Genomic DNA, 288,358 nt, shown 5'->3' with positions numbered 1-288,358 from the left:
ATGTTTTTCAGTTTGCCTTCTGGAAGCAGAAGGTAAATTTTAATTGAACATCCACTGAGGGTCTAAATAAAACTTAAAGTTTTTAGATTTTTAGAGCTAGAAGGGAATGTATGGATGTGTCATGTTGTATTTCCAGGATGGTCACCATAATAACTCTCAACCACCATGTTCTTCTACAGTATGAAGTTACTACTTCCCTCACCCAGAGGTAAGGTCCAATCCTCCTTTGAATTTAAGCAAGCTGGGAACCACTTCACTCAGTAGAATACAGTGGAAGGGACACTATGACTTCCAAGGTTAGGTCACATGATATCGTGCACCTTCTCCCTGGTTGATCAGGATCATCACCTTTTGGAGTTCCCTGTCTCCTATAAGAAATTCAACTTTCCTGAGGCCATTGTTGTAAGTCCAAGCCACATGGAGAGGCAGCCAAACTTGTAAATGAAGATGTCGTCTTGAAAGTGGATCTTCCATTCTCCAGTGTTCTAGCTCCAGCCATTTCGGTCTCCTTGTGGAAGGCCCAGATATTATGGAGTAGAGAAGAGCTATCCCACTGTGTTCTTTCCAGTTCTTGACCCACAGAACCCATAAGCATGGTAGTATGGTTGCTGTTTTATGTTACTGAATTTAGAGTAGTTTGCTATGCAGCAAAGATGATTGGAACAATGGATAGCAATTTGACTATCATGTTTTGGAAATCTCCTTAGGCCAGAGAGTGTAAATAAATCATTTTATTTAAATAAAGAGTTAGAAGTAGAATCAGTCTTAAGTACTGAGTTTCAGCCTGAACCTCCATGCACTGTTTATTACATCATGTATCCTCCTAGCTCTGAATGTTAGCCTCCCATGTTTCCATAGTCAACACCTGACTTTCGGTCTCTTTTCTCAAGTTGCATACATTTTAAGAAGTACTTTGCTCATGTAGCAAGCCACGAGGAAATGAATTACATTATAAGCCTAGAAGATAGTATTTTTTTTTTTTTTTTGCAGACTTTAGGTTGGGAGAGGCATTGGGGAGCTCTTAGAGAAGGAACAGAGATAAAGAGATGGAAATGGAGGGGAAGTGAGACCATATGCTGATGTTGGAGCCTTGCAGAGGAGAAAGTGGGAAGTGGCACAGCAGGATGAAAATTATGAGGCGCTGGTGGAAAAAGAAGGTTGAAATTGCTGCAACTCTGTTGAAGCAAAGAAATGTGTGCTGACAAGAAGAAGGTTGATGAGCAGCTCTAGCAAATCTCTTCCTGTTTACAGATCAAGGAGAAGTGAGGAAAGTGGCAAATGGAATAAGAAGGAGCAGAGGGAGTCAGCGTGAAGGAGAGGGAAACCTGCAGGAGGGAGGAGGAGAGACTCAGGAAGTTTCTGAGAGCAGCAGGGGGAGCTCCACTGAGGGGAGAGATGGAGAACTCAAGCAGAGAAGCAGGGGAACAGTTGGCCCTAAGTGTCCAAAAAAATACTAGGAAGAATTGGAGACAGTGGGAGACAATGAGGGGCATAAAATAAAAGCACAAACAAAATGTTCAAAGAGAACATTTGGGATAGAAGTTAAAGCAGTAAAGAGTGTCTGGAAGAGATGGGACAAGCAGATATTCAAACATGTTTTCAGTGAAAATAGTGAATCAACCGGAGAAGGCAATGGCAAACCATGCCAGTGCTCTTGCCTGGAAAATCCCATGGATGGAGGAGCCTGGTAGGTTGCAGTCCATGGGGTTGCTAAGAGTTGGACACGACTGAGTGACTTCACTTTCATGCATGGGAGAAGGAAATGGCAACCCACTCCAGTGTTCTTGCCTGGAGAATCCCAGGGACAGGGGAGCCTGGTGGGCTGCCACCTATGGGGTTGCACAGAGTCAGACGCGACTGAAGTGACTTAGCAGCAGCAGCAGCAGCAGCAAATCAACTTTTGTTAAAAGAAAATAGTTTGGATGACAGTTTAAGTGGCATGACATGTTTTGTATTACCTGCTTACAAAGAAGGCCGAACTGTACCTAAGATGTTCCCAGAAATGAAGCTTAAGATGTCATTTGACCTTAGTTTTTAAAGATTTATTTATTATTATTGTTATTTGCTGTGCCAGATCTTCATTGCTTTATGTAGGCTTTTCTCTAGTTACGAGGAGTGGGGGTTCATTGTGGTGTGTGGGCTTCTCATTGCGGTGGCTTCTCTTATTGCAGAGCGCAGGCTCTAGGTGCACAGCCTTCAGTAGCTGCAGCTTGTGGGCTCAGTAGCTAGGATGCATAGGCTTAGCTGCTCTACACACGTGGGATTTTCCCAGACCAAGGATAGAGCCAATGTCGCCTTCACTGTTAGGCAAGTTCTTAACCACTGGACCATACAGAGAAGCTTCTAAGATGCCATTTTATTTTAAAAGAAATTAAGCACATATAAACTTAAAATGGATATCCTGGGATTCAGACTTTCTTGGAATACTAAGCGAAAGAAATAGCATGAAGGCATGAAAGCCTGTAATTAAAACATAGTAACTAAAATCCAGTAAGAAAGTGGTCATTGTTTAACAAATATCTATATTTGATACCAAAGAAGATCAGAAATACAAGGAGGTGTTTTATCTAGCTCATACTCTGGAGTTCTTTCAGTTCTTTTTACTCTAATTTTGACTAAAATCTGAAGATAACCTTAAGACTGAAATTTTGATGAAGATGATGATGATGATGATGATGATAATGACATGGATGATGGTTGTAATAGTGATGCTGGTGATGATGGTGGTAAGGATGATGATGCTTCCTGTATGCTAGGCACTGTTCTAAGTGCTTTGCATGTATTAACTAATACAATCTCCCAACATTCATTTGGGGTTACTTAAATGCCTTTGGTTTTGTCCATTTTAAGGATAAAGATATTGAGGCACACTTGTTTTTCTTTCACTTCCCCATATCCATGTCTATTTCTAAGTAATTGGAATGGATTAGAAAGAAAGCCTAAAGCATGATAAACAAGTAATAAAAGCAGTTATTTGCAAGGTGCTTGCCATCCTCAGAATCTTCTCAGCCCCACTCACTGAGGCTCTGCTCAGAAGTCAACCTGAAGTCTCCAGGTCCAACACTGCTAGAGTATTTGCTTATTAATGGAATGATTAATATGCTTAATGGAGTGGTTATTATTTCTGATTATGGGAAAGCACACATTATAAGTCCATCTAAGGATGAGGTTTTATTCTTTAATGACTGTCTGATATAAAGGAAAGAATAGGACCCCTGGCGTTGGACAGGGATTTGAATTTGAATCTTGGCTCCACTCTTATTGTTTGTTTGACCTTTGGACAACTTATTTATTATTGTTTTATTCATAGTAAAATTAAGTGAAATGAGAAATTTAGCATGTTTGAGAATTAGGTGAGTTTCAAAATGTGTTACTTCTGCTTTTTTTAAAATAGAACTGGTGATTGCAGACATTGGATAATAATCAAATCAAATTTTGATATGGCCTTTGTAGGTAAGGCTGAAAACTTCACATTTTCATATCAATGGATTATGTATTTCCATTATGAAATGACTGCTGAAAAGTTGAAAAATAATTGAGATTTAGGCAAATGAGAAAAAAATGCTTGAAAAAGAGAACTGTAACTATCTTTTAATTTCAAAAATCCGTCTGTGATAGACAGAATAATGATTCCCTAAATGTGTCCACATCATGATCCCTTAAATTGGTGAATATGTTACCTTAGATGGGAAAAGGAAATTGGCAGATGGGATTAATATCAAGTCCTTGAGATGGGAAATTATCCTGAACTGCCTGAGTGGGCCCAGTCTAATCACATGGGTCTTAAAAATCAGAGACTCTCCAACTGTGGTCAGAGAAAGAGATGTGGTAGTGGAAGATGATCAGGGAGATGCAACCTTGCTGACTCTGAAGAAAGAGGAGGGAGCTATGAGCCAAGGGATATGGGGAGCCCTTAGAAGATGGAAAAGGAAAGAAAATATCTTCTCTCTGAGAGTCTCCAGAGGAAACAAATCCCTGCTGACACCGTAATTTTAGCACATTAAGATCCATATTGGACTTGATATACAAAATTGTAAGGTAATACATTTGTGTATATATTAGTGGTATAGCTGCCTTTGTTCCCATAATCTCTGTTGGGAATAGTCCTAATTATGGCAATCTCTTAGCCTTTAATGACCAGAGCCTCCTTTTTCATAGAGTCCTTTTTGGTATGTTATGTTAACCTCCCTATGGAGTGTCTTAACACTGACCTTATTTTTCCGTGGCCTGCCCCCTTTGACTCTCAGATGAATCATTCACAATCATGTTTGCACCGTAGGATTGCTCACTAGATCAGAGTTAATTTGAACAAAAGAAGTCTCTTGGCCCAATCTGGGCCAACAGAGTCTCTTTTCCACGAGTTTGGAATGGAGAGGTTTTTCTCAACCTCTGCATGTGGCTTGAACTCAGATAGTGTAAACTTGGGGGCTGGATGGTGGCTGCAGATATGGTGAAGGTAAAAATCAGATCTGTAGGAAGAGGAGTCTGAGGTTGATGGACAGACTCAATGGACATGAGTTTGAACAGCTCTGGGAAGTGGTGAAGGACAGAGAAGCCTGGCGTACTGCAGTCCATGGGGTGGCAAAGAGTTAGACACAAGTGAGTGACTGAACAATAACAAAGGAAGAAGAATCTGAGGCTGATGGACAGAGCAGAGGAGTGTCTGAAAGACCAACAACACGTTAGCCATGTTCTGGCTGGCTCTTAGTCAACAGTTTTACCCCTATTGGGTTCAGGTGTATCTCTGCCCTGAGATAACATTGCACCATTATACAAATGTCCTCTTTAAAAGAACCTTGCTGGGAGGTTTCCTGTAACTTACAGACAAAAGAGCCCAGACTAAAACAACTACTGAGATGAAAATGAATCAAGAGATTGGGAACTTTTCACTAATTTCAATTTGGGTCTTCATTTGTGCTTTATTCTAAGGAAACCTACAGAAAAATTCAAAGCAATATGATCATTCTATAGACCATGGAGCATTTTGTACTACTACAGTTATGGCTGGAGCTCATAGCAGGGCCTGCCTTGTGGGAGTTGAGGCCTCTGGATATATAGAATGTTTCTTTAGGCTCTGTCCAGAGGCATGTGATTCTCATATTCAAGATTAATGTTGGCAGAGGGATATTTTTAAATCAGGATTTTGCAATTTCAGCTGACTTGTCTGCAGCAAACTTAAACATACAACCATAGTGCCTTGAAGATTGAACTAGGGCTTTTCAACATATTCATGTGAAAGTGAAAGTCCAAGTTGCTCAGTCATGTCTGACTCTTTCAACCCCATGGACTATACAGTCTGTGGAACTCTCCAGACCAAAATACTGAACTGGGTAGCCATTCCCTTCTCCAGGAGATCTTCCCAATCCAGGGATTGAACCCAGGTCTCCCGCATCACAGGCGGATTCTTTACCAGCTGAACCACCAGGGCAGCCCTGGTGCTTTCCTGTAACTATTTAATTCTGAGAGTATGTCTGGTAGAGATTATGCTTTCTTGGAGGAGAACTTGCAGCCAGAAAGGTAGTCTGCTAATTATCATAGAATTTAAAAAGCATCCATAAAAATCATGTTACTCAAGTCTTTTATTATGCAGACAGGGAAATATGTGCAGAAGGGCTAAATTGATTATTTTATGGTCTTGATATGAGTCAGGTAGTCCTAAAGATAAAGTATCCATGCATTTATTCATCTTCTCCCTCCTTTTTTTCTTTCTTCCTTCCTCCTTCCCTCCGTCTTTCCAATTATTATTTTTTGAGTAACTATCACATACATAACAGCTTCTAAAACCTGGAGATGCAGTAGTAAAGAAGTAAACCCTCATAGGGTCCCTCCTCTCATGGAGACCTTACCATTGTGGAGCTTATATTTGAGTTGGGAGAACTCAACTCAAATTTATTTACTGGGATAAAATAAACATGTGAATAAATGTATAAAATAATTTTAGATGATAAAACACTATGAAGAAGAAAAAAGTAGTAGTATAATAGAGAATTACAGTCTGGGGTAACACAAGCTGTGACTTAGAGCAAGGAGGTTACATTCAGCTGATTTAGCTATTCTATCCATCTATCACTTATCTGCCTTATCTATCATTTTTGATTATATAACACAACATCATGATTTCTATCTAATACCAGAAGACAGAGATTAAGTCACTTCTCTAATCACAGAGTTCATGATTTGCAATATAGTTTTATTTCCATTGTTTCTACTGCCACTTCAAGAGAGTATTGGATTGGGAACCTGCTCTCAAGAATTCATATTCAAGTTGGAAAGAGAAAGCACAAATAGTATGGGATACTTCAAAGTACTAATTAGTTTCTTCCCTTCTCCAAAATCCTCACAAAATCCCTTCACTGTATCCCGAAGACTTCTCCTATGGCTCCCACATTCTCCCTTGGATACTCCCCCTCCCCACATGCACACAGATATGAGACACAAAACAAACAAATCCTGCAAGAACTAGACCATTTGGGAAGCGGTGGGTCAGTATAAGGGAAAGTTCCAGATGCACATTTTAGTGTTCCTTCCCCTGTTCTGAGAATCTAGACTGTGAAACCTCAACTGTTACTGAAGCAAATACCCTCTGTCACCAGTTCCAGCTGGCTGTGAGGGAACCTACTCACCACTGACTTACCGGTTTCATTTGTTTAGTCACCAAGTGTGTGACTCTTTGCAACCCCAAGGACCACAGTATGCCAGGTCTCCCTGTCCCTGACCATCTCCTAAATTACCAGCAGTCTTCTCCTTTCATCCAGTGTGAAGTCATGGTTTTCTGTATGAAAAGATCTGACCTACTTTATCTGCTACCCCAGGAATATGCAAATTCCACAGATGGTTGTGACACAAAGGGGAAGTTTCAATTCTGACAAAGAAGGTGCTAGATATTCTCTGAAATGGCTTGTGTTGTGTATGGCCATATTGGCTGTCTGTTGCAACAATAATGCCTCATAACAAACCAGCCCACGTATCAGAGGCTTAAAACAGTAAGCATTTATTTAGTCTGAAGGTTGATAAGATAGTCTGGGTTTGGTTGAGTTATTTTGGCCTCAGCTATGCTCATTCCTATGTCTAATGTTGGGCTTTTTTTTTTTTTTTTAATTTTATTTTTAAACTTTACAATATTGTATTAGTTTTGCCAAATATCGAAATGAATCCGCCACAGGTATACCTGTGTTCCCCATCCTGAACCCTCCTCCCTTCTCCCTCCCCATACCCTCCCTCTGGATGAACTCATTTGTCAACGACATCTTCGAGCGCATTGCGGGCGAAGCGTCGCGCTTGGCGTATTACAACAATTACAACGCACTGGTCCCAGTGCACCAGCCCCAAGCATCCAGTATTGTGCATCAAACCTGGACTGGTGACTCGTTTCATACATGATATTATACATGTTTCAATGCCATTCTCCCAAATCATCCCACCCTTTCCCTCTCCCACAGAGTCCATAAGACTGATCTATACATCAGTGTCTCTTTTGCTGTCTCGTACACTGGGTTATTGTTACCATCTTTCTAAATTCCATATATATGCGTTAGTATACTGTATTGGTGTTTTTCTTTCTGGCTTACTTCACTCTGTATAATAGTGTTGGGCTTTTGATTGATCTAAGATAACTTCTGCTGGGATGACCTGGGCCACAGCGATTTGCATGTCTATCATCCATTAGGCCAGCCTATGATGGGTCTTGTGTCACTTGTTGAAGAGTGAGAGCAATCCAGACCAATTATGAAAGGGCTTTTTACTTGAGTGTGTTATTGGCCAAACAAGCCTCATGACCAAGCTGAGTCAAAAGGAAGGGAACTGGATCAAGGAGAGGGAAGAAATTGGGAACATTAATGCACTCATTAACACCGTAGATTCTATACAATTGGATGTTAAGGGTTACCAGTTTTCCAAGTCATCTGGGCATAGTTTGATTGGTAGAATAGAGTGGAGAGGAACTGGTGGCAGAGGGCATGGACAGGAACATGTCTAGGGGAATAGGAGCAATGCCCAAATCTGGGATAACTTGGAAAATGAAAGTGGAGTTTGGGAGATCCTGTCCAGGTTGTCTATGCCATGCATGAAGGAGTGCAAAGGACACGAAGGAGGCAAGGTGAACTCTGTAGTCAGTGATCTGGAGGATGGAGTGACCATAACAGGCAGGGAACCCCCTCATGCCTAGTGGATAAAGACGTGGAGATTACTGTGAGAGAAGAAGGGAGACTGGTGACATCAGTAGATCAGGTATGCAGGAGACAGAGCACAGGAAAGCAACATGGTGGGATGGTTGTCTGGTCAGAGCTACAGGCGGCTGGGAGGAATGATCCTTGTGAGCCTGGACGGGGGTGAGGGGCAGGGCAGTTTTGAAGCTCATGGACAATAATTTTGATTCCCCCTGCAAATGGGAGTTTTCCCAGGGCTATAAGGAGGGTGTGTATGTCTTGCTGGGTTACCCTGCAGTGCTCTCAAGACACCTTATCTAAAGTGTTGTGCCTGAGGAGACCTTCAAGTAGGTGGGGGCATTTTCATGTGTTTAGCCCATGACTCTCTGCTTCCCTGCAGGTGCTGGGCCCTGCCACAGGTCTGATCGATTTCATCAGTTTCACTTTTGTCTCCACTGTCCCCCAGCTCACATTCAGGTGCTCAGATATCTCTTTCTTTTATCCTATCAATTTCAACAAGCAATTGTAAAACCTGACAATCAGCAAGAAGTCAAGCATTCTAAATCTTATTTTTCTGTTTTTCTCATAAAAAGATCTTTTCAAGACAACCAAAGTGGAAAGCATTTTGAATTACTTTCTTTGACTGTTTTTGAATTCCTTGGGATCACCATTGATAACATTCAGAATGATTTCTGGGGCATAGCACTAGGCTTAAAATAGTGTGAAGGCTTCTGGGGCAACCACCTGATATCAGAAGTGATTTGTTACCTGTGTTAGGGAAGAATCAGATGTCATGTTCTACAAGGTTAATGAGTAACAACTGTTTCGTGGCTTGAGCGAGGCCCAGGCTGCCTACCCTAGTTTCTCCCTGCTCTGGAGAAAGCTGCAGTGTTGTAGGTAAAATTAAAGTTATTAAATACACACATTACTTTTTCTGGGTCTTAGATCTGCCCCATCCATCTTTGTCTCCTTTGTCCTTGCGAGGCAACTCCTGGCATTTTTGAAGTCAGCTGAGTCTCTGTAAAAGGCCAAGTTGTTTTTCCGCATTGCCAAGGAGACCAAAAAATAGAACCTGGTTAGCAAAACAAGTTCTTTGTGGGAGTGGGTGTTGCTTGAATGGGGAAAATCTGAAACCATGTAGATTTCCAAGGAGCAGGAAAACCCCCTCTGCTGGGGTTTTGTGAGGGGCAGTCTCCAATCTAACATTAAGCAGCCATTGTGTAATCACCAGTCATGAAGTAGCTGTGGTTTTATGCCTTGTGTTTCACAAAAGTGTAGTCTCTGGGCCTGAAGCAACAAATTCACTTGTAAAAATATCTCTGGGTGTGGTTCCTGGGAATCTACATTTATTTTTTAAGCATGCATCCTGGTAATCTCATACTCCCTGATGGATAAGAATCCGCTATCCTAGGGGGCAAGTGTACATTCACTTGTTATGATTTGTGTACTTCAAAAGAACATATCGCAGTGGCAGCAAATTAAAAATAGGATTCTTGCTTGTGGCTATGTCAAATAATCTACAGCATATTCTCATAGCCACTTATTGTTCCATTGTTGATTGAGATGGTGGGGTGTGGTGAAGATGACTGGGTGTTCACTGACAATTAACACTGTCCTTTCCATGTGACACAGGGTTGCTTACCTGGCCACAGACCCCTTGGCTCACTCGACTCCACAAGTGGCCTGACTAGTTCTCCCAGTGGAAAGGAGCTAAAATGATGTGGGTCATATCATCTCCTTTCGCTTGGGTGCAGGGGTTCTGAATTACCATGTACCTGGTTCCCTGAATTACCATGTACCTGCTTTGGACTTTCACCTCAGTGAAAAGTGAGTATTTTCATCTCAGGTGTTTTGTTTGCTCACTCTTGGTTCTCATGGACTCACAGCTGTGAAAAACTCACAGTTCTTTTGCTTGTCCGAGGTGCAGTTATTGAGCATAATACCATGTAAAGCTGCTGAGAGAATGGGGTGTAGGGTGTAGGGGACAGAGATCTAATATTCATCAATTATGCATTTTCTGCCAAGTTAGTTTTAATGGAAGTTAGCTAATTTCACTCTCTCAATAATTTTTCTGAGGTATCCCAAATACCTAGCCCAGTGCTCATGAGTGTCTAAAGTTTTGTTAACTGTAAAATTCCATAGAGAGTTTAAAAAACTTGTTCAAAGTCAAAAAGTTACTTGGTAATGGAGATGAGGTTTAAATTTTCATCTCTTTACTCCCAAAGCCTATGATTTTTTCTTGGTGTTAAGGTATATGGAAAACGGGTCAAGAGACATAAGTAGTTGCTGTACAAACAGTCTCGTGTCCAGTTATTTGGGGAGCAAAGATACAAACATGTGAGTTGGACAAGGAATCCTTCCTCTCATCCTCCCCCTCTCCTTCCCTCTTGCAACATTTATTATCTATTATATGGCACCTGGTATTCCAGGCTCTGCACTACAGCATCCCCCATCTTGTAGATATCAGTCTAACAGGCAAGACGTAAGCAGATAAACAACTAGACAAATAATCTAATGTACATAAATGATAAACACTAAAAAGATCAATGAAATAGGGCAAGAAGTAAATAGCACTCAAGCTTCTGTATTTGATGAGGTGGTCAGGGAAGGTGACATTTGAATAGATAACATCTGAGCTGAGACCTGAATGAAGAGAGTTTTCAAGGAGGTAGGGTGGGGAAGAGAACAGCATGTGTGAGACCCGAGGTGGGAGCTGGTTTAGTGTTTTGTGAGCTAAGAGAGCCTCTGGATTGGAGTAAGCCAGGGAGGGTGGTAGGTATGAAGCTGGAAAGTTCAGGAGAGGCATGTGGGTGGTCTGTGTAGTCTAGACTTTGTTCTGAGTGAGGTTAGACACCATTAGAGAATTTTTATCAGAGAAGTGATAGGATCTGACTTAACATTTAGAAAGAATTATGGTAGATACTGTGCATAGATTAGATTTTTCAGGAGCAAGGAGCCCAGTTCAGAGTCTATTGCATTCAACTACACATGAGAAAACCCAAGAGGAATGGTATCAAAAGCAAACACTTCATTCTTTCACTTTCTGTTCTTTGGATTTTCAAAAATTTCCATTCTTTGTAAATCTCTTTAAATTTCTTAAATTCTTCCTATGTTCAAGGTACTGTGAAAATTGCCTTTTGTGTCTTTATCCCTTTCTTTAAACCTTTTCCTGCCATCCAGATTTTTTTTTTTTGTCAAACCAAATTACAGATCGTTACGCTTATCTCAACAGAGGTAGAAATAAATCAGTAGCTTTGGGTTTTTTGATAACACACACCTAGCTGCAGATCTGAAATGAAATGAGCTAGCCTGAGACTGATGGCAGGCCAGCCTGCAGTCTGAGACAGCGCCCTTTCTCAATGACAACAAGCTAACGACAGGAAGCGCTTGGGACAAAGGCTTGAGTTTCTAATCAACTTCAAACTGGACCCTTCCATTTGGGTAGCACTCGGTATCTTCCCATTGAAGTGGGTGATTGGATCAAGACTATTACACATCACAAGACACTAAGAGCTATTAATATAGGTGGAATAATTGAACAAGCAGACTTATGTTGGAAGATGTAACTACTTTACACATCATTGTAAATTGTTTTCCAGGCTATACTGGCATCCCTTCAGCCATGAAAACATTCAGATGTTAAAAAAGTAAAAGATGTTTCCTGAACGCTTAACCATAAAAGTAAATGAGATTGCTTTAGACTGCTCTGTTAACACTCGAGCCATGCACACATGGAGATTATTACCTTCCCTGTGTTTGTTTAAACGCTGGTTGATGTTGTTGTGCCAGCTCTGTTGTTTGCTAGTATGATGCTTCTGTGCAAATGAGTGAGCAGCTCAATACCCTTCAACATCATTTTTTGGAAACATTCCTCCACTAAAGAACTAGTCCCTATTAAATATATTACAGTGATTTTATGTCTTCTTTCTAATTTGCAATATTCTTGGGTTTTGAAGCTGGATTATGTTCATGTATAATTGCTCTCATATTGCTATGAGGGGTTGAATTGTGGGAATGATAGAGCATCCAAAGGCTGAATCTGGGAAGAGTTTTAAGCAGATCATCTGCCTTTGCCTAATTTTCTATCAATATGTACTTGTCCAAATCCTTGCTTAAAGGTCAAGGTTAAATTTCACCTCCTCTAAGAAGCTGTGCTTGAGTCATTTAGCACTTGTATGTAATCACTCTCCTTTCTCAGGGAAAAGCGACAAGAATGGATATTTTCTTAGCAACTTCTGTGTTGGATCCTCACCTCTCTCATCTGATTTCCACACAAGGCCTCTGTGAAATAGGTACTATTATCAGGTTTGGCATAAGGAAATGAACTGACATATCCACAGTCACATAACTAGGAGGTAGGACAGTCAAGATGCGAATTCAGGTCTGTCTGACTGTAAAACTCATTCTCCTATGCTGTGTGACTTCTCAGGACTTTCCAAGTGCTTCGAGCAAGGTATACATCCCTTAGCACTGTCTTGGGTACTGTTTCTTGGTGTTTGCAGTTGTTTCGTGTGTGGGTTTTCTACTACCAGCAATGGTTGAGTGTCCTTGAAGGCGGTTCCTAGAAACACAAAGAAGACATAGCTTCTACCTCATTACTGTTTCGCAGGGTTTGCAGATATGAAGAGACACATATTTTGTAACCCGTTATAGGGAGTGTGATGGAAGTCTACAGAAAATACTGAAGAGACACAAAGGATGAAACGATGATCTCTTGCATCTACGTGTGGACACTGGGGTAACAGTCTGTGGAAACAGAAAAGATTTTGTAGAGGAATGACCCTTTAGTTCTTTGGATGAGCAGGTATTTGTCAGGAACCAGGAAGACTTGATTCAGGGGAAGGGGAACTGAGAGAGGCTCAAAGGGGAAAACTTCCCAGCAATAAGAAGCCCATGGGCTGGGGACCACAGGTGTGCTGCAGAGCTCAGTCTCGATGGATCATGCATCAAGAGGGCAGGACAATGGGACATCCAAAGAACAGGCTAGAGGGAAAGGAAAACAGGGGACAGGACATGGGTTTCATTAGTTTGAATTTTACTCAGTGTTTCTTGTGCCGTAGAAAGATTTTAAGCAGGGGTGTGGTATAATCCCACATAGAATGTCTTTGGTATACATACGTGGTAGGGCAATTATTTGAAAGGTATTTGAATAGTAGACAGGAGGGCAGAGTATTGCAGTGATCCTGGCAGGAGATGATGAGGAGCGGGACTAGTGAGGAGTGGTGTGGCTGGAAGCAAAGTCCTGGAGACTCAGGAAGTCTAACTTTCTTCTGTGGACTTCCTGGAATGCTTATTGTGGGCAGGGGTCATCTCATACTCTGTTAGCCTTTATAGTACAGTCCCACACATGTGGATTCCCTATATTTTACACCTGCAGTGCTAAGACGGAGAAGGTGATGGCACCCCACTCCAGTACTCTTGCCTGGAAAATCCCATGGACGGAGGAGCCGGGTAGGCTGCAGTCCATGGGGTCGTGAAGAGTTGGACACGACTGAGCGACTTCACTTTCACTTTTCACTTTCATGCACTGGAGAAGGAAATGGCAATCCATTCCAGTGTTCTTGCCTGGAGAATTCCAGGGACTGGGGAGCCTGGGGGGCTGCTGTCTATGGGTCACACAGAGTCGGACGCGACTGAAGCGACTTAGCTGAAGCAGCAGTGCTAAGAGCTGCATTTGTTATAAAATAATGAATTGGACTGAAGATAACTACAAAGCATGAGAATTCTTTAGCATCTGAACTGCCCCCAGACAGGAAGTAAAACTTTGCCCTTCTTTCTGCAATGTCCGCTTGTGGATGGACTTCCCTGGTGGCTCAGACAGTAAAGCATTTGCCTACAATGCAGGAGACCTGGGTTCAACCCCTGGGTTGCGAAGATCTCCTGGATAAGGAAATGGCAACCCACTCCAGTATTCTTGCCTGGAAAACCCCATGGAGGGAGGAGCCTGGTAGGCTACAGTCCATGGGGTCGCAAAGAGTCGTACACGACTGAACAACTTCACTTTTACTTTCCCATGTGGACAAAATTACCATCCTCATTAGTTGGTATTAGAAGCAGTGAATCATAGATGAAAATAACTTTAGAATTAAAAATAACATTTTAAGAAAAGTCAGGAGGAAAAATCAGGATGATTACTAAAATAATTTTTCTAACAGGAATCTGGCTATTTATATTCTCATATAAATGAAGCTGAATTATATTAGCAAGTGTTAAAGCAATTTAAGTGTTTCAATTTCTTTATTATGTGTCCTTAAAGTCTATAATATTTATGGTGGGTTGTTCCACTGCTATAAATATGTGTTGACATGTGTAAATTTACACTAACAAATTAATAACACAAGTAAGAAAAACAAACCCCAGTTCTTAGGATGCTGGCTTAGCTATAGAAATAACAGTATTAGGAAAACACAGATCCAGTATCTTCTGATTGATTTTTCCTTTTGCTTAGACTAAGATGTGTACAGATGAAATTTTAACAGTATTTTTCTCACCTGTGTTTTTCATTTATTAAGGCTATTCATCACACTTCTCTACCATTTCTATATATAGAAGTCTGTTTTAAAGGTGAGCCAAAAACTAAACAAATGCACAGCATCTCTTATGAGGGCTCTGGCAGAGTTTACCATTCTATGTACTCTGCCACTTTTAACTTCAGGAAGCTGTTTGCCTTCTAGGTTCCAATTTCTACGTATCTTCTCAAGATCTTTAACAGCTTAGTAATTTAATGTTTCCTTGCTTTGGGTCTTCTGTACTACTCCATCTCTTGAATCTCCTTAAGAAAAGAGTGTTCTATCTTATTCATCTTTGATCATCTTCAGTACCTAATAAAATGTCTTGGCCCCTAACAGTTGTCATTTCATCGATGCTAAATGTATATCCTTCTGGCACAGGGAATATTTTTTTTTGGGGGGTGAAATTGGGTGAAAGAAGGAGATACTACTAAACCAAGTCTCTAGATATCATTGAGATAGAAGGAAAATCCTGGCATGACTTAGGATATGTTCAATTTTATGTAGGCTGAGTTCACCGAAATAATCACTTTAAACAAAAGCATTTTGGGGTGATCTTTTTTATCTTTAACAAGAGAACAAGTCCATACTTTTATTTGTTTACTTTTCAGTAAGTTTACCTTGAAGGGTATAGCATCACTTAGATTCTGTGTCCAGTGGACTGAGCAGGAAGACTGCTTCCGAGTGTGGCATGAACCATACCACGGCTTCCATCAATGCAAGTTACATTTCCCCAGACTAACTAGTCTGTTTTTTTTTTTTTTTTTTTTTTTGGTTTTCCAACAGGAATTATTGTGTTATTCTTTGCTTTGTGCACATAATCACACCTCCTGACTACATAGAATTCAGCTTTATCTCGAGCATAAACACCTTTAATTTTTTTTATTAGCTTATTGTATTTTTATTGATACTGCTTGCTACTAGTACTGTGATTCCTCTATAGAAGGAATCAACTGAATTCATAAAATTAATGATTTTTATAGTAAGATTTTAATTTAAAAAATTGTGACAGTCCAAAAGCAATATTTTATATAGACCACATTTTGTTTATTCATTCATCTGTCAATGAAATTCCACCTTCTGACTATTGTTAATAATGCTGCTTTGAACATTGGTACACAAACATCTATTTGAGTCCAGAAATTTGAGTAATGATTTGATTGAGAATTTTGTGTTTCTTTTGTAATCCAGATCTTTCTGTGAGATTTCTGAGAATAAATCATTTTAAATATTGTAGTTTGTTCTCTTCATTAAGAATGAACACTATGTCTGTATAGAACCATTTTTCTTAACGACTGTATTTTTCATTTGTTGGATTTTTTTTTTTATACTGAAGCTAATATTTTTTTAAATTTTATTTTATTTAACTTTACAATATTGTATTGGTTTTGCCATATATCAAAATGAATCTGCCACAGGTATACACGTGTTCCCCATCCTGAACCCTCCTCCCTCCTCCCTCCCCATACCATCCCTCTGGGTCGTCCCAGTGCACCAGCCCCAAGCATCCAGTATCGTGCAATGAACCTGGACTGGCGACTCGTTTCATATATGATATTATACATATTTCAATGCCATTCTCCCAAATCATCCCACCCTCTCCCTCTCCCACAGAGTCCAAAAGACTGTTCTGTACATCAGTGTCTCTTTTGCTGTCTCGTATACAGGGTTATTGTTACCATCTTTCTAAATTCCAAATATATGCGTTAGTATACTGTATTGGTGTTTTTCTTTCTGTCTTACTTCACTCTGTATAATAGGCTCCAGTTTCATCCACCTCATTAGAACTGATTCATACCTCTAGTTCAAAACACCCCCAGTAGAGCCAGAAAAAAACGGCCTTGGACCACAGGCTTCCAGACCTGTTTGTTGATTTAGAAATCCTATTCCCAGCAGGCCTCCACAGGCTCCAACATGGCTGGCTGGGAGTCATTTTGGTATGATATTGAGGATTTTTGATTCAAGCTCTGAACTAGGAACAATTATTTTTTAACAATAACATCCACTTAAAATTTCAGATTTTCAAGATCTAGTCTTTAGGAACTTCTCTCCTGAAAAGTGAAATTCTACAAAATCTTAATCATGTGTGCAGATAGCTAAACCCTGAAAACCTGCCTCCACAGCTCCAGTGATTACATTGTTATCTCTACCTCTAGCAGGCCACAGGTCACTTCCAAGGTCACCTGGATCATTCTGCCTCTTCACACTCATTGGACATGGTTCTCCATCGTCTCATCTTAGAAGAAATACTTTCACATTTTCACCATTGTGTATGATGTTAGCTGTGGATTTGTTATAAATGGCCATTATTATATTGGGACATGTTCCCTTGATGGGTTTGATCATTGGATTGGGAAGAGCCCCTGGGGAAGGAAATGGCAATCCATTCCAGTGTTCTTGCCTGGAGAATCCCATGGACAGAGGAGCCTGGTGGGCTACAGTCCATAGGGTCATAAAGAGTCAGACATGACTGAAGTAACTGAGTACATGTGTTCCCTCTATACCAAATTTGATGACAGCTTTTATCATGAGTGGATGTTGAATGTTATCAAAAGCTTTTTTTCTGCATCTATTGATGTGATTTTATGGGTTTTATTCTTCTAACAATTTCATTCTTGTCAATGTGGTGTGTCACATTGATAGATTTGGAGATACTGAAAAATCCTTGGATCACAGGAGTAAATCCCACTTGACCATGATGTAATATCCTTTTAATGTATTTTTGAACTCTATTTGCTGGTATTTTTTTGAAGATTTTTGTGTCTGTGTTTGTTAGTGATACTGGTCTGTAATTTTCTTTTTTGTGTGTGATATCTTTGGTTTTGGTATCAGGGTGATGCTGGCCTCATAAAATGGGTTTGGAAGTATTCCTTCCTCTGCAATTTTTTTTGAATAGTTACAGAAGAGTAAGTGTTAACTCATCTCTAAATGTTTGATATAATTTACCTGTGTAGCCATCTGGTTCTGTACTTTTGTTTGCTGGGAGTTTCTAAAGTACTGATTCAGTTTAATTACTGATAATTTGTTTGTTCATATTTCTTATTTCTTTCTGGTTCAATTTTGGGAGATTATAGCCCTCTAAGAGGCTGTCCCTTTCTTCTAGTTTGTCTTCTATGGCTAGACTTTTGCCTAGAAGCTCTGGGGGAACATCCCTTTCTAAGCTCATTCTTTTCTTGGCAGAAGCAGGTGATTTTTTGCTGTTTTGGGACTGAGATCCTCATTCTCTTACTGGTTATCAGTCAGGGTCCACTCTTTACTCCTTTCTTTCCTTGTGGCCCCCTCCATCTTTAAGCAGCAGTGGTACATTGAATCCTTCTCCTGCTTTGAATCTGTCATACTTCCCCTATACTTGCTCTTTAGCCACCAGCCAGAATACATCTTCTGTTTTTAAGGATGCATGTGACCACAGTGGGCTAATCAGACAGTCCAGGGTAATCTCCCCCTGTTAAGGTCAGCAGGCCAGGAGACATAATTCCATCTACAATGTCCTTTTTGTCATGTTACACAACATATACGTGTGTGTGATATCTTAGTGCCACAGTTTCTGGGGACTAGGGCAAAGTACTTTTTAAGAGTTCATTTTAGAAATTCTGTTTATCACAACTGTCAAAAAGGAGGCTTTCTATAAAGGGTATCTATGGGCAACAGTCCATTAACAAAGCACTGTCCTTTGCGCATAACATGAGCTCCTTTTAGGTCTACTTTAGAGCATAGTTTCTGAAATGGAGACATTCTATTAGATTAATAACAAAAGAAACCAGATAACCAACAATAAGAGGATGGAAATTTAGGATGGGTTTCATGTACACGTAGATACTTGCCTGTGCACAGAAAGTGTCAGCCCATCTCATGGGTGCTCAGCTACGTTACGGGTGCTGGCAGCACTGTGTGTTATGTAAATGCCTTTGAAAATATCATAGCGTGGCACAGCACTGGAGCAGAACACGAATGCTGATCACTGTCAAATTGTAGGTAGTAAGGTTATATAGTGGAAACTACCACTCTTTGAGATAAAGCTTCCTTTATTTTTATTTTTTCCCAAGCTAGAAAGTGCTTATGGGAACAATTCATGCCATAAAGGACTATCACTGTATACATGCCCCTATCACCAACTTCCAGGTGACATGCAAGAGAAGCTATTTAACTTTCAGTCACTAATTCAATAAAGAATTTCAATAACCCAACAAACTTAATTAAATGGGAAGTACAGATGAACCATTTGAACTTAATACCATCAATCTTAAACTTGTTAAATAAGAAAATCAAACTCATTTTCATACAGAAGAATAAAGGGATTACGATTTAGTATTTGATCTTCAAAAATGTTTAGTTAATGTTACAGTTGATGGAAACTGAGGAAATAAGAGATTGTGAACACATATATCCAAAGTGCTCTAAGACAGATACAGGTAATAAGTATCTATGTTACATATTTTATACAAGGTGCCGATTTTAGTCATTTTCTGTTTTATACATTCCCCCTCCCCATTGTCTATATTTAGGGCTTATTGGTTTTTTATTTGTTTTAGAGTATGTACTCTTGTTGAAGAAAGACATGCAATGATTTGGCATGGGAAAGAGATGTTATAATAGTAAATAGATTTATGACTAGTAAATAGTAACTAGATTTATTACAATTTAAAAATAAATGTGAAGAGGTGTAATATGGATGGTTGTATATTGACCTGAGAAGCAATTTCCATACATAGTTTTTTATGACATTGTGAGATATTATGACCATTGGTGAGATACAGTTTTCCGCAGACATTTCTGGGTCTTTAACATGAGAATGATGGAATCCTCCCCAAGTTTTCCCCCTAAGACCGCTTATAAGAGCAAAGTTAGTTGGTGCTTATTTAATGTGCTGAGGTTCTTTGTAGGGCAATGTTAAAGTGTTGCTTAGATTTAATTCTGAATCAACTGTATTCCTGAGTTTGGGAAATCAAATTTTAACATGAACTTGCAAATAGCCCCAAAGCTTTGCCCCTAATTCATATTCCAGCAACCTTCACTGTAGCAGGAAACAGAGTCAAGCTGTTGCCATGAAGATTGTTTCAAGAGCTCAGAAATCCTCCAGGGACCTCTTTATCACTGCTTTTCAAAGAGGCCTTTATTCTCTTTCCCTGTTTTCTGCAAAGGGAATTGTGTCTAATACTTGAAGACACGGTGAGATCAACAAGGACCTGAGGACTCCTCTAGGACTATGATCTTCAGATAGTGAAATCTACTATTCTGATCCCTATCCTTTCTTCCCTCTCTACCACATTGTAACAAGTACTATTGTTTTGTGAACTTTACTGTTTCATTTTTAAAGGACTGTGCTCCCAGGCCAATTTGTGTTTGTCTTGTTTTAAGTCTTCTGGGTAAAAGGCCATCAACCTCTCATTAAAGTAGCATTTTTGGACTATATTATCTACTTAAAGATCTTAATTGATATATGGTTTTCTTTATTAATGGGCACAACAGTGTCTTAATCTAAGTCAAAAAAGTTGACTTTTCTTTCAAATATGTTATGCTAATTTTTTTTCCTCTGAAAGGTTAAGAAAGAGTAAAAAAAAAAAAGGTAGAAAAAAACATGTACTGATATTACTAATTATAGATATGAATGTACAGCAAAGTCAGTACCTAGATTAAATGTATTTTCAGTAGAGTTAGGAATAAAAATCACCTCATGTGTTTCATCTTATATGAGATAGCTGGGAAGTGATACTTTCCTTTTGGAGGAAAAATAAAAACTCTGTAACTTCATGACATTCTTTGCAAGCATAGCTATCCAGTTTCATGGGGGACATGGAGAAAGACAAAATAAGGTAGATTTTTAAGAAAGCTAAAGGAGGTGGACTTTCTCAGTCATATTTGTATTCAGTCCAATAGATCTTATGGAGAAGGGAATGGCAACTCACTCCAGTATTCTTGCCTAGAGAATCCTGTGGACAGAGGGGCCTGGTGGGCTGCTGTCCGTAGGGTCGCACAGAGTCAGACATGACTGAAGCGACTTAGCAGCAGCATTCTATTTCTCAAACCAATCTTGGGATCTAAAACCAAACTTTTTAGAATGAGAATATTAAATTGAAAATTTCTGTATTAGGATGGAATTCAGACCTTCCATGTAGAACTGTGGGAGAAGTACAGTCAGCAGTGACCTGGCATAACAAGGACCTGGCTTGATGGAGGGAGAGTGGGAATGTCTGACCCAGCAAGGACAGAAGTGCAGTTAGAAGAGCCCCGGAAAACAATTTCCCTTTCAAGCTGCACTGGTAGTAGGTATGTGCTTGCTTATGCTAGATTTTAGCTTTGTGTAGCAATCAGGATCAGGACACAACACCCCGCTTTCCTTCCCCATTCAGTTGCTGCTCTTGGGGTTTTGCAGGCTGCCTGCTCACGTGAGTCTCCATTTTGTCCGTGCCTGGCAATAGCTGCTCGGAACCTCGCCTCTGGCAGCTGATGATTTCAAGTATCCAGACCTGTCACGATGCTCTCCAGGAGAGGCGTCAGGCTGTCATCATCTATTAGGCAGCCCCCAGCTGACACACAAGGGCTTTCACTGAGTGCCCTTCTCTCTCAGGCTTTTGAATTGCATCTTTTGATAGGAGTTGAGATAAGAAACAAGTTCAGAATCCAAATCAAGGCCTTCAGTTGCTTTTCTAGCCACTTGGCCTAATTTCTTTAGTCACTTTTTTGCAGTTTGGGCCAAGTTTGCATAGTTTTGACAATTTCAGGACCTTAGATGCAACCATTGATTTCTTCAGAAGGACTGTTCCGTGGGTCATGAAAACTAAGCAGCTAGGCACTTTCTTCTCATCCTCATCATTGCCAAGGAAATGCAAAGACCATGAGTTTAAGTGAATTAGGTGAAGCTAATCTTTCTTACTCTGGATCCAGCTCAAGCCCCCTTTCGTTCTTCAGCAGAACAATGTCAGGCAATGGCAACCCACTCCAGTACTCTTGCCTGGAAAATCCCATGGATGGAGGAGCCTGGTGGGCTGCAGTCCATGGGGTCGCTAAGAGTGGGACATGACTGAGCGACTTCACTTTCACTTTTCAGTTTCATGCATTGGAGAAGGAAATCGCAACCCACTCCAGTGTTCTTGCCTGGAGAATCCCAGGGATGGGGGAGCCTGGGGGGCTGCCGTCTATAGGATCGCACAGAGTTGGACATGACTAAAGCGACTTAGCAGCAGTAGCAGCAGCTGCCTCCGAGGTGTTTCTGTTGCCATGAATGATGTGAGACAGCCATACTCTGACCAGGATCTAAGACAAATCTTGACCTTAGCCTGTGGGAGTTAGGGAGTTTTACCCAGATTTCTGCTTTCTGTTACTTTTCTATTGACCTGTGCACCTTTTATAATAACTAGGATTAACAATTTTGATAAAATGATTCTTCTCTACTGTTTTTTTCTCGGTGCCCCTATCTTTGTTTCTTACATATGCATACTTCCAGAATCAGAGTCCAACATGCTTGTGCAGTGAGTATTTATAGCTATCATTTATCCATTATGCCTTCTTTGGTAACCACATCCCAAATTGCTCTAGAAGCCATGCCTTCCCCAGTCACAGAGGTGGCATAGATGACCCAGTTTTTTTTTCTGACTTCAAACAACACATATTTATTACTTCACAGTTTCTGTGGCATAACCTTGTCTTAAGTCATTCATATTTGCTAGCCCTTTACATGGGTTTAAGGCTAGGCATGTGACTCATGCAGGTTCCATCAGAGTGAGAATAAAAGCTCTTTTGTAGATTCTATCAAGAAACATAGGCTTTAGTTCTTGCAAGCTAAGTTGTAAGGAATTGTGTGGTATGGAGCTGCAGCAACCATGTATGGGCCTTTGAAGGTGACTGTGTTCAAAAATGTAGCTACTATACACAGAGAAGAGGAGGGCTGAGTAGAGGTGACAGAGGCAGAGCATCTTGTGAATTTGAATTCACAACAAGGATTCATTTGACTCCTTCCAAGAATCCATGTCTTTATTACTCTTATTTTATTGAAGTATAGTTGGTTTACAACACTGTATTAGTTTCTTGTATGCAGCAAAGTGATTCTGTTATGTGTAGATATCTGAACCATCTATGTCTTAACCCTAATCTGAGTCAATTTCTTCTCTGCTTTGTTTTAACAAGTTTGTCTTGGATTTTCAGTATCTTGAATTAAAAAAGAAAAGTAACTGAGCATTTCACTCTAGTGCTTGGACTTGGCTACTTGGTAACACATCCTTCTTGATATTACCTGTTGCCTGGGTATTTGGTTGACTTCACCCACCTTCATGTTTTCTGTGCTGGGTTCATACCCTGTTGGAACATCCTTATGTTTCATGTTCAATCCTGATGCTTTTTTATAGTCTGGATGAAGTTCTAAGATATATAATAACTGTGCTTTTCCCCTTGAGTATTTTAGGAAAGCTTAATGATTCAACAAATAAGTGATCTCTTCAATAACTTTAAAAGTGGGGAGGCTTCAAGGAATTTCACATATCTGACCCCTGGGTGCACAAATATATTAAGGTCAGTTGCCCATTAGTTTTTCTTTTTCTATCGTGGATATTGTTATATCATTTTATTTTCTCTGATTGTGATCTTTGTGACATTCTGCTTGGCTGGCAAGTAACAAGATAACTGCTCATAAAGGGAAGAGATGATGAAAGAGTTTTCTGTAATAGATTTTACTATAATGGGATCAGAATGGCAGGGAAAGTGAAGAGGTAGTTAGAGGTAATAGAGCCCAGTATTCCTACTACCATGCATCTTGTGGTTTTCTGAGAAATTAAAGATGACCTGAGAAGTGGGGTTCAGATAACACATTTTGAGATCAGTAATATGCCTAGGATCTTCTCCTATAGACTATGGACTGTGTGAGAATGGTGGTTGGTTCTGGGTGTTGTGTTGAAGCCCAATCTGTGTTTCAAGCTCAGGGCCAACCTTCAGCCATTTAGCAATAGTAATTAACTTTCACTTGTGGTATTCAGTACCTCTTTTACCCCTGGTGGCTCAGATGGTAAGCAATCTGCCTGCAATACAGGAGACCTGGCATTTGATCCCTGGGTTGGGAAGATCCCCTGGAGAAGGGAACGGCCACCTACTCCAGTATTATTGCCTGGAGAATCCCATGGACGGAGAAGACTTGTGGGCTACAGTCCATAGGGTTGCAAAGAGTGACTGAGTGACTAACCCTTTCATAGTATACCTTCTTAATTGGAGCTTTCCCCAAAGTCTTCTTCTTTTTTTTTTTTTTATGACTCACTCTGTGCTGAGGGGAAGCAGACACTTCATGAGTGAAAACCAGACCAAATGCTCCACAGCTAATTGGGAAACAACTGATGTTTTCTCCTTTCTTGGCCCTTTCTTTCCCAGATTGATTCCAACTCTTCTTCTCTTCCTTTCTCCTGCTGCTGCTGCTAAGACACTTCAGTAGTGTCCGACTCTGTGCGACCCTGTGGACTGCAGCCTACCAGGCTTCTCCGTCCATGGGATTCTCCAGGCAAGAACACTGGAGTGGGTTGCCATTTCCTTCTCCACCTTTCTATGAGGGTCTCCCTATTCTTTGATTCTGATCCATTTATGTAAAACATTTTGACCTCAGTGCTGAGGAAATAGCTAGGAAAGAAACTTGAAATATGAGGGACAAAGAGAGTTCTGGGATAAGAGGGATGACAAGGGCTTGATACTCTCAAATTGGATAGTCTTCATAGAAGAGCTGAAATATGAACAGTTTTGAAAAAAGAAGTGTCATCATGATTTAAGTAGAGAAAATATAAGGGATTACTAGGAAAATCAGTTAGCTGGAGAAGGTAGTCCACCTTTGATTTTTAGAATTAGATTCAGCTGCTAATCAGAAAGATTAGACTTAATAATATTAAACATTATTAATTAAATAATATTAGACTTAATAATATTAAACAAACATTAGTATGTTAATGTGACACAGTAACACTAGTACAATGCTTTATGGTCATCAGGAACCCAAGCTCCTATCATTCTTCTCATCTGGGGTCATAGCTTTCATTCTCAGAAGTATTACCTCTTGGTCCAAAATGGCTTCTGAAACTCTGGTCATCAAATCTGTTTTGCAGTCTAGAAGTAGGAAAAGAGGCAAAAGGGGGAACTTTTCTTCCAGTGAAGTTGGTTTTAAGCAGTTTCCCCAGAATTTCCATGTAGGACTTCTGCTTGTCTCATTGGGCAGAGCTTAATCACATGGCCATACTTTGCTCTAAGAGTTTCTATGCATTGTGGTCTTTTAACTGTTTGCATTGCCATCCCAGGTAACTAAGGAAAGAGGAGAGAATGGCTCTAGGATAGCAACTTGCATTCTGCTACAAAAATCCTTGAAACCTGTGGTTGCTTGTTAGGAGATGCACTAAGTTATTAGAAACTTTATAGAGTGTTAAGGATTATGGTTGTTTTTATTTTCAATTTAGGAATTGGTAAGAAAGAGTCTTAATAAGAATATTGGCCTTGAGTGTAATGAACTGGGTATAAGGAGATGGAAACTGTCATTTCTTAGAAGGGGTTATGAGTAAAGTAGGGAAGAATGTAAAGATATTTTAAAGTATTGGGAGTTTAGATATGACAAAAGTGGTCAAACAGATTTTACAAAGGGATGGGTTGCCCACAATAAAAGATATGAATTTATTTATAATAACTCTGAAAAATTTGTGGTAGGTTTCAAATGTATACTTATGGTACTGGAGGTATTTTCAGGGTGGGAAGAAAGCCTGAAATAAAGTCAACAATGAGTAATATTTAGAAGTAAAACCAGTGCACTTTAGTGTTGAGGTTAACCATCTGGTTGACAGGCAAGTCATATAAAGTAAACAAGTAAAGGGGAACACTTGTAACACAACAAGGGATTTTGCAAATTGTAGGGGATAATCTAAAGGGGCAGCTACCGCCTGACTGCAGCCAGTTATTGCCGTCAAAGAAATCAGGCTTAGGTCTTCTACTTTTTCAAGAGAAGATAGAAATCCAGATTTTTATATACCCTTTCAGATTATAAATAATGGTGCAGGCCAAACAAATATATCTGAGGGCTGGATTTGCCAATGGATCAGTTTTACAACTTTTGATCTAGTTCAACATCTTTTTTTTACTGAGTGAGACTGGGAGAGATCTAATAACTTGCCCTCATCAATAATAGACCCCTGCCTCTTGACTTCCCATTGTCTTCCTCTTGATAGAGCTAAGGAAGTCACATGGAACTGTTTGGTGGAAAGGAATAATCAGAGGAATTAGGCATTTCACGTAGGCTTACAATTAACTCTAAAAGTGCCTAGCATGGTGCTTTACAATCTGGGGCATCTATCAATGTTAGCTCAATTTCTATGTGAATTGTTCAAGTCATGAAAGTTAATGAATAAAATAGAGGAAAGGGAAAAAGAAGCAGAAAAGTAATTATCACACCTTGGGGAGCCCCCGTAATTAACCATGGAAACAAGATAATGAATTAGCAAAGATGGCATCCAAGGAGCAGTCAGGAGCAGCCAAGATTTCTTTGTGAATCTCTTGCCTTCACCTTTGCTCTAATTACAGCTTTAGGCTGTAAATGTTTTAATTTGAGGGTAATTTCCGGCCCTTTAATAAATTTCTTTCCAATTATACTGCCACCTTAAACTTATAGGCTCATAAGAAAGTGTGGTCTTGAGAGAATATTTCTTCTCCCCTTAGTTAAATTAGATAGATTGATTAATTTTGGCTTAAATTTCTAAAAATGTGCAGTTGTATCTTGAGATTATCCCACCATTAGTGGTTAAGTATCTCTGAAATAAGTAATTATTGTCACTAAAAGACAAATTTATCAGAAGAAATGTCCTTTGAAAAATTCCGTTTTTAGTATAAATATGTCCTTATATGTCACCATAATTTGCTGGATTATCTCAATGCTATAGATCACAGGGAAATAATTTTTGAAGTGACCAATTCTATTTTAGGCTTTAATATGCATAGTAAAATACATTTTAAGACACTTTTTAAAGTTCTTAGGAAAAAATCCCTGGAAACTAGAATTTTTGATTTACTGCTCATGTTAGAATCTTAACTATTGAATACAATGGAAAGACCTTGGGGATCTGGTAGCTTCCATAGGCAATTTATTTCAGAACTAACTGCTTTTGCAGTGGATTTTGCTTATAGTAGCAATGGCCTATATTTATAATTTGTTCTCCTGGCAATTATCTGACCAGAACTGAATTACCTACAAGGTCGGTGGTGCTGGACTAAGTTTATAGACTGGCAACTTTTTCATATTTGATTGGATTTGTCATTACAATGTCCCAGCTTAACAGTGCTGGAATGTAGTCACTAAAAAGAGAAAAATGTCTGTTAATCTTCTGATGTTTAATCGTGACTTTAGGCTTTTTTTATTTTCTTTTTAGTTCCAAGACATATATAAAATGTCTACAGATCTCAACAAGAAAATGTGATTCTTCTCTGCTATCAGCTAAAGCTGCTGTGACCATAAAACTAAAAAATTACATTTTTGTCTCCTTGCCTATAAAGAATGTCCACCAGAGCAGGTCCAATATCTTATCTCTCTATCCAGACAGTGCTTGTTGCTAAATATACAGAGCCTGATTTTACAGTCTTCACTCAGCTCTGGCTTTTACAATTTTCAGTGGGCTGTTGGGGGGAAATTCTTATGAAAGGTTTATAAATGATGTGCAAATGGGCTATATTTTTGCAACTTGCACTGTCACCCTGGATCTTATGAGAATCTTTTGAGTAGAGTCAGCCCAGTACAGGGGCTCTTGGATGGCTCAGCTGTGTGCTCCAAGTCTGTAGGATGGAGGAAAGAAAGCATGACACCATCACTTGGATGGGAGTTTCTGACATTGCAGGGGCAAAGATCCTGAAGGTCAAAGGTACCCTTAATCACAGAGCTTTGAAAGCTATTTTCTGTCCACTCCAAAGCTCTCAAAGTGGACAGTAAAGAGGCCTTTCCCATCTCTGCTGCATCCTAGGAAATGTGATACAGCAAGAAAGACTCCAGGTTCTCAGTTTGGGGGGTGGGGAATGTCATATAGCCCTTTGAGAAGCAGACAGAAGTTATGAATATTTTTGTTAGAAAAATATCCATAAAGATACATACATAGAATTTTGAAAAATTATGGTTTTATTTTTAAAAATGCATTGTTCCAAGGTCCTTGGCCCCAGGTTATGAATTCCTGGAAGTCTGAGGATGATTGTGGGGAAACTTACCTTGGACATCTATGTAATTTGTGTTATCCAGCTAGACTCACCTAATCCTACATTCAGGGTGGTGTTAACAGTAATAACCCGTGCTGTGTATCTTTTGTGTCTGTCTGCTCATTCAGGAGCTCTGTCTTCTGCAAATTTCTTTTCCCTCCCCAAAGTGGTTATATCTGGAAGTCCTTGAGATGTTTCAGCTGTGATCATGATCAAGGCCAGACAGTGGTCATGTGGCGTCTCTGGTCCCGACGCCTTTGCTCATGCCCCCTGTTGGATAGCTCTTACTCCCCGCATCACTGTCTCCCCTATCCGGCACTGAGGCCCCACCTGCAGATCACTGCCACTTCTGCCAGGGCCATGGTGTTCTGCTTCTGCTAAGGCACTGGGGCTTTTCAGGGGCTAAGCGTGCTCTGTCTTCTCCAGATTTCTAATGATTCCAGTTCCTGTGTCAGGGAGAATGCTTTTCTCTCTTTGTGTAATTATTGTTCCAATCAGATGGTTTCTATCGAGTTCTGCTTTAATGGTCTTTAGCAGGACAGATCTTTCGCTTTTATTTCTACTTCCTCCCTACTTAGGGTGAAGGAGAAAACCAAGTGACCTAGTGTGTACACAGGATCCTCAGTTGTCTGCCTTGATTGGGGTTTGTCTCTGGCTTAGTGGTGTTTGCCTGACTCACTCTCCCTTTGAGAGCTTCTCGTGTAAACTCCCGTTCCAGGGGTCTGTTCCCCACTTTATCAGGAGTGCTTAGAATTGCTTTCTAGCAAGGAATGAACCCAGTGTAGATTTAAACTAAAAATTTTAAGAACCTTACTATTTAAGAGTAATGTAGATAATGGTGTGACGTTTGGAGATTAGGTATATTTTTAGGAGATATTTTGGAGAGCTCTTCCAGATCTCTGTGTGCCCCTCCAGAGACAACATCTTTGTAATTCCACTCTTCTACATCAAAGCTAGTGCAGTATTGTGAAAAATTGCATTGACAAAATTCCAGGCTCTTCCTGGAAACACACACCTTCTTTATTGTAAATAACTCCATACACTATCTGTAATAAGTTAGAATGATATTTCTGTCATGTTTCTGTTTTTTAGACAACTCATTTACCTTAAACTCCATAGGAATCAATAAAATATGATTCTGGAATAATACTGAATTTTAAAGTTTAGCATGCGGCATACAGAAAAAAATGCCTTACCATTTTCCTCGCTGTCATTTGAAGGTAAAGGTGTCGATTCATCAAACTTTGGAAACACATTTTGAAAATGCCGGTATCTCCATCAGTTACAGATGTGTCATAATTAACGCCGACACCTCCTGCTGTCCCAGTGTATTCTTCATGCCCATCATGAATCCTCTCTTTGACAAGCTGTCCTGTGCTGTGTGATCACCCACCTCGGTGTGGAGTTCTCTCCAGTGTTCTCTGTGCCCTCACCTTCGACCTCCTATCAAAGTCCCTTGGCTATTCTCTACCAAACAGGAAATTTTCCCAAACAGTCTTTGGCCATTTGTCTCATGAGCTTTCTTTTCCTCGCTCCATGTCAATTGCATTTCCTCTCATAAACTCTATGACTGAAGACATATTTTAAAATACTGAAACATTTTGAGGGAATCCTATTATAGCATAGACATATATGGGGTTAACTGGGATGTGAAAGTAAGATGGAACTTTTGTCTTTTCTGCAATGGATATAATTTCCTCGTGAGGCTTCTCTCTTAGGTTTCTCAGTGGGGTGTGGTGGGGGACTGGTAGGAAAGAATTCTGAAGTTGCAAAATAATTCCTCTGACTCCTTAATCATCTCTCTTGCCTGGCATTCTCTCAGGTAAATGCTTGGTTTGCAGCTTTTCTCTTGCTCTGTACCTTCTGAAATGGCATCTTGCCTTATGTAAGGAGGGCCTTAATGCCTTCTTGTGCTGTCAGGGTGGAGAGGCTCATTTTCTGCCAAGCATCCGCTGCATTTCCTCTGTTCTGATCGGCCTGGTGAGCACTGAGGTGCATCTGACCCCTGGACTCTTGGAAATGTGTGCTATCACCACTGAAGTCTGTGACTCTGGCCCTTTTCTTGGCAGTTCTTTTAGTGCCTCTGCATCTCTGCCTGCTCCCTAGCAGACATGCAGGCCTCCACAAGTCCCTGAAGCCATGCAAAGGCAGTGGAAAACCCAGAGCAGAACCTCAGGCTCATCTGCCACGCCCTCTCCATTAGCCAGTGTACTCCTGCGCACTCTGGATGTGGCGCTGGGTCACATGTCAGGCTACTCCTAGAAGTGGGCAGGTTTTCCTGGGCCATCCCTGAGGAGGCCAACTGCTGCCTGGAAGTCCTTGTGTTCTCCCCATCTCACCGCCACTACTGTCCTTCAGGGTTTTTACCTGGACCTGGAAGTAGGACATCTGTGCCTACCTGCCTCATCGTCCTTAACTCTCTCTCCTCTGCTTTTCAGAAAAATAGAGGTTTTTTCCTTTATGTCCTCGTCCAGTCTGAAGGCATTTTCTTTGGGGTCATGATGGCAGAGAAATCATGTTTCAAAGTGATGATGAATGGAATGAGAGAAATAGAAAACACATCATTTAAAAATTTTCAGAATAGCATTTCTGAAAAGAAAATTATATACCTGTAAACTAGTGTTTCTGCAAACCACACATCATTCTGAAGAAAAATGGAATCATATGAATGATGATAAATAACATTCTTCTGCTTCTCATCTTTCCCTCTTATTTGGGGACTCTAGCCCCACTCAAAAATTTCTGCATTTATTTCTATGCTTCTTTCTCACATGTTTCTCTGTGTAGTGCGAATAGTATGACCAGTCCTCCTCCATGGCCTCTGCTCTCTGGGAAGCTCTGCTTATCCCTTCCATGGGTGTCGAGCATTGATGATGGAGCTGATGCTGATTAGCCAAGGATGTCGTTTCCAGTCATCTGTAAACAGAGTGTCTTCCGCTGCTCTAATGCTTAGTGCAGGGTCACTGGGGAACCTGACTGCTGTGGTTGTGCTGCTGCTGCTGCCAGTGGGGAAGACCATGCCTCTTGGTTGCTTCCTGCCCTGCGCTGGCGGCACTCAGAGTGAAGAACCCTCCCCACGCAGGGCCATGATGAAGTGGTCTCTGTCCTCCTGGTGTACTAGTACTTAAAGTTTTGGGGATTTATGAGAATAAAAAGCTCATTTAGTATTCATTTGCCAGTCAGTTCTATGCACAGCAAATCTAACCCTGTTGCTCCTCCCTTTTGGTGACTGGGATGGTGCTATTGGGTCAAGCCTGATATAATTTCCTCTTTCAGAATATTTTTGTTTGTTTGGTCTTTGGAAACTTCTTCAATTTCTCATGCAAATACATAATCTGTAGGCTCTTCTGTTTTCCAAATACTGTATCACAGTGGTTGTAAAATTTATGCTCAATCTGAGGCTTCTACCTCTACATATAATTTAAATAAATTAAAGATTTACACATCTCTATTTAAATCAATAAATATAAAAAACATTCCCTTATAAATGTTTTGGTCTTTTATTTTCTGGTTTGCCACATGGTTTCAACAATTTAAAGAAACCCTTAAAATACTTGAATCATGTCCCCATTACTCCCGTTTCATGATAATGGAAATAACTGATAAAACAATCTCTGTGTGTGAGATTTTCTTTTAGGTAAAGACTTTTCTTTCAGATTTTTCTTCTCCTTGGGCTCTTTCTAAAGGCAGTATCTTATACAGCATGTCCTTTGTTATGTTGGTTTGTATGACTTTCAAAAAATCTTTTGCTTTCAAATTGGGGAAAAGCAAATTAAATGTAGTGAGATGGAACAAAATGACCCTCCCCCAACTAATATCATAAATAATCTATTGGAAGATTGCACATCTATCCTGGTTGACTCAGACAGAGCCATTCTCAGCTAATGTATGGGCTCCTGGTGGTAAAAGCAGGAACAAGTAGGAGTCAATGTTTCTTTAGCAAATAATGTCAGTTATTTCTCAAGGTTCTCAAGAGGTAGCTTTAAAAGCATCTAATGTGAGAAACATGTTTCCTTCATGTGAGAATAGTGGACTGAGCCTCCCTAGGATAATTAATTAATTGATTAACTAATAATGAATTAATTCCTGCTGTGATGAGATGTGCTTGCCTTTAGTCAGGGAGGAACTTAGCACCAGGCTTCTGTGGAAATAAATGAAGACCAACCAAATGGGAACAAGCAAAGCCTATTTATTCAGAGCTTATGGAAGTCAGCTACCATCTCTTCCGTTTTGGCAGAAAGTCAAAGGTAGGCAGAGGAGTGGGAAAACTTTACAGTGATGAAAAAGAAAGCTTCAAATATACCCAATATCCCCTGAATTGAGATTGTTGGCCTGGGGAAACTTGGGTGGGCTGACTAGAAGCAGGGCAGCCTATGTGATTGGTTTGGGTTACATGTTTGGCTTTTTGTGGTTGGTCCCAAGGTAGAAGGGGGACAAAAATTAAGGGATACATCAGTTGTTAATCAGATTGTGGCTATTTGGGCTAATTGTTGCAGGAGTTGCTGTTTGGTTTCTTGGATTGGTGGCTGGAGCTGGTGATCTGACCTCTTGCAAGTCTGGCTTCCAGGGCTGGTTGCTGTAGACCATGTGTCGGTGGTTGCTGCAGATGGTGGGTCATAATTCTCTTTTTGTATCTGAGCTGCTCACGATATGTTTTTATATTCAACCTCTCATTTCACTTCTGGAGAGCCAACCAAAATCAAGCTCTATACTGTTACACAATTACAGCTCCGAGCTCATCCATCCTTTTGAAGCCTGCGGGAGCTATTGGCAAGATAAAAACTTCATGAACTTGAGTTGAAACAGAAACTATTGGAATTTTCAGAAACCAATTGGAATAGAGGGTTAGCCTTGCTTAAATGGTTGAGGGAGGGGCTCTTTGGAGGAGGGAGGTGGAATGCTGGCTAAGAGACAGTGGCTTCCAGATAGGCTGAGAGGATATGCCATGGGAGAGTTGGGATGATGAGAGAATTAGTCAGAAGGGAGTATCTATGTGTGGCAACTGCCCAAGGCCTAAATTCTCACTTCTTGGAATTTCCTTGGGTTTCTCTGAGGAAATGGGCTAGAAATAGAGCCCCAGTTCCAAGGCTTCTTTTTCTGGTTTGCTTTGAGACGCTTGTCTGATTCCTCAGTGAAAGAAGCACGTATACCTCTCATCAGTGTAGCTTCAGTAGGGTAGGATGCGTGGCAGTGCTGGAGATGGGCACAGTCCACATCAGCTGGCTGCGCCTTGGGTAAGAAAGGCTTAGTGCTCCCTTGAGTGCTCCCCTCAGCCTGCCAGTCAGTGAAGACTATTAGCTGGAAAGGTTCATAGGCAATCAGGCACCTTCCTTGAGTAGGGGCAGCAAAGCCACTTTCCCTGGTCTTTTTTATTTTATTTTATTTTATTGAAGTATTGTAGATTAATAATGTTGTGTTAATGTCTTCTGTACAGCAAAGTGACCCAGTTATACATAATATATATTCTTTTTCATATTCTTTTCCATTATGGTTTGTCACAGAATATTGAATAGACTTCCCTGTGCTACACAGTATAGTTTTGTTGTTTACCCATTCTACGTATAGTAGTTCATCCCTGCTAATCCCAAATGCCCAATCTTCCATTCCCTTACCCAGCCTCCCCCTTGGCAACAAGTCTGCTCTTTATATCTGTGAGTTTGTTTTTGTCTTGTAGATATATTCATTTGTGTAATATTTTAGATTCTATTCCATATATAAGTGATATCATATGATATTTGTCTTTCTTTGATTTCCTTCTCTAGGTCAATTCATGTTGCTACAAATGGCATTATTTCTTTCTTTTTTATGGATGATTAATATTCAATCACATATATATGCTATATCTTTTGTATCTATTCATCTGTGGATGGACATTTAGGTTGTTTCCATGTTATGGCTGCTGTAAATAGTGCTGCTATGAACATAGGGGTACATGTATCTTTTTGAATTATACTTTTGTCTGGGTGTATGCCCAGGAGTAGGATTCCTGGATCATATGGCAACTCTATTTTTAGTTTTGTAAGGAACCTCCATAGTCTTCTCCATAGTGGCTGCACCAATTTATAACTCACCAATAGTACTTTGCCAACAAAGGTCCATCTAGTCAAAGCTATGGTTTTTCCAATGGTCATGTTTGGATGTGAAAGTTGGACTATAAAGAAAGCTGAGTGCCAAAGAATTGATGCTTTTGAACTGTGGTGTTGGAGAAGACTCTTGAGTGTCCCTTGGACAGCAAGGAGATCCAACCAGTCCATCCTAAAGGAAATCAGTCCTGAGTATTCACTGGAAAGACTGATGCTGAAGCTGAAACTCCAATACTTTGGCCACCTGATTTGAAGAACTGACATATTAGAAAAGACCCTGATGCTGGGAAAGACTGAAGGCAGGAGGAGAAGGGGATGACAGAGGATAATATGGTTGGATGGCATCACTGACTCAATGGACATGAGTTTGAGCAGGCTCTGGGAATTGATGATGGACAGGGAAGCCTGGCATGTTGCAGACTGTGCGGTCTCAAAGAGTCAGACACGACTGAGTGACTGAACTGAACTGAACAGTGTAAGAGTGTTGTATTTTCTCCACACCCTCTCCACATTTGTTATTTGTAGACTTTTTAAAGCCATTCTGACTGGTGTGAAGTGATACCTCATTGTAGTTATGATTTGCATTTCTCTGACAGTGATGTTGAGCATCTTTTCATGAGTCTTTTGGCTATCTGTATTTCTTCTTTGGATAAATGTCTATTTAGGTCTTCTGACCATTTTTCAAGTGGGTTGTTTGGGTTTTTGTTATTGTTGTTGTTGAGTTGTATGAGCTGCTTGTATATTTTGGAGATTAAGCTCTTGTTGGTTGCATCATTTGCAAATATTTTCTCCTATTCCATATGTTTTTTCATTTTGTTTATGATTTCCTTTGCTGTGCAAAAGCTTGTAAGTTTGACTAGGCCTCATTTGTTTATTTTTGTTTTATTTCTATTGCCTTGCATTTTCCCTGATCTTATTCTCAGGCTCCTTGGCAAAGAAGGGGTAAGCCCAGAACCACTTGGGCAATTTTAAATACCATGGCCCCCTCACAACAAACATAAAAACAAAACAGAACAAAATTGAAGCTAGACTAAAGGTAAAACCTCCCTAAATTATAACTCAGCCCTTATTTGAGTACAGATTACCCAAATACATAATGTCTCTACTCTGGCTTTGATATAGGAGTTGAAACAAAACTGAGCCAGATTTGTTTACTTTTGATGGGTAGGTTTTCTTTGCTGGATATTATTTTTGCTGATTAAAAAGAGAAACTTTTTTTTAAAGAAAGTGGCCATAATATCCAAGGCACCAAACTTATAAATAGATTTTTTAGAATGATGTTTTTCATGGTGAAAAACATTCAGATTTGATTTACTTAATCAAAAGAAGATTTCTGAGGATTAGTTAAACTTAAATCATTTAGGGTAGGGTACACTGAATTATAAAAAGAAACCAGTTCTTCAGATATTTGAAGATTTGTGTTTATACTTTTAATTCTACCAAAATACAGTTATAAATTTATATAGTCCTTCCATGATGTGAGTATGGATTTTATTAAGTCATACTGCTTTCTGACTCAAGTAGTTTTGATTCTAGATTAAATCAAGTTTAATTTAGATGATGCTACTGAAAGTTAGGGCTTCCCTGGTGGCTCAGAGATTAAAGCGTCTGCCTGCAATGCGGAAGACCAGGGTTCGATCCCTGGGTCTGGAAGATCCCCTGGAAAAGGAAATGGCAACCCACTCCACTGTTCTTGCCTGGAGAATCCCATGGACGGAGGAGCTTGGGGGGCTACAGTCCACAGGGTTGCAAAGAGTTGGACATGACTGAGTGACTTCACTTTCACTTTCTTTCACTGAAAGTTAGGGCAGTCCTGTTTGAGTAGTACCTTCACAAAGCGAACTGTTTTACCCATCTATCTGTATGGATGGCATATTTGGGATTGACAAGCTTACCAGAACACCACACAAATAACTGGAGACTCAGATATACTAATCTGTGGTCAGAGCAGAACTTAGAACTCTGAAGAATTTCAAAGGGGAGGAGAGGACAAAACCTCAGACTAAGTGACCTGGCTTGGGTGACTGGTCCCACAGAAAAAGGCAAATATCCTCTTATTGAACTATCCTCTGTGTATGATGTCAAAACAATATGAGCAGTACAGTTGAGCTATAGTGCTGAGCCACAAAAGGATCAGTATAGAACTCTTTAAATTCTACCTACTTTTAAGATAGCACCAGATTCAGAGTCTGGGACAAGACCAAACACGGGGGAACACAGTGATCCCAGTTTCAAAGACTAAGGGGGTGTCAGAGCATGAGGCCAAGTAGATGCTGGAGAAGATGGGAGAACCTGGGACAAGCACTATGGAGATTGACTGGGAAATCTGGCTCAGAGAAACTAACTGCCAAAAATAATGGTAAGTGCTAGTCAAAGTTTCTTTAAGGAGGGTTGGGGTAATGTTTTGAGCACACTGTTCTAACGTCTTTAGAAATTCATTGTTGTTATTTGAGTCACGTCCCCTTAGTTATTTGAGGGGATGCCTGTGTCCACGCTTCTCTTATTAATACATGTACTTACCATGCTTTGGCACATGACTTTTCTGATATTTTCTAGACCTGTTCTATATGCTGCTTATTGGTTATATAGATGAGAGCTTGTGCCTTACTAAATTACCAAATAATGCAGGTACTTGCTTGTATATAGCCAGTCAGTGAGCATCTCAAAATGACTCTGAATTCATGTGATTGCTGGGTAGGAAGGACAAACGACAGACACACTGTTCTCTCTTCTGTCCAGTGCCCCCAGGATAACTTTCTGATGATTTCAAAATTATAATATCCTCACCCCAACATTTCATCTCCCTCACTTTCCACCCTCACTTCCAAACACTTATGACATAGGTCTAAGAGGCTGGTTAATCTTTATCTTCAATTTTTCCCCCGTCTCTCTCATATTCCATTAATACCCAGTCACTTATGTGTCTGTTCAATTTGCCCTTTGCCATATTCCATCTGATGCAAAGAGCCAACTCATTGGAAAAGACCCTGATGCTGGGAAAGTTTGAGGGCAGGAAGAGAAGGGAGATATAGAGAATGAGATTGTTGGATGGCATCACCGATTCAATGGACATGAGTTTGAGCAAACTCTGGGAGTGAAGGACAGGGAAGCCTTGCATGTTGCAGTCCATGGGATTGCAAAGAGTTGGACATGACTCAGCCACTGAACAGTAATATTCCAACTGACTGTAGTCTGATAACTGTCATGTTGAACTTAGATTTTTTTCAGTTATCTCCTAGTAGGTCCTGCTGCTGGCAATATCTCTCCTCCTGAAAGTCTCTCTCCTCCTGAAACCAATTATATTAGGATGATTTCCTCCTTAAGATACACAGTTCTTACTGGTTCAGGCACTTCTGCATTATGTGCTAGATGTTTCACCAATGAATCCCACCTCCTGGCTTGTGTTGTTTCCCTTTTCCCTTCATCCTGACCCCTGTACTTGGGTAAAGCCTTTTCCTGACCCCACTTCATGTGGCCTGAGATGGTCTCTCCTCTGCTCTGCCATTCTAATTCTGCCTTTAGGCCAAGCCCAACTCAACACTCATATTCACTGGGAAGTTTTTCCAGTTGAACTCTAGTCCACATTTCCTCTTTCTATCAGTTTCCTGTTTCATCATACATAACCTGAATTGCCACGGAGCTTCACCAATTTGAAAAAAATACTTTCATAGACAGTCTATGTTACTATGTAGTATAGTCTCTAAAGTTAGTACCTATTCAGCCAATTTTCTTCGCTGTGGTTAAGTTTTGTTTAAAAAACATGAATTTTATTTTAACTGGAGGGACTTCTCTTCCTATATTTTGGGTTGAGGCTAGTGGTTAGTGCAGCATGTACAGATTAGGCTTTTATTTAATGTTTAAAGGAATATGTATTTCTTCAATTGGAGACAGATTCAATTGGTGACAGAAATGAGAATAGAAGTTTTATGTAAGGATAGGAATAAATTGAGCCTAATGATTATACTTGTATCAAATTATTGAACCTGAGAAACGATATAAACTGTATTGAATCAACAGCAACACTATCAAGTATCTTCTATGTCATAGACTAGAAAATGATTCAGTTGGATTATTTTTCTGTTTTCAGAACATCTAACAAGTAATGATTTTCTATTTATGAGAAATACTTCTGAACATTTTGATTTATTCAATCATATATTTGTAAAAAATATGTTTATTGGCTCAGCTAAGAAAATACTGAAGAATTTTTCATTCAAGAAAGGGTTTCTTTTAATAATACATTAACTCAGGAACATAGGAAACCGTTTTACCATCTTTTAAAAATAGCCTTGTGGAAATCAAAAAGCTGTTTGTGTGAGGAGCTCTATATTTTAATATTTCTTAAAAAAAATTATGTTAGACTCTTCCGTGTTGCAAGGAATAAAACATTATTAGCAATCTTGTTTAGTGGGTGTTTCTGGGAGATGCAGAAGTAAATGAGGCAAGGAACTGTTTCCACTACTGCAGACAGGCCCTGAGGAGACCTGGGAGCTGTGCAGGACACCACAGCTACAGGCATCCTCTCCAGTGTCAGGGGGCCTTAGCAACTCTCTCTGCCAATGATCTCTCTGCTCTCCTCTTTACGTTATGGATTCAAATTATGAATTCTGCTGTCTTGTTATCTCTGTTGCCTCTGGAATCTTTGTATTCCTCCAGTGTTATCTGTCCATATATCCACTGACTCCTTCAAGTTATGTCTATATTTCCTTAAAAAAAAAAAAAAAAAAAAAACCCCTAACAGACCCTGTATTTTTTCACCCACTTCATGAGACAAAGCTATTTACAGCCTGCTAGAGTTTGGACAGCAAACCTTGGTCCAATTCGCTATGGTCAGAGTTTGAGGAGTCATGTTATTCAAAGCAGGCTATTACCAGGACTCATCTGATTGATAATTTTATCCTAGACTAGAGTTGGCTCTACAGGACCAAGACCTTTGTTTCATCAGAGTCTCAGAATAGCTAGATGTGGGGATGCTGTGGCTTCATGCTGAGAAACTCACAAGACTAATCTAAAAGCTGGAATATTGACATATTTATTGAAAATGAGAAATCTGGTTATCATGCAGATCAAATTATTGCAACTGCCTGGCCAATTTGTTTCTTCTCCCTATAGGCAGAGCTAAACCATAGGCAAGTTAGCTAGACAACTGGCCAGGTTTGCAAGGTATGAATTTGTCTAAATAGTTTTGGATTTCCACATGTGACTCTTACCAAAACCAGCCAAATAGAAATTGGTTCTACTTCTGATTCAATAGGTTACTACTTAGTAGAGATTTCTTGAATGTGAAAGTTCTCGATTATACCTTTTGGTGAAAATAAAGATCAGTCCTTGTCAGTAATAATCTATTTCTATGAGTTCTTTTCCAAAATAAACAACCACATAACATTTTTGACTGAGAGATAGAGCCCCAAACTCTGAAATCTCATGGTTCCTCAAAGTACAAGACAGAAAGCATTTGCTTCTGAATTTTCTGTCTTTCTCTCTTATTCTGTGAGCACAAGCATCCTTTGTCCTTCTTCCATCCTAGGTGTTGTAGCTTTACCTGTGTTAATGAATGGAAGTGAAATGTAAGTCACTCAGTTTTGTCCAACTCTTTGCGACCCCATAGACTATACAATCCATGAAATTCTCCAGGCCAGAATACTGGAATGGGTAGCCATTCTCTTCTCCAGTGGCTCTTCCCAACCCAGGAATCAAACCCAGGTCTGCTGCATAGCAGGCAGATTCTTTACTAGTAGAGCCACTAGTTGAGCCACATATGTTTATACCTAATCCAAATTCAATGAGGCCTATATGAACCTGTTCTGGGACAGTAGGTGGTACACTCAAAATCAGTCTGTTCCTGAAATGCTTCAGACATTGATTTGTTAGAACCATTAATTTAATGTTAGCGGTCTAATTCCAGACATTCATGTAAGATTTTGATTCTCTCACTGTATCTTAAATCAATCATATATTTAAAGCCTAGGAGCCTTTGGACCATTTTAAGAGGATTTTACATATTTCTGATCTGATAACTTACCTGTTGCTTCAATATTCATGTGGTACTACAGGAAATTGTTCAAATATGTGGCCCTCTGTTGATTTCAAAGCCTAATTCTTTGACAGCCAAACTATTTCCTAGTTCTTCACAAGCCCCCTTATCTGTTTTTTTTTTTTTCTGCTAAAGTCATCAGCAGCTTGAGGCCTGGGTGGAGTCTTAATGCCAAGACTTGGTATCCTGGCATACAGCTGCTACTTAGTTGAGGTTCACTGAATGTGAGAATTCTCTGTTGCCAATATATCCTGGTGATTTCTGTAACTGCCTATAGATGCAGATTGAGACTAGATTTAAGGAGTTAGTGAATTTAGCAGAGGAGTTAGCTTAAATCCTTTAAAGTGTAAAATGAACACTACCACAGCAAGAAACATACCTTCCTTTTCTGTTAGGAATATGATTTCAATATTGATTCAATTTCATATTTAAAGTAAATTGACAGAATATCAGCCTACATTACAAGGAAATGTCATAGCATATTGCTTAAATATTTGGAGTTGAACACTTCATTAAGAAGTATGAAATGATCCCCAGGCCAGCTAATGCCAGGGGATATTTATTGTGATTGAGGCAGAAAAAGGATAAAACTTCTTTGGACATGTTTGCTCTTTGTGTGTGGCAATGATTTATCCTAATCTGTGACTGTCCTTCATTTCTAGAGGATGATTATGGCCTTTGCTTCTTGTAAGAGAGCTGTGTTTTGACATTTTTCAATGACTTTAAATGCATATATATTAAAATATGTATTATATGTTTATATAATGTGTGTGTATGTATATGTATTTTTTCTTCTGTGTAGCCATCAAAGTGTAAGCAATTACTCTCTCTTTTTAAGAACCATTAGCTACTATTAGCTGCAGTACGAAGTGTGCTCTTATATATTATCTGGTGTACTAACTAAATGGAATGGGTTAGTGAAAACCTATTCACAGTGTTGGAACTAATGAGCCTGTGCGTTAGTAGTGATAAAGAAGGCACATTCGAAGACAAATGTCTTGTTTTAATAGCACTATTGTACCGTTTGAATAAAGAGAGTGGCATTTCTTTCAAATTGTCTGTAAGTAAAGTCTGTCATTATATGAATATTAAGGTATCCTCTATGTCTCCAGACTAACTAATGTTTAGTAAATATTTTTCCTTTGTTGATTATATCCATTTAGGGACTGTAAAATCATTGCTGCTAATGTAATTCTAAATGGGTATTGATACCAGTTATGGTTATTATACTGTTGAAAAATCAGGCAATATGGGAGCCTTATAATTACATTAGAAGAGATAGTGTATATGTACTTTTTAAAGACTAGCAGTACAAATTAACAACTGGAATCTGTATTCAAGACCTCAGGACAAAATAGACATTAAATAAAATCATTTAGTAATGTGAGCTTTATAAGTAATGTTTGCTTTGTTAATAGCTATGTCTCCAGCACTTAAAAGAATGCCTGTTACATGGTACATTATCAATAAATATTTGTTGAATGTTGAAGTCATATATAGCATCCTATGATCCTTCTTCACATGAACAGATAAAGTTTATTTATATCTCAGTCCATTTGGTCTTCCAAGACAGAAATACCAAAGACTGAGTGGCTTTAATAACAAAAGTTCATTTCACACAGTTCTGTAGGCTGGAAGTCCAAGATCAAGATGCCAGTAGATTTGGTGTCCAATGAGACATTGCTTCCTGGCTCATAGATGGCTATGCTTTTGCTGTAATCTTACATGGCAGAAAGGGTAAGCAGAGGGAGCTCACTGACGGACGAAGAGTCTCTTTTGTAAGGCACTAAATTAAAAGACGCTTATTCCTTGGAAGGAAAGTTATGACCAATCTAGATAGCATATTAAAAAGCAGAGATATTACTTTGCCAACAAAGGTCCGTCTAGTCAAGGCTATCGTTTTTCCAGTGGTCATGTATGGATGTGAGAGTTGGACTGTGAAGAAAGCTGAGTGCCGAAGAATTGATGCTTTTGAACTGTGGTGTTGGAGAAGACTCTTGAGAGTCCTTTGGACTGCAAGGAGATCCAACCAGTCCATTCTGAAGGAGATCAGCCCTGGGATTTCTTTGGAAGGAATGATGCTAAAGCTGAAACTCCAGTACTTTGGCCACCTCATGCGAAGAGCTGACTCATTGGAAAAGACTCTGATGCTGGGAGGGATTGGGGGCAGGAGGAGAAGGGGACGACAGAGGATGAGATGGCTGGATGGCATCACCAACTCGATGGGCATGAGTTTGAGTAAACTCTGGGAGTTAGTGATGGACAGGGAGGCCTGGTGTGCTGCAATTCATGGGGTTGCAAAGAGTCGGACATGACTGAGTGACTGAACTGAACTGAATCCCATTCATGGCTTCCCTGGTGGCTCAGTGGTAAAGAATCTGCCTGCCAATGCAAGTTTGATCCCTGGGTCAGGAAGATCCCCTGGAGAAGGAAATGGCAACCCACTCCAGTATTCTTGTTTGGGCAATCCCATGGACAAGAGGAGCCTGGCGCCCTACAGTCCATGGGGTCACCAAAGAGTTAGACATGACTTAGGGACAAAACAACAATCCCATTCACCAGGGCTTTGCCCTAATCACCTCCTGAAGACCCTACTTCCAAATAACATCACACTGTGGAAGAGGTTTCAACTTATGTATATTGGGAGGACACAATATTCATTCTATGGCAATTTCCAAACTACTTACTGTCTTAGCTTATTAGGATTAAACTTGAAATATACATTAAAAATGCTGAGTACCTCTCCTCAAATATTAAATAGTAATACGTTCCCTGTTAAAAAGCTGAGAAACTAGGTTCTAAGAAGTGAGGAAATTTGGCTGAAACACAGCTGTCCCCTGGTTTCATACTTTTAGATTTGACCTCTGTGTGAAACATGCCCCACTCACTGCTGAAGGAGATAACAATGTCAGGACTCCATCTGTGTAAAAAATAGAATCAGAATATAACATCTATCTGTAGGTAACTGATAAGTTTAATAAAACTAAGCTAGGTTTGTATTGGAGAAATGTTTCACAGTGAAGAAACTGAGGTAATTTACTTGCAGTAAGCAGTACAGTGTTAGAACACCATGAAAAGACATTATATGCCAATATTTAACTAGCTCTCATGGAATCATTTAATGATTATTATGACAATCTGATGTTAAAAACACTAGGTCTGAGAAGATGAATTAAATTATCTGATATTTTTGAGGCTCTAGATACTTTAAAATTCCATTGCAGTGACAAATGACTCCAATTCTCTATAGGTTTCAACCATGTTGATATGCCATGTGGATTGCCTGTATCTCTGACATAGAGGGAAAAGAAAGAGCCTCAGGCTAAAGGCACAATCCGTTCCTGGGCTCTACCATACTATTGGCACAAGGCAAGGAGCAATAGGGCCAACAGAAATGCCTGGTGGTTCTTAAATCTTCTGCTCCAATGTGGCAAGTTTTACTTCTGCTGGCCAAAGCAGAGGTCAGGCTCAACTCCAGTGAAGCAAGGAGGTATATTTATTGCCATAAAAGGTGCTTAAAGTCACATGACAATGCATGCTGATGTTGATGTAGGATTCCTCTTGTGGAAAGGAGGAATAAGTAATTAGAAACAGGCCACATTGTACTACTCCTTCTGTATTAGCTTCCCAGAGTCGCCATAACAAAGAAGCCCAATCTGGGGGCTTAACACTCCCAGTTCTGGAGGCTGGAGATGAGAAATTGAGGACTTAACAGGGCCATGATCCTCTGGGACTCAGGGTAGAATCCTTCCTTGCCTCTCCTGGCTTCTGGTGGTAGCGTTTAGCCTTGGCATCCCTTGGATTGCAGCTTCACCACTCTCCTTTCTAACTGTTGTCATGTGGTATTCTCCCTGTGTGTCTTTCTATTTCTGACTGTTGTCACTTGGTATTCTCCCTGTGTGTCTTTCTGTTCATGTGGCATCTTCCCCTTTTTTATATGGACACCGGTTACAGTGGTTTAGGGGTCCATTGTACTTAACTTGATTCTCCCTGCAAAGAATCTGTTTCCAAATAAGGTCACATTCACAGATACCAGGTTTAGGACTTTAACATATCTTTTGGAGGCACACAATTCAACCAATACACGGCCCTAAGCTTATTTCCCAGCTTGGGTTTTGTTTTTTTTTTTTAAGTTTTGGCTACACTGGGTCTTCATTGTGGTGCATGGCCTCAGCGGTTGCTGTGTGGGGGCTCTTTAGTTGCGGCACGTGAGTTTCTCTAGTTGCAGCACATGGGCTTAATCACCCTGTGGCATGTGGGATCTTAGTTCCCAACCAGTGATCGAACATGCGTCCCCTGCATTCAAAGGTATATTCTCAATGACTGGACCACCAGGGAAGTCCCCCACTTCTTACAATGAGGTCCTCTCTCTTCCTCTACCTGTCACCCTCATTCCAAACCATTTACTTTGTTCTAAGTCTCTTATTTGTGCTCTATGATTGACGGATATCTTGTTTGTATCTCTTTGCCAGTGTCTCCTATTTCATAATCAAATTGGACAGTGTTGGTCCAAGTATAACCACTTAGTTAAATTTATTCCTGTTCTTACATAATCTAATAGAACTAGATGCAAGATAAATCAATGGATTTTAATGTAACAGGATTTGAAAAGGGCACTAATATGATTTCAGATTCTTCACTGTAACCAGTCTTTGAGAAACCACCACTTGTCCACTTTGGGTTATATCAAAAAAATAATATTCACAATATTCTGGCAAGTCTAGGAAAATGCTTACCAGCCTTTACACAGGATTTACAATAGATTGCAATGGGCCTGGTCCATTGCTCATCTCCTCTCTCCTTTATCTTCTTCTATCTTCTGTGTTGGCTTCATCCTTACCAACTGTTACACAAGATTAGTTCTCTTATGTGAAAACACTAGACACTTTGAAATTCCTGCCTTTCTTCCAACAGTATTTGCCATCAACGACCACTATTTTCTCTTGTTTTTCCTGACATCACACTATCCTGATTTTCTTCCTACTTCTTGGAAAACTTCTTTTACCTCCTTTTTAAACTCCTCCTTGTCTACTGCTGCTGCCAAGTCACTTCAGTTGTGTCTGACTCTGTGTGACCCCATAAACGGCAGCCCACCAGGCTCCTCTGTCCCTCCTCATCTAACTTCCCCTTAAATACTGGTGTTCCTCAGGACTCAATATTGGAGTTTTGCTCCTCTGTTTCTGCCCTCTCCTTGGGCAATCAATTATATTTACCCTTTGTTTTCAATTGCTGTCTACATGCTAATGACTCAAATCTCTACTTTTTATCTGATCCTTACCCCTGAGTTTGAGTACTCTTTATGTTAATGATTTTTGCAACTTTTTTCCTAGGCTGTCTCCAAAGCACCTGAAGCTCAGCCTACTCTGAACTCAGGTAAACATCTTATGTTTTAAACACTGCCTTCAGTGAATGTCATAGAAATTAGAAGCATTGACTCTGAAACAGTATGGGCAAACCAAATCCTGGTTCCAACACTTACTGGCTCTGTGATTTATAGCAAACTATTTATCTTCTATGTTCCCATTTCTTAATTTGTATAATATGAATATCAGTTGTACATACCTCAAAATTTGTTAATAAGGCTACATGTAGAAGGCTGAGAATGGTGTTAGACAAGTAGAAAATATCAATGAATGTCAACTATTACTTTTTACCCTGATGTACCAACATGAAACCTGGGTGTCCTTATATGACAATCTTTATCCCATATCTGGATAGAACTCACTCCAGTAGTTAATTTTCCTTATCTATTCCTGGCTCCCTCTTGGCAGTCTCCACGATACAGCCAAATCTGCTACCAACAACTTGATTGTGTTACTGTCATTCATAAGACTCAATAATGGCTCCCTCATTAATGTTAGTAGTGGGGTTGAGCTCTCCCAGCATTGGGACAATGAGATGAGAGGCACCGGATGCTGAGCTGTCTGCTGCAGTTCTCCTCCAAGGAGAGACTGAGAAAGCATCAGATTCTACCCACAACCCAGCATGAGGCTCTTAAGATCTGAGGAGGAGGATCTGCCCTATATTCTTTTTCTTCTGATGATTCTTTCAAGGAAATTCAAAAATTCTGAGCCTGGAATAAGGGGAGTCTAGACAAAACAGGGACTTTCCTGGTGGCTCAGTGGTAAAGAATCTACCTGTCAATGCAGGAGACCCAGGTTGATCCCTAGGTCAGGAAGATCCCCTGGAGGAGTAAGTGACAACCCATTCCAGTTTTCTTGCCTGGTGAATCCCATGGACAGAGGAGCCTGGTGGGTTACAGTCCATGGGGTTGCAAAGAGTTGGACACTACTGAGTGACTGAGCCTGCACACATGCAGATAGGAACAGAACACTCAGATAATTAGTCAGGTGGGGGAAGATGTGACCTGGGTAAGCAAGAAAATTAAAAGGCTAATTATATTATCTCTTTGCAACATTCTTACTAAATGGTAGGACTTACTAGTGTTACCAGAGCAAAATTTTAATTGAAAGACTAATTTCTAATTTTTACCATTTGCTGTTTAAATGTTAGTACTATAAAACCAAAACAAAAAGAAAAGAAGATTTTTCAGTTGAGAATTTTACCTACAGCCTTGTGTCCACTCAAGAGAAATATTTCAGAATGAAATAGGCGACAGTGTTTGGCCCCTGGTGTGCTTTCCGAACAATTAAATCGGGCTGCCTCTGCCAGCCATTTCAAAGACATTTCCTGTTTGAAGTAGCCTGCCCACTCAGTGTGAGAGGATGTAGCTGATTATCCTCCCATAAACAAGGAAAAGGCCTTCAGGTGGTCTGACTTGGAAGAAAAACCTAGCTGTGGGAGAGAGAGGAAGCTTCGGGGTAAAGAGAAAAAGGCATGAAGGAAGCCAGAAAAAGGAAATTTAGTGCATAAAATGAACTGGAATAGATCCAAACAAAGTGCAGTGGGAAAGTGCTGTTGGCGTCCTCGTTCTGGGAACGCTGGGCCCCTTCTGTGGGTGAAGGAGTGAAGCTGCTCGTCTCATGAAAACAAAGCTAGTCAAGAAAATGTCAGACTTAGAGTACACTAGCAAAGCATTTTATTTTGAATGTTTTGATTATTTTTTGTAGTGACTAAAGCAGGATGTAAAGTGGAGGAAATCCTGAGATATCAAAGAAAAAATGTGCTGGATGTCGCTAGACAGGCCAGAGAGACTTTATTTAAGACCATTGCAATAGGATGGAGAAGGAAATGGCAACTCACTCCAGTATTCTTGCCTGGAGAGTCCCATGGACAGAGGAGCCTGGCAGGCCATGGTCCATGGGGTCACAGAGAGTCAGACACGACTGAAGTGACTAAGCACGCATGTACATAATAGGGTAGACAGATTGAACTCAGGTCTCCTGGAAAGAAAGGCAGGAATATTTTAAGTGCTGAGATGAACCGGTGGTAATTCCTGGGAGACATCAGGGCAGAGGCGGGTCAATGTGCTAAGGCCACATGTGTTTGCTGATTGGTGCTTATTGAAGTTAAGTTCCTGTACTTCCACAAAGACTGGGAGATAGGCATACTGTCTCCTTGATGATTATGTTTCAAAGGGATAGCTTTCAGGCCCTTGAGAAAGACATTCTTGGGTTGTAATAAGGGCAAGAAGCTTTTAGAAAGATTTATTCAAAGGGACAGAGAAATAATTTATGATAGAAAGTTTTCTAAAGTAAATGTTCTAAGTAAAGAGAGTTCAGGGACCTAAAGTCAGGAGGAAGCCTGTCTAACGTTTAGTAAAAATGAGTTAGTTGATCAATTATGTCCGACTCTTTGCAATCCCATGGACTATAGCCTGCCAGGCTCCTCAGTCCATGGAATTTTCCAGGAAAGAATACTGGAGTGGGTAGCCATTCCCTTCTCCATGGGATCTTCCCAACTTAGGGATCAAACCTGGGTCTCCCGAATTGCAGGCAGATTCTTTATCCTCTGAGCCACCACAGAAGCCCTTTTAACCTATCCTTTTAGTAAACCTGAGGAGTATGTTCCCACGTCCGAGGTCAGGGCAGCAGCCGAGAGGAGTGTCAGACTTTATATTTTTGGGCTCCAAAATCACTGCAGATGGTGATAGCAGCCATGAAATTAAAAGACGCTTACTTCTTGGAAGGAAAGTTATGACCAACCTAGATAGCATATTGAAAAGCAGAGATATTACTTTGCCAACAAAGGTCCGTCTAGTCAAGGCTATGGTTTTTCCAGTGGTCATGTATGGATGTGAGAGTTGGACTGTGAAGAAAGCTGAGCGCTGAAGAATTGATTCTTTTGAACTGTGGTGTTGGAGAAGACTCTTGTGAGTCCCTTGGACTGCAAGGAGATCCAACCAGTCCATCCTAAAGGAGATCAGTCCTGGGTGTTCATTGGAAGGATTGATGCTGAAGCTGAAACTCCAATACTTTGGCCACCTCATGTGAAGAGTTGACTCATTGGAAAAGACCCTGATGCTGGGAGGGATTGGGGGCAAGAGCAGAAGGGAATGACAGAGGATGAGATGGCTGGATGTCATCACTGACTCGATGGACATGAGTTTGAGTGAACTCCGAGAGTTGGTGATGGACAGGGAGGCCTGGCGTGCTGTGATTCATGGGGTTGCAAAGAGTTGGACACGACTGAGCAACGAGACTGAACTGAACTGAACTGAGGGGTATATTAAGTCCATCTTGTTCAATATGGTTTAGGTTGTCTGATGGAGTGTTTAAAAGACCAGTGAGACCAAGTAAAGATCTAAATGGTTGCTTCCCCAAACATTGAGTATTCTCTGATCATGATCATGAAACCTAACATGATGCTCAAAGCATAGCAGGCACTCAAAACATTTTTGCTGATTGAATAAATGAACACAAAATGAATAAATGGTTCGATCACTCCATTCACCACCTCTATCCCCTGTTAGGAGTTGCTTTGTAAGTTTCTACTCTTGATAGATGGAAAAGACAAATTAATTATCTATATGAAATCCAAAGCTTCATTACTATGTTTGCCATTTTATTTGCTAATATTCAGTTGTTAAATACACTGGCAAATGCTTTGAACTTCCTTAATGCAAGGTGCTATACAGTCATATGGGGCTTCCCTGGTGGCTCAGAGGTTAAAGTGTCTGCCTGCAATGCAGGAGACCTCAGTTTGATCCCTGGGTCAGGAAGATCCCCTGGAGAAGGAAATGGCAACCCACTTCAGTATTCTTGCCCGGAGAATCCCATGGATGGAGGAGCCTGGTGGGCTACAGTCCATGGGGTCGCAAAGAGTTGGACATGACTGAGTGACTTCACTTCACTATATGGTCATACATTTTAATTATAAAACCATCTCTTTAACAAAATAGACTGTTAATTTTCTTAGAATTTCTCTGAAACTCTCTATAAAACTCCACTGGAATTTTTCCTTCTATATTCTATAAATGTTATAGAAATAATACAGTTAAAGAAATAAAAAAAATGAAAACCAAAATAAATAAATAAATAAATGGTTTCTTCCCTAAAAATCAACTCAATAACTTAAATAATACAAAGGAGGCATTGGTTCATGTAAATGAAACTTCTAGGTAAAGTTTGTTTTGATTCTGGGCAGAAAAATTTTTGTAACCAAACAAGACCCTGTGAAGCTTTCCTAGGACAGACTCCCCCATGTCCTCTGCTTCCCTCTTGCTTGTAGGAAAACGCTAGCCTCCTAAACCGTCTTCAAGTTCCAAAGAATAAATGTAATCAGAGAAGTGAGAAAATGCAGAAGCAGAGCAAAACAGCTAAGCAAGTCAAAATAATGATAGTTAGCCATTAAACAAAATCAAGGATCTTGAGTTACCCCTGGAGGTCTAAAGGTAATATTCTTAGCTATGTCCTTTGAGCTGTGTTGCAGATATTGAAACCCTTGCCAAGTAGAAGAAGTTAATTGTATATTGCCCACAACCACATAGACCCCAGACCAGTATTACCAGAAAGTTGATGATGTTGACTCCCAATAACCTTACCACCAATCAATCAGAAGAATGTCCATGAGCTGATCACACACCCTGCAACACCCTGTCTTCAAAAACCTTTCCCTGCAAGCCAGCAGAGAGTTGGGGCCTTTTAAAAACAAGCTACCTAGACTCCTTGCTTGTGCCCTGCAGTAATGCTGTTTTTCCTTCCTCACAACCTGGTGTCAGTAGATTGGCTTTACTGTGAGAGGGTGAACGGACCCAAGTTTGGTTTGGTGAGAGTTCCTTTTTCTCAATATCTCTGCTTTGATTCCTTGATACGGGCACCAGTGTGAGCAGTTCTCCCTTAGAGTTTTAAGATGTTGGCCAGCAGTTTCTAGGTTAAAACATTCTTCTCCACATCTGACAGGAAGGGAGTTTTGGCAGCAGCTCAGGAAAAGAAGGAGCTTTTCTTTTCCTGAAGCCTAGCAAGTATCTCCTGAAGCCCTTTGGGGCTCTTGTTGAGTCACATGTTTATCCCTGAAGCAGTCACATGGCCAGGGAGATAGACTTAGCTGATTTCCTTGACTTAGGGGTAGATTCCATCAGTTTGCTTGAGCTGTTGTAACAAAGTGCCACAAAGTGTGTGACTTAATATAAATTTATTCTCTTACAGTTTTGTAGGCAAGAAGTTCAAAATCAAGGTGTTGGTAGGACAACGATTTCTTGAAGGCTCTAGGGGAGAATTTGTAGCATGCCTTTCTCTTGACATCTGGTTTCTGCCAACAGTCCTTGGCATACCTTGGTTTGCAGCTGCACAACTCTTATCTCTGTCTCTGTTGCTACATGGAATTCTTCTTCATGTGTTTATGTCCAAATTTCCCTCTTTTATTAAAGATACCTGTTATATTAGATTTGTTGTTGTTTAGTTGCTAAGTTGTTTAGTTGCTAATCTGACTCTGTGACTCCATGGACTGTAGCCCACCTGGCTCCTTCTGTCCATGGGATTTTCAAGGCAAGAATACTGGAGTGGGTTGCCATTTCCTTCTCCAAGGGATCTTCCTGACCTTTGAGCTTACCTGAATGATCTCATCTTACTTGATTCTATCCACAAAGGCTCTGTTTCCTAATAAAAAAGTTACACTCTCAGGTACCAGAGGTTAGGACTCTGTGTGTGTGTCCATAATTTAATCCATAACAGGATGAATTCATTTATCAAGACTTCTTTGGTTATTAGAAGGGGTAAATGGATGCTGCAGAGGCAACAGAAAAACACTGATACATTACTGTTAGAAATAGTCATAATTATAGCCATTCTGCTCTCTGATTTCCATTTCTTAGTTCAGGAGCCCTCTTTATATAAAATTCCCACTTCAATAATTCTCCTTACAGGACCTCCCATCCACTCACCCCACTGCCTCACTTTCCTATTTGGCTTGGATTGCAAGGTTTTCATTACAATCTCTCTCTTGCACATGCTCTCCATTTATAAGATCATTTCCATAAGCATATAATATACCATCATAGCTCCATTATTTGAAAAGTTTTCACCTGTCTTCATATTCCTCTGAAAGTTTTTGGTGACTTTCCTGCTTCTGTTGAGAACAAAACTTCATGAAGGAGCTAGACTCAGCTGGTCTCCACTGTCTGCTCCAACTGGCCTCATCACCAAGACTCAATTTAAGCAGCTCTTGTAAAGTCCTTACCCACCTCTACCTTGTCAAACCCATCGGCCATTCTCAGTCTTTATCTTACCCTCTTGGCAGTTTTGATACAGTTGTTTACTTCCTTCTTTTGGAAACACCCCCTTCCACTTCAGGGAACCACACATTCTGAGAACTACGATTCACAGTTAGACCACATGCTTGGAAGCACTGGCCACCTCACTGGCCTCTCCTCTCACTGCTTCTCTCTTCCTGACATCTAAATGTTGAAATGCCCCAGGGTGTGATCCTCAGCCTTCCATTCTCTCCAACTATACTCCAAAGGTGATGTCAGTCACTCCATGGCTTTGTATGGCATTCAATGCTCATGACTCCTTTATTTATATCTCTGGTCCTTACCTCTACCCTGAACTCATATTTTTGGCTACCTATTTTTATTCTGTTTAGATCTCTGCTAAGTATCAATAAAGGACAGAAATGGTATGGACCTAACAGAAGCAGAAGATATTAAGAAGAGATGGCAAGAATACACAGAACTGTACAAAAAAGATCTTCATGACCAAGATAATCATGATGGTGTGATCACTGACCTAGAGCCAGACATCCTGGAATGTGAAGTCAAGTGGGCCTTAGAAAGCATCACTATGAACAAAGCTAGTGGAGGTGATGGAATTCCAGTTGAGCTATTTCAAATCCTGAAAGATGATGCTGTGAAAGTGCTGCACTCAATATGCCAGCAAATTTGGAAAACTCAGCAGTGGCCCCAGGACTGGAAAAGGTCAGTTTTCATTCCAATCCCAAAGATAGGCAATGCCAAAGAATGCTCAAACTACCGCATAATTGCACTAATCTCACATAGTAAAGAAATGCTCAAAATTATCCAAGCCAGCCTTCAGCAATATGTGAATCATGAACTTCCACATGTTCAAGCTGGTTTTAGAAAAGGCAGAGGAACCAGAGATCAAATTGCCAACATCTGCTGGATCATGGAAAAAGCAAGAGAGTTCTAGAAAAACATCTATTTCTGCTTTATTGACTATGCCAAAGCCTTTGACTGTGCAGTCCACAATAAACTGTGGAGAATTCTGCAAGAGATGGGAATACCAGACCACCTGACCTGCTCCTGAGAAACCTATATGCAGGTCAGGAAGCATCAGTTAGAACTGGACATGGAACAACAGACTGGTTCCAAATAGGAAAAGGAGTACGTCAAGGCTGTATATTGTCACCCTGCTTATTTAACTTCTGTGCAGAGTACATCATGAGAAATGCTGGGCTGGAAGAAACACAAGCTGGAATCAAGGCTGCCGGGAGAAATATCAATAACCTCAGATATACAGATGACACCACCCTTATGGCAGAAAGTGAAGAGGAACTAAAAAGCCTCTTGATGAAAGTGAAAGAGGAGAGCGAAAAAGTTGGCTTAAAGCTCTACATTCAGAAAACGAAGATCATGGCATCCGGTCCCAATACTTCATGGGAAATAGATGGGGAAACAGTGGAAACAGTGTCAGACTTTATTTTTTGGGGCTCCAAAATCACTGCAGATGGTGACTGCAGCCATGGAATTAAAAGACGCTTACTCCTTGGAAGGAAAGTTATGACCAACCTAGATAGCATATTCAAAAGCAGAGACGTTACTTTGCCAGCAAAGGTCCGTCTAGTCAAGGCTATGGTTTTTCCTGTGGTCATGTATGGATGTGAGAGTTGGATTGTGAAGAAAGCTGAGCGCCGAAGAATTGATGCTTTTGAACTATGGTGTTGGAGAAGACTCTTGAGAGTCCCTTGGACTGCAAGGAGATCCAACCAGTTCATTCTGAAGGAGATCAGCCCTGGGATTTCTTTGGAAGGAATGATGCTAAAGCGGAAACTCGAATACTTTAGCCACCTCATGTGAAGAGTTGACTTATTGGAAAAGTCTCTGGTGCTTGGAGGGATTGGGGGCAGGAGGAGAAGGGGACGACAGAAGATGAGATGGCTGGATGGCATCACCGACTCGATGGACATGAGTTTGGGTGAGCTCCGGGAGTTGGTGATGGACAGGGAGGCCTGGAGTGCTGCGATTCATGGGGTCGCAAAGAGTCGGACATGACTGAGCGACTGAACTGAACTGAAGTATCACAAATTATTATGACACAAATTATTATGTCTCAAACTCAACTCTTGATTTCTACTACCAATCCTTTTCCTTCCTCAGTCAGTCTCATCTCGTTATATGGCCACATAACACACTCTTTTGTTTGGAGTCATCCTTGCTTATTCCCATTCTGTTACACTTCACATTCAATCTACTGACAAAAATTTCCAGGTCTACTAGCAAAAGATAACCTGGAACAAAAAAGGTATCCTGAATCCTATCACTCTGACCGTATCCACTCTTAGCTGACCCCATTCCAGCCTACTACAATCTCTCTTCTGAGTAATTTCAATACTTACCAATCAGATTTCCTGTTTCCACTCTTTACTCCCTACAATCTATTTCTCTAGTAGCCAAAATGGTTTTTAGGTCATTAATTGGATCATATTTCCCCCTCATTATCAGTATTCCAATGAATAAAATATTGTCCAAAGTTCTTATCATGATTTAGCACCTGTTCTCCTTTCCAATCTCGTCTGTGTCTCTTACCACTATCCCTGGCTCACTCCATGAGCCTAACCTTTGTTTTTCTTTCATAGCACCTAACACTTCTTGAATGTATTTATTTTTCTATATTTCTTTTTCACTTCTATATCCGCAGTACCTAGAATAGAGAATGATGACTGTACGTAAGAGGTGCTCAATAAACATGGCTTGAATAATAATAATATTACCAACAATTCATACTCAAACTTATATGAGCCATGGACTTAGTGCTCCACATGAATTATTTAGTAATTATTTCAGCTCTATAATGTAGGTTTAATCATTATTCCATTTAAGGGATTAGCAAATTGAAACTGACACAATGTCACAGTTACTAAGTGGTAGAGACTGAAAACCCTGAAACCCTGAAACCCTGAAAACCCTGGCTCTCAGGTTGTAGAACCTTGCTCTTGAACACTCTTCCTTTCCCAGTGCCATACCATCTTATCCTAAATGTTAAACCCTACCACAAACCCAGAGAAGTTCTCTACTCCCTCTTATAAGTGAAAGTGGAGCTGAAGCGTGCAAGTGTGCCTGCAAACTCTTGGCACATTCCTCAGCTTCACGTCCCAAATCCAGTCTCCAGGTCCTTCTTGCTGCATTGCTTCCTAAAGACATTTTGCCTTTGCTTTCTGTCTTTTACATTTGCCTCCAGGTGCCTCTGGCACAGCCTATTAACTCTTTTAAGAGTTCTTGTCTCCTAGAATTGTCAGGTCAATTTTCACTCTTATCATATTGCCACAAAGATGTGAATGCATACTTTCATGTATGAGTGAATGCATTTAGATTAAAGGAACTGAGTTCCCATAAATAATTCGACATTGAAAGTGGAGAGTGAAAAAGTTGGCTTAAAGTTCAACATTCAGAAAACAAAGATCATGGCATCCGGTCCCATCACTTCATGGGAAATAGATGGGGAAACAGTGGAAACAGTGTCAGACTTTATTTTTTGGGGCTCCAAAATCACTGCAGATGGTGACTGCAGCCATGAAATTAAAAGACGCTTACTCCTTGGAAGGAAAGTTATGTCCAAACTAGATAGCATATTCAAAAGCAGAGACATCACTTTGCCAACAGAGGTCCGTCTAGCAAGGCTATGGTTTTTCCTGTGGTCATGTATGGATGTGAGAGTTGGCCTGTGAAGAAGGCTGAGTGCCGAAGAATTGGTGCTTTTGAACTGTGGTGTTGGAGAAGACTCTTGAGAGTCCCTTGGACTGCAAGGAGATCCAACCAGTTCATTCTGAAGGAGATCAGCCCTGGGATTTCTTTGGAAGGAATGATGCTAAAGCTGAAACTCCAGTACTTTGACCACCTCATGCGAAGAGTTGACTTATTGGAAAAGACTCTGATGTTGGGAGGGATTGGGGGCAGGAGGAGAAGGGGACGACAGAGGATGAGATGGCTGGATGGCATCACTGACTTGATGGACGTGAGTCTGAGTGAACTCCGGGAGCTGGTGATGGACAGGGAGGCCTGGCGTGCTGCGATTCATGGCATCGCAAAGAGTTGGACACGACTGAGCGACTGAACTGAACTGAACTGAGAAATGGAAGAATCAGGCAAATTATTTTAAGTGTTATTTATCATTACTTTACCACTGAATACCTGTCTCTTTAGAGCAGAGCCTGTATGATGCTGGCCTATGCTTCTCTCGGGTGTTTCACTTTATTCTACTTATCATTCTGCAGAATAGTCACTAGATTTTGCAGACAGAAAATAACCCTCTAGGCATTTTAAAAAATAACACGTTCACTTTTAATTTGAAGGCAGCTCACTTCCCTTGTTTATGCTGAAAGTCTCTTCTTTTAGAGAACTTTCTCTCTATTCCCTTTGGATAATTAAATAACTGGTCTTGTTCACTGCTTTTTTGGACCTTTTTTGGAGGCTTGCCCTGATTAGCAGCTGATATTGATGCAGATTTTAAGATAAATCCACTTGTTAAGGTAGATCTGCTTTCCAGTTTCCTTAGATAATGTATGTGAAGGATAATATATGTGGACTCCACTGGACAGATCAATTGTGAAATTAACTAAGAAACTAAAATGAGGGCTTCTCTTATTTGTCTTTGAAGAAAAAGCATTGACAATATTGTCTATAAAGGAAACCAGTGGCTGTCTCTTCTAAAGAAATGAGTTCCTTAATCTCTGAATACCAAGGCTAATTTTTTTTAGGATTGTCCATTCATTTCCCACTTAGCTTCTAAAAGTATGATGTTCTTGCGTTCTTGCAACACACAGAATCACAGTTTCATGCATGCCATCTCTGGCACACACATTTATGGACTCAGGAACACAGCTGTCCTGAAACTCTCTCTGGGCCAAAGTTGAGAATGATTTACTTGGAGTCAGTTTGCCAACCACAGGGACTACAAATCTGCTGATTCACTCAGTTCTTGAAGAAAAATCAATTGTGTCAAATCATCTTGCACTATGATAGGAAACATTGTGAGCAGAAGTCAGTTCAATATTAATTTAGTACTTTGTATTTGACACCACTTGACACTGAACTAAAGCTGACTCTCTGGCCACATAAAACAGCATGATGGGCTGCACTTCTATCATTTCACTGCTGCTGCTGCTGCTGCTGCTGCTGCTAAGTCACTTCAGTCGTGTCCAACTCTGTGCGACCCCACAGACGGCAGCCCACCAGGCTCCCCTGTCCCTGGGATTCTCCAGGCAAGAACACTGGAGTGGGTTGCCATTTCATTCTCCAATGCATGAAAGTGAAAGTGAAAGGGAAGTCGCTCAGTTGTGTCCGACCCTCAGCGACCCCATGGACTGCAGCCTTCCAAGATCCTCCGTCCATGGGATTTTCCAGGCAAGAGTACTGGAGTGGGCTGCCATCGCCTTCTCTGATTTCACTGCTACCTACTACTGTTTATACCACCACTAGTACCTCCACTATAACAACCACTGCTGCTGCTTCTATGGCTATTGCATAAATTTTATAAGGCACCCAGTATGTGATAAGTACATTTTGGATCATTTCTACTTAATACAACAGCTCTTATCATGTAAGAACTATTAATATGTCTATTATAAATTTACAAGTCAAAGCACAAAGCAGTTAAGTAACTTGCTCAAAGTCACATAGCTAGTAGTGAAGAATGGGACAACGAGTTCTAATTCCAGACCTTTGCACTATCTGTACGCAGCATCTCATTAACAATATCAGATGGTAGACGCATCAAAAGGATATTTACTTTGTATATTTTAATGTATTAATAGTATAAGCCATATGAGTGATTTGTCAACATGAGTTGCATATAGATCGTATTTTTTTGTTCTTTTTTATCTTCAAGATGACTTTACTTTTTTTAATAAATTTTTTTTTTTATTTTACATTGGAGCATAGTTGATTAACAATGTTGTGTTAATTTCAGGTGTACAGTCAAGTGATTCAGTTATGCATACAAATGTATCCTAGTTTTCAGATTCTCTTTCTGGTTCAGTTCAGTTCAGTTCATTCCAGTCACTCAGTCATCTCTGACTCTTTGTGACCCCATGGGCTATAGCACACCAGGCTTCCCTGTCCATCACCAACTCCTGGAGCTTACTCAAACTCATGTCCGTCGAATTGGCATTGCTATACAACCATCTCATCCTCTGTCGTCCCCTTCTCCTCTATAGAATATTGAGCAGAATTCCCTGTGTTATACCGTAGGTCCTTGTTGGGTATCTGTCTTATACATAGTAGTGTGTACAGCGCAAACTGCCTGTCATGTTGTTTTATTTTTTCAATTAAATGTGTAAAATCATCCACTCTTGTCAGTGGGACTGTCTCATACCACTCACTCTCTCTAATTGTCCAAGAACCTAAGAAGTCTTCCCAGTCCCATTGCAGTGACTTATCTTTCAACTCTCCTGCTTGTGTTCCCCCTCAGTGCCACACGCTGTTGCTTTTCATGGCTAGTTCTGCATCAGATACAGAGCTCAGCTCATATGTTAGGTTGGCCAAAAGTTCATTCGAATTTTTTCATTAAGATGTTGTAGGAGAATCTAAACAAACCTTCTGGCCAATCGTAATTGTATCTTCCCAGTTCATCCATTCAGCAACTGTTTTTAGTGACCACTTACTATGTGCTGGGCCCTGGGCTGTGCTACCAGCTGGACTACAAAAATGTCAAGAGAGACAAACTCCTTTCTTTACGGAGATTACCCTAGTGAGAAAGTAAAGAAGTAAGCCAACACCTCTGTAAAATATCTACTGATCGTTATTAGTGCCGCAGAAAAGAAGCAGGAAGTGGGGTGTCGATCTATTAAAGGGCATTGGGAAGAATGTCTGTAAGGAGGGCCCATTTGAACTGAGACCTGCAGTTACAAAAATGTTCTGAAATTAGATTATGGTGATGGTTGTACAACTCTGAATATGCTAAAGAAACATGAATTGTATGATTTGGCCTGATGAATATTATGGTGTGTAAATTGTATATCAGTATAACTGTTATTAAAAAACCAGATATGGAAATCCAGCAGAGATATGACCAAAAGTAGACTGTCCTGTACTTTCATTTACCTTTTGAGGAATCTATTGTATGAATTGGGTAAATTCTCAGTGTTTCCCCAGTGTTTTGAGATTTGGCCTTCTTGAGTGGGTTATCTGTTTTCTCCCTGTGGTACAGCTTTCATATTTCTACTGCTGTTTTCTCCCTGTTGTTCCCTATCCCTGTGAGCTTATGCCCTTAAAAAATTCCCTGTACTATGGTTTTGATGAGGTTCAGGGCAAAGCAAAATTAGTGGTGTGTATTCAATCTGTAACCTTATCTAAAAACTCCCACTGTATTTTCAATGTGATTACTACTTGTATGTATGAATGCTTTTGTTCTGTTGCCAACTACTTAATTTTCTTATCACTTCTAGTAGTTTTTCAATTTTCTTGGATATTCCAAGTATGTGATTATATCAAGTGTGTATCATAATTATGCCTAAATTTTGCCAATATTTGTGTATTATATCTTATAGCTTGTAGTTTTAGAAAATATGAAATAGTAGTGATGATATTGGATGTTTTTTATTTCTTCTCCCTAAAGGTTTATGGGAATTCCTTTAAGATTTCAGCAGAAAGCATGGTGGCTTGGTTTGAAATACATCTGTACAAAAACAAAACAAGCAGCAACAATAACGATAGCAAACTGAGATCTGGATAATGGAAGAAGCCAGCCACACAAAGAGGCAAGGGAAGAACATTTCATTTCGCAGTAAGTCAAGAAAAACAAAGGAGACCAGTGTGGTAAAACTTGGTGACCCTGGGAAAGAGTGGATGGGCTGGAGTTGTAGGCGTGTCCCACCATGTAGTGATCTCTAGAGCACAGGGGCAAGGTAAACATACAGAGGACAGTCCCTTGCCGTTTCTGCTTAACAGCGTGGCTTTTGTGATGTATTGAAATCTTCACTGGTCACCTCTGCTGCTAGCCATCAGGTCTGCCACCTCCATTGCCCATTGCTCCCCACTCCGGTGGACTGGATTAGACCGTTCTGGAGGGTAGTGGTGGGGCTTGAGAAACGGAATGCTGCTGTTGTCACTGAGGCTGGCCTGTGGCTCTCATTTTATTGCTGGCTTGTGCAGTCTGCCCTGTGGTCTTCTGCTACAGGGTCACTGTGTCCTTCACTGAGTGGCTTCTCTTCCTTCCCACCCTCCCTACTGCCAGTCTGCTGGTGAGCTCACAGCCAGGATCTTCATCTATCCTCTTCATCCTCCTTGGAGTGTGTGGGGATATGCCTCTCTCTGCTTAACTATGTCATCCTGCAATTTCTACTTTGTTGTTGCCATTCTGTTTTGTTGTGAGCCTTTCTTAAGGCACAATATTTTTAATAAACTTTTCTTTGGAAAGTAAGATAGGGGCCCTCTGCTTGGGCAAGAATTTTCTGATCGTTTTTGACATTACCATTCTGAATTTTTCAACCTAGGATGTGGGAGTAGATATGGGACGCCAAACAAGCACTTTGATCTTTACCTGTTTTCTCTTTCTCTTCTCTCCCCAATCCTAGAAAGACATTTTACTCACCTGTGAAGGTATTGCCCATTTTTTCTGCTCCCTGCTCCCTGCACTGTGACTTTCAGTGAAACTTTGTGCTCAGACTTCCTTGCTTTTGATGCATGGAGTGAAACTTTGGGGATGTACTTTCCTTTCTCAACAAAGGCTGGCTATTTTATCAACAATAGTCTAAGTGGAAATACAAAGCTGAGTAATGATTTCTAAGTTCTAGGCTGGGTTCAGCTGTTTCTATGGAGGACTCATGTCCTTGAGTCAGTGGGTATCAGGAGTTGTGCAAACTGTTCAGTTCAGTCATTCAGTCATGTTCCTCTTTGCAACCCATGGACTGCAGCATGCTAGGCCTCCCTGTCCATCACCAACTCTCAGAGTTTGCTCAAGCTCATGTCCATCGAGTCAGTGATGCTATCCAACCATCTTATCCTCTGTCATCCCCTTCTCCTCCTGCCTTCAATCTTTCCCAGCATCAAGGTCTTTTCTGATGAGTCAGTTCTTCTCATCAGGTGGCCAAAGTATTGGAGTTGCAGCTTCCGCATCAGTCTTTCCAATGAATATTCAGGGCTGATTTCCTTTAGGATGGACTGATTGGATCTCCTTTCAGTCCAAGGGACTCTCAAGAGTCTTCTCTAGCACCACAGTTCAAAAGCATCAATTCTTCAGCGCTCAGCTTTCTTTATAGTCCAACTCTCACATCCATATATGACTACTGGAAAAATCACAGCTTTGACTAGATGAACCTTTGTCAGCAAAGTAATGTCTCTGCTTTTTAATATGCTTTCTTGCCTGGAGAATCCCAGGGACGGGGAGCCTGGTGGGCTGCCGTCTATGGGGTCAAACAGAGTTGGACACGACTGAAGCGACTTAGCAGCAGCAGCAGTCACTGTCTGCAGTGATTTTGGAGCCCAAGAAAATAAAGTCTGTCACTGTTTCCATTGTTTCCACATCTGTTTGCCTTGAAGTGTTGGGACCAGAGTTTTAAGTCAGCTTTTTCACTCTCCTCTTTCACTTTCATCAAGAGGCTCTTTAGTTCCCCTTCACTTTCTGCCATAAGGGTTCTGTCTTCTGCATATCTGAGGTTATTGATATTTCTCCCAGCAATCTTGATTCCAGCTTGTGCTCCATCCAGCCCAGTATTTCACATGATGTATTCTGCATGTAAGTTAAATAGTGACAATATACATTCTTAACATACTCCTTTCCCAATTGGCAAACTGACTTACATGTAAAAACACATTTATCATAAGAAGACATTACCTGTTTAATGTCTTAACAGGATTATTCTTTCCTAATACATGGTGTGGAGAAGGTTTTGAGGCTGAGTCAGGTTAACTGGTCAGCATGATGAGTGATTGGTATAACAGGAGCACAGTGGGTTCTTGGTGCTGGTCTAACATAACCACAGTCCAGTAAAACCACAGGTATTAACATGTATTAGGTATCTGCCCTTTCCAAGCTAGCTCTTGTGACACAGGAGAAAATTGAGACCAGCCTTACTCCATGTCACACTTCAAGAATAGATATTAAGTACTTTTATTCAATCATGGTAATTCTATTTTAGTTGTGACGTCTTTTCAATAATCTAACTTAAGCTGTCTGTGCATTTCCCCAGATGACTTTCACTAATAAAGGGTATTAGTGTGACCTAGCTTCAGTTCAGTTCAGTTCAGTTGCTCAGTCGTGTCCGACTCTTTGCAATCCCATGGACTGCAGCACGCCAGGCCTCCCTGTCCATCACCAACTCCCAGAGTTTACTCAAACTCAGGTTCATTGAGTCGGTGATTCCATCCAAACTCCTCATCCTCTGTTGTCCCTTTCTCCTCCTGCCCTCAATCCTTCCCAGCATCAGGGTCTTTTCCAATGAGTTAGTTCTTCACATCAGGTGGCCAAAGTATTGGAGTTTCAGCTTTAGCATCAGTCCTTCCAATGAATTTTCAGGACTGTTTTCCTTTAGGATAGACTGGTTGCATCTCCTTGCAAGTCTAAGGGATTCTCAAGAGTCTTCTCCAACACCACAGTTCAAAAGCATCAATTCTTCGGTGCTCAGCTTTCTTTATTGTCCAACTCTCACATCCATACATGACTACTTGAAAAACTCTACCTTAGTGGTACTGAAATATTGTTCTTTCATTTCATGCCTAGGAAAGAGTGTCCCCCACCTCTCTCCTTTTGGGTGTGCCAGAGAAGCCTGCAATCCCACTGCTTCTAACAGCCTTCTTGTGACTGAGGTAAGATAGTCTTTGGGGAGAAGCAGATCATAGATATGGCAGAAAAGGGAGAGAAAATGGGTCTTGGTAAACCAGACAGTTCTGAAGTCTCCTTTACTTCTCAACTTACTGTCATGTGAGAGAATATAGGTCCCAGTTGCTTCAGCCAATTTGAGACAGGATTTTTCTTTTAATTTTGTTTTTCCACCCACATCGTTTATCTGGCATAAATGTGTTTGAGAAAGTAGTAGGTTGGTGCCAGATAATTAACATCCCAACTAGAGATGCTAAAGCAATGAATTAAAAAGCCAAAAGTAATAGAGGATAATCTGGGCAGGAGGAGAAAGTGGGAGTGGATGGAAAAAGCCCCTTGTATCTCTAGCACTTTAACAACAGTTGATCTCTAAGTTGTGCTTCAAGTTGTGATGGGGAAAGGGTAGACATGTTACTGTTTGGGTTAGGGGAAATAAGGAATGAAAGTAACTAACATTTACTGAGAATTTACGTTGTTGGCGCTGATTTTCACTTTGGATACACTACCACATTTTTTGCTTCTCAGCAAAGAGATGGATGCCTAGAGATAGGAACTGTGACTCTGAGCTGCTAAGTAATGTTCCCATAATTACACAGCTAGTGTGATCTGATCCCAGTTCAAGCTCATCTACCATCCACAGTGCTTTGTAAAACCTTCACCATCTACAGCATGATTTAATAATTTAGGAAGGCAGGGAAGTACAGAATGCATTTTTAAAAGGGTCCCATCAAATACTAATGTAGGAGGAAGTGTATCTCCCAGCTCTAAGGAACATTTGCTAATTCCAAATAGATTCAGAATAACTCGTTTCTTAAGATTTTACAGCATTTGCACTAATTGTTTCAGTGTTTTAAGAGCAGAACATCTTGAACCTTTGAATATTTACTTATCACAAGACTGACAAACAAATCAGTCATCTGATAGATATCAGCTTGAAAGTCCATAAACCCTCATGCTCGGAGATCAGGAAAGTCCACTTCTCTTATGCTGCCCAATACTACAAAGCTGGGGAAGATAGATGGAGCCCCAGTGCTTGATGGACTCCTCCAAATTTTGCTGGAATTTTTGAAAAGATAATGAAGCAGGAGAATTTAAAGGAGATTAATTGTATAATATCCTTTCCCAATGCTGTCCGTTCCTTCTGATCTTTGCTCTTAAAAATGAGTGAGAAAAGATTGACTCTATAAGGTTCTGGGAAAGAAGGGTTAGGATGGTTTGGTTTGCATTTTCTATTTTTTTTTTCTTCCCAGAATCATTTTTTTTTTCCTCCTAAGAAGCTTTTTCTTTTATTAAGATGACATCTAATGAACTTAATTCTTTTTCCTCTCTTAGTTTAGCCCAAGAGGCCAGACCCACATTTTGGGGGAGAATCATACATTATGATTTGGAGGAATTCTGACATCTTATCCCTAAGGAACATGTTGAGTTCCCTAAAATGTGATTACACAAAGCTTATCTTTTAAATTTATATCTTAAATATGCAAGCTTCTTCCCTCAAGTAGCTTATCTTGAAGATCTGGATAGTTCTGGCACAAGACTTTATGTGAATCTTTTTTTCTTAATCATTTGTCCTGCCTCAATTATTCAGGAAGAAATCTTTTAGGTTAATATCATTATCAGGGACATTTGAAATATGAAATTCTGTTTTTAAATTATTTTTTTTTCTGGTTTTGTGTTTCAGAAGGTAATTATTAGGCAAGTCATATGAAGTTTCCATTTGTGTGGGTCAAATATGGTCAAATACTTGGGCTTTCATATGGTTCACCCTAATTCTAATCTCTCAGCATCCCAAGTGTTCACAAATTTTGTATGAAGTTCTCTTATAAATAGTTCTTTTTTTTCTCATAAATTTTCTGACTGGAGAAAGAACTTGAAAATGAATTTCTTTTTTTAAATTTCTGGGGACAATCATTCACATTGAATGTTTCCTTGCAAATGAATCAGCTGTTGTGATTTTTATCCTTCTATTTTGAAGCACATTTTAACATGTTTTTTTTTTTCTTCCCAAGAATTCATGGTGCAATTTCATGATGAACTCTCATTATAAAAGTAAAATATCTATTTTTGATGTTATTTGTAGGGAACATTAGTAGAATAAACTTTAAGTGCATTACAAAATAGCCCTAATTAATACAGAGGAAGTATCTTCTTGCCTGTTTGTGCAGTACCTCTTATTTTATTTAAAAGCATGTTCATAAATTCACTAAAAGTAAATCACGTGGCTTATTAAGAGGGAAAAGTATATTATTTAAAATAAAATAACTAGAAACTAGATTTTAATTTTGATGTAAGTATGTTTACTTTATATGTCACTTACTGAGAATAGGTGCTTAAAAATCTTTAGCCCTCGGGGGGGGGGGGAGATTTCATTGCCTACTAATTTTTATTTGGCACCCCATTCCAGTACACTTGCCTGGAAAATCCCATGGACAGAGGAGCCTGGTAGGCTGCATTCCATGGGGTTGCTAAGAGTCAGGCACGACTGAGCGACTTCACTTTCACTTTTCACTTTCATACATTGGAGAAGGAAATGGCAACCCACTCTAGTGTTCTTGCCTGGAGAATCCCAGGGACAGCGGAGCCTGGTGGGCTGCCGTCTACGGGATCGCACAGAGTCGGACACGACTGAAGCGACTTAGCAGCAGCAGCAAATGTAAAACATTTGAAATCTATGCGTTTTACTTTCAGTTTTGATTCTTTTTACATACTCAGGGTTTAAAATGTTACATTTCCAAAGATAAAAATAGTGTTCACAATCAATCTGATATTGTTTTGATGGGAATGGGTAGAGTGTTTCCTAGGTGATAAAAGTGAGGCAATAACAAGACATACCTGCTCCCAGAGGTTATGGAACCTTCCTAAACCTCCCCCCTCCACCCCTGCAGGGCTGCACTCTCCTCCATGTATTGATCTGTTAGAAGTCTGCGTTTCCACCCTCACTTCCCTCAGGTCTTAAGGACCCAATGGTTGTGATGTGTCTTTGTGAAGTTTTTCATCTTCCTCTCTGCTGTATTTTTTCCTTTCTCTTACTCACTTCATGTGAAGCTGCAAGTTTTGCTGAACTGGATGTGCTCACTGACTGATGCTGCATAGAGAATTTGGCCAACTTTTTCTGGTCTTTTCTTTTTTATTTGGTTTCTTATCTGAGGGTTTCCTATTTTCTTCTACTTAGGAAAGGGGCAACTGGCCCTTCTACCCTGAGCTCTCACAGAATCCATTTCTCAGGGACCAATCAGCATCTTGGTTCTAAAGAAGACTATTCTTTCTTTCTCTTCTCCTAGACCTACTAGGATCTTGGTGTGTTTGTAGTTTGGTAAAGGAAGGCTCTAGACTGACTTCTCTTCCTGCTTTTTCCCCCCAAATCTATTTATTTTTCTTCCTCAAGTTTGAATTTCCCAAGGTCTTGGCTTTTGAAATTTAGAAGCAAAGAATAATCTAGCTGACTGAAAAGGGGGGTGGGGGTAAGCAAAGGCCAAGACATAACAGAAAATGAAGATTGAGACAAGTATTAGTTATTTAGAAAACACCTCTCCACATATCATTAATTATTTCCCTTCATTAACCAGTTGCATGATATGAACACTGTAGTATATTTTTGAAAATATTTGAATTTATATATATTGAATTCATTTTGCCATTTCTAGGGAAGGTTTAGAGAAACCTTTATTGGCTTCACACTTCCTGCAGAATGAACTCCAAACCTCTCAGAATAGCATTCATATTTATCTGAAATTGAATCCCAGTTATAACACTTGTTTCAGCTTTTCCTACATCCTACCTACCTGATAGTACACCAAGTCATTTCTTGGAAATGTCACTCATATTGCTACCTTTATATCTTTGCTCCTGCTAATCTCCTTATCTAAAATCATTTTGCTGCCTTTTGAAAACCTATTCATATTTATTATGTAAAGACCAGATTAAATGCTATCTTATCCAAGAAGATTTCTTGGCTTTCTTCAGACAAAAACTACTGTTTTTTTGTGGGACCACCTTTAACCACTGGCTTTTTTCCCCTTCTTTTTAAGTGTCCAAACATTAAAAAAAAAAAACAAAAACCTATCTTGGTTAAAATTGTTTGTGCTAAACATCTCAATAGAAGGGAACAACTGTGTCTTATTCTGAAACTGAACAAGGATTTCTGACTTTTTTCTGTTTATTTTATATCGCTTCCCTTTTTAGCTGCTCTAACAAAGGCCAACTAGCAATACTCTTTCTGTTTTGTAACTCAGCCACCCTTAATTCAATTTCCATCTAATGGTCTCAGATCAGGGTGACCAAAAAAATCCTGGAACAGGAGCAAATAAGAATATCTTGGGAAACCAGTGATATAATATATACAATCACCCTATGTGAATTGATTGTTCTTTGTAAAGGAATGAAAAGTAGGGAGAGGTTGAAAGGAAGAAGATGCCAGCTTCTCAGAGTTGTACTTGTCACTTTCCATCCTGAAAGGCGGAATGCACTTACAAGGGCATGCTTAACTGTGATGGCCACTGAGAATGTGTAACTGGGTATCACGTGTGTGCTTAGTTGCTCAGTTGTGTTTGGCTGTTTGTGACCCTTTGGACTATAACCCGCCAGGCTCCTCTGTCCATGTGATTTTTCAGGCAAGAATACTGGAATAGGTTGCTATTTCCTTCTCCAAGGGATCTTCCTGATCTGGGATTGAACCCATGTTTCCTGAATCTCCTGCATCGCAGGCAATTTCTTTACTCACTGAGCCATAGGGAAGCCCTAACTCTGTATCATATTCCCAGTTAAAATCAAGGGTTATTAGTAGGGGAAGGAGGGAAGGCTGGGTATTGAGGGACAGCTAGTAGTCTCTGCTACACATACTGAATTTGAACACACCCTTTTAAGTTAGATAATAAATAATTGAAATTTCTACAAATTTGTATGGAGGAGTGATTTCCTTTGGGAGACTGGGAAAATATATTGTTTTTCACACTTCCATTTAATAAGTAGACCATCTCTTTTTCAAGACAAGGTATATAATAAAATTTCTGAGAAAAATGTGTTGAGAAAGCAGCTTAGGAAATGAAATATATATCTCTTGTATTTTCAGAATAGGTTTTGTTATGGAGTTAACTGAAAGATGATATTCAGAAGGTTATACTGGTAAATATAGTTGAGAAGAGATTGATGAATAAAACTTAAAATTGAATGAGGGGTTTTACATCAAGGTTTTAGGACTTGTTCTTTGAGCTCTATGCTGGTAGGTTTGAGGTTTCATACTGGCATTACATTCAGTAGGACTGTGTCTTCAAATCCCTTCACTAATTGGCCACACCACCCAGTAGGTGAAGCCAGGTTAGAGGAATTTAGCCATAGGTACCCATTGTGTGCCTGTAGCAGGAAGGGGTAGGCCAGCATGTCTCCAAGGGGTTTCCCTGAAGATTTCAGAGTAGGTGAAAGCCTTCCTTGTAGATACATCTTTTTAATCAATGGTGACCTCAATATGTCATGTCACATTTTTTTAAAGGAATCCGAAATACAACAGCTACTCCTTAAATTTGAATGTATACTTTCTCCTCTCTCTGCAATCCCCAATTTTGCTATCAGTCATGGTTGCTAATATCCCTGCTGTCTTGAGCCTAGCTGCCAGCTCTGTCAGTTACTGAAATATTGTTTATGCAGGAGCAGTTTATTTTTTAGAGAGATGAAAAGCAGATTGCAAAAGCAGACTATTGCCAACTTGTTAGAATTTGTTCTAATTCAGAACACTTCAATATAATTTTTGAATTATTATTTATTATTTTATGCTAATTGGTAAAATACTTCTCCAATAACTCATAAAAAATTCTATGCTTGAAATAATTGCCACTGGTTTTTTTTTGTGTGTTGTAAGACGGTTAATTACATATTCTTGAAACTACTGGACATATGATGGATGGAGTATGACTGCTTCAGTGTGATGTGTTTTTGTTATGTAATGTATATACTGTGTGTAATTATGTGTAGAGGCATATTTTAATGTATTTTCATCTTAATTGTAATAGTTTGTAATTTTTTTCTAAAGTACTTTTAATGTATTTTTGCTTTATAAAACTTTTATGAGAATGCAGGTAAGGCAGAATGATTTTTATTTTATACAGTGATCTCCCTTATGTCTTAGAAAAGACAAACAATAACAAACATTTCTATTTAGAACATGCTGAGATTTGTGGGAAGAAACATCCTTCAGACTGAACTTGGGCCATTCATTTATTTTTCTTCCTTTTTTTCATGACATAAATATGATATTTTGTTGCTTATCTTTCTCCCTTTCATCTCTCCTCCCTTTAAATTTTTTCTCTTTATACTTTCTGATTTTTTACCCCCGTCTTCTCTCTATTTTAACTTCATGTAGAACTTGTGGAAATTCTAAATTACTTCAATTTTTGGCACTGATTGTCCCTGAAAATTTTTGCTTTCTAACTACTATTCTATGCTTAGGACATCTGAAGTGTTTGAGTTTTATCTCATGTGGCATAACTGAAAATAATTGGTGATGTTCTAGCCCTTTGTCTTTCTGTATTGCTCTTTTCTCTCTACTTTATAGTTTATAAACAGAATAACAGCAAAGATAATTATAAACTTCCTTAAGAGAGAAGGAAAAAAACAGCCAGGACCTTCTATTTCATAAGAGCAGTTATTATTTCTCCATCCAGGCACAGTGATCATTGTTCAATTTGACCTCTATTAACTTGTTGAATAATTCTATTAAATAATTATATATATATACTTATTTCTTGACTGAAAATGCAACACTATTTGAGAATAAATTTCCATTTTTCATTGAGATTATTTCAAATGGGAAAATGTTTGTATGTATGTGTGTTAGTTTCTCAGTCATGTCTGACTCTTTGCAACCCCATGGAATGAACCAGGCTCCTCTATTCATGGAATTCTGTAGGCAAGAGTACTGGAGTGGGTAGCCATTCCCTTCTCCAGGGGATCTTCCCTACTCAGGGATCAAACCTGGGTCTCCTGCATTGCAGGAGATTTTTCAGCATCTGAGCCACCAGGGAAGCCCACTTAGTGTATAATGTTACCATATCATGCATTTACTTGCCTCCTGACTCACCATTAATCTGACTGTGTGTGACACACACACACACACACGCATGCACATAAAGGTTATTTGTCAGCCAAAAATGTCTTTGAATACAGTGAAACTGGTTTGTTCACCACCAGATACATTGGGATCTCTCTGTTCTTCCTAGTCTCTGATAACCATCTGGCAGGTAGGGGCTAGCTTTCCCCTTACTATTACTCTCTGATATTGAGGCGGGTTGCCAACATTTTCTGAATTCCCCCTTTCAGTCAAAAAAGTGCAAAAGGAAAATATAGAGAGTATTTCCATATGGATATAAATTATTTCATGCTGTATAGAAGGCAGTGGAAGCTACAGAAAACATTTAGTCTTTTTGTAATAAGCAAAAGTCGCTCAGTTTTGTCCGACTCTTTGAGACCCCATGGACTGTGAATTCTCCAGGCCAGAATACTGGAGTAGGTAGCCTTCCCCTTCTCCAGGGTATCTTCCCAACCCAGGGATCGAACTCAGGTCTCTCTCATTGCAGGTGGATTTTTTTTTTTACCAGCTGAGGCACCAGGGAAGCCCCTTTTTGTAATAAAGCAATTAAAGAATGAATTATTAATAAACTAGAGATTCATAAAATATTATATTGGCTAAGATACTCATGTCTTATCAGAAATCTATTCATTTTTGAGTGCAATATGTGAAGGTTATATTGTTTACACATTAATGTTAATTCATCCCTTTATTTAATTTTATTCATTTATCACACAGTTATTACTTGCTTACTATGTGCCAAGAACTGTGCTGGGTACTGTCAGTGACTGAAATATGATCCTTGATCTCAGAGAGCTCATAGATATAGAAGGGAAAACCTTTTTCATCTCCCACCAGAGGACTGTAATATAATTCAAATAGATTTGGTATTATTATAATTCAAATAGATCTTATTTTGAGAAATGTCTTATACTTTTTTCCCTACAGAAGATCTATTTTTGATGTATTTCTTGAAGAGGTAAAATGGAAACCTCAAATTCCCACTTTGAAAATAAAATTAAGAATAGCTAGCTACCAATAGACGATATAGTGGTTTCACTTTCATTGCCTGATGGCTAAGCTGTGTTCTATGGATCAGTGAAAATAACACCCTGAAATAGAGGGACTTCTACAGAAAAGAAGGATATTTAAACTCCTTTCTTACTTGATTATTTGTTACTAGCTTCATATTTCACATAGTACCAGAGAATATTACTGTGGTGACTTCAGTAAATCTGAGGCAGCAATACAAATAATTAATAATTTATTCATAGACATCATGATAAAATACTGGGAAAACACAATCTGAGTATGGCAGTAATAGAAAAGAAAATGGCATGGTATGAAAACAGTGACAAATGAATGAAGCATGATATATGCCTTTGTTTTTCCAATTTTGATTATTAAATGGGTGAATATCTTTAAAGTTGTTAATTGCACTTAGTTTTAAGGAAACATATTTTCGAAATTTTATGTTCTTGGCTAAAAATGTTTAGGTTTTTGTTCACCAGATTCCAGAGAAGGGATGCTTTGTGGCTAATCCTGCTTATTATACAAAGTTTCCAAACAGTGGATGAATTAGGATTTAGGAAGTAACTTTAAAAATTCTGCCCCTCACCCCCATCCTCTGAGTGATGTTTGCATTTTTCCATTTGATCTATAAAGAGAAAAAAAAGGTGTATGAATTTATTCTGACCACTGCATGAGTGATCCTAATCAATTTTTGGGAATCTTAGATCCAGCTTAATTCTCTGGCCATTTGGCAAGATTTTCAGGTCTGTTTTGATTCTTTATTTCTTATAAGGTATTAACCCCTTTATTAACTTCAGGAAGGATCAAGGGAAGAGTATGGTGGGAACAAGAGAGGATCTGGGGTGAGAAGAGGTTTGAACTGGGGTTATGGACATGATCTGGGGGCTTCAAGGGTTTTCTCAGTGCCAGTTTAATAAACACTCAAGAAGGACATTGTGCTGCTTTGGCATAAAGAGCAAGCGATGTCTTCCTGTGAATGCTTTGCTTTGTAAAAGGCCCTGATGGTCAATTAAAGGTATCTGGGTTACTGAAGAGACTGTTTGATTTGAAGCCAGCCTAGGCGTGGGGGTCGCTGGCAGTTGCCATCTTTTCTATATAGGCTGGGAAGAAACTTGGTTCCCAGGGTTCTGGAGTCTGAGTTGGTTTAAGGGAGTAAAACATTTCCTGAATGGATTCAAATGGTCCCTGTCAAAGAAATTGGGCCCTGTGGATCTGTTAATAGAAAATGGCATAGTTGCATAGTGATTTCAGTAGATGGATATATAAAGGGAAAAGCGAAGAATCTCAAGCACTTCTAAGAACAAGATGGTTATCCAGTCCCTTTGTTTCTGCAGTTGTGCCAGCTGAACATCAGGCTTCTTATTATTTCTGATGCTAAGAAGCCTCGAGAGAGGCTGTGTGGAACAATTTGTCCTGTGAATAGTTTCTCTTCTTTAAAAGAGAAAATTCCATCAAAAACTGTATAGAAGGATATATACCAAACTATTATTACTCATTACCTTGAGAGTGGGTGGCAGTGGGAATAGAAAGCATAGTGGTGGTGATGGTGACAGGGAGAGTTTAAGCTTCTCTATGCATTTTGTATCATTTGAGTACCAAATACCCAAACAATAATTACAAATAAAGTAAATATTATAACAGATTTCTCTTTTAAGAACATTAGTTGTTGAGGTTGTATAATCCCAATAATAAACATAACACTTTAACCCCCCAAAAAGTATGGACATAAAATCACAATTAAAAAAAGCAAACTAATGCTAACAGTCATCTCGCTCAATGAGCGGAACAGAGCCATCTCCACTGTTCTTACCTTCCATTGAGTTCTCAATGCTTTATAATCTTTTCTTTTCAGTTTTTACTGTATTTTTGAGCAAAGAGAAAAGGAAAGATATACTTATTTCCATTTCAAGAGGGGGAAATTTTCAAGATGGAAAGTTGCCTACTGAGAATACTGGAATAAATTATAGCACATTCATATACTGCTTTAAAAGAGATGGATGTATTTTGTCTTGAGAAGTCTGGAGTGTGTTGTTAAGTGAAAAAAATAACAAAATAAAGCCAAAAGAATTGAAAAGATCACACAAAGTGCACACAAGCACACATGGAAACACTATTGTGATGAAAGGGATTATATCTGTGAGACTGTATTATAAATTATTTTTACTCTGTGATTTAATTTTTTATTGTAAAATTTAACCATAAAAGTATAATACACACTTGTATACATATATACAGGTTTCCCTGGTGGCTCAGTGGTAAGGAATCCACCTGACAATGCAGGAGATGCAAGTTTGATCCCTGGGTCGGGAAGATCCCCTGGAGAAGGGAATGTCACCCAACTCCAGTATTCTTGCCTAGAGAATTCCATGGACAGAGGAGCCTGGTGGGCTACAGTCCGTGGGGTTGCAAAGAAGTCAGGTAGGACTCAGCAACTGAACAACAACAACATATATATATATATATATATATACACGTATATATACCATTAGATAAAATTAAAAATGCATGAATTTACAAAAAGATTGTTTACCCATCCGAGCTACAGATATGTCCCTCTTCAAAGGCATCCAGTCTCATCCTATCTCCTATTTTCCAGGTAACCACTGTCTATCTTTGCCTGACTCATTTCCTTCTTTTAAGAGATGATTTACTTTCTGTGTATTTTTATCTAAATGATATATTGCTTGGTCTGGAAAAGCTGAGTAGCCCACACAAATTTATTGCCTTTAGATGAAGGCTCCAGGAGAAGAAATCAACAGTTCCTGATTCACTGACTTCAGGCAGCTTTATGGTTTCCAAGAGTCCTTTCTCAGAAAAGTCAGTATATAGCTTCTGATTGAGTCCTGGGGAAAATAGGACTCACACACATAAAAGGGTATCTGCTGCTAAGTCGCTTCAGTCGTGTCCGACTCTGTGTGACCCCATAGACGGCAGCCCACCAGGCTCCCCCGTCCCTGGGATTCTCCAGGCAAGAACACTGGAGTGGGTTGCCATTTCCTTCTCCAGTGCATGAAAGTGAAAAGTGAAAGTGAAGGTGCTCAGTCATGCTCAACTCTTAGCAACCCCATGGACTGCAGCCTATCAGGCTCCTCCATCCATGGGATTTTCCAGGCAAGAGTACTGGAGTGGGGTGCCATTGCTTTCTCCAAAAAGGGTATCTAGCAGGACTAATATTGAATAGCCAATAGGTAGTCAGAGGGAATAGACTGCTGTTTTCTTCTTTTAAGGTTACTGTAGCCTATTTCACAAGTTTCAGGTTTATCCAAAGACAGAACATTTCTCTCAGAAAAATGAGTGAACTTGCCTGCTTTGAGGTGCAACACATTTGGAGGAAAGCAGGAGCTTCTCCAGTGCATAATCAAGACAAATAGGGGATAGAGGTCATCAGTGCCAGCCTTATGGGTGTTATGTCATCAGGCAAATTGAACTAGAACCCTTGGATATCTATCTGTCTCTGGAGTGGTGCTCCTCTAGCCTGGACAGGTTGGCATGTGACTCTGTGCATGACTGACACCCTGGGATCTCTCTTCCCTGTCTTGAGTATTCCTTTTGCTCTCTCTGCCTGTCTACTGGGTTAGGTCTCCTGTTTCCTGATACAAATGTCTGTCTGTTTTTTTGTTAATGCTTTCTTGTTTTGTTAGCACACATCCCCTAGTGGATTTTTTAGAAAGGGTGGGAGGAATATATATTTTTAAGACAAGTATGAATGCCTTTATGTTTTTATCTTATCTCCGTAATGATTGATAATTTGGCTGGGTATAGAATTCTATTTTGGAAATCAATATCCTTCTGAATTTTGATTTTATTTCTTCATTGTCTTATTTTCAGGGTTGCTATGGAGAGTCTAGACCAAAGTCATTTGATTCCTTACACTGTCTATATGGTGCAGTCTTCCCCATTCTACTTCACTCTGCAGAAACATGTGTAATTTTCTCTTTGCCATCAATGTTCTTAAAAGCCAAGTTACAGCTTGATACAAGTGTTTTTTGATCCAATGTTCTGAACACTCAGTGGCCCATTTCAATCTGGCAATTCAGGTTGAGTCATTTTTTTGGTAATTTCTTTCCCTTTCCAAGTTTTTTTTTGTTCTCTCTTTTTGGAAAACCTATTATTTGGCTGTATCAGAGCAACAATTATTCCTGATTCTCTTATCTTTTCATAGCTATTTTCTATCTTTGGATCTTTTGCTCTACTTTCTGGAAGTCTCCTCTTCTTAACCGATTAATGCTTCTACTGGGTTTTTCTTTTCTGCTCTCATGTCTTTTATCTTTCATGAACTCTTTTTTATTCCCTAGAAACACTTTTTTTTTTTTTTTAAAGCATCCAGTTTGCATTATAGTATCTTCTTTCATCTCTTTGAGAATACTAATGAAAATGGTTATTTAAGATTTCCCTTTCCTGTCATAGTCTCTCTTTCCTCAAAGTTGAGTTTATGTACTCTAACTTCTAGGTTAGAGGATTTTCTGATCAACTGGAACTATCTCTAATAATGAAAATACTCCCCTATATGTGAGGCTTGTTGATATTATTGTTTATGTTGGGTGGCTTGGGTGGGTTCTTTGTGGGGGAGATTTTGAATGATGTTGTCTTTCAGTATTTATTCTTGTGCTGGACTGATTCTCTAGAAGAGAATTTTGCATTCTCTTACCCAAAATACAAACATATCTTTACTGGAATTCTAGAAGTAAAGTTGCAGTTTTTGCTTTCAGAATTGGTGATGAATATACATTCAGTTAAATTGCAGATGCTTTCAACTGTACATAGCATCTTCTAGCCAGAGTGCCTCAAATGTTAAATTTAAAAATTTCTGCTAAGATCAGGGAATGGAAGTTGCCCAGCAATGTAGATTAGAGGATCTAATTATTGGTTTGGAGTTTTCCCACAGTTTTAAGAATTACAGACCCATTTCCCTAATTTTTCCCCAGTTCTAGAGGTATCAAATGCTTCTAGATCCTGAGCTTGCAAGAATTCTGTGGCATAAATAAGGTTATTTCAAAATTTTCTCTATTATTAGGGAATTTAGCTTTCTTCCATCTACTGAATCAGTTATTACATGGCCATCTCCCTTGTAGCATCCAGTATTTTATTGTTTTCTTCTCTTCTTCACTCTCTCCTTATGTATGGGTTTATGTCTCTAAGAACTTTTTACTCTGGTTCAGCGGGGATGTAAGAAAAAACTAATTTCAATGAAGAAAGTTGGCTGTCTTAAACTATTAATAGAATGGCCTTAAAAGTTCTGTAATATATGTGTTTAAGAATTAACATACTAAAGACATGTTCACTTTGACTCCTACAATGACAAAATAAGTGTTATGATAATAAGTAAGGAAAAATGAGGTATTTTTGTCTGTCTTGAGAGTTGTACCAGCTTCTCAACAATGTTTTCTGAAAACAGTGAAATTGATAACTGTATGACTGATGATTTCCATCAGTTTCTGTCTTGAGGCTGTTTGAATATTCCACAATTTATTTTTTTTACTGATTAGGGCCATTTATTGATTTACTGTTTTACTGATTAGGGCCATTTGGGTGGTTTCCAGCTTAAAGTTATTATGAAAGTGTTGCTGTAACATTCTAGTACATGTGTTTGGTGAAGAAATGTATTCATTTCTGTTGGATGTATACTTAGTAGAATTGCTTGGTAATGAAGATATCCATGTTTTCAGGTTTAGCAGGTATTGCCAAAGACTTTTCTGAAATGCTTATACTGCTTGATGGATCAGAGGATTTGTGCAGAGGATGTTTAGATGGTTAGGAAATATTTCAGACCAACATTGTAAGTGAGGGAATTCCTTTCTTGACGACTCTTTCTCTATATAAATTAATTACTTTAAGTGATGCATGCATGCTAAGTCACTTCAATTGTGTCCAACTCTCTGCAACCCTTTGGACTGTAGCCCACCAGGCTCCTCTGTCCATGGGATTTTTCAAGCAAGAATAATGGAGTGGGTTGCCATCACCTCCTCCAGGAGATCTTCCTGACCCAGGGATTGAACCCATGTCTCCTGCATCTCCTGAACTGAGAGACAGGTTCTTTACCACTAGGTACTTAACTATAAATATTACCTAATGGAAGTCACCAACCTGATTGGTTCTTGTTAATTCCTACACTGATTTACTTGATTATTAATATTTATGTGTCCAAATTATTTTCCCATTCTATTCTTTTTAGAAAATATTACAAGAAGAGAAAGCATCAGGTTACTATTCTCCCTTGCTATAGATTTCTTTCAGATTCTAGTCTGTCAACTCTTTCACAGTCTTCTGAATATTGCAGGTTTATGATGTTTTAAAGAACAACATCCTCAGGATGGGGAACACATGTATACCTGTGGTGGATTCATTTTGATATTTGGCAAAACTAATACAATTATGTAAAGTTTAAAAATAAAATAAAATTTAAAAAATGAAAAAAAAAAAAAAAATAAAGAACAACATCCCTCTCCCCACCACTACCATTAGCTATTCTGTAAATTCTTGTGAGAGAGAGGAAAACAAATCTTCCATAGAGCCATGAAATTTTTCTCTCTTTTTCAAAGAGAAGCATGATTAAGAAGAAATTTGAAGTATACCTAATTCACTTTGGGAGCCTGAGGAAATTTGGGTAAGTATAAGAAAGTTTAGAAAATTAAACTTATAATACATGCCGATTGAATTTAAAGAAGGTGACTCATCTGGAATGTAAAAAATCAATAAAAGACATGCCTAAGTTGAGAGCCAGTGTGGTTCTCAACCACAGGAGAAGGGAACAGGAGAGGGTACATGGGGTAAGGCAGCTCAGAGAAACAAGCTTTAAATGCTTATTAGAAAAACTCTTCCTTTTTCCCCCATCAGTGGGTATTCCTTTGAAATGTCCCAGAAATGTCCAGCTATCAAATGCAAATTATTGTAATTGATTAAATTTAATTAATAACAATGCTGTGTGGGGGGCAGGCAGGTAAAGTAACAAGGAGACTGGCTCTCTTGTAAGCACTATTTTCCCTTTGCTGCAATTTGTGTCAAGGCCTTGGCACGGCAAGCTGTTAACTCACAGGCCTTGGTTTGTTTGCTTAAACTTTTTTTTAAACTGTTTCTTATGCAAATTTTCAAATATTCCCAGAAGTGGAGAGGAGGATGTAATGAATGTGATATACACATCACACAGCCTCAGCAATCATTGGAATTAGCCAGTCTTGTTTTATCTATATAGCCACTCACTTCATCCCACTTCCATGCAGATTATGATGAAGCAAAGCTTAGGCTCCATAACTATTTCATTGTGAAATATTTTAACATACCTTTAAAAGATAAGTTCTTCTCTTTAAAAATATAATTGCACTATCATTATCATGCCTAAAACAAAATCCTTGATTTGTGTCTAATCTTTTTCTGTTGTATTGATCAGGGAAAATTTGAACTCAAGACTTGGATGAAATAATCATGTCCTTTGCCTTAAAGTTCTCATTATGGTTTGTTGTGGATAAGCATGACATATTTTATGTTCAAACCTACTCAAGTTGATGATATAAATTTCTTTAATAACTACTGACACTTGCTTTATCTTCTTGTATTTCTCTTTCCTATATCAACATTTCTTCATCAAATGGCATTGCCTGATGGAGCAGGCAATTGCCTGATGGAGCCTGATAGTTTCTTTCCTTTACTGCCTAGGTGTTTTAATTGTAATATGGTGTCCTTTGGCTACAAACAATAAGCAATGAATTCAAATACAGCATTTTGCACAGTGCTTAAAAATTTCTCCTGCATAATGTCAGTAGACATTTTGCAAATATACATACAGTGGTGTTCTTGAGCTTGATTCCAGAGTTCTCTAGATTAGATCATCTGAGCCCAGAGAGATTCCTGTGACACCATCAGAAACATTCTGATATCACTAATCGTGGCACGGTCATTTAGTGCTTTGAAAAAATGAGAGGATGCTGCAGGTTAACTTCTGTCTCTGTTAAAAGTCAATGAGAGATGGATAAAGAATAATCAATGAAACCAGTATTGTTGGACTCCTGTTATCCAGGCATGTTCATGTTCTATTGTTGCTCAGTCACTCAGTCATGTCTGACTTTTTGTGACCCCATGGACTGCAGCATACCAGGCTTCCCTGTTCTTTACCATCTCACAGAGCTTGCTCAAACTCATATCCATTGAATTAGTGATGCCAACCATCTCATCCTCTGTTGTCCTCTTCTCCTCCAGGCTTCAATCTTTCCTAGCATCAGGGTTTTTTCTAATGAGTCAGCTTTTCACCTCAGGTAGCCAAAGTATTGGAGTTTGAGCTTCAGCATCAGTCCTTTAAATGAATATTCAGGATTGTTTTCTTATAAGATTGGCTGGTTTGTTCTCCTTTCAGTTTCAAGGGACTCTCAACAGTCTTCTCCAACACTCCAATTCAAAAGCGTCAATTCTTCAGCACTGAGCCTTCTTTATGGTCTGACTCTCACATCCATACATGACAACTGGAAAGACCATAGCTTTGACTAGATGGACCTTTGTTGGCAAAGAGATATCTCTGCTTTTTAATATGCTGTCTAGGTTTGTCATGTTCTAAAGGAAATGAATCATCTCCAGTGTTATCCTCACTTGATTCAAAACCTGTGGATGCTTTTAACCATGTCATAAATGGATGGGTAAAATTTGCAATGAGTACCAAATCGCATAATTTGGGTATTTTTAGGGAAAAGAAGAAGTTCAGAATTATATTAGAGTCTCTGCATTCTCATCTAAACAAACAATGGATTATCGTCTCACTTCTATAGGATTGAACTCAAGATATTATATTGCATCATGCAGCTGTTCTCTGCCAGATTTGAAGGTTGTAAGGCATTTCCCAATTACACTGGCATTACAGTGACATGGATGGCTTTGAGTGGGGGCTGGACTATGCCTCTAAATTTTTAACTCTCCATTGCTAGTGGGCAGTGATTGCTCTTCTCTACCTCATTTCTTTTGTATGTTGCCAATTCCATCAGAAGAGACGAAGTTAAGCTACGATAATAAAACCCAAACATCTCAGAGGCTTATTTTTTACTCACATAAAATCTGCTGAAGGTCAAGGCATCTCTCTGAGAGCTACTGCCTTCCGTGTGTTGGAGGAGTTACAGTCAACCTTATTTCTTTGAATATTGCTAAAACTCTATACTTTATGTTCACTATTTTCATGAGGAGACAACAAAATGACACCATTCCCTCTTTCTGTTTCTCCACTTTCTTTTATCTAACAGCACCTCCACGTCAAAGTGTGCTTCCACAAACACTCAGGCAGTGAAAGAGAAAGCATGGAGAACGGTGCGGCAGCTCCTCCATGCCTTCACATAGAAGCAGTGGGTGTCCTTTTGTTACTGAATCAAGGCTTGCTGCTTGCAAAACCAATACTCACCAGCGGTAGACAGGAAGGTTGCCTTTAATCAGAATGCTGGCAATCTGGGCAAAAGGTGGACTCAGCATCCCTAGATTCCTCTTGGCCTTGAGGATTTTAAGGGGAAGAAGGGAAGGAATCTCAGTTAATCCTTGAGATGGGGGCGGGGCGGGCTGGTGGTCAGACACCATCCTCCACTGCACGCAGGCTGGTGACTTCTTGTGATCTTCCTCTAGATGTTATCTCGTCCACACTGTTTTGTCACACAGTTTGTTCTGGAGATGAGGGACGTACAAGCTAAGGAGGAGATCTGGTCATCTGTTCATTACTTATTCTTCATTTCTACTTCTTAGATATATAGAAAGGACTGACGAGTTAGCCAAGGTGTCATATGATTAAAAGATTTGAAAGGTGTGCTTGAGCCAGAGAAAAATAGAGCATAGGGGTGCCTGGTTTAAGGTTAGTGACAAGACAAAGAGGTGCCTCCTGCAAAGAGCTCTTTCCAGCAAAAGGCAAAAGATTTTTCCTGCCAAAAGCTGCTTACACTTTTCCACTCACATTTTATTGGCCAAAGCAAGTCACCCAGCCAGATCAGATCGGATCAGTTGCTCAGTCGTGTCCGACTCTTTGCGACCAGGCCCAAGTTTAAAGGGGCAAGGATAGGCATTCCTTCTGTATAATGAATGGAGAAGGCAATGGCACCCCACTCCAGTACTTTTGCCTGGAAAACTCCATGGATGGAGGAGCCTGGTAGGCTGCAGTCCATGGGGTCGCTAGAGTCGGACATGACTGAGTGACTTCACTTTCACTTTTCACTTTCTTGCATCGGAGAAGGAAATGGCAACCCACTCCAGTGTTCTTGCATGGAGAATCCCAGGGACGGGAAAGCCTGGTGGGCTGCCGTCTATGGGGTCGCATAAAGTCAGACACGACTCAAGCGACTTAGCAGCAGCGCAGCAGCTGTGTAATGAAAATAAGAGAGAATCAGAAGTCCTGGTGGGTCTCACAGGTGTCCGTTACACCAACTATATTCTGATTTATTTCTTTAAAAGTTGCTAAAACTCTACTTAATGTTCATCATGTTGGTGAGGAGACAAAGTAAGGACACTGCTTTTTTTTTTTTTTTTAATTTCTCTTAATGAGGATGATTTTTTCCCTAAATATTGTGTATTACCACAAATATTTTGATGACTTTGGATCAGTCTTTCTCAAGCCTTAATGTGCATCCAAATCACCCAGCATCCAAGTGCAGATTTTCATTTAGGAGGTCCGAGATGGGGCCCCAGATTCTGATTTTTAAAGAGCTTTCAGGTATTGCTTTGCTAGTGTGCAAGATGAGTGCAATTGTGCAGTAGTTTGAGCATCCTTTGGCATTGCCTTTCTTTGAGATTGGAATGAAAATTGACCTTTTCCAGTCCTGTGGCCACTGCTGAGTTTTCCAAATTTGCTGGCATATTAAGTGCAGCAATTTCACAGCATCATCCTGTAGGATTTGAAAGAGCTCCACTAGAACTTCATCACCTCCACTAGCTTTGTTCATAGTGATGCTTCCTAAGGCCCACTTGACTTCACATTCCAAGATGTCTGGCTGTAGGTGAGTGATCACACCATTGTGATTATCTAGGTCATGAAGATCTTTTTTGTATAGATCTTCTGTGTATTCTTGCCACCTCTTCCTAACATCTTCTGCTTCTGTTAGGTCCATATCATTTCTGTCCTTTATTGTGCCCATCTTTGCATGAAATGTTCCCTTGGTATCTCTGATTTTCTTGAAGAGATCTCTAGTCTTTCCCATTCTATTGTTTTCCTCTATTTCTTTGCATTGATCACTGAGGAAGGCTTTCTTATCTCTCCTTGGTATTCTTTGGAACTCTGCATTCAAATGGGTATATCTTTCCTTTTCTCCTTTGCCTTTTGCATCTTTTCTTTTCTCAGTTATTTGTAAGGCCTCCTCAGACAACCATTTTGCCTTTTTGCATTTCTTTTTCTTGAGGATTGTCTTGATCCCTGCCTCCTGTACAATGTCACAAACTTCCATCCATAGTTCTTCAGACAGTCTGTCCATCAGATCTAATCCCTTGAATCTATTTGTCACTAAACGCCTGTCTCAGGGAAGCCTGGAGTGCTGCAGTCCATTGGATCGCAGTCAGACATGACTGAGCGACTGAGCTGAACTGAACAGGTAACGCTACTGCTGGCCTGTGGAACATCCTTGGAATATCAGGGCTTTGGTCTGTCACTGTTTAGAGAGGGAGAACCATTATGATTTTCATTGAATTCAAAAAGAAACTTGGGCCATTAGTTTTTGTCCCTCCCCTACATCTGAATTAAGGGCAGTATCTCATGGTGATGGTTGTCAAACATGTAGGAAGACTGTCAGTGCAATTCAAAAACCTACTTCTGAAAGATAATTGGTTTTGTGTTCATTCATATTAAAACAGGACTGCAAGGAAGAAAGGAGACCTAATTGAACACTCAAAGCACCCCACTAAAAGCCAGCATCTAATTATGACAGGGCCCACACAACAGGGACACTGAAGGGCAGAGGAGATACTGAAAACATCTTTATATGCTTTTCCTCTGAAGAGCCCTTCCTGAGATCAAATGCAATTTGAGCTAAGAAGGCAGCAATTCACAATCTCTACCCCCAGCAAGCATCTCAGAGACAGGCGCTCAGAGCATTTGTAATTATGCTTCGATTTTCCCTAATTATTAATAGAACACTTCCCCCCCCCCCCCCAATTCTTTACTAATTAAGATTTCTTGCATGCTTTAAAGCATTTCACTTAGCACTCAGGATTCCAGATGAGTTGCCATTTGGCTCCAAGATGCAGACTTGCTTTGAAGGACTGCTTTAGAATTGTGTGGACGTGCTCTTGGGTAGGAATGAGGCCTGACTGGATAAGAGCACTCATGGGCACTGCACATTTTGCTCAGAGTCTTTTTTTTCCCTTTGCTCATTTGTAATGCCAGCCCTTGTTGGTGGAATGGGTATATTGCTATAAATTATCAGCATGTCTCATACTTCTTATTCTGGAGGTGTAATTCAAAGAACTGTCGCAAGGAATAGCAAAGCTATATATTCTTCTTTATAGCAATCGTCGTAAAAAAATTCCCAATTACTTTAAATTACCACAGAATGACTTCAAAATCAACCCCGGCCCTGCTGCCCTTGATTTTCTTGCAATTAGTTCAAAGGGCAAGAGACAGAGCAGTAAGTTTTGAGGTATATTATATAGCAGTTACATTTTTCATGATCAAGGAACTTTTAGTTTACAGCTTCTTTCCTTTGAACTGATTCATTGAAGGGGACAATAATTCTAAGTCTGTCCCCTTATTCTGCTGACACTCAATTTCTGGGGCTTGAACATATTTCACTTCCCTTTTATCATCAGAATATTTAAAACTCTAATTTCAAATCTTTGCAAATGCTTGGTTTTTAATGTGATAAACTGTAACTCATTGGTATTAGCCCAAGGTATTCTGCAATGCCCAAATCCTGCCCTGGCCAAGCCACTCCTCTTCAGGATATCCTGATGATGAAGATAGATAAGGGGCAAGTATAAAGGCAAGTCCTCCTTCATGTACTTGTGTCCAGAGTCATAGTCCACGGAGTCCGCACGCTCAGTCTCCCAATACAGGAATATTTGTTAAACCAGCCTGTAACATATAAGAGCATTTTTTCTTGTCTCTAAAATTAAACCTTAATTTTACCGTCAACGTATGGGCATAGGAGGAACAACCAAATAATTCAGATCATTCACTCATGTGGATGATACATCAATGACTGCCCTGATGAGAAAGGCTCTGGTACACTTAGTCCCCACCTGGAAGTGAGTGGGTGGCCTGCAGGGGGTTAAGCCCCTTGAAAGGCTGAATTACTTTCTGTGCAATCCATCTTACCATTATAGAGATGTCAAGTTCTAGTACAAGTACAGAAAGTCTTAACATGAAGCCATCTGTTCTCTACTGATGCATTTGTCCATGCATCAGTCCATTCATCCAGCCTATCAAGGGAAATAGGTGAGCAGTGATGGTGTCTGTTTATTCTCGTTTGACTAGAATATCTCTTCTGGTGTCTGTCTCACTGTTTCCCCCCAAAGCAGTCATGTACAGCCCTTGCTTTAGAAATTACAGATAGTTTTTTCAAATATTGATATGTATTTTAATGAGAGGCAGGATGATTGGTGTGGTGTAAAGAGTACCGAGATTAAATAAATTTATCCAAAGGCACAGTATCCCCCAACTCCAGATCACTCAATCCCCCTATATTTGGAGTGTTGGATATATGCATGGATCCAGTCTTTAATAGTTATTCTCATTCATTTTTACTCTTCCCCAACATTGGAGAAGGAAATGGCAACCCACTCCAGTGTTCTTGCCTGGAGAATTCCAGGGACGGGGGAGCCTGGTGGGCTGCCTTCTCTGGGGTCGCACAGAGTCGGACATGACTGAAGTGGCTTAGCAGCAGCAGCAGTAGCAGCATATGAAAAGCATATGGAAGTGGACAATAAATTTAAACTGTTTTCCTCCCTTAATAGAACAATTTTAGACAACTTCAAACAATGTTTCTGTTTAGATCTTACAAAATGTATGATGCAAGTTTTTCCCCAGGATAGGTTGTTTTGGGCTATTTTCTATTGCCTTCTTGATCATTCTGTCCACCCTATATTTTGATATCCCAAATATGCTAAAAACTCCTGCTGAGAGCATTTCTAACACTGTCATTACTCAGAGTTGACTTTCGTCAGGATACCTTCACATTTGATTATCTCTTATCTCTGTTATGTAGGCAGCCTCTTCATGTTAGCTAAATGCTTCTCTTTGGTCTATATCCAATCCCTTGACCCCTCCCTAATTCCCATGTAGCCACCATGCTATTTTTCTTTTCCACCAGACTATATATAATGTCTCCTTTTCCTCACTTAACACTTAAACAGTTATCCAATTTAATGTGACTCTGGTCCCATCACTTCTCTGAAATAGCTCTTTCAGAAGTCACTGAGAGTATTTTCATTGCTAAGGATGTTTTTCGGTTTTTATCATATGTAACTTTTGAATTGTATTCGATATTGTTGGTCCTTGCCTTCTTGAAACGATCTCTTAGCTTGCTTTCCATGATACTATTTGTACCTGCTCTTGTGTTTGTCTGAGTTTTCTTCCAACTCCTTCTCCGTGATGTTTCTCTATGGTTGTAGAGCTTCTTTAAGCTTGGTCCTGCATCTGCTCACCATCTTACTCTCTGGTCTGTCCCTTAGCAATAGCATTTATACTTATAGCTTCAATCTCTTCCTCCAAGTAAATGACTCACACATTTATTTATATCTGTAGGTAAGACCTCTTCTCTCGGCTTCAGATTACCTCTCTCCTTGCATTTCTTGGCATTTCTTGTGGATAAGTTACAGCCATCTCAGAAACAGTGAGATTAAAAATAAACCGATACACTCTTACCCAGAACCTGGTCTTCTCCGGGATTCTAGTTCTGCATAAACATCATCACTTATCTAAGATATGCCATCTAGACTCTTAGGAGTCATCCTTGACACCTCATTTTTCTCCTTTTATAAACTCATTCAACATGTACTCCACAAATAGGTATGAAGTGCTTTTATGTGCCAGGCAACGATTTTAGTGCAAGATGTGCATGCTAAGTTGCTTCAGTTGTATCCGACTCTTTGTGACTCTATGAACTGTGGCCTGCCAAGCTCCTTTGTCCATGGGGTTCTCTAGGCAATAATGCTGGAGTGGGTTGCTATGCTCTCCTCTTAGTGCAAGATACACATTATAAAATAAGTCCATATCCAATTCATCATCTATTCCTTTCAGTTTTACTTCTTATAAATAACCTCTCCCCTCCATTTCACCCCTTCTACTCCAAGTTGTCACCACCTCTCACTCCACTGCAATTTCCTTCTTTCTGGTCTAGCTGCACAGTTGCTGGAACAGACTTTCCAAAGGCTGACAGTGTCATCCTAGCCCATCCCAACTTCCTGCTCTTGCTTAAGTCCCCCAGTGCTCTTGGAATTAAAAAAAGAAGTCACGAGTGTGACTTCCTAGGCCAGGACTGCTTCCACTTGCTTCTTCTGCTCCAGCTACTTTCCATCCCTTCTGCCACAGCTTCTTTGAATATTATTCCTTTCGTTTTTTTGCACAATCTCCTTTCATAGCTCAGCACAACCCTCACTTGTACAGAAACATGTCCCCTGCCTGGACTAAATCTAATGCTGTTACTATACACTCTTGTGGAGCAGGGCTGTGTCTTTATTTATTTATTTTCACAGAGTATGTCATGCTTAGTATAGTGCTTGGGGCATATTTGGGATTCATTATTATTTATAAATGAACAAATGCTAGCTTCATGTTTATGAAAATAAACTACCCAGGCTTTTCGCTCACTTACTCCTCATAATGAAATTCTTTGGATTGTTGGGGCCTTCGCTGACATTTTTCTTAGGCTCTGCCTAGACTATTTGTCCTGAAGTGACCTTTTAGCCAGTTACATGTAGACATTATCATATTTGATCATTTAAGATGCAACAGAGAACCTCAAACTATTTACACTAAACTAATCATTGGGGGATATATAAATTAACATTAAGTTCTTGCATTTATCAAAATTTTCCTTAAACTCATAGTTGAGCTATACACAGTTGCATAAATTATTTTAAAAAGTGATATTTGTAGGAGAAAACCTAGTAATTATGCTGGGTATGAAAAGATGACTGACAGAAAAGAAGATGAACTATTTATGCTGCTTAAAGTAATTTAGAAAAATGCCCACTTTGGTTATGGTCTTGTGACTCTGCCAAAATCAGATGCTAAAACTTGGTATGTTTGAATTTATATTTTGTCTCCTTTTCCTTATCCTGACACTGCTTCCTGCAATGTCTGGAGAAATAAAGAGGAGAAAGAAGTGGGTCAAGCAAGAGTATGGAACCCGGATAAACCACCAAATTAAAAGTGAATTCAAAGATGAATAAAAGTTGAAAAAAAGACTCAACTTGCTGCTATTATTCATAGAGGGCATGCATTGGTCACATGATCTTGAGAAGGCTTCTTTACTTCTTAATAAAATGAAATCAGTAATATATAGCCTATTCACAATAGCCAAGACATGGAAGCAACCCAAATGTCCATCCACAGATGAATGGATAAAGAAGATGTGACACATGTACTCAATGGAGTTACTCAGCTATAAAAAAGAATGAAATACTTTTTTATAAAAGTATTGAATGAAATGAAATTTCTCAGCTATAAAAAAGAATGAACTCATGCTATTTGCAGCAACATGGATGGACCTAGAGATTCTCATACTCTAAGTAAAGTAACTCAGACAGAGACAGACAGATATCATGACATAAAATACTTGTATTTGGGATCTAAAAAATTATTACAAATGAACTTATTTACAAAATAGACTCACAGACATAGAAAACAAACTTATGGTTACCAAAGGGCAAATGGAGGGGAGGGATAAATTAGAAGCTTGTGATGAACATATACCCACTATTATATTAATATAAAGTAGATATATATAATTGAATCACTTTCTGCACACCTGAAACATTGTAAATCAACTATTTGTCATTGTTGTTCAGTCCCTGATTGTGTCTGACTCTTCATGACCCCATGAACTGCAGTGTGCCAGGCTTCCCTGTCCTTCACCACCTCCCTGAGTTTGCTCAAACTCATGTCCATTGAGTCAGTGATGGCATCCAGACATTGCGTCTTCTGTTGCTCCCTTCTCCTCCTGCCCTCAATCTTTCCCAGCATCAGGGTCTTTTCCAATTAGTTGGCTCTTTGCATGAGGTGGCCAAAGTATTGGCACTTCAGCTTCAGCATCAGTCTTTCCAATGAATATTTAGGGATGATTTCCTTTATGATTGATACCTAAATTAAAAAAAAAAAATATGGCAGGAAGAATTAAACAAGGTAATATATGTGAATGCTCTGTGGAATGTTATACCACACAGTTAGCTCATATGAAGATTTTTTTTTTTTTAATTGTAAATAGCTTGGCCTCCTGATTTCTTTGGAAGGAATGATGCTAAAGCGGAAACTCCAGTACTTTGGCCACCTCATGCGAAGAGTTGACTCATTGGAAAAAGACTGATGCTGGGAGGGATTGTGGGTAGGAGGAGAAGGGGATGACAGAGGATGAGATGGCTGGATGGCATCACCGACTCGATGGACGTGAGTTTGAATGAACTCTGCGAGTTGGTGATGGACAGGGAGGCCTGGTGTGCTGCGATGCATGGGGTCGCAGAGTCGGACACGACTGAGTGACTGAACTGAACTGGTATCCTGACTTCTTGAGATTCCTTTAAAAGTCTAAGACTTTTTTAAAATGGCAAACACTTTTTAGTGAGTTCTGTGTGCAGCTACAATTCTAAATACCTTATGAATATTAATTCATTTAATCCTTGTGTCAACTTTATTATGAAATAAAGAATATTATCATCACCCTTATTTATAGATTAAGAAACGGAAGTAAAAGGAAGTTAAATGTCTTTCCAGAGGTTAAAATTCTCATAACTATGAAGTAGTGGTTTATACTGGGGAAGGAATGGCTTTGTTCTAGAAAATTCTACATCTTAACTAAAACTCCACCTCTCTAACTTACCCTTCACCCATAAGGCATGAAGTCCATATCTGAGATTTAGCTGCTACAAAGAAAGACTCTTTTCTCCACTTTCTGAGTGCCCCCAGCCTCACTTTGTGTCTCAGGTTGGTGCTGTGATACAGGCTCTTACTTCAAGATAGGATTTACTGTTCTACTTTATTTTCTTTTCAGGGTACCATGCCAGAGTGCTTTTGAAATTTTGTTATTCTCTGCATCAATGATTTGTCCTCTGAAACAGAGAAATAACATTTGTCATCCTGACATTTGGAGATCTGGACTATGCCATTTGTTCGTTTTTAGCTTTGTTTTAGGTAGTAAATCAGGCAAGATATGGGGCTACCTTACTTAGAGATGAGATGTTATCCATAATAAGAGTCTCTTGGTATCAGAATGTTGTACATAAGAATTTTTTTTTCCCCAGAACTTTCCACCTCATACAGAAATGTTTTTCTTTTCATAGATTTTTGTTTTCTCTCTTTTCCTTTCTTACAAATGGCAAGGGGTTCTATTTAGTTGTTGAGGTCTTATCTTTTCTGACATAATAGCAAGAGTATCTATATTTATTAATCTCCATTATTTCCCTAAGGTGATTTTGGGGATACAAGTCTCAGAACCAATGATTTGATCTGACTTTTAGGAGGACAGGATTAAATTACTTCTGAATAAGCTTGGCTGTATAGACCAGGGAGTTGTTTCATATATGTGTGTGTGTCCATTTCAAATTTAGCAAATCTTAAGAATTTCAAAATCTTAAGAATTTCCCAAGCCAAATTTGAGCATGTTTTGAATCTCAAAGCAAGATGCTGTAGATGTGATTAATAGAATGGTAAAGTAGTTTCAGCACTGATTTTGAACTATTGTAATAATTAAATGTTTAGCTATGTAGACAAGTGTTTAAACATGGAAAATATTCAACTTTGTCAAAATTTCCAATTCTCTTTTGTGCTTTAGATACTCTTGAAGTATGCCATATTTGACCCAATTAGGTTGAATGTAATAGAAAGTAATTCTTTCATGTTTTATACATAAAATCAATGAGAAGCAATGAGAGGTCAATAATATCTTCCTGTTTTGCTAATAGTAGTAGTGAAAGTCCTTTGGTCATGTCCAACTCTTTGCGACCCCATGGACTGTATAGTTCATGAAATTTTCCAGGCCAGAGTACTGGAGTGGGTAGCCTTTCCCTTCTCTAGGGGACCTTCCCAACCCAGGGATTGAACCCAGGTCTCCTGCATTACAAGCGGATTCTTTACCAGCTGAGCCACAAGGAGTTTTGGACTTTCTGAGGATGTAAATTGGCATTGTTGAAACAATATTAGACACCTAGTTACATATGAATTTCAGGTAAATAGTGAATATTTTGGGGATTGAGCTTCAGTCTCCTGCTGCAGGCAGATTCTTTACCATCTGAGCCACCAAGGAAGGCCTTTAAAACACAAGTATGTACCAAATACTACATGTTTATACTTAAAAAAAGTTTATTATATAGCAGGGTGCCCTATATTTTTATTTACTGAATTTGGCAACCCTATTCTAGTTCTCGGAGAAGGCAATGACAACCCACTCCAGTACTTTTGCCTGGAAAATCCCATGGACGGAGGAGCCTGGTAGGCTGCAGTCCATGGGGTCGCTAGGAGTCAGACACGACTGAGCGACTTCACTTTCACTTTTCACTTTCATGCATTGGAGAAGGAAATGGCAACCCACTCCAGTGTTCTTGCCTGGAGAATTCCAGGGACGGGGAACCTGGTGGGCTGCCATCTATGGGGTCACACAGAGTCGGACACAACTGAAGTGACTTAGCAGCAGCAGCAGCATTCTAGTTCTGGTTAGTACTGCTCCTATTGGACACTGATTTTTTTCAGGCATTTTATTTAAAACTAAGAACTTTATCATTTCTAAATGTCAAATTGACCCCAAAATGGGATATAAAGGCATTGTGAACAAAATCAGATAAATAAATACAGAAAGGAGGGCCATGCAAAGATTGTAATTAATTCATTTTTGTTCATTTAAGGCCCATAAGGAAGAACAAAAAAATCACCCCTCTCCTCCATGCTAAATCTGTCCTGGAGACAGGGTTGTAGGCCAGGGGTTGGACAGAGGCCCCTAAGCCTTATCCTAGCAGCATGGCTACCCAACCTGGTCAGTTCTGCAGCTCGAAACTGGATCAGACTTCTTTATTGATAGATGTGTTATACAGAATGTGAAAGCAGCCCAGACACCTTATTGCTGCTGGGAAATGCTATATTCAGTGCACTTCCTTCCGCTTGCTCACCTGCTTTGTTCCTGTCCTGCCTTTTGTCTGTCCTTGTCCTGTACAGGCTGATTCTTTGATAGCCATCAAACACTGGGAGGGATAATCCACTTAAACTCATCCCCAATAATTAGTACAATGTTTTAGACCTACTAGATATTAAAAAAAATTGTTACACCAAACAAAATGCTATAATCCTATCACAGTGAAGGCTGAAAAAAAAGTGTTCAGATCCTATTGGGGATATTACATTAATATATATAAAACTGAGAAATGATGTTGACTTGGTTTATAATGGTATTCTCTGTAATAATATTGACTTTTATAATGGGAATGGGTCTTTGCTATGAACCCTGAATTGCCAAGCCAATCTATTCTAATTTATGTAAATAATAGTATTATTAAAATCATGATAAATATTCCCTTTCCCTCTTAAATACAGGTTAATGAGAGTGGAAGTGCCTTCATCAGGGACAAGAAATAAATAAAGTGAAGTCTATTTAATTTAACTTTTTGTTTGTTTGAATCAGATACTTTTGTAAATTTTCCAAGCTTTAACTTTTATTTCTCCAGTTTTAGCTTAATCTATTAAAATAAATAAACTAAAAGTAGTGTTGATATAAAAAAAGAATAATTTCATTTGGTAGATCTTATTTTACTCACTTTTTTGGTGATTCATAAAGTATTTATCTTTCTGTGGCTAAAACAAAGTGTTGTTTTTCTGAGCTTTGATCCAGAAATGCAAATAAAGCACATAAAATGAGCACCAACACACACATATCTTCTTTTCTGTTACATATTATTACAAAATATTTAAAATTCTTTTCTATTATCAGTTATTACATGATACTAAATTTAGTTCCTGTGCTATAGGTCCCTGTTGTTTATTTATTTTAAATATAGTAGTGTATATATGTTAATCCCAGATTCCTAATTTATCCCAGGACCTCCTTTCCCCTCTCGTAACTATAAATTTGTTTTCTACGTCCATGAGTTTATTTCTGTTTCATAAACAAATTTATTTGTATCATTTTTTTAGATCACATATATAAATGATAATGATATTTGTCTTTCTCAGTCCAACCAAATTTTGGCATTCTTAATTCCGTCTTGGGACTTGGTTACCAGGCAGGCTTTTTTACTTCCCATCAAGAATATCATCTACAACTCTTCACTGAAAAAGAAAACATTGTTGATGGAAGAAGAATCTTCTTAGGAAACTGAATCTCCTTTTTAGTTCCAGAAATGGCTAACCACTTACTGAGAAAACTTGAACTAAAGAAAATATATTGAGAACACTGACAGTTCAGTGAGGATTGTTATTCTAACAGAAAAATATTTGACCTCTAGGCAAGGGCTTTGACCCCGTGCCCTTTCCCCCAAACAGGCTGTCTGACTGTCAGGCACTCAGATAACTTTTCCATCCTGTGACAGCTTGTGCTCTGGAAGTGACAGTCTGTCTGCAGTGGGACAACATGTGGCTGCTTGGTGGAGTGTAGCAGGGGGGATGTCTTTGTTTTTCTAAGGCTCTCTACTATGTGACTAGTTCAGTTAATAGTGACAGTCATGTATATCCAGTCACTTCTCAGGGAACGGACTATTCACGAAACATGTTTCTGTTCAGATCAGCTGTGTTAATGGCAAGTGGAGTATTCTTCAATTTTAGTTATTCTCAAATTCCTTCTTCTCACAAGGTTACCTTGTGCAGGGCACTTGGGTGAGTAGCATTTCCATCTCCTTTCCTCACATGTTGAAGCCCTAAGAGGTCTTCTTAATCAAGCACGGGTGAGAAAAGTAAAGGGGAGTAGCTGAAAGAAAGATCCATTTTCATGGCCTGTAGGCTGTTGATTTCATTTTCGGACAGAAGTATACCACCATTCTCACGTCTTTGGATCCTTGACTTCTTCAGGAAATCATTTTGCCTGGAATCATTATCCTTCTCAATATAATTTAGTTGCGTGATTGTTTTGTGCAAACCACACTGTCAGTTCTATCCTGAATTTTTCAATTTTTACTGGCGCCATCCTCAGGAAGCTCACACTGCAGCTAGCCGGTCAGGCTGCCCTGCGATCGTGCGGTTCAGTTCAGTTCAGTGCAGTGCAGATTGTGCGGTACAGCACAGTAAAGGACAGAACGTTTGAGACCGGAAACTTCCTTCCTGGGGTGGTGCGGCCACATATTTCCTATTTATTCCTGAAGAAGATTAACTCTGAAATTCCTCAGCATTAACAAACAAGCTGCTGCTGCTACTGCTAAGTCACTTTAGTCGTGTCCGACTCTGTGCGACCCCATAGACGGCAGCCCACCAGGCTCCCCCGTCCCTGGGATTCTCCAGGCAAGAACACTAGAGTGGGTTGCCATTTCCTTCTCCAATGCATGAAAGTGAAAAGTGAAAGTCAAGTCTCTCAGTTGTGTCTGACTCTTAGCGACCCCATGGACTGCAGCCTTCCAGACTCCTCCATCCATGGGATTTTCCAGGCAAGAGTACTGGAGTGGGGTGCCATTGCCTTCTCCATAACAAACAAGAGGAGCTACCAAATGGTCTCTAACAGGTCCTCCAAATCGACAGTTGACTGATGTCAGGTGACCTTTTTATCAGAGGGCTTCTTATGATCATGAGAGTATTAGGCCTTCCCTTTAGGCCCTGGTGTTGGGTTATTTCTTTGTATCTGATTTTGATTTTGCCTCATTCTATAGGGATTGTTTCTGGTCTGTACAACATTCTTCAAAGGACACATTCATAAAGGCCGTTTTCCAGTTGAGTCTAGAGACACTAACTTCCAGGCATGATACTTGTGACGCTCTATCAAGTTCCAATGTGTCATATTACTCAGAATGGTCCACTCATAAATAGGCTGGGTTCAAAACACAGACCCTTGTTTTTGTTTTTGTTTTTTTAAATAAGCTAAGCCTCTCCGAGGTTTCAGGCTGTTTTCAAGTGTTTGTCCATTGACTCTATTTTTTTCTCCTAGAGAATGGACTTACTTTCCTAGTCTCTGCTTTGGATAGGAAAACAACAATAACAAATTGATGAGAATGCTTTGTTTGTAAAGGGAAGGTGGGGGGCAGAGAGAAGGCAAAGGATGTGTGTGGGTGTGTTTGTGTGCACATGGGGAACTCCAGGGAGGAATAGCATTTGTGAGATGTTTTCCTGGAGGAGCAGTTTCGAATTTGTTTTGGTGTAAATTGAGCCAGAAGTTTGAAAATAAGAAGCGACTTCATAAACGTTTGCTCTGTGTCACCACCTTGTTAAATCCATGCAGCATTTGAACCAATTTTGTTTTTCTAATTCCATTGTACACTTGGGGAAGCAGAAGGTGTTTTGCAGAATCTGGCGTTATGCAGAATCTGGCGTTTGGTTATTTGGAGAAGGCTGCTTTACCCACTAGGTCACAGTAAATGACTACAGATGCTAAGGGTATGTTGACGGTGTCAGGAGTGAAATCTTTGCCACACAGATTGTGAAAAATTGAAGGAGGGTGGGAAATAACTTATTTTGCTAACAATCTATTTCCCATCTGTAGTTTGTATCTGCTGAAGCTGGAAGTCCTTGCCTCCCCTCCTCAAAGTCTGTCTCTTTTCTTTGACAGACGTGCTATCCTTGAAGCTTTCAGTTCACGTGTATGTTAATAACAGCAACCTTTAGAGCACATCGGGGATTAATTTAATTTTTTGGTATATATTTTTACTACAGTTTCAAGATGCTGGAATGTAGATATAGTTCGTGTTAAAAAAAAAAAAAAAAAGGTTTAGACAGGTTGATTCATTTAACTACCCAACGGGATATGATTATTTTTTCTAAAATTAAATTCCAAAGAAGAAAATCTAACAACTTCATCCACATACATAAGCACACACTATATAAATAAATGTATATATACATATATATATATATACACACACACACACACACACACACATGCACACACAATGCGGTAGTGACGTCTTGACCAGGGAAGAAATGTTTTCTTAAATGGAAATTGATTGGGGTTTAATTAATATATAAAAGCATGTCTTACTTTGGTCTGTTTTTCCTTTGGATCAACTATGATGCATTAAATATATTTAATGCATCATAGTTGTATTATGATATTTCTTTTTTGTTTGTTTTGATGAGCTACTGATATATTTAATATATGAAAATAAATACATGACTTTTACACTTTTTAAACGTCCATCCACGTATCACCCAGATTCTTGTGTACCCCACTGGTCTGCACATGGTGCCTGGGAAAATTCCTGAGGCCTTCAGACTCAGCTGGAAACTTATCCTGGGCAGGAGCTTGGCTTTAAAGGAGGGAGGAGGAACCCTCCAGGTTGGCAATCATACCATTTATTCACACTTGGAGGTAAGACAGTGTTGATGGAGGAGGTGGGAGGACCTTCCTGGGGGACTCCCTCTGGGTTGGCACTGATACACCATGTAGCTATGACAGGACTGGCAATAGGGATGTGGAGGGTTGATCCTCCAATCCTTATCAGTGTGAAAAGTGGGGAGCAACTGGAGATGGTCAGAGGGGGGCACTGCCCACCCTTGCTCTCTGTCTTCAGCAGTGCTCCATAAATGCCTGGTGATCTTCCCCAAGGCTCGCCTACCAGCTCCATCCTCTGAAATTCTGCCCCTGGTTGTGACCCCATGGGGTCACAGAAAATGTACAGAAAGGACCAAGAAACTCATTTCCAAGGGCGCTTTGCTTGCTGGGTGGCTCCACCCTGTGGGGGTGGGGGGCATAGCTGGCACTGGAACACTGACTGAAGGAGTGCTGGGAGTCGCCAGGGGTCTCTGGCGGGTGATCCCTGAAGGGGCAGGCCTGGGATCTTGAGGCCCATTTGTGCAGGGGATACTGGCGGGTGGTGACCTGTGCCAGGGACATTAAGATGGGTGAGGGAGTGGGAATGCTCCTGCCTCAGAGGGCGAGGGGTGTCTAACCCATTCACAGACAGCCTCCAGGAGCTGGCTACCACCCTGCACTCTGTCTTGGAGGGACCAGCTGGGTGAACGGCTCACACTGGAGGCTCCTTGGGGTAGGGTGAATGGCTGCCCCTAGGGATAACTGGGGTTGTCCAGAAGAGGGCATGGAGCTTTGCAGTGTCTCCCCTCACCATCCACTTGGCCTCCCAGCTGGTGCTCTCTGGTCATGAGCCGAAGAGAGACTCATCGCAGTAAGAAGGGGTCTGCCTGATCAGTCTGTATTTGTTCTTCCTTGGTGTGAGGGTTGGGGTGCTGCCACTGGAGGAGGTGTATTCACAGCTCCCCTTGGCCCTGATGCCTGTGACACCCTGTCCCCACTCCTCTGGTTCTGTTGGCCTTCTTGCTCCAGGATGTGTCTAAGTCTGGTGGTATGGGCCGGGTGCCTGCAGGGCTGCCAAACAAAGTCTCTTCCACATGTGACGGCCTAACCTTGATCTGGTAGCTGCCCGCGCAGCGGTGCTGAATGTGGAGGGCCTGCATCTGGCTGATGGCCAGCTCCACTGGGGTCTTCATGCCACCTGTGGTCCTGAGTGACACAGGGGTGCTCTGCCTGCCAGGTCCTGCCTAAAGGGCTCCCTCCTGCAAAGAGATCTACAAGCATTGTCTCATTTCATCCTCTCAACAGTCCTGTGAGGTAGCTTCCATTATGTCCATTCTACAGATGATAAAATTGAGGCTTCAAAGGGTGAAGTCACAAGTGTCAGTCACACCTGAGCATCTTGGCTCACTGACGTTAGTGCAACCCTCGGTGTCCCCTGCTCCCAGGCCTGGACTCCTTTGCAGGGGTGCTTGGGCACCGGTGGCGCACGCTGTACATCCACATCCCCAGCTCTGAACTCGAGGAGCCTGTGACTCCCGGAAGTTCAGGCCACCCTCGGCCCCAGCTCCTCGAGGACTGACTCAGCACTGGCATCTGGGCCCTAGTGACCTAAACAGATATTTCTATAACTTTGTTCTTACTGAGCCTTTATTTTTCAATGATTGGACCCTCCAGATTCTAATGGAAATTAAGAAGTTATTAATATGTTGAGAGTGTGCAGGTGTATTTTATTTTAGCTGTTGGTTTGTAGCTGCTACAGTTAGGAAACCTCTTTGTCTTTCTTTTTTTCTTCCTTTTTTTTTAGGCCTCATGGGAACTCCATTTCAATGCTGAATATGTAGGTAGAGTTATAAATTATATGTGTTGTAGATATGCTAATAACAAGTCAGTCTTTTCTTATGGCCTTTCCGAGAAATCATTCTGGAGAAGAGGCAGCAGAAAGTCTGTCTTGCTGTTTTCGAGCTCACAGAGAGTGACTGATACTCAGGAAAAAATGAAAATGTTTAATTTTTATATTTCCACCTCAGTTTGAATGCAGATGAAAGTTGCATTTTTATTTATGGCTTGAAGGATAGCAAGGCCTGATAAGAAATCATAAAGAAAGATGGAAACCTCAATAGCAAATTTCATGCTGAAAATCTCATCATTTGTCACATATCAGTGACTAAAAAAAAAAAAAAATAGAGAGGAACCTTGATTTGTGCCACACTCCAAACTTTAGACATAGCTGAAATTGCCCTGTGCCTTAGGCCATTCAAAGAGCATATGCAAAGGCCTGTGTTCTCTGGTTGAGCCATTGTCCTGTGTACACCGTGGAAATCTAGAAGTCATTCTGTGGGAGAGTTAACTTTCCAAATAGCTTCCCTCTTTTTTCCTGACACATCGCAGTCTTAAAAGTGTCAGTGTTGTCACAATCTTTATAAGACATAGACAAGCAGAGACTTTGATCAGACTGTTGCAGTAGGGAGATTGGTCTCATCTTAGAAATCTGCAAGCATGTCAAAAATCATATAGAAAAAGGTATGAAAAAGGTACCTGTTGCAAAGATTTTTCCCTCATACCCTGTGCCTCTGGCCGTATGAAGATCCATGCTTTTTACAGAAAGACAAGAGGTCAAAAAGATAGCTAAGGATATTGAATTAGTGCATTTGGTAGTGTGGAGGTGTAGAGGGCAAGAGGCCTCAAGATTTCTCATGGTCACCTAATTTCATTAATACCCTGTAAAATTAACTCAATTTTGAGGAGCTAGACTCCATGAAGTAGGGACTTTTATACTATGCATTTCATTTTAATTGAGAGACAGTGTCTAAAATAGACATTGGAATCAGATGACCCAGGGTTTTTATCTCAGTCCTATCTTTTATTAGCTGGGAGATATTGAACAAATGGTCCAGTCTCTTTGAACCCTGCCTTCTTTGATTTATAAATCAGGAATGGTTATCAAAAGATCCTAATGAGATGGTGCAAGTCAATATAAACATGGAACTTGTGTAAAAATGTTAGATATAATTAATAATGAGTAGTTTCCAATCTTTTTTAGAAGCATCACTTACTTGCAAGTTAATTAAAAACCAATTAGCTATAATATGTTAGTGGAAAAAAAAGTGAACAGGGAGTGGCAAAGCAGACTTCTAAAAGATTGGGACAATTATGTAAATAGCCTGAATTTATTGATTTAATGCTAATTATTTTTAGCTTGAGTGAGTTTGTCAGACGTATAATGGTTATATTAATATATCTTTGCTAGTTGGATTGGCTTAATTTTCCATGTAATTTTCAAGGCAGCATTGAACAGACAATAGCTATCATATGGGTTATTAGAGAACATTGCAGTTACTTTACACTAAAGAGTTGTCATTTTGGGCAATGATTTCAGAGAGAAGTGTAGCAATAAAAGCACTGTTAGATTTATATTTATCCATTCCATTGGAAGAGCTTCAAAAAAAAAAAAAGAAAATACACATCAACAACTCTAATGAAGTCAGTTTTATTTCAGTGATTTACACATAAAACTTTCATTCTTAAAATAGAATGATATAGGCTTATCCCACTGAAGAAGACTCTTGAAACTCCCTTGGTTAGAAATGGAAGATCCAGTCATTATCTATAAGGCTAGTGACCCAAATATTTTTGATCAGTATTCACAGGAACTAGTGATCAAAATTCATTACTTGAATATGTGAGTTTTTAATACAACCTCTGGAAATCCCTGGGTTTCAGGGAAGCATTTGTGACCCAGGAGAAATAAGAAGTTCAAGTGAACTATTTCTGTGACTATTTATAAGGGGAATTTTTAAAGAAGCCCACAGAAGGCTACAATTCAGCATGAGACACCAAGGAAGAGCACCCAGGAAATTGCTCTGATGACCTCCGAGATGCCGTGTTTACCTTTCTGCGGCTCCCACTTACATGCAATGGCGTGTGGCTGCATGCTGTCGGATGAGGCGAAAGGAACATTCCTTAAGCTCACAATCACAGAGTGCTAGAAATCTGAGGGCTTTTAACATCATTTGGTTTAAACTTCTCTTTTGGTGGAGGAGGTGAATGAGGTTGAAGTACTTTGAATTCCACAAATACTTATTGCCCTAAGGAAACAGATGAGGGTAATTAACAATTATTATGTACTTTGTATTTTTTTCAGTATATCCTATACCACAAAGCTATATTTAGGTATTATATCTATTTCACATATGAGAACACTGATGTTCAATAAGGGTAAGAAATTTATATAAAGTTCACCAGCTAATAATTTTGGGATTTGAACCCAGAATGACCTTACCTTTGCACTATGTGAGCCTGTCTCCTCAGGACCAGAATTCATTGTGATGAAGAAATCCACTTTGACTTTAAAGTATTGATTTCTTTTTCTTTTTATACTATGACTTGCTGTGAAAGCATTGAATCTGAGTAGATAAAGTGGAAGATATAGTCCAAAAAGGGAGACAGGAATAAAAAAATTCTATGATGCTGAAGTACTATCAGTGCTAGGATGAAGTAACTGGTAAGTGGATGAATGTAATAAAGCAGAGCAAGGAAAGTAAACTCACTGCTTTGGGAGCTATGTAAAGACCTGAGAGCCTAGAAAATTAAGCTATACCTTTACTGGAAGATTCAGAAAACTGGAGTATGCAAAATTCTAAAGATGTGAGAAGCACATAGAGCTGTAACTCAAGAGTTACTGATGGATAGTATCTTTCAGCTGTTCAGTTCAGTCTCTCAGTCGTGTCCGACTCTTTGCGACCCCATGAATCGCAGCATGCAAGGCCCCCCTGTCCATCACCACCTCCTGGAGATCACCCAGACTCATGTCCATTGAGTCAGTGATGCCATCCAGCCATCTCATCCTCTGTCATCCCCTTCTCCTCTTGCCCTCAATCTTTCCCAGCATCAGAGTCTTTTCAAATGAGTCAACTCTCCGCATCAGGTGGCCAAAGTATTGGAGTTTCAGCTTCAACATCAGTCCTTCCAATGAATACCCAGGCCTGATCTCCTTTAGGATGGACTGGTTGGATCTCCTTGCAGTCCAAGGGACTCTCAAGAGTCTTCTCCAACACCATAGTTCAAAAACATCAATTGTTTGGTGCTTCATCATTCTTTCAGCTGAGGACTCCAAAAAAGAGTTAATTGACACACCTACCCAGGTTGTGAACTGTTTCATGGAGATATAAATCTTAGATTCATTGGAACCACTAGTTGTTTAACTCCAGCTGAGTTTGAAGGAACAAAATAAAACATTTGTTTCCAAAACTGTGTTCCAAAGGAAACTTCACTAAGAAGGGAAGAAAGACTTTGTGCTAAAATAAGCTTAGGCAATACCACAAATTAATTTTTTGCTCTTGGACAGTTTCAGAAAAGAAACCTGATAGACTTTGTTTAGCCCAGAATTTTCCAAAGAGATTTGACTATGGAACACTTTTTTGGTAATGTGTATTACTGTATGGAACAAAGTGTATCAACATGCAGTTCTTGAATACCTAGTGATATTTTTTGGCCTGTCAACTTATTTGAAAAGAGAAAAAATTAAAGACCCAAAATCCTGAAATAAAATACTAGGACACAGAATCCAGCACATTAAAAGAATCATACACCATGATCAAGTGGAGTTTATTACAGGGATGCAAGTATTCTTCAATATACCCAAATCAATCAATGTGATATACCATATAAACAAATTGAAAGATACAGATCATATGATAATTTCGATGCAGAGAAAGGTTTTGACAAAATTTAATACCCATTTATGATAAAACCTGTCCAGAAAATGGGCACAGAAGGAACATACCTCAGCATAATAAAGGCCATATATTGTGAGCGACAGTAAACATTGTTCTCAATGGTGAAAAGCTGAAAGCATATCCTCTCAGATCAGGAATAACAAAGGTGTCACTCTTGCCATTACTATTCAGTATAGTTTTGGAAGTCCTAGCCACAGCAATCAGAGAAGAAAAAGAAATGGAATCCAGATAAGAAAAAAAGAAGTAAAACTCTCACTGTTTGCAGATGACATGATACTATACACAGAAAGCCCTAAAGATGCCACTGGAAAATGACTAGAGCTAATCAATGAATTTAGTAAGGTTGCAGGATATAGAATTAATATACAGAAATCCCTGGCATTCCTATACACTAACAAGAACAATCATAAAGAGAAATTAGGGAAGTAATTCCATTCAGCATTGTAACAGAAAAAATAAAATACCCAGGTATAAACCTACCTAAGGAGACAAAAGACCTAAATACAGCAAACCATAAGACAGTGGTGAGAGAAAGATGACACAACAAATGTAGAGATATATCATGTTCTTGGATTGGAAGAATCAAGATTGTGAAAATGACGAATGACAGTACTATCCCAAGCAACCTAGAAATTCAAAGCAATCTGTATAAAATTACCAATGGCATTTTCCACAGAACTGAAACAAACAAACAAACAAACAAAAAAATCACAATTGGTATGAAAACACGAAAGGCCCCAAATAGCCAAAGCAATCTTGAGAAAGAAAAATGGAGCTGGAAGACTTCAGACTATATCACAAAGCTACAATTATCAAGACAGCATGGTTATGGCACAAAAACAGAAGTATATAAAAATGGAACAATATAGAATACCAAGAGATAAACACATGAACATATGGGGACCTTATCTTTGACAAATTAGACAAGAATTTTATGTTCTTGGTGAATGGAGAAAAGATAGCCTCTTCAATAAATGGTGCTGGGAAAACTGGACGCTATGTGTAAAAGAATGAAATTAAAACACTTCCTAACACTAAACACAAAAATAAACTCAGAATGGATGAAAGACCTAAATGTAAGGCCAGAAACTATAAAACTCTTGGATGAAAATGTAGGAAAACAATTTTTGACATAAATCACAGCAATATCCTTTTTTACCCACCTCCTAGAGTAATGGAAATAAAAATAAACAAGTGGGGCCTAATTAAAATTAAAAACTTTTGCACAGAAGGCTATAAGCAAGATGAAAAGACAACCCTTAGGATGGGAGAAATTATTCCAAATGGAACAACTGACAAAGGATTAGTCTCCAAAATATATAAGCAACTTATGTAGCTAAATATCAGAAAAACAACTCAATCAAAAGTGGAAGGAAGACCTAAACAGACATTTCTTCAAAGAAGATATTTAGATGGCCAACAAACACATGACTCATTATTAGAGAAATTCAAATCAAAACTACAATGAGGTATCACCTCACATGAATCAGAATGGCCATAATAAAAAAAATCTATAAATAAGTAATGCTGGAGAGATTGTGGAGAAAAGGGAACCCTCTTGCACTGTTGGTAGAAATGTAAATTGATGCAGCCACTATGGAGAACAGTGTGGAGATTCCTTAAAAACTAGGAATAAAACTACCATATGACCCAGAAATCCCACTACTAAGCATATACCTTGAGGAAACCATAACTGAAAAGACACAAGTACCCCAATGTTCATAGCAGCACTATTTACAATAACTGGGACATGAAAGCAACCTGGATGTCTGTCAACAGATGAGTGGATAAGGAAGATGTGTGTATATATAATTTTACTTAGCAATAAAAAGGAACACTTTTGAGTCAGTTCTAGTGAGGTGGATGAATTTAGGGCCCGTTATACAGAATGGGGACTTCCCTGGTTGCTCAGTTGGTAAAGAATCTGCCTGCAATGCCAGAAATGCCAGTTTGATCCCTGGGTCAGAAAGATCCCCTGGAAAAGAGATAGGTTACCCACTTGAGTATTCATGGGCTTCCCTGGTGGCTCAGGTGGTTAAGAACCCAGGTATTCCACCTATAGTGTGAGAGAAGTGGGTTCAATCCCTGGGTTGGAAAGATCCTCTGGAGGAAGGCATGGCAACCCACAGTATTCTTGCCTGGAGAATCCCCATGAACAGAGGAGTCTGGCTGGCTATAGTCCATGGGGTCACAAAGAGTCAGACAGCACTGAGTGGCTAAACACAGCACAGCATACAGAGTGAAGTAAGAAAGAGAAAAACAGATTTCATGTATTAACATATATATATGTATATATATATGGAATCTAGAAAAATGATACTGATGACCCTATTTTCAGGGCAGGAATAGAGATGCAGACATAGAGAACAGACTTTGGACATAGTGGGTAAGGAAAGAGTGGGATGAATTGAGAGTAGCATTGGAACATATACGTTACCACATGTAAAAGAGATAGCTAATGGAAAGTTTCTGTATAATACAGGGAGCTCCACCCAGTGCTCTGACAACTTAGAGGGATAGGATGGAGTGGGGATAGTGGTGGAGAAATTTAAGAGGAAGAGGATATATATATATATATATATATATATATATATATATTTATACTTATGGCTGATTCACATTGTTGTATGGCAGAATCCAGGCACAATAATGTAAAATAATTATCCTCCAATTAGAAATAAATTCAAAAAAGGCATAATTTTGTTTATATATATTCCACTGTTTTTGAATAGAAGGTTAATTATTAGATTTTCAGAAATTTCAGTATTTTTTTTTAACAGCCTCATAATGTGCTACGTGCACATAAATTGATCAGTTCATCTTGGGGTTAAGTATTTGTACATCATTTACTTATTGCTTAAAGTTGAGTTCAGGTTTTATTTTTACAGTTGTGCATTTGAGCTCCAATTCATGAAAAATTGATTAAAATGTTTTACAAAAGCATAAAAGCCATAATAAAATTATAAGTAAATATATCCTCTCAAAATCATGTGGATATAGAAATACATCTATATGTTCTCAAAAAATTAATCAAATGCAGTAAGTTCACATATACAGCCAAAAGAAGAAATTGCAGGTAACAGATATAGGTTTGGCTGAAATGTTCTTTCATGTTTTTTTCCATAAGATGAGATGGAAAAACCTGAACAAACTTTTTGGTCAACCAAATACAATGAACATTTAGATGGATATGTGGGAATGTGATTTTATAGGATCTGCAACATACTTATTTCTATAATTCTATCAAATATTGACAAGATGCCAAATTATCGTGATCCTGTCTTCAAAGTATTGGTAAATCAGTCAAACCAGATTCTTCTAGGACAAGAATAAAACTAAAATTATGTTTATTCAGAGAACTGCTGAGGTCTCCAAGGTGTCAGAGCACAATGATCACAATTTTGGAAGCAAGAAAAGGAAGCAAAAGGAAATTGATGAAACTGGAAACCTGAAACTCCAAGTTTGGGGGAGCTTAACAAAAGTTTACATAAGAAATTATTAACTCGTTATTCAGTTGAAGAAGATAGTAAATTTACTGTGCAATACTTTAATTGAAGTGTAGTTGCTTTACAATATTGTGCTAGTTCCAGATGTGTAATGTACTGATTCAGTATTTTGCAGATTGTTTTCCTATTACAGATTATTACAGGATACTGGGCATAATACCCTGTGTTACACAGTAAAGCCTTGTTGCTTCTCAGTTTTATATATAATACTTTGTTAATTCCATACCCCTAATTTGTCCCTCCTCCTTCTTTCTCCCTTTTGGTAACCACAGGTTTGTTTTCTATGAGTCTGTTTCTGTTGTGTGTTTACACTCATTTGTATTATTTTTTTAGATTCTACATTTATATGTGGAATATGAGATCATATAATAGTATTTGTCTTACTCTGTCTGACATTTTACCAAGCTTAATATTCTCTAGGTCCATTCACATTGCTGGAAATGACAGTATTTCATTCTTTTTTTAAGGCTGAGTAATAATCCACTGTAACACATAGTGTATGTATGTGTGTGTCTGTGTGTGTGTGTATCATTTCTTTTTAATCCAGTCATATGTTGACAAGCACCTGGTTACTTTCATGTCTTGGTTATTGTAAATAGTGTTGCTATGAATATTAGGTTGGGTATATATTTTTGAATTAGTTTCTTTTCTGCATATATACCCAGGAGTGGAATTGCTGGATCATATGGTAGGCTATTTTAAAAATTTTAATGAACCTCTACTGTGAGATTTTTTGTTGTTGTTGTTACTGTATTGTTCTCCCTACCTAAAAAAAAAAGGCTTGAGTCCTAATATTGGGGGTAAGATTATAAACCAGTATAAGCTGGATTTAGAAAATGCAGAGAAACCAGAGATCAAATTGCCAACATCTGTTAGATCATAGAAAAGGCAAGAAAGTTCCAGAAAAACATCTACTTCTATTTTATTGACTAAGCCAAAGCCTTTGACTATGTGGATCACAAACTGTGGAAAATTCTTAAAGAGATAGAAATATCATATCACCTTACCTGCCTCCTGAGAAATCTGTATGTAGGTCAAAGAAGCAACAGTTAGAACTGGACATGGAACAATGGACTGGTTCCAAATTGGGAAAGGAGTATGTCAAGGCTGTATATTGTCACCTGCCTATTTAATTTATATGCAGAGTATATCATGTGAAATGCCAGGCTGGTTGAAGCACAAACTGGAATCAAGATTGCTGGGAGAAATATCAATAACCTCAGATAAGCAGATGACACCACCCTTATGGCAGAAAGAGAAGAACTAAAGAGCCTCTTGATGACAGTGAAAGAGGAGAGTGAAAAAGCTGACTTAAAACTCAACATGCAAAAAATGAAGATCATGGCATTCAGTCCCATCTTTTAATGACAAATAGATGGGGTAACACTGGAAACAGGGACAGACTATTTTCTTGGGCTCCAAGATCACTGCAGATGGTGACTGCAGCCATGAAATAAAAAGATGTTTGCTCCTTGGAAGAAAAGCTATGACCAACCTAGAAAGCTTATTAAAAAGCAGAGACATTACTTGACCAACAAAGGTCCATCTAGTCAAAGCTATGGTTTTTCCAGTAGTCATGTATGGATGTGACAGTTGGACTATAAAGAAAGCTGAGTGCTGAAGAATTGATGCTTTTGAACTGTGGTGTTGGAGAAGACCCTTGAGAGTCCCTTGGACTACAAGGAGTTCCAAACAGTCAATCCTAAAAGAAATCAACTCTGAATATTCATTCATTGAATATTCACAGTCCTTCAATGAATGTTCAGCTGAAGCTGAAGCTCCAATACTTTGGCCACCTGATGCGAAGAACTGACTCATTGGAAAAGACCCTGATGTTGGAAAAGACTGAAGGCAGGAGGACAAGGGGATTACAGAGGATGAGATGGTTGGATGGCGTCACCTATTCGATGGATGTGAGTTTGAGCAAGCTCTGTGAATTGATGATGGACAGGGAAGCCTGGTGTGCTGCAGTCTGTGGGATCACAGAGTCAGACATGACTGTGCAACTGAAATGAAATGCGTGGATAATTCATGTTGAGAATGAAATTTGAAAATTTATAATTTTAAAATCAAATAACACTATTGGATGTTGCTTAACACAAGGGTATGTGATTTAGAAAGGTTCTTATTATCATGTACTTACTAAATACAAAGCAATTTCAACACTTACCCACCAGTGATGGGCTGAACAAGAATACACATCTGGTAAATACACAGTGAGTTTTTGAGTGGAAAGTACTCAGTGACTCTGTTTTGGTCATCATTAAATATAATGCCACAGAAAGATTTTTTTAAATTGTATTAATAAATGATTAAATATTTAAGCTATGCTGCAGAGTACTAAAAGTGTTCTGAGATTGGTATGGCAGAGTTTGTCATTTGTATAGGAAGGAATTGCATTCATGGCTAGGTAGAAGATTGCCGATTGGACACCTTTTCTTTCTCTTCATTCAATAATATTAAATAGTGAAAACTATGTATATGGTGACATTATTATCAGTGTTCATATTTCTTTTCAGTGTGTTGGAGAAGAAATGGACAGCCTCTATAGGATTGGTTTTTCACTGGAGTATTCTGGGTGTCAATGGGAAACAGGTTTTTGAAATGAAGATGATATAAATGATGATATATAAATGAAATGAAGATGATATAAATTATTTCTTGTTGATATTGATCACACCGATAATTTCAATTGCTTCTTCAAATGATGGATCTTAGTGATATGTTTGAATCTTGAAATTTAAACTTATTGCTTAAAAATGGAAATAGCATGATTTTATTTTTTAAATTAATGTATACCAAGATTTAAAATAAGACTAAATTATGGAATAAATGGCAGTTATTTTTTGGTATGTGGTGGTTTAGTTATGTTTCCTGTGTTTGTTTTTGCCAATTCTGACAACCCTACCCCAAAGAGGAAAGGTGTTTGGATGCCAAGCAGCCCCCAAATGACAAATGTCCATTAAAATGTTAAATGTGAAGATTCTAGTAAGATCAATACACAAAACTAGAATAGAATACAGCATGCCTAGTGCTGTAACAGAACTGTTTGTAAAGATTTGTAAGGGAATATCTGAGATTTTTTTTTCTGACTAAAAGAGGATTTTTTTTTTTCCTGACTAAAAGTTGGCTGGACATTTGGCCAAAGTTGTAGATTGGGATGAATTTTGAGCTGGGTCTTAAAATGAGTACAAGTTTGCCAAGTAAGAAAACAGAGGGATAAGGATTCACCAGCAGAGAGAATGACAGGGATCAAGGCACACAGTCATAAAGTGACAGTCATGAGTGTGTTAGGGTTTGCATGAAAAGTTTACATGTGTAAGTAGTGACTGGAAACAGGTCTGCACATAGAGCTAGGGGTAAAGTTGGGAAGGGTTTTATGTACTAGAAGAAACAGGGATCCTTTAGATACATTTAAATCAGCTGAGTTTTGAAAGCTTAACTATAGAACTACTATTCATGAATTTGATTATGGTTTTATATGTTTTTAAATCATCTTAAGACTCAAATAGAAAAAAAAAATACCTTAATTTGCTCAGTTATTATTCAAAGTGTGCTTGTTGGGTGGGAAGAGACTCGTGGTGTCTTGGTGGGGGTTTGAAAGCCTGGCATGGAAGCCAGGATGAGTGGTAAACCTGGTTGTGAATTACAATGTTGGATGTTGAAAACATGGTAGAAACTAGCAGTGCCTTTGGTGCAGTGCACTGAGATGGCAGTTCGGCTGCGTGAAAATGTATGTGAGACAAGAAAACCTCTGGGGTGACAAGCCAGTGAAGGCATTAGATGTGTTGCTACTTAATGAGGCTACGGGTGGATGTGTAATGACTCTCAAGACTTTCCTTTCAACAGCACCTTTACCCACTTTCCTTAAGCAACAGAGAAAAGCTGAACCCTTGAAATTAAATTATAGGTTTTATTCAAGAAGAAAGTATGTTGTAGAAGAAGGCATAGTAACTTTTACTACTTTGAGATTTTTTTATTCTGAGTACAGACTTCTCTGGACTTTTTGTTTTTTAATTTAAATTTATTTATTTTAATTAGAGGCTAATTACAATATTGTATTGGTTTTGCCATACATCAACATGAAGACTTCTCTGGACTTTGGTAAATATCTGTCTGGAGTTTTTCAGGGGAAATCATGAGGAGATTTTTGAATAGCTCCGCATGACGGGATAGATTCACTTGTCACCTAGTTGGTTTGTAGTTTGAAGACTTTAATCAAATAGAAGTGTAATGTCAAATTTGTTTTTTCATGGTTTAAAATAATTTTCATTATAATAGTTTTTGCTTCATTCACTTGTCATTTCGTTGGTTTTTAGATGTATCTCAAGCACTTTGAGTCATATCAAGCCTGAAGAGTTTGATGCATCAAATTAAGCACTTTCCTAACCTCTTTAAAAATTGTTTTACATGTTTTAAGTCTTTGGTGTATATATTTAATTTTTACCTCTGAGTATGTACACTATTGGAAAAAGAGAAGCCAGAGACAAAACAATGAATAGCATAATGTTTTAAAATGCTTTTTAAGAGAATTGCTCAGCAACTGTACTTGATTACTTATATATTTCATTATTTTGACATCTGCATCTGCCTCTCACATTAATGTGAGTAATGGAGAGTTTGTGTACAAAGCTTCTGAATAGGTCCTGTCATTACTCCTGTAATAGATTTTTGCCATTATGCTGTAGAAGATATATACACATATATTTACAAACATGCAATTCAAATATGCATTTTTGGAGTTCATATTTTATAAAGAACCAATAATTAGTATTTGAGCACAAGTAATGATCATAAGGGTTGCAAACAGTTTGATATGACTGAAGTGACTGAGCACACACACACAGTGGAAGAAAATATAAGCTAGAACTAATTTTGCTAAAGAGTATGAATATGCATTGAGATAAGGGAGAATTCAGTTCAGTTCAGTTCAGTCGCTCAGTCATGTCTGACTCTTTGCAACCCCATGAATATAAGCACGCCAGGCCTCCCTGTCCATCACCAACTCCTGGAGTTTACCCAAACTCATGTCCATCAAGTCGGCGATGCCATCCAGCCATCTCATTCTCTGTCGTCCACTTCTCCTCCTGCCCCCAATCCCTCCCAGCATCAGGGTCTTTTCCAATGAGTCAACTCTTCGCATGAGGGAGAATTAAATAGAAGTAAATGAAAAACTGAATACAGAAAGAGGAAGTACTGAGAGTATTTGGTCAATTTGATTGAGCTAAGTTTCTGGGAACATAGATTTTCTTCTAAAGGAATAACTCTACAAATATAAATAACTAGGGGAATTAGAGTCAGAGAAGGCAGTGGCACCCCACTCCAGTACTCTTGCCTGGAAAATCCCATGGAAAATGAAAATCCCATGAAAATCCCTGGTAGGCTGCAGTCCACGGGGTCGCTAAGGGTCGGACACGACTGAGCGACTTCACTTTCACTTTTCACTTTCATGCATTGGAGAAGGAAATGGCAACCCACTCCAGTGTTCTTGCCTGGAGAATCCCAGGGACAGGGGAGCCTGGTGGGCTGCCATCTATGGGGTCGCACAGAGTCGGACACAACTGAAGTGACTTAGCAGCAGCAGCAGCAGCAGGGGAATAGAGTACCACCATGAAGGTAACGGAGGAATGTCAGGAAATCGGTTTTGTCTTGGTAGGAAGAATAATAGCCGTTATATGGCCATAAAATGACTATTTTCTTTGAAAACATGAGTTCTAGCACTTCTCTATCAGTGGACTTCCCACCCCTAATCTCAGATCAATGCCACTCCTCCCCTCTCTAACCCCTGCCCTAAGCCTTCTGTACTCACACACATAAATAATAGTTCAACATAAATTTTATTATTCTGGAGATTTCAGGGTGTTTATATGTGTGTTTTTTCAATCTCTAATTCTTTCAGGGTTGATCTTGACCAAAGGATCCAACAGTTTTACTATTGATTGACATTTTATTAGAACTGAAACTCTATTTTTTAGATTCATTATGTATTCTTTAGTTTTCTCAATTATAATTTGCATAGCTGTTTTCATGAGACTCATTCAAATATACTGGAATTATAACCAGTATATTTTGTGTTTTGCTTTACATAAGACACTTTAGATTACAGGTACAAACGGTCTTATTTTTTCCTTCTTTTTTTGGAGGCTTGTGTGCTGTCCTAAGTTGCTTTAGTTGTGTCCACTCTTTGGGACCCCAGGGACTGTAGCCCACCAGGTTCCTCTGTCCATGGGATTCTCCAGGCAAGAATACTGGAATAGGTTGCCATTTCCTTCTCCAGGGGATCTTCCTGACCTAGGGATTAAACCAGCATCTCTTATGTCTCCTGCATTGACAGGCAGATTCTTTACCACTGTGTTACCTGGGAAGCCCCAGCCAGAGCATAACTGTCTTTTACTAACTGTTACACTTATACTGGGGAAATTGTTCAGCTACACGTAAAAGAATGAAACTAGAACATCTTCTAATGCCATACGTGCATGTTCAGTTGCTCAGCTGTGTCCAGCTCTCTGTAACCCTATGGGCTGTAGCCCACCAGGCTTCTCTGTCCATGGGATTTCCCAGGCAAGAATACTAGAGTGGGTTTCCATGCCCTCCTCCAGGGGATCCTCTCAACCCAGGGATTAAACCCGAATCTCTTACGTCTCCTGCATTGGCAGGAGGGTTCTTTACCACTAGTGCCGCCTGGGAAGCCCAAAGTGAAAGTGTCTCAGTTGTGACTCTGAGACCCCATGGACTATATATTCCATGGAATTCTTCAGGCCAGAATACTGGAGTGGGTAGCTGTTCCCTTCTCCAGGTGATCTTCCCAACCTAGGGATGGAACCCAGGTCTCCCACATTGCAGGTGGATTCTTTACCAGCTGAGCTACTTGGGAAGCCCCATTATAGGAGGGATAAGTGTTAAATTTTAATATAAACTTTTTTAGGGTTAAAGTTAAAATTTATTTCCTTGTAAATTTCTAAAATCACTAATCTTTATTTCAAATGTTGGAGAAATAAGCCAATTTGGAGCTAGGAATTCCTATCGACTCTCACTCCATTTGGAGAAATACTTATGGTCACTCAAAACCATTGGTGTAGTTTAGATGCATAGCACTTCTCAAGTCATTTTTGTCCACCAGTTCTGTAACACATTCAGTAAATACTAGCATAGGCTTTTTCAATGTCACGACAATATTTAGGTGTTTGCACCCATTATATTATCAGTTTTCCATTTTTCATTATCTGGTACTTAACCCTATGGATCCTAAAATATGATTTTGTCTGCCCTTCAAGACTCTTTTCTCTACATTGAACTCATTTTATTGCCTTATCTCACAACTGATAATTTAAACCAGATATTCTTTTATATATTAAGAGAAAATATTAAGCAAAATATTAAGTATATTAAGCAAATAGCACTACCATGGACTAAGTTATTATGAAGGAGTTTGGATTGCACATTCTTAAAATTCTCTAGGACAGAAAATATTTACTGAGAATATGCCATGTCTCAGACTTTGCCAAGGTAATAGCAGTTTTAATGATAAGTAAGTCCAAATATTCCTGCTTTCTGAAGACATATAGTTAGGAAATAGAGTTAATACCATATGAGATTCAAATTTCAACTTTGTTAACTTAGTACTACACAGGCATGAGAATTTTATCATCTGTGATGTTCTCACTTTCTCTTTCCCTGTGGGCATATCAGTGTAATCAGCAGGAAGTGGTGTACATGGATTCAGAAGAAAGACTTTTCCAGGGGGTGTCTAGTGGGTGTGTATTACAACAGGAATTGTCCTATAATTTGCTCATTTCCCCCATTTTTTTTTTTGAACATGAATGTGAGAATAATCACTGTAAACATCACATCAGATCAGATCAGTCACTCAGTCGTGTCCGACTCTTTGCGACCCCATGAATTGCAGCACGCCAGGCCTCCCTGTCCATCACCAACTCCCAGAGTTCACTCAGATGGGACCGGATGCCATGATCTTCGTTTTCTGAATGTTGAGCTTTAAGCCAACTTTTTCACTCTCCACTTTCACTTTCATCAAGAGGCTCTTTAGTTCCTCTTCACTTTCTGCCATAAGGGTGGTGTCATCTGCATATCTGAGGTTATTGATATTTCTCCCGGCAATCTTGATTCCAGCTTGTGTTTCATCCAGTCCAGTGTTTCTCATGATGTACTCTGCATAGAAGTTAAATAAGCAGGGTGACAATATACAGCCTTGACGAACTCCTTACATCTTGATAAATTCTCTCAAAAGGAGAAACTCTTTCTTTAAGTGTCAAAGCAGGTGACAACTGAGTCTTACTGGCTTTATTTTGCTTCCTTAGATAAATTTATATCTGAATTTGTTTTGATTTTTTTTGTTACAAGTTTGTTTTAAACAGCAAGATGAACTCTCATTAGGACAGTCTCATTCCTATTTCCTAGATTTTTTTGTTTGTTTGTTTGTTTTTTCCCAACTACTATTTTATTTTTAAACTTTACATAATTGTATTAGTTTTGCCAAATATCAAAATGAATCCACCACAGGTATACATGTGTTCCCCATCCTGAACCCTCCTCCCTCCTCCCTCCCCATACCATCCCTCTGGGTCGTCCCAGCACGCTAGCCCCAAGCATCCAGTATCATGCATCGAACCTGGACTGGCAACTCGTTTCGTACATGATATTTTACATGTTTCAATGCCATTCTCCCAAATCTTCCCACCCTCTCCCTCTCCCACAGAGTAAGACTGTTCTATACATCAGTGTCTCCTTTGCTGTCTCGTACACAGGGTTATTGTTACCATCTTTCTAAATTCCATATATATGCATTAGTATACTGTATTGGTGTTTTTCTTTCTGGCTTACTTCAGTCTGTATAATAGGCTCCAGTTTCATCCACCTCATTAGAACTGATTCAAATGTATTCTTTTTAATGGCTGAGTAATACTCCATTGTGTATATGTACCACTGCTTTCTTATCCATTCACCTGCTGAATGACATCTAGGTTGCTTCCATGTCCTGGCTATTATAAACAGTGCTGTGATGAACATTGAGGTACACATGTCTCTTTCCCTTCTGGTTTCCTCAGTGTGTATGCCCAGCAGTGGGATTGCTGGATCATAAGGCAGTTCTATTTCCAGTTTTTTAAGGAATCTCCACACTGTTCTCCATAGTGGCTGTACTAGTTTGCATTCCCACCAACAGTGTAAGAGGGTTCCCTTTTCTCCACACCCTCTCCAGCATTTATTGCTTGTAGACTTTTGGATCGCAGCCATTCTGACAGGTGTGAAATGGTATCTCATAGTGGTTTTGATTTGCATTTCTCTGATAATGAGTGATGTTGAGCATCTTTTCATGTGTTTGTTAGCCATCTGTATGTCTTCTTTGGAGAAATGTCTATTTAGTTCTTTGGCCCATTTTTTGATTGGGTCATTTATTTTTTTGGAGTTGAGCTGTAGGAGTTGCTTGTATATTTTTGAGATTAGTTGTTTGTCAGTTGCTTCATTTGCTATTATTTTCTCCCATTCTGAAGACTGTCTTTTCACCTTGCTAATAGTTTCCTTTGATGTGCAGAAGCTTTTAAGTTTAATTAGGTCCCATTTGTTTATTTTTGCTTTTATTTCCAATATTCTGGGAGGTGGGTCATAGAGGATCCTGCTGTGATGTATGTCAGAGAGTGTTTTGCCTATGTTCTCCTCTAGGAGTTTTATAGTTTCTGGTCTTATGTTTAGATCTTTAATCCATTTTGAGTTTATTTTTGTGTATGGTGTTAGAAAGTGTTCTAGTTTCATTCTTTTACAAGTGGTTGACCAGATTTCCCAGCACCACTTGTTAAAGAGATTGTCTTTAATCCATTGTGTATTCTTGCCTCCTTTGTCAAAGATAAGGTGTCCATAGGTGCGTGGATTTATCTCTGGGCTTTCTATTTTGTTCCATTGATCTATATTTCTGTCTTTGTGCCAGTACCATACTGTCTTGATAACTGTGGCTTTGTAGTAGAGCCTGAAGTCAGGTAGGTTGATTCCTCCAGTCCCATTCTTCTTTCTCAAGATAGCTTTGGCTATTCGAGGTTTTTTGTATTTCCATACAAATTGTGAAATTATTTGTTCTAGCTCTGTGAAGAATACTGTTGGTAGCTTGATAGGGATTGCATTGAATCTATAGATTGCTTTGGGTAGTATACTCATTTTCACTATATTGATTCTTCCAATCCATGAACATGGTATATTTCTCCATCTATTAGTGTCCTCTTTGATTTCTTTCACCAGTGTTTTATAGTTTTCTATATATAGGTCTTTAGTTTCTTTAGGTAGATATATTCCTAGGTATTTTATTCTTTCCATTGCAATGGTGAATGGAATTGTTTCCTTAATTTCTTTCTGTTTTCTCATTATTAGTGTATAGGAATGCAAGGGATTTCTGTGTGTTGATTTTATATCCTGCAACTTTACTATAATCATTGATTAGTTCTAGTAATTTTCTGGTGGAGTCTTTAGGGTTTTCTATGTAGAGGATCATGTCATCTGCAAATAGTGAGAGTTTTACTTCTTCTTTTCCAATTTGGATTCCTTTTATTTCTTTTTCTGCTCCGATTGCTGTGGCCAAAACTTCCAAAACTATGTTGAATAGTAATGGTGAAAGTGGGCACCTTGTCTTATTCCTGACTTTAGAGGAAATGCTTTCAATTTTTCACCATTGAGGATAATGTTTGCTGTGGTTTTGTCATATATAGCTTTTATTATGTTGAGGTATGTTCCTTCTATTCCTGCTTTCTGGAGAGTTTTTATCATAAATGGATGTTGAATTTTGTCAAAGGCTTTCTCTGCATCTATTGAGATAATCATATGGTTTTTATTTTTCAATTTGTTAATGTGGTGTATTACATTGATTGATTTGTGGATATTGAAGAATCCTTGCATCTCTGGGATAAAGTCCACTTGGTCATGGTGTATGATCTTTTTAATGTGTTGTTGAATTCTGAGTGCTAGAATTTTGTTAAGGATTTTTGCATCTGTATTCATCAGTGATATTGGCCTGTAGTTTTCTCTTTTTGTGGCATCTTTGTCAGGTTTTGGTATTAGGGTGATGGTGGCCTCATAGAATGAGTTTGGAAGTTTACCTTCCTCTGCAATTTTCTGGAAGAGTTTGAGTAGGATAGGTGTTAGCTCTTCTCTAAATTTTTGGTAGAATTCAGCTGTGAAGCTGTCTGGACCTGGGCTTTTGTTTGCTGGAAGATTTTTGATTACAATTTCAATTTCCGTACTTGTGATGGGTCTGTTAAGATTTTCTATTTCTTCCTGGTCCAGTTTTAGAAAGTTGTACTTTTCTAAGAATTTGTCCATTTCTTCCACGTTGGCCATTTTATTGGCATATAATTGTTGATAGTAGTCTCTTATGATCCTTTGTATTTCTGTGTTGTCTGTTGTGATCTCTCCATTTTCATTTCTAATTTTATTGATTTGATTTTTCTCCCTTTGTTTCTTGATGAGTCTGGCTAATGGTTTGTCAATTTTATTTATCCTTTCAAAGAACCAGTTTTTGGCTTTGTTGATTTTTGCTATGGTCTCTTTTGTTTCTTTTGCATTTATTTCTGCCCTAATTTTTAAGATTTCTTTCCTTCTAGTAACCCTGGGGTTCTTCATTTCTTCCTTTTCTAGTTGCTTTAGGTGTAGAGTTAGGTTATTTATTTGACTTTTTTCTTGTTTCTTGAGGTATGCCTGTATTGCTATGAACTTTCCCCTTAGGACTGCTTTTACAGTGTCCCACAGGCTTTGGGTTGTTGTGTTTTCATTTTCATTCGTTTCTATGCAAATTTTGATTTCTTTTTTGATTTCTTCTGTGATTTGTTGGTTATTCAGCAGCGTGTTGTTCAGCCTCCATATGTTGGAATTTTTAATAGTTTTTCTCCTGTAATTGAGATCTAATCTTACTGCATTGTGGTCAGAAAGGATGCTTGGAATGATTTCTATTTTTTTGAATTTACCAAGGCTAGATTTATGGCCCAGGATGTGATCTATCCTGGAGAAGGTTCCATGTGCGCTTGAGAAAAAGGTGAAATTCATTGTTTTGGGATGAAATATCCTATAGATATCAATTAGGTCTAACTGGTCTATTGTATCGTTTAAAATTTGTGTTTCCTTGTTAATTTTCTGTTTAGTTGATCTATCCATAGGTGTGAGTGGGGTATTAAAGTCTCCCACTATTATTGTTATTATTAATTTCTCCTTTCATACTTGTTTGTTTTGTTTTGAGGTAAGTAACCTTACTGTACATACCAGATGATAAAATTTATTTCAATTATTTCAAAAGTGCTAGTAATTTTGCTCATCTTTGCATGAAATGTTCCCCTGATACCTCTAATTTTCTTGAAGAGATCTCTAGTCTTTCCCATTCTATTGTTTTCCTCTATTTCTTTGCATTGATCACTGAGGAAGGCTTTTTTATTTCAACTCGCTATTTGGAACTCTGCATTCAAATGGGTTTATCTTTCCTTTTGTCCTTTGCCTTTCACTTCTCTTTCTTTTCTCAGCTATTTGTAAGGCCTTCTCAGACAACTGTTTTGCCTTTTTGCCTTTCTTTTTCTTGGGGATGGTCTTGATCACTAACTCCTGTACAAAGTCACAAAACTCCATCCATAGTTCTTCAGGCACTCTATCAGATCTAATTTCTTGAATCTATTTCTTACTTCCACTGTATAATCATAAATGGATTTGATTTAGCTCATACCTGAATGGTCTAGTGGTTTTCCCTGCTGCTGCTAAGTCATTTCAGTCGTGTCCAACTCTGTGAGACCCCAGAGACGGCAGCCAACCAGGCTCCCCCGTCCCTGGGATTCTCCAGGCAAGAACACTGGAGTGGGTTGCCATTGCCTTCTCCAGTGCATGAAAGTGGAAAGTGAAAGTGAAGTCACTCAGTCACGTCTGACTCCTAGCGACCCCATGGACTGCAGCCTACCAGATTCTCCTGTCCATGGGATTTTCCAGGCAAGAGTACTGGAGTGGGGTGCTGTTGCCTTCTGCAGTATTTCCCCTACTTTCTTCAATTTAAGTCTGAATTTGGCATTAAGGAGTTCATGATCTGAGCCACAGTCAGCTCCTGGTCTTGTTTCTGCTGACTGTGTAGAGGTTCTCTGTCTTTGGCTGAAAAGACTATAATTAATCTTATTTGACAGTCTGGTGATGTCCATGTGTGGAATCTTCTCTTGTGTTGTTGGAAGAGCGTGTTTGCTATGACCAGTGTGTTCTCTTGGCAAAACTCTGTTAGCCTTTGACCTACTTTGTTTTGTACTCCAAGGCCAAATTTGTCTGTTACTCCAGGTAGCTCTTGACTTCCCACTTTTGTATTCCAGTCCCCTATAATGATGAGGACATGTTTTTTGGGTATGAGTTCTAGAAGGTCTTGTAGGTCTTCATAGAACTGTTCAACTTCAACTTCTTCAATATTACTGATTGGGGCATAGACTTGGATTACTGTGATGTTGAATGGTTTGCCTTGGAAATGAACAGAGATCATTCTGTCATTTTTAAGATTGTATCCAGGTACTGCATTTTGGACTCTTTTGTTGACTATGATAGCTACTCCATTCTTCTAAGGGATTCCTGCCCACCGTAGTAGATATAATGGTCATCTGAGTTAAATTCAAAGGACAGAAATGGTGTGGACCTAACAGAAGCAAAAGATATTAAGAAGAGATGGCAAGAATACACAGAAGAACTATACAAAGAAGATCTTCATGACCCATGTAACCATGATGGTGTGATCACTCACCTAGAGCCAGACATCCGGAAATGTGAAGTCAAGTGGGCCTTAGGAAGCATCACAAGAAAAAAGCTAGAAGAGGTGATGGAATTCTAGTTGAGCTATTGCAAATCCTAAAAGATGATGCTGTGAAAGTACTGCACTCAATAGGCCAGCAAATCTGGAAAACTCAGCAGTGGCCACAGGACTGGAAAAGATCAGTTTTTGCTCCAATCCCAAAGAAAGGCAATGCCAAACAATGTTCAAACTACTACACAATTGCAGTCACCTCACATGCTAGCAAAGTAATGCTCAAAATTCTCCAAGCCAGTCTTCAACAGTACATGAACTGTGAACTTCCACATGTTCAAGCTGGATTTAGCAAAGGCAGAGAAACCAGTGATCAAATTGCCAACATCCACTGGATCATCAAAAAAGTAAGAAAATTCCAGAAAAACATCAACTTTTGCTTTATTGACTACACCAAGGCCTTTGACTGTGTGGATAACAGTAAACTGTGGAAAATTCTTAGAGATAGGTATACCAGACCACCTGATCTGGCTCCTGAGAAATATATATGGAGGTCAAGAAGCAATAGGTAGAACTAGACATTGAACAACAGACTGGTTCCAAATTGAGAAAGGAGTACATCAAGGCTGTATATTGTTACCCTCCTTATTTTACTTCTATGCAGAGTACATCATGAGAAATGCCAGGCTGGATGAAGCACAAGCTGTAATCAAGATTCCTGAGAGAAATATCAATAACCTCAGATACGCAGATGACACCACCCTTATGGCAGAAAGCAAGGAAGAACTAAAGAGCCTCTTGATGAAAGTGAAAGAGGAGAGTGAAAAAGTTGGCTTAAAACTCAACATTCAGAAAACTAAGATCGTGGCATCTGGTTCCATCACTTCATGGCGGATAGATGGGGAGACAATGGAAACAGTGGACAGACTTTAATTTTGGGGGCTCCAAAATCACTGCAAATGGTGACTGCAGTCATGATATTAAAAGACGCTTGCTTCTTGGAAAAAAAGCTGTGACTGACCTAGACAGCATACTAAAAAGCAGAGTCATTACTTTGCCAAAAAAGGTCTGTCTAGTCAAAGCTATGGTTTTTCCAATAGTCATGTAGGGATGTGAGAGTTGGACTATAAAGAAAGCTGAGCGCCGAAGAAATGATGCTTTTGAACTGTGGTGTTGGTTGGAGAAGACTCTAGAGAGGCCCTTGGACTGCAAGGAGATCCAATCAGTCACTCCTAAAGGAAATCAATCCTGAATAATCTTTGGAAGGACTGATGCTGAAGCTGGAATTCCAATACTTTGGCCACCTGATGCGAAGAACTGACTTATTTGAAAAGATCTTGATGCTGGGAAAGATTGAAGGAGGGAGGAGAAGGGGACGACAGAAGATGAGATAGTTGGATGGCATCACCGATGTGATAGACATGAGTTTGAGTGGGCTCCCAGAGTGGTGATGGACAGGGAAGCCTGGCATGCTTCAGTCCATGGGGTCAAAAGAGTCAGACATGACTGTACGACTGAACTGAACTGAGTAATTTGGCATTTAATTCACAATTAATCTCTTTCAAATAGAATTGTAATTTTACTTTATTTTATATTACTTTGGTATTTATAATTTATTTTTGTCTTTGATTTTAAGACAGTCTGAGAGAGTTCTCTGTGTAGTGAAATTCAGGTATGACAGTCTTCTGGTAAATTATTTGCAAATGTGACATTTTAATATATGAATTGTAATTTTTTCCTTTTTATACATTCATTCCAGAAACTATACATATAATATATTGTTTTTTTTTTATTGATGTATATTTGACTTACAATGTTGTGTTAGTTTCAGGTGTACAGCAAAGTGATTCAGTTATATTCTTTTTTAGGTTATTTTCCATTGTAGATAATTACAAGATATTGGGTAGAGTTTCCTGTGCTATACAATAGGCTCTTGTTGATTATCTATTTCATATACAGTAGTGTGTATATTTTGAGAAGGCAATGGCACCCCACTCCAGTACTCTTGCCTGGAAAATCCCATGGACGGAGGAGCCTGGTAGGCTGCTTATCCATGGGGTCACTAAGAGTTGGACACAACTGAGCGACTTCACTTTCACTTTTCACTTTCATGCATTGGAGAAGGAAATGGCAACCCACTCCAGTGTTCTTGCCTGGAGAATCCCAGGGATGGGGGAGCCTTGTGAGCTGCTGTCTATGGGGTTGCACAGAGTTGGACACAACTGAAGCGACTTAGCAGCAGCAGCAGCAGCAGCAGTATGTATATTTTAATCCTAAACTTCTCTTTCCCCTTTGCTAACCATAAGCTAGTTTTCTATGTCTATGTGGATATTTGGTATGGCCAGGCTCTTGTTTATAGGCTCCTCTGTCCATGGAATTTTCCAAGCAAGAGTACTGGAGTGGGTTGCCATTTCCTTTTCCAGGGGATCTTCCCGGCACAGGGATCGAACCCAGGTCTCCCACATTGCAGGCAAACCCTTTACCATCTGAGCCACCAGGGAAGCCCAGTTTATAGGACAGATATTATTTAATTTGTTGTCTGATTATCCTGGCTAGTATTAGAACATGGAAATAAATATTAACTTAAGAAAATTCACATTAACTAAGGCTTGGAGAACTGTAGTGAAAATCAGTCTTAGGAACATTCTGTCATTATTTCATTTTTTGTGCTCAGTCTTTATTTCATTGTTTTTTACCTTGACAGTGTTATAATAGTGTTTGTTAAGTTGCTGTAATTTTAGAAAAATAGGTGGACCAGAACACAAGGACAGAATATTGGACTGTGACCATAACATGTTATTTCTGTCATATTATCTGTTTTTATTTTGGTTAAAAATATGTTTGAACACCTTTGGTACAGAACAAATGATGTTTTATTTCACTCTGCTGAAATCAAGGGCTGAATTGTTCAGGAAGACAGAGTTGATGGTATTGTCAGAGGCTTCTCAATGACTGAGTGGAAACCTGATTTATTAACTGAAATTAAATCCTAAGGAACACACAAATGTGGATATAGTGGAACCAGAATCTATCAAGATTTAATGGCTAAGCTCATGAGGTTCTGAAGTAACCTGTGAATAAAATTTTTAATTTTTTTTAAATTCACTTACTATGTACATTTAACTTTAGTAGTGGGTCAAAAGAAAAATTGGTTTTTCTCTGCATGAGTGAAATGGGTAAAAGCAAGTTATGGAATTTGGTATAATTGAAAATTTTATGAAAGAAATGAAATTGAGATTGGTGTCTCTCATTGGCATTTTCCAGAGAGTTTGTACAGAAGAGAAATAAAACAGAACAAAAGATACCAGTAGCTCTTTCTTTAGACAAGTCAGAATGGTGAAGAAGCAGAACAGTGTGGACAATGCTAGGAAGCTGCACAGATCTTCTGCATCTTTTTTTTGCATGCTAATGCAACCTAGACTTTCAGAAACTCATTTTTTTTTTTTCCTATCTAGAGAAGGTAGGAGATGTTTCATTAGTAAACTGTGATCTTCTAGAAAATGTTTGGCTCTGTTGGGTCTTCATTGTGGTGGGCAAGCTTGTCACTGTGGTGGCTTCTCTTGCGGTAGAGCACGGGCCCTGGGGCACTCGGGCTTCAGTAGCTGCAGCACATGGGCTTATTAGGTGTGACTCACGGAGTCTAGAGCACAGGCTCTGTAGTTGTGACACACAGGCCTATTTGCTCTGCGGCATATGGGATCTTCTCTGACCAGGGATTGAACCAGTATTCCCTGCATTGGCAGGCAGATTCCCAACCCCTGGATCACCAGGGAATTCCCAACTGTGTTCTTTAAATCTGGTTTAAATATACTCTCTTGGACAAACTCCATAATCAGAACAGAAATTGATGTCGTGAAATGCAGAGGTGGCCTGGGAGAAAACCTATAACAAATTGCAGCGCTGTTTTTCAATCCAGATACTCTAAGTAAGGAGTGAATTCTAAAGTGGGCAAGATCAAGAAGGGGGACCCGAAGAATGAACATCCTCCCCATTTGCCTTTATCTGCTTTATGTGGAAATGCTCGTGTTAACACTGAAATGACTATCTTGAGAAACATGCTGTGCATGTGTGTGTCTGGGTGTGGTGTTAGATTAGTGAAAATAAAACTGAGTGAGGGAGAAAGAGCTTAAGTGTTTATTTTTTGGTAAATACCTGCCTATTTTCAGGAAGAATATGGAGTATGTCCCATTTAAATGCTGGAGAGATTGAGGTTGTGTGACTAGGGTTTATACAGAGAGATTTATATGTGAAAGCTTTTCACTGTTAAAAGAATCTATAAGATTCTTCAATCAAAATAGCCCCTTAGTCACTTTGATTCCCACTTTTCTTACCTTCAGCCAATTAATTTCCTAAATTAAGTCACTACAAAGAGCTGATGCATTCTAAATGCATGGCTCTGTCTGTAGGCCCATCTTTTGTCAAAGTCAGATATGTCTTCTGTAAACCTGGGAGGAAGCCCCTCCCCTCCCCTTGTACACACCTGCTTGTTTCTCTTGACATCTTCAAGTTCAGAGACTTCAAGAACAATTGTCAGATAGCGAAACTAGCTAAACCACCCAAACTCCATTTACTGTGGGAAACCCAAGGACAGAATACCCGTGAGAAACATCTGATAGCAAAGATGAATACCACTTGCTGTTGTTCAGTCACTCAGCCATGTCCAGCTCTTTGTGACGCCATGTACTGCAGCAGACCAGGCCTCCCTGACCTTCACCATCTCCCAGAGGCTGCTCAGATTCATGCCCATTGAGTTGGTGATGCCATCCAACTATGGCACCATCCTCTGCCTTCAATCTTCTCTTCCTGCCTTCAGTCTTTCCCAGCATCAGGGTCTTTTCTAATGAGTCGGCTATTCACATCAGGTGGCAAAAGTTTTGGAGCTTCAGCTTCAGCATCAGTCCTTCCAATGAATATTCAGGATTGATTTCCTTTAGGATTGACTGGTTTGACCTCCTTGCAGTCCAAGGGAATCTCAAGAGTCTTCTCTAACACCACAGTTTAAAAGCATCAAATCTTCATACTCAGCTTTCTTTATAGTTCAACTCTTACATCCATACATGACTACTGAAAAAACCATAGCTTTTACTAGATGGATCTTTGCCAGCAAAGTAATGCTTTGCTTTTTAATATGCTGTCTAGGTTGGTCATAGCTTTTCTTCCAAGGAGCAAGTGTCTTTTAGTTTCATGGCGGCAGTCACCATCTGCAGTGACTTTGGACACCACTTATAGGTGTTTACAGTTCAGATGACACTGAGATTAGAAGAGGATAAGGAAAGCTATAGAGAAAAACCTCAGAGATTAGTGAGTATATTGGAAAGCAAGAGATGTCCAAGAATATGTTGATTTGGAGATGGAGAAAACTGTAATGGATTAAGCATGGAGGTAGGATCTGTGAGATGGTGGAGCCAATGCATGTGAAAGTGTATCATGTTGGAAAGGTGGAAGAAACTTGGTTTAGCAGTAGCAGGTTGGGGATTATGCAGGATATAGCCAAACTGCGAGAACCGGGCGAGTTCCTCCTCTCATCAGAAGTTTCCCAACACTCCCTACTGAATCAGAAGTATGGTGAAAATGGTTTGTGATGCTTTAGGATGTGACTGCTGAGCCACTGTTGCTTCCTTGTAAAAGTGCAGGTATAGGCCGAGAGTTATATAGATAGGAAACTCCCTTATAGCTTGGTTCTCTTACTCTTATATGTGATAGGACTTTTGGACCTAATTAAAATCCAATGAGCAGAAATGGTAGGTCCCATTCCTATAGAGCATTTAAACTTTGATCAGAAGGCTTTTTCATGTATTTTTAAAGACTTTATTGCAGTTTTGTGTTTTTAATACTGGATTTAAGACAAATTTAAGACAAATTCTTCCACATAAGCTGGCTGACATGAATCAATTTTTGTTATATTTACACGAATCCTCATTGAATATCCTCTAACCACATATAATGCCATTTTTTATCTAATTATTATCTGTCTCCTATTGTACTAAGTAAATAAGATGATGTGATCAAGTATTTCTTTTTGTATAAATGATAAGCTGCTGCTGCTGCTGCTTCTGCTGCTAAGTTGCTTCAGTCGTGGCCGACTCTGTGCGACCCCATAGATGGCAGCCCACCAGGCTCCTCCGTCCATGGGATTCTCCAGGCAGGAGTACTGGATTGGGGTGCCATTAGAGCTCTGAAGGTGGAACATGCACTTTTCTAATTTGTGAGGAAAGGGCGGCATATTCTGTGGAGTGACAGAAGGGGGCTTTCGGTCTCCTACCAGGTGGTTTCCTTTACTTGTTGACCATTGCCAGCTCCCTGGGATACTCCTCAAGCTCTCAAATTCAAGTCCACACTCACTCTTAGACTTGAGTATACTTAGGGTGGAGGAGGTTATTTGAGAGCCATTTGCGTCCAGCAAATCAGCCAGCTTGATATTGATGGGCTTTCCTTACTCCCAAATATACCACTGCAATCATGTATGATTTCCCCCTCAAAGATATCACATCTTTTCCAGCAGAAAAACTTACACATCCTTTGATGTGTATGATGCTATTCAGTCACTCAGTCGTGTCTGACTCTTTGCGACCCCATGGACTGCAGCACTCCAGGCTTCCCTGTCCTTCACCATCTCCCAGAGCTTGCTAAAACTCATGTCCATTGACTCAGGATGCCACTCAACCATCTTGTCCTGTCATCCCCTTCTCCTGCCTTTAATCTTTCCCAGCAGCAGGGTCTTTTCCAGTGAGTCAGCTCTTCACATCAGGTGGCCAAATTATTGGAGCTTCAACTTCAGCATCAGTATTTGGAATGAATATTCAGGATTGATTTCCTTTAGGATTGACTGGTTTGATCTCCTTGCAGTCCAAGGGACTCCCAAGAGTCTTCTCCAGCACCACAGTTCGAAAGCAACAATTCTTAGGCACTCAGCTTCTTTATGGCCCAACTCTCACATCCATCCATGACTACTGGAAAAACCATAGCTTTGACTGTATGAACCTTTGTCAGCAAAGCAATGTCTCTGCTTTTTAATATGCTGTCTAGGTTTGCCATAGCTTTTCTTGCAAGGAGCAAGTGTCTTTTAATTTCATGGCTGCAGTCACCATCCACAGTGATTTTGGAGCCCAAGAAAACAGTATTATGTGTCACCCGAACAATGAGTCAATCACACTTTAGCTGAATATTTTGCTGTGTAACATGTGGATATTCAGTATCCACTTGATGATTGACCAAACAGTGCATGTGGATGACACAGAAAGTTCAAAGCAGCTTTTACATCATCCCTGTTCCATTTTTAACACTTCATCTGTGTTCATTTTAGCACAAAAAATCTAATAAATCTTACTGACTAGCCTTGGCAGACCTTGAAAATCAAATTGGAGAGCAAGCCTGGGAGATATCAGTTTCAGGGTATGGGAGCTATGTAAAAATGATCAAAAGTGTTGCCTTTCCTTATTTCTAATATCCTAGTTCCCTCTTGAAATTTCTCTAATGCTTATTTCAGGATATGTGACCTCTTAACCGATAATCATTGGTTTTTCTGTATTAATCAATCTGTTTTGACAGTTGATATTGATAGTTCAATCAACTAGTAATGGATTTTTGATTGATAATCTGTGGGTTCAGTAAGAATAGTAGAGATGGCTGTACAGTTAGTAAAACATCATTTTGAGAACATGTTCACTTGATCATTCATGTGAATTGTGGGCTTCTCCTTAAACTCTAACTCTGATCCTAGCACACCTTGTCTCATGGGTACTTAAAAGTGAAAAATCACTTGATTCCTGAAGTAGATTTAATTTATACTGTATAGCACAAGTCTTTTTTCCCCCTCAGATGTTTAGAGATACAGCAGGAGAGATGGCATATTCGTAATAGCCTGCAAGTGCAGATCCTGGCTAAATATTATCAACAGAAAAAGAGTATTTCTTCTGGGCCATGTTTTACCATTTGTCTTGAATTGCTAAACATACAAGACAGCATGTGAAGTATATTTATGCAGCTGTAATTGGGATGGTGATTATTTTTTCCCCAAGTCCTGCTGGGCAATCAGTCTTTCTAGAAGAATTACAGTCATCTCCTGTTTTGGATCAGTATCCTGCATAATCTGATTTCAAGATAACAAAGAAGATATACTGACTCAGTTTAGCCACAATGGAATACAATCTTCTGGGTTTAATGAAGATACTTTCAGAAGTTAAAAATAATCTGAAAATAAAGATAGAAACCATGATATATTTTAAAGCTAAGGAGATGTCTTCATAAAAGCTTGCCAATGATAGTTCAATTTTTGTCAGATTTAACCACATGCTATCATGATGTTAAATTAAAAAACAAGCGCAGTTAGGTTACACAGATAATTGAGAGAAAATAATAGGGTTTAGATGTACTTTTGCTTATGAGTTGTATTATCTGGGTAATTAAAAAATTTTCCCAAACAGACATCATGATGCATAAAAGTCTGGCTTGATTCGAAAAGTCGTATTTATTAGATTTAAGGCAGTTTGAAGACAAAGGGAATCTCTGAATTCCTGGCGGGCAATTTTTACCACAGCCTTCACATAAGTAGTAGCTCAACAAACTACAAAAATAAACATATACACACATCGAATCCTGCCTTACCTCCCCTATCAAAAGAAATAAGAGCTGTTTGAATTGATTTATGTCATTATTGAACATCTTGTGGTATTGAGGAGTTTCTTCCCATGGAAACTGAGGTTATCTGTTTCTTTTAATTTTGGCAAAATTAATTTTATTAGGCTGTGGAATTTAACAAATTTAGGGTTGCCTTTGTTGTTGTTCAGTCGCCCAGTCGTGCCTCACTCTGAGACCTAATGGATTGCAGCACTCCAGGCCCAGTGTTTGCTCTAACTCATGCCCATTGAGTTGGTGATGCCATCCAATCATCTCATCCTCTGTCATCCCCTTCTCGTCCTGCCTTCAATCTTTCCCAAAGTCAGGGTCTTTGCCAATGTGTTAGCTCTTCCCATCAGGTGGCCAAAGTATTGGAGCTTCAGCTTCTTCATCAGCCCTTCCAATGAATATTCAGAGTTGATTTCCTTTAGGATTGACTGATTTGATCTCCTTGCTGTACAAGGGACTTGAGTCTTCTCCAGCACCACAGTTCTAAGGCATCAATTCTTCAGCACTCAGCCTTATTTATTGTCCAGCTCTCACATCCATAAATGACTACTGGAAAAACCATAGCTTTTACTATATGGTACCTTTGTAGGCAAAGTAATATCTTTGCTCTTTAATATGCTGTCTAGGTTTGTCATTGGTTTTCTTAATTTCATGGCTACAGTCACTGTTTACAGTGATTTTGGAGCCCAAGAATATAAAATCTGTCACTATTTCCATTGTTTCCCCATCTATTTGCCATGAAGTGATGGGACCATGCGCCATGATCTTAGTTTTTTGAATGTTGTTTTAAGCCAGCTTTTTCACTCTCCTCTTTCACTGTCATCAAGAGGCTCTTTAGTTCCTCTTCACTTTCTGCCATAAGGGTGGTATCATCTGCATATCTAAGGTTATTCATATTTCTCCCTGCAATCTTAATTCCAGCTTGTGCTTCATCCAGCTCAGCATTTCACATAATGTACTCTGCATAGGGGTTAACTCAGCAGGATGACAATATACAGCCTTGACATACTCCTTTCCCAATTTGGAACCAGTTGTTGTTCCATGTCCAGTTCTACTGATGCTTCTTGACCTGCATACAGATTTTTCAGGAGGCAAGTCAGGTGGTCTGGTATTCCCGTCTCTTTAGGAATTTCCAGAGTACATCATGAGAAACGCTGGGCTGGAAGAAGCACAAGCTGGAATCAAGATTGCGGGGAGAAATATCAATAACCTCAGATATGCAGATGTCACCACCCTTATGGCAGAAAGTGAAGAGGAACTAAAAAGCCTCTTGATGAAGGTGAAAGAGAAGAGTGAAAAAGTTGGCTTAAAGCTCAACATTCAGACAATGAAGATCATGGCATCTGGTCCCATCACTTCATGGGAAATAGATAGGGAAACAGTGGAAACAGTGTCAGACTTTATTTTTTTGGGCTCCAAAATCACTGCAGATGGTGCCTGCAGCCATGAAATTAAAAGACGCTTACTCCTTGGAAGGAAAGTTATGACCAACCTAGATAGCATATTCAAAAGCAGAGACATTACTTTGCCAACCAAGGTCCGTCTAGTCAAGGCTATGGTTTTTCCAGTGGTCATGTATGGATGTGAGAGTTGGACTGCAAAGAAAGCTGAACACTGAAGAATTGATGCTTTTGAACTATGGTGTTGAAGAAGACTCTTGAGAGTCCCTTGGACTGCAAGGAGATCCAACCAGTCCATTCTGAAGGAGATCAGCCGTAGGATTTCTTTGTAAGGAATGATGCTAAAGCTGAAACTCCAGTACTTTGGCCACCTCATGCGAAGACCTGACTCATTGGAAAATACTCTGATGCTGGGACGGATTGGGGGTGGGAGGAGAAGGGGACGACAGAGGATGAGAGGCTGGATGGCATCACTGACTCGATGGACGTGAGTTTGAGTGAACTCCGGGAGTTGGTGATGGACAGGAAGGCCTGGCGTGCTGCAATTCATGGGGTCACAAAGAGTCGGACATGACTGAGCAACTGAACTGAACAGAACTGAACACAGTCAAGGGCTTTAGTGTAGTCAGTGAAGCAGAAGTAGATGTTTTTTTGAATTCTCTAGTTTTTTCTATGATCCAACGGATGTTGACATTTTGGTCTCTGGTTCCTCTACCTTTTCTAAATCCAGCTTGTATATCTGGAAATTCTTGGTTCACATACTGTTGAAGCCTATCTTGGAGAATTTTGAGCATTACTTTGCTAGCATGTGAAACGAGTGCAGTTGTGTGGCGTTTAAACATTCTTTGGCAATGCCCTTCTTTGGGATTGGAATCAAAACTGACCTTTTCCAGTCCTGTGGCCACTGCTGAGTTTTCCAAATTTGCTGGCATATTGGATGAAGCAGTTTAACAGCATCATCTTTTAGAATTTAAAATAACTCAGCTGGAATTCCATCACCTCCACTAACTCTGTAGTGATGCTTTCTAAGGCCCACTTGCCTTCACAGTCAAGGATGTCTGGCTCTAGGTGAGTAACTACACCATCGTGATGATCGGGTCATTAAGATCTTTTTTTGTATAGTTCTTCTGTGCATTCTTTTCACCTCTTCTTAATATCTATTCTATTAGGCTATACCATTTCTGTCTTTTACTGTGCCTATCTTTGCATAAAATGTTCCCTTAGTATCTCTAATTATCTTGAAGAGATCTCTAGTTTTTCCTATTGTATAGTTTTCCTCTATTTCTTTGCATTGTTAACTTAAAAAGGGTTTCTTATCACTCCTTATTTAAGGGTTGACTTAGAAGCAAGTATCCCCTGTTATACTTCAATTCCTATCAAAGAGTAGTATATATTAATATAATAGTCATAGTGTATTATGATAACTGTTATCTAGAACAGGTCAATCATTTGATTTATTTTCTATTTCTTTATCTGGAAAATGGGAATAATAATACTTAGCTTATAGGGTTGTTGAGAGGATTATGAAAGTTAATTTTAATAAAGTGCTTAGCAGAATATGTTTGGTTAGTCTTATATCTGTGGTCTCAGTTGTCTACTTAGGGAAGCCCTTTCTATCATTTTTAGGCCCTTGGGTGACTATTGTATTGAACTCACAGTGAAGAGTGTGTTAAAAGAGGTCTCAGAGCTGCTTAGATACATTATTTTGTTTAATCCCAGATCCTATTACAGAGAACATGGGCAATATGAATACTGGGTCATGACTTAATTTGGTTGGGATAAAATACCAGAGAAAAGAGGTTAAAGATTTAATTTTTCTTTGAACTGGTCACCCAGGAGGGCACAATTAAATGTTATCAATCAATTATCTATTAATATTATATGCCAATCATTGCCTAAGGTATTTTGTTTTCATGAATTATCTCAGGAGAGCTTTGCCTTATGACTATTTTGCAAGGCAAGAATCTGAACCTCAAAATGTGAAGTAACATCTATAAAGTTAAAAAATAAGTAGTGAAGCCTACATTCAAACCTAGATCTTACTTCATTTGTAGCTTAGTCCCTTGACCGTATGAGACCAGACTAAATTTACAAATCCTGTACGCTGTCTTACAAATGCAAGTTATGTAGCACAAAGGGATGATGTGAAAGGATCTGAAGAGATATTTAGAGCTAACTGCAAATCTTAGACAAGAAAGTTCTATCAATCTCTGACTCTCTTTCTGTCTGTATCAGAGAATTCATTGTTGTGTTTGCTGGTAATAAATCATCTATCTTACAAGTCTCAAAATCTGAAATCCTAATTAAATCATTTAAATAATCCATTCAAATTGAAAAATCCTTAAGTTCTGTTTTGAAACAGATTTTATTCAAAGATGGGACAGTGTGTTCCTATATCACAAGTGTTTTGAATTCTTTAGTGAAAATGGCATTCCTTTAAATTAAATATAGAAGAAGAATGACCTTTAATGTAAATGAGTAAGAAATCTAAAGAGCCATATAGATCATATAAACTTAATTTTTTTCCCTACTTTTGTTCCTCATTTAAAAGTTAAAGGTCAACTCTACTATTCAATGAGCTTACAAATTTTATAGATCAAATTTTCCTCTGTCTTTAGACTGTGTCTCTCAATAGGGATTTCAGACCATATGCAAGGGTGTCAACATATTGAAGGAATCATCATGTAGTCTGAAGAAGATCCAGCCCAGATTCAGAGCTTTGTTTTAGTAGTGAGCATGAATTCTTTTCCTTCACTGTAATTTCATTCTGAAATGCTATCAAACACTGCATTTGACAAATACATGCAACCTCTCCTTGCTTAGTGGATTCCAAAGGAAGTGTGTTAAATACATTGTCTTGAGCTGGTATTGTCATTTTGGTAATCTAGTCCACCATCTGACTTTCTTATTCCACTTTATTTCTTGTGAAGAAATCTCTAAATTTTATGAGACTTGAGTGGTTGGGGGTATATATAGGTGAGAGTAGTACCTGAGCAATTGCTCAAAAGTTGAGTGATGTGGTGGTAGGACGCCTGTTAAAAGGAAAAGTTTGAAACCTTGAAAGAAATAAAAGATTAAAAATTATATTTAAATGAGGTTTTCCAGTTTTGTCTTTGATATCAAACTGATGAGGTAAATTGCTTTCAGAAGTTAAAATAGAGATCTAAAGTTTATAATAATATCAATGCAAAAATAGCCCAGAGAGGGAGAGTTCATTTGAATATGCAAATGATTTGTGGGAGTGCAACGGTTCTATTAATATTAACTATGCCATTATTCAGTGCTTTCCAATTTGAAAATTGCCAGTCTATATCTTAAACTGGCAGAGATGTTGAAATGTAAATAGAAGTTGACAGCCTTGCTTCTATGCACACAGGTTGTCCATGATTTTTAGCTTAAAACCATCCTAACTAACCTAACATTGAGAAAAGTCTAGGTTTGGTGAAAAACTTTGGAAATGGCAAATCCGTTACTCCCGAGTGTTGCTATTATGGTAGCTTGAGTTTGGCTTTCATCCAGATTTTGAGGTGCTAGATTTTGCGTACTCTCAGGTTCTGGTTCCATCACAGGTCTGTTTAAACTCCTTGGCAAGGCATAGAGGAAGAAAAAGACTGCTGTCTAGCCTCCGGAGGCGCTCTTGACAGCAAGGAGATAAGCGAAGGACAACTGCCTCTTTCTAACTGGCTGGGACATAGAGTATGGCTTGTATTGAAAACCATTGCTTAGATCAGAAGTTTTTCATAATTTTGGGAGGGGTGATCTTGGAGATAAAGTATTTTATGCCTAAAAAATGATCCCATCAGGAATAAGATAGTCTTTTAACTCTGCACATTGGTTTTTTTTTCTCAAAGCAATTGACATTTAACGAGAAAGGAAACAAGATTTTGAAGGTTATATTTATTTGTTTAATAGTGTAACTGTCCTAGTATTTGGAAGATAATGTTTTTATGTGTGGTTTAAAATGTTTGGTATCACTTTGAGTCCTAAACAGATCCATTTCATTAAATTCTCAAGACTTTGATTTTCACCCCATTAAGTTCCATTATCCAAATTACCAGGCACTATCTGAAATGCTTAAATGTTAGATCTCTAATAATTGCACAAGTCTCTTCCTCCTTTTTAAATGTAAAATGCTATTTTAAATGAATCATAGTGTGTGTTCAGCTGCCAATTTGAATCCCCACATCTGGGAATCATCCCAAGATTACACACTTCCTGTCTGGATGAGGTCGTATTCTCGGTCTGAGCCTCACCAGCATTGATTTGATGCAACAATAAAAAGAGGCATGCCAAGTGAGTCCATGTGATAAAATATGGGAAAGGGGGTATGGATGTCTTGGGTCCTCAACATATGATGATAATTAAACCTACAAACTCTACTTTTCCTCTTCTTTTTATAACTATGCTTACCCTAAAGGAAACAAAAGAGAAAGATTTGAAATATGGGCAGAGGGGTGTGGTGCCATATGGCAGCACAAACAAAATTACCTAAACACTTCAGAAACAAGCAGGGTGTGTTTCTTGGTTTCTCCCTGCTTTCAGTTAACCATATGTGAGCTCAACATGTGAGAAGCTCCCTTCAAGTTGATTCAAACAGACTCTGTCTTTTGGCTTCCAGCGTGTTTCCTGGAAACAAAAACCTGGGATCCTTGGAGAGGAGTTACAATGAGGTCCCTGCAGGGTCTGAATCCAATATCGCAAAGGTTGTAGATCTACTTTTTTAAGTGAAAGAATTTTCTGAATAAGAAAGGAAACATATAACAAAAGAAACGTTGTCATCAGCATGCAGCAAGCCTGCTTTGGGCGCTAAACTGTTCTTAGAGCTGTTTATAGAAAATTAAAGAGAACTATTCCTACCCTGTGGTGTTGGAGAAAATTCTTAAGAGTCCCTTGGACAGCAAGGAGATAAAAGCAGTCAATCCTAAAGGAAATCAAGCCTGAATATTCACTGTATGGACTGATGCTTTCTAATGATGGCCATTCTGACCAGTGTGAGATGGTATCTCATTTTAATTTTGATTTGCAATCCTTTAATAACTAGTGGTGATGAGTATCTTTTCATGTACCTCTGGGCTATCTGTAGGTCTTCTTTTGAGAAATATCTACTTAGATCACCTGCCCATTTTTTGATTGCATTGTTTGCTTTTTTGTTTTTGAGTTATATGAACTGTTTGTATATTTTGGAAATTAAGTCCTTATCAGTGACATCATTTACAAATATTTTCTCCCATTTTTTGGCTGTCTTTTCGTTTTGCTTATGGTTTCCTTTGCTCTGCAAAAGCTTTTAAGTTTAGTTAGGTCCCATGTTATAGGTTGAATTGTTAAATGTACTCATACATACAGTATGGGGGGGGGGCTTCCCATATTCTGGAGCAGAGTGGTAAAGAATCCACCTGCCGATGCAGGAGATGCAGGTTCAATCCCTGGGTTGAGAAGATCCCCTGAGGAAGAAAATGACAACCCATTCCAGTATTCTTGCCTGGAAAATTACATGGACAGATGAGTCTGGTAAGCTACAGTCCAAGGGGTGGCAAAGAGTTGAACACTACTGATGACTGAGCATGCATACATAGCACACACACTTGGGTCTATATCCATTCACATGTTCATATATTTCCTTATTAATAGCTTGAAGACTGTTTAAAAATTAAGAACAAAGAGAGCTTTGAAATATCTGATGATCCAGAATATCAATCACTAAATGTCCATCTTCTTTTCTATATTTCTTCCATCATCTCTGACAAGCTTATGAATATCCTGGCTTCTGTAGCATAACCTAACATGCAACTTGCTGAAAACACAGAATTAAGTCATAGCTATTATCAGAGAAGTAAGTGTGACTCTGGCTCAATGAAGTGTAGCCTCTCATTCCAGAAGCTGGCCTTTCTTTCCTTGCCTGTTTATTTTTAAACTCCTGTTTTTGAAAATTAAAATTTGCACCTGCTAAAGCAGTTCAACAGCTAACTAATTTATGGTTAATTATAGTCCATTGATCTTTTTTTTTAATGATTAAAATTTATTTAGCAATATGGAAATGCATTTATTATACAGTGTTATTTAATACAAATTATCTCTTTACTGTGATTACATCAGTGCTATGGAATAGACATAAGTAAATAAAAACAATTTGGGTATTAGAAAAATATGATTATGAATATTTCTTCTTTTTTGTTTCCTTTTATTTTTATTTTATTCTTATTTTTAAATTTTTATTTTATTTTTTAACTTTACAATATTGTATTGGTTTTGCCATATATCAAAATGAATCCGCCACAGGTTTCACATGTATATGTGTTCCCCATCCTGAACCCTCCTCCCACCTCCCTCCCCATACCCTCCCTCTGGGTCATCCCAGTGCACCAGCCCCAAGCATCCAGTATCGTGCATCGAACCTGGACTGGCAACTCGTTTCATATATGATATTATACATGTTTCAATGCCATTCTCCCAAATCATCCCACCCTCTCCCTCTCCCACAGAGTCCAAAAGACTGTTCTATACATCAGTGTCTCTTTTGCTGTCTCGTATACAGGGTTATTGTTACCATCTTTCTAAATTCCATATATACGCGTTAGTATACTGTATTGGTGTTTTTCTTTCTGGCTTACTTCACTCTGTATAATCGGCTCCAGTTTCATCCACCTCATTAGAACTGACTCAAATGCATTCTTTTTAATGGCTGAGTAATACTCCATTGTGCATATGTACCACAGCTTTCTTATCCATTCATCTGATGATGGACATCTAAGTTACTTCCATGTCCTGGCTATTTTAAACAGTGCTGCGATGAACACTGGGGTACATGTATCTCTTTCAAAATTGATCTTTAAAGTTTACAAAGATACACGTTTCTAAGTGGCTAGCCCATATATACATGTCGACACATATCAGTGTAGATCACACAAGTGACCCAGAGCTTTGAAGGAAAGCTCTATATTGGCCATCGAAAAAGTTATTGGAGCAGACTTGACCTTTGGTAGAGACGCGTTGGAATGGAATAGCATCTCTCGTGCACTCAAATGATGTGAGTCGTGCTTTAAGAGGGCATCACAGCATCTTCTATTTTAAACAAATGGAGCAACAGATTCTAAATGCAAAACAAAGTTACTTTCTATGACTCCAGTGTTCTATATTGATGAAAGTTCTGTAGTTTGCTTCCCTTAAGATTGTTCACTAATACAACTTTCCATGTGACTTAAATTATGCAATTTTCATATCAATTTTTAGTTTGGAAAAAGCAATATAAAACATAAAAGCTCACTACATTCTCCAATTCTAAAGGGTCTGTAGCAATAAAGTAATATGCTAAATGCTATTTCTGAATCATTGACTTAAGGGACAACACATTGAGGAATGATGATGATGATGTGTTCTAGATGACACATTGTAAGGATTATCTAAATTAATAAAGTAGTACAGCGTGGGTGACATGCAGCTTAACTACAAGTTAAGATCTGTATCACTTAATCTTAAAATGTCTTACTTGAATTGCTAAGATAATCAAAGGAAATATCTGCATTTCTCAGGCATTAGCCATATATTGAGAGCTTTGATTGTAAGTCAAGTTAACTATTGTAGGCTCCTCCTTTTTAAAGTTATGCTTAATTTTGCTATCCTTAGGTTTTTATCTTGGTTAGAATTTAAGGAAAATATATTTTATTGTATTTTAGTTACTCTATAAATGCATAAAAGTTAAAAATATCAGTCGAAAAAAAGATAAGAATAAAGGTGTTAGAAATTATATATGATGAAAGACGGGAAATGTCATCAAGACCTCTTTATTTGTTATCTGCCGTTGTTCCTCTGTGATTTATTGCTTTAATTCTGGATTTTAAGCCTATAGGTCTTTGTGACTGCTTTCTTGAAAGCAGTTTATTATGTACTTAATTGGCCTGACCCTAAGATTTATACTTGTATATTTATACAGGTGGTGGACCACAACCTAGAAATCTCTATACATTAAGACTCTTAGACTTACTGTGAGTTTACCTTGAATTATTAAGATAAGTGAGTTTTCTGCCTTCCCCACCCTGCCCCCCCCACCCCCTGCCAAATAATCAACTTTTCTCAATGGAAGGGGAATGAGTACATTACCAGGGCTTGCATGCTAGTTTTCTCTGCCAACATACTTAAACAAGATGGTTATCAAGTCCCTTTGACCAGGATTGCTGAGTGGGGAATATAAAGGGGGAAAACTATGCTGTTTAATAGGTACTTGATGAAGCAGTGTCTTGGATGAAATTGCTACCTTTATTTCTAACCTTTTTGCTATTGTGTGTGGGGGATGTGTTACAAAATTATTCAACATATATTAAGCTCTTGATATTTCTCCTATGTATCTGGTCCTCCTCCTAGGGTCCTTGCTTACATAAATATAAATTCTTTTGATTCAACTGTCCAAGCCAGAAACATGGGAATTATCCTGGACTCTCCTAGCCTCAATATACATTTGAATCCACCTATTTATCTACATCTTCACCATACCGCTAATCCAAGCCACATCACACTCATTAAGATGATTTCATTAATTTTGTAACTGGTCCCTCCATCTTGCTCTTAATTCCTTCCAATTCATTTGGTATGAAGCAGCCAGGAAAGGAGGATAGTGTTTTTTTTGTTTGTTTGTTTTTAATATAAAGCCCCATTGATTTTCTCCTGTATTTGAAATAAACATAAAGTATAATATCCTTAAGATAGTTTTTTAAGGTTCTGTACAATCTGGTCCCTATCTAGTGTTCTGTGTTTATTTTGAGCCATTCTCTCCTTTGATTCATTGCTCTTTCAAATACACTGGCCTTAATTTAGTTTTCCAAAGGGGCAAACCTCTCTCCCATCTGAGAACTTTCAAATTTGATGCTCCCCCTGGTTGAAACACTTCTGCCACTACTTTTTACCTGCTTGTTCTTCAAGTCTCAGATTAAATGCTGTATCTTCATTGAGGAGATCCCTGAAGGGCCAATTTAAACTAGATATACCCTGTTATTCTCTTCCATAGTGTGCCATGAAGGGTGAATTCAGCAAGCCAAGGTGCTAAAATCCTGCATATTCCAAAGAAAGGTCTGTTGTAGGACTATCTCATAAAAGATAAATACTAGACCTTTGGGGATACTCTGTCTAATAGGGAATTTTTGTATGTTTGAGGCCTTAGACTTACACAGTGCCATTTTGATTAGATAGTTTATCTTAACAATATGATTGATGATAAATTATTGCTTTTGCCATGGGGGCTAAAATCTGAGTAGTTGAGGGTAGTCATGCAGGAATTACACATCTATGTGTAATCTCAATTAAAACCCTGAATGTCAAAGCTCAGTGAGTTTTCCTGGTTGGCAGTGCTTCAAATGTGTTGGCTCACACTATAGCTGCAAGAGTTAAGTGCATCCCCATGCAACTATACTAAAGAGGGAACTCCTGGAAGCTTGCATCTGGGTTCTCCTAAATTTTGCCCCATCTGCCTTTTCCCTTTGCTGATTTTCTTGTGTTCTTTCTCTGTAATAAACTTTAACTGTGAGTTCTTCTAGAGAATCATCAATATTGGGACTATTAGGAACTTACTATCTTTTTTTTTCTTTAAAGCAGTTTTGCTAACAAAGGTCCGTCTAGTCAAGGCTATGGTTTTTCCAGTAGTCATGTGTGGATGTGAGAGCTGGACTATACAGAAAGCTGAATGCTGAAGAATTGGTGCTTTTGAACTGTGGTGTTGGAGAAGACTTTTGAGAGCCCCTTGGACTGCAAGGAGATCCAACCAGTCTGTCCTAAAGGAGATCAGTCCTGAGTGTTCATTGGAAGAACTGATGTTGAAGCTCAAACTCCCAATACTTTGGCCACTTGATGAGAAGAGCTGACTCATTAGAAAAGACCCTGATGTTGGGAAAGATTGAAGGCAGGAGAGGAAGGGGATGACAGAGGATGAGATGTTTTGATGGCATCACTGACTCAATGGACATGAATTTGGGTAAACTCCAGGAGTTTGTGATGGACAGGGGGGCCTGGTGTGCTATATAGTCCACGGGTTGCAAAAAGTCAGACATGACTGAGCAACTGAACTGAACTGACGTTTTTTTTCCTTTAAAGCAGTTATTTCCATTTATCATTATGTACACTTGTCTATTTAATCTTTTGCTTGATTTCTACATATTCTACTGGAAATTAAGAAGTACATTATTTTCTTCCATTTCATTTACCTAGTCCCTGACATAGAATGGTAGGTACTCAATAAATATCTGTGGAATTAGATATAAATTTACAGTATTGACTGAAAATAAAATTTAATCCACTCCAAAGAAGTTTAAATAAGATATGATAATATTGTCTTTCAAATTGGCTTTAACCTTAAAATATTATGATTTAGATTTACTACCTCAATAATTAGCATATAATTGGAAATAAAAAGCCACCTAAAAGGTCACAACTAGAAAACAGAAATTTACAAAAGAAACAAACCTCATTGGTAAAGGCAAATACACTGTAAAGGTATTTGTAAATGCCTTTAAAACTATTTGTAAAACTAGTAGGAAGGTTAAAGACAAGGTTAAATGACAAAGTTTAAAGTAATAAATAATCTATATTCACATAATTAGTTAAGGGATACACAAATCAAAAAGATGCAAAATATGATGTCAGAAGAGTAAATATGGAGTTCAGTTCACTCAGTCATGTCTGATTTATTGTGTCCCCGTGGCCTATAGCATGTCAGGCTTCCCTTACCATCACCAACTTATTGGAATTGCTCAAACTCATGTCCATCAACTTGGTGATGCCATCCAAACATCTCATCCTCTGTTGTCCCCTTCTCCTCCTGCCTTCAATGTTTCCTAGAATCAGGGTCTTTTACAATGATTCAGTTATTTGCATCAGGCAGCCAAAGTATAAGATCTTCAACATCAAGCCTTCCAAGGAATATTCAGGACTGATTTCCTTTAGGATTGACTGGTTTGAACTCCTTGCAGTCCAAAGGACTCTCAACAGTCTTCTCCAACACCACAGTTCAAAAGCATCAATTCTTCAGCGCTCAGCTTTCTGTATGGTCCAACTCTCACATCCATACATGACCACTGGAAAAACAATAGCTTTGACTAGATGGACCTTTGTTGGCAAAGTAATGTCTGCTTTTTAATATGCTGTCTAGGTTGTTAATAGCTTTTCTTTCAAGGAGCAAGCATCTTTTAATTTCATGGCTGGAGTCACTATTTGTAGTAATTTTGGAGCCCAAGAAAATCAAGTTTGTCACTGTTTCTATTGTTTCCCCATCTATTTTCCATGAAGTGATGGGGTCAGATGCCATGATCTTCATTTTTTGAGTGTTGAGTTTTAAGCCAGCTTTTCACTCTCCACTTTCACTTTCATCAAGAGGCTCTTTCATTCCTCTTTGCTTTCTGCAATAAGGATGGTGTCATCTGCATATCTGAGGTTATCGATATTTCTCCTGGCAATCTTGATTCCAGCTTGTGCTTCACCCAACATGGCATTTCACATGATGTACTCTGCATATATGTTAAATAAGCAGAGTGACAATATACAGCCTTGGCGTATGTACTCCTTTCACAATTTGGAACTGTAAATTTGTGGCAGGGGCCAGGAAAAATGCACGGTTATTAAAAGGTATTTGAAATTAAGAGATCAGCAACTTGATTATGTATGTATGTGAGTATCTAATTACCTCATGGTAACCACAAACCAAACATTTATAATAGGTACACACAAAAAAAGAAAGGAATCCAAGTGTAACGTTAAAGACAGTCATGAAATCACAAGGGATGAGGACAATAGAAACATAAAGGAACAAAAAAGAGCTACAAAAACATTCCCCAAACAATTAACAAAATGACAAGAAGTACATGCCTTTCAATTTCTTTAGCTGTAAATGCAGGAAATGCTTTAATCAAAAGACATGGAGTGGCTGAATGGATCCAAAAATAAGACGCATAAATATGCTGCCTACAAGAGTCTCACTTCTAATCCAAAGACACTCACAGACTAAAAGTGAGGTTATAGAGAAGATATTCCATGTAAATTGAAACAAAAAAAGCTGGAGTAGTAATACATACATTAGACAGACTAAATAGGCTTTAGAACAAAGGTTACGATAAGAAATAAAGAAGGATATTATATAATAATCAAGGGATCAATCAAAGAAGATACAACCAATGTAAATATGTATGTCCCCAACATAGGAGCACCTACATATGTAAAGCAAATATTAACAAACATGAAGGGAGAAATTTACAGTAATACAATAGGGAACTTAACACCCTACTTATATCAGTGGACAGATCATTCAAACAGGAAATCAGTAAGGAAACAGTGGCCTTAAATGACACATTATGCCAGAGACACCTATTTGATATTTATAGAGTATTCCAAAAAACTCATACAACACATCAAAAGAAAAAAAGCTCGATTTAAATATGGGCGGAAGAACTGATAGACATTTTCCAAAGACATATAAATGGTCAGTAGGCACATAAAAAGTTGCTCAGTATCACTAACGATCAGAAAAGTGTAAATCAAAACCACAAGAAGATGTCAACTCATGCATATCTGAATGATCATTATTAAAAAAAAATAAAAAACCAGAAATGACAAGTTTCAGCAAGGATGTGGAGATAAGGGAATCCTTGTGCACTGTTGATGGGAATGTGAATTGGCCAGTCTTCATGGACTACAGTATGTAACTGAAAATTTGTACCTCATTTATTTTGTAACTGAAAATTTGTACCATCCTTTCTCCATTATGTGTTCTTGGCACCCGTTTCAAAGATTAGTTGGCTGTAGATGTATGGGTTTATTTCTGGGGTTTGTATTATGTTCCATTGTATAAAGATATGTGTGTGTGTGTGTGTGTGTGTGTGTGTGTGTGTCTGCTTTTGTGCTTGTACTGTGCTCTTTTGGTTTGTGAAATCAGGTGGTTGATGCCTCCATCTTTGCTCTTCTTTCTCAAGTTTGCTTTGGCTGTTTAGGGTCTTTTATCGTTGTATATGGATTTTAGAATTTTTTTTTTCTATAAAAATTTGGGATTTTGATACAGACTACCTTGAAGAAACTAAGTTCTGGAGATCTCCTATACAATAGTGTGGCTATAGTTAGCAATAATATATTGTATGCCTGATGTTTGTTTACAGGATAGATATTCTTATCACCATGACAATAAAAAGAGAATGATAAATATGTGAGGCCATAGATACGTTAATTAGCTTGATTGTGTTGATTACTTCACAATGCATACATATAATAAATCATCAAGTTGTACACCTTCAATATACAACATTTTTAATTGTCAATTATACCTCAGCAAAGCTGGAGTCGGGGAAAGAAAATAAAATGAGAGTAAGTGAGCTGAATTCTAAAGCTATGAAGAGGATAATTAGTTGAAAAACTTTGTAACTTACGCCTGATCCACATTTTAAATTGCAGAGTTAATAAACCAGGACTAGAAATCTCCAAAGAATAAAGTGGAATAGACACAGTTTGACTTATAAATGGGAAGAACAGGAGTAGTGAAAAACTATTTTAGAGGTTAAAAATAACATATACTGCAGTAACTGATAAGAAGTATCTACTATTTTTCTACATGTCCTTAAATTTATCTCTTTGTTCTGAGAAACTCGAAGCTATTTTTCCATTTTCCTGCCACGCTATAGGCTGCTGGTGGAAACTGACATGCAAGGAAGTAGAGGGTCAAGAAATTAGTTGACTCGGCCCCATCACTTCATGGCAAATAGAAGGGGAAAAGGTGGAAACATTGACAGATTTCTTCTTCTTGGTCTCTAAAATCACTGTGGATAGTGACTGCAGCCATGAAATCAGAAAATGATTGCTTCTTGGCAAGAGAGCTTATCACAAACCTAGACAGTGTGTTGAAAAGCAGAGATATCACTTTGCCAACAAAGGTCACATACAGTTGTGAGAGCAGGACAGTAAAAAAGGCAGAGTGCCAAAGAATTGATGCCTTTGATCTGTGGTGCTGGAGAAGACTCCTTAAAGTCTCTTGGACAGCAGGGAGATTAAAGCAGTCAATCTTATAGGAAAACAAAGCTGAATACTCATTGGAAGGACTGATGCTGAAGCTGAAGCTCCAATATTTTGGTCACCCCATGAATCGCAGCACACCAGACCTCCCTGTCCATCGCCAACTCCCGGAGTTCACTCAGACTCACGTCCATCGAGTCAGTGATGCCATCCAGCCATCTCATCCTCTGTCGTCCCCTTTTCCTCCTCCCCCCAACCCCTCCCAGCATCAGAGTCTTTTCCAATGAGTCAACTTTTTGCATGAGGTGGCCAAAGTACTGGAGTTTTAGCTTTAGCATCAGTCCTTCCAAAGAAATCCCAGGGCTGATCTCCTTCAGAATGGACTGGTTGGATCTCCTTGCAGTCCAAGGGACTCTCAAGAGTATTCTCCAACGCCATGGTTCAAAATATCAATTCTTTGGCGCTCAGCTTTCTTCATAGTCCAACTCTTAAATCCATACATGACTACTGGAAAAACCATAGCCTTGACTAGATGGACCTTTGTTGGCAAAGTAATGTTTCTGCTTTTCAATATGGTATCTAGGTTGGTCATAACTTTTCTTCCAAGGAGTAAGCGTCTTTTAATTTCATGGCTGCAGTCACCATCTGCAGTGATTTTGGAGCCCAAAAAGATAAAGTCTGACACTGTTTCCACTCTTTCCCCATCTATTTCCCATGAAGAGATGGGACCAGATGCCATGATCTTCATTTTCTGAATGTTGAGCTTTAAGCCAACTGTTTCATTCTCCTCTTTCACTTTCATCAAGAGGCTTTTTGGTTCCTCTTCACTTTCTGCCATAAGGGTGGTGTCACCTGCATATCTGAGGTTATTGGTATTTCTCCTGGCAATCTTGATTCCAGCTTGTGCTTCTTCCAGTCCAGCGTTTCTCATGATGTACTCTGCATAGAAGTTAAATAAGCAGGGTGACAATATACAGCCTTGACGTACTCCTTTTCCTATTTGGAACCAGTCTGTTGTTCCATGTCCAGTTCTACCTGTTGCTTCCTGACCTGCATATAGGTTTCTCAAGAGGCAAGTCAGGTGGTCTGGTATTCCCATCTCTTTCAGAATTCTCCACAGTTTATTGTGGACTGCACAGTTAAAGGCTTTGGCATAGTCAATAAAGTAGAAATAGATGTTTTTCTGGAACTCTCTTGCTTTATCCATGATCCAGCAGATGTTGGCAATTTGATCTCTGGTTCCATTGCCTTTTCTAAATCCAGCTTGAACATCGGGAAGTTCACGGTTCATGTATTGCTGAAGCCTGGGTGGGGAATTTTGCGCATTACTAATGTGTGAGATGAGTGCAATTGTGCGGTAATTTGAGCATTCTTTAGCATTGCCTTTCTTTGGGATTGGAATGAAAACTGACCTTTTCCAGTCCTGGGGCCACTGCTGAGTTTTCCAAATTTGCTGGCATATTGAGTGCAGCACTTTCACAGCATCATCTTTCAGGATTTGAAATAGCTCAACTGGAATTCCGTCACCTGCACTAGCTTTGTTCGTAGTGATGCTTTCTAAGGCCCACCTGACTTCACATTCCAGGATGTCTGGCTCTAGGTGAATGATCATACCATCATGATTATCTTGGTCATGAAGATCTTTTTTGTTCAGTTCTCTGTTATTGCTGCCATCTCTTCTTAATACCTACTGCTTCTGTTAGGTAAATCTGAAATAGAAATATCAACCAGGAGCTAGTTTCCCCAGCTACTAAGCCCTGATGAAACATTCACTAATTTTCTCCTATTTGTGATCTCAGAAGTGCCTTGGTTTTTCATTTTTCTGAGGCAAAATACTTGTGCTGAGTCTATATGCATGCATGCTAAGTCACTTTGGTCGTGTCCAACTCTTTGCAATCCTATGGACTGTAGCCTGCCAGGCTCCTCTGTTCATGGGATTCTCCAGGCAAGAACACTGGAGTGGGTTAACATGTTCTCCTCCATGGGATCTTCCCAACCCAGGGATCAAACCCACATCTCCCGTGCTCCTGCATTACAGGCAGATTCTTTACTACTGAGTCACTGGGGAAGCCCTGTGTTCTGTCTATGAGATACCAAATACAATCAAAGCTGGAGCCTCAAGGTTGAGGAGTATTAATCCCTTGCTGCCAGAAAGATATACCTAGTGAAGTGAGGTATGGCTTGGCAATGTGTTGTGGGCTATTTGGAGATGTAGTCAAGCAGATGTGTTCATAGGACTTTATAATGTCCCTTTTGGCAATAGTGCTTTTATTCTTGTCCATTAATACATGGTCTATTCTTGAAGTACACACTTCTTAGTGTACTTTTAACTGAAACATTGAATCTAGTTACTGTTACTCCACAGTAGAATGAATTCAGTCAAATTTGATTACTGACCTACTCTTTTAGAGTTTACTCTTTGTCATTCAATAAACATTCGCAGAGTATATGTTATATATAGAACACTGTGCTATGGTCTAATGGAGCTTAGCACATTTTAGCACATTTTGATACGAGCAAAATTAAGAGCTTTGCAAGGGAGAAACTTATAAGATTTGAGGAAAAATATCATTTCAGACAGATAATGATCCATGAAGTTTTAAAGACTATTAAGAGATTGTGGTTCCATAAAACAACTGTCCTTGTTAACAGTTCCCAAATATAGTATAGTATTTAACTTCATAAGATTTCAAAAGATTCTCTTATTAACCAACCTTAATTTTTCTCCTAAAATCCATTTCTGCCTTCTCACCCATCATTGCATCTATAGTATAACTGATTTCGTATGATAATCCTTCATTTAGCTAATAGCTTTAATGAGAAATCCTTTATATATTTAACACAGTTACTAAGTCACTTTTCAGCCTTTTTCCTCTGCAGGCTAAATAATCTAATTTTGTCAACCTTTATATCATAATTAAAGATTACTTTAGAAGAGTTTAATTACGTTAGTGAAATATCCTCCAATCAAACCAGGTGTCTGGCGAGAACTGTAGTTAGTAGACTTGTAAAGCTAAAGAGGTTTCCAATTATGTGCTATTCTGTGCTATAAACTTCCATCTGGCAGAGACCTGGAGGAGACAAGCAAAACAGTTGCAACTATTGGCTCTTAGTGGGGCTTGACACCTGAATGAACCACCAAAAACATCTGAATCGTGCCCCACTGATTAAAAAGTTTCCAAGTGCAGGATATTCAGTGGTTTTTGCACTAATATGCTAGAAAATCAGCTTTCCAATCAAGTTGGAATCTGGTATCTGCTCAGTGAAAGTGAAACTACCTTAAAATTCTGAGGCTAAGTGATTTCAAGATAATATCACATGTCTTCTGCCCTCTGCTGAGGACAGTAGGGGGTCGTGGTCCATTGCTGTATGACCTTGCCACTTTGCCATGAATCAAGGAACATCTTTGCCATCAGTGCATGGTCCCCCCTTATTCTCAGGGTGTACATTTCAAGTTCCCCACTTGGTGCCTGAAACCGTGCATGTTGTTGATGTTGCATTCAGTTGCCAAGTCATGTCCGACTCTGCGACTAAATGGACTGCAGCATTCTAGGCCTCCCTGTCTCTCACCATCTCACAGAGTTTGCCCAAGTTCATGTCCATTGAATCAGTGATGCCATCTAACCATCTCATCCTTTGTCACCCTCTTCTCCTTTTGCCTTCAATCTTTCCCATGCTTGCATGCTAAATTGCTTCAGTCCTGTCTGTCTTTGTAACCCTATGGACTGTAGCCTGCTAGGCTCTTCTGTCCATGGGATTTGCTAGACAAGAACACTGGAGTGGGTTGCCATTCCATCCTCCAGGGATTTTCCCAACCCAGGGATCGAATTTGTGGCTTCTGCATTCAGTGGGTTTCTTTACTGCTGAGCCACAGAGGAAGCCCCATCTTTCCCATAGTCACCTATATCAGTTTAGTTAAGTTCAGTTCAGCTACATAGTCGTGTCAGACGGTTTGTGACTCCATGGACTACAGCATGCCAGGCTTCCCTGTCCATAACCAATTCCTGGAGCTTACTCAAACTCATGTCCATTGAGTCAGTGATGCCATCCAACCGTCTCATCCTCTGTCATCCCCTTCTCCTTTAGCCTTCAATCTTTCCCAGCATCAGGGTCTTTTCAAATGAATCCATTCTTCCAATCAGGTTGCCAAAGTATTGGAGTTTCAGCTTCAGCATCAGTCCTTCCAATGAATAATTAGGACTGATTTCCTTTAGGATAGACTGGTCAGATCTCCTTGCAGTCCAAGGGCCTCTCAAGAGTCTTCTCCATCGCCAAAGTTCAAAAGCATCAATTCTTCGGCACTCGACTTTCTTTATAGTCCAACTCTCACATCCATACATGACTACTGGAAAAACTTTGTTTTTCCAGTCAAAATAGCTTTGACTAGACAGACCTTTGTTGGCAAAATAATGTGTCTGCTTTTTAATATGCTGTCTAGGTTGGTCATAACTTTTCTTCCAAGGAGGAAGCATCTTTTAGTTTCATGGTGGTGGTCACCATCTGCAGTAATTTTGGAGTTCCCCAAAATAAAGTCTGTCATTGTTTCCCTGTTTTCCCATCTATTTGCCGTGAAGTGATGGGACCAGATGCCATGATCTGAGTTTTCTGAATGTTGAGTTTTAAGCCAATTTTTTCACTCTCTGCTTTCACTTTCATGAAGAGGTTCTTTAGTTCTTCGCTTTCTGTCCTAAGGGTGGTGTCAACTGCATATCTGAGGTTTCTGATATTTCTCCCAGCAATCTTGATTCCAGCTTGTGCTTCATCCAGTCTAGCCTTTCTCATGATGTACTCTGCATATAAGTTAAAAAAGCAGGTTGACAATATACTCCTTGCCCTATTTGGAACCAGTCTGATGTTCCATGTCCAGTTTTAACTGTTGCTTCTTGACCTGCATCCAGATTTCACAGGAGGCAAGTCAGGTGGTCTGGTATTCCCATCTCTTTAAGAATTTCCCACAGTTTGTTGTGATCCACACAGTCAAAGGCTTTGGCATATTCAATAAAGTAGAAGTACATGTTTTTTTCTGGAACTCTCTTGCTTTTTTGATGATCCAATGGATGTTGCTAGTTTGATCTCTGGTTCCTCTGCCTTTTCTAAATCCAGCTTCAACATCTGGAATTTCAGGGTTCACATACTGTTGAAGCCTGGCTTGGAGAATTTTAAGCATTACTTTGCTAGCATGTGAGATGAGTGCAATTGTGCGGTAGTTTGAACATTCTTTGGAATTGCCTTTCTTTGGGATTGGAATGAAAACTGACCTTTTCCAGTCCTGTGGCCATTGCTGAGTTTTCCAAATTTGCTGGCATATTGAGTGCAGCACTTTCACAGCATCATCTTTAAGGATTTGAAATAGCTCAACTGGAATTCCATCACCTCCCCAAGCTTTGTTCATAGTAATGCTTCCTAAGGGCCACTTGACTTCACATTCCAGGATATCTGGTTCTGGGTGAGTGATCACACCACCATGGTTATCTGGGTCATTAAGATCTTTTTTGTATAGATCTTCTGTGTATTCTTGCCACCTCTTATTAATATCTTCTGCTTGTGTTAGGTCCGTCCATACCATTTCTCTCCTTTATTGTGCCCATCTTTGCATGAAATTTTCCCTTGGTATTTCTAATTTTCTTGAAGAGATCTCTAGTCTTTCCCATTCTATTGTTTTCTTTGCATTGATCACCCAGGAAGGCTTTCTTATCTCTCCTTGCTATTCTTTCGAACTCTCAGTTTAAATGGATATGTCTCTCCTTTTCTCCTTTGCCTTTTACTTCTCTTCTTTTCTCAGCTATTTGTAAAGCCTCCTCAGACAACCATTTTTCCGGTTTGCATTTCTTTTTCTTGGGGATGGTCTTGATCACAGCCTCCTGTACAATATCACAAACCTCCATGCCTAGTTCTTCAGGCGCTCTTTCTATCAGATCTAATCCCTTGAATCTATTTGTCACTTCCACTGTATAATCATAAGGGATTTGATTTAGGTCATACTTCAATGGCCTAGTGGTTTTCTCCACTTTCTTCAATTTCAGTATGAATTTGGCAATAAGGGGTTCATGATCTGAGCTACAGTCAGGTCCTAGTCTTGTTTTTGCTTACTGTGTGGAGCTTCTCCATCTTTGGCTGCAAAGAATATAATCAATCTGATTTCAGTGTCAACCATCTGGTGATGTCCATGTGTAGAGTCTTCTCTTGTGTTGTTGGAAGAGGGTGTTTGCTAGGACCAGTGCATTCTCTTGGCAAAACTCTATTAACTTTTGCCCTGCTTCATTCTATACTCCAAGGTCGAATTTGCCTGTTATTCCAGGTATTTCTTGAATTCCTACTTTTGCATTCCAGTCCCCTATAATGAAAAGGACATCTTCTTTGGATTAGCTTTAGAAGGTCTTGTAGGTCTTCATAGAACCATTCAGCTTCAGCTTCTTCAGCATTACTGGTCGGTGCATAGTCTTGGATTACTGTGATATTGAATGGCTTGCCTGGAAACAAACAGAGATCATTTGTCGTTTTTGAGATTGCATCCAAGTACTGCATTTCAGACTCTTTTGTTGACTATGAAGCCTTCTCCATGTCTTCTAAGGGATTCTTGCCCACCCACAGTAGTAGATATAATGGTCATCTGAGTTAAATTCACCTATTCTAGTCCATTTCAGTTCTCAGATTCCTAAAATGTCACTGTTTACTCTTGCCATCTCCTGTTTGATCACTTCCAATTTGCCTTGATTTATGGACCTAACATTCCAGGTTGCTATGCAATATTGCTCTTTATAGCATCAGACTTTATTTTCATCACGAGTCGCATCCACAACTGGGTATTGTTTTTGCTTTGGCTCTGTCTCTTCATTCTTTCTGGAGTTACTTCTCCACTGATATCCAGTAGCATATTGGGTACCTACCAACCCGGAGAGTTCATCTTTCAGTGTCCTCTCTTTTGGGTTCTCCAGGCAAGAATACTGAAGTGGTTTGGCATTCCCTTATCCAATGGGCCACATTTTGTCAGAACTCTCCACCATGACCCATCTGTGTTGGGTAGCCCTACACCAAGATGAATGCGTCATGGTGAAAAGTCCCCTATATATACCATATTTTTTCCTAAAACCTTGAATATTACCCTGTATTAGGCTTCCCTGGTGGCTCAGTGATAAAGAATCTCCCAGCCAATGCAAGGGGCACAGGTTTGATACCTGAGTCAGGAAGATCCCCTGGAGAAGGGAATGGCTACCCGCTATAGTATTCTTGTCTGGGAAATGCCATGGACAGAGGAGACTTGTGGGTTACAGTCCATGGGGTCACAAAATAATCAGACAACACTTAGTGACTAAACAACAACAACAAATTACTCTGTGTATACCATGTTTTTTCCTGTACATGTTTTCAAGTGATAAAGTTTAATTTATAAATTAGATACAGTAAGATATTAGCAACAATTAATAATACAATAGAACAATTGTTATAATATACTATAATAAAAGTTATGTGAACGTGGTCTCTCTTTCTCTCTCTTACAAAATCTTATTCTACAAATTTAATGTCTTTTCTAACTTAACTAAGTACTTATCATGCACTGTTGCAATAACTTACAGTTTGAGGTGTGATAGGAAAACTGGCACAAACTTCTTTTTCATAATTTCATGGATAGAATATTCATTCTTACTGTAGATCTCAGCAACCTCAAAAAATGATTTTTTCTCTTTGCTTATTAAATCAAGAACTCTCCATGGGGTTGCACAGAGTCGGACACAACTAAAGCGACTTAGCAACAGCATCAGCAGCAAGAAGAGTAATAAAAGTTACTCTGCAGACAAAATGAATATCCATGATATGTTAGGGAAAAGAGAAACCTGAGCCAGACATTGGCCAACAACCAGGCTGTTGTCAAGTTTATAACTGTCAAGTTGTATATATTCATTCGTATCTGTGATGTGATGTCTCTGGGTCTCATATACCTTCATTTGCTGTATTTTAATTTTTGCTTTTAAGAATATCATGGCTTAAATTTACAAAAATATTACAGCTAATAAAGTATGATTGCTCTTGAAAAAATATATTAAATGTGTGTATACTATAAAAATTAATAAAATTAATTATGGGCATCAAAAAAAAAAAAAAAAAAGAACTTTCACCTTTCACTTAAAGGAAGTACTTACAGCTTCTCTTTGGTATATTCAAATTGCCAACATCACTACTCTTGCACTTAAAAGAGAGCCATTATTAAATAAAGAGTTACTTGAATATATGCACTATGATATGTCAATAGTCCATTTGATAACTGAGAGGGCTAATCAGTTACTAAGGAGCAAGAATACCCCAAACAAAGGGATAATTCATGTCGTGGTGAGAGAGAGCCAGTCGGCTTGAGATGTCATCACTCTACTCAAAACAGTGTGAAACTTTAAAGTTATGAATTGTTTATTTCTGGAATTTTCCATGTAATATTTCAGACTGAAGTTGACCATAGGTAACTGAGACCATGGATGGTGAAATCATGGATAAAGGGGGACTAGTGTTTCTTTGGCCATAATTGTTGCACACTTTTTAAAAACTAATCATTGGTTTAGTTGTTAAATTAAACCATGTCTGACTCACTCTTGTGACACCATGCACTGTAGCCTGCCAGGCTTCTCTGGCCATGGAATTTCCCAGGCAAGAATACTGGAGTGGTTGCCATTTACTCATTTCCTTCAGGGGATCTTCCCAACCCAGAGATCAAAATCCTGCATTGCAGGCAGATTCTTTACCAACTGAGCCAAAAGGGAAGTCCCACTCATTTCTTTCCTTTAAAATAGCAGATAGATTTTAACATATTCTCTACATATTTTAGACAAAATATATGTTCCAAGTAGCTTTATGCCCATCAGTCTGTTCAACCATCTTTATTACTTCCTCTTCCAACTGCTATCTGAATCTTACAATAGGAAATTATCCTGGTGGATCCCCACTTCCCTGAAGTGAACATGAGTGAAGTCGCTCATTCGTGCCCGACTCTTTGCGACCCCATGGATAGTAGCCTGCACCAAGCTCCTCTGTCCATGGGATTTTCAAGGCAAGAGTACTGGAGTGGGTTGCCATTTCATTCTCCAGGGAATCTTGCCAACCCAGGGATTGAACCTAGGTCTCTCACGTTGTAGACAGACGCTTTACCATCTGAGCCACCAGGGAAGTGAACATGAAACTGACCTGAAATTTGAAATAGAAGCTATGCGACTTCTCAGCTTCAGCTCTTCCTGGGGCTATTGTCCTAACGATGGGATGTCCTGTGGGCCAAGACTAAGATGGACCAAGAGCGATGTCCAAGATGCAGCATTGAAGGGGGTGCTGACTCACAGTTCTGCAAGTGCTAACTCTCAGTGCCTCCTAGCCTCCGTACCCCACTGGGACAAAGTGCAGACTTTGTCCCAGTGGGGTATGCTAGTGCCTCCTAGCCTCCATACCCCACTGGGACAAAGTCTGCACAAAGTCTGCACTTTGTCCCAGTATGCTGGTGGTGTACAGATATATTAACATGTGGTGAGGGGAGGAAATGATACTTTTGCTGCAGTTCTATGGCAATTTGACCCATGTATGAATGCAATACAAATTCTGTGGATTCAGGAGAGGGATCTTATGTATCAGCAAACTGTACATCAAGATCACTATTCTGGTCCCTCTGATTTTTCCTTCTCTTTTGTCTTGTTCTGATCCTATGTATTGAATTGTGTTCTCCCAAAATTCATATGTTGATATACTAACCTTCAATATAGCAGAATGTGACTGTGGACATAGTGCCTTTAAAGGAGTAATTAAGAGGAAATGAGGTCACATAGGTGGGCCCTAATTCAGTAGGACTAGTGTCCTTATTAGAAGAGGGAAAGACCACAGAAATATGTATGCCGAGAGGAAAGGCCACGTGAGGGCACAGGAAGAAGGTGACCATCTGCAAGCCAAGGAGATACGTCTCAAGAGAAACCAGACTTATCAACACCTTCATCTCAGATTTCCAGTCTCCAAACCATGAGAAAATAAATTTCTGTCATTCAGGCCACTTGTTGTTCAGTAGCTCAGTTGCATTGGACTCTTTGCAACCCCATGGACTGTAGCATGCCAGGCTTCCCTCTCAGGCCAGTAATCTGGTATTTTTTATGGCAGCCCTAAGCCAAAGAATACAGCTGATCACTTAGACAATGCTGTGCTGTAAAGGTCTTAGTACAAGAAAATTTCCCCTTCCTAGCCCTGCCTACGACCATTCTGGGATATTCACACATGAACACTTAGTTTATCTTTTTATTTTTTTATTCTTAAGTTCAGAGAACCTATTCTTGAATTAAGAAATCCCTTTATGAGGTATAATTAGAATTTGAGGCGAAGCCAAGAAAAACCTCTGGAGGTTTCTATTTGCTCTAGGAATAAGACTATAAATTTTAATGGATCGGTTCAATATTCTTTAAGTTTGAGGCCTTGCCCAGTGTCTGCTGTTATTACCTACATGAGAAAAGCAAATGAAACAACTGACAAACAACTAATCTCAAAAATATACAAGCAACTCCTACAGCTCAACTCCAGAAAAATAAACGACCCAATCAAAAAATGGGCCAAAGAACTAAATAGACATTTCTCCAAAGAAGACATACAGATGGCTAACAAACACATGAAAAGATGCTCAACATCACTCATTATCAGAGAAATGCAAATCAAAACCACTATGAGGTACCATTTCACACCAGTCAGAATGGCTGCCATCCAAAAGTCTACAAATAATAAATGCTGGAGAGGGTGTGGAGAAAAGGGAACCCTCTTACACTGTTGGTGGGAATGCAAACTAGTACAGCCACTATGGAGAACAGTGTGGAGATTCCTTAAAAAACTGGAAATAGAACTGCCTTATGATCCAGCAATCCCACTGCTGGGCATACACACTGAGGAAACCAGAAGGGAAAGAGACACGTGTACCCCAATGTTCATCGCAGCACTGTTTACAATAGCCAGGACATGGAAGCAACCTAGATGTCCATCAGCAGATGAATGGATAAGAAAGCTGTGGTACATATACACAATGGAGTATTACTCAGCCATTAAAAAGAATACATTTGAATCAGTTCTAATGAGGTGGATGAAACTGGAGCCTATTATACAGAGTGAAGTAAGCCAGAAGGAAAAACATAAATACAGTATACTAATGCATACATATGGAATTTAGAAAGATGGTAACAATAACCCGGTGTACGAGACAGCAAAAGAGACACTGATGTATAGAACGGTCTTTTGGACTCTGTGGGAGAGGGAGAGGGTGGGAAGATTTGGGAGAATGGCATTGAAACATGTAAAATATCATGTAAGAAACGAGTTGCCAGTCCAGGTTCGATGCACGATACTGGATGCTTGGGGCTAGTGCACTGGGACGACCCAGAGGGATAGTATGGGGAGGGAGGAGGGAGGAGGGTCTAGGATGGGGAACACATGTATACCTGTGGCGGATTCATTTTGATATTTGGCAAAACTAATACAATTATGTAAAGTTTAAAAATAAAATAAAATTAGGGAAAAAAAAAAAAAGAAATTGACTCGATGTCATTCTTGAATGATGAACCATGCCTTTCTTAAAAACAGGAAGCTGGCTTCTTTCCATAATGTACATTTAATGATTGGAACCGCTTATTTGTCTTCTCAATTCTCTGAGTTAATTTAGGGTTAAACCACACCTATTCTCTTTCCTCTTAAACACACACACACACATATAAACACATATATATGTATATATATACAATATATGTAATATAAATCTATTGATTATATATATTTATAATATGTATGCATGAATACATGCTAAGTCATTTCAGTTCTGTCTGATTCTGTGTGACCCAATGGACAGTAGCACACCATGCTCCTCTGTCCATGGGATTCTCCAGGCAAGAATACTGGAGTGAGTTACTGTGTCCTCCTCCACGGGATCTTCCCAAACCAGGGATTGAACCATGTGTCTTATGTCTCCTGGATTGGCAGGTGGGTTCTTTACCGCTAGTGCCACCTGGACAGCCCATATAATATGTATACACAATATATGTTATACATATACATATATATATATATATATATATATACACATATAGAGATATAAACTTCAATACCAATAAATCACAATATTAAAGAATGGACCAAAATAACATTTTTTTATGGGACAGGGAAAAATCTTAATAGTCTATCAGAAGTTTGGTGGAATTGAGAGCCAGTAATAATATGGCTAGATCATCTCTAATTCTGTCATGGAAGAATTCTATAACAACAGGTGAAAATATGATCTAGCCTAGCACACTCCTTTTATATATATGGACACTTCAGTGCAGCCATGGAATCAACCCTACAACTGTAGTCAAAGAGGTTTTTCATATTATTACTGGTGGAAGCCATTGACTATGTGGATCACAACAAACTGTGGAAAATTCTTAAAGAGATGGGAATACCAGATCACTTGACTTGCCTCCTGAGAAATCTGGATGCACGTCAAGAAGCAATAGTTAGAACTGGACATGGAATGACAGACTGCTTCCAAATCGGGAAAGGAGTACGTCAAGGCTGTATATTGTCACCGTGCTTATTTAACTTATATGCAGAGTACATCATGAGAAATGCTGGGCTGGATGAAGTGCAAGCTGGAATCAAGATTGCTGGGAGAAATATCAAGGAGCTCGGATATGCAGATGATACCACCCTTATGGCAGAAAGTGAAGAGGAACTAAAGAGCCTCTTGATAAAAGTCAAAGAGGAGAGTGAAAAAGTTAGCTTAAAACTCAACATTCAAAAAACTAAGATCATGACATCTGGTCCCATTATTTCATGGCAAATAGATGGGAAAGCGACGGAAAACAGTGACAGATTTTATTTTCTTGGGCTCCACAATCACTGCAGATGGTGACTACAGTCATGAAATTAAAAGACACTTGCTCCTTGGAAGAAAAGCTATGACTAACCTAGGCAGCATATTAAAAACCAGAGACATTACCTTGCCAACAAAGGTCCATCTAGTCAAAGCTATGGTTTTTCCAGTAGTCATGTATGGATGTGAGAGTTGGACTATAAAGAAAACTGAGCGCTGAAGAATTGATGCTTTTGAACTGTGGCATTGGAGAAGACTCTTGAGAGTCTCTTGGACTGCAAAGAGATCCAACCATTCCATCCTAAATGAAATCAGTCCTGAATATTCATTGGAAGGACTGATGTTGAAGCTGAAACTCCAATTCTTTGGCCACTTTATGTGAAGAACAACTCATTGGAAGAGACCCTGACGCTGGGATAGATTGAAGGCAGGAGGAGAAGGGAATGGAAGAGGATGATGTGGTGGGATGGCATCACCGACTCTATGGAATGAGTTTGAGTAAGCTCTGGGAGTTGGTGATGGACTGGGAAGCCTGGCCTGCTACTGTCCATGTGGTTGCAAAGAGTCGGACATGAGTGTGTGACTGAACTGACCGATGCAAGCATTCTCTGGCGCTGGATTCATGATGTCCACCTCTGTGCAAAGTCTGTGGCAGTGGTTTAAAAACTGTTCCCTCAGAGTCCAGCAGATCCTTGAGGCTTCTTCAGGACTATCTAAGGAGTCCTAATAAGACAGGGACTGTTATTATTATTTTGACTGGGCCTAAAATTTCATTTGAACAAAAGGTTGCTTCCACGAATACATGTGAAACGTTTGATATCATATTGATTATATAACAAGGACTACTTAACTGTTAGCTACTACTATTAGTAAAGAGTTTGTAAGACATATTCTGTAGGAATCTTGAGTTAATGTCCTAATTATTCTACCATGTTGTTCTGAAGAAAGGCTATTTTTCAATTTCATGAAACTCAAAAGCATTTTAAAGCATCTTTAAAATTTTTATGATATTCAGAAATAGCTATACCTTACTGTATAAGGCTTTAATGTGCAAATATCCAAAGAAAGCCTTTGCTATTTTGCAGCCTCACTTTTGCTATTTTTGCTTTTAGATTAAAACAAAATTTACAGTTTCATTTTTTATCTAGGTTACCCACAGCTGGGACTGACTTGGGGGATTTTACCTTTGGATCTGAGAGTACAAATACCTCCATCAATATTCTATTTCCCAAAAGTACGCTAATTCTCATGAATAATCACTACCATCATGGCAAATTTTCAGAGATTATAACTGGATCATTCTCCTGCAATTGTTGTAAAGCAAGTCTTGCATTAGAAGCTACTTCACTTGATGATCCTGTCACATTCTGGCCCCTGACCTACCTTTCCAGTCTTGCACTCCAAGGATGAGGAACATTTCACTTCCTTCCTTTGCTTACAGCATTCTCTGTGCTCAGAATGCTTATTCTCTCCGTTTGATTGTCTAAATCTTTTCCACTTTTCAAAGGAGGTTTCACATTCTGCCTCTTCCAGGACGCTCTCTCATTCCTTCAGTATTATAATCACCTTGCACCAGCCCAGGCATTTTCTTCCTTTGAGACCTCTTCCTTGTTTATTTTTGCCTCTTTGGAAGAACTCACCAAGTTCTTCTTTGTGAATGCATACATTTTATAGTTTCCTACCAGATTTTCTACTTCATGAGGGTATGTATCAGTATCCATAGATAATCAGCATTTCCTGAAGTAATATTGCACATGTAATTAAAGAAGGAACGAGCCTGTACCTTTGCTTTAAGATATTGACTCTTGGTCCCCTTTTCCCTCTCAAGTGTGAAGCCCTTCTGTAGCCAGTGGTTGTAATAGCGCCTCACTTATTTTCTTTCAATCACATTTGAGCTCAAGTGATATATAAGGCAAGACATTTTCTCTTAATTTTGTAGATAACACCTTCTCTTGGCTCTGTAACATTCCATATTCTCAGTGATATCTTGAGTTCTTAGGTATCCTAGAATGTTCTGGAGACACATTTTGCTATTAGGGCAAATTTAGACTGGGAAGCTGTTATTTAATACTGCCAAAATTTCTCAAAGAAGGCTGTATAAAAGTTGAAATTCACTTTCCTTAGGCATAAGGGAGAACCCTTATAGAATAACCTAAGCACAAAGCCACCTAAGTGGCTTTAAGACACTGACTATCTGGTGTATGAGGGCTCACAGATGATAAGTGAACACCTGCATCTCAAAAGCCACATGAGGGTCATGAAGAACTGGCTCCTCTCTGTCCTACAAATCAGGTGCCCACACATTCCCCTTTATCTGAAAGAGAACCTGGTTATGCTCGTCGTTCCTGTGTAAAGATTAATACTGATCCCTTGCTCCTTCAAAAAGTGTCTCTGTTTAGATAATAAAGTAATGGTCCCTCTACTCATAAAGTCCCTCTATTTATTATGAACTGTCAGTTCAATAGTGGAGGCCTGTGAATCAAGAGGGAATCAGGAACTAAACTGGAATGAGGGGAAGACATACTCCTTAGAGCTGGAACCTCTTTTTTTCTGAGTTCAGTGCATTTAATAAGATCCTGCAATTTAGAGTGATTTCTTATCTTCTTAAGATGTCCCTCATGACCCCACAGGGCGATGGCAATGTGTGTTTGTGGAGGTTGGCTACGGTGTGGATGTAGAAGTGGATGCTCCTACTGGTAATATAGAGAGTCATTGATTTTCTTTCATAGTGGAATTGGCACAATTTAACAACTGTGTTATCCAGAGAAACCAAAGGCTTTGTCAGCCAGTCTTGGTGACAGTGGGATGTGACTGAACTGATTCTTGTGGTGGAAGGGGCATCTTTAGGAAATTTTTACCTCCTGTGAGATCCCTGAATCAGGTGAATCTCTCATTGGCCTTGCTCAGATTACATTATTAACCACAGAATTTAAATACCTGTTTGTTTTTCTAAGCTCTATACTATAATATTTTAAGCTTGCTTATCCTTCCAATATCCTTGTGAGCTCATACCTAATCTTTGAGATTTAGAGATTATGCTCTTTCTCTTGGCTATTCAGTGACAGGTCTATGCAGACTGCATTGGAGACAAAACTCCAGGTGAGTTTGAAAAGAGACAGAGATTTATAATAAAAGAATAGGTGGCAAAAGACTTACTTTGAAGTTTGCCTGTAAAAGGTCCTAAGTCAAGAGACTTTGCTCAGATTTCTCAGTTTATTCTTAACTCCCATCTCTATTCCCAATTACACAGTGGATTCTCAACCATGTTATCTGAACACAAACCGATCTAATCAGTTGGCTCAGGAGCATGATAACCTGGATATGAATTGGGGGCTAAGGGAAACATTATGTAAAAATTAAAGTCATCAATAATATTTCCTGAGTTTTCTGAATAGATTCTGTGATGCAGTGGTTAAAAGCATAAGCCCTGTAGCTAGGGTGGAGAGGGTCACATTCTTATCCCCCCACTTACTGGCTGTGATTCAGGCCAAGTTCCTGTTGTCTCTAAATCTCGGGTCCCCCATCTGTAAAATAAGGATGACGATGCTAATGGTAATGATGAAGAATTTACTTTGTAGGGTTGTTAGGAAGTATTTGTAAGACAATGCATGTTGAGAATTTAGCACTGTGTCTGGCATGTATGAATGACCAGGTCTTTGTGTTAATCCTCTGTTTCTGATGCTATGACATCCAGGGCCTTATTGATCCTGGAGAGGCTGCTCCTCCCAGGGCTAGCCAATAACTTGAGATAGTAAGTGACTCACTTGCAAGGGTGCCTTTCATATGTGCAAACTCATCAGTCCAGAACTCACACCTCCATCACCCCCTCCCTTGGGCATATATTCAGAGCCACTCTTTCCCTGCCTTAATCATCCCGTGACAAAGTATCAGACAGCTAGGGACAATCCTTATGCCCCAGAGTCCACTGAAATTTTTCAGGGTACCAATTCTAAGCTGCTTTTCCTGCCTCACCCATTCCTTCCCTTAGAAGCCACAGGAAGGGCTCTTGCCTGCATTTTCCACTTGCTCCTTCTGCCTCCTGCCTGACTGGTGCTTCTGTGATGGCCTCTGTGTAGTAGGAGCATGTCCCTTTCTTTTGGGAACGGTGAATAACTATCTTATCAGTAGCAATTTGAATTAGAAGACAGGAGATTTGAATTCTGGTTTTAAAACTATCACATTTTACTTGAGCAAATTTCTCAGTCGAGGTCACAGATTCCTTGCTTTTAAAACAAGTAAATAAAATAATACAATCAGGTTGATAAAAACCATGATTATTAGAAGGATAAAATGAGAATGTATAGGCAAGGATATTGAAAATAAAAGTCAGGAAATATGTTACATAGGGACATCAGTGACCCAATTTGGTGAATAAAGAGCCATCTTATTTCTAATAATAAAGAAATGTTGTATATCTCAATCATTTTATGCAGGAAAAATAATGAGGCTAAGCTAATATAGACACCACATCTAGGGAAATACATGCTAAACAATAAATGAACAATGCATGTGATGAATTATGCATGATTTTAAATTAGTTAATGAAATAGATTCATATTAAATGATAATGAAGGATTTCTGGGCCTACTTTGGAGTTTGATGTTAAAGTAAATCACTGTGCTAGAATTCCTCCTGACAGACATGGCAGTGTAAATCTCTCCATGTGGCCTCTTCAATGCATCCTCCTTAATGAGGAAGGAGGAAGGTTGGAAGTATTACAATGCTGAAATATGGAAGTGAAGCTGTAGGTGGATAAGGGACTAAAATATGGACTAAAATATGCTTATGAATGAATGTTTTCAGCAAAGTCACCTACAGTTCAGTCTCCACTGTGGGGAGCTGGGGCTCTGTTTTTCTCCCTGACCCCTACTATCCAATTTTGCCACTTCTTTTTTGAGGTTTCTTTTGTCATGTGGTGATTTGCCTTCCACGAGTCCTGTTTTCCATGCTTTTTAGCCAGTTAGCTCAGCTGGTGGTAATGAGGCCATCGATCAGTTCTGGAGGCAGCAAGGGAGTGGGGGGGTGGGTGACATTCATCGTTTGTTGATGTGTTTCCATGGCTGGAGCCAGCTGTCAGGCTTTCTTGCAAGAACAGTGGATATGTTGCTTGTCGGAACCTACTAAATATCAGGTGCTTCACATGCCTTCTTTAATTGAATACTCACAACTTCCCTTTTAGCTGGTGTTTACCCTTTACTAGTCAGCAAACATGGGCCACTGGAGGACAAATTTATGCGAAGGTCCCATTCTAGTAAGCAACCAACCTAGAAAGTAAGATCAGAGCTCTCACTCCAAAGCTTGTGCTCTTATCCAGTGATTACTTCTCAAATGTTTACCTGGTCACAGAGAGATATGGGTAAGAGTAGAACTAAATGCATGCGGAGTATTTGTCACCACTTGGAAAAACTCCAAGTATTTTGTCTATGGCTTTATTTTTACATATGAAAGATGGCACATGCACATTTGGCTCCCAGTGTTTGTACCTGATTCTCATTCTTGACCTTTACAGAGGTAGAAATAAGCAAATGACCAGGCAAACTACTAATCCTAGTAATTTATAAGCAACCTCTGTGAAATGAATGAATGCTTCAAATGCACTAGACTTTTTCTTACTCCTGTTGGACTATTATCCTCTTCAGGGATGTATACTTCTCTCATCCACAAACTTGGAGACGTATCATAGACTGGGGAACTGCTTAATTGTATTTTTGGATCTTTTGGCACCTGCTTTAAGATCAAGTTACATTCTTTTCTTTTGATTGAAATATAGTTGATTTATATTATTGCCTTAGTTTCAGGTGAATAGCAAAATAAATCAGTTATATCTATCTTTTCTTTTTCAGATTTTTTTTTCCATTGTAAACTATTCCTAGAAATTGGATATAGTTCCCTGTATTATACAGTAGGTCCTTGTTTATTTTTTATACAGTAGTATGTATATGTTAATCTTGAACTCCTAATTTATCCCTCCCTATTTTTCCCCTTTGGTAACCATAAGTTTGTTTACTATGTCTCTGAGTCTATTTCTGTTTTGTAGACAAGTTTACATGTACCATCTTAGATACTCCATATAATACAGAGTAATCCGAAAGTACTTTTCTTTTTGTGACTGGCTCATTTCACTTAGCAATTCCCCAAAGTTCATCCATGTCAGAATTTCCTTCCTTTTTAAGCCTGAAAAATATTCCACTGAATGTATGTACCACAATTTTTTATCCATTCATCAGTCAACGAACATTTGGGTTGCTTCCATCTTTGAGCAATTATTGTGAAGAGTGCTGCTATGAATACGGGTGTGCAAATAAATATCTGCTCAATACCCTGCTTTCAATTCTTTTGGATCTATACCTAAAAGTACAAATGATGGATAATATGGCCATTCCACTGACTCAATGGACATGGGTTTTGGTGAACTCCGGCAGTTGGTGATGGACAGGGAGGCCTGATGTGCTGCAGTTCGTGGGGTCGCAAAGAGTTGGACACGACTGAGCTACTGAAGTGAAATGAACTGAACTTAACTGATGGCTATTCTATTTTTTATTTTTTGAGGAACCTAGAGATTTTCCCCTAATAGCTGAACCAATTTATAATCCCATCAGTAGTGCACAAGGATACCAATTTGCCTACCTCCTCACCAATACTGGCGATTCAAAAAAAAACCTTTTTATTTTGTATTGGGGTGTAGCCAATTAACAAACAGTGTTGTGATAGTCTCAGGTGAACAGTAAAGGGACTCAGCAATATATATACATATATCCATTTTCCTCCAAACTCCCCTCCCATCCAAGCTGGCACATAACATTGAACAGAATTCCACCCACAAAACATTGAACAGAGTTCCATGTGCTATACGGTAGGTCCTTGTTGGTTATCAATTATAAAATAGTAGTCTCTACACATTGTTCCCAAACTCTCTAACTGTCCCTTCCCTCTTCCTTTTCCCCAGCAACTCTAATCTCATTCTCAAAGGCTGTGAGTCTGTTTCTGTTTTGTATTTTTAGATTCCACGTATAAAGGGGTGTATGAAATAATGCCAAATGGCACCCCACTCCAGTACTCTTGCCTGGAAAATCCCATGGACGGAGGACCCTGGTGGGCTGCAGTCCATGGGGTCGCTAAGAGTCAGACACGACTGAGCGGCTTCACTTTCACTTTTCACTTTCATGCATTGGAGAAGGAAATGGCAACCCACTCCAGTGTTCTTGCCTGGAGAGTCCCAGGGACAGGGAAGCCTCGTGGGCTGCCGTCTATGGGGTCGCACAGAGTCGGACACGACCGAAGCAACTTAGCAGCAGCAGCATGAATGGACATAGAGAGTTTCATGCTGAGTGAAGTAAGTCAAATAGAGAAGGAGAAATACCTATTTTTAAAGGAACCTCTATGCTGTTCTCCATGTACCTACTTATATTGCTACCAGCAGTGTAGGAAGGTTCCCTTTTCTCCACATCCTCTCCAGCATTGATTATTTTTAGACTTTTAATAATGGCTATTCTGACTGATAGTTAAATTTCTTCATGTAATCTCCTGACTTATGCAACCGTTCACAGGTGGGAATTCCTATGCATTAGTTTTCTTAACCACATACTTGGCGGTTAACATTTAAGGAAGGATATTGCTAGCTAACATTTCTGTCTGTACACCGTGTCCTGTGAATCATTTGTGAAAAAGGGCCACATCGTGTTCCTTTTGTCCCCAGCACTGTATATAATGCTTGGTACATGGGAGGTGCTGAGTAAATTCTGCTTATTTCTACCTTGGCTCCACTGGAGAGCTCTGAGGAGTTCTGTAAGTTCATCAGTTGGAGTATATCTAAGTACTAACTTGATTTGGATAACAAATTACAGGTTATGATAAATTTAAGATAACTCCATAGCAATATTGCATGAGTAATGGAAACTGTAGAAGCTGCCTGCATCTACTTGTGGCTCAGTGAACTACAAAATACTTTATTCTAGTTGAGGAAACTGATCAGCATTGAAGGGAAGCATAAAGAAGAATCCTGGCTTTGAAGATTTCAGAATCACACGTGCTGAGCCCCTCTGTCTTCTCTGTCCCAGGATGCATTCGTTTCCATATTATGTTCTGTATATTAAGCCTCTTAGGGATTAAGCAAAGTGCATTTGTTTGCATGTATGTGGGAGTATGATAGTCTCAAAATCCACATGTAATGGATATCTCGTCCTCTTAGTTCTATAGTGTTTGTATGTACATTAAAACATAGCTTAGCTAAGAGTAATTATTTGCTTTTTCCACTTTCCCCCTGTAAGTATGAAGAAATCAGGCCCAGGCTTCTTGAAGATTATGCTAGCAGCCAAATCAAAGTCAAATGGCTATCATTAAAAATCACAATAATCCAAATTATAGTAATCAAATAATTGGGCGTTAGGTCAGTGAATTCAGGGAAAGATCAGCTTCAAATTGTTACCCTGTGATGGTTACATTTCCTCTCAAATTCAATATATAGAAGTAGATTAATTTTCACCAGGTCTTCTGAATGAAAGCTGGTGGGATTAGAAGCTAGTTTTTCCTCTCTGGTATGTTACTTAATGTTGTTTGAGTATTTTTCCTCCCTCTCAATTCTTCATAAAGATTTGATTCCCCATTGTAACTGATTCCCCATTGTACTTTGGGAATGCATATAATTAAACTAATTTTTAAAAATTAATGGAACAGAAGCACTGACTATAGTTTTTTTTATTCCTTTTCATATCCTTCAGTTATAAATCTATTTCCCATGCATTGTCACCAGAATCACACATTGTGAAACGTTATGACTTCATTTTAGGATGATTTCTTTAAGATATTCTATTAGAAACTTGTGAAAACATACCTCTGAACATAATGTTTTCACACAGCATGTATACTATTAATTTTTTGAAAATGCACTTTCTAAAACCTATTACATTTGTCAAACTTTGATGGAAATATTTACTCTTGGAAATGGTGTTAAGGCCATAAAGACAAGCAGCCCCAGAGGCTGTGTCATTACCGTCACCTTATCTGTATGTACATTCTCTCTTGCCAAACACCAGCTTTCATCAAGTTCACAAGTACATGACAATGCAATGGCAAAATCAGGCTTTTGAAAGTTCATTTTGGGAATTGGCATTTTGTTTGAGCCCTTCCCTACCATATTAGTCATTTTGGGCTGCCTTACATTGACTGACTGTCTTCAACAACAGGAATCTATTCCTCATTGTTTTGGAGGCTGGGAAGGCTAAGACCAAGGCTCCAAGGTAATTTGGTTTCCTGGTGAAGACTATCTTTCTGTTTTGAAGAGGTTCATGTTTTTGCTGTGACTTTATATAGAGGAGAGAGAGGGAGAAAGACAGCCAGAGAGACATAATGTGAGAGCAAACACTCTTTTGTTTATTCTTATAAGGGTATTAATCTCATCTTGAGGGCCTCATCTAAGCTTAATTATCTCCCAAAGCCCCATCTCCAAATACCATCACATTAGGGGTCAAGACTTCAACATATGACTTTGTTGTATGTGTGGGTAGCGCAATTTAGTCTACAGTGCATACTCTAACTGTTAAAGCTATAATAGAGGACTCTCTTTATGTGTGTGTCTTCATTTAATCCTCAAAACGCACTGTCAGTGGCTTTATTAATATAATCACCCTACAGATTATAAAACTATAGCACAGAGGTTATTTGCCCAGGAACACACAAATAGTGTCATAGCTGAGATTCAAACCCAGAAATTCTTACACATGTTTATATTAATAACACCATATATACTCCCACTGTAAATGGGAAATATTGTCCATATTATTCTGATGTGACGTATCAGACTTCATACTGGAATAGCTAAAGGCCTGTACATGAAGCAATTAAGTAGTCTACTTGCAGTATTCCATATTCTTCTGATGAAAATTTGTCTGAATATTAGTAAAGTTATTACCGTTGAGAAATGACTTTAAGGAGAGAATAAACATATATAAGAATACAAAGTTTATGTGGTTCGTATGCATAGTTGATATGTTTAGAGACATTCATAGCTTTCAAGGAATGGACATTTGGGAAAATACACATAATTGTACTGGTGACTTAGGCCTACTCTTCTGCAGGAAGGATAAGAACTGCCATATTAACAGGATTCTCTTGCCTCTTGTTGGGACACAACATAGCCTTCCATGGGGAAAATATTCAATTGACAAGCAACTGGAAGTTTCATTTCATGAATTTCGCTGAAACAGTCACAATATCAACCCTGCCTTGTTCAAACAAAAGAGCTCTCTCCAGCTCTCAACCCAAACAAACAGATGGTGAGCTAGTACTTTCTATACACATTGCTACTCATGTATGTTTTCCAGCATCTTGGCTTCCGGGGGATGCCATTGCTAGTGTAAATATGTCATTGATAATTTGTCAGTTTGCCCTACTAATGACAGAAACTGTGACTATCAAAATGATTAAAAAATTGTCTAAGCAATAGCTGTCAACTCAGAAATTTTTAAGAGTATCATTGCAGTGGAACAAATATGAGGACAGCAAGTTGATCTGGATCTTAATAGGTACCCCTTTAACTACATAGAGGTCATATAATTCCCACTGATGGCTTATAAGAGAAGCCCTATGAGTTCAATGATTTTCTTATGTGGGTATATATGGGGGAAAAAAAGGCTTCCATCAACATTATAAAGTATTCTAGAAGTTCATATTTTCATTGCTATTATTTTCTGTTTTCTTCTTATTATGTGTATGCATGTCCCAAATCTAATATACAGAGAGAAACTATTCTTTAAAAAAAGAATTATTTTTATTTTGTTGAACCAAGATGGAATGTCACCTTTTAAAAGTAAGTAGACTCCATGCCATGTTTTATTTGTTTGCTTCATGTATAAAATGAATTCAGCTGTGTGCCTTGAACAAACCAAGAGATACATACAATCATCTCAAGAAATACACTGAGTTGAAAGATTTACAAACAGAAAACAACCCAAGGAAAAATAAATAGTTGATTATGCTGTTTCAGAAGCTGGATCAAGAAACAGGGAGTAAAATTAAAAGATATATATTTACAGTAGACAACAACAAAAAAAAAAAAAAAAAAAAAGAGAGAAAAATCTCCATCTTGAAAGTCACTCCCATATTATAAAGAAATTGATAATAGTCTCTTGCAGTAATCTGGAGTTGTTTGAAAATACTTAAGTATATTCCTGAAAAATCACTAAAATTTGTTGTGCATATAATTCTATTTCAGCTCCTTCCCAACTGCCTAGTTTCTCCTTTTATTTATTAGTTTGATGATGCTGTTAACAAAAACCACAACTATATCCCAAATAATGTCCTGGCCTAGAAACAAGATATATAAACTGCAAATAAATGTATTTAGAAAGATATTAGTATCTTGCATCAAAAGTACATGTTAAAATATTGTTGCAGTGGCCCTTTGAAAAGGAAGTTGGTTTTGTTACTTTATTTACCTATTAGCTTTTATTGTAGACTGTATTATATTTTGACAGTTCTGCAGTAAAACTGTACTCTGATGCCACTTAGGACCGCAGAATGGTGCTAAATTCTTAGATAATGGAATAAAATTGCTTGAAAAACATATGTTTACGTCAACTGTGGTTTGTCCAGTTTGGTTTAGAAGTGACTTTGCTTCACAGGGAAACAATGCAATTCCATAAAAGCATAATGATTTTTTTTTTAAATGGGAAAAGTTGTTGAAAATGTCACTTTTACCTTCTAGAGAGTAAATGTGGCAGGCTATGAGAGAAATCTTAGCCTGGAGGGCAGTCATCTCCTACAGAAAATGTAGCGAGCTGAGTGCAGTGTGAGTTGGCTGCCCAGAAGTGCCTTCATTTTACTTTTATTTATTTATTTTTATCAAACAACAATGATCATGTAAATGTGATTTAAAATATGGTGTTAGTTTCAGGTATCTAGCAAAATGATTTGGATATCTGTCTATCTATCTATCTATGGCTTTCCTGGTGGCTCAGATGGGAAAAAATCTGCCTGCAATGCAGGGACCTATGTTCAATCCCTGGTCAGGAAGATCCCCTGAAGAAGGGAATGGCATATATATATATATATATATATATATATATATACATATATATACACACACACACACACACACACTTTTTCTGATTCTTTTCCCTTATAGGTTATTATACAATATTTAGTAGAATTCCCTGTACTATACAATAGGACTTTGTTTACCATATATAATAGTGTAAATATATATAAATATGTATATATTAATCCCAAACTCCAAATTTATCCCTCCCTCTCCCGCCTTTCTCCTTTGGTAACCATAACTTTGTTTGCTGTATTTGTGGGTCTATTTCCGTTTTGTATTTAAGTTCATTCATATCATTGTTTCAGATTCCACATATAAGTAATGTTATAGGATATTTGTGTTTCTCTGACTTCCTTTACTTATTCACCTATGATAATCTCTAGGTCCATGCATTTTGCTGCAAATAGCATTATTTCATTACTTTTTATGACTGAGTAATATTCCATTGTATGTATACACCACCTCTTCTTTATCTGTCCCTTTATCAATGGGCATTTAAGTTGTTTCCCTGTCTCGGCTGTTGTAAATGGTGCTGCAGTGAACACGGGCTGCATGTATCCTGCTTTTCTTGGGCCTCCTACTGGGCCTTGGGGAAAAGCTCCAGTCCATCAAAGGACCATGTTTCTTCATCTCAGATCCCAGATCTCCCATTAGCACTACAAACGGGGAGCATTTCCAAAGGGGCAGGAATTTTTGTGTAGCTTCTTCCTGGTCGTTAGTATCATAGCAGGCTGCTGAGGGGATTGAAAGTAGGGCCTTGGGTACTTGTATCACCACCTTCTGATCTCCTCTACGCTCCTACTTTTTTCTCATTAGGTTCTCATTAGGTTTATATTTGGACTCTTAGTCTTGGTCTTTGGGTCCTTCAAACCATGCAGAAATGACGTCATTCCCCTTGGTCCTTTGGTTTTCTCTCACTCTTCAAACCTGACCTACAAAGTGTGACTACGGAGCCCTAATCTTAATCCCATTATGAAGTGAAAGGTCATTTTTAGCATATAAAATCCTTATCCCTTACTCTAAAAAATTTTTCTTAGTGTTAAGCTCTTACTCTAAAATTTAACAACTGTGCAATTTTCATGAATTTGTGAAAGCCGTATACGTTATCACCTACTGACAAGCACTAAAGACTGTATGAGAATATGTTGAAATGTGTTTAGAAATAAATTTGGCAATGTGACATGAGTGAGTGAGTTTGCTAATAGTTATTATTGATTTATAGACAATAAAACTCTTTTGATAGACCTATTTCCCTTCTCAATAGGGATGGGAATGTTAAAGGGATCAGGAGATGAAATCCTAAAGTTTACTTGGGCATGTTTCTATGTTTGAAACCATATCCAAATGATCTATGCTTTGAGAATTACCACATGAATTAAAGTAAATTGGCCTGTTTAAAACAGGAAAAAAGAGCCATCATCAATTTTAATTTTGTATATGGTTTGAAAATATGATTAATAGTTTATCTTCCAGACATACTTGACTTACTCTGCTCAGTGTCTTAGCCCCTGGAGTACTGATAAAGGAAGGAGTGATAAGAGTATTTTCAACTTGGAAAATATTTATAGTTTGCTTGTATTATATTTATATTGGCCAAAACTTGTCTTTGGATACACAGTACTCCTGATTGTGGCCTTATTAATTTCTACTCTGGGTAGATGATCTTGAGATACATTTGGCAATGGAATGTGACATAGTTAGGTTAAGGCAAGGTTAAAATATCCAATTATAGTACATTCCATAATTATTAGTTATTGAGAAAGCAAAGGCACTGATATAGAACCATAGAGAAATTATTCCACATCTTGCTTTCTATTAAGTATAGATCTTAGTAGCAAGTAGAGATCTTCCATGAAGGGTTCGTGACAGAACAACACGTTGGTAAAAATGGGAGAGACATAACTTGTGCTTCCTTAGCACAGTTTGTTGAAGAGTTTGCTGTGCCCTCAGTTACTCAAGAAGAAAATAAATGGATGGGCAAAGCAAAAGAGAAATCTGGAAGAAGGCATAAGAAATACAAAATTGCCATGTTGTACTGCTTCAGCCAGGCTTCCAAACTGACTCATATCAGGTACACAGATGAAGCACATCATGGAGTTTTGCAAAAAGAAGCTTTGTGAGTGTATAATGTTATGCACCGGGAAAACATGACCACCTTACCCTGTGAAATAGAAAACAGACTCTTCCTTACTTTACCAAAATTCCATTGCCTCTAGTTGGTGAGTCCGATCTGTGGGGTCTCTCTCCTTTCTAACACTGACTTGGAGGATGGGTATAACTTTTGCCTCTGGATTCCTCTGTAGACCAATGAAGTAAGTAGAAAGTCAATGGGATTTAAAAGTTTCTGGAATTTTCAGAGTTCACAGGCTCCTGTGAGTCTATGGAAGTAGACTCCAGAGTTGTTAGAGCAAATACACACATGCTTAGTCTCCTTTTGGGTTCTCCTGAAGTCCTGGCTGTGAAACAGTCCACTGCGTGGATGCCCTGAGTCTATACCCACCCCTGGTCTCCTCTGCTACCCTGAGTATAAGCTGAGCAAATAAGATGTGTCCTCTGAGAAGAGTGAAGGCAGCCCCTCATAAGGGGAAGCTGCAACACCAGGAGATGCTGGACAAGCTGCCAGCAGGGACAGCAGGGGGTGATGGAGGAGGTAGATAGTAGCAGGTGGCAGGGAAGGAGGGATGAAATCATACTTGATAGTGGAAATGCAGTCAGAGGCATATCTTTGGAATTACAATTGCTTTAGAGAAGAAAGTGTGTACAGCTGTAAGATAGTAAGGAAAGATATCCAGGTTGAAGCATGTCAAGGCAAAATAGGATCAGAAAAGAATTTCTTGTCAAAATGAATTGCTTAAAGAGTGTCAGGTGGTCTGACAAGGAAATGTGACGGGCATAATACCACTAATACAGAGCACTGAGCACTAATAAGACAACTGACATGAGCTTGACCAATTTGTGAAAAAAATACTGGTAAAAAACAAAAGATGTAACACTGAATAAAATGCTCTGATAAAGGATTTTATTCAACTTTTTCCCCAAGGAAAACACAGAAAATTATATTGAAATTAGATCACTCATAGCATATATAATTACTATTAACATTTTGATATATTTATTTCCTCTGTTTTTCTATGCATACCTTTGCTCTTTACTTGATATTCTACTATGCAAATGACTTTAAAATCCATCCTTTTCACTTGTTATTATCCTATGTTTTTTCACAACACTTAAATTATTAGTACATCATTTGGAATGTTGCATTATATTGCATTCTTTGACTATATAAAATTTACTTAGCTATTATCTTGTTTGTTGATGTTTATATTATTTTTAATTTATTATATGCTTTTATCATTAATGCTATGAAAGATACATTGTTCATGTAACAACTACGTCTTAAAAAATTTTTTTTGGTTCTAATTGCTAGATATAGAATATTAAGACAGAAATTTATTGTAAAGTCTCTTAATTTATCTGACATTTTTCATACCAGGGGTCTTCCTACATTGTTTACAAGAGGACCTATCTCTTTCCTTGCTTAATGATGTTGAATATTTAAATTTCAAAGTCTTTGTTACTTAAGAGAAGAAATACAGTTATCTTCTTTGAAGTGTTTTCTTTGAATACCAGTAAGGGAGAACTTTTAAAGTATATTTTATTCATATATCCAGCATGTATTTATGAGAAAACACTGTGTCTCAGTAATTAAGCAGGAGCTAGGGACACAGAGGGGTTGAAAAAAAAAGTCCTTCATCTCATCTAGAGAGTGTAGATGACATAGAAAAATGAAGCAAGGTAATGAGAGAAAATATATTGGAGATGCCTATTTTTGAAAGATAGGTCAAGAAAAACCACTCTGAAAAGATGATATTTCAACAAAATATAAATGCAGGGAATGGATATAAATGCAGTGAATCCGGGGGCAAAGCATGCCATGCAGAAGGACTAACTGGTCAGTGGCTTTGAGGTAGGCATATGTCTGCTGAAAGCAAAAATGTTAGCCGTTCAGTTGTGTCTGACCCTTTGTGACACCCCATGGACTGTAGCCTGCCAGGCTCCTCTGTCCATGGGATTCTCCAGGCAAGAATACTGGAGTGGGTTGCCATTTCCTTCTCAAAGGGATTTTCCTGACCTAGGGATTGAACCCTGGTCTCCTACATTTCAGGAAGTTTGTTTACAGTCTGAGCCACCATTTGAGCAATTGTGAGGAAGACGGCAGAGCGGGTAGAGAGTGAGAGGCATGGGTGACTGTAGGAAATTACTTTAAAGGAGTAGCTGGACATAAATTGTAGACCATGATAAGGAATCAGAATTTTATTGGAAAGTCTATTCTTTCCTACTGATCTGCAGCACTTCCTCCGTTGTGTATGGAGTCCGTGTATGTGAGTCTGTTTCAGTTCTACTTCTCTGTGTCTCTATTCTTGTGCTAATGCCATTGTCTCAAATGGTTTGGCTTTAAAATAAATCTAGGTATTTGGTATCATAGAGATTTCCATCTTGTTCTTTTTCACATTGCACTTTTATATACATTTTAAAACTTAACTTGTTAAGATCAGTAATATGACAATCACAATAAAAATCGGCTGAGATTTGGTTTGGAGTAAATCCAAGCGATAACTTGATTTGAAAGGGATGCAAATCTTTAAAATAGTGAGTCTTTCAATCCATAAATATGGTACCTCTCATAATTTATTAAGACCATCTTTAATGTTTCTCAGTAAACTTTTATAAGTTTTCTTGCAGAGGTTTTGTATGTGTTTTGTTGTATTTATTGCTAAATATATATTTTGTACTGTTATAAATGTTATCTCTTTACATTTCTTTTATATTAACTATATATAAATAAAATCAATTTTTTTAAACTTACTTTGAATCTAGCAATTTCCATAAACTCTTCTATTATATAAAAAATTTGTGTGTATATTTTGAAAATCCTATATATACAATCACATCATCCAAAAATAATGAGGCTGTTCTTCCTTTTATCTAGTCACATACTTTTTATTCCTTTTTATTCCATTGCCAAATGGGATAGAACCTCAAGTATGAGATCCTCATCTTATACATGAGAAATATTTTTACTATTTCATTATTAAGTATGATATATAGTTAAAAAACAGTTAGTTATATTTAGATGAAAGAATTGATTCTATGCTTAGTTTGATGAGATTTTTTATTCTTTTTAATAGCACATTCATCATAATTTTGAATTTTATCATTTTTATCACATCTATTGAAATAACATAATTTTCCATTTAATCAAATAACTATTCATTGATTTTCTAATATTTAAACACCTTGTCTTCCTGACACATCATCAGCTTGGTTATGACATATAATATTAAATTTTTTCTATATTGTTGAATTTTATTTATTTTTTGTTTTCAAGGTTCGTTACATGTCTGTTCATAAGTGAAGATGATAAGTACTTTCTCATTTTTTTCTTTATTGGATTTTGATTTCAAGGTTACGATAGTCTTGTAAAATGAGCTCAGATTATTCCTTCATTTTTTGTTTTCTTTTTTTTTTAATTTAATTTTATTTTTAAACTTTACAATATTGTATTAGTTTTGCCCAATATCGAAATGAATCCGCCACAGGTATTCCCATGGAGGCAGGACATTTTTTTATCTATTAACTTTGGAAAATGTTCAGGAAAGCCACGTGAGACTAAAGGTTTGTTTGTAGAAGGGCCTTATTTTTTTAAATTACTGATTCCATTTCCTTAATGGTTATAGGATAATTCAGAATCTTTCTTCCCTTCTTTCTCCTCTCTCATTTTGGTAAGCTATCTTTTTAAACAAAATTTTCCATTTTACTTAAAATTCAAAATTTATTATTATCAGCTAAAAATATCCCACATCATTTTAGTATCTGTAGTATCAAGGATGAAAATCTCTTTTTTATTCCAAATATTGGTTTATTTGTGTCTTTTGTCATAATCACTCCCTTCAATGTTTGCTTATAATTATTTTTAACTAACTAAACTTTCTTTGCTGTTCCCTCTTATTTTTAATTTGTTTTCTGTTTGTTTATTATCTTTTGTTATAGTCTTTAAGGATTTACCTTCTTGAGATAAATATTTAGCTCATTAATTTTCAAACTTTATTTCATCCCCAAATTCAATTCAAATTATTTTCTTTTTACTGTTTTAGTTTTTACTTATGACTTACTTATGAATAGTTTTCTTAATTTCCAAGAGATTTTTGGCTATCTGTGTGATTTTAGTCCTTTGGAATTTGCTGAATATTGGTTTATAACAATATTTTCAATTATCAATTTAAAAAACTGTTTCACATCTGCTTTTGTCATATATTAATTACATTGCAACTAATGTTTATTTTGCAAGTTTATGTATGTGTGTGTGTGTATATATATATATATATATATACATCTATCTATATATATATGTAGTAGGTAATTATGTTTGTTATCTTTGTTCCTTTTATATCCTTTTCCCTTCTCTTCCCTATGAGTTACTGAGAATTATGTGTTAAATTCCCCACTATGATTATGGATTTTTCTGTTTATCTTTGTAGGTCTGTCAATTTAATTTCATATATCTTGAGGTTCTGTTGTTAAGAATAAGCAACATTTATAACATATCTTCCTGGTCAATTGAACATTTTATGATTATTTACACAGGCACACCTATTTTTTCATCCAGTTTATTAATTTTGTTATTTAACTGGAAGTTTTAGGCAGTTTATATTGACTATAATTACTGATGTATTTGGAGTTTAGCATTTTATTTTGTGTTCTTCAATTATGCATACATATATATCTTTTTCTCTTTCGTTGTTTTCCTGCTTATAGATTGATTATTCATTCACTTTTTTCTTACTAGTCTAGATGTTACATACTCAGTTTTTATCATTTTAGCAGTTATCCTAAATTTACAGCACAGGTTCTTAACATGAAAATCTAAGGTGAATCTATATCTTTATTCTCCTGAAAAATACAAGGAGCATTTTATCCAGTGTCCTGGCCTTTGGGGGTCCCAGCCTAAGGCAGACTGGTTATCCAGACCTCGGGCACCACCTTGGGCAGATTCTGGGTCATTATTTCTGCCCCTGGAACTTGATGAGTTTTCTTAAGTTCAGCACAAATTGGAAGATTTATGCAAATACCTTCAGGGCAAAAGCTGTTTTGGTTCTCAGAATTTTGCCTATCCCTCTGAGTTTGCACTTCCTCCCAAAATTTGGCCTGATAGTTCTTTGCTATCTGAGCAGCTGTCCAACGCTCTTTAAGTATATTTTTTAATACATTCTAAAATTTACCTTAGGAGAAAAGTTGGTACAGATAATGAATGCCATTAGAATGGAAAAGGAAGACTAAATTTTCAAATATATTATTTAGGTAATAACCTTTTCTATGTTTGTGGCAGCTTTTTGAATTTTCATTTACCCTTTTCTTTGAGGATTCTGCCTTTCACAAGTGCTTAGATAGGTTATTCCACCCTGTGATTAGATATTTTTTCACATTTTCTTCTAATTTGTTAGCTTTTAATACTAAATTTTTAAAGTACAGATTTTATTTATTTTTGGCTATGAAGGGTCATTGTTGCTACGTGGGGTTTTCTCTAGTTGTGTGAGCAGGGGCTTATTGTGCAACCCTAGATGTGGTGGGTTGGCTTCTCACTGCAGTGATTTCTCTTGTTGCAGAGCATGAGCGCTGGGACACGAGAGCCTCACTAACTGCAGCATGCGGCTCAGTAGTTGCGGTTCCTGGACTCTAAAGCGCAGGCTCAATAGCAGTAGCACATTAATTGCTCTGCAGCATGTGGGGTCTTCCCATATCAGGGATTGAACACATGTCTCCTTAATTGGCAGATTCTTTACCACTGAGCCACCAGGGAAGTCCAATGCTAAATTTTTAATCCACCTGTATTTTTTGGTATAAAGTTCATTCTGAAGAATTAAATGGATTCTTTCATATAGCCCTAAAAGTGAAAGTGAAAGTCTTTCAGTTGTGTCCGACTCTTTGCAACCCCATGAACTATAGAGTCCATAAAATAATCCAGGCCAGAATTCTGGACTGGGTAGCTTTTCCCTTCTCTAGGGGATCTTCCCAACCCAGGGATCGAACCCAGGTCTCCCACATTGCAGGCAGATTCTTTACTAGCTGACCCACAAGAGAAGCCCATATCCCTAAAAGGTTACTATAAAAGAATATTTGTTGAAATTATCTTCCAGCATTCTATCAACTTGTAATGCTTCACTAATTTTATGTATTTTCCTAATTTTCTTCCATTGATGTAATGGTCTATACTTGTATTAGTTCAGTTCAGTTCAGTTCAGTCACTCAGTTGTGTCCAGCTCTTTGCGACCCCATGGAGTGCAGCATGCCAAGTTTCCCTGTCCATCACTAACTCCTGGAGCTTGCTCAAACTCATGTCCATCGAGTCGGTGATGTAATCCAACCATCTCGTCCTCTGACATCCCCTTCTCCTCCTGCCTTCGATTTTTCCCAACATCAGGATCTTTTCCAATGCGTCAGTTCTTTGCATCAGGTGGCCAAAGTACTGGAGCTTCAGCTTCAGTATCAGTCCTTCCAATGAATATTCAGTACTGATTTCCTTTAGGATATTAATGAAGTGAAAGTCACTCAGTTGTGTCCAACTTTTTGCAACCCCATAAACTATACAGTCCTTGGAATTCTCCAGGCCAGAATACCTGAGCGAGTAGCCTTTCCCTTCTTCAGGGGATCTTCCCAACCCTGGGGAGGATGAACCCAGGTTCAAACCCTGGATCAAATCCAGGTCTCCTGCATTGCAGGTGGATTCACCAGCTAAGCCACAAGGGATATTAGTATTACACTCTTAATGACTGCACTCATAGCATATTTTAATGCCTTTAAGGCCAATCTCCATTATTTATCATTCTTATAAAAACCAGTATGTGTATTTTAAAATTTGCAATTTCAAGATATTAATTTAATTAGAAACGATAGGAACCTATTTATTTCATAATTATGATACAGTATAGTGCTTGTTGGCTCATGTATGCTTTCAGAAAGTGAAACATTAATTACTTTTCAATATCTGTAATTTAGGGTATATTATCAGCTTACCACTATAGATATTGTTAGCCTGAGGCAGACTGGAGGCACATATTGTAGTGCACACATTTGTGAAATGTATTCACTTTATTCATTTGTTCTGAGCTCCTAAGACAAAAGCATAAAGAAATAAAATCCAGAACATTTTCACTGTTTGGATATATAAAAATGGGAAAATATGAGTTATGTACTTACCAATACTGGTACAGAAGACTTTTGTCATCTAGTTTTCAGTTCAACAGTAGAATACAGTTCCTGGAAAATCTGATATACCATTCAGAGAACCTATTTATTTTGTAATGGTCAATAAAATAGTGTTGAGTGTAAATGGAGAATAAATGAGTGTTCTTCCTTCTTAGAGGAAGAACGTCTAATATAGAAATTTTAAAAGTCCATTGACTGCTTTTGACAGGAGGTTAATTAAGAGATCTTTTGGTGTTTATGTGATTAAAGAAGATACATTCTTTTCATTGAGGCTAATACTTCTAACAGAATAATAAATTATTTTTTCCAGATATATTAGAGCATAGTGTAGAAACTCTTCTTCACAAAAATCTTTAATTCAGGAGAAACATATTTCAGGTTCCTTTAGTTGATAAAAAAACATCTTAGGAAAAATTATGATGGATGTGTAGGTAAGCTTGCATCATCATCAGAAAAAAAAAAAAAAAAAGTCCTCCATTAGGTTATTTGTCTGCCTTTAGTCTCATCTGCAATCAGTGTAGGTGCTGTATTAGGAAATCCTTTTCTTGATGTTAAATTTATGTTCAAAAATTGTAAGTGAATCATTTAAAGAAGGGCTTTTGCACTGGCCCTACAGTGAATACACTCTGGTTCCTGTAGAGAAATGAGACAGGTATCTGAGAAAGAATTTGTCTTCAAGGATCAGCATACTTATTATTTGTGACAATCAGATCTTCTAAGAAAATATGTTCTAAAATACAACATTTAGGCAAAGATTGTTTCTGAAAGAATAGGATATCTAAACTGTTGCCTTGTAGATCAGAAGGCATAGTTATTTTTATTGTGATGCTTAATGCTATTCAAGCCACTTAAAAAAAAACCAACTACCTGTTACTGTTTATTTTTCTATAAAGTGTGAAAGCAAAATAATAGTTTTGAGATGTCAGTCAAAAATTTTATGAAAATTTGTAAAAAAAGTTCTTGAGAAATCAGTTACTTACTTTTGATATCTCAGATAAAAATGCATTTTGAGGAAATATATAGTGTATCATGCAAGTGTATGTTTGAAGTACTCAAGGCTGAGGCAAATACAGGACAGAAGAAATTCTGTCATCAAGTGAAAAGTTAAGAGAATATATAACCACAATTCTAAATTATTCACTTTTTAATCATGCAGCATCTTTCTGACATCAGATTTGTTCTTTGTAACAATATTATCTTTGTTTTTCTGAAGTACCTTTTCCAGAAAACTTGTTAATTCAAATTTTAAGAGATCTCAATTACATAATTCACCTTAAGAAGGACAAAATCTATCCAAGAAGCATCCTCAGGTTCTCAGGACTTCAGGGAAGTAGTTTATAATGTAGAGAAGCATTTTATCCTCTACCCCTTCTGAAGATCCCTTTGAAATTTCCCCTTGGGTTGATTTTGTGGACACCTGGCTACCTCTCTATAGAGGGTGTCCAACTCTGAGAAAGATACAATGTAAGTGTGACTCAACTCCTGTAGATCATGAATGTCAATTTTGAAGCTGTGAAACCATGATGATGTTGAAGAAAATAGTATGAAGAACCATAAAATAATAAAGAAAAGTGGGGTTTGAGCCAAAGAACCTGTGTCTTTGCATTTATCAAATAGGGCCTTTTGGGAATTTACTGAAAAGAAAATTCCTGGCTTGGAGAGACATGGTCTGAGTTGTCATGATACAGAGTTATAAAAAGGGTACATACATTCACAGTACAGATTTTCAAATGGGAGATGAACTGCATGTGATAATACTTCACCAAAAAGTGTATTTAAAAATCTAATACCTTAATGTTAAAAGAGATAGAGTTTGTACATGAAAACCATTCATTAGAAATTTACAGTGTTCCATGCTATTTATCAGTATCTGGATAAACAGTAAAACAAAACAAAACAAAACAACTGCTCACATGCATTGAAAGGCCTGAACTTCCATGCACTACCACCTTCCCAGGTGGTGCTGGTGGTGAAGAATCAGCCTTCCAATGCAGGAGACCAAGGTTCAGTCCCTGGGTGGGGAAGATCCCCCGGAGAAGGGAATGGCTACCCACTCCAGTATTCTTGGCCTGGAGAATCCCATGGACAGAGGAGCCTGGTGAGCTACAGTCCGTGGGATCGAAAAGAGTCGGACACAACTATAGGGACTAACACTACTACGACTCCATGCACTGCCCTGACACCTTTGAGCCTCATATACCCTCCAATGCCACATCAGGTCTGCCCCTCCCTGATGAGAAAGGCTCCCATCCAGCTAGTTCCCCTGTCACCTCGACCAGTTGCAACCCATTTGGACTTCAACCTAATAGAGTTCCCTTCCCTTCCTTGCCAGAGGAGCAAGACCCGTCCCCCTGTGGGAACCAGGGTCACTTCAGCCTCCTGCCACTACAAAGCCTATTTCCCACAGGCCTTGTTGATTCACTGTGCTCTAGAGTGGCGCCCTGTGTGACCCTGCACGGCAGGTGGTATCCTCCCTGCAGGCTGTGAGTGTGTGACAAAGTGCCGATGTCATCTGCTCAGTGTGAGGTGTTGTGTATTTGGCCATCTCAAATCTGTTAGGGCCTGCAGTGCCTTCTTCTCTAAAAGAGTAAGTGGAGGTGGGGGTTGATGAGAATAGAATATAAACATAAAACTCCTGTGCTTCTCTGATCCTATCCTCCCAATTCAAACCAAGGTCAAATTAGGAGGTAGTCTCAAGAAGGTTTTGTTTAGTTGCCAATTTTCACAATGATTTGTGTTACTTCTCCCAGTACATTGCAATGGACTATTCTTTCTCTACCTGTGAAATATAGTTCGTCAAGTTCTAATATGATAGTACAATAAAAAGGGAACAATAGAGATATCAGAGTAGAAGAAACCATAATGCTTTTTAAAATTATTCTTTGAATCCAGGCCACACTGGACAGGCTAGAAATCAGTTTCTAAGAAGAAACATTATTCTTTAAAAACAGAACTTTTACAAGCCCTTGTTAGTATGCATGGAACAGAATTTGTGACATTATATGAAGAAAATAAATCATTCTAATATGTTTACCAAAGCTTATAGTTACCAGTGACAATGAGAATGGGAATTAAGTCCATAGACTAGAGGCTGCAAACTCAAATAGTGATAGGCACCAGGCAGGTAATTAGAATGGGTGAAGCAGAGTGGACATGATATCTTGGAAACTAATTAAAATGTTTTAAAATGCTGAGTAAGCCAAACAAAATACATCTGTGGACCTTATGTCCAGGGTGACCCTGAAACAACTTTTGAAATTCTCCTGATTCTTCAAGGTCTTCACTGTATGCCTGTTCTTCCAAGAACCCTATTAAAGCAGAGATAATGTGAAAGTCACTCAGTCGTGTCTGACTCTTTGTGACCCCATAGACTATACAGTCCATGGAATTCTCCAGACCAGAATACTGGTTTGGGTAGCCATCTCCTTCTCCAGGGGATCTTCCCAATCCAGGGATCTAACCCAGACCTTCCACATTTCAGGCAGATTCTTTACCAGCTGAGCCACAAGGGAAGCCCACGAATATTGGAGTAGGTAGCCTATCCCTTCTCCAGCAGATCATTCTGACCCATGAATTGAACTGGGGTCTCCTGCACTGCAGGTGGATTCTTTACCAACTGAGCTATCAGGGAAGCCCTGATTAGAGTAGAGGAGGCCCAAGCTATTTTATATTAGAGCAGAGTAGGCCCAAGCTAATCCTGACCCTCTTACAGCTTTTATTGAACTATAGCTCCTTTGCTGTGTCACCATTTCCTCAGTGGGGGTTTTTACCTCTCATGAGACTGAAGGTCTCCGGGAAGAGAGACCATATGTTGTGTTACTTTCATTCTCCTTAAAGTGGCAGGTTTTATAAGTACTCAGTATACTATGATGATATTAATGATAAAATAATAGCTGATGATATTAATGATAAAAATAACACAACTGAGTGACTGAACTGAACTGAACATTTATAAAGTTCTTTCCATGCGTCTGACATTTCTATTAGCTTTTACATGTTAATTAATCTCAGAGAAATCTTGTAAGGGAGATTCTACCATCATCTCATTTTGTTGTTGCTCAGTCACTCAGTCGAGTCCGACTCTTTGTGACCCCGTGGACTGCAGCACGCCAGGCTTCTCTGTCCTTCACCATTTCCTGGAGCTTACTCAAATTCATGTCCATTGAGTCAGTGAGGCCATCCAAACATCTAGTCCTCTGTCATCCCCTTCTCTTCCTGCCTTCAATCTTCTCCCAGCATCAGGGACTTTTCTAATGAATTGACTCTTTGCATCATGTGGCCACAGTATTGGAGCTTCAGCTTTAGCATCAGTCCTTGCAATGACTATTCAGGATTGATTTCCTTTAGGATTGATTGGTTTGATTTCCTTGCAGTCCAAGGGACTCTCTAGAGTCTTCTCCAGCACTTCAGTTCAAAAGCATCAATTCTTCGGCACTTAGCCTTCTTTATGGTTGAACTCTCACATCCATACTAGACTACTGGAAAAAACCAGGGCTTTGACTAGACAGACCTTTGTCAGCAAAGTAATGTCTGTGCTTTATAATATGCTGTCTATATTTGTCATAGCTTTTTTTCCAAGGAGCAAGCGTCTTTTAATTTCATGGCTGCAGTCACCATCTGCAGTGATTTTAGAGCCCAAGGAAAAAAAAATCTGTCACTGTTTTCATTGTTTCCCCATCTATTTGCCATGAAGTGATGGGACCGGATGCCATGATCTTCGTTTTTTGAATGTTGTGTTTTAAGCCAACTGTTTTACTCTCCTCTTTCACTTTTATCAAGGGGCTCTTTAGTTCCTCTTTGCTTTCTGCCATAAGGGTGGTGTCACATGCATACCTGAGATTATTGATATTTCTCTCAGAAATCTTGATTCCCGCTTGTGCTTCATCCAGCCCTGCATTTCACACGATGTACTCTGATTAAGTTAAAAAAAAAGCAGGGTAACAATATACAGCCTTGACATATACCTTTCCCAATTTGGAACCCGTCTGTTGTCCCATGTCTGGTTCTAACTGTTGCTTCTTTATCTGCATAAAGGTTTTGTTGGAAGCACGTACAGTGGTCTGGTATTTATGAATTTTCTACACTTTAGTAATCAGAAAACCAAGGCATAGAGAACATAAGTGACTTGTCAAAGTCATAGCTGGTGAGGGATGAAGCCAGTAAATTTAACCATTCTGATTTCATAGTATGTTTGCTTGGCCTCTATCTTACAGTTATTAATTAATTCAACAAGATTACTTCTAGCCAAGAGTTTAACCACTTTTTATGGTACCAAAAATATTTACTACAAAGTTTATGTCTTAAGATGGCGGGCTAAAGCACAATTCTGTTTTATTCCCGTTCCCTTTTTGTTTTTTTGTTCATTGCTTGCAAGAAATGGACTAGTTAACTAACGCTCTTACCTACAAGGGGTCAAAATAACTAGATGATTTGGTCTCTCTTTTCAAAATTAAATATAACGTCAGTTAAATTGACCAGTCTTGGTCAATTTTGTGTGTGTAATTGGCAATTTAACAGCCAAGCAAGAACTACTCAATAGTTTTGTGAGAAGAATTTAGGGGAAAAGAGGAAAATCTGCAGTGGTAAGAAAATTGTTCTCTCTACAATTTGCTGCTCTGAATAAATTGCTGATGGAATGAACAGAGTGACTGTGGGTATATCAACATTTGACCCCTGCCTCTTATTATTGTCTTCTCTATATCGAAAAGAACCTATTCATGTATTGAACCATTTCTTTGTGTATTCATGACTACAAAACTGTCTGATAATCATTTATGAAAGGATCTATGAGGTTGTGTTACAAATTTTTACTATTCTTTGCTTATGTTACAATAGAGCTCATATTGAAATACACAAACAATCACTGGAATGTTCCCTCTCTGAATTTAAAATGAAAATTTGCCTTTCACACCTAGTCACATATTTTCTGGTGTGTTCTGACACCACTTGAAAATTTGCTTGGTTCTGTGGCTACTGAGAACAATCAACAGTTTAACTTTGTTTTCTATATTTTCTAAATTAATTCCTATAAATTAATTGTTGTTGGAGTATAGTTGATTTACAAAGTTGTGTTATTTTCAGATGTACAGCAAAGTGAGTGAATCACTTTTGCATATACGTATATCCACTCTTTTTTAAGATTCTTTTCCCATATCAGTCACTCAGTCATGTCTGACTCTTTGTGACCCCATCGACTGCAACATGCCAGGCTTCTCTGTCCATCACCAACTCTTGGAATTTATTCAGACTTATGTCCATTGAGTCGTGATGTCATCCAACCATATCATCCTTTGTCGTCCCCTTCTCCTCCTGCCTTCAATCTTTCCCAGCATCAGGACCTTTTCCAATGAGTCAGTTCTTCGCTTCAAGTGGCCAAAGTATTAGAGTTTCAGCTTCAGTATCAGTCTCTCCAATAAATATTCAGGATTGATTTCCTTTAGGATGGACTGGTTGGATCTCCTTGCAGTCCAAGGGACTCAAGAGTCTTCTCCAACACCACAGTTCAAAAGCATCAATTCTTTGGCACTCAGCTTTCTTTATAGTGCAACTCTCACATCCATACATGACTACTGGAAAAAACATAGCTTTGACTACACGGACCTTTGTTGGCAAAGTAATGTCTCTGGTTTTTAATATTCTGTCTAGGTTGGTCATAACTTTTCTTCCAAGGAGGAAGCATCTTTTAATTTCATGGCTATAGTCACCATCTGCAGTAATTTTGGAGTCCCGAAAAATAAAGTCTGTCACTGTTTCCACTGTTTCCCCATCTATTTGCCATGAAGTTATGGGACCAGATGCCATGATCTTTGTTTTATGAATTTTGAGTTTTAAGCCAACTTTTTCACTCTCCTCTTTCACTTTCATTGAGGCTCTTTAGTTTTTCTTCACTTTCTGCCATAAGGGTGGTGTCATCTGCATATCTGAGCTCCTTAACATTTCTCCCAGCAACCTTGATTCTAGCTTGTGCTTCATCCAGTCTAGCATTTCTCATGATGTGCTCTGCATAGAAGTTAAATAAGCAGGGTGACAATATACAGCCAGGACGTACTCCTTTCCTGATTTGTAACCAGTCTGTTGTTCCATGTCCAGTTCTCACTGTTGCTTCTTGACCTGCATACAGATTTCTCCAGGAGGAAGGTCAGGTGGTCTGGTATTCCCATATCTTTCAGAATTTTCCAAAGTTTGCTGTGATCCACACAGTCAAAGGCTTTGGCATAGTAAGGCATAAGTAGATGTTTTTCTGGAACTCTCTTGCTTTTTCTCTGATCCAATGGATGTTGGCAATTTGATCTATGGTTCCTCTGCCTTTTCTAAATCCAGCTTGAACATCTGGAAGTTCATGGTTCATGTACTGTTGAAGCCTGGCTTGGAGAACTTTGAGCATTACTTTACTAGCATGTGAAATTGAGTGTAATCGTGTGGTAGTGAGCATTCTTTGGCATTGCCTTTCTTTGGGATTGGAATGAAAACTGACCTTTTCCAGTCCTGTTGTTACTGCTGAGTTTTCCAAATGTCTGGCAAAATAGTCATTACAAAGTATTAAGTGGAGCTGTCTGTACTGTACACAGCAGGTTCGTATTACTTCTCTATTTTATATATAGTAGTGTGTGTATGAAAATTCCAATATCTCAGTTTATACCTCCCCACTCCCCCTTTGGTAACCATAATTTTTTTTCTATGTCTGTGACTCTCTTTCTGTTTTGTAAATAGGTTAATATGTATCATTCTTTTAGATTCCACATATCATATGATATCATATGATATTTGTCTTTCTTTGTCTGACTTGCTTCACTTGGTATGACAACTTCTAGGTCCATTCATGTTGGTGCAAATGGTATTATTTCATTATTTTTTGAATAATTATGACTCAGTAATAATACTGCATATGTGTACCACATCTTATTTATCCATTCCTCCATCAGTGGACATTTAAGTTGCTTCCATGCTCTTAACAGTTTAATTTTCAGTGCTAGGATATATGCACTGCTGCTGCTAAGTCGCTTCAGTCATGTCCGACTCTGTGTGACCCCATAGACGGCAGCCCACCAGGCTCCCTCGTCCCTGGGATTCTCCAGGCAAGAACACTGGAGTGGGTTGCCATTTCCTTCTCCAATGCATGAAAGTGAAAAGTGAAAGTGAAGTCACTCAGTCGTGTCCAACTCTTAGCGACCCCATGGACTGCAGCCCACCAGGTTCCTCTGCCCATGGGAACTTCCAGGCAAGAGTACTGGAGTGGGGTGCCAATTGCCTTCTCTGAGGATATATGCACTAGGAAACTCCAGAAAAGGAAAAACCCTACAATCCCTGATCCTATCTATTCTAATTCTTCTCGTGGCCAGCTCTCTTTCAATATGTTTTTATAATGTCTATAGAGCTGCAGCCACATATGACACATGGCCTTGGACAGCCCTTTGACATGGTTGTGGATATGTTGTGGCTACTTTGATATGTATCCTTAGAACTTCTTACAGATGGTCAGACTGAAACGCACCCCTCCCACCATATACCTGCCCCTAACATTTCATCATCACCACCATGTGCTTCAACCCTTCTGCTGGCAATCAAAGTTTGTCTATCATAAGTGTCAGTCCCTTAGAACTGTGTCTTTTTAAAATGGTGATGTGTGATAATGGATTAATTTGATAGGCAAATCTCTGATAATGGTACTCTTATCAAGTGAATGTCAATTTTAGGCTAGTTGAAATGCACAGCACCTTTAGAAGGTCTTTAAAGAGTGACAGGAAAATTAGAAATTTCTAACAGACCAATCAAGGGGAGATATTTTTGTGAGTGAGTCCTTTTATACTCTACAACTTATGCCAGCTGTGTAGAGACTGGTTGCCTACAACTCCTGGGGTGCACACTGAGTCATGTAGCAGTGACCTGGTCACTGTGCCACACGTAGTGTGTGTGCACACACACCTCCACACACTTGCCAATCCTCTCACCTCTGCAAGGAGTATGGAGTATTAACATTAATACACTTGTGTAGAAGATTCTATCCAATTTAATTTGACATTAAAATTTTAAATGTCATTTAAATTTGGCTTAATGAGATGATACTAAAAATTTTTTGACAACTGAAATATTTCACTGTTGTGGAATGTATAGATGTATTATTGATATGCCCATCAATGAATGTTATATTATGCAGTTATTTAAATAGTCACAAAACAGTGTTAGAGCTTGTGTTTAAAGAACCTTGAAGTTTCTTGAAAAGAATTAATAATATATATTTGTGCAAATGTGTGCACACAACACACACACACATATATATTTAAAGCCCTGTATATTCAACTGTAAGACAGGAAGTCTATAAAATGATAACTGAGAAATGTTACTGTGTCTCTGAGGATGCTTTTAATGTTCAGTTTTATATTTCTTTGAATTTTGGACAACTACCTTGTATTATTTTAAGAGTATTTGATAAATATGATGGTAATGAAAGAAATAAATCTGCATGTGCCACAACAACATGAGCCTTTGGTTTGCTGAGTGATAAAGAGGCAAACAGGCCTCCACTTGTACTTTTCCCTAACTATGAGGTAAACTATAGAGCTTCTCTGGTGGTTCAGTAGTAAAGAAACCACCTGCTAGTACAGGAGATACAAGTTCTCTCCCTGGGTCAGGAGGATCCCCTGGAGAAGGAAATGGCAACCCACTCCAGTATTCTTGCCTGGGAAATCCATGGACAGAGGAGCCTGGTGGGCTACAGTTGATGGGCTTGCAAAGAGTTGAATTTAGCGACTAAACAATGACAGCATAGCAACATGGCCTTAGCAAACAAGACTCACGGCTTCTCTATACTGATTGGGGGAAGAGAAAGGATGACTGGTGCCTCCTAAAGCAGGAAAAACCGGGATTGGTGATGAACTTCATTCAGGGCATGCAAAGCTACTCTCAGAAATGAAGGTGCAGGAGGATAGCTTGAGTACTGCCCAAATCTGGAAGATAGCATGCTGTGTAGAGCCAAGGCACTGCATATATTAAATCCAGTATCAGGAACTTCCTACAGCTTTATTTCCTACAGGAAGATAAAGAACGCCAAGAAATTAGAGCTGGACGGCCTCTAGGCTGAAAGGGCAATGACACACTGATGAGAATCACTCCAAAGTCACTGAGTTAAGATCGTTTGTAATGAGATAGCTGCAGACTTGACCCTCTCTGGAAATCCCAACAACTTCTAAGTCCAAGGAGCTTTTCTTTTGTCCTTCAGCATCTCTGCCAACCTGTCGTATGAAGGCAAGTAAATAACAAAGTGCTTTTTAGCTTAAATTAAAAGTATGAGAATTCTGTTTATGTCCATAGTGAAACAACAGACTGGATTTGCCCATCCATCTTAAATGACCAAATCAAGAGAGAATAAGTCAAACCACGGATTGCAGAGATAGCATAGGATACTGATCCCTAAGCACAAGATCTTAATCCCTAAAAGAGAGGAGACAAACAAGACAAGTACCAGTGATTGTCATGGGTTACTGCCTGGAGAGAGTTTTCATGCCACAGCACAGGACAAGGAAAACAGGTGGAGTACAGTAGTCTCCCTGAGTTGGAGTGGCAGACTTCAAAATTTCTTTAAGTCAAAAAGACTACAATTTGCATGGCAGAATTTTAGAGAGGGGATTGCTGCACCAAAATAAATAAATAAAAGAGAGAGAGAGATGCAAAGAGAGCAAGCTCCAGAGATCTACTCAGGGCCTCTCAAGTCTTCAGCTGATACCGATCAAGTCCATGAATCTAAAGAAACCATTTGAAGCCCAGGAGAGAACTGCTAGTAAGGACAGATAAAACAATCCACATAACTTGCAGAGGGCCAGGAAGAATTCATGTTTTTCCAGACGCGAATGAAGAAAGCTTGTAAAGCATGGGACATCAGACAGAGGATTCAGAAGAATGCTTGGTAGTGGGGCCAAGCTGGACCTAGACTAAGAAGCTGCTCTGGTCCCAACAAACAAAGCTTGAAATATGCCCTTGATAGGATTAAACTGTTTAACAATAGTTTAACTTCACTTAAAAACAAAGCTCAAGAATATTTAAAGGAATATACATATATCCAACACTCAAAGTAAAATTTGAAAAGTCTGGCACCTCATCTAAAAGTACTAGTCATGCAAAACAGCAAGAAAATGCAATCTGTAATGAGGAGAAAATTAATCAATAGAAAGAAACAAAAACGACACAGATGGTAGAATTATAGACAAGAAAATTGAGTTATGAAGTACTATAGATTCCATATACTCAAGAAGGTAGAGGCCAGAATGGGCATATTAGGGAGATATATGAAAGATATGAAAAAGGTCCCTCTCAGACTTTTAGAGATAAAAGAATACAATGTCTGAGGTGAAAAATAAAACATGCAATATTAATAGAAGGTTAATTGCAGATTAAATATTGCAGAAGAAAATATAAGTAAATCAGAGGATGTAATAATACATATTGCTGCTGCTACTGTTGCTAAGTCGCTTCAGTCGTGTCCGACTCTGTGCGACCCCATAGACGGCAGCCCACCAGGCTCCCCCGTCCCTGGGATTCTCCAGGCAAGAACACTGGAGTGGGTTGCCATTTCCTTCTCCAATGCATGAAAGTGAAAAGTGAAAGGGAAGTCGCTAAGTCGTGTCCGACTCTTTGCAACCCCATGGACTCCAGCCTACCAGGCTCCTCCGTCAATGGGATTTGCCAGGCAAGAGTACTGGAGTGGGGTGCCACTGCCTTCTCCAATAATACATACTAACCAAACTTAAACATAGAGAAAAACAGAAAAAATAAGAACTACAAGCTCTCAGATTACTTCAAGTTTTCTAGTGTATGTGTAATCAACAGAAAGCTGGAATGGCTTGGGCTTAGCCAAGATATGTTAAAGTGGTTACCAAGTGCATGAACCAAAAGTGATTAAACAGCATTTCATAGAAAAAAGAAGTGATAAATACTTCATAAATTAGAGACTTTACTCTTCAAAAGATATTGCTATGGAAATGAAAATACAAGTCATTGACTGGGAGAAATATTTTCAAAATATATAGTTGACAAAGGACTTCTATTTAGACTATACAAAAAGCTAAATATTATATAATTTAATATTAATTAGACAAACAGCCCAATTTAATAGAGGCCAAAAGATTTGAACAGACACTTTACAAAAGAAGATACATGGATATCATATTGACATTTTACAAAATTCTCTGTTAGTAGTCCTTTATGGAAATGTAAATTAAAACTACAAATAGCTACTCACACAAAGCCTCTAGAGTCACTAACACTAAAACACCAATTATTTCAAGAGTAGGCAACGACTTAGAAGAACTGGAACCCTCATACACCATGGTGGGAAAGTAAAATGGTAAACCGTTTTGGAAAGCAGTTGGCCAAATTGTTTGGAAAACAGTTTCTTCCAAAGGAAAATATACACCTGCCAAATGAGCCAGATAGTTTGCTCCTAAGCATTATCTGAAAGAAATTAAGGCTTTTGTCAACACAAAGACTTACATAAATGTTCAGGGCAGCTTTATTTGTAGTAGCTAAAAATTGAAAATAACTCAGATATCTACTAAGAGATGAATAGATAAATGCTTTGTGATATATACGTATAAAGGAATACTGATCAACGAGAAAAAAGAGTAAACTTTTAACATAGCATCCCACTCTTTTCAACCCCATGGACTGTAGCCTACCAGGTTCTTCTGTTCAAGGGATTCTCCAGGCAAGAATGCTGGAGTGGATAGTCATTCCCTTCTCCAGGGGATTTTCCTGACCCAGGGATCTAACCCAGGTCTCCTGCATTGCAGGTAGATCCTTTACTAAGTCACCTGGGAAACCCTTTAACATACATAACAACCTAAATGAGTCTCAAAATAATTATGTTGCATGGAAGAAGTCAGATGCCTGCCTCCCTACAAAAATGGGCAATCAAAATTTATATGATTCCACTGATATAAAATATTAGAGAATGAAGATTAATCTATATGACATAAAAGAAATCAGTGGTTTCCTGGGAGGAGGGGAAGTTATGCAAGGGGAGAAGAGATGCATAACAAAAGGAAACAAAAAGGACTGTGGCGATAAGAGTTATGTTTCTTGTCTTAACTGTGGTGACGCTCTCACCAATGTGTACATATGTCAAAACTAATCCAGTTATAGTCTTTAAATATGTGCAGTTTTGTATATGTCAGTTATACCTCAATAAAGCTGTAACATTTTTGAAGATTCCAGATGAGATGTTTGTCAAATGGGGAGGGCCTCTGAGAACATGGCTACCTGAAACAAAAGTGTAACTCTCTGGACTCTGGTTAGCCTTCACAGTGGGTTGAGGCTCCCAGGTTGATAACAAAGAGATGCCTAGTGAGAGAGTTTCTTTATGAATCCTCAGGGTTTTGCTTTTTGGAACAATCTATTGTACTGTTTAGTTTAATAAGCTCTACATCCCATTGTATTGCAATATAGATCAGTGGAAAGAGGAAGGCAGATTATATGTAGGTTAAATAGCAAGTAAGCGCATTATAGCTAGTAGGCACTCAGATCAGATCAGTCGCTCAGTCGTGTCCGATTCTTTGCAACCCCATGAATCGCAGCACGCCAGGCCTCCCTGTCCAACACCAACTCCTGGAGTTCACCAAGACTCACGTCCATCGAGTCAGTGATGCCATCCAGCCATCTCATCCTCTGTCGTCCCCTTCTCCTCCTGCCTCCAATCCCTCCCAGCATCAGAGTCTTTTCCAATGAGTCAGCTCTTTGCATTGACAATTATGACTTTAGAACATAAAACATATATAATGCAAATGTGTGTGAAGTGATCTGGGTCTAAAAGTTTATAAAGAATGGTTTTCTAGAGCCATACATAATAAAGTCACCCCATCATTCAATATCCCAATATGCCCATATAGAGTTACATATATGCTGGTTAGCTTTAGAGTAGAGTAAGTACAGATATTCTGCCTAAAGTAGATTAATTTTATCTAAAAGATTCAGTAAAAATTGATTTTGAAATGTCCATGTTATAATATCTGCATTATGCTGTTCTAAGAAATATGATAATGTCCCTGTACATACCTTGAAAAAGATGCTGAGGGGAACAGTCTTTGTAGTTTATTTGAATTTATTAGTAGAAATAAAACTTAAGGAGCTCAGTTCAGTTCAGTTCAGTTCAGTTGCTCAGTCATGTCTGACTCTTTGTGACCCCATGAATTGCAGCACACCAGGCCTCCCTGTCCATCACCAACTCCCAGAGTTCACTCAAACTCATGTTCATCGAGTCGGTGATGCCATGCAGCCATTTCATCCTCTGTCGTCCCCTTCTCCTCCTGCCCCCAATCCCTCCCAGCATCAGAGTCTTTTCCAATGAGTCAACTCTTCGCATGAGGTGGCCAAAGTATTGGAGTTTCAGCTTTAGCATCAGTCCTTCCAATGAACACCCAGGACTGATCTCCTTTAGAATGGACTGGTTGGATCTCCTTGCAGTCCAAGGGACTCTCAAGAGTCTTCTCCAACACCACTGTTCAAAAGCATCAATTCTTCGGCACTCAGCTTTCTTCACAGTCCAACTCTCACATCCATACATGACAACAGGAAAAACCATAGCCTTGACTAGACAGACCTTTGTTGGCAAAGTAATATCCCTGCTTTTGAATATGCTATCTAGGTTGGTCATAACTTTCCTTCCAAGGAGTAAGCGTCTTTTAATTTCATGGCTGCAGTCATCATCTGCAGTGATTTGGGAGCCCCCAAAAATAAAGTCAGCCAGTGTTTCCACTGTTTCCCCATCTATTTGCCATGAAGTGATGGGACCAGATGCCATGCTCTTAGTTTTCTGAATGTTGAGCTTTAAGCCAACTGTTTCACTCTCCTCTTTCACTTTCATCAAGAGGCTTTTGAGTTCCTCTTCACTTTCTGCCATAAGGGTGGTGTCATCTGCATATCTGAGGTTATTGATATTTCTCCTGGCAATCTTGATTCCAGCTTGTGCTTCTTCCAGCCCAGCGTTTCTCATGATGTACTCTGCATAGAAGTTAAATAAGCAGGATGACAATATACAGCCTTGACGTACTCATTTTCCTATTTGGAACCAGTCTGTAGTTCCAAGTACAGTTCTAACTGTTGCTTCCTGACCTGCATACAGGTTTCTCAAGAGGCAGGTCAGGTAGTCTGGTATCCCCATCTCTTTCAGAATTTTCCACAGAAAGGCAATGCCAAAGAATGCTCAAACTACCGCACAATTGCACTCATCTCACACGCTAGTAAAGTAATGCTCAAAATTCTCCAAGCCAGGCTTCAGCAATACGTGAACCGTGAACTTTCAGATATTCAAGCTGGTTTTAGAAAAGGCAGAGGAACCAGAGACCAAATTGCCAACATCCGCTGGATCATGGAAAAAGGAAGAGAGTTCCAGAAAAACATCTATTTCTGCTTCATTGGCTATGCCAAAGCCTTTGACTGTGTGGATCACAATAAACTGTGGAAAACTTAAGGAGAGACAACCAAAATTCAGCAATTCAGACTTAAATATTACTGTTTGTTGTATCATTATCTATGTTACATTTTTTAGAATCTTTAGAAACCTTTATTAATTCCTCCCAAAGAGGATTGGATAAAGGACCTCCAAGAAAATGGTGGAAAAAAATAAAACTGACAATTACGTATGACAACAAAAATTACTCTTTTTTGTGTTGCTATTAAAACATGAGCAAAGAAATGAATAAGTGTAGAACAGTCTCCAAGCCTGTAGGGAATATTTATAACTGCCCTAAGCATACTGTGTAATTATGAAATATGCTATGGGTTGATTTTTTCTAAGGCATTATAATAGTTGCAGTATTTCATGCCTCAGGAACAACAACAACAAAAATTTACTGTCTACAAACCTTAAATATTGTGGACATATTTCACCTTTGTATTAATATCATATATGTTATGCTATGGGCTGTAGATTTATGGCAACTGAAAGCAGACATTGCTTATAAAATACCACTCATTTATAAAGTTGATTCTACTAATTTTGATATATGATGAAATATTTGTTTTTAATAGAGAAAAACAGATTCGGGTTGAATGAGGAAGACTCTCATTATGTAATTCCTATTTCGAAATTCTCTGTTAAATTGTATGGCATAGATCAATAAATATAAAAATTAATTAGTGATCATATTTTCTGTGAAAATCTATGCAGTGATTCTACATAGCTGAGGTCCACACAGTGGATGCACAAAAGATACAACCATGGATCATCATTATAAAAATGTTGACCAATTGAAGTTATCTTTATCTAACCCATAAAAAGTTAATCCTAGGATTTAGGACAAAAATTTCTGAACTTTGTCATAGAAAATCCTTAAAATGAATTAGTAATTATGAAAATATATTAGAAAGAATAACGGTGAATTCATGGAAACACTGAAACTATAGCCCAGTTACATTTTAAGATACAAAATGTAATGAACTCCATGGGATAAAACTCTTTTCCTGCCCAGTATGATATTGAGTCCAATATTGTCTAAATATGCAGGTAAACACAGGCTTATTTTGATGCCACAAATTATATTTGGTGTCCTAATAATTTATCATTTCCTTGTATATCTTCAGGAATAATAAATGAACAAAGTATTGTTCGACAGCTAATTGGACAATATTTTCACACAGAATATTGAAGAAGATTTTAATGAGGGAGAAAAATGTCAACATTTCAATGGGTGATAGGTTTTTGTTCAGAGCAGCTGGAAGTTATGAATTGCCAATTAGGAAAACTTTAGTAATATAGGAATCTACATTGCTTTTCCAGGATTTATCTGAGTTTGGCAGCCATAAATTTGGAAATTCAATAATGACTTGGGGTTATTTCCTTATGTTGACTAATATATTTTTGTAAGATTTCCCATTTCATGTGTTACAGATTGAAGTAACATAAAACTTATCATTTAAAAGGTGAATCTTTATCATTTTAATTAGTAAAACACTATTTTGGTTTACTGACTTGTAGAATATCTGTACAATATAAAATGAAGAGGAAAATTAAAATTAACACTTAACCAGTTACTTTGATCAATGTAGACAGCTTAAGTAGTCATTCCAGATCTCAAAAACAGATTGTTTTCCCCCAAAGACTTGAATGATCTGTATGACAGATAGACTGTATAATTGTAAAATAACTTGTTAAATTTCTGTTGTTTGAACTTAATTTCACCAGCTGTCTATTTAACAACTAATTTTTCAGGATCTACATGGGGTAAAAAGTGTTCACAGAAGAACTTACAAGCTAGTAAAACATGTAAATAATTTCTCTATGTCAATAAATAATTTTCATTAAAATTTTTCCTAAATGGAGAATAAGGCTACCTGGATCTTCCATGTACATTTCTGCTTCTGTGATAGCTCTTTTTGGAAACAGTTCTCGACATTAAGTTAGAACCATGCATCTTCCATCCTTTTAGATTTTGAAGATATCTTATTTGATTTCTATTTAAAATATGGCTACAGTTTACCAAGCTTCCCTGGTAGCTCAGTTGGTAAAAGAATCTTCCTGCAATGCAGGAGACCTGGGTGTGATTCCTGGGTTGAGAAGATCCCCTGAAAAATGGAATGGCAACCCACTGCAGTATTCTTGCCTGGAGAATTTCATTGACAGACTTGCAAAGAGTTGGACACGACTGAGCGACTAACACTTTCATACTTTTACCAGAAGGTAAAAATAGAAACTGTGGTGTTGGGGAAGACTCTTGAGAGTCCCTTGGACTGCAAGGAGACCAAACCAGTGCATCCTAAAGGAAATCAGTCCTGAATATTCCTTGGAAGGACTGATGCTGAAGCTGAAACTCCAATACTTTGGCCACCTGATGTAAAGAACTGACTCATTTGAAAAGACCCTGATGCTGGGAAAGATTGAAGGCGGGAGGAGAAGGGGATGACAGAGGATGAGACGGTTGGATGGCATCACCAATTTAATGGACATGAGTTTGAGTAAACTCCGGGAATCGGTGGTTGGACAGGGAGGCCTGGTGTGCTGCAGCCCATGGGGTCGCAAAGAGTTGGACACAACTGAGCAACTGAACTGAACTGAAAAATATAAAGAATGAAACACTATGAGATAGAAAAGTACATGCCATAATATTTAAAAGACAATTTATTCTGATCAGCTAAATTGCCCTAATTAAAATGCATAAACTCTGACATTAAAATTTTGTTCTCCACATGGAAATTACTTTTGTCCTTGGACCTTGATCCACTTGTTACAAAAGAATATTATAAAAAAGATTATAATTACTTACCATGCTTTGTCAGTGTCCATTTTTCCTACCAAGGGAATGGTCAGAGTCGTTTGAGAACAAAAAGCTCTCTTATTGACTAATGATGCCTGAATTTTTCCTTTTTGTCATTTCCCCCCTTCTGATGTGGCACCTCATATTTTTTATGCTTCTCTGCTATCCTGCTGTGAGAAAGAATAGTAATTATATCTAATTAGAAAAGATTAAAATGCTATGACTCACAGAAATAATGAAAGTTGATTATGTTTTATACAAGGCATAAATCCCAAACCTGCATTTTACACTTGAAATTAGCTTCCAGGCTGATCAGCAGTGTAATAACAGTGTGAAGAATGTTCATCATGGTGCTTGTTTTGCTAAATGCACTCCCCATCCCAGGTCTCAGCCTTGTCATCAGAGACCCATCTTCCCTTAAGTTGAAGAAAGAGAGTTCAGGTTGATCTTTTTAAAACCTTAGTTGACTTTGTAATGTTTTGATCTTATTTATTTTAGGTATGCTTATTCTTAGTAACATGTGAGTACTAAGTAACATCCATGATTATAAAAGAACTAAACAATTCTTTTGTTTTCCCTTTGAACAGGCTCCAGGACCAAACCATTTTTCCTTTTATTCAGATTTTCTAGGTTAAAAAAGATAAAATGCAATCTAGAGCTGATTGTTTCCTGTTAAACAATGAGGATCTTTTCCCATCATGGACTCAGCATGAATGTTCATTTCAGTTCTAGTCCAGTTCACAAAAAATCTTTCCTGCACATGGGCATTGTCATCTAACATATGCAGTTTTATAGTAGAGCAGAGGGAGACATTACACACAAATAGATTTGTGCTGTAAACACATATGGGCATAAAGGATTGTTTAGAAGGAAAGAGAAAAAGAAGCCAACATCAAAACTTCAAAAGGACTGAAATGCAATTCTAGAATGCAAGAAATTCTCATTTGTCTGTCTACCTGTCTGACATGAAGATCATAACTTTCTGAAATATAATGCATTAAAATGTTTTCTAAGTCCCATGATAAGATAATTCTGATAACACATTGGCATCATGTGAACATGGCCCCGTTAATCTGAGTTAGATATCCCCTTGGGGAGATAAGCTGCTTTTACTCCACAGGTGAGTGCACGTGAGCTGCAGCCATATTATGTGTAACTAGAGCCTGTGATCTTGGTAACTCTGAGAACAGACAAGATTAGACACTATGAGGTGTATTTATGTGATGGGACCTTTTTCCTGTGATCTCAGTGTGCAATGAAGGAAAAAAAGTTATTGAAAATTCTATTAACAACTTTGTAGTTAAAAAAAAAGAGAGAGAGAGAGAGATTGGGAGCATGACAAAGAAATGTACAAAGTTACTTCTAGGGAGAAAACATTGGTAAATATTACTTCATTCTAAATGAAGAGAAGGAAAATATAGTACCTTCCAGAAATTGAGTGGGAATGTTTTTAAAAGTAGCAGTTCTTTTATTGTAACACTTGTAAGTTCACCTCTTCAATTGCTTCTTTTTCATGGAGGAGTTTCAGTGGAAATAAATGCATATCATAAACCAAGAGTGGCATTTCCAAATGGATCCTGTGAAGGTTATAATATAGGAATAATACAGTATTAGTTCTGTGTTGGAAACAAAATGAGTAAATGTTTGTTCTCAAATGCTATCTCATAAAAATAGAGAGTCAGAATTTTGTTTCTATAGCTTATATTTATGTACTTGGATTTCTCTCCCCATCCTTCCTTTCATGTAAATTTCACAGTCAATCATTATAATCATCCTTTTGTAAACATTCCTGAGTCCCTTCGATCTTACTTTATCAGACTCATTTGGCAAAAGGACAATCCACTCTTTGCAGAGAAAGTGATCTTTTCATGTAAATTTTATGTTTTATGTTAACATGTAATATGTTAAAACATATTTAACAAAATTTTTATGTTTTACATAAAAACAACTAGAGAAAAACAAACAAGGATCACTGTCTCTCACTCTGTACCTGCACCTGCTTAGATGAATGTGATTTTAGTAAACTCAGAAATTACAACTCTGCTGCCCTTCTCAGTGACCACAAACTTCAAAGGCTCATGCCTGGATACAGCACTTTTCTCACACTCCCTCACTGTTTAATACCATCTTTTCTGTCCTCACACCTCCCAGTTCTACCCACTTCTAGATGATCTCCTTGCTTCCCATTTTTCTAAGAAAATTGAAGTAGTCATAAAAGATATGTCACAGCTTCCCAGCACCCTGCTATGCCATCTTACTTTTCAATGTAAGAACAATGTGAGTTGCTTTGTAAGGCATGTTCCTTAAATTTGTGCACAAAACTTATCCCATCTCATCTGCTTAAGAACATTGCACCAACAATTCACCCCCTGTCCTACATCATAAATTTCCCCTCTCTATGGGATCATTTCTATGCATATACTAATTTGTAATTTTTGCCAACATTAAAAAAAACCCTCTTTACTCACTCAATTTTCTCCATCAGTTAACGTTCAATTTCTTTGCTCCCCTTTATAGCAAAATTCCTTAAGCAGGCTGTCTATACACATGGTCTACAATTCTGCTCCTCCCCTTCTCCCTTCAGTTCATTCTACTCAGTTTCTCATTTCTGTCATTTCCTAAAAATTGCTTTTGTAATATCGCAGAGACCATACACGGAAAAGCCCTGCAGTTAATTCTCAGTCCTCTCTTATCTGACTTACTAGAAGCATTTGACACAATGGATCATTACGCCTTGATAAACCTTCTTTACCTTTTGTTCGTCTCCTTTGCTGGTTGCAGTCTGTTTTTCCTTTGCAATTTAAGAATATCTGATACTAATATTAAAAAACAACTAGAGAAAAAAACCAAATAAGGATCACTTTCTCTGCAAATAATGACCAGGAGTAAAAGCCTCTAGACATTTCCAATAGAGCAAATGTGTTTGGTTGCCCACTTTTACACTGTCCAACCCCTATAGTCTATTTGCAACATAGTAACCAGAGGGATGGTTTTTCCTGTGGTCATGTATGGATGTGAGAGTTGGACTGTGAAGAAGGCTGAGCACCGAAGAATTGATGCTTTTGAACTATGGTGTTGGAGAAGACTCTTGAGAGTCCCTTGGACTGCAAGGAGATCCAACCAGTCCATTCTGAAGGAGATCAGCCCTGGGATTTCTTTGGAAGGAATGATGCTAAAGCTGAAACTCCAGTACTTTGGCCACCTCATGCGAAGAGTTGACTCATTGGAAAAGACTGTGATGCTGGGAGGGATTGGGGGCAGGAGGAGAAGGGGACGACAGAAGATGAGACGGCTGGATGGCAGCACTGACTCGATGGACGTGAGTCTCGGTGAACTCCGGGAGTTGGTGATGGACAGGGAGGCCTGGTGTGCTGCGATTCATGGCGTCGTAAAGAGTTGGACATGACTGAGTGACTGATCTGATCTGATCTGAACCAGAGGGATTTTTAGGAATATAGGACAAGTTCTGCCACTTATGTTCACAAACCTAAAGTGTAATTTGGTATTCCTGAAGGTAAAGCTGTATTCAGAAAAGAGGAACCAGAGATCAAATTGTTAACATCTGTTGGATCAGAGAAAAAGCAAAAGAGTTCCGGAAAAACATCTACTTCTGCTTTATTGACTATGTAAAAGCCTCTGACTATGTGGTTCACAACAAATTGTAGAAAATTCTTCAAGAGATGAGAATACCAGACCACTTTACCTGCCTCATGAGAAATCTGTATGCAGGTCAAGAAGCAACAGTTAGAACTGGACATGGAACAACAGACTGGTTCCAAATCGGGAAAGGAGTGTCAAGGCTGTATATTGTCACCCTGCTTTTTTTTTTAACTTATATGCAGAATACATCATGTGAAATGGTGGGCTGGATGAAGTATAAGCTGGAACCAAGATTGCTGGGAGAAATATCAATGACCTCAGATATGCAGATGACACCACCCTTATGGCAGAAAGTGAAGAGGAACTGAAGAGCCTCTTGATGACAGTGAAAGAGGAGACTAAAAAAGTTGGCTTAAAACTCAACATTCAAAAAATTAAGTAAGATCATGGCATCCGGTCCCATTACTTCATGGCAAATAGATGGAGAAGCAATGGAAACAGTGACAGATTTTATTTTCTTGGGCTCCACAATCACTGCAGATGGTAACTGCAGCCATGAAATTAAAAGACACTTGTTCCTTGGGAAGAAAGCTATGACCAATCTAGACAACGTATTAAAAAAAAATTAAAAAGCAGAGATGTTACTTTGCCAACAAAGGTCTGTCTAGTCAAAGCTATTGTTTTGCCAGTAGTCATGTATGGATGTGAGAGTTGGACCATAAAGAAAACTGAGTGCTGAAGAATTGATGCTTTTGAACTGTAATGTTCGAGAAGACTTTTGAGAGTCCCTTGGACTTCAAGGAAATCAGTCCTGAATATTCATTAGAAGGACTGATGCTGAATTTGAAGCTTCAATACTTTGGCCACAAGATTCGGAGAATTGACTCAATGGAAAAGGCCCTGATTCTGGAAAGATTGAAGGCAGGAGGAAAAGGCGACAACAGAGGATGAGATGGTTGGATGGCATCACTGATTCTATGGACGTAAGTTTGAGCAAGCTCTATGGGTTGGTGATGTACAGGGAAGCCTGGCATGCCGCAGTCCATGGGGTCGCGAAGAGTTGGACACGACTGAGCAACTGAACTTCACTGAAGGTAAAGCCGGCCTTTCAATTAGTTGTAAGGTTCTAGGTTGGTTGGCCTATGAATCATGATCTTTCTGATCTGATCCGCATTTCTCTTCTCCTTTCTCACTCTACTGTTCATTACTTTCTTCAGTTCTACTGTTCATCACTTTCTTATTTCACTAAACCATAGCCTTTGCACTAGTTGTACGTCTGTCTGGAATGTTCCTTTTTCCAGAGACTTAAGTGGCTAGATCCCTCATCGTTATCAAATCACGGACTCAGAAGCTACTTTCTCAATGACATCTGTCCTGTGCACCCTATTTTATTGCATTTTATTTTTCAGAAACATTTATTATGTATTTGTGTCCGTGCTGGGTCTTTGTTGCTGAGTGAGGGCTTTCTGTAGTCATGGTGTGCAGGCTCCTCACTGCAGTGGCTTCTCTTGTTGCGGAGCACTTGCTCTAGGGCACGCTGACTTCTGTCGTGGTTCTCAGGCTCCAGAGTGCAGACTTGGTAGTTGTGGCACACAAGCTTAGTTGCTCTGTGGCATGTGGAATCTTCTCGACCAGGGATTGAACCTGTGTCCTCTGCATTGCAAGGCTGATTCTTAGCTACTGGATCATCAGGGAAAACCCACCCTATTTTAAATTGTAAGTTGGTTCTTGACTGACACTCTCAATCTCCTTCTCCTCCTGTGCTTTTTCCATTACTCTGATCAAAATATATCATTTACTTATTTTGTTTCTTATTTATTGTCTGCTTTACCCGTTCCTCAGGGAAAGAGAGGTTTGTCAGTTTTATTACCTAAACCAGAGGGTCTCATATTTTAGTGTGAAACAGAATCACCTGGGGACTTTATTGGATCGCACATCGCTGGACCCTGCTACCAGAGTTTCTGATTCAAAAGTATGTTGTAGGATCCAAGAATTTGCATTATATCAAGTTCAAAATAGATATTAACATGGCTGGTTCAGGGGCCACACTTTGAGAACTATTGACTTAAAAAACTCCTGGCATATACTAATAAATAGCCTGATAAATAGCTGTTAAATGAGTTAATAAAGTTGTGTCTCATTTTAATGTGTATTTGTGAGTTCTGTTAGTACTGCAGTCTTCCAGTGTGCTAATTTTCTGTTTTTCTTCTTTTCTAAAATTTTTTGTTTTCACTATCACTTTGTTACTAGGATGTTTATTATTTTTTTTAGTTGAGAATATTAATTTTGTCTACCACATATTTGGAAGACACATTTTCTGTTTGGCTTCTATTATTTAATATTGTTTATGCTGTATGATGGAGAAGGCAATGGCACCCCACTCCAGTACTCTTGCCTGGAAAATCCCATGGATGGAGGAGCCTGGAAAGCTGCAGTCCATGGGGTCGCTAGGAGTTGGACGTGACTGAGTGACTTCACTTTGACTTTTCACTTTCATGCATTGGAGAAGGAAATGGCAACCCACTCCAGTGTTCTTGCCTGGAGAATCCCAGGGACGGCGGAGCCTGGTGGGCTGCCGTCTATGGGGTCACACAGAGTCAGACATGACTAAAATGACTTAGCAGCAGCAGCAGCATGCTGTATGATGACAAATTTGAAATTATGTCATCAAAATTATTAATGACCTTGTGTAAATTTTAACTTTGTAAGTTGATTTAGAAAATCTTTCTGCTTTCTAAGATTGGATATATATTTATTGACATTTTCTTTTACTATTATTGGTGGCTCAGATGGTAAAGTGTCTGCCTACAATTCAGGAGACCCAGGTTCAGTCCCTGGGTCAGGAAGATCTCCTAGGGAAGGAAATGGCAACTCACTCCAGTATTCTTGCCTGGAAAATCGCATGGACAGAGGAGCCTGGTAGACTACAGTCCATGGGATTGCAAACAGTCAGACATGACTGAGCAACTTTACTTTCACTTTACTATTATTATAATAGTATAATAATTATATATATACTATAATATATATTAATTATATATTACAAGGTATAATATATAATTATATATATTTATATATGTTATAATATGAATATATATATAATTTATATAATACATAAATATATTCATATAATTTGTATAATATATAAATATACATATATAATTATATATTATGATAATATATACAATATAATATATAATAACATATACTATATATAATATAGTATATAATAATTATACTAGTATAATACTATTATTATAATACTATATAATATTATTATAATAAGATAATTATAATAATATTATTACTGTTATTTCCTTCTACTTTCTTTATGTTTTCTCACTTTCAGTTTAACTCTTTAATCTATGTGATATTTCACATATGGTGATTTAAAAAATCTATTAACTGAGCTTGCTATATATAAGCTAGTAGGCAAAGAGTCGGACACAACTGAGCAACTGATCTGATCTGATCTTAATATCTGGTAGGGCAATTTCTTCCTTATTTAGTTTTCTAAGGAGTTTACTAATTCATTACATTTTATTTAAGGGAAACTTCATCAAATTAAATACTGTTAAAAGTTTTACTGAAATTACATTAAAGCTGTAGATTATTTGGGGAATTTATATTTCTACAATATGGAGATTAGTTTTGCTATTCAGAATCACAAAATAGTCCTGAATTGTCAGGCTTTATCTGTTTTTCAGTATATTTTTCTAGCTTTATTCATATTTAATAGGCTTTATAATTCACTGTTTAACTTAATCCTTGTGTAGTTTTGTTAATATGATCCAGTTTTCAGTATATCTCCTAATTGATTATTATATACACACATCCAAGTGGTTGATTTTTATGTACGTAATTTTAGTAACAGACTGCCTATTGAATTGTCCTATTGATTTTTTTTCCTGTTGTACCTTCTGTGTCCAAAAATAGTATCATAATATTTATAAATAATGATATTTTATCATTCTTTTTGATTTTAAATGTTTTATTCATATTTTGCTTTCTTGTTCTGTTGCATTAGCTAGCAATTTCAACAATTGTTAACATAATGCTTGTGCTTGTGGCTATCTCTTTTGAAGTTAATTATTTGCTGAAGAATACTTTTCACTTTTATGTTATCTGGTTATATGTCTATTGTTAATTTATAGAGATATTTTAAAATCAGAAATAAACTGAAATTTTGTCAATTATACTATAAATTAATAAGTCTGTATGCTTGGGAGATATGAGAGAGTGCTATGTCTCTCTCTACCTCCAAAATTCATATGTTGAAATCTTAGCCCCCAAAGTTTACGGTATTAATAGGTGAGAACTTTGAGAGGTACTTATGTCATGAGGATGGAGCCCCCATGATTGGGATTAGCTATCATGTAAAAGAGATACCAAAGACCTCTCCATGTAAAAATTACAATGAGAAGTGTACAACTCAGAAGAAGGTCCTCACCTGACCTTCTTGGTACCTTGACCTTGGACTTGCAGCCCCTAGAACTGATTGAATTAAGCTTTTTTTGTTTGTAAGCCATCTAGTCTATAGTGTTTTTTGATGGCAGCCTGAACAGACTAAAACAGGAATATATGTACTAAAGAATCTAGCATCAGTGATAGTCTAGAGAATTATTTTCTGTATTGTTTAAAGGTGGAAATAAAAACTCATGATGGATTTAGAAGTTGGTAATTGTGATTAATTTCCTTAATTAAAAAGAAAATGTGCCTGGGACTTCCCTGGCCATCCTGTGGTTAGGACTTCATCTTTCAGTGCAGGGATGCAGGTTTGATCCCTGGTCTGGGAGCTAAGATCCCATTTGCCTCACGGCCAAAAAACCAAAATGAGAAATAGAAGCAATATTGTAACAAATTCAATAAACACTTGAAACATAAATGAATAAAAATTTTTAAAAAATGTGCCAAGCACACACACACACACACAGACACACACTATACAACTACAGTTTAAACTTTACAACAGTTGAAAAGGAGGGCAGAGATAATGCCATCACACTCCAGCACACCCACATCATGGGATAGTTCATTTTAGAAAGATGATCATATTTTACAATGAGACCAAAAGTGCCCTGAGACACTTATGGTTGTAAAAGCTTAGTTTGGGGCTCCCCTGGTGGCTCAGACAGTGAAGAATCTGCCTGCAATGCAGGAGACCTAGGTTTGATCCCTGGGTCAAGAAGATCCTCTGGAAGAGGGAATGGCTACCCACTCCAGTATTCTTGCCTGGAGAATTCATGGACAGAGGAACCTGGAGGGCAATAGTCCATGGGGTAGCAAAGAGTCAGACATAACTGAATGATGAACACTTTCACATTTTCTTTTTCTTTCAAGCTTAGTTTGGGAGCAACTCAGTTCAGTTCAGTTCAGTCGCTCAGTTGTGTCCGACTCTTTGCGAGCACATGAATTGCAGCACACCAGGCCTCCCTGTCCATCATCAACTCCCGGAGTTCACTCAGACTCGTGTCCATCGAGTCGGTGATCCCATCCTGCCATCTCATCCTCTGTCGTCCCCTTCTCCTCCTGCCCCCAATCCCTCCCAGCATCAGAGTCTTTTCCAACGAGTCAACACTTGGCATGAGGTGGCCCAAGTACTGGAGTTTCAGCTTTAGCATCATTCCTTTCAAAGAACACTCAGGACTGATCTCCTTTAGAATGTACTGGCTGGATCTCCTTGCAGTCCAAGGGACTCTCAAGAGTCTTCTCCAACACCACAGTTCAAAAGCATCAATTCTCTGGTGCTCAGCTTTCTTCACAGTCCAACTCTCACATCCATACATGAGTACTGGAAAAACCATAGCCTTGACTAGACAGACCTTTATTGGCAAAGTAATATCCCTGCTTTTGAATATGCTATCTAGTTTGGTCATAACTTTCTTTCCAAGGAGTAAGCATCTTTTAATTTCATGGCTGTGATCACCATCTTCAATGATTTTGGAGTCCCCCCCAAAAAAAGTCTGACACTGTTTCCACTGTTTCCCCATCTATTTCCCATGAAGTGATGGGACCAGACGCCATGATCTTTGTTTTCTGAATGTTGAGCTTTAAGCCAACTTTTCACTCTCCTCTTTCACTTTCATCAAGAGGCTTTTGAGTTCCTCTTCACTTTCTGCCATAAGGGTGGTGTCATCTGCATATCTGAGGTTATTGATATTTCTCCCCGCAATCTTGATTCCAGCTTGTGCTTCTTCCAGCCCAGTGCTTCTCATGATGTACTCTGCATATAAGTTAAATAAGCGGGGTGACAATATATAGCCTTGATGTACTCCTTTTCCTATTTTGAACCAGTCTGTTGTTCCATGTCTAATTCTAACTGTTGCTTCCTGACCTGCATATAGGTTTCTCAAGAGGCAGGTCAGGTGGTCTGGTATTCCTGTCCCTTTCAGAATTTTCCACAGTTTATTGTGATCCACACAGTCAAAGGCTTTGGCATAGTCAATAAAGCAGAAATAGATGTTTTTTCTGGAACTCTCTTGCTTTTTCCATGATCCAGTGGATGTTGGCAATTTGATCTCTGGTTCCTCTGCCTTTTCTAAAATCAGCCTGAACATCTGGAAGTTCATGGTTCATGTATTGCTGAAGCCTGGCTTGGAGAATTTTGAGCATTACTTTACTAGCGTGTGAGATGAGTGCAATTGTGCTGTAGTTTGAGCATTCTTTGGCATTGCCTTTCTTTGAGATTGGAATGAAAACTGACCTTTTCCAGCCCTGTGGCCACTGCTGAGTTTTCCAAATTTGCTGGCATATTGGGTGCAACACTTTCACAGCATCATCTTTTAGGATTTGAAATAGTTCAACTGGAATTCCATCACCTCCACTAGCTTTTTTCTTAGTGATGCTTTCTAAGGCCCACTTAACTTCACATTCCAGGATGTCTGGCTCTAGGTGAATGATCACACCATCGTGATTATCTTGGTCGTGAAGATCTTTTTTATACAGTTCTTCTGTGTATTCTTGCCACCTCTTCTTAATATCTTCTGCTTCTGTTAGGTCCATACCATTTCTGTCCTTTATTGAGCCCATGTTTGCATGAAATGTTCCCTTGGTATCTCTAATTTTCTTGAAGAGATCTCTAGTCTTTCCCATTCTGTTGTTTTCCTCTATTTCTTTGCATTGATCACTGAGGAAGGCTTTCTTATCTCTCCTTGCTATTCTTTGGAGCTCTGCATTCAGATGCTTATATCTTTCCTTTTCTCCTTTGCTTTTCCCTTCTCTTCTTTTCACAGCTATTTGTAAGGCCTCCCCAGACAGCCATTTTGCTTTTTTGCATTTCTTTTCGATGGGGATGGTCTTGATCCCTGTCTCCTGTACAATGTCACGAACCTCATTCCATAGTTCATCAGGCACTCTATCTATCAGATCTAGTCCCTTACATCTATTTCTCACTTCCACTGTATAATCATAAGGGATTTGATATTGGTCATACCTGAATGGTCTAGTGGTTTTTCCTACTTTCTTCAATTTCAGTCTGAATTTGGCAATAAGGAGTTCATGAGCGACTAGCTGGCTTTAAAACTATAGATGCGTGTAAGTTTAGTAGCTTAGGCATCAAGTTGACCCAGGGAAAGTCAGTATTCTGGACAGCTCTGTGGGCCCTCAGGGTCTCAGGCTGGGAGGATGATTTCTTTGCCTGATGGTATTTATTCCTTCCTGTAATCAATAGTGGAGAAGGCAATGGCACCCCACTCCAGTACTCGTGCCTGGAAAATCCCAGGGACGGGGAAGCCTGGTGGGCTGCCGTCTACGGGGCCACACAGAGTCGGACACGACTGAAGTGACTTAGCAGCAGCAGCAGCAGTAATCAATAGACAAACAAGGTTGGGCTTGTGGTGTTTGTTTGAAACTCTAGCCTCACTCAAACACCACTATCCTTCAAAGATCAGTGGAGTACGTTATTGAGCATTGGAATGTAACATTGTGTGGATGGTGGCATTTCATCTTTTCCTCAAATTTTTTATTTCTTAAACCAGAATACAAATGTAAATCAGTCTGTGGCTGGTTTTTGGACATTTTGAAAGCACTACGAAAGTAATTACAGATTTTGTGTGTGTGTGTGTGTGTGTGTGTGTGTGTGTGTGTATGTGCATATGTTAAGGAAAACTATCATGAACAGAAAGATCCTTGATGGGAAATTTCTCATCTCCTTTTTTGTGTTCTCAATCTCCAGGACTATGCCAGGCCCCCAGAGATCCCTTGAACCAGGCCTCCATGATATAATGAAACAGAATCAGTGAATGAATAACTCATGAGAGAGATTGTTAATGCAGCTACCAGTATAACAGCTGTTTCAAATCAATATTGTTTTTTTCACTGTATCTTGAAAATTTTTCTAATTTATATTCTTGAGGATATATTTAAACCTACCAGAAGTATATTCATAAATATGTTTCTGAGAGTCCCTTGCTTCTAGTTAGTTTTTCTGTCTATATTCTCTGGCAAATAGTAAACAAAACAATTATTTACCTGTATTCAGCTACTGATGCCTAACTAGTTCTACTAATGTGATTTGTTCAAACTTTTACTGTAAAGATGAGTGAATGAGTATAATACAACAAAATTTTCCATATTCACATGACATTTTAAAGTTCCTTTGATATTGAATTTTCTCCATATTTGGTAAAGACTGCTTTACTTCATGTTAAGAAATATGTAATAGTTTATTCTCAATTGCAAACAATTATCTTATTACTTAATTTTTTTTGCCTTCAGATATAAATGAATCTCTTAAGCTGGAAAATAAGTAATTTAAAGATCCTATATGAATATTTAAGTAACTTTTTCTGCCTTCATCTTTTTTCGTGCCATTTAGTCTCTTTCACAAACATCTAATTTGCCTTGATTTGAACTAAGCAGGCAGCATGATTTTTGGTACAAACTTTGGTTTTAATTTTTCCATCATCTTCTTTAGAACTTTAGAGTATTGCTTCACTGCATTGCAGGTTTTAAACATGACTCTTACTATAGCCAAATTTTCATATCATGCTGTCCACTTCTAGAATTCTGTGAATAAAATAATGCTAATTGTGTTCTGGCTACTAAGTAGTAAGTAATAGTAAGTAGGCAAAAGAGAACCCTAAATTTTACATAATATCACTTTTAGCTCTCATCATATTTACCACAGAATGCTGATAAGTTGATATATTTACCCTAAATGTAGGTATTAATTAATACTTACAAGTTGGTACTCTCATTTAGCTAAAATGTTGATAAGTTGATGACAGTTCAGAAATAGGTCATTGCTGCCGGGAGAGAAAGCTTTTTTTTTTTTCCAAAGAAATTCTCTAAGAAACACTTTTACCTCAAACCCATTATTGAATGGGCACAGCTGCAAAACCTCAGCACTCACGAGGGGCTTTGCTCATTACTCCATTTCTCAGATGTCACTCACAGAGCTCCCCGCACAGAGAAGGCACTGTAATGACTCTCGCCTTCCTGAAATGAGTACTTTGTGCAAACAGTGGAGCAGGTGTACTTAGGCCACTGACATGACAAAGTACAAGGAGGGTGCCCTGTTCAAGGATGGGCTGATTTGCACACAGGGAATTGATGCCACTTAGGAGTGCACATTGGTTGAGCTAATCCAATTGTTGTTTCTCCTTGAAAAGATTCAGAAAAATTGGTGGAAAGGATGAGGGCTTTGTAAGAGCTCTTGGATAGTGTCCTCACACTTAAGTAATGGGCAGAGCAAGTGGAAGCCATAGCAACATCTGCTCCTGCAAACCACGCTCTAGTTTTGTTTTGCTTTGTTAATTGGTCCTGTAGAGAAAATGTGGTTTGTTCACAATGAATGCTAATTTCTTCGTAAACTATTGCAGTAGCCTCCTCTGTTTGCACTCTCATGTCTGTGGTCCTTTCCCCACATACATAGAAGACCTGCTATTCTTTTTCAGTTTTTAAATCTGCCTGATCATAGTCACTGTAAACCATAGAATTTTAAATTGCTATCTTAGCCCTAAGGCCCTGCAGAGTCTGCCTCCTTCTGATTTCTCTGACTTCATCTTATACAACTCTGAGCCCTGCTCATCTAGATACCTTGGCCCCCTATATTTTTCTCCAAGAATTCAAACTTGTTTCTGCCTCAGTCTTGTTTTTCCTATTCCTGAAGTAAGCTACCTCCCCACTGAATACCCCTCAAAAGTTCTTTGCTTTGGTGATTCTTCATAATTCAAATCTCACCTCAAACTTCTCTTTCTTAGATATGCCTTTAAATTAGCATATCTTGTTCTATTCTACTGATTTTAAATTTGCATATCTTGTTCACCATTATAATACTTTTATTTTCTCCATTTCCCTTACAGGTAACAGAAATTACATTTTTATTTATTGTTTCCTCTTTGTTTTTAGGTTTCTCTAACAAGAATGTATACTCTGTGTGAGCAGAGTACATGTCTATGGTTGAGGATGGTACCCCAGCATTGAGGACACTGCCTGACATACAGAGGCCCTCAATAGATGTTTGCTAAATATATAACTGAGTAACTCAATTGTGGATAAATAAATATAGTGACTTTCAGCAACCACATTCTGTGAGTAGTACAGAATTTTCCCCATGCCAGTCAACAACTCTGGAATGTCCAAGATATCATTTGTTTAAAACAGCCCAAAGTCATTTCTTGGTTTTTATTAAGAAAAATTTATAGAAAACCAAAATGAATGATTCATTTATTTATTATTCAAAATAAACTCATAATTCAATGCCAAAAGGAATATAGAGACCCTACCTTTTGTCTCCATAGATAATTGTTAAGTTCTTAGAAATGTCTTGAAGAATAGTAGCACTGCAGACCAAAGGTCAGTGACTCCAAGAACTTGGAGTCAGCTGTGTCTCGTTTCAGTGTGGGCAGTAGTTCCAGACAGATAACGCAGGAAGAGGAGAGACAAAAAAGTGCAGTTTGGAGATTTCAGGAATCTGAAAAATGCTGTGGAGTGATGGTGAGTTTGGAAAGGTGGAGAGAAAGTAATTTGAAGAGACTGTTAGAACCAATCACAAACTTGTCATCTAATTTCATATGAAATACCAAGGCTACAGAACTGTGTTGGCCAAAGCAGTGTTGTGCAGAGCAGAGGTGGAAGTGAGGAGGAGGAGATGTACAGAGCGTGGGTGAAACTTGGTAGAGCATTAGAGTAGTTCTCTGAACAGCTGAGGGGGTCGGTGCTGGACTGGGAGAAGTACACCATATAAGTTTGTTGAAAGAGGTCGTGCAGAGGACATGGAAGCCGTTGACCAGAGAGCTGGATCCCTTCCTCTGTCCTTGGACTGTCTGTTCTGCTATCCCCATGCTCGCAGCCATTTCAAGGATGCAGACTTGAAAGAACAACATGTTGTTGAGGCCATCTGAATGGTATATGAGAACGAACCCAGGTAAGGCCCCATATAAACTGCAAAGATTCTGGCAAGTAGGTTTTAAAGCATGGGTTAAACCATTTCACCTGCCTTCACTAATCAAGGTTGTCTTAAGACTTGCATGCCTTCCAGGCAGCATGTCACTTGAACAATAATGTGTTTGCCTGAGTTATTTTCCAAGAACTTGGAGTCAGCTGTGGCTAGTTTCAGCTGAGCAGGCTTAGACTAAATAGGACCACAAACCCTTCAACTGGGCATGCGTGAAAGTCTTCCATGCCCTTTTGATTTTGGACGGCTGCAAACCCCCTCAGAACGTGCGGATGCCTGGAGCCTAGTTAAACCTGCGCGGAAAGACAGTGACTGCACTTTTCTCAAGTCACCTTTCCCCTTTCCTGAGGGCCTCATACCGCACTGCTTCTCTCCTCTTTAGCCTATAAACACCTTGCCTTCAGGGAGGTTGGGTCAAGATTTGTTCTCCCAATCTTCCCTTGCCTGTTTTGCGAATGAACCCTGTCTTTGCTGCAAACCTCTGCATCTCAGTGTTTTGGCTTGCGAGATGTCAAGCAAGAGGACCCTGGTTTAGTCGCTGGTTCAGAGATCTCCTTAGCTTTTGGCTGCACAAAGAAGTAAGTTCCCTTGCTTATGAAAATGACCACCATTGACCAACCTGGAGTGGGCTATGATCTCTACTTGCCCTCCAAGGCAGGATTCAGGAGTTTCAGGGGTATTTCTACTGGTGGTGCGACTTTGGTCAAATAGTTTAACCCATGTGAGCTCTGGTTTCTTGGGCAAGGCTGCCTAAAACTTGTTCCAGGTATCACTGTTTGTACGTTTTATAGAGGTTGTGATAGAGAAATACCTAGGATACGAGCCATATGTTATATTGCTATTTTAAATCACTCGCGATAGCTGTGTAAAGAAAATATTGACATTGCTTGCTAGAGTTGTGTTGTGAATGAGCTGTGGAGGAAACTGGCTGGGATGTTAGACTAGGCACTTGAAGAAAAACTGAGATGAAGGTATACAGTGAACTGCACAAGCAGAAGAATGGTTGGGGTTATCCACAGTAGCAGGGGAAATTTTGGCCCTCTGTGCATAACTAAGGTAATTAAAAATCCTATTCCTGCCTTGTAGTTCAGGTATTGCTTGAGTCCTGGTGGACATCTGTGGAAGGTGTTCTGTTCTTAAAGAGGGCTGGAAAGCGTGTAGTGGCTGCTATACTCTGGCAGCATCACAAAGCCCTTTAATTTTGCTTCCTTACATGAAATATGGGATGAACAACTGCTATTTTTTATGGGGCATTTAGAAGCCCCAGATGCTCTTCTCAGAATGTATGAATTCATTTGCCCTCACAAGAATTTTATGAGATAGTTATTATTAACTACTCCATTTTGCAGGTGAGAAAACTGATCTGTGAAGAGATTAAATAGCTCAGGTGAGGTTACATATTGCACATTTGCTAGAGCTGGAATTCATTCCCAAGCATTATGGTTTGGGTAGGCTGCCTGACCATTCTGTGTTAAGACCACCCTATTTTAGTACATTTAGAAGATTTTAAGAGGTACCAGAAACATCTGGGGACTTGATTACCATACAGATAAATGGGCCTCAACCTAAAGGAAATATTTTTTCCCCAATATCTGCAGGTGTCCTTGGTTTTCAGGGGATTTTAATGAATATCCAATTTAAGGACCATTGCTTTTGTCTGTGAGTCAAATTGCCTTGAAATGAAACATATTCCTTTCCATAAAATAGTAATGATAATGAAGTTTAGTCAGGACTGGATTGAGAAACTAATGGGAGAGCTCGTATGAAAACACTTGGAAAATCACTGACTTTCAGATTGCCCAGAAACACCTAAGTGGGTAATTATGATGAAATCCCTGATCCTCACCTGTAGCTACCTGATAAATGGTATCGTTTGATAAAGAAAGCAGTGCAATTGTGTGACACACAGTGGCTTAGTGAAAATGTCACGTGTACAGTTTATACTTTGTAGTACATTGAATATCACCTAAATTTTGGGGGGTACACTTTCTCCTTAGAAAAGTGCAGGTGGAAATTCTTTTGCAGCCCTCCAAAAAGATCAGAGGAGAGGGCACCTCTGTGGCATTTGAAGGTGTGCATCACACATTCGTTGCTTTCCTTTAGAAGTGAGCAGAAATCCCCCATGACTTTAAAGTCCAGAGCATTTGTTTTCAGTGATAAAATATGCATTAGTTTTTATTCTCCTGCTGTTATAATATTCAGTCATTATAATCTTACAAAAAGAAATTTTCTTGTATTGACTTTAATGGTTATCTCTCAAACTGCCAGATGGTTCCATCAACAACTTAAGAAATTTATGAAATTAATCCCTTCTAAACTTCACATTTAATTCTGTTTCAGTGGCTTCAAACCACAGCTTTCATTTGAATTCTGAGAAAATTGGAGAATGATTTTCCTCATAAACTCCAAAATGCTGTTTTGCTCGCTTCCTTTGAGCAATGCCTGATATAACTACAAAGGGATAAACAAGTCTGGCACACAATTTTGCATTAGGCTCCAAGAGGTTTCATTTTTCTTCATAATCCTAATGAAACAAACTTGAGACTAGCAGTGAGTTGGGTTGGGGAGAGTGGGACTTTTCTATTAGGTATTGTATTTGTTTCTTTGTATTTCAGTTGGATTCATCAACTAAGAATTAAGAAGAGGTTAGGAAAATTCACATTTCCCCAGAGCCAGCCATCCCACCGTGGCTTCATCACAGAAGTCATTTCGGTTTCACCTCAATTAGGTCAAGGAATTGAAGTCTGAACTACAGTGGCCCAAGAGAAATGCTCAAGTCTAAGGCAGAACCAGGACCCTTGCCAATCTGACTCCTACAGGTCCTCAGCAGGGAAGGATTTTTCATCATGAATTATTACATGAGTTTTCCTAAAGGGGCTCATTCCTTTTTTTAAAATATATTTTAAATAAATGGCTCATAGTCATCATCAGCTTCTGTGTTTACTTAGGAGAAATATTGCTGCTTATTCTGGACTTGGAGAATATAGACTGAGTTCCATTTTTAACTGTATGACTTATTACCTATGAAACCTTGTCAGGCAGCCTCCCTTCTTTCAACTGTTATACACCATATAATTCAGTGTTTTCTTAAGAATTAAAATTTGTCACAGGCAGAACAAATGTTAATTTTTAACTTGATATCTGGAATCCGAGAATCCTTACTGAAGAGTGGCGAGTTAACTGAGAAATGACTTATGCACGAATTCTGAATGGTACTTCAGTTGATATGTAAACCAAATCAATCACCAGGGCTGAATGGGTAATTGTAGAGCACTGAGTAATTGATCAGTTACTGAAAAGAACTGTCGGTATGAGGCACAATTATAAAACCAGTGCTTAGTGGATTGACCATTCATTTACATTGTCTTCCCACCACATTCCTTGCAGTGGCTTTTCTAAACCTTCTCATTCAAGCCCATTCCCTCCTGCCTTTTCCTGAACAGTCACTGCAGTGTTCAATCAATGGGCCTAATGACTGCCATACAAAGCATAGCATCCTGCTTTCATGGATCATTTTTAAGGCCTCTTATCTTCTGTCTCTTCATCAGCTCATCATTTTCTCCTTTTTCAAATATTTTCTTCGTGAAGAAGTCTTTGAACTCTAGATTTACTGTTCCTCCAATCAAATGAATCCCTTCCCTAAATTATTATAAATCACTACTAATATTCTTTTACAAGACTTGACTTAACCTGTTCTCATGATATAGAAATTGACAATTTTGTTGACTAAGTATACTGTTTTACACTTTATATATCTTTGATAGGATCTGGGTCTAAGTTATCTTTTTGTAGTGCACTATCCGAAGAAAGCTGAGCGCTGAGGAATTGATGTTTTTGAACTGTGGTGTTGGAGAAGACTCTTGAGAGTCCGTTGGGCTTCAAGGAGATCAGTCCTGGGTGTTCTTTGGAAGGAATGATGCTAAAGCTGAAACTCCAGTACTTCGGCCACCTCATGCAAAGAGTTGACTCATTGGAAAAGACTGATTCTGGGAGGGATTGGGGGCAGGAGGAGAAGGGGACGACAGAGGATGAGATGGTTGGATGGCATCACCGACTCAATGGACGTGAATTTGAATGAACTCTGTGAGTTGGTGATGGACAGGGAGGCCTGGTGTGCTGCAATTCATGGGGTCACAAAGAGTTGGACACGACTGAGCGACTGAACTGATCCACATTAAATGCTATGTTTGTTTATTCTCAACAAGGGACTTGACTTTACATAGTCTATTGTAGGTGTTCATTAAAGTTGATGGTTAAATCAAGGGCACTTTGAATCAGTTTTAAAAATCAAAGCTGTAAGTACAGTAATGAGAAAAGCAGAGTTTTTGCTATACAATATTTGTTTCTTTGCAATTTACTCTCATAATGTGCAATGCATTAATGTGACCAGGAAGCTGCAACAGGAAATACATGTAGTAGGTCTAGTGAACTTTTTTTTACCAAAATGATTCAAAGATACCACGAAATATGAAAGTGCTGATATGGATTGGCTAAGTATTTACCATTTCCAATCTAGGTCCTGTCCTTAACAATGTTCTGGTTCCCCAACTAATCTTAACACTCTATTGTCAGCATTTTTCATGGAAGGAATGCAGAAATTTGGAGAAAGAAGTGAAATTCAACATTACACTTGATTCACTGTCCTCCGCAACATGGGCCTGGATATTTTCTCATTCTATGCTGATTTCCACCTTATTGCTTCTTTTTTTCTGGCCTCGGCTAACTCCCAAGAAAGAAGTAGGATGTATTTTATTATTTATGATATACACATAGTCTATATATCAGTTCGGTTCAGTCTAATTTAGCAATGATGAGACAGAATTCAGTAGATAGAATGGAACTGATTCAGAAGACATCTCTTTTTATTTGAAGGAAGGTGGGCCAGTTATCTGAAAGGAAAAACAATATTTTCCTAATGTAGAATAGTGCCTTAAATGAGTGACCTAAGATTGCCCTATGTCTCTGCCTCTGTTCCCTTCCCTCTTCCTCAACAATATATTGGCCCTACCTGTGAGGAACTTGTGAAAACTATCTCACTACTGTTAAGAGAGTCAACCAAATGACTCCAGTTTGTGAAGAACATCCTTAAGTATGAGTGGCATAACCTTCGCTAAACTACCCATCCCTTCTTTTCCTTTGGTTCTCCATAAAACCCCTAATGGCTGGGAGGATTTGGGGAATGGCTTGTTCAGTCAAAGAACCAGTTATTCAGTTAACCCGGGTAATTGTCATCTTATCAGTATCTAGTAATAATAATAATTGTATTTATTAAGTAGTAGTTCTTTTTCAGTAATTTATAAAGTAGAGGCTTGTGGCCCATTTCTTTTCATGTCTATCTTCTGTTCCTTCAAACTTGGTTTCTCCATTCTTTATCTTAAACTTAGAAGTAATTTAGCCAGTACAATGAATCTAATTTTGACGTGCAAACCAGTCTGAATTCTGAAACATGAGCTGAGTGATTTAGATTGAAAAGAAAGGAGAATTTTATTTTATTTTTTTAGTGAAAAAACTTCTGCAATTATCATACCCACCAATTGAATGGCTCCCTATTCAGCAGGTTATAAACAAACATTACTTTAACTAGAAGATTACCATGATTTCCAGTTACAAATTGGACTCATAAATTTGCATATTTGTCTTGAGAATATCTTTTTTTCAGTTTGAATTATGAACAGTTAGCCATTCCTTAAGAGTTTGGTTCTTTGAACAACTGTGTGATACAATTTCCCCTTCCTTGTCAAAGAAATAAAAAAAAAAAGAGGCAAAATAGAATTGATTTAATGGTGAGTGACTTGACTCTTTCATACTAGTAACAAATGAAAGGTTCTGAAAATGTACCTCCTCTATCTTTTGCTTATTTCCAAAAAGATACCTGACATCTACATATGCTATTGTGTGTTGGCAAAGGTGATTTATGTATAAGCCAGAAGAAAAGCTGTCAGAAATTGCTGTCATAGTGTTCTTGTTCTAAATAGTTGAAGTTGACAGTGTCTCATAAGATCCATAACTGGACATACGACTGTTAAGCAAAAGAAAGAATTTACTGGACTCTGATCATCCTGCAGTGAAAAAAAAAATTTTAAATCTCTCTTTTGTTTTCATGTGTTTATTCAGCTTGTAGTGAAAGAATGGGAAGAGAGATTGCTTGTTAGTACACTGTGCATGAAAAGTCAATTTTTCTTTTGCAGGCAAATGGGAAGTAAATCAGTTTGTGTCACTTCACTTAGAGTGAGAAAACTATTAAAACAACACTGTCAGTACCACAGCATACATTCCAGTTCCGTCAATTCTTGATGTCACTTTGGATAATATGTTATTGTAGGGTAGTCCAAAATAAAGTGATGTCTGTACCTCATTGCTTTGCTTTGAATTGTGGAAGATTTAAAAATAGTGGCATGTTGAGTTAGGATACCACATTGCTAAGTATGGTGTATGATAATAAAACCTTGCTCTACTTTAAACTATTAGTTTAAAGCTTATTAACAACAACAATTATTTGCTTTCAGTATTAAGATTATAATACAAATGTATTTTTGCATTTGTGGTTGTAATTTTACTAGCTATCAATATTTTCCTATAAAGGAGATAATAACCTAGTAATATTTAAAAAAAAAAAAAACTGCTTTCAGGTAGATTCTCATATTAGGCTTTCTACTTACCCGATGTGTCTTTGATGGGGGCATTGCTTGAGTTCTAAATACTTCACATGTGTTTAGTGTTGCCAAGAGGCCCTGAACTCCACCACTACCCATTTTATGCCTTTTAAGAAATAATTGTCTTTTTCAATCACATTCAAATAAACATTTTTGGTACTCAGTACAACCTGATTCTGATTATGTAGCATGCAGCATTCAAGGGATCAAATCACCAGCAATTCACTTCCCCAAGTTACTTTCTTAAATCAGCTTTTAAATAGATTTATGTTGCCTGTGGATATAAAGCAGTAGAGTAAAACTAAACCTTCCTGATTTCCAAATCAGCATTTAAAGAGCTATAATTCATATGTAATGAAGAAAAACAGCTAAATAAGCATCCACAAGCATTTAACTAGAGACTTCATGCTCATAAAGTTTTTATCTCCTGCTAAAAGCCCCTTTACCATATCTTTTTATTATACTTTGATACAAAATGCTAAAAGGAAGTTGGATATTGTTAGACTGCTATTAAATTATAAGAGAACAAATATTAGGAATAAATTTCAACTCAGTTAACCAGGACAAGATTGGCAATTTTCCTAACTTGTACTTCAACATTTAAGTTCTCAAAGAGAGAAAATGTTTTATAGCCAACAGAACTTGAAACAATATTGAGGCCAGATGTCTCTGACCTTTTGTGTAAGAATAAAGCACTTTCTATTTCAAGGTTGGACATCCTGTTTATAAATAGGTACATTTGTGGTGAAAACTGACTTTGTTTTACCTGTGAAATTGGGTTTGGCTATTTCCCCTGAAATAAAGATGGGCTATTGAGAGCTGCTGCCTGAAGGCAAAATATAAAATTGATAGCATAGTATATGTGTATTTGGGGGTTTCTTGTTTCTCAAGTATACCTGCTTCAAATCTTTGTCATTGAAAACCATCCTATCTCAAAGTCAAAACCAAGATCAGGACTAGCTGAAATGAAAGAATACAGTGTTTGAAAACTAGCTGATTCCCTACGACATTGTTTCCTTGGTTTCAGGCCTCAATTTTCTTCTCATTTTGTCTTATTTTCTAAAGCAGACTAGTATTGAAGAGGAATGATGAGACATGTTTAGTGAGTATAAATGATCAAGAATGTTACTTTAAATAGACACAGATTTCAGCATTTATATTTGGCCACTGTTTACAACCACACTAAAGAATGAATGTGCCATCCATTCTTCAAGGTGTGACCAGTTATTCTGGACAAGTGAAATTGGCATTCTTGGGCCCAAACAAATTCAGTTGCCTAATCGGCTTCAAGCTCAAAAAGAGTCCTACTAATATTATAGGCATTTATTGAACTTTAATGATATCTTACTCCTTGGAAGAAAAATTAAGACCAACCTAGATAGCATATTGAAAAGCAGAGACATTACTTTGCCAACAAAGGTCTGTCTAGTCGAGGCTATGGTTTTTCCAGTGGTCATGTATGGATGTGAGAGTTGGACTGTGAAGAAAGCTGAGTGCTGAAGATTTGATGCTTTTGAACTGTGGTGTTGGAGAAGACTCTTGAGAGTCCCTTGGACTGCAAGGAGATCCGACCAGTCCATTCTGAAGGAGATCAGCCCTGGGATTTCTTTGGAAGGAATGATGCTAAAGCTGAAACTCTAGTACTTTGGCCACCTCATGCGAAGAGTTGACTCATTGGAAAAGACTGTGATGCTGGGAGGGATTGGGGGCAGGAGGAGAAGGGGACAACAGAGGATGAGATGGCTGGATGGCATCACTGACTTGATGGACGTGAGTCTGAGTGAACGCCGGGAGTTGGTGATGGACCAGGAGGCCTGGCGTGCTGCAATTCATGGGGTCGCAAAGAGTCGGACACGACTGAATGACTGAACTGAACTGAACTGAATGATATCTCCAACTCTCTTTAACATAGTCATCACATGTGGAAGTTTGTAAATTTAGTTGTTTTGAAGAACAAGACAATTTTTTTTTTTTTAATTTCAATCTTATAAAATGTATTTGCCTTTCCAGAAAGGACAGTAGGACCATAGCAGACTTCTCTTTTCCTTTCTTTCTGTGGCATAGTTTTGATCAGTGCCCCAAGACTAGATGATCCTGAAGAAATCTCTATAGACTTGGAAATAAAATTTAAACTGACCTCTGACTCAAAGTCTCGTGCAAAGCAAAGATGACTTTAAACTTCTTCTGCATTGAATGGAGTACTGTATTGATCTCCGCAATGAAATATAAATGGAACCCAATGGACTGCTATTTTAATGCAGCAGAGAAAATTCAATGAATTGTCCAATTCTCTCAGGCCCTTTAGAAAACTACCCAGTGCATGGTTTTAATGGAGAAATGGCGCAAGGAAATTGAGTACAGGGTCTCCCAGTACTCATCCATTAAGTCCTTGACATCTGAATCACTACGGTAAATTATATAGGCCCTTAATAAAAGACTGGAGTGGCATCTGATATTTAAACCATAGGTTATAGATGCAGAACAACTCATTCTGCCTCGAAAGGACATCTGCATCCAGTATACCTGCCTCAAATCTTTGTCACTGAAAAACATCCTATCTCAAACTCAAAACCAAGATCAGGACAAGATGAGATGAAAGAATACAGTGTTTGAAAACTAGCTGATTCCTTAATATATTGTTTCCTTGGTTTCAGGCCTCAGTTTTGCCCAGTGACCTATTGATCCGCTTGTGAAGATACTCAAATCCCTTAAGTGTCAGAATATTCCATACAGATTATTCTCATACTCTGTCACTGTTGAAAACATACATAGCAAACTTGAAAGGACAGCTAGCTTTGGGGAGTCACCTTTGGAGTGTCAGGTTAGTATATGTGGGCTTGTGTTAGTCGCTCAGTCATGTCTGACTCTGCAACCCCATGGACTGCAGCCTGCCAGGCTCCTCTGTCCATGGGGTTCTCCAGACAAGAATACTGGAGTGGGTAGTCATTCCTTCTCCAGGGGATCTTCCTGACCCAGATATAGAACCCCAGTGTCCTGCCTTGCAGACAGATTCCTTACCATCTAAGCCATCAGGGAAGCCCCATATGTGGACTTACTTTCTATCTACATTACAGTACTCATCAGCTTAGACCATTCAGAGGAATGGAATGAGTACAATTCTGGCCATCTAACACAAGAGTGCATTAATTTGGTTTAGCATCCCTATGATATAGCATTTTAAAAACAGCTAAGATACTATATAATTGATTAAATAATGTATGTGTGTCTGGGGATTTGATGCTGCTCCTGTAATATGCTACAAATGCCTTGAAACTAATTATGAAAACTGCATATGTTTATTATAGAAATTTGGAATCTGTGGGAAAAGTACTAATTGAAAACTATTACAGACTATCAAAAATATATATGATATAATTTATATATTTTAAATTCTTATTTTCCTTCCATTTTTACATTTTAGATGTTAATGAGTATTTCTGCACTACCATTTTTGTTTTTTATCACATTCTATTTTGATATAACTTATTTAACCAATTATATACATTTAGATTGTTTCTAATTTTATAGCATAATAAATAACATTGTAATGTGAATAACTATAGAAATTTTTGTGCAATCTCAATTGCTTCTTTAGGATGATTTTAGGAAGAGTAGAAGTTTTCTAATAGCTCATTTAAATGATTCTTATATATATTGCCAAGTTGCCTTCCATTAGAGGTCATACCAATTTTCATTCTCACAAATGTATCATGAGAATTTGTGTCCCTGTGCTGTAGCCAACATTCAGAATTCTTATCTTTTTAAAAAAAATACTGACCAGTTAATAGGCAGTCAGTGCTATTTCACTGTAAAATTTTCACATTGATTATTTAATATGTTGAATGATTTTCACATGCTTATCAGCAGTGCACACACCTTATTTGGTGTGCTGTCTGCTTCTGTCATCTGCTCAGTAAAAGTGAACTGTTAGTCACTCTGTCATATCTGACTCTTTGCGACTGCATGGGCTATAGTCTGCCAGGCTCTTCTGTCCATGGAATTCTCCAGGCAAGAATACTGGATTGGGTAGCCATTCCCTCCTCCAGGGGATCTTCCTGACCCACAGATTGAACCCAGGTCTCCTGTACTGCAGGCAGATTCTTACCATCTGAACCATCAGGAAAGCCCATCATCTGCTAATGTCTTTCTTAAAGATATTTGCTTCATTTATATTGATATGAAGATCTCTTTATATATAGTAATATCAACACATATTTATTGTGTGGATCACAATAAAATGTGGAAAACTCTGAAAGAGATGGGAATACCAGACCACCTGACCTGCCTCTTGAGAAATCTATTATGCAGGTCAGGAAACAACAGGTAGAACTGGACATGGAACAAGACTGGTTCCAAATAGGAAAAGGAATATGTCAAGGCTGTATATTGTCACCCTGCTATTTAACTTCTATGCAGAGTACATCATGAGAAATGCTGGGTTGGAAGAAGCACAAGCTGGAGTCAAGATTGCCAGGAGATATATCGGTAACCTCAGATATGCAGATGACACCACCCTTATGGCAGAAAGTGAAGAGGAGCTAAAAAGCTTCTTGATGAAAGTGAAAGAGGAGAGTGATAAAGTTGGCTTAAAGCTCAACATTCAGAAAACTAAGAGCATGGCATCTGGTCCCATCACTTCATGGGAAATAGATGGGGAAACAGTGTCAGACTTTATTTTTTGGGGCTCCAAAATCACTACAGATGGTGATTGCAGCCATTAAATTAAAAGATACTTACTCCTTGGAAGGAAAGTTATGACCAACCTAGATAGCATATTCAAAAGCAGGGATATTACTTTGCCAACAAAGGTCTGTCTAGTCAAGGCTATGGTTTTTCCAGTGGTCATGTATGGATGTGAGAGTTGGACTGTGAAGAAGGCTGAGCTCCGAAGAATTGATGCTTTTGAACTGTGGTGTTGGAGAAGACTCTTGAGAGTCCCTTGGACTACAAGGAGATCCAACCAGTCCATTCTAAAGGAGATCAGTCCTGGGTGTTCATTGGAAGGACTGATGCTGAAGCTGAAACTCCAATACTTTGGCCATCTCATGTGAAGAGTTGACTCATTGGAAAAGACTCTGATGCTGGGAGGGATTAGGGGCAGGAGGAGAAGGGAACGACAGAGGATGAGATGGTTGGATGGCATCACTGACTTGATGGACATAAGTTTGGGTGAACTCCGGGAGTAGGTGATGGACAGGGAGGCCTGGCGTGCTGTGATTCATGGGGTCACAAAGAGTCGGACATGACCGAGTGACTGAACTGAACTGAATATCAACACATTCTTTTGTCATGTATGTTAAATTATCAGTTTGTAGTTTGGAAAGTGTCATTTCTCAGAAGGTTTTGTTTTCTGTATTTTACCTAGGATAATCTTGAAATGGGTGGGCACCATAACTCAAGCATTTGGGAAAAGAAGCCAATAAAGTGCTGGATATGGGAGTGAAGAGAGGTGGTTGGAGACCAGAGTTGACATTTGTATAGTTGAACTCATGTAACGGAGGCAAAGAACTTACTGGATATTCTTCTGTAACCACTTGAAACCTATAGAACTTTTCCCACAAACAGTATGGTCATAGGACATATTAATAGGTGATTGATAGTTCTGGTAAGGTGAGTAAACTATGTGATTAAGGTTAGAGAGGTTCATTAACCTTTAAGGTCATTAAGCTTTCACATGATACCTTTCAGTTGAAATTTACTAGTAACCTCTAACGGAGAAGGCAATGCCAACCCACTCCAGTACTCTTGTCTGGAAAATCCCATGGACAGAGGAGCCTGGTAGGCTGCAGTCCATGGGGTCAGGAACAGTCAGACATGACTGAGTGACTTCACTTTCATTTTTCATTTTCATGCATTGGAGAAGGAAATGGCAACCCACTCCAGTGTTCTTGCCTGGAGAATCCCAGGGACAGCGGAGCCTGGTGGGCTGCCGTCTATGGGGTTGCACAGAGTCGGACATGACTGAAGCGACTTAGCAGCAGCAGCAGCAGCAACCTCTAAAAATGGGTGATCTTTTAAATGTCTTCTTAAAGAGAGATTTACTCAAGCCCACCCAGTGGAGCTTGAGTAAGTGTGTGGCCTGTACATATTAACTTTTTGGATCCCATATCCTGGGATAATAGCATTAAAAATTAGCAGATTACTGAACATGGTGCCTTTGGCTACTAATATTGTCTGTCTCTCTGGTATGTGTTTAGGAATTATTCTCCAGAGCTATTCTGACTTTAGCTTAAAAAATTCAGTCCCCTCCTGGGAACACTGTTTATTTACTTTCACTGTGTCATCCATTATTACAAGGACTTTAGAACCATTAGGGAGATGGATATTGCATGTTCTTCTATGGCAAAGAAATTAATTCTAATAGAGGGGATGTCACTTTTTATTCTGTTCATTGAAGGCTGGAATGTTCAACCAACTTCACTGACAGCTTTCACAAGCCCATCATTTAAGATAATGGATAAAATGCAACATTTTATTGAAGGAGGATTCATTTTTTAGTGCAGCATGAATGTACTACATCGTTCATGTTTGCAATACAAATGAGTGGTCAAGGGGGTGGGGGATATATTATGATGTTTTATGTTCACTCTTTAGTAAATTTTGAACTTTTTTCTCCTCCTCCTTACTAGTACAAATATGGATGAGGACATTGTTTTTTTAATTGGGGTATAGTTGCTTTATAATACTGTGTTGCTTTCTCCTGTACAACAATGTGAACCAGCTATATATATACATACATTCCCTCTTTCTTGGACCTCTCTCCCACTCACCCCTCATCCACCCATCTATTTTGATCACAGCATGAAGTCCAGGAAAAGCCTTGGATAGCTAAAGGATGTACCATACAGGGGTATTGTGAGGATTAAATATTGCAAAGATTGGGAAAGTGCTTTTAAAAAATTGTGAAGCACTTCATAAATACTAGGTATAGCAATGGTTATTTGCAGGCCAAGTACACCATGTTGGCTTTTGCTCCAACTTTTGAAGAGGTCACTTGCCGTGACAGAGAGTGAATGATGACACTGAGCGTGAAGATGAAGGACAAAAACCTAGGAGAATAGAAATATATCTGCTAAAATCATTATGCTTAGAGGAGGAAGAATCTCTTTTTTTTTTTTTTTTGCAGGGTGTGGGGGCTAGTAGAGTTGTTTTGACACCTATATAGACTCTCTTTTTGGTTAGACACCTATATAGACTCTTCATCACCACATGGAGCCAAGAAGTGAATACGTGTTTAAATTTGCATCATTTGTCGTGTTCTCTTTCATGCTATTGAGTCAGCATGATGCAAAGGAAATGGCCTGCACATCAAGAGAATTGAGTGTGAGTTGTCACAGCCATGTGAAGCACCATATTGGCAGCACTGGAAAAGCTGCTTATTTATTTTTTCATCTAAGAAGAGATATTTAAGGAAATTTGTTTTTACAAAGTTGACAAATATATACAGTGATTAGATGGTCTTAGCACTATGTGCAATATACTTATTCATTTATTTCAGTGTATATTACAATAAATATAATTAGTCTATAAAGCATATAACCTTGTGAATATCACTGCTAAGTGAAAATAAGTAAGAAATTAAACTGTCCAGTAAATAAGAGTACTAAGGGGATACAGATATGGCGTAAATTACAAAGAGAGGACATTTGAGAAATGCTGGGCTAGGTGATCTGTAATTTCATCTGAAATCCTAATACTTAAAGTACGTAGCTTCTTAAGGGAGACACCAAGGTCAGTGGCAACCATTACAAGGGTACCTCTCTGTTTCTATGGGTTTCTGGACCAGATTAGGCCACAGGTGCTCTTCTGTATAGCATCAGTCACTCCAGAAATTGCAGAATGCTTTTTGAGACAGGATAAGAAAGAGGAAAGTTGAATCTAGTGCTAGGTCAGAGCAGCGGCACGCTTCAAGGGTACAGAGAATTCAGGGGCTGCTGACCCTCCCTGATCAACTGGCCACATCTTTTCCATTGCATTATCTCTGCACACAAGGCTGCCTGTTGTCATTTCACTCATCCACTGGGTTCTCAGAAGTCCAGCCATTCCATTCTGGAAGAAAGGATATGTAAAGGCTGCTTAATGACATCTTCCTTTGCTGCTTTCTTGTGCTATTCTAATAGCCAAATATTTTAGGAAGTCTCTATTTGCAGAAGAGAATTCTTAAACCTTTTTGGGCACCACTCATAGGAGGATTTCGACCAACCATGAGACTTTTGCAGGCTCTCTTGAGTGTCTGATCATACTGCTTTATTATTTGGTGATGAGAAAGCAGTGAGACCATTGTCTCCTGCTGAATCTGTGAAAGAAATGACAAAGACACACACTGGGTTGCAGTCTATTCGTCAATAGTAATCAAGTATTTTATAGAACTCTTACCAAAAGTAACAAAGTTACTTGTATCCAATACTTTTTGAAACCTGGAATTGAATAACTCCTTGTTTTGCTCTTTTTATTGGATCCATCAAGCCCATTAGCAGCCATTAAGGCTTCGGGTTCTAGTTCAAAATTGCCCTTTTAATATTCCTCAAATGAGACACAAGCAGAACAAAAAGTGAGAAAAGATGTATATTTTTCTCAGAATTAGAGCAGAAGATCTGCCTGTGACCACTGGTTAGGCTAGTGGTAAGAGGGTGAACACAGTACCCAGCAGTTTAGATACTCTGCTTGTCAGCAATCAGATAACCTGCCAAGAATAGAGTGGGATTAGTCATTTCTTTCAGAGAAGGCAATGGCACCCCACTCCAGTGCTCTTGCCTGGCAAATCCAATGGATGGAGGAGCCTGGTAGGCTGCAGTCCATGGAGTCACTAAGAGTCGGACATGACTGAGCGACTTCACTTTCACTTTTCACTTTCATGCATTGGAGAAGGAAATGGCAACCCACTCCAGTGTTCTTGCCTGGAGAATCCCAGGGACAGAGGAGCCTAGGTGGGCTGCTGTCTATGGGGTCGCACAGAGTCAGATATGACTGAAGCGACTTAGCAGCAGCAGTAGCAGTCATTTCTTTTGGTTTTGAGAAAAGATGGCAAATGTTTTTGTTGTCAAGGAAAGCTCTTTCACAGACTGACACATTAAGTTATTGCCTTTATCCATTTGAAAACCCAATAGTGCAGGAAAGATCGTATAGTGTGGTGGTTAAAGAGAATGCAGTCAAGTTGCTGTGCTTAGTTGCTCAGTCGTGTCCAACTCTTTGTGACCCCAAGGACTGTAGCCCACCAGGCTTCTCTGTCCATGGGGATTCTCCATGCAAGAATAGTAGAGTGGTAGCCATGCCCTCCTCCAGGAGATCTTCCCAACCTGGGGATTGAACCGAGGTCTCTGGCATTGCAGGCAGATTCTTTACCTTCTGAGCAACCAGGGAAACCCAGGAATACTGGAGTGGGTAGCCTATCCCTTCTCCAGAGGATCTTCCTGACCCAGAAATCAAACCAGCATCTCTTACATTGCAGGTGGATTCTTTACCAGCTGAGCTACCAGGGAAGCCCCTAGTCAAATTGACCTTCCTTCCAATCTTGGCTCTGCTAGTCAATAGTCATGTAGCCTGGGTTATGTGTATCTCCTTGATGCCCTTGTAAGATGGATATGATAAAAGTATATAACTCAGACGTTTGCTATGAGAATCAAATGAGGAATTAGATGCCCTTTATGTACCATTTTGCATCTTATTAATTTCATTTCTTACTCCAGCTTCTGGGCAGTTTGTGTACTGATAATTTTCACTTCTTACTTAGGGGGTTCTCTGATGCCTCAGACATGGAGAACCAGTGGAACTTAATAGGTATCATCTGTACAAGCTTGGAGGGATAGACATCACTATGCTGTTGACAAATGGTTCTATGATCCATTTCAGGTTAACATTTTACATATGTTTTCAGACAAGGGTCAGTATTCTTTTCTCTTTTATAGGATAAGGTCTTCGACTTTCCTATTCTCTTTAAAAATTGTTTAGCTGTTTCAGGACTTTTGCATGCTTATAATCATTTTAGAATCAATTTGCTAAGTTTTATAAAATCTCAAATTTTGATCAGATTGGTTATGCTTTTAAGAAAAATTTTGTGTAGTCAACATTATTTATTTTTTTGTACTGTATTTTTAGGTTATATTCCCTCCTAGAAATCTCCTTTTTTGAAAATTATATTTACCAATGTTTTCTTTTAGTAATTTATTTTTTTACAGATATATTTTACATATATGGATATCTAGATATTTTAATAAATTATGACCTAGCTGTCTCAATACCATTCATGTAAAAATCCCCTTTTCTTTTTGATTTGAAATTCATCTATTGAGTTATCATATATTTTTACATTTTTCTATTTTTTTCTTTTAAATTGAGGTAACATTAGTTTATAACACTAAATAATTTTCATGTGTACAGCACTATATTTCTCCTCTTGTGTGTATTATCATGTGTACACCGCCAACAGTTTTATTTCCCCTTTTTAATTGACCCCTTTTTCCCATTTCAGCTTGTTCTCAATCTTCTTCCTTTCTGGTAACCACTACTCTGGTCTCTGTATCTATGTGTTTGTTTTTGTTTGGTTCAATTTGTTCTTTTATTTTGCTATTTATTTTTAAAATATTTCACATATGAGTGAAATCATGTGGTATTTGTCTTTTTCCATCTGACTTACTTCACTTAGCAACACACTCTTTAGATTCACCTCTGTTGTTGCAAATGACAAGAAGATTTTATTTTTCCTGTGTGAGTAGTATTCCACTGTGCATATATACAACATCCTTATCTACTCATCCATCAATGAGCACTCAGGTTGTTTCTGTATCTTGGCTATAGTAAATAATGCTGCCATGTATTATTGTAGATAATGTAGCATTATCATATCTTTTTGAATCACTGTTCTCATATTCTTTGAATAAATATCTAGAAGTGGAATAACTAGAAATGGCAAGCCACTCCAGTGTTCCTGCCTGGAGAATCCCAGGGGCGGGGGAGCCTTGTGGGCTGCCATCTATGGGGTCGCATAGAGTCGGACACGACTGAAGTGACTTAGCAGCATGGTAGTTCTAGTTTATCTTTTTCACGTCCGTTCATAATTGCTTTATATATTTAGGTACTCCTATGTTAGGTCCGTATGTGTTAGTAACCATATCATCATGCTGAATTGTTCCCTTTATCATTATATACTATTCATCTTTTTCTCTTGTTATATTTTTTGGCTTAGAGTATATTTTTTCTGGTAGGAGTACAGCTACTCTGGCATTCTTTTGGCTGCCTTTTGCTTCAAGTATCATCTTCCATCCCTGTACTTTGAATCTATGTTTGTCTTTAGAAATCAGGTGAATCTTCTGGAGGCAAAATATATTTGGGTCTTATTTTTTTTAATCCAATCAGCCACTGTGTGTCTTTTGCTGAATTAATTTCATTTGCACTTAGGGTGATTATTGATAAATGAGGTGTTAGCACTGCCATTTTTTGTTTTGTGGTTGCTTTATATCTTTATTGTTTCTTTTTCCCCCTGTGTTTCTGTCTGCTTAGTTTGGATTTCTGTGATTTAAAAAAAAAATCCTTCTTTTTCTCATATTTCATGCCCCTGCTCTAGATTTTTCTTTCATAGTTACTGTGAGATGTGTATAAATGTCTGTTAGATAAAATAGTCCTTTTTTCTGCTGATAGTATCTTATCTTCTTTTACCCATACAGGTTCATCCTTTTCCTTTTCCCTTTCTGCTTTTGTTTCCAATTACTGCTTTTTATGTTGTGATTTTGTTACCAAGTATCCATTGTTATTTCCCCTGCTTTTTGTTCCCTTTAAACTTTATGCTATAATTGAGTGTTTCACAACCTATTCTGATATAGAGTTGCAATTTTCTAATTCTAGTCATCACCTTCTCAAAGTTCTGTGTGTTTTAGCTTTTCATTTCAGCATTTATTGTAAGGCAGGTCTATTGGTGATAAAGTCCCTTCATGTTTGTTTGTCTGGGAAAGCCTTTATTTCATCCTTCATATCTGAATGATAACTTTTCTTGATGGAGTATTCTTGGATGAATGTTTTTAATCTTTCAAAATTTTGAATGTCATTTCCACCATCTCCTGGTCTGTTGAGTTTTTGCTGAGAAGTCTTCTGATAGCCTAATAAGAACCCTTTGTGGGTTACTGTCTTTTTTTCATCTCCTGGCTACCTTTAAAATTCTTTGTCACTGACTTTTGACAGCTTTAATATAATGTATCTTGGAGAAGGTCTTTTCCATTGAAGTAATTAGACATTCTCTTAGCTTCGTGATCTTGTGTATCCAATTATTTCCCCAGTTTGGGAAATTCACAGCTATTGTTTCGTTAAATAAACTCTGCTCCCTTCTCCTTCTTTTCTCCTTCAGGCATATCCATTATCCTTATGAGTCAGATAGTTCCTAATGGAGTTAGATAGTTATCATAAAATTTCTTTTTTTGGCTATTAGTTTTTTTCTTTTCTTCTGCCCATATTATTTCTAGAATTCTATCTTCAAGCTTGATAATTCTCTCTTCCATAAGTTCTGCTCTATTTCCAAAACTTCCTAATGAGTCTTCATCTCATTTGCTGAATTCTTCCACTCCTGAATTATGTTCATTTGGTTCTTTTTTAGAGTTTCGATTTCTTTGGTGAAATATTCCTTCTGTTCATTAGTTTTATTCCTAAGCTCAGTGAACTGCATTTGAGTTTTCTTGAAGCTTGCCAAATTTCTTCATGATAACTATTTGACTTCTTTCTCAGATTGCGATATCCCATGACTTAAGCTAGGGTTTCTGCAAAACTATCATTTTCTTTTGGTGACACTTTTCATGGTGATTGATTGTTCTTTAGCTGGTTCATTTGAAGTAGTGAACACCTTTTAAACAATTTAACGTTAGTATTTAGAATTTTTTTTAAATTTTCAGTAGGTGGCACTATAGCACAAATTTTTGATTTCTCTTACCTGAGTTGCTTCTGGTTACATTTGCGTGTTCACAGTTTCCACCCTCTGCTGCCGGTACTAGAGGTGTAATCTAGTGCGCTTGCTGCTGTTCGTTTCTTTGGGATAGCTGGTGACTTGATGTTGCTGGTGTTAACTGCTGTTGCTGGGACAGTGGACATACATCTGGGCTGCCTAGGTGGGGAGTGAGAGGTTGAGAGGGGAACTAGGATCACTCCTTGGCTCCTCTGAAGCTGGAGGGATGGGGTTACAGGTCCCACCAGAAGTGAAGTTGAATTTGTAATTTAAAAAAATACTCGCAGCAAGCAAAAGCCCAGGACTAGTTTGCCTGGGGGATTCTACCAAACATATAAAGAAGAGTTAATGCCTATCCTTTCAAACTGTTTCAAAAAATTGAAGAGGATTGGATCCTCCCAAATTGATTCCATGAGGCACCTTTACCTGATAATGAAAACCAGACAAACACACTTAAAAAAAAAAAAAAAAGAATTACAGACCAATGTATTTGAATATTGATGTAAAAATCCTCAACAAAAATGTTAGCAAACTGAACCAATAATGTATAAAATGGGTCACACACTTTGATCCATTTGGTTTTATTCTGGGATCACAAGGATGGTTCAACATGCATGAATCAATTAATGTGTTACTGCCAGGGGGCTAGGATTACAGGCACCCTGTCTGTTGCTTTCCCAGTTCTACCTCTTAATGTGTGTTCCAGTCCACCCACTTTTAGATATACAGATGTGTGGAATACACAGCACCCTGATATACTGAGCAGAGGAATCTTTACGTTATGAATGTTTTACTGGTTGCACATTTGAAGGGGAGAGACAAAGGGAATATCTTGGGTCACCATGATGCTGATGTTACTTCCTGCTGCTGCTGCTGCTGCTAATAGGTCACTTCAGACGTGTCCAACTCTGCGACCCCATGGACTGCAGCCTACCAGGCTCCTCCGTCAATGGGATTTTCCAGGCAAGAGTACTGGAGTGGGGTGCCGTTGCCTTCTCCGATGTTACTTCCTACTTTATTTAATTTCTTAGGTATATCATGGCCCCTAAGTGTTTTAATGTTTGGAAATAATATGTAACTTTTGATGATCTACTGCCTTGATTTGTTTCATTGCTGTTTTACCTGACAGGTGTTACACTTCTAGTTTATTAAGACCTCATTGCTGTTCAGCAAAAAGTTTTCTTTCCTTTTTAGATAAAGAATATCCCTTATGATTTATGCATTGGTGTGATTTTCTTACAACAAAAGCACAGATAAAGGCTAGTCATTGTATACCATGTCTTGATCATAAATGAATCACCCACAGTGTTTGCAATTAATTAGTGTTTGCTGAAAGGTAAGGGATGGTTTATGAAGACAGCTTCACTTAGAATATTGGGACATTATTGCTGAAAGGGAGAAGGAAAACTATAATTTCTAGGCTTTTATAGTGGTAGGCACCATGCCAGGCATTTTAGTGGCTTATTTAATTTAATCCTTACAATTGATCTGTAAAATGGCAATATTAGTACTGTTTTACAGATAACATTACAGACCAAGACATGCACAATAAGAAACATGCCTTAGGTCTAAAGAAGACCTTAGCTTGGACTGAAATCTGAAATCCATAGTATTTAGTATTCCAGCCAGTTTAGAGAACATGTAGAACAACTTCTAAGAAATTTTTATTAGAAATGAACTTAGAGTTGAGTTTCTTGCTCAATTTTGTGAATTCATGGCAGATCCAGGACGGAAATCCATTCTTCTGGTTCTTAGTTTTTTATGATTTTTATGTTGTCTATTTTACCCAGGAAATTAGAGCATAGATTCACTGCCTGATTTTTTGAATGCAGCTTCATCATTTACTGGATATGTGATCTTGAAAGTCTATTAAAATAGAGATATAGACAGAATCTATCTCTTAGAGATATTGCAACTAAATACATGTAAAGAGCTTATGCACGTTAGAAGTGCTCAGTTATGAGTAAATTTTGCTACTGATGGTAACCCTAGGACCACATTCTGTCTCTTTTATTATCAATGTCATATGACAAGACCAAATTGGCTATCACTCTTTAATACACTGGCATTCATTTAATTCCGTTATTATCTTTTATATGGGCTTCCCTGGTGGCTCAGAGGTTAAAGCGTCTGCCTCCAATGCAGGAGACCAGGGTTCAATCCCTGGGTCGGGAAATGTTTTGTCTCTTGTTTATCATTTTATCAAAGTTATAATGAGAAGATGAAAAAAATATTTAGAACCCATGTTGATACAAGGCAGGTTATATAGGCATTTTAGAGAATTCCTGAAATCATGATACTTGACACAAGTCACCCACCAAGTTTCTGCCTGAGGCTTACAGTGGGATAAAGAAAGTCAGTGTTTAAAGATCAGGTCCCATATAGTCAGGAGCAGACATGGTTAGAACCATGTGATCTAATGACTGAAGAGAAAATATCAGAATAGTAAGCTACTTTGGGATACTAGTTTACAGGTCTAGAAGAGTCCATGTATGAAGCAGTAGTAACAGGAAAACAGCTGTGACTTCATATTTGCATTAGGACGAGGGCCAATTTGATCCATATATTTAAGGAATTTGGGAAATCCTCTAAAAGATTTAGGGAACTATGTTTATTAATTCTTTTTTATTATTATTTTTTATTTTTAAACTTTACAATATTGTATTGGTTTTGCCAAATATCAAAATGAATCCGCCACAGGTATACATGTGTTCCCCATCCTGAACCCTCCTCCCTCCTCCCTCCCCATACCATCCCTCTGGGTCGTCCCAGTGCACCAGCCCCAAGCATCCAGTATCATGCATCGAACCTGGACTGGCGACTTGTTTCATACATGATATTATACATGTTTCAATGCCATTCTCCCAAATCTTCCCACCCTCTCCCTCTCCCACGGAGTCCATAAGACTGTTCTATACATCAGTGTCTCTTTTGCTGTCTCGTATACAGGGTTATTGTTACCATCTTTCTAAATTCCATATATATGTGTTAGTATACTGTATTGGTGTTTTTCTTTCTGGCTTACTTCACTCTAACTATGTTTAAATCTTGACCTCGGTACTGATTAATCTTATTCCTGTGGACAATACAAGTTTACACAGTTTTTCAAAACAGTAGCTATTATTCACATGTGAGTATTTAAATTTATATTCATTAAAATAATCAGTTTTTCTGTTGCATTAACCACACATGTTCATTAATTAACTGAAACTAATGGCTACTATATTTAACAGTGCAGAGTAACATTTCCATCTTTATAGAAAGTGCTATTTGATAGCACTGGAAATTTTCTGTAAAATAAGAGGATGGACTCAGTTGTTTCTCCTAGTCTAATGTTCTAACACTTGTGTGATGGCAACTTACACTGGGATGGGTGACTTTGGTTATATTATACTATAATCTCCATGAAGATTCCAGTAACAGTTGCAAGTAAAACATGAAAGAATTATCTGTTAAGGACCCTGCAATGTCACCAACAGCCACTGCCTTTTGCCTTTATCCACCCCCCCTTCTTCCTTTTCCTCCTCCATGTCATTTTCTTTTCTTTCCCTTCCTTCCTTTATTTATTTTTTTATCTTTAAAGAAAATGGCCACTTGTCCGGAACCATAAAGGTGAGTCAGCACATTCCATAGGCAGCAGGGGGCTGGCTTTGTAAAGGTGACATTATCTGCCACCCTTAACATGGTGGGGATAACCCAGACGGGCTAGATTATGTGCTGAAACAGATGGATCCCAAACTCTCTCTCAACAGTTGAAGACAACAGGTTTATTTCTTGCTCAGGTTCGCTATCTGTTGAGGCCCCATGTGGGTTTTGCTTTGGATAGTCCTTACTCCTAGATCCAGGCTCATAGAGCAAATAGTTCTTCAGTGTGGCCAAGAGAAAAAAAGGAGTGAGTCGTTGTGTCCTGGTATTAAAGTTTCTTCCCAAGGGTGCCACACATAATCCATACTCACATTTCCTTGGCCAAGGTTAATTCATGGCCATATATAACCTCCAGAGTGTAGGAAATACAATGCTGCAATGTCCCTGAGAAGCAAACTGAAAAAAGTTGATGGAAAGTATGAATGACTACCACAGTATTTACGGTCAATACCCAATAAAAATACTACCAGTGGGGCTAACAGGGGAGGATCAGGCACTTCAGGGGCAGTAACCAAGTGAGACCATGGCTGTGAATCATAGCCTTCATGCCCATTTTCCTGCACATTGTTGGTACATAGAAATGCTTGATCCAGTTGCCAGATCTCCTCTTCTTCTTCAGGAGAAGCTGTAAATATATATTGTTATGTGAAGTATCTTTAAAATATTGGGTCACCATTTATAAACACTGTGGGGCTCAAAGACTGTACAGTACAGCCAGATGGAGTTTGTGGCTTCTGAACTTTGGGATCGAAGGCAGATGAAAGCAGATATTGGAGAGACAGTGGCATGGGAGAAAGGAGACCGGGATGCTGGTCCTAGTAATGCTGTGAGAAGGAGGACCCTTTCCAGGGCCTGAGAATGGGCTCTTATATAACACTCAGAAATGAATTGTCCAAGGAGACCCGCATGCTGACAAAGCAGGAGCCTTTACTGGAAAGGAGTGCCTGGGCGGAGAGCAGGAGGGTAAGGGAACCCAGGAGGACTGCTCTCCCATGTTGCCCAGTCTCAGGTTTCACGGTTAAGGGATTAGTTTCTAGGTTGTCTCTGGCCAGTCATTCTGACTCAGGGTCTGTCCTGGTGACGCACACATCACTCAACCAAGATGGATTCCAGCAAGAAGGATTTGGGGAGGTCAATGGGACATATGGATTGACATCTTCTTTTGACCTTTCCCAGATTCCTTCCCATTGGTGGCTTGTTAGTTCTGTGCTTCTTATCAGGACTTCCTGTTGAAAAGTAATCATGCAAATGGTTACTGTGGATGCCCTGCCAGGTGGACGATATCGATCAGTGGTTCTCCTAACAGTTTTATGATGAACTATCTGGGTGACATTGAGTGAGGCACTTACTCTCTCCTCATTTATAAAACAGGTAGGTAACAAGCTAAATATTTAGCACTGGTTCCAGCAGTTTTAGCAGCTACCTGGGGTCATGGACAAAGTTGTTTCTCCATCACTTTGCACCTGATAGTGTAATTTGATACAAATTAAACCCTGATTCCTTTCCTCATTCTGCTAGACACTGAGGCAGGGACCAGCAATCTCAGAGATTCAGGTTTCATAGTTAATGTCAGTGCCCTAGGAAAATACGATCTCTAAAGTCCTTTTTAAAAATTTTTTTAACAGAAAAATAGTGATCCTTTGTAAAGTATCTTGAAAGGTAGAGTTATTGATAAATTAAGAGCTTTGACTTTGGCATTAGACAGATATGGGTTTAAATTGTGCTGTACTAGTTACTTAGCATATCACCTGACCCGATCTCATCACTTGTTCTCTGATGCAGATTTTTCATCCATAAAGATGCAATAATAGAAAAGAAAATGGCATTTACTTCATAAAGCTGTTGGGAAAGTTAAATAAGATCATATATATAAAATGCCTGCTATTTAAGTTTTTTGAGAGGCTATTCCTACCATTGTGCCCTAACTTCTTTCCCTACCAACCTTCTTCCACATGTGCTACTTCTGAAACCTAATCATGTGATCCCATAGCCTTCACTGAGATTGTGCTCAACATGTGACAGAAGAAACTGTTAGCTTTTTCACTTCGTCTTTTTCTGATCAGATCTTATTGAAATTTGACTTTTGCCTTTGAAATTAGGAACTCAGCAAAGGAGATGACTTTAGGGGTATTCTTGTCTTAGATTTGTTTTATATGAAAGTTTTATTTTAAAAATTATATCTGTACTGACTAAATGGGACATTCTTTGTGCAACAAGTCTGGTAAGAGCGTGGAATAAATGCTTTGATGCCATCGATGTGAATCCTGTTGGCATAGTTATATCTTAGTGAAGGCCAGCAAAGTCGTTCTTTTGGACTTTGTGTCTCCAAGTTAGAAAATTTGAAACATGTTGGCAATTAGCAAAGTAAATATTTCTTGAAATTTATTGAAGTTGTGTTTTTCTTGTGATGAATTTGGAGACCTGTGGGTACCAAGGCTAATTGGAATAATTTCATCTTCAAAGTACATTAGCCTTGATTTAAAGCTCTGAAGACTCTCTGAAATTTAAACTAGTGTGGCATCATTGTATAGAGTATTTATCTATGTTATCATTTCAAGGATCAGAGATCATTGCATAATTAGGTTGCCAGAAAATAATTAAATATGTCGTATCTATGATCCTAGACAGTTTATTTTCACTGGAAAAGATTCATGTGTTAAGTTGTATTTGAGTAAAACCTCTTTAACTGTCTATTACAAACACCATATGATTCTGAAACTACTTATTTAAAAGATGATTTTGGGTTCTTGTTTTTCTAATTTTTTTATTTTTTTTTATCGTGAACACTCTACTCATCTGTTAAAACATTTGGCTTTTATTACACTCACTTTGTCTGTGGAGAAAACCTACTTTGTTTCTCAAAGGCAAAATTGAGCTGTATTTTTTATCCTTCAAGTAGATCCTGTCATAAATGCTGGTTATTAAATTCAAAAGGAACATTTACTTTTCTGGAATTAAGTAAAATTTTAGCTCTACTTTATTGGCACTGTCACAAAAAAGACAAAATCTGCATCTTTTATAGAAGTACAATATATATATATATATATATATATTTTAAAAAGGCTTACTATAACTTTCCCTCTGATTTAAACATTATAAATGCCCCTTGTAAATATGTAGACATATCATAGTACCCTACCATGCAGAAATAATACTGATTTTTTTTCTTAAACTTTTTTTTTTTGGAGTGACTTTTTGAAATACGACTTTTTTTTTTTCTCTTTCCTACACATACAGAAGCATAAAAATTACAGACCCAAATAATTCTAAATTACTTGTAACAGTTTAAAATAGGGGCATTTTTATGTGGTCGTATTTTATTCTGTTTTTTCAAATGTCTAGATTCCTAGTTACAGAGAACATTTGCTGGTGAAAACTATAATACTTGTTTAAATCTTGAGGAATAAATTTTAGCTAATGCATTGCTTTGCCTTTTACCTGCCTTAGCTTTCAGTCTTTTAGAGTATAGGCAGGGAAAAGAGAAGACACTGATCACCTAAGTTAGTTTTTCTGTGAGCCCTGGGCTGCTGGGGTGGAGAAAAGATATTAATCACCAAGGGTAACAAGAAAAATAACACCTGTAATATTTCTGTAGCTTTTCTAAATTAGACAATGACTTTAAGCTCTTAATATACCAATAAATTGAGCTCTAGTATCACTGCAGATGGTGACTGCAGCCATGAAATTAAAAGATGCTTGCTCCTTGGAAGAAAAGCTATGACCAATCTAGACAGCATATTAAAAAGCAGATACATTACTTTGCCAACAAAAGTCTGTCTAGTCAAAGCTATGGTTTTTCCAGTAATCATGAATGGATATGAGAGTTGGACTGTAAAGAAAGCTGAGCACTGAAGAATTGATGTTTTTGAACTCTGGTGGTGGAGAAGACTCTTGAGAGTCCCTTGGACTGCAAGGAGATCCAACCAGTCCATCCTAAAGGAAATCAATCCTGAATATTCATTGGAAAGACTGATGCTGAAGCTGAAACTAATACTTTGGCCACCTGATGTGAAGAGCTGACTCATTTGAAAAGACCCTGATGCTGGTAAAGATTGAAGGCAGGAGGAGAAGGGGATGATGGAGGATGAGATGGTAGGATGGCATAACTGACTCAATAGATAAAGAGTTTGAGCCATCTCCAGGAGTTGGTGATGGACAGGGAAGCCTGGCCTGATGCAGTCCAAGGGGTCACAAAGAATCGGATACAACTGAGTGATGGAACTGAACTAAAACCAATAAAATGGCAGCCACATCTTAATTGAAGTAAAAATAGTTAACCATGCTAAAAACATAGTCTTGAATACAGCTGTCCAAGATTCATACTGTCTTTCCAGAAACAGAGTGTACTTAAAGTTTCGGTTTTCCTTCACCAGATTGCTTATTCATTCTTGAAGAAATTCCAGATTCAGTACCCATATTGCTAGTGTGTTCGTTTATGTTTAGAGCACTCATTTTGTGTGGATTTGAACTGTTTGATCCCCGTTCCTTCTAGGATCAAATAGGTGGCTTCAAAGCATGATAGGAATAATATTATCACTGATATCCTTGTAGCTTAAAAATCTATAGAATCTAATGTAGTAGACCCAAAGAAAATGAACCCCAGGGGCTGGCATGACACTATGCAGAGTTTCACTGAACTCGTTGAGGGAGCAAGAGAGCACCTTCCTGTTGTTGGCTGGCGGGTGATTACACCATTCACACTTTTCTTTTTTAGAGTACCTTTCCAACCTGCTGACCTGACTAACTCAACTCTTGGCCTGGTGCAAAGTAAGTGCCTAGGATACATCATTCAATTGCTTGAATGTTATTGGGCACTTGACTCACTGCATTCACTGATAATATCAGTTCCTTTAATGTCCAAGGTTAGGAGGAGACAGAGAAATGAGGACTACAATTAAGTTTATAATATTAAATTCTATTTCATGGCCTCATGGTAGAAACGTCTCCTTGCAGACTGCTGGGCAATCTTCCCAGTTCCTCTGCTTGATTTCCAAGTGGCGAAAGCCAGGAGTGATTTTGCTTTGACAATCCTCTAATGAGCCTTTGCATCATCTTTCCAGCTGCCTTGTACTTAGTGGAAGTGATCAAAACACCTACAAAAAGTTTACATATCCAAAGGGTCTTCAGATTTCCATTCTGACATAGGTTTCATTGAAAATAGGTTTGGCTCTTCCCTACACTCCAATTTCTTACAACATTCCTCTAAATAGGTAGTAAACTCTTAAGTTCTTCATTTCTTACTTTACAAAACCCCTACAAAGCAACAAATTTCTTTTTATATGAACACAGGAATGAATGAGGGAGTTATTGTTCAAAAGAAATCTACAGAATGAGATGCACGATGCCTGTCTGAGAAAGCACAGGAAGCCTTTTATGAAAGGATGTGGGGCAAAGATATAAAGCTAGAAAAGTCTGGAGTGCTTTCAAGGAGTGAAAGTTATTCATTTTTGACTGAGGGTAGAGTGTATTATGGAGAAGGCAATGGCACCCGACTCCAGTACTCTTGCCTGGAAAATCCCATGGGTGGAGGAGCCTGGTAGGCTCCAGTCCATGGGGTTGCTAAGAGTTGGGCACGACTGAGCGACTTCACTTTGACTTTTCACTTTTATGCATTGGAGAAGGAAATGGCAACCCACTCCAGTATTCTTGCCTGGAGAATCCCAGGGACAGAGGAGCCTAGTGGGCTGCCATCTATGGGGTCGCACAGAGTCAGACACGACTGAAGGGAGTTAGCAGCAGCAGCAGCAGAGTGTATTAGTGAAAAAAAGACTGGAAAATTTTGTTTGCTATATATTTTCACAACTTTAGTTTAGCTATATATATGTAAAATTGTCCAGAATTGACTTTTATATTTTACCATCACTACTTATACATATAAATGTATTCTATTCTACTACATAGAATTCGTGTAGTCTAATCTTAGCATGGAGTCAAGTAACAGCAATCTAGTAAGGGAAAATGAAATATCTATATCAGTTAATTAATCAAACCTGTTTAAAACTATAGCAGCAATAACAATGACAAACACGAACGCTCAACACAGTTTCTTAAAATTTCTAAAGGTGCTTCTCTTAATTCCTAACATTCTTAAATTCCTGGTTATCTTTTCGAAAGATTCCATGTTGCCTTCCTATTTTCCTCCTACAGTTGAACCCCCCTCTCTCTCTCTCTGGTTCCCCACCGCTGCTTTTACTTGTGTAGATTACCTTAGCCTCTGAATCTAAAGGTTTCCTTTCCTCTATCCCTATTTCTGGGATTTAAAACATCTTGAATCTGGCCCAGCAGAAGACTCCTTACCTCTTAGCAGGGGTGAGGCAGAAAAAGCAAGCCTGCTTTCTTCTCTTATCTTCACCACACGAAGAATTAAGAATAATGTGCTGAAAATGAAGACATGTGGTATTTTGGATCAGAGGACCAGGGCTGAAGTCAATAATTCCAGTTCTTTCTAACTGGGTTACCTTGGGCAAATGAATTAAATGAACCACATGTTGGGTTCCTCATCTGTTAAATGGGGATGGTAGTTATACTAACTTCACAGTGAGGAGGGGTATGTGTGTGTTCACTTACAAAGAGCCACATAAATGATAGTTATTGATCTTTAAAATTTTTTTTAGATTATTGACAGAGTCAGTTCATCAGGTTCATTTGGGAAGAAAATTGTCCTCATTTTCTCTTGAGATGCTGTCCTCACATTTCCAGTGTTCTCAGCACTCCTGCTCAATCCGTATGAGGATGTACGAGGGAATGTATGGGAACGTATGAAGACTCTGGGCTGCCTGAACACTGTCTCTCTTCTGGGCCCTTGGTAACACTTTAATCTTTAGGATTTTCTCGTCCAAGACACATTGTTTAATTTAATGCTTTATTTGTCCTCTTTGTAACACTGCCACTACTGCTTCTTGAGATGCCTTCACATCATTTTGTTAAGTTAAAGGCTCTTTTCCCACTTAAAGTTAAGCTTGTGCTACCACTGAAAGCAACCTTACACTGTCCCTTTTCTTTCAGCTCAATCTAAGATAGTTTAAATCAATGACGTATCCAAGTCCATTCAGGCTGCCGTAACAAAGTACCATAGACTGGATAGTTTGTAAACAATAAATTTTATCTCTTATAGTTCTGAAGTCTGGAAATCCCAGATCAGGATGATCAGATAGGGCCCCTCTGCAGTGTAGCTGACTTCTTCTTGCGTCCTCACAAGGTGGAAGGGGCTTGTGAGCTCTTTGGGGATGTCTGAAGAGCATTCATATCATTTATTCTCATTCATTCATCACGGAGACCCCACCACCTAATACCATCATCTGAGGGGTTTGAATTTGAACATAAGAATTTTGGGGGGGGGACACAAATATTCAAACTATAGCAACTCTGACTTAAAAAAATGCAGATGGAAACCCTATCAGCTTCTCTTCTGAGGAGTACCAGCTGGAGTCGTCAGACTATTAAACTTACTGCTTTTCATCTGTTTCCTGGTAAAGGGCCATTTAGGCTTGAGGAACCGTATTTTAAATAGGTTCAGAGTACATCTTGTGCCCTCTGACATCTATGTTAACAAGGTCAAAATCAAAGTAATAGCCAGGAAATGCTCATAATGGGGCTAAAAGTGACTTAACCTCTGACCTGATGCATTAATTATTATCTGTGTCTTAGTCATAGTTTTATCTATTAACTATTTCCCAAGGAAAAGACCTGTTTTGAGTCAGTAGAATGGTTAAACCCATACCACTCATGTCATTATTCCTTAATCATTGAGATTCTAATTTAATTTATGTACTACTTTAGCTCAGGAAATTAACTGAGTCAATTTGTTTTAGACAAATAATTGTAAAGTACAGATGTGTAGGAAGTCTTTTGAATTAAAAAGAACATTACCTGACTTCATCCCATTTGTGATACTTGGCATTTTATTAATATTGTAGATATGAAATCTGATTACCAAGACAGAAGTCACATTAAGTGGATGATATCAGCCTTTGATGAGGAGCACATCAGAGTAACCATGGACCCCATCTCTCCATGAGGGGGAGTGACTTGTCCTAGGCTGCCCACAGGTGGCATCTGGATGCCAGGGCATGAGGACAAGGAGCTGCTTAAAGCTCTTACCTACTTGCTGACAGTAGTTATTAGCTTACTGCAGGGCCTTCTGTTCTGAAAACAGGCTTTCCTTGTACAGCATGCCCAGGGAATGCTGTAGTTTCAGGACTGGTTGTCAGGGGTGGGAGTAGGCGAGTCCCAGACATACATGACACTCTGCAGTTCATCATGCTTCTGTGAAGAGGACGCTGCATTGTAGGAGTGTGCGGCTTAAATATTTCGGTTGGGATAGCCCTTGGCGAGGTCTGAGAAGAAAATCAACTGAAAATCATTCTTAAATACGAGTATGATCTTTCTTGTTCCTACAGTTCCCGCCCCACTCCCAATCATGGACTTTAGAATCGATCTGACTTTAACTTGTTTTCTAGTTAAACCTATTAATAGCTGTGTGACATAGGGCTTAGAGCTTACAATTCTGAGCCCAGTTCACTTATTCAAAATGGAGCTCTGGTGTGTGTGTGTGTTAAATAAGATAACAAGTCTAAACTATGGCCTGAAACTCAGGAGGTACTCAATATATGCAGTCTCTTTCCACCTTTAATTAATCTCATTCTTAGCGATTGGCTCAATTTGACCCTGCAAAACTCTTTGTAACATATTTGTTGTAAGCAGTGTGTTTTCTAGGATACTGACAATGCGAATAACAGGAGCTCTGAATCAAAGTACCATTTATACACGATTAGAAAGGGACAGACTCAGAGCTGAGGGGAAATAGATTAATTTCAGCTTCAATTTTTATAACTTTATTGGTGTGACATAGTACAAATGGGCTGTCAAGGCTAACAAATTAAGTGTTTGTGTCTAGGGACAGATTTTAGATCACATCTCTCTCTCTATCTCATTAGCTTTCATCCCCTCCTCCACTTCTATATCTAATTCAGTATGGATTGTAGATGTTTGGCTGCCGTTTTTTTTATTTTTATTTTTTTATTCGCTGTTTCTCTCTTTGGAGAAAAGTATTTCTCCTAAGTTTAGAGGTACCTCACTATGAAGTGAGGTACAGAGATGTGAAATATCTCAAAAGTGATGAAAATGACAAAGCATTGAATAAATTGATTTTTAAAGACAATCTAAAGGAGCTCTGATTATTGAATCTCAGGATAAGAGTTTAAAGGTGATAGAAAACAAAACAAGCTTGCAATAATTTATATACATATGCTGGTGAATACCTGTTTTCTATTTCCCTTCAAAGGGAGAGGAAAGGGGCTTCTTTTCAAAACTAACAGTCATTTGGATGCAACTTTAAAATGCAGCTCTTGCCTATAATGGGTAGCAGATACTGGAATTCAGCTAACAAATTAGCTTGCGAAATTTCTTCCTCAAAAGAATTTTGTTAAAAATTAAGATTCACAGCTTTTCTGATGTGGATGAAGAGTATCATGCTCAGTGGCAAATAAGATGGCCTTTTTTTCCTTATGACTCATGGAGGAACCATCTAGGTACAACTGGATTCAAACTAGGCTCTTCTTTTAACTAGTTTAATTGTCTGTAGCTTATGTAAAATTTAATTTGACAAAAGGGTTAAGCTGGTAAAGAGTTTCAAACCTACTTATCAAATGGGAAGTAGAAGACTTTACTTATTGTTGGCTAAGGAAATGAAAACCGTGCACACAGTTATGATGCTATCTCTGTATCCTTTGATTTAGTGTTCATCACATTCCTATGAGGTAAGGATGATTTATTCCCGTTTTCTTGATGAGAAAACTGAAACTTAAGAGAAGTAGATCGCTTGTCCACACTGATTCCTGCTGACTCCAAATCTTGTGCTTTCTCCATAGTCCCACATGGCCTCCACTCCCCTAAGCATCCATGACCGAGGCCCTGAAGGCAGGCTGGTTGAGACCCTTATCTTCCTGGAGGACACAGGGGACTACCTAAGATGGAGATCACGTTTGGAGGATGACTTTCGAAGAATTCACCTTCTCTCACATTTCCTATTTATTTAGAAACAGTGTCTTGTGGGTCCCTAGTTAGAAAACACAGATCAGAGAATTTAGTTAAGTAGCATTTACACTGATTTTTTATATTAGTTTTACAATTTGGTAAACTCCAGTGGTTTATTCTTCATTGTTTGTGAGATTATAAATATATTTAAGTATTAGTAAAGGGCTTCCCTGGTAGCTCAGTTGGTAAAGAACCTGCCTGCAATGCAGGAGACCCTGGGTTTGATTCCTGGGTCAGGAAAGATCCTCTTGAGAAGGGAACCACTACCCACTCCAGTATTCTGGCCTGGAGAATTCCATGGACTGTATAGTCCATGGAGTCACAGAGAGTTGGACATTTTAATTAGTATTAAAATGCAATCATTGCTATTTCTTAATCTGTCAAACCATGTCTTTTCAGATAGAGATTGTTGAATTATGGGAGCATTTCATTGCTGGATTAAGCAACTTGAGAACACTTTCCAAGTGACAGTATTATTGGGAAAGTAAAGGAGACAATGGAGAAGGCAATGGCAACCCACTCCAGTACTCTTGCCTGGAAAATCCCGTGGGCAGAGGAGCCTGGTAGGCTGCAGTCCACTGGGGTCTCGAAGAGTTGGACATGACTTCACTTTCACTTTTCACTTTCACGCATTGGAGAAGGAAATGGCAACCCTCTCCAGTGTTCTTGCCTGGAGAATCCTGGGGACGGGGGAGCCTGGTGGGCTTCCGTCTATGGGGTCGCACAGAGTTGGACACGACTATAGTGACTTAGCAGCAAAGGAGACAATGGGGAAAAATAAAAAAGAGAAACTAAGCAAAGAAAAACAACCAAGGGTGTAGCACATAGCTTCTACACTGAGAAATCTGATTTCAGGCAATATTTTAGAAACAAAGCCTCCTCAATTTATGGCTTTAACCCCAGACTAATCTGTAGCTTTACTTGTACTCTCTTCTTGATCTTAGAAAATACATGTTTCAAAAATGCACCAAAATGATTCTGTATAGCAAAATCATTGCTATATATTAGGAAAACCTTCAGAATGAAATTAATTCATCTCTGTTAAAATATTGTGTGCTTCATTTCCTTTATATACCATGAGGTGATCATTTGTTTATTTCTGGAATAATCATTTTCAAGGAAAGGTGGTACTTAAGGTAAAAATGAAATATGTGAAATTGGAAATTACCCACATGCCCAGTAACAATGGAATGGATCAATGTGTTATGCTTATACAGTGGAATACCACATGGCAAGTAGAATGGAGCCCTATATTTACCTCCAACTAAAGGAGTGAATCTCACAATAGTATGGTGAGCAAACAAAACCAGACGCCAATGAGTCCACAGTGCATAACTGTGCGTGCTCCACAGTTCCATTTTTACAAAGGTCAAAAAGTGGCAAAATTAATGGACACTGTATACTGTTCCAAGTCAGCATACGAATTTCCTTGGGAAGGAAATGGCAACTAGTAGGCACAAGAGGAGTTTCTGGACACTGCTAATATTCTGATCTTTGGTTTGGGTGCTTAATATTATGGGTGTGCTGGGTTTGTGATAATCCACTGAGCTGGGCAGTCAGATTTTGCACATATTTCTATGTCTTTGGTTCTTCAATTTAGGTTCACTAATAGTCCAATCTAAATTAGGCTCCTCTGTCCATGGAATTTTCCAAGTAATAATACTGGAGTGAGTTGCCATTTCCTTCTCCAGATCTAAATAAAACAAGCCACTAAACACATAACAAAATTACTGATGGGAAGTTTTGGTATCAATAAGTCTTTTGAAATTAGATTACTATGAAGATAAGAATTATTTTATTTTATTGATTTTTACAGTGCATTTATTTTCAAATTATGTCATCTTTAAAATTAAAATTTATATAATGATTGTGCTATCTTATTATAATTAGCAGTGATTTCTCTTAATTATAAATGGTGTCTAGCTAATGATGTACTAGATCTGATGAAATACAGTATTAAAAACAGTTACATGAAATAAGTAAATGCCAAAATGGCTTATTGTTACTTACAGAGATGAATTCAGTGCTTTTAATTTAAAAATACTACAGGAAAGCTTTATAGCATCTTATAACATTTTCACAAAATTTGATTGGAGAACTCAGTGTAATTAAACCCCAAATACTTTTAAATCAGACAAAATTTTACCTGATTCTAAAATATATTCTGCTGCTGCTGCTAAGTCGCTTCAGTCGTGTCCGACTCTGTGTGACCCCATAGACGGCAGCCCACCAGGCTCCTCTGTCCCTGGGATTCTCCAGGCAAGAACACGGGAGTGGGTTGCCATTTCCTTCTCCAGTGCGTGAAAGTGAAGTCGCTCAGTCTTTCTGACTCTTCTCGACCCCATAGACTGCAGCCTACCAGGCTCCTCCATCCATGGGATTTTCCAGGCAAGAATACTGGAGTGGGTTGCCATTGCCTTCTCCGAAATATATTCTAAAAGTACAGAATTAAACTAAATAGATGAGTAGTATCCAAAAAATAACCAAATACATATGAGAATGTAATGCATATTGAAAATGGCATTTAAAATCAGGGTGGAAAGTTCAGGAAAAAGAAGCAAAGAGGGAAATGTGGCTAGCCCTTCAATCTGTCACTTTTAGTCTGTGTTTCCAGGAATTATGCATGAGAAACAGGAGTTATCTGGGTTTTGGCTCATGACAGACAAGACTGTGGGTCTCCATGTCAAGGATAAGTACTTTCTCCTTGGGAAGTGCTTGTGTTTGCCTGAGAACCATATGAGGTTCCTTTGCCTTCTGAGGTCTCAAATTAACTTCTGGAGAGGAAGTAGGCCAGCCTTCTATGAATGGATTAGTCCATCAACAGAGAAAAATCCCAGCACTGAAAAATGACTTAAACAAATTAAAAATACTGCTTAAAAGTCAGCTTACTATATGTATTTCACTTTACACCTTTCCCTCCAAAATTTTTAAAAAGATCCTCTAACTCTTGAGATTAACTGATGCTCTAAAACATAAAGGAATTGGGGGGTGGGGGTGTAAAACTTGGACTTCTAACATATAATTGAAAGTAAAAGTGAAAGTTGCTCAGTTGTGTCCGACTCTCTGTGACTCCACAGACTATAGAGTCCATGGAATTCTCCTGGCCAGAATACTGGAGTGGGTAACCTTTCCCTTCTCCAGGGGATCTTCCCAACCCAGGGATCGAACCCAGGTCTTCCACATTGCAGGGAGATTTTTTTACCAGCTGAGCCACAGGGACATATAATTAGTTAAAGGGAAATGATAGGGAATGTCTGTTTCCAGAAGAAACTATTTCTTATCAATGAAGTGTATGAAACTCATAGGACACTGCACTGATTGCTCTCTTGTCAGTTAAAAAAAAAAAAGGTCAGGAGAAAAAAACAAAAAATTTCAATTACATTTACAGCAGCAGCTGAAGGGGAACAAAATCAATGAAAGGAGCATACTTATTAGAGACCTGCAGTTGCCATAAAACTGAAACTAAATCACAGTGACAGTGTCTGAACTTCAGATAAATTGCTTTGAATTCCGAATGGGAGCCTGGAGAAATAATGGAAATGATATTGCGGTTGGTGGAAAAAAGGGTTAGAACTTTTTATAGTCATTGCTTCTCTGGATCTTGTAGATATTGTCAAAATCAAATACTGATTTGTTATCTTTTATTTTTATTTTTTTGTAGAGGGGATTCTGTTGTTTCTCGAGGAGATAATTCCACATTCTACATTCTCCTGGCATTGAAAGGCTGGGGAATTATGATGCTTACACAGTCAGAGTAGAAGCAGAGCTGGCTGGGAACCCAAAGCAAGATGACCCCAGGGAGAAAGCTCTTTCTTCTGAAGAGAGGACAGATTAAGAAAGGAGGGGATGTAGGACCAGCCAGTCCTGCCCTGCTCACTCAATAGACATATATCATTATGATCTAGAGGCTGCTCATAAGTTTCATCCTGTTTTGAAAGGCACGAGTCTTCCCCACTCCCAACTTTTGTGCTTCCTTGAGCTATGCCTTTCATCAGGCTCACCAGCTATGCTTCCTGGTGGGCTTTCAAGCTATGGCAAATGGTCCTGAAATGCTGCCTCTATATTTATTCAGCACAGACAACTTATCAGATTCAGAGGATGGCACCAAGGTTTTTCTCACAACAAACAGTGCAACATAAAACTGCATACAAATCACTGAGCTCATATTACCATCTATAAATATTACACCCATATAGAAAGAGTCTTTTCATACTGTTCATGGGGTTCTCTAGGTAAGAATACTGAAGTGGTTTGTTTGCCATTCCCTTCTCCAGTGGACCACATTCTGTCAGACCTCTCCATCATGACCCACCCACCTTGGGTAGCCCCCGGGCATGGCTTAGTTTCACTGAATGGGAGAAGGCTGTGGTCCTAGTGTGATTAGATTGACTAGTTTCCTGTGATTATGGTTTCAGTGTGTCTGCCCTCTGATGCTCTCTTGCAACACCTACCATCTTACTTGGGTTTCTCTTACCTTGGGCGTGGGGTATCTCTTCACGGCTGCTCCAGCAAAGTGCAGCCGCTGCTCCTTACCTTGGACGAGGGGTATCTCCTCACCGCCACCCCTCCTGACCTTCAACTGCGCCCATGCAGCCACCGCTCCTTGGATGTGGGGTAGCTCCTCCTGGCCGCCGCCCCTGGTCTTGGACATAGGTGCCCAATGACGTGGGTTTGGGTGAACTCTGGGAGTTGGTGATGGACAGGGAGGCCTGGCGTGCTGCAATTCATGGGGCTGCAAAGAGTCGGACATGACTGAGCGACTGAACTGAACTGAGAGAGAGTCTTCACAAAGAGCTTTTCTGATCTCAGGATCTTTCTTTCATTAGACCTCCTAGGCTCTTGGTTATTTTAAAGTTTCTCCTCATTGAGAAGTGAAAGTGAAAGTGTTAGTTGCTCAGTTGTGCCTGACTCTTTGTGACCCCATGGACTGTAGCCCTCCAGGCTCGTCTGCCCATGGAATTCTCCAGGCAAGGTTACTGCAGTGGGTAGCCGTTCCCTTCTCCAAAGGATCTTTCTGACCCAGGGATTGAACTCGAGTCTCCTGCATTGCAGGCAGATTCTTTACTGCCTAAGCCACCCGGGAAGACCTCTCCTCATTGAGGGTTCACCCAATTTACTGTTTTTAAGGGCAGGAAGATACAGAATAATAACTAGAAGAAGAAGTCAGAAGAGGAATTTTATTTATATTTTTCTAGATAGAAGAGACTGAAGCATGTTTACAGGCAAAGAAGAAAGAGGTCGAGGAACAAGAAAGAATGACAGTTAGTTACTGGGGCAGCATCTTTCGGGAAATATGAGTGGGCAAGGCATGAAACAGTGGAGGGGTTTGTGAGGCAAGGGGAATAGCAACAGACACCAAGAGGAATGATGGATGCAGGGGAAAGAAGCAGGAGCTGAGGAAGTCCTCACAAGATAAGCTTGCTTTTTCTTAGCGAAGAAAGAGAAAAGGCCACTCGCCAAGGGTGGGGGATGAGGGGGTAGAATATTTGAGAAAGGGACACGTTTGGTTTAAAAGACAAAGGGTTATTCACAAAGAGCTTATTAGTCCTGTTTAAAGATTGGGTGAGACAGAAGATCATTCATTTCTAATTGCATCAATACATCCTATTGTAATTTTTTTTCTCATAGTGGAGTTAAGTCAGAATGTACAAGAAGCTGAGGGGATGGTTTGATTCTGTCACAAAAGCTCTGGACAAGTGATTTGATTTGCTGTTCTACCCCTAGCACCTGGGATAGTGCCTGAATCAACTAAGTTCTCCATATGCATTTGTTGATTGATTGAACTGAATGGATAAATAGGGTGAAATAGAAAACAAGAGAATTAGGGATAATCTTGAGTGATGAAACTTTTAATATTGGGTACAGACAGGACAAGAAATAAAAGGAAATGGATGATAGACTGGGAGAAAATTTGTCATGGCATAGAGGTTTTCAATAACAAAAAATACTAAATATACTAAAAATAATTAAGGGAGGGATCTATAAGAATATCGGTTTGATGCTTAAGAATAGCATAATGGGTAATGGAATTGAAAACTTTACAGATAAATCACTTCAAGGTAATATTATATTGTTTTATCTCTGAACTTATTTATATGTCTTGTCTCCTTCACTGACGTGTGAGTTCTTTGAAAATGGGACCTTTTATTTCTTGGTATTTTTCATAGCACCTAGCACACAGTCAATAAAGAATGAATAAATGAATAATAATACCTGCATAATATTGAGCCTCAGCTTCAGAGCTGACTTTCCATTCAACCACAAGTCATTCATTCCCTCAGCACCCCTGTACTTTAATTCTCTTGCCAGAAAAGCAAGTGAGTTACTTTTTTCCCCCCACCCATGCATTCTGTGAGAAATAATTCAGTAGTAGTGGTAAATAACTCTAAGTTTCTGGTATTTTTGCTTTTATACCTCAGTATGTAAAACACCAATTCATTTCTTAAATATTTTTATCTAGATCAAAGTATTTCATATTTTTCTATTACTTTAAACATATACAGCTTCCTAGATCCCATTGGGAGAAGGCAATGGCAACCCACTTCAGTACTCTTGCCTGGAAAATCCCATGGATGGAGGAGCCTGGTAGGCTGCAGTCCATGGGGTCGCTAAGAGTCAGACACAACTGAGCGACTTCACTTTCATTTTTCACTTTGATGCATCAGAGAAGGAAATGGCAACCCACTCCAGTGTTCTTGCCTGGAGAATCCCAGGGATGGGGGAGCCTGGTGGGCTGCCGTCTATGGGGTCGCACAGAGTTGGGCATGACTGAAGTGACTTAGCAGCAGCAGCAGATCCCATTGTGGAAAAGACTACTGAAATTTGTCAGTGATTATTCATTAAATAAGAATTCATTGAGCACCTATTGTGCTAATGAGTGTGTAGAAAAGCACCCACTGCAGATGGACATTTATAAGTATTAGACATGATTTATGAGCCAACACTAATAGATATAAAATAATTGTGAGCTATACGTGGTGATACATTATCACATCCTAAATCTCTTGGTGCGCTGCTTTGGTGCTGTGAGAATTTTAAGAAGCTGAGCTCAATGAAGACTTGCATATGCAGATGGGAATTCACTGAAGAGATGGGATTTGGTGGGGTTGAGGAATGGGTATTATCTGCAAAGATATGAAGGGCATTCAAAAGAGGTGAGCAACAAAGTTCTAATATTACATTTTTTTTTTTTTTTCGCTTCTCTTACCAGTAAGGGTATATAGAAATCTTCAAATGCTACCTAGCCTGATGATGCCCATCATTCATCACAGTGGGCTCTTGCAGCTATATGTGTAGTAGAGGCTCATGTGTCTGGTCTTAGTGGATTGGACCAAATTGGACCAAATATCTGAACCAAATTGAATGGAATGAATTTGTTGTTAGACTCAAGAGACTTATGTTTGGTTATAGGAACAGAGGATAGGAAAATTCAGGCCTCAATGATTTCTCCTTCAGAGAGAAAAAAAATGAGGTTTTGCAGAGAGAAGGATGGTAAAAAGACCTTGACATTTTTCAACGCATTCCTGTTTTGGAGTTGGCCCTTTGTTTCCAGTGTTCCCTTATTCTTTTGATGGTTGTGCAGTCTGTACTGATATCCACTGTGTCACCCTTGATATTACAAATTTGGGTCTTCTGTTTTTATTCTTATAAGATATTACTGAATTTTCTTAATCTTTTCAAAGAACCAAGTCTGTTTTATTGATTCCTCTCCCTATTATTTTCCTCCTAATTGCTTTCCATTTCATTAATTTCCACTTTAAGATATGACTCTTTGGGAGAGGGAGAGGGTGGGATGATTTGAGAGAATGGCATTGAAACATGTATAATATCATGTAAGAAACGAGTCGCCAGTCCAGGTTCGATGCACGATACTGGATGCTTGGGGCCGGTGCACTGGGACGACCCAGAGGGATGGTATGGGGAGGGAGTAGGGAGGAGGGTTCAGGATGGGGAGCACGGGTATACCTGTGGTGGATTCATTTCGATATTTGGCAAAACTAATACAATATTGTAAAGTTAAAAAATAAAATAAAATTAAAAAAAATGTAAAAACAAAGATTTATTATTTCCTTCCATTTGCTTGCTTTGGGGTTATTTTTCTCTTCTTTTTCTAGGTTCTATTTCATGCTATAGATTTTCCTCCCAGCACTGCTTTACCTTTGCTCCACAAGTTTTGGTAGGCTGTATCTTCTTGTATAAGACTTATAAGCTTACCATTGTTCTCATAATTTTGAGTGACCTATGGAAACTTTACCTTTTTGTCATTTAAACTCCTCCATTTATGATTGTTTTAGATGATTCATCAATCTATATTTAGAACTACATATATATCCGGGAGTGTAATTGCTGTGTCATATGGTAGTTCTTTTTTTAGCTTTCTGAGAACCCTCCATACTATAGTCCATAGTGTCTGCACCAGTTTCCATTCCCACCAGCAGTATACAAAGGTTCCCCGTTGGCCACATCCTCTCCAACATTTGTATCCGTGGTCTTTTTGATGAGAGTCATTCTGACAGATGTGAGGTGATATCTTACTATGGCTTTGATTTCCATTTCTGTGATTAATGATGTTGAGCATCTGTTCATGTGCCTGTTGGCCATTTTTATGTCTGATTTGGAAAAATGTCTCTTCGATTTTCTGCCCATTTTTAAATTGCCTTGTTTGTTTGTTGGGTTGAACTTTTTATAAATTTGAATAGTTATAGTTTTATAATTGGAAGATATTTTCTCTTATTCCGTAGATTGTCTTTCATCCAATGACTTCCTTTGCTGTGCAAAAGATTTAAGTGTTAGGCCCCATTTCTTTTTCCTGTTTCCTTTGCCTTAGGAGACAGTTCTAAAAAATATTGCTATGATTTATGTCAAAGAGTGTTCCACCTCTGTTTTATTCTAGGATTTTTATGGTTTCTGGTCTTACTGTTAGGTTGTTAATCCATTTTGAGTTTATTTTTATATATGGTGTGAGTGAATTTCTGATTTGATTCTTCTACATGTAGCTGTCCAGCTTGCCCAGCACCATTTACTGGAGAGACTCTTTTCTTCATTGTATAGTCTGTGTCCTTTATAGATTGACCACAAACCTGTGGGTTTATTTTTGGATTCTGTATTCTGTTCCATTGATCTATGAGTTTGTTTTGCACCAGTAACATATGATTTTGATTACTGTAGCTTTGTAGTGTAGTCTGAAGTCAGGGAATATTTTAACCTCAAGTTCTTTCTCAAGATTACTTTTGGTATTTGTGTCTTTTGTGTTTTCCACACAAATTTTACAATTATTTGTTCTAGTTATGTGTAAAGTATCTGGGTATTTTGATAGGAATTATATTAAATCTGTAGATGGCCTTGGGTAGTATTGTCACTTTAACAATATTAATTCTTGCAGTACATAGTATAGTTTGCTATTTATAGCAATAATAGTATAGCTTGCTATTTCTTTGCTATTTCTTGCTATTTTTTTGTGTCATCTCCAGTTTCTTTTGTCAATGTCTTAAAGTTTTCTGAGTATAGGTTTTCACCCTTTAGACAGGTTTATTCCTAGATACTTTATTCTGTTTGATATAGTTATAAATTGGATTGTTTCCTTAATTCCTCTTTCAGATAGTTCATTGTTAGTGTATGGAAATGAGATAGATCTCTGTATATTAATATTGTTTCCTAAAACTGTACTGAGTTCATTGATGAGCAATAGTAGTTTTTCTGTAGCATCTTGATAACTTTTATAGTATCATGTCATATCCCAACAGTGACAGTTTTACTTCTTTCTCTCCAGTTTAGATTTCTTTTATATTTTGTCTGATTGCTGTGGCTAGGAATTCAAAACCATGTTGGAAAAAAAGTGGCAAGAGAGGTCGTCCTTGTCTTGTTCCTGGTCTTAGAGGAAATGTTTGCAGCTTTTCACCATCAAGGATGATGTTGGCTCTAGGTTTGTCTTGGCCTTTGTTTTATATTGAATCGTGTTTTCTCTACACCCACTTTATTAGAGTTTTTATTATACATGGATGATGAACTTTGTCAAAAGCTGTTTCTGCATCTGTCAAGACAATTGCCGTTTCTATTTTTTATTAATGTGGTGTTTCACAATGTTTGATTTGTAAATAATGAACCATCCCTGTTTCCCTGAATTACATACCATTTGATTATGGAGTATCATTCTTTTAATATGAATTCCATTTGCTGTTATTTTATTGGGAAATTTTGCATCTATGTTCATTGGCCTATAATCTCCTTATTTGTGATTTCTTTTTTTTCTTTTTGTATGTGAGCAATGTTGTCCTCATAGAATAAATTCGGAAGTGTTCCTTCCTCTGAAATTTTTTTGAATAGTTTGAGAAGGCTAGGTCTTAAATCATCTCTACATGTTTAGTAGAATTGTGTGAAGCCCTCTGGTCCTCACATTTTGTTGTTGGGTATTTTTATGTTATTGATTTAGTTTCATTACTAGTAATTGGTCTGTTTATATTTTTTGTTTCTTCTTGATTCAGTCTTGGGAAATTATGCAGTTGCAGTTATTCTCCTGTTTGTGGTTCACACACTTGGGAATATGGGGCTTGACTCTATTATGACTCTGCCCTCCTACTGTCTCATGTGGTTCCTTCTTCATATCTTTAGTTGCAGATCTTTTCTGGTAGATGGTTGTTCTATAAATAGTTGTAATTTTGTTGTGCCCCTGAAAGGAGGTGAGCTCAGGGTCTTTCTACTCCACCACATTTGTTGGTCTTTCCATTTAAAACTGTCTCGATTTCCCCTTTATTCCTGAAGAATGTTTTTGCTGGGTAAATATTCAAGTTGATCCTTCAGCACTAGAGTACTATTGTGCCACTGCCTTTCGACATCTATAATTTTTAATGAGAAAGTTGGTGTCATTCAAATAGATTTTTTTCTTATAGCTAAGGTGTCATTGTCTCTTCCTGCTTTTAAAATGTTTTCTCTTTAATTTTCCCAAGTTCTCTTACGATGTGTCATAGAATGGGTTTCCTTGCATTATCCTATCCTTCACTAAGTTTATTGAATCTGTAGGCTTATGTCTCTTGCTAAATTTGAGAAGTTTTCAGGAAATTAGTTTTTTGCTGATACTTTCTATTTCTTTGAGCCTTGCTGCTTTCATGGGCACAACAAAATAGCAACTATTTGTAGAACAGCCATCTACCAGGAAAGATCTTCTGCAACTAAAGATATGAAGAAGGAACTACAACCACATTAATTGTGTGATGATAATTGCTCTTTGAAGTTTTTTTTTTTCTCTCTCATGACAATTTTAACATCTTTGTCAGATAATTCCAACATCTCGTCTGCTCAGTGTTGGCAATCTGTTGATTGTCTTTTATTGTTAAATCTGTGATCTTCCTGATTCTTGGTACAAGGAATGATTTTTGGTTGAAAGTTGCACACTTTAGCAGTATGCGTACCTCAGTTTATCAAACTCTTCTGTTTTAACTGGCTTCCTTTCTCACTATACCTGAGATGATGTATGTTTGTTGATGGTGTATGATGTATGATATTCTTTTCTTTTTTTTTAATTTTATTTTATTTTTAAACTTTACATAATTGTATTAGTTTTGCCAAATATCAAAATGAATCCGCCACAGGCATACATGTGTTCCCCATCCTGAACCCTCCTCCCTCCCCATACCATCCCTCTGGGTCGTCCCAGTGCACTAGCCCCAAGCATCCAGTATCGTGCATCGAACCTGGACTGGCATCTCGTTTCATACATGATATTTTACATGTTTCAATGCCATTCTCCCAAATCTTCCCACCCTCTCCCTCTCCCACAGAGTCCATAAGACTGTTCTATACATGGAATAATGTCCAGTAGCACTCTGTTGACAATCAAGGATTGGACAGGGGATGCTCCTCATTATTGCCAGATTGGATGGAAGTCTAGAATCCACATATGATCTCCATTGACAATAGCACTCTTGGGGAAGGACTAGTTCTCTTCCATTGGTGATGAAAGTTCCAGCTACTTCCTCGTTTTCCTCATTTATCACAATCCATCAGGCCATTGTGATGCCTCATTATAACTTGCACATGATGGAAGTCTAAGCATTTCACTCAGCCTTGGCTGGCATGCATGATGTTGTACCACAGCTCTTTCTGTGCTACTTGGCTGGGTAATAGTGGCTATTGTCTAAATTTTTCTATCTTGCTAAGCTATCTTTTTCCTAATTGTTTGCCTAGAGAGGGCAGACTTTTGCTTGTCTGTGCTTTGTGGCATTTCTGGCTTAAAGGCTTCTTCAACTCCTAGCTTGGTATATTCCAAGTCGCTTCGGTCATGTCTGACTCTTTGTGACCCTATGGACTGTGGCCCACCAGGCTCCTCTGTCCATGGGGATTCTACAGGCAAGCATACTGGAGTAGGTTGCCATTTCCTCCTCCAGGAGACCTTCCCAACCCAGGGATTGAACCCATGTCTCCTGTGGCTCCTGCATTGCAGGCAGATTCTTTACTGCAGAGCCACTGGGGAAGCCTAGCCTGGTATATATGGGGCAAAAATAGAAAAAAACAAACTGGGGAGCACACCATTGTGTTGATTTCAGGGCCCTGAGATGCATAAACTGTCTACTTTCTCCAGTTTCAGACTCTTCTTATATTTGTGTTATATACAATGTGCAGGATTTGTAGTTATATTTAGCAATAAAAATATAGAAAAAGTATGTCTGCAACATCTTTCTCCTTTAATATATTTTTATTGAAAGGGTTTTTTTTTTTTGCTATTTTAAATCTCTGTTTATGCCTTGTTAATAATGCCCTGAATTTATGCTGCAGTCAATATGAAAAATGTCATTGATGCTGATGCTATTGTTAAGTTATTTCTGAGGATAAAGACATTTTATTACCTTGCCGAATGGAAATAGAGATAATTGGTTTGTGGTCTCCTAATGTGAGTCTGTGTGAGTCAGATAGCACATGAGAGGATATATGAAGTAGTGTTTGTTATCAGCCTAATGAAAAACTAGGGGAAATGGCATGCTCCTGCTAAAAGACTGTCATTTGCTTGAATTTAGCTTTGACACATTTAGGAATCACTCGTTTAGAATGACATGCTTGTGGATTCCTTGCTCATGGGTAACTGTTGATTTAGGCCATGTCTCTGGATCCTACTTGGAGGGTGTAAATATTGTTCTAACACATCCTTCTTTATGTCTCTGAGAACATCCTTCATGATGTTGCTACTTTTATGTATTTCTAAAACTTGAAGACAATTTCCAGTTTTTTCTTCACTTTATTTTACATGTCTCCTGTACTCCCAGTTAGATTTCATCTAAAGCAAGGAAGAGTAAATATGCATATATTTTTCTTTTAATAGTCAAGTTGCAATGAACTCTTTCAAACTTATTTGCAAGTTTACTTCCCCGGGCTATATTCCCAAAGAAAGTTTACTTGAATTTACATAAGACCATAATGTTTGTCTTAAAAGATCTCAAGACTTCCTAGAATTGCTAGGAACACATTCACTGAATTTCCCCAAGAGGAACTAACTCTAGGCAAAGCTCCTAAACTCAGAGACTCAAATCTTTCCTGTTAGCTCATTTTCTCTGGAGGAAGCTTTCCAATTTATTTTCCATCTGGAGGACTTTGCTGAGATAGAGTTCATAGCAGTGCATCCTCGTGGCATATATCAGTGTCCTGGCATATAACCTGCCTGTGGATAGATTTCATCAGAACTAATGCGAAGATGAATGTGTTTACCTCTGAATACAGAGCTGCTCCTCACTAAAATTTGCTCTTTCATTTAGACACAAGTCAAAGGGCAAATTTAATTTATACCATGGACAGATTGAGAGTAACCAAGATGCAAATTTAGTAATTATGATTTCTGTAATTTAAAAAAAAAATCACAAAGTAATCCCAGGCTTATGCTAGAATGAACAACTTCTATATATTGCAGTTTGTTGGCTGTATCTCAGGCATAAATGGATTTACTAGTTGTGTCAAAAGCTCCATATTGAAAAGTGGTAAATTTTTCTTGGGTTTTGTGCACCTGTATAATGTCCCACACAACTAACGACATGCTCTGTGCACTGTGATAAGATTTATTGACTTAGGATCAGAAAATTATCAGGAGGAATGAGATAGCTCAAAGTCTGAGTGGTTGTTCATCCAAGAATGGTTCCTGGCCAGCAGGTTGGATATGCCATGAAGAGCCCTCCACTATGGAAGCCCCCCAACTTCCATAGGTTTAGACTAGTCCAATTGGGTATGGATGAAATAGTTACTAAGTAAAAGTAGCTGTAGTAGGTTATCTCCAGACCACAAGGCAACCTTGAGAGACCTTTGGAGCTTAGCTTGGAATTTTTGTATCAAGGTCACTAACATCAACCAGAGACCTTGCCATATTTCTCTAGCCATGGAGTACACCTGGGCCAGGCTTCAAGGAAAGAGGACAAAAAGGTCTTTTCAATTTACTTCCAAGACAAAAGCCTTTGTGTCTTACTGGATTAAAATCATAATTCACTCTTTGGACTTGGAGATTCTTAGGCTTCTGGCAGATTGGTCTCATCCTCTTTCTTTCCCAACATGTGAAGGTGCTCTCAGAACATCTTTGTCCAAGTACCAGGTCGATGCTCCATTAATCTCTGTTTCTGAGTGCTCTCCTCAGATGTAAGTGTGCTTTATACAATGCATTTTAGTTAGCTTTTCTTTTAAAGAAGAATGCTATGTGTGATGACTACCTATTAGGCATTAGTAAGTGTTTAACAAAGGTTCATCTAGTCAAGGCTATGGTTTTTCCTGTGGTCATGTATGGATGTGAGAGTTGGACTGTGAAGAAGGCTGAGCGCCGAAGAATTGATGCTTTTGAACTGTGGTGTTGGAGAAGACTCTTGAGAGTCCCTTGGACTGCAAGGAGATCCAACCAGTCTATTCTGAAGGAGATCAGCCCTGGGATTTCTTTGCAAGGAATGATGCTAAAGCTGAAACTCCAGTACTTTGGCCACCTCATGTGAAGAGTTGACTCATTAGAAAAGACTCTGATGTTGGGAGGGATTGGGGGCGGGAGGAGAAGGGGACGACAGAGGATGAGATGACTGGATGGTATCACTGACTTGATGGACATGAGTCTGAGTGAACTCCAGGAGTTGGTTATGGACAGGGAGGCCTGGCGTGCTGCGATTCATGGGGTCGCAAAGAGTCGGACACGACTGAGCTACTGATCTGATCTCTGAAGCGCTTAACATGAATTAACTGCTTCAAGTCTCATAATGCTAAGATGGAGGTATTCATTAACTTTGTTTAGACATGAAGAATTGTGATACAAAGAGGGTAAATACTTGCCCAAAGTCAGATAGCAAGTACTAGCGATGTGTCCTTCTGTCATAGACTTACACAAAGGTGGAGATGATACATAAACAAGAACCTTGGAGATTAAAAAGTGCTATGAAGGGAATAAAACAAAGTGATATCATAGCATCTCTAGAAGGAGTGCTAGTTTACTCCAGGTGGTCAGGAGAAGTCTCATGAAGAGGTGGCACAGAATCTGAGAATTGGTCGGTTAAAAGGAACCAGTTCAGAGAGGGTTGGGGGCTGAATCTTATAGGAAGGAGAGAAAGTCGGGGGCCTTAAGAAGGAAATGAAGCTAGTGTGTTTGAGAAAGACAAAGGAGACCAGACATGGGGAGGGATGAGACAACTGTAAGGGATGAGGTGGGGGAGTGTTGGACTTAAGGGGTTGGTATTTTAGTTGTAAACAACAACCACTCAACTCTATATGACACTTTCTATCTGCCAAACCCTGTAGAGGCAACTTTATATATATGTCATTTCATCTTCTTAGCTGTTGAATGAGGTAGTATCATTACTAGTCTCATTTTACAAATGAGAAAACCAAAGCACAGAGGGTGAAGAGTAGTTGGGAATGCAATGGGAAACGATTTAAGGAATTGGAACAGAGTAGTAACAAAATCTAATGTTATAAATAGCACTGTGGCTTCTGTGTGGAAAATAGTTTAGGGCCTCTAGGTGAAACCAACTAGAACATCCTGGCAAGAGAGGATGGTAGACTATTCTAGGGTGTTACTAATAAAAAGAGAAATTGAACGAAAGGGTTTGGTATATTTTGTACCTGCTACTGGAGTGGACACAGGTGAGATTAAATGGGAAATCAAGTCTGACTTCTGGGTTTGTTTGAACAACTGGTGGATGGGAAGGTCATATATGACAGAAAATGATAGGGAAGACAAGGGGAGCATGTTAGGACAAAATGATTTGGCCATATTAAGACAGTGACACTTTTTAGACATCCAGGGAGAATATTAACAGAAAGATGGATCTATGAAGTTTGGAACTCATAGGAGATGTAATACAATAATGGTGCACACACCAGTCAAAATCTTTGGTGAAGCTGTGTTTCCATCAATAATTCTGGGGTCAAAGTTTTTGTGGTAGAAGCCTGAATGGGGAGTTTCTGCTCTTTATTTAAGGACTTGTTAGGGATTCACGTGTTTCTTCTAATGAAAAAAATTATTTGTGTTCCTACTGAAATGTTATTCCTAGTGTCAGGAGGAGAAGGCTTTTTTTTAGTATTTTTTCTTCTGGATACATTCAGCCACAGGATCTCACATTCTAGGATTTCATCGCTCCTGACATCAGTCAGCACAGTTTTACAGAAGTTCAAGGAGAATGTTGTTTAAAAGCATGTTCAGCTTAGCCTGCCCATGAGAACAGGAAGGGTGCAAGGTGAGTATGAACTTCTGAAAGGTGACAGCTGCCCAAACACAAGTGGTGTGTTCAAAGAGACTTCAAACTGAGCATATTTAAAATGGACATTGCTAAGTTAGGGATTTTCTTTGTTCTCTGACATGAATAGAGCAATGATTATTTTCATGAGGTCCTAGCTTGTAGCTTGTTTATTTATGCCTAGCTTGTGTTTGATTCAACATTACTAAGTCAGTTTTTCACCAATGAACTGAGAAATAAAACAGAAGCTACAAATAAAAAGTCTCAAGTTTAAGAATCTGTAAATGCAGGTTGATCTATGTTTATTAGCTACGTAAGAATTATTGGCATATTTTGGAGGTTGAGAGATGCAATTAAGAGATTCTTATGATAATTTATAATACTCAATTGTTCATTAACATTTTCCTCTTTAAATAATGGGCTCAATAGCTCATTTCCAAAAATTGTCAACGATTTTCTGTGTCCTATGCTTCGCAGTTATGCCTTAATAAAGGGAACTTGACAAACAAAATCATCTGGGTTGGGTAGGATATTTGTCAATATTGGATTTATGGGGGACGGTGTCTGCCCCAGTCATGCTACTGTTCTTAAGTCTTGGCACCCAGTCCATCAATCTGCCTATAAAAGGACAACCCTATTTCTAAAGTGACAGATTCTATTTGTAGTTGTGCAGGCAGTTAGCAAAGCTACCTATGAAATACACCGGAGAGGAAGAGGTGAGAGATTGGGGTATAAATTTGTTAAGATCGTCAGAAGAGCTCAGTTTTCTAAATAGAGCTAGATATTATCCCACCTCTCAGGACAGTAAAAACATTTCCAGGAGACAATCCTTTAGATTCTCCCTCCCCCTCCCCACCCTCCCTAGCCTACATAAGCCCACAGCAACTTGGCAATTTATCAGCAGATTGACTCCTATTACCATTGACAAGAGAAAAACATTCAGGGAGCAATGGGTCTGTGGTATTTCCCCCATATTGTGGACTATAGTATGGTTGATGGCTTTGCATATGTTTCTGTTGTGATAAGACTCATGTTTTTCTCTCCACTTAATCCTTGGCACAAGACCCCTTTCCACTTCTTCAGTGGGGCCACAGTCCACAGGAAAATAGGATAATACAAGGAAATTTAGCTAGAAAGAAGAAAAAATAATCTAATATGCTAAAATATACCAGAGTCTTACTGAAAGTGATAGACAGTATTAGCCAGAGAAAGATGAGTTTCTGTTGTAGCTCTTTCATTTTGAGGTTAGGTCTGACAGGATCATTTTTCTTCATTTCTTCCACATATAGGTGAGACCTGAAAAGTAGACCATCCTCACCTAAGGAAAGCACATGAGCGTTTTAGTAATCCTAACCCTGTCATGCCTATCAGACCCCACTCCCAAAGCCACAATAAATCACAAGAAACAAGCAAGGAAACCCTGTTTGTTATTAAAATTCTTTCATCAGTTCAGTTCAGTTCAGTCGCTCAGTCGTGTCCGACTCTTTGCAACCCCATGAATTGCAGCACGCCAGGCCTCCCTGTCCATCACCAACTCCCGGAGTTCACCCAGACTCACGTCCATCGAGTCAGTGATGCCATCCAGCCATCTCATCCTCTGTCATCCCCTTCTCCTCCTGCCCCCAATCCCTCCCAGCATCAGAGTCTTTTCCAATGAGTCAACTCTTCACATGAGGTGGCCAAAGTACTGGAGTTTCAGCTTTAGCATCATTCCTTGCAAAGAAATCCCAGGGCTGATCTCCTTCAGAATGGACTGGTTGGATCTCCTTGCAGTCCAAGGAACTCTCAAGAGTCTTCTCCAACACCACAGTTCAAAAGCATCAATTCTTCGGTTCCCAGCCTTCTTCACAGTCCAACTCTCACATCCATACATGACCACAGGAAAAACCATAGCCTTGACTAGACGGACCTTTGTTAGCAAAGTAATGTCTCTGCTTTTCAATATGCTCTCTAGGTTGGTCATAACTTTCCTTTCAAGGAGTAAGTGTCTTTTAATTTCATGGCTGCAGTCACCATCTGCAGTGATTTTGGAGCCCTAAAAAATGAAGTCTGACACTGTTTCCCCATCTATCTCCCATGAAGTGATGGGACCAGATGGCATGATCTTCATTTTCTGAATGTACAGTTTTAAGCCAACTTTTTCACCCTCTTCTTTCACCTTCATCAAGAGGCTTTTTAGTTCCTCTTCATAAATGAAGTTTAATGTGTCTACTAGACTCCACCTCCCATCTCACTATCACTTAACAGATTATTGCTTCTAAATAACATCTGTCTAGAGATTCTGGAATAGCTCCAACTCCTACCTGTTCCATTGGGCAAAAACCCTGCCTTAATGGCAAATGAGGGCAGCAGCCATGGGGAAAAAGGGCTGAGACCACCTGGGCAGTGAAAGTCTGAGGCACCATATAGGAGCACAGAGGTGGGGACTGAGGTCAGAGCGTAGTTTTTCTTTAAGGTCGGCAGAGGTAGGCTCTGAATAAACTGAGGAATGACTGGGGAGAAAAATAAAAGAACTATTTTTCACATTTATCAAAACTTTGTTTATGCTTGGTTATTTAATTGTGATTGCTTATAAATAATGGTGGAGAAGGAAATGGCAACCCACTCCTGTATTCTTGCCTGGGAAGTTTCATGGACAGAAGAACGTGGCAGGCTACAGTCCATGGGGTTGCGAGGAGTCAGACACAGCTAAGCACACTAGCACAACACACAAGTAACAGACTGACCCAGTCCACTTTTCCAAACGGTAAAGGCATGGCCACGGGGGTCGCATCATCTTAGGTATTGAAATGGCAAACAATGGTTGCTAAAGCTGGCAAAGACGACTCGTGTTTGTCACTCACTCGAAGCGAGGGAAAAATGACTTTTTACTTCTGAGATCTTGAATTGGTCCGTGAGTTGATTTGGTGGACTTCCGTTTTTTTTTTCAAATATAAATTAGGGGCATTGGATCAGATAACTCCTCAAATCCCTCCACGTCCTCCAAATTTTCTGCACTTGGATTTGTGTTCTGGCTAGAATATACCTGCCACAGGATATACTTGCCCCTTGTTAGTTGAGTGATGTATAGTGATTATTTACACCTAAAACTTGGTTTTCCTAAGGAGTATAATTGAGATACTAATAGCTTCCTTTCACAGTGAAATGAAATGATATGACGGCGGCACAGCACCAATATCATGGAGGTACTCACGTAATGGTTACTGTGTGTATTGGTCTATGACCACCATACATTTAAACTTGGTGGGTTTTCATAAAGTAAAATAATACCAAGATTTTCTCTCAAGTTATATGATTTCTCTGCTTCTCCTCAGTCATAGTCAATATAATTATGAATGATGCAATATTTTGTAGAATATTTGATTTTAAAAGTATTCCTTAGAACTTTTTTTTTGTTTGTTTTCTGGGCACTTTATAGTTCTTTATTTGGTGACTTGAATTTGATGCTACAACTTTAAGTGTGTTGAAAGATTAAACTAAATGGGTGACAAGTAAAGTAGTAGTCATGGAAATAAAGTGGTTTATCCTTTATTTAAGTAAATAAACATTTTTACTCACAGATATTAGAGTTACTGTGCTTTAACATGAGTTTGGGTGAACTCCGGGAGTTGGTGATGAACAGGGAGGCCTGGCGTGCTGCAAATCATGGGGTCGCAAAGAGTCGGACACGACTGAGCGACTGAACTGAACTGAAGGGACTACATTTATGTTCATTTGGGGGGCGTATTAGGTTCTGATATGAGCCAGTCTCCATACTCCTGAGCTCACAAAGAATCTTTTGTTAAATGAACAAAGTACAGTCACAAATGGATATAGAAGAAATGGGGGGAAAGTAGACATCGACTAGTGTAGAAAGGAGTCCAAAACAAGGCAACATTGACACTAGGCAAATGTTTGTTGGAATTACCTTTAAATTTTCAATAATAGCTCTATCAGGAACTATTTGAAATACATCTTTTAATATAAAACTATTTTACTAATTAGATAGTTAAGATAGAGCCATAGTTTACTCTTCATATTTCTCAGAAACCAGTATCTAAAATGCAAAACATTTCAGAAGACCTAAAGGCCCCCATCCCTGTAAAGTTTTTGTTTCACTGTCATGATGACCTAAACTTTGTTTGAATTGGTTATAATATTTAAAACTTGAGATATTTCAAACAAAATACAACTTTCTGTTTTATTTGCTTAAAATTTTAATTTAGTATATATTTTTAAAAATTATGTAATTTTTTTATATTGGAGTATAGCTAGTTTGCAATGTGTTATTTTCAGGTGTACAGCAATGCGATTCAGTTACACACATTAATATATACATTCTTTCACAGATTCTTTTCTCAAATAGATTATTACAGAATATTAATGGAGTTCCCTGTGCTATACATTGGGTCCTTGATTATTATCTGTTTTATATATAATAGTGTGTATATGTTCATCCTAATCTCCTAATTTATCTCCCCCCCATCTTTCCTTTTTGGTAACTATATGTTTGTTTTCTATGTGAGTCAGTTCTGTCTTCTCTGTATAGAACATTCTTACAGAGCTAGAGCCATGCCATGACTGCCTCTGTGCACAGGGCTTATAGTCTGAGGAGTGAGTGAGTGAAGTTGCTCAGTCATGTCTGACTCTTTGCGACCCCATGGACTGTAGCCTACCATGCTCCTACATCCATGGGATTTTCCAGGCAATGTACTGGAGTGGGTTGCCATTTCCTTCTCCAGAGGATCTTCTCAACCCAGGGATCAAACCTGGGTCTCCTGCATTGTAGTCAGATGCTTTACTGTCTGAGCCACCAGGGAAGTCGGTCTGAGGGGATGGCTATAATTCCCACCACTCCCTAGTGATTTTCCCTAGCTGAGGTCAAGGGCCATTTATCTCGTTTAGTGGCTCTTGCTCTTCTGTGTTTCTTACAACTGAATCATGGCATTTTATTTATCTTTATGACTTGCTTAATCCCAGTGGTCCTCTGTGTGTGCATCGTGAGCAAAATGGCATATCCATTTTTTAGTATATGTTTTTATGCTTACCTTGCCCGTGTCTTTTCATTTAAATGTTATTGCAGGTAAAGGGTGCTTTTCAGTGATGCATACATTTTAAAGAAGGAAAGATTGGCCTTGGCAGAAAACTAGTAGAGAGATAAGTGTGGGTGAACATAATTGGAGCATTACCAGTGCTCTTCTGTAGACCATTCCTAATATATACACAGTTTCATCAAGACATGTTGAAGGGGCTCAAACTCCAGCATGCTTTTTATGAGATTTTCCATATTGATGCAAAGATCCTGGAACTCTAATTTTATTTGTTAGCATGCTTACACATCTGTCTTCCTAGCTGAGATGAGCAAAGTATACAGGAAACACATTACAGATAGCAAGCCAGAGAAAAACCAGGGCTTCCAGGTGGTGCAGTGGTAAAGAATCCACCTCCCCGTGCAGGACACAAGATACGTGGGTTCAGTCCTGAGTTGGGAAGATCCTCTGGATTAGGAAGTGGCAACCCAGTCCAGTGTTCTTGCCTGGCGAATTCCATGGACAGAGGAGCCTGGTGGGCTACAGTCCATGGGGTTGCAAAGAGTCGGACATGACTGAGTGCCCCCACACACAAAAACTGAAGTGCAGTTTTTGCAGTGTGAATGGAAGTTTCAGTGCATCAACTAATCAATTCATAGGTGTTTACCCAGTGGCTCTTCTGTATAAGTCCTGTTAGTTACACACTCACTGTCTGGTATAATCAGAAAGGTGATGTTTTATCTTTGAATTATAAGCAAAAGGGTTAATAAAATTAGTTTTTTAACCAGAAATTCTGAAGGACTTAATGACAAAAGGAGTGATTTTCATAGGACAGTTTTACTTCTAACATCAGAATTAGTTTTTATTCTATAGTTTTAGACTTGCCATAGTACTTTAACTTCAACGAAGGTATAGTCTTATGCTTCAGAAAACAAGTTCTGTTAGTTTTATAGTCAAGGGGAGTTCTCTCTTCAATTTTCTACTTTACCAGTGAAGAAACCAAACTGGGCTTCTATGGAAAGCAATTCATTGTTTTAGTCAGTTACGGCACAAATGGGTATGAGCAGAGAATTTCTGCTTCTGAGATAAAAGCAACACTATAATAAAACCTATCCTAAGTGTTACCTGTATCAGACAGCACTTTCTTGCTTTCTATTATTCCATATTGGCCTGTTTGTTCTTTGAAATGTCATCAATGACTCTTACAGGGGAACTAATCTACTTTAACTAGTCTCTTAGGTAGTCACTTTAATCTTGGGTTCATATTACTCCTTTTTTCACTCTTCATTTTACCTCTGAATTTATAGTTATCAGATTTATCAAAGTGACCCAGAGGTCTGGTCATTACATGTAGAATCAATGGAAATGGTGCTGAGTCTGTCATCTGCCATGTCTCTAGAAAAACGAATTTCTCTTCCATCTCTGATCTTTAATTTAGCTTTGAATATTAAATATTAAAATTTATTTGGCTAAAGACAAAATTAAGGATAGAATAATTGGTTCTTGGCAGCTGAAGACTTGCATACATAGAAATATCTTCTAGTAATGAATTTCTTTAACTATCTTAAAAACAGAAAACAAGCATGCATAGAGACCTAGGCAAAGACTTGTTTAAGCAAAACAGTGAACGAAGATCATGGCATCTGGTCCCATCACTTCATGGGAAATAGATGGGGAAACAGTGTCAGACTTTATTTTTTTGGGCTCCAAAATCACTACAGATGGTGACTGCAGCCATGAAATTAAAAGACGCTTACTCCTTGGAAGGAAAGTTATGACCAACCTAGATAGCATATTCAAAAGCAGAGACATTACTTTGCCAACCAAGGTCCGTCTAGTCAAGGCTATGGTTTTTCCTGTGGTCATGTATGGATGTGAGAGTTGGACTGTGAAGAAGGCTGAGTGCCGAAGAGTTGATGCTTTTGAACTGTGGTGTTGGAGAAGACTCTTGAGAGTCCCTTGGACTGCAAGGAGATCCAACCAGTCCATTCTGAAGGAGATCAGCCGTAGGATTTCTTTGGAAGGAATGATGCTGAAGCGGAAACTCCAGTACTTTGGCCACTTCATGTGAAGAGTTGACTCATTGGAAAAGACTGTGATGCTGGGAGGGATTGGGGGCAAGAGGAGAAGGGGATGACAGAGGATGAGATGGTTGGATGGCATCACTGACTCGATGGATGTGAGTCTGGGTGAACTCCGGGAGTTGGTGATGGATAGGGAGACCTGGCGTGCTGCGATTCATGGGGTCGCAAAGAGTCGGACACAACTGAGCGACTGAACTGAACTGAACTGACCTGTGATAGTCCCAATATTCTAATTTCAGGTTTCTTTGTACTAGTGATAGACTTATCTCTTTATCTTCCTTAAATATTTTTCTTCATTTCATTCTGATAGCAATGGTGCCATTGGCATGTTAAGGCTTTAGGTCCAGGGTTTCTACAACATTATCTTGGTCTTTGGAGAGAGGAAGCTCTGCAGTGAATCATAGCCTCCTTATGTACACAGTAACCCATACATGGCATTTGATTTAATATTTCATAAAAGAAGGACCAAGAATAAGAATCTAGCATTTTATTTGGTAAAGCATTATACCATCACATACTTAAAACTACACCTGATAATTCTCATTTTAATAAGGGGAAAACATTTGGAAGAGCACATCAAAGGAAAAAAGAATCTCAAATTGGAGTTATCTTGTTCTTAAGAACAGTATAAACAATTTATTGCAGGCATTTACCAGACAGTTAAGTATCCAGAAAAACTAATCAGGGTTTCATATAGTCTATCTATTCATATAGTCTATCATATAGTCTATCACGACCATCATTAATATGCAACCAATCACCAGTATGTGGAGTCACTTGGATCTAGCGTATTTCCTTCTCTCAGTCCTGTTCCTCTGACATCCTATAGTCACTTACCCTGGAGGTCAGATTTAGGTAAAATCCAGTACATACTCAGTTTATACCATAAGAGGGCACAGTTTTGTACTCTATGTGGTTTAAAAAGGATAGTATTTTTGCATCTTGTAACCTTAGGGACAAAAGTTCCAGTGCTTAGTAATTATGTTGTGCAATTCTAGGAAGCTCCACCTCTGATATCCTACTTACATAGACCGGAGCAGACTTTTTCAACCTATTGGCATTTTATAGGGAGGATTCAGTTTCAGGGAAAATGAGGGACCACTTAAGATGAATCCTTAGGGAATCTTTTCAATAAAGACCCTTTGGAAATCACTCTCCTCAAAAACAAAAAATCGCTGCTGTTCCTAAAATGGGGGACAATTAAACACTATGGAATCTCAGAACCGAGTAGTCAGAGAGCCTCAGTATTGTCAAGAATTAGGGCATTATTTGATAATGTAAAAAAAATGTCTACAATCTATCAAAACATAAAATGAGTCACAGTTTAAATGTTCATTAATTGAAATTGTATTTTATCAATCATAAAGGCATTTCAGTGAACTTTATATATAATACAACTTATATGTATGAAATTAGGCTACACAGTGTTTGTTTCAAGGTCTCATAGTTTTCTCTGTGATCTGGTCTGCCAGAGGTTCAGGATCTGTAGCTTGGGAATTGTTGGGGTAAAACATTAAATAGAAACAAGGGACTATTCAGATTTTGTTTCATTTTTCACTATAAAAAATATAAAAGATTTCTGGATAATATTACTTAATGGACTAAGAAAGTATGAGACATAGAACATATTGAAAATTGCCTGCAAATGCACCAGGCCTGATCTAAAAACCAATATGAGTTTTTAAAAACAAGCAATAGAAATTTATATAATCTGAATCTCATGCTGGGGGATAGTTCCTGCAGTGCTTGTAAGGGGATAGTGACTAGTAGTTACATAAGCTAGAAATTGCCAGTCAGTAGACTTCTAAAAAAGTTTATTATGATAATGTTCAGACAAAAGTAAAAAATAGCTTAATAAACTTACACATCCTCCAGCCCCAACAATTATCAACATTTTGCAATGTTGTGTCATCTGTTTTCCCAATTTTTTCTAAATTATTTAAAAACAAATTCCAGACTCCATAAATTCTTTAGAATATTATTACTGATGGCTGATGAGTTTTTCATTACCATAACTAATAATATTAATATCTAATAACTAGTCCATGTTCAATTTACCTAATTACTTAAAATATGTCTTTTTACTATTTTTTAAAAACAAAATTTAAACAAAGTCCGTGCATCACACTTCCTCAGTTGTTGTAAAGTTCTATTCTTTGTGGCAATTTTTCTCTATTTTTTTTCCTCTTTGCCATTTATTTGTTGAAAAATGAACTAGATTTGGACAAATTTTTTACATTCTGAATTTGGCCTTCCTTTGTGGCATGATTTACTAATTTATCTTTTTTAATTCATTCCCCATATTTCCTGTGAAGGGTCCATCTAGGGAAATCCCTGGTGATCCAATAATCTAATGTGACTCCACACCTCTACTGCTGAATATAGGAAAAACATAGTATGTTTAGTATGTTTAGAGTTTCAGGCCTCCTCTGATAGGTCGTGGAAGCATAGCCTCTGTGGATAAGGGGGTACTGCGCTACAAAAATTATTTCATGAGTTCACAAAAATAGTAGTAGTTCAAATTGCAGATATTAGGGTACTTAACTTTGATTTTTATACTCCTCCTCCTCCTTTAGTTTGAAAATTTTGCTTCCTAGTGGCATTAACATAATTACATGGTCCTTTTAATCCACAATATGCTCATAATAGTTTCAAAATAACATGCTGTCTTTTCTACAAATAATAAGACCACTGAGTATAATTGAAGATTTCTTTTTCATTCTTTGTGTCCTTAGGATATAACCCACAAGGACTGTATAGTGAAAGCATTTTATTTTTAATCTCTCAACACAATTTCATTATATGGTTGTTCCACCAACTTAACATAGCTAAATTCATTTGCTTCAATTTCTTTTCAAAATAAAGAGGTACTTTTTCATTTTTTAACTTTAGTTTGGTTTATTATTTATGTAAAATATTTGCAGTGCTCCAAAGTAAAAACTCAAAATGGCAGTATAACTTTCTCCTTATTCTTGCTCCTCTTATATGTAACAAGTTTTAGTATATTTTTCTGTTTTTTAAATAATATGTATGTATGCAAAGACTTAGTGTATATATATATGTGTGTGTGGATATATACACATACACATACATATGCTATGCTGCTGCTGAGTCACTTCAGTTGTGTCCCACTCTGTGCGACCCCATAGACGGCAGCCCACCAGGCTCCCCCATCCCTGAGATTCTCCAGGCAAGAACACTGGAGTGGGTTGCCATTTCCTTCTCCAATGCATGAAAGTGAAAAGTGAAAGGGAAGTCACTCAGTCGTGTCCGACCCTCAGCCGACCCCATGGACTGCAGCCTACCAGGCTCCTCTGTCCATGGGATTTTCCAGGCAAGTGTACTGAAGTGGGGTGCCATTGCCTTCTCTGACATATGCTATATGTTTCTATATATACACATGTACATACATATTCTGTCCATGGGTTTCTCAAGGCAAAAATACTGAAGTGGTTTGCCATTCCCTTTTGTAGTGGCCCACGTTTTGTCAAAACTCTCCACCATGACCCATCCATCTTGGGTGGCCCTACATGGCATAACTCAGAATTTCATTGAGTTAGACCAAGGCTGTGGTCCATGTGATCAGTTTGATTATTTTTCTGTCAAACTAATTAAAAGTTAAATTTAAAAATTAGTTTTTGGTTACTTTACTGACAAAGGTCTGTCTAGTCAAAGCTATGGTCTTTCCTGTAGTCATGTACGGATGTGACAGTTGGACTATAAAGAATGCTGAGCGCAGAAGAATTGATGCTTTCCAACTGTGATGTTGGAGAAGACTCTTGACAGTCCCTTGGACTGCAAGGACATCCAGCCAGTCTATCCTCCAGGAAATCAGTCCTGAATATTCACTGGAAGGACTGATGCTGAAGCTGAAACTCCAATACTTTGGCCACCTGATGTGAAGAGCTGACTCATTGGAAAAGACTTGAGGCTGGGAAAAATTGCAGGCAGGAGGAGAAGGGGACAGCAGAGGAGGAGATGGTTGGATGGCATCACCGACTCAATGGACATGAGTTTGAGCAAGCTCCAGGAATTGGTGATGGACAGGGAAACCTGGCGTGCTACATTCCATGGGGTCACAAAGAGTCAGACATGGCTGAGTGAACAGAACTGACATATACATGTATATAAATGTGCATTCACTCACATGTGTGCATGTGTTTGTACCTATACAAAGAAACTCCTGTATCCTCTGTTTTTTTTTATACAAATATACTATAAAAGGTGTTCAACACATTGGTTTATTTCACCTAACAACTTATCTTGGTGATCACTGTTTAACAGTAGAGTGAGGTTGTCCTCATTCATTTTGACAGCTAAACAGTACTCAATTCATGTTTATTTAAGCAGTCTCCTATATATAGGCATTGATCCCCCCACCGGTATTTTCTTAATAAAAATATCATTACAATGAATGATCTTTGTATGTGACATTTTGTATTACTGTCAGTGTATTTTAAAGAAATTTCCTAGTAGATTGCTGAGATAAGGGTAATTATATGTATTTTGCTAGACATCAAATTCCCTTGGGTTGTCTCGTTTTGCATTCCCAGTGTATAAGAGTACTGGTTCCTTAACCACAGAGTATGTTGCCAAAATTTTAGATGTTTGCCACTTAAATTGTTGAGAAATCATGTCTGAGAATAGTTTTGCATTTTGTATTTGAATGAGGATGCTGCTGCTGCTGCTAAGTTGCTTCAGTCGTGTCCAACTCTGTTCGACTCCATAGACAGCAGCCCACCAGGCTCCCCCATCCCTGGGATTCTCCAGGCAAGAACACTGGAGTGGGTTGCCATTTCCTTCTCCAATGCATGAAAGTGAAAAGTGAAAGTGAAGTCGCTCAGTCGTGCCCGACTCTTAGCGACCCCATAGACTGCAGCCTACCAGGCTTCTCCGTCGCACATTTATATATACTTTGTCTTTCTTTTTTTGTTTCATTAAAAAAAAAAATTTTTTTTTTAAATTCTCAAGGAGGCTTTTTGTGTTTATTCTTCTCAAACATTTAATGTTCTTTGCATTTTCTAAGGTATTAAACTTTTATCTTGATATGTTACTGGTATTTTATTTTCTAGTTTGGACTCTGTCTTCTAATCTTATGATGTTTGTGTTTGCTATGCAGACACTGTTTTGTCAATGTACAGAAATTTACTAGTCTCTTCTCTTTATTGATTCTATTCATTGATCATAATTAGGAAAATATTCTCCAGTCTTTATTATAAAGAAATTTACCCATTTTATTCTAGTACATATCTGGTCACTTTTTTTTTTCACGTTTCAGTTTCTGATGCATTCGAAATTTATCACAATGTATAATGTGAGCAATGAACCAAGTATGCACTATTCCATATGAGCATACAATTTTCTGAGCTCTGATTTGAGATCCTGTATTTATTAAGGTTGAGCTTCCCTGTGGACGAGGATTTGTTTCTGGACTTTCTACCGTGTTCCACTATTAAGTCTGGTCATTCATGTGCCAATACCATATAATTTAGTTATAGAAGCTTTATAACATATTTTAATGTCTGGAAGAAGTACTACCACCCCCAACTTTTTAGGATTTCTCTGGCTATCCTTTAGTTATTTTTCCATACACATTTAAAATGAACTAGTATAGCTTTAGAAATGATTCTTATGATATTTTCTTGAAGTTGTATTAAATTTATGAAGTAAATTAGAGAAGGTTATAATTTTTATAACACTGTGTTTTCATATCCAAAAACATGGAATGTATTTTCCTGTCCTTAAGTCTATTTCTGTGTATTTTAGGAAATATGATATTTTTAAGTAAAGCATTTAGTAAAGCATGTTATTATAGCCACACTTCCTTAGTTATATTGACAAGTAAGCTAAACTTCCTAACTTGAAATACTCACATTGATTGATATGAAGTCAATAAATGTCTGTCATAGCAGGTAAGTTTCTATTGAAAAATATTCAAGAAATCTATCCTTTATTACTTCATAAATGATTTTTTTCTACCCTAGTTATCAGAAAAATTTAAGTGAGGCAGATAATATTTCCATTTGAATATCCTGTGTAGTATATTTCAGTTCAGTTCAGTTGCTCAGTCATGTCCGACTCTTTGCGATCCCATGAATTGCAGCACGCCAGGCCTCCCTGTCCATCACCAACTGCCAGAGTTCACCCAAACTCTTGACCATCAAGTTGGTGATGCCATCCAGCCATCTCATCCTCTGTCATCCCCTTCTCCTCCTGCCCCCAATCCCTCCCAGCATCAGAGTCTTTTCCAATGAGTCAACTCTTTGCATGAGGTGGCCAAAGTACTGGAGTTTCAGCTTTAGCATCAGTCCTTCCAAAGAACACCCAGGACTGATCTCCTTTATAATGGACTGGTTGGATCTCCTTGCAGTCCATGGGACTCTCAAGAGTCTTCTCCAACACCACAGTTCAAAAGCATCAATTCTTTGGCGCTCAGCTTTCTTCATAGTACCCCATAGTGAAATTAGACCTTTAGTCATATATTCATCGGAGAAGGCAATGGCACCTGACTCCAGTACTCTTGCCTGGAAAATCCCATGGATGGAGGAGCCTGGAAGGCTGTAGTCCATGGGGTCGCTGAGGGTCAGACACAACTGAGCGACTTCAGTTTCACTTTTCACTTTCATGCATTGGAGAAGGAAATGGCAACCCACTCCAGTGTTCTTGCCTGGAGAATCCCAGGGACGGCGGAGCCTGGTGGGCTGCCATCTATGGGATCACACAGAGTCCGACACGACTGAAGTGACTTAGCAGCCCCAGCAGCAGCATATATTCATATTTACATATAGATGGTCTTAGGGTCAGGTAAACTTTAGCCCTCATACCTTAATTCAATTTAACTGAATGTACAATTAAATACAAGTATACACAAATTATCTACTCATTAAAATGCGTTAGATCCTGATGAAATTGTTTTCTTTTCTTTTTTTTAAATTTAATTTTATTTTTTAACTTTACAATATTGTATTGGTTTTGCCATATATCAAAATGAATCCGCCACAGGTATACATGTGTTCCCCATCCTGAACTCTCCTCCCTCCCCATACCATCCCTCTGGGTCGTCCCAGTGCACCAGCCCCAAGCACCTTATGTTTATATCTATCTGCATGATCCTCTTTATTATTTTGATCAAATTAAATAAACTGAATAGTAATGCAAAATGTCTATTCATAGAAAAGAAAAACAATCTACCTGAAGCTTGTGCAAGCCTTGTGGTTGGGCTCCTTAATATGTAACAGAACTATCTTTGTAACTTTAGGGACCTAGGTTAGAAGAACTTCCCAAGCAGCATTGTGTGCAGTGGTTCTCATATGAGAGTGGTACCTTGCCATTCATGGGGAATCTGGGAGTAGGTGCGGATATTATTTGTTTGACATATAAACAGTGGGGAGAACAGTGTTACCGTTTTGTAGACAAGACCAGGAAAGCAGATGTTTAGCTACAAATAGAGTCTTTGTGATGGAGAATTATATTGCCCAAGTTCTGGGTGAGGTATTGGACGTCTCCCAGGACATCTGGATTCCTTGCTTTTGTGTTCCATGGTTAGGACACCATTAATTATTCATTCAGAATTCCCGCTGAATTCAGATTCCTGTTGAGTGAGGGCATAAGTAGAATCAGACCAGCTGATTATTTGTCATATTATTTATGTGTGACCAGGAGCAAAGTTGTGTGCCTTTTTTCTAGTGGAGCCCATAAATCAATAAACACGATGTAGTATGCCAGAGAATATGAAGCTCAATTTGTGAAGGTCTGTTTTTCATTCTAGTGCTTATATATTTTTGTGCAGGACTTAGATTGAACAGAAATTATTAAAATTATGTTTTCCCTAATGCATGTTCCTGCAGGGAAAAATAAAAACCAGTTAAGGGATACTGAGGCATTGGCATAACTTTATTATTTCCACTTCTCACACTGCAGTAGTTCCATGGCAAGAATATGTACCTTCCTTAACAATGCCAAACAATATTTCACTACTGCTATGAGGATTGTACTTTGAACACTCTTTGTCCTAAATATCTGCTCCATGGTGCAGCAAAGTTGTTCTCCTTTTTCTGAAAAGAAATATTGTTTACAAATTTATGCTCTTGAATCTGCCTACTGAAGTGATGCTTCTTTTCAAGGTGCCATTTCTGGAAACAAGGTCATTAAACTTCAATTGAAAGAGCAGGTCTTATTATTTTAACAGTAATACTTGGCAAGATGTTCTTTGGGAAGTAAGTGTAATTGTTATCATGTGTACTGGCTTAGGGAAAAACAAACAAACAGTAAAAACCAAAAGAAAATGTTAGGTAATCATTTAACCCTTTTAAAAGGAAGAAGATATTTACTTCAAAGTTAAACAGATTCATTAAATACATACTGAAACAGAAAACACATGTAAGAAGATTAATGCTGAGTATCAGCAGAAACTTTCTTTTTAAATTCCAAGCACCAAGGATAGCCTACCCAAACTAAAAAGCCTACAGTCCTGCAAGTCACTACTGCAGTCTTGCTTAAATATGTCAGAAGTGGGCACAGGAAATAAGAGTTGGCAGTTTTCCTGCCTGTTATAAAAAGACGGAAGCCCATCATGAATGAAAGCACACAACACTACATTTGCCATCTGCATAGCTTCCAAACCTCTTGTATTTTATAGCAGTAGCCTGCCAAAACCCCAGCAAGCCAAAACCAGAATAAACCCCAATATGAAAGAGAGAATATGGCAAATAATAAAATCATCCAGACAGCAGAGAAGTAAAATTGCAGAAAATCAGCCTGAAATAACAAAACTGTCAAGCAGAGTTGAGAAAGCTAGGAAATGCCTACAAAAGAGGATCTGGAGGAAAAATGAAGGCTGAGGATAATACAAACCATTGTTCAGTTGAAAGGTTTTGCAAAGCAAGTGTGCTGGCTGGTAAGAAAATATTAAGCTTTTCCAGAAAATTGTTACTTCCTAATTTCTAATATTTTAGTTATGTTTGCTTGCGATAAAGCAAACTTTATGTCTTTGAACTGTTGGGTCCCATTTTATTTTGATAAAAGAATAGACTTCCAAGAGATATTCAAAACAAGTCAGGGTTTAATAGCCTTTAATTTGTCATTTGGGATATATTAAAAGTTAGAAGGCAAATAAACATAGCTTGGCAACATTTACAGTTAATAAAGTTCAGTTCATTTTTAAGCAGTTGCTAAGGTGATTTTGACTTTGATTTTTCAGAGGTTACTATTGCAACTCTAGCAATCAAATGTACCAAGCTCCTCCAATATATATTAATAGAAAATCAAGGAGAAACAGGTATATATAGAAATTTTTTGAAGTGACCTAAGCTTCATCTAAGGAATGAAAAGGCAAATTAAAATGAGTTCATGTTTTAGGCTGTAGACCATCTCTATTCCCACTCCAACCCCTCCTCACATTCACAATTCTATCCTAAAAGCAATATTGAAGGTCTCTCTCATTTCCTTAAAAGCTGGAAGATGAAAGTATGGAAGTAAGGTATTTGCCAAACAGATTTAAAAGTGTGTGTGTATGTATCTTTTATTAAATACTCAGTCTTGGTGGTCTTTTCCATCTCTGGCCAAGGCATCTCTTTTGGATTTGGATTCCCCAAATCCAGTTAAAGATGATAATGGACAGTTAGGTTTTCTATCTGGTTGACAATTGCACCTCAGAGCAGGGCTCTGCAGAAATTATCGCTTCTAATGGTCATCTAGAACTGGAAACACTTCCATATTATATCACAAGCCCTTGAGATCTGGACATCCCTTCTACTCAATGTTCAAAGTCTATTGACAAGCCTTGTTCTATTAGGTCCCAGGAAGTGCTCAAGACAGAGAGACTGGGCACACACTAGGCTCAACACACTTTGAGATTGGAGGAAGTGGGTAAATTTTGCAATACTAGGAAACACAGTGATGTTTCTAGTTAGGGTTCTTAAGAATGAGGATGTTTACTTTATCTGTTAGTATATCAAGAAGCATGAAAATAAAGAGTGGGGAGAAAAGAATTGTTAGGGTCAAAGAGAATGTCAATAGAAGAAAGCTATGAGGAGATATTAGGGTTTCCTTGGTAGCTCAGCTGGGAAAGAATTGACTTGCAATGCAGGAGACCCAGGTTCAATTCCTTGATTGGAAAGTTCCCCTGGAGACAGGATAGGCTACCCACTCCAGTATTCTTGGGCTTCCCTGGTGGCTCATACAGTAAAGAATCTGCTTGCAATGTGGGAAACCTTCGATCCCTGAGTTGGGAAGATCCCCTGGAGGAAGGCCTGGCAACCCACTCCAGTTTTCTTGCCTGGAGAATCCCCATGGAATGAGGAGCCTGGTGGGCTACAGTCCATGGGGTCGGAAAGAGCTGGACACAACTGAGTGACTGAGCACAGCACAACATGAGGAGATATTACTTCACTTTGAACTCCTAGAGCTTTATCAAGTAAGGGACAGAGGGGATCCATCTTTTCCCTGGGTGCTTTTGCTCCAGGCTAGGCGTTGCTGCTCCTGAATATATATTCAAGGTGCTCAGAGTCTATGAAGGAAACGGGAGGAGTAAGACACTTGAGTTTCTCTAGGGACTTTTTCTAGGGATGGTGGCAACTCCTTTAAGACAGAAGCATCTCTTAGCTGTTTTTTTAGGCAACCCTGTGCTAATTTCTATTTGTACCAAAAAAATCCTTATCTCAAAGCAGATTAGTGCAGAACAGGGACCCATAGTTTGGTCATAATGAGGATGAACTCAGGGTCCCCTGTAGGGTATTGAGGAGAGCAGGAAGCAAGTGGCTGGTGAGATTATTGCAGATCAGCTTTGAGGTTTTCTGTTTCTAAGAGCACAAAAAGCTCCTTACAAATAGGGGCTGTATCTTTGTATCACTGGTTTTAATCTGTTCTCTGATACACAGTGAGTGCTCAACAAATGGTGTTTCAATAAATGAATATCCCAGTACAGTGTACTCTGAAGTCGTTTAATTAGATATGAAGACTGACTCTGCTATTTATTAGGTGTGTAACCTTGGGTAAGTTAATTAATCTCTCCGAACCTCAGTTTCCACATCTATAAAATTATAATTATCATATTCAGATTGCTGTGAATATTAAACAAGAACATTGAAAACACCTAGGACAATGTTTCTTATTTTCTCTCTTCCCTCTGCTCACTTATTTTCCTTGAAATATCTTCCTATCTTTAATTTTTATTTTTTTATTCATTTGCCAAGATTGAGCTCAAGCATGATTTTCTCTGAAGAATTTTTCCCCATCCTGCTTTTCCCTTCTCCTCCCACCTAAGTGGGTATAAGCTTTCCTTTAAGCCCATTTGCTGTTGTATTTGTTTTGCAATCATAATTCAAAGTCCGTGTGGCTATGTTTTATTCAACGACTCATATTTGTGGGATGGGTTGTATTTCTTCTTATTAAAATGTATTTTCCATATGAAAAATATATAAGCAAAATATCCACAAAAAAATCATTACTTGGTTCCAGAGGAAAGTTTCATATGAAAATTGTTCTGTGTAGCAGGAAATCTATGAATCCTTAGTTTGCTATGTGAGATGAACCTGTATAGATCAGTTTAAAAAGTTTGGCATCAATAATAATTTTTTTCTATTACCTATCTAGAACTTATATCAATGAATCTTTGTACTATGTATCATTTGACAAGGACAATAAACAAGATTCTTTATGAAAAAATGTTATTCAAATGTGCAAATTAGAAGAATAAATTATGGTTCTAGTCCAATGAATGGTCAACCTGATCCTCCTTTTTTGGCTAGTCTTGAGTATGGTTTATGCTTGATTATGGTGGATGCTTTTGAACTGTGGTGTTGGAAAAGACTCCTGAAAATCCCTTGGACTGCAAGGAGATCCAACCAGGTCATTCTAAAGGAGATCAGTCCTGGGTCTTCATTGGAAGGACTGATGCTGAAGCTGAAACTCCAATACTTTGGCCACCTGATGCAAAGAGCTGACTCATTGGAAAAGACTCTGATGCCAGGAAAGATTGAGGGCAGGAGGAGAAGGGGATGACAGAGGATGAGATGGTTGGGTGGCATCATCGACTCAAAGGACATGGGTTTGGGTGGACTCCGGGAGTTGGTGATGGACAGGGAGGCCTGGCATGCTGTGGTTCATGGGGTTGCAAAGAGTCAGACTCAACTGAGCGACTGAACAGAGTATGGTTTAAGATGATATTCTAACAGCTTTTCTAATGAAATATCTTTTGATAACAGATGTTATAAAATATCTATTTCATAACAAAGAAAATAAGAAATAAAGAATTAGGGATAAAAGAATCAAAATCTAAGTAGAACTAAATTGAAATAGTCCTTAATTGCAATAGTTCTTAAAGATGACCTAATTCATTGCCTGCAATTGTTCTACAGGCAAGGAATCAGATCCAGAGGGGAGACTTGGTTAAATCGCAAAACTGGTAAGTAGCAAAGAGCAGAAGAGATTACAATTTTGGCTCTTTTTTCTCACCACTACAAGATATTATTTGTATTTCTGCTTGTTTAATTTTCTCACTTGGAAAGCCATTATCCTTATGTAAGTTTTAAGCTGAGTCCATCTGATGCAAAGACAAAAGGCTCAAGAGTAGAATATTCAGAAAACTGTTTGCTATTAGGGAGGCATATAGTTAATCATGGTTAGTTGAATGGCTTTACTTTCCTTAAAATATGACTTTAGGTAGGGGAGTAGCAGATCCAGCATTCTCACCTCCAAAGCAGTGTATGAGGAAGAATCTGAAAAGGTAAGACATTTGTGTTAATTCCTTGTTCTGTGGTGGTCTCACTGTAAAAACGATTGTTACTCCATCATGCAATAGAAATGTGAGAACTGTTGAGTATTTAAATTGCAAATAGGATATTTTTTAATACATTTTCTAAAATACTGCATAATTCAGAGTTATTACTGTACTCCTATGGGGAAGAGAGTCTTAGCACTTCTTTATTAGCTTTAGTTTCCAGTAATCAATCAGTAATTACATAATAAAGAGATGGAATTGGATGTTTAGCACAAAAATATGTAACTGCCACATGTTCTTGAATTATAATTAGCCCTTGACTGTGATCATCAGTGGGGAGAGAAGTTGGAATACCATCTCTCTGGGACTCCCTGGAAAGCCCAGCTGAGATGGACCTTGAAGAATCTCTTCTACTCTTGTTCCTCTCTTTCTGATAGTGAAAATGATGTTTAACTCCTTATTGTGAATAACGCCACTGCAGAATTACTTGAACGCATGAAGCTACATCCTTGCTACAATGAACATTCTCACTCTAGCCTGTGCAAAATGAGCAGATGTTTAGCGCCTTCTGTCCATGATATAATTGAAATGCTTAAAAGTACCCTCCGAAATTGAACACTGACTGAATGTTTGATAATATTAAGAATATATCAAGGTAAGTTTTTAGAAATGACGATCATATTGTGGTTATGTTTGTTAAAAACAAAACAACAGGCACCAAATGGGGCGGCTTGTGCCAGATCGTGTGTTACCAAACTGAGGCTTAATTATACTTTTGGCTCTCTCCAAATGTGGTCATAGGTTGGGAATCACATGATCAGTGCTCGTTAGGTAATTGTTCTGACAGACCCCACCATCCTCTGAAGGAAAGCAATCTTTCCATAACCACTCTGCTTTTAAGCCTAGTATACTTCCTTGTTCCTGCTACTTTCTGCCCGTTTTTCTGCCCGTAAAAGTCTTTCATTTTGTACCATTCCTAGGAGTTCCTTTCTATCTGCTAGATTAAATCCTGCCTGATTCATGTTTTACTGAAGAAAGCCAATAAGATCTTCAAAATTTACTAAGCTGAATTCTGTTTTTTAAAATAATTTTTATAAAGAGTCCTTAATATTTAGAGGTATATATGGAAGTATTTTTGGGTGACATAATATGACATCTGCAATTTTCTTCGAAATAACTATGTAGCGGGGTAAGTGGAAAAATATGTGAAATAGGACTGGCTACAAATTGGTAATTGTTGAAGGAGGATAGTCTTTATAATTTTCTCTTTACTTTGTTAATGCTTGAAAATTTTATTATAAATTATAAAAAAGATAAAATACATAAAATATATTTTTTCCTGTTTCAGACAAGGCTGCCAGCATGGTTGATCAAACTCTATCAGTTAATCCACTTTCATGAATTAAAAACTCTTGTAACTCTAATAAAGTATTAATGCAAAAACCAGAGTTGAGGGTAGGGGAAAATTTAACAAAACAAGAACCAAACCTACCTATTAATTCTTGACACATGTTAACTTTGTTATTATTGATAACATGAGGGCATATTATTTAAATTTAATATTTGATGTATGGCAAAACCAATACAATATTGTAAAGTAATTAACCTCCAATTAAAATAAATAAATTTATATTAAAAAAAAGAAAAGAAAAAAAGAAAGTATTGGACACTTTCTATGTACCAACCACTATGTTAAATGCTGGGAATATAAAGATGGTTAGACATCATCTATAACTATATAATGTATTTTAAGTGGTGTAACATAAGTTAGAATAAAGTGCTGGAGGAACCAAAATGAAAGAACAATTTTTCTTCAGTGGTTGAGAATAAGGACCATGAAAAGGAGATAACTGAGCTAGACTATGATTGAGGAGGAGTTTGCTGTGTAGAAACGTCTGTTTTTAAATAGGATTATCAAGGATTATTTAATTTGTGTTACCCTCTGCATAAGGAAATTTGCTGAGGGAGCGTTCATCTGCGTGTTCCGTGGTTCCATGTGGTTTCCAGTGGCCCACCATTGACAGGGGCCTTAGGCCACGATTCATTTATTCATTTGATCAGAATGATTTGCTTAGGAGAAATAAGTTGATAAAAGGGGAAATGGCCCCGTAAGAAACTGAGAGGATGGTATGCTAACAGCGCTAGTTTTGCCAGGTGTTAATTTCAGTGTGATGGAAAAGTATCCCTAATTGATAAACTCTTCTATCTAGCTTTATAGTACTTCACTTTTTACATAGCATCCTCAAGATCCACTCCTGGGGACGCTCTTCTGGTTCCTGTTGCTAGGTACAGGTTAGGTCCTACAGGTCTTTCAACATACAATCTCTCTTTTGGTATGCCCCGCATTTCAGATATGGGCCATGTTGTGACTTGACTCTGTTTATGGATGTGATGACCCGGGAGACAGAGGGACAAATCCTTCAGGGCATGCCTTGTCTTGGAAAAACCTTGCTTTATTTGAGGTATTTTCATCTTCACGCAAGCGTGGGATTGAGGGCACAGGACTGCATCTTCTAACAGTAGGTGAGAGCTAGTCCACTTTCACAGAAGCAGAGGGTTCAGGGATATCTACAGTTTGTTTCTCAAGTGAACAAATGAACCTTTGTTCATCTTCTCAAATGAACCTTTCCTAAATTTCCCGTTCCTTTACTCTCAGAGCTTCCCTGGTAGCTCAGAGTTAAAGAATCTGCCTGCAATCCAGGACACCCAGGTTTGATCCCTGGGACAGGAAGATCCTCTGGAGAAAGGGAATGGCAACCTACTCTAGTTTTCTTGTTTGGAAAATCCCATACATAGGGGAGCCTGGTGGGCTACAGTCCATGAGGTTGGACACGACTGAGCGACTAACACTAAACAGCCAATAATTACTATCATAATGTCTATTTAGTTTTCTTATTACTATGTATAGCTGTCTAAAATGAATATGCTTATTATCTTCACTGGCCACTAGAATGCACATTTCATAAGAGTAAGGAGCATTTGTTAGTGTAACCACATTGCATAGGATAGTATCTAGCTAAGAAATAGTATCTATTTCTTTCCTAGATAGACTGATTAATTTTGCATCCACATGGGTGATATTCTGCCCATCTAGATTTCCTCTACCAGGCCAGCTTATTGGTCCCTTAGTTGCTATAAACGTTGGTTGCTCACAGCTCCTCTTACCCAGAGATTCACCTTAATTAAATGAAAGCCACCCCACCCAACAAGCAAATTCCCTCATACCAGGGCAGTCCACAGTCAGCCTCTGGCCCTTTTGCTCCCCAAAGGATCTGGCTAAAGCTAGAATCCAAACAAAGTACATCTGAGTCTAGCTCCTTACTATCAATTCAGTTCAGTCGCTCACTCATGTCCAACTCTTTGCGATCCCATGAATCGCAGCACACCAGGCCTCCCTGTCCATCACCAACTCCAGGAGTTCACTCAGACTCACGTCCATCGAGTCAGTGATGCCATCCAGCCATCTCATCCTCTGTCGTCCCCTTCTCCTCCTGCCCCTAATCCCTCCCAGCATCAGAATCTTTTCCAATGAGTCAACTCTTTGCATGAGGTGGCCAAAGTACTGGAATTTCAGCTTTAGCATCAGTCCTTCCAAAGAACACCCAGGGCTGATCTCCAGAATGGACTGGTTGAATCTCCTTGCAGTCCAAGGGACTCTCAAGAGTCTTCTCCAACACCACAGTTCAAAAGCATCAATTCTTCGGCGCTCAGCCTTCTTCACAGTCAAACTCTCACATCCATACATGACCAATCGAAAAACCATAGCCTTGACTAGACGGACCTTTGTTAGCAAAGTAATGTCTCTGCTTTTGAATATGCTATGTAGGTTGGTCATAACTCTCCTTCCAAGGAGTAAGTGTCTTTTAATTTCATGGCTGCTGACTCTCTTTTGAGGACTCTAAGAGTCCTGAGAGTAAAGTGAGTGTTAGTCACTTAGTCATATCTGACTCTTTGTGACCCCATGGACTGTAGCCTGCCAGGCTCCTTTGTCCATGGGATTCTCCAGGTAAGAATACTGTAGTGGTTTGCCATTTCCTTCTCCAGAGTATCTTCCCAATGCTGGAATTAAACCCTGGTCTCCTGCACTGCAGGTGGATTCTTTACCAACTGAGCCACCAGGGAAGCCTGATTGCAGAGTAGTGTCTTAATTTGATACTTATTAGTTAGCAAGACATGAGAGAACATGCAAAATGTAGTAAAGAATTTGCTTTTTTTTTTTTTTTTCCTCTGAAGAAGTGAGAAGCTACTGAAGTTCTTTAAGTAATGAATAGGTTGTTATGAATCTATTCAGGGAGAGAGTCTGTGTATATAAAAGTGTATATGTATACATGTTTATATGTAGATATGTATATAGAAATAGATGAATATAGACATACATATGTATATTTTAAAATTAGACTAATACACTCTACTTTGTTTTTTATGTAGTACATCAGTAGATAATCCTGCCTTACTCTTTTTAGATTATATAGTATTCTGTTATGGATTTAACATTCAACTTACAGTGATAGATATTTACATTATTTCTAACCGTTTGCTAATATGAAGATTTCTTCCATGAACATTTTTGAACATGTACATTTGTGTACCTATGTAAGTATATTTGTGGGATACATTTCTAGAAATTGAAAGTGGTATCAAATCTTAAATTCCCCAGGTTTTGCCAAACAGCTCTCCATAGTTTGTATCGATTCATGCTCCCACCCACAGGATTTGAAAGTGTCTTGTTTTCTCATCTCTTCATCAAATACTGTTATGTTCAGACTTTTTGATGTTGATGATCATGTTTTTTTTTTCAATCTAAATTGGATGTGTGATATACTGTTTTAATTTAAATTGTTTGTATTTTGATTAAATTTGAATGTGTGTGTGACGATATGTGTGTATTGTCTTATACAATACAATAAGCCTGTATTGTATATAGGCTTAAAAGTTACTTGAGTGCAGAAGAGTGTATGTTGTAGAGATATTTAGATATTTAGAGATATTTAGATTTTAGAAATACTTTGAAGGTAAAATCAAAATTGGAAAAGATCCTGATACTGGGAAAGATTGAAGGCAGGAGAAGAAGGGGATGACAGAGGATGAGATGGTTGGATGGCATCACTGACTCAATGGACATAAGTTTGAGCAAGCTCTGGGAGTTGGTGATGGACAGGGAAGCCTGGCGTGCTGCATTTCATGAGGTCACAAAGAGTTGGACATTACTGAGTGACTGAACTGAACTGACTAATGAGAGATTTGGGTCTGTATAATGTATCTCCAAAATTATAAACCATTGAAAGTTACATTCATGTAGTTTTCCCAAAATTCAGCTCACAGGCTGCCTTTGGAATGAGAAATTTCCTGACTTCTTCAGAAAGGTGGATAGCTCCTCTTGTGCTCCATTAGTCTCTGCATATATATCTGCTCAAGTCCTTACCATATTATGTGTGCATTTTTTAAAAATTGACTTCCAAAGTCTTATACACTTATATAGCAAATATCCAAACAATACAAGAATGCCTGCTGTAAGCAGGTATATTGTTATTTTGTTCTTTAAACCTATTTCTGAAAGGGAATTCCTTAGGGTCTGACTTGTACAAATCTCAAAATTTTCACTATTGTATTCTTTGCATATAAAAGTATAAAATTCATTTATACATACAGTTTTAAAATATCATGATCAAATAATATATACTATTAACTTTTTCAATATTAGTGTACTCTTTTTTCCTAGTTAATGCATACAAATCTGTCTAATCCTTTTTCAGAACTCATAGAGGATTTCATTAAATGGATATAACCTAATTGATTAAAATATTTCTGTATAAACTGGGCTGCCTCTAGTTTTTCCCCATTACTTATAATGCTACTATAAATCTGTCTGTTTATCCATCCATCCATCTACCTATCTTAAAGAACTTATACTTTCATTTCAGTTGGATACATTCCCAGAGTCAGATTTGGGGGGCAAAAGTTAGGCAGTTTTGTAGTTTAATAGATGTTTCCAGATTACTTTTTCCAAAAATTTATCATAATTTCTAAACTTACCAACAGTGTCTGAGAGAAAATATTTTCCTAAGCTCTTATCAGTGCTAAATGCTGTCAGTCTTTAAAGATCTTATCAAATTTTTGGGCAAAATTTTGGCACTTTCTTATCTTTATAATTTCCATATTTTTCTAACTACTAATGAAATTGTGATTCTTCAGTATTTTCTCATATGTAAAATATCTTTTCATAGCATTTGTCCCTTTTCATAGTGTGTAGTTTATACATTTTAGAGCTCTTTTTTTAAAATTTGCAATATTACAGGTTGTTTAAAGTGTTTTTCTCTTTATCTTTTGACTTTGCTTATGGGGTCTATGGCTATATAGTTTTTCTTCATGGAAACATATCTACATTTTATTTTTATACCTATAAATATCTACTGTTATTTAAGAAGATCTCCTGAAGTGTAAGGTTATAAAATATTCTCCTAGATTTATTTTAAAAGTTTTATCATTTTCCTTTTACATGTAGCTCTTTGATGTACCTGTAGTGAAAATTTTGATATTGTATATTAATATTAAATTTTTCCAGCTAATGATGGATCTTATAAAAAAAGAATCCCCAGGTTCTGAGAATGAGGAAACCAAGGCTCACAGAAGCCAGGTGTCTTGCTCCAAATTACCCAAATTAGTTGTTTATGTCTTACTTATGTTTTCTTCCCCTCTCTGGAATTTGAGCTCATGTGAGTGAAGACCTTGATTGTATTATTTACTTCTGTATCATTGACAACTGACAGTAAATAGAATGAACAAATTCTCTTAATCATTAGACATGATTCTATCTGCCTTTTGCTGTAAGAAATATTGTTAATATGGTGATACTTATTAAGTACAACAGAGAAGGAGGGTTTCCCACTGTGGAGATGTCCAAGCAAGAAAAGCACCAATGTTTCACAACAGGATCAAACGTCAGTGTTCCTAGCCAAGCTCAGGTTTCCTGATGAGGAAAAGGGAGCCTAAAAGATTCAGAGAAAGGAGGAGTGGGGCGGGGATGAGCTGTCTTGGCTAAGTAGAAGTGGCCCCAACCCCTGGTCATCTGAATTAAATACGCATACACACACATTGCTAAAAGTAGCAGTAATTCTGTTGATGTATATACAGAGAGGACTATATACCCCATATAGAGGATCTGGGACATTGCTCTGGCTCCATCATAAACAATCTCTCACTAAGCATCAATGGGTCTGCATTTACTTATCAAATAGAATTATTTCACTTACTCTAGTGCCAGAGGAGAAGGCAATGGCACCCCACTCCAGTACTCTTGCCTGGAAAATCCCATGGACAGATGAACCTGGTGGGCTGCAGTCCATGGGGTTGCTACGAGTCAGACACGACTGAGCGACTTCACTTTCACTTTTCACTTTCATGCATTGGAGAAGGAAATGGCAACCCACTCCAGTGTTCTTGCCTGGAGTGGGGGAGCCTGGTGGGCTGCTGTCTATGGGGTTGCATAGAGTCGGACACGATTGAAGTGACTTAGCAGCAGCAGCAGCAGCAGTGCCAGAATCCGTATCTCTCATATTTAAAAAAAAAAACCAAAAAACAAAAAACACTTCATGAAGGCAATACACTTGCTTACATTTTACAAGTGAGAAAACTACATTTGGGTAAACCAAGGTCACTTAACCCTTAGCAGAGTGAGTTTACCTACCTAGTTGGGTCTGACTCTTGAAGACCACAGTCTTTCTAGTTTTAATACATGATGTTGGCAGATGAAATAAACTACAGTGCCATTATCTATTTGGATGTGTGCAGAAGTCCCTTAGCTTTATGAACTTCTTCAGATTCTTAAGTACTTTGCTACATAGTAATCTTTTCAGGGTTCAAATGCACCCAGATGTGAAGATCTGCCATGTTTCTCTGCTTATGGTCTAAGGAAACTGGAAACTGCAGCAAATTATAATACTGCTGAGATGCTGGAAATAAAAGGAAATGTTTTCTTAGCACATACCCTTCCTAATAGTAATTCCTGTCCTATCTCTTAACATATTACTGACTGGGGAATTTTTCCAGAAATTAATGCTTATGGCCATAATACATCTCTGGTCAATAATGTGTTAATTAAAGTGGACAGTAGAATAGTCATAACTAGCTGAGAGGGTTGGGGATCAGTATACATCACCACAGCAATTGGAACCCGAAAGCAGCCATCATCAGTCCAAAATGCCTTCAGTACAGACTTTGCCCTGTTTTCAGTGTGCAGTGCAGAAGGGAGACAATCCAAGGGCAAGAAACATCATACGGCCATTTAGCTGCTAAGACTTAATTTTGTAGCTATTAGGATAACAAATTATGAAGTATTGGCAAGTTCTCACATAGTTCCATCAAAGTTTCACTCTGCCTTTGAACGTAGCGACACCTTTTCTCCAAACTTCTTGTGAATTGCAGAATCACGGTAGGTACTCTTAGTAGAAAACTCCATCAAAAAACTGGAAATAGAACTGCCTTATGATCCAGCAATCCCACTGCTGGGCATACACACTGAGGAAACCAGAAGGGAAAGAGACACGTGTACCCCAATGTTCATCGCAGCACTGTTTATAATAGCCAGGACATGGAAGCAACCTAGATGTCCATCAGCAGATGAATGGATAAGAAAGCTATGGTACATATACACAATGGAGTATTACTCAGCCATTAAAAAGAATACATTTGAATCAGTTCTAATGATGTGGATGAAACTGGAGCCTATTATACAGAGTGAAGTAAGCCAGAAGGAAAAACACCAATACAGTATACTAACGCATATATATGGAATTTAGAAAGATGGTAACAATAACCCTGTGCACGAGACAGCAAAAGAGACACTGATGTATAGGTCAGTCTTATGGACTCTGTTGGAGAGGGAGAGGGTGGGAAGATTTGGGAGAATGGCATTGAAACATGTATAATATCATGTATGAAACGAGTTGCCAGTCCAGGTTCAATGCACGATACTGGATGCTTGGGGCTGGTGCACTGGGACGACCCAGAGGGATGGTATGGGGAGGGAGGAGGGAGGACTGTTCAGGATGGGGAACACATGTATACCTGTGGCGGATTCATTTTGATATTTGGCAAATCTAATACAATTATGTAAAGTTTAAAAATAAAATTAAAAAAAAAGAAACTTCCTAAGGAGAAAAAAAAAAAAAAAGATGTAAACTGCCATCATACTCTACTGTGAAATGCTGTGATGTAAAACAGCAGCTGAAGGATCATCAGTCATTTGTCCAAATGGACACACTGAAATAAATGAATATAATGAATTTCTTTAGATGAGAGCTGTGATTTTGGTGTCCCCAA

At 38.6% G+C, this 288,358-nt stretch overlaps 1 long non-coding RNA gene and 1 pseudogene across 1 annotated transcript; one reads left to right on the top strand and one right to left on the bottom strand.

Annotated features, from left to right (window-relative positions):
* The first annotated feature begins 45,264 nt into the window (after positions 1-45,264).
* On the top strand, positions 45,265-278,727 carry LOC113896617. The gene is made up of 4 exons (XR_003512061.1): positions 45,265-45,319; positions 59,134-59,301; positions 62,236-62,321; positions 278,679-278,727. It is a non-coding gene; the product is annotated as an uncharacterized LOC113896617 (long non-coding RNA).
* Positions 95,327-96,196, bottom strand: LOC113896616 (annotated as a pseudogene).
* Positions 278,728-288,358: the final 9,631 nt, after the last annotated feature.

Source organism: Bos indicus x Bos taurus, chromosome 7 (assembly GCF_003369695.1).
Source record: "Bos indicus x Bos taurus breed Angus x Brahman F1 hybrid chromosome 7, Bos_hybrid_MaternalHap_v2.0, whole genome shotgun sequence".
Lineage (NCBI taxonomy): Eukaryota > Metazoa > Chordata > Mammalia > Artiodactyla > Bovidae > Bos > Bos indicus x Bos taurus.
Note: the sequence above shows the minus strand (reverse complement) of the source record. Positions and strands in the feature narration are given on the sequence as shown.